The sequence below is a fragment of the Hypomesus transpacificus genome, chromosome 23, assembly GCF_021917145.1.
Source record: "Hypomesus transpacificus isolate Combined female chromosome 23, fHypTra1, whole genome shotgun sequence".
Taxonomy (NCBI): Eukaryota; Metazoa; Chordata; class Actinopteri; order Osmeriformes; family Osmeridae; genus Hypomesus; species Hypomesus transpacificus.
In genome coordinates this window covers 20,711,026-20,999,383 of record NC_061082.1, presented here as the reverse complement: position 1 = coordinate 20,999,383, position 288,358 = coordinate 20,711,026, and the positions used below count along the sequence as shown (strand labels likewise).

Below are 288,358 nucleotides of genomic sequence, written 5' to 3'. Positions count from 1 at the left end.
TTCCACATTCAGTTACATCAAATCAATGATATATGATTTATAAACCTCCAGTAGCCCTCTGTAGCACAAATGTACATGTTTACAAGAATCAAAGATCAATAGAATGTAATCAATTTGTCATCCACTAACATCCAAAGGTCAATGAAAAGGCCATTTGGTGTTGACCACTAACTGTAAACATCTTAAAATGACTACTGAGAGCTCAAAAATGATTTGCAGTTTCCTATGCTCCTTGAGCTTCACCGTTGAACAAATGTTGGCAATTAAAATTGATGAAGGAATCAGGCCTTCCGTTTAAAACTAAAATAGATTAAAAAAGGAATGTATTTATATTTACTCACCAGTAGTTTCCACTATTCCTTCCAATATCACCACAATCTCAAACTGTTCCGTTTGCATGGACCTTTGGGAGAGTTCGTAGAATGGGCTTTTGGTGTCAATCACATGGCAGATAGTGAGTGGGGAGACGAGAAAGAGCTGGTCTGCCCCTGTGCTGAAGCCCACGTCCAGTTCCAACTGATCCAGCGGAAGAAACTCGCCTTCGGGCGTCTGACGAGACTGTAGAAGCGTGCAGAAAGTTGGGGGGGAGAGAGAACGCTTTAACAGCAACTCAGCAAGACATTCTGACAGGCATTCACATTTTGTAAGCAATCAAAGAGATCAATCACCAACAAGTAGACAGAGTAAGGACATCGAATGGAGAGGCCAATTCATAAACTATAGCCTATATTAAAGCAGAATCCTGATCAAGTTCATTGACCTAAACATCATACCCAGGTTATCAATTAAACAGTTTGATAAAGCATAGATGCTTGAACTGCATTTTGGAACTTTGAAGCTGGGATTGTTATTTAGCTGAGGAGGGTTATAAAAAAGACTGGGTAACAGAACTGTCAAAATGCATTTCATTGTTTTACTTCATCATTTTAATTGTGACATCATCTAAATGTGAAAAACCTAACTCAGTGTGATTATAGGATATAATTGAACGGGCCTAAAATCAATTTCCTGTCCCCAACCCAGCTAAATTGTGAGCTAATGTTTAATTGTGGACAAACGTTTAATTGTCCCTTAAGCAAAAAGCAAACAGTAAATCGTGATTATACTGTCTGATCTATGCGTAATACGCAAATAATGCCTCTGCATGAGTGCAAAGGTGGTGACACTTACTTTCAGCAATTTGCAGCGGATCTGTGCCGAGACCATGTGGCTATTACGCAGGTTTCCGACCCTGAACATGAGGGTCAGCTTTCCATCTCTCATAGAAATGGCTGCATGCTCACTAAACATCAAAGTCTCTGCCCGTTTTTTGGGTTGGGACATTTTAATGAACATACAACCAATCAAAAAGGCGTCCACGATGGATCCCAGGATTGACTGGAAAAGAAATAGAATGATTCCCTCAGGACATTTGTCCGTGATATACCTATAACCATATCCTATTGTAGCTTCGGTTTCAATGAAGAATAAAAACGCCGAGGGAAAGTTGTAGACATTGGCCACACATGGTGTATATTTATCATCATGTCCAACGCGGTTCAGGTCTCCTCTGATGTATGCAATGACCCACCACATGAAAGCCATGAAGAGCCATGCCACTGTGTAGGTGAGGATGAAAATAAATAAATTCCATCGCCATTTCAAATCTACGAGCGTGGTGAATAAGTCTGAGAGATATCTACTGGTTTCTCCACCCAGGTTACCATGCTGGACGTTACATCGACCGTTCTTGTCCACAAAACGTTGTCTTTTCTTCTTCTTCTCTGGTGCTGGCTGGTTGAATCCAGACCCACTTGATGAGGTGGTCACTACCTGATAATCGTCCCCAAATTTCTTTCGAAGTGCAGACATACTACGATGACAGCAGCGAAAGAAGTAGTCGGAAGGATTCAATGCGAGTCTTTTTCGGCACCGGACCTTGTTGTAGGCTACTTGCTGCTTATGCTGTGCGCAATACCTCGGAATTGGAAATAAAGCAAGAAAAGTGCGTTGTCTGTTTCGAACTAATCACGCACCGTCCCGTCTCTCCACATGCTGCTGTTCAAACAATCCAAAGCCATGAAATATGACGAACAATATAACCTATGTCACGACACCTCCGACAAAGTAGTACCCTATGAGGACGCACGGGATGAGCTGTCCAAAGACCACAGTCGCATTCTAGGTTTTGAACGCGGTTTATTCTTTGGTGCGTCGCTGATTACTCATTACCCCTCCAGGTCCCAGCAATGCAATTACTTCAGCTGTGTTCTTCTCTTGGTTTAAACATTAGAATATAAGTTCAAACTATTTCAACACCCCATCAAGCCTCAAAATATGTTTGCGTATTTAAATTATTGTTAGTTATTACGGCGCTTACATACAAGAGAAACGGGTCCGCGCGCACATCCGCGTTGGATTTGGACACGATCCGGTTCCCAAAGCCCCGCGCTGTGTTCTTCTGTGCACACATAGGCTCTGCATTCAGTTTAATGGCAATACAATATGGATTCGGTTTAGAATGTACGATCCACTCATAGCTTTGAAGCACCGCGCTTCGATGCTGTCTCGTCTGGCACTGTTTTAGTTTTTTTACGGAAATATCGAGGACGTTCTCGTAATAAGGTATTAAGATCAGACGGACGCTCCCTCGCTCGTTCTTTCCCTCGATTTTCACCGTACGGCTCCTGCGCACTTGTATGCAATCATGCGCTCACTATTGCCTAGTGGCAGCTTAGGCAATACTACAAAGGCATACATTTTGGAGAAGGGGGGGGTAGGAGATTAGGGTACATTTGACAGAATTAACTAGAGTATGCCAAGAAAACACGGATACTTTACATTATGCGATAGTAAATATGAATAAATAAGAGTTTATTGAAGTAAACAATTAGGGTTAGCTTGACAAGGACTCTGCTTTTCAATACTCTGGGCCACCTGGAGAACGAGACCGCCACCGCCTCCAAACCCTCCACTACATCTGCTCCACCCCCTCCACTACATCTGCTTCACCCCCTCCACTACATCTGCTCCACCCCCTCCACTACATCTGCTCCACCCCCTCCACTGCATCTGCTCCACCACATCGGCTCCACCCCCTCCACTACATCTGCTCCACCCCCTCTAATACATCTGCTCCACCCCCTCTACTACATCTGCTCCACCCCCTCCACTGCATCTGCTCCACCCCCTCCACTACATCTGCTCCACCCCCTCCACCATATCTGCTCCACCCCCTCCACTACATCTGCTCCACCCCCTCCACTACATCTGCTCCACCCCCTCCACTACATCTGCTCCACCCCCTCCACCACATCTGCTCCACTGCATCTGCTCCACCCCCTCCACCACATCTGCTCCACCCCCTCTACTACATCTGCTCCACCCCCTCCACCACATCTGCTCCACCCCCTCTACTACATCGGCTCCACCCCCTCCACCACATCTGCTCCACCCCCTCTACCACATCTGCTCCACCACATCTACTCCACACCCTCCACCACATTTGCTCCATCCCCTCCACCACATCTGCTCCACCACATCTGCTCCACCCCTGCTCCATTTCCTTTCTTCTCCCTCTTCTTTGGCAGCAGTGGGGCCATGTATCTTTATCCTGGCAGAGGAAGGGCTTGTGTTGTTAGGTCACATGCTGCCGCTCCACTCTAAACACAGCATCAGATTCCAGAGGACAGGCTGCACAGAAGTGCTGTGCACAACACTGATTCACACATAATGCAGCTGAGAGGAATGCCCACCCACTCATTTTGAGTGCCCTAATGCACACGCACACACACTCCAATGTGTGTCCAACTGCAAATGTTTTTTGCTTCTCCTCTGCCAGACCTCCTCTGGCAGCAGTCTCAGAGGACCAGACCTCCTCTGGCAGCAGTCTCAGAGGACCAGACCTCCCCTGGCAGCAGTCTCAGAGGACCAGACCTCCTCTGGCAGCAGTCCCAGAGGACCAGACCTCTGGCAGCAGTCTCAGAGGACCAGACCTCCTCTGGCAGCAGTCTCAGAGGACCAGACCTACTCTGGCAGCAGTCTCAGAGGACCAGACCTCCTCTGGCAGCAGTCTCAGAGGACCAGACCTCCTCTGGCAGCAGTCTCAGAGGACCAGACCTCTGGCAGCAGTCCCAGAGGACCAGACCTCCTCTGGCAGCAGTCTCAGAGGACCAGACCTCCTCTGGCAGCAGTCTCAGAGGACCAGACCTCTGGCAGCAGTCCCAGAGGACCAGACCTCCTCTGGCAGCAGTCTCAGAGGACCAGACCTCCTCTGGCAGCAGTCTCAGAGGAGTAAAGGTCTCCTGGTTGAAACACGTTGTCAGTGTGAGGTGAAGTTCTCCACAATCAATAAACACTAAAAATACCATGTACTGTTAAATATTAAATGGTTTTGAATTGATTGATGACCATAATAGCACTTGTGTAAGTGGTGGACATGTTCCAGTGCTCGGCCCAGGATCCAGGATCCAGTGTTAACCTGAGTAGAGCTGAACCCCCGACAGCCACCTACACTAGCTTGCCCTCGTTGACTTGTTATGACAGTGGAACACAACACCTAGCTCTCTCTCTCTCTCTCTCTCTCTCTCTCTCTCTCCTCTCTCTCTCTCTCTCTCTCTCTCTCTCTCTCTCTCTCTCTCTCTCTCTCCCGACCTCCCTTATGTCAATCAATCTGTTAAACTGTTCTGAGTAACACCCTGCAGAGACGTTCTGTAAATGTCTCATTCAAGATCTTTTGATCTGACTGATGTGACAAATTTGGTGGTTAGCCTCTTCGCTTAGAATCGGACCCAACTGGTCGTTTCACATAAGGCATCTAGTCTCCAGCTTTCGCCTGCTGGATGATGTCTCACCTCCATTCAGCGAGCGAGCCTGACACCTTCTAAAAACAGCGCCAAGGTTGTTGGCTGAACGGAGACGTTTCTGTGGGAATGGCTGCGTAACGACTCGCACTGTGACAAGCCTTTATGTCAGAGCACTTTAGTGTGCTCCCCTGCAGGAGTCTGAAGCCATACAGTACCTCATTTCTCTCACAGGGGGGAGGGGGGAGGGAGGAGGTGGGGGGGAGGAGGTAGGGGGGGGCAGTATCAGCTACCAGGCTTTCATGAGCGCCAGGTAAAGGCAACATAAGCTCCTGCAGTTTTCTGTGGTTTTATAATGAGTTTGGGGTGACACAGGTCATCTTATATGTACTGGGCCTCATTAACAGGAGCGCCTCACAGAGATGGCTGAGCAGCCATGACGCTGTTGCCATGACGCTGTTGCCATGACGCTGTTGCCATGACGCTGTAGCCATGACGCTGTAGATTTCAGCTGGACAACGATCAGTCTGGACACTGAACTGGATACCTTTTTATTGCTATATTCTCAAGTAAGTATTCTTGTGTGCACTGAAGCCTATGTGACTGTCAGGATTTCATTTACATTTTGTCATTTAGCAGACGCTCTTACCCAGAGCGACTTACAGTAAGTACAGGGACATTCTGCCCAAGGACACAACGTCATTTTGCACAGGCATGAATCGAACCGGGCAACCTTCTGATTACTAGCCCGATTCCCTAACCGCTCAGCCATCTGACTCCCATGATGCAGAAATCTGTTTATAAAGCTTCATTAGGGACATTGTGTCAACTTCAAAGCTCTTTTAATAGATTTACTTTAACTGCCGAAAATCTGAAAATCTGAAAAAAAGCTTATCAATTAGACAAAAGTCATGGCATGTGGTGCAGACAGTTTCCTTATTCATGGCATGACCTGTCAGGTCTGTGACAAGGGCCCCCATGGAAAAGCCCATCGAACAATCCCTTTAATTGCCTCAGAACATTCCCTTTAATTGCCTCAGCCCACAGACCCTTTCACACGATTCATTGGTAATTTTCCTATTTATAGTTCCACGGATAAAGGAAAAAAGGCGAAAGGTTCAGCTGTCGTCACTTCACACATTGAGTGGCAGTGGAACATTGTGCACTAAATGAGAAGATATACAGATTATCTCCAGAGTCTCTAGAAGAGTCTCCAGATTCTTCTGGAAGAGACGGCTCAATTATGCCGGCTGCCATCAGGACACAGAGCCCTCTGGGCGGATCACTTTTTGGATGTTTTGTATTTTCTTCTTGAATAAAGTACTGCTCAAAAGCTTTTTGCATCCAATACCTTTTCCCTATAAATGTTGTTTAAGTAGTTTACTATAGTTATTTAAGGGGAGTCTTTTTATTTAATAATTTCTAAAAGCCTTTTGCTTTCCTTTAAGAAAATGATTGTGCTGAAGACTTTTCCTCATTGACCAATACAGAGCAAGGGCATGTCACACTGGAGATTTGGAGATGTTTTGATTTGAGCCAATGTACCATCTCCTGTCAGAGGCTGAAGAAAGATAATTTGATGTTGTTGTGTAACCCATTTCATAAACATAGCCCGACCAGGACGTGATAGGGAGACCAGTGATTGATTCATTAACTTAATCAGAGATACAGAGATACGTTTATCCTGCACTCTGTTTGAGTTTGGATGGCACTTGAGGTCATTCCCCAGGAGGAACAGCCAATCACTTCAGGAGATCTTCTCTAATTTCCCATCATGCCCTGTAATCTGTGTGATCAGCACTCCAGCACGGCCATGTAGCAGCTGTGATCAGGGTGGATGGGCTGATGAATCTCCCTGCTGTTTCTGCACACATGGAAAGGGGATACTCCTTTAGAAAACTGTTCACCACCACTTTAACATCTTCTATTGCAAATCAAATTACATTTTTCATTCACCATTTGGAAATTCTACAATATTGATTTCCGAGAGCAGAGAAGATTCATGCGGCAACCCTCTCCTCTGTCAACAGGGAGCTTTACCTCGATCTGGAAAATGGCCAAAGCACACTGAAGGGCGAACCAGCCTTCCTCCATCCTTCTGGCATGTGACTGAGTCAGTGTGGTGGAGAGGGCTGGTTCCACACTGCCTCACATCTGGGTCAGAGGCGAGGGCCCAGCCTGCACAGATGAGACCGTCTCAGTCCAGTGGTAATCAGAAGGCCAATAGGACTGTAGTAGAAGTCTGTCTTCTTTGTCGCTGACCTGGTAGACGCCCTACACTCAACAACAGGTCAGCCACCCGGAGCCTTCTAGAATCTCTGGTGACAATGGAAGACCTCTCCGGGAGTGCAGAGTTTCTGAAAGAACATGAGGCTCCAGAGAGCATGATTCAGCTGTGTAAGAGGATGTTTGGAACCCAGAGTGTTCCTCGGTTCTGTGTGTATGTTATATGAGTCCTTACAGACCTGAAATAGACTGTCAATCAGCTGCATCATGGCTGTTCATGAAAATACATGTTGACTGCCATTCTGCTAGTGTCACAATTACTGAAGAAAAACCAACTATGTATATATTAGTACAAACATGAATCTCTATATATACTGTATGTAGAACAGTATCATACAGAACGTAATGTGTTGTTGTCAGAAGTGTGGATGCTGCTGCCTTGAAAGCAGGACTTAACAAGCATTGCTGTTTGACTGCGTGGTGCTGCGGTAGTGGTCTAAAATAGGAGCGTCTTGAAACTGCAAGATGTTTGTCAGCCTGCCCTTAGTGATTGATGATTGATTACCACACAATTACCGCTGAAAGCAGCAGGTCCCCCTAATCACTGCTTTGGTCTCTAAAAGAGGATTAGCAGGTAGGAGATGCCTGCCTCTAAATAACTCAATAAGGAATTACACAAAGTCTGAAAGAAGCCCATGTGTGGCTCTACTGCATTAGCAGGCACTGCAAGAGAGACATTCTAGCGCTGTGTGTTTGATAGGAGATGTGTGGCGCCTGTCCCTTGACTGGAGCTGTGACGCCCATTGTTTCCTCCAACCCTGTCCAATTAAAGCTGCTTTTCATCCCGGGCGCTGGATCTCCAGGTCCCCACTACAATTAATGGGCAAGATTCCTCCTCGTGTCCAGGGACTGTCCTGGTCGCCTCCTTCTCCCCATCTCCACCTTTGCCTCTTCCTCCTTTTCTTTCTCTCTCTCCCTCTCTCCCTCCCTTTGTCTTTCTCTCCCTTCTTGTCATTCACCCTTTGCTCTGTCTCTCCATTCCTCCCTTTCTCCCTGTCTCTCTCTCTCTCCCTTCCACTCCCTCCCTCTATCTTCCACTCCCTCCCTCTGTCTCCCTACCCATCTTTCTTCCCCTCCGCTTTACCTTTCTCTTTCCCCCTGATGTCTGATTGGAGGAATCAAGAGAGGGGGAGTCAGACCCACACAATCACAACATTTACATTTAGTCATTTAGCAGCTCTTATCCAGATCAACATGCCAGAAGAAACCCTGAGAAGAAGCACAGGACATGTGACCATGATCTCATCCATAATCTCGTCCATGATCTCGTCCATGATCTCATCCATGATCTCATCCATGATCTCATCCATGATCTCTTCCATGATCTCGTCCATGATCTCATCCATGATCTCGTCCACGATCTCTTCCACGATCCTGTCCTGCTGTCACAGAGGATGGTGTCCATCCAGTAAACTCACCATGGGGGATGAGCACAGCATGGGCACCAGTCGTAAGATAAACGATGCATTAGAATGACAAATGGCCCACATGTCTCTGTTTAATATGGTTTAATACATCACAACAGCAAATAGCACATAAAAAAACAATTGTTCATTTAGGCCTGTAGCGAGGCCTGTAGCAAGGGATGTAGCGAGGGATGTAGAGAGGCCTGTAGCGAGGCCTGTAGCGAGGGATGTAGCGAGGGATGTAGCGAGGGATGTAGAGAGGGATGTAGCGAGGGATGTAGAGAGGGATGTAGTGAGGGATGTAGTGAGGGATGTAGTGGGGGATGTAGCGAGGGATGTAGAGAGGGATGTAGTGAGGGATGTAGTGAGGGATGTAGTGGGGGATGTAGCGAGGCCTGTAGCGAGGGATGTAGCGAGGGATGTAGCGAGGGATGTAGCGAGGGATGTAGTGTGGGATGTAGTGTGGGATGTAGTGAGGGATGTAGTGAGGGATGTAGTGAGGCATGTAGTGAGGGATGTAGTGAGGCATGTAGTGAGGGATGTAGAGAGGGATGTAGTGAGGGATGTAGTGAGGGATGTAGTGTGGGATGTAGTGAAGGATGTAGTGAGGGATGTAGTGAAGGATGTAGTGAGGCATGTAGTGAGGGATGTAGTAAGGGATGTAGTGAGGGATGTAGTAAGGGATGTAGCGAGGGATGTAGTGAGGGATGTAGTGAGGGATGTCGTGAAGGATGTAGTGAGGGATGTAGTGAGGGATGTATTGAGGGATGTAGTGAAGGATGTAGTGAGGGATGTAGTGAGGGATATAGCGAGGGATGTAGAGAGGGATGTATTGAGGGATGTAGTGAGGGATGTAGTGAGCGATGTAGTGAGGGATGTAGTGACTGATGTAGTGATGCCTGTAGTGAGGGATGTAGTGAGGGATGTATTGAGGGATGTAGCAGGAATGTAGAGCAGAGCAAAAAGGGTTAACTCCCTCCCGTCTCCATGGTGAGGAGGTGCATTCATGTCTGGGAGACACACAGAGACACCTCAGATAAGGCCTCCATTAAGCCCATTATTTCAGAACCATTTCACCACTAATGGACTTCCTATCTTATCCACATAGGTCCAGTTCGGACGTTCCGGCAGTTCCTCCCCTCGCTGTGAGCTGTGCAGATAGCTGATTCAGGTTGGCCACCACCTTCAACCCCCCCCCCCCCCCCCCCCCCCCCCACCAACACACACACACCGCGGCCATGTGGCACTCCTGAAGGCTGGTGTCGTCAAACTAAGCCCCATAGGGAGACGTTAATTGCCACAGAGTGGTTGCCCTGGAGAGGTTTACAAATATTTATTAAAACCCATCTCCCTCCCTCACCTTGTCTCCCCATTAAGTGTGAAAGAGACTGCAGGTAACGTTAAGGGAAATCATAATAATAATAATAATGATATCATAACAGCTTGGATGGAGGCTCTTCTTCCAATTGTACTCATGATGCGCTTACTGCCTGGTTTTCCACAAACTTACTGCCTGGTTTTCCACAAACTTACTGCCTGGTTTTCCACAAACTTACTGCCTGCTTTCCATGTGCTCGCAGCAGCAGTTTGCTTGTTTGGTGTGGAGGGACGCAGAGACCACAGGCAGCAGCGCTAAAAGTTTTCAGTTGTAGATGTGGGGAGGACACAGAATACATGAGATCAGGAGAAAGGTTTATCAAACACACAATTTATTATCCTTCACAGGTTCATCAGCACACGTCCCAGTCTGAAATCAGACGCATTCAGATTTCATCTTTACCATTGACATTACTTTTCTGCCTTTTGTTTTACAAAAATGTACAAACAGGTAACTTCACTTTACAACCAACACATACGGTAGAAGTACTAACTACATTCCTAGTACCATGCACTTAAAGTGAACCAGTTTTGGAAGAAAAAAACAGTACATTTTTTGTACATGATATGAGATGGTTGTATTTCAGTTGGTTGGTGCAAGTTTGACAATCATAAAGCAGCATTGACATTGTTTATGTGATCCATCATGTGATCCATGTTCTCACTGTAACAGGTCTCAGGTTAGCACACAGGAGGGTTGGTGTTTTAGATGAAGATTGAGACACTTTGTACTTTCATACAGTTTTTCCTTCAGTGCAATGTTACACTACAGTGCACCAACATTCATCACCCTCTAACATCCTCGCTTCAAAGACAGAGTTCAAGTTTTACAGCATCTTAGAAAAATAATTGTTTCTGTATTTACAGGAACAATAATGATTAAACACACACTGCCAGTCTGGTTCCAGTCTTTTTTACTGGACCTAACCCTAACCCTAGCTAACAGTGACTGACAGGAAGGGTAATTGTTGTGGATGGAGGAAGACTAGGAATTGCTATTCTTTTTCCTTTGGGGCTACAATATGGATCATTTTGACTGACAGGTGACATTATACTATGTGAAGTGGTTTAATGTTCACGTTTTGTTAGATTATGTTAGAATACCAAATATGAATTTGACCTTTTTAGTATGTTTTCATTTATCTACTGATGCCACAACATTTTTATTTTATTACAATAAAAATTATCTTTAGACCAATCAATGGAAATAAATCAACATTCAAACATAGTTGTACAAACAAATAATTAGGCCTATAAATCATTTAACTAGATTGTTACTGTGAAAAACACCTTCATATGGATGGTATAAGCATGAGCTTCATATCATTGTGATATGATGGGTTTGATACACTTAGTATCTCTCACAATGATGCCTTGAAGAAGTTTGAGATACTAAATCAAACGAGAGTTTTGGAGCAGAAAGCATGAACATTAGCATCTCTCTCCTTAACTTCTCCAAAGATCCCCAGTAGACGTGATACTTTCAAAGCAAACTGTACCAATCATGGTCTGAAAAATGCATCTCTCCACCCTCAGCAATGTCAAATATGTAACGCATTCCTGCAACGGAGAGATGAGGGGTGATAGCCTCTGATGTCACGGCATCTCCGTGTCATCATCACATCTGGGGTCCAGGCCATTGTCTTACACGGCCAGTAATATGAATGCTTTTGATTTTCACATCAGCCTCATCCAAAGTCCCGGACACGGTCCCAAACACGGTCCCAAACACGGCCCCAAACACAGCCCCAAACACGGCCCCGGACACCGTCCTGATACTGGAGGTCCTTATGATGTGCTCTCGTCTGATATGAAGCTGGGACGTGCAGCACAGTGTTTCAGGGAGAGTCATGGAGCATCTCCTGGCAGAGTGGGACAACACCTTATGTAAAAAGTACCAGGTAGGTTCATGAGGAGCTTTGGACAGCAGTGTGAGGAGCTTTCCTACCTCTCCCCGCAGAAACCCCCCCACCCAGCCCTGCAGCCGAGCACAAGTCTGGACTGGTGGGGGTGGAGGGGATGGGGTGGAGGGGGTGAAGGGGGGTTGAGGTGCAGGGGTGGAGCCTTCAGATGTTTAGGGTCATGTTGCGGAGCAGCCACTGCTGGGATCGAGAGCTCGAGCAGTCCCTCAGGGTGGGAATCTGCTTGTCCTCCTCCGAGGGCATGTCCAGACACTGGTTACTGTTCACGTGCAGCAAGGTCAACCGCTGTGAGACACACACACACAGAGACCACACGCACACACAGACACACAGAGACCACACACAAACACAAAGACCAAACACACACGGAGAGAGACCATACACACACATACATTTGTAAGCTTATAGCCATGAGGTAAGCTAGGTCATGGCTTCTGCTCTAGTTGTCAGAGATGGAAGTGTGGTTCAGAAGACATCTCCCACCACCAGCCCCCTCTGGTGATGACTGTCCTGTTACATCTCCCAGGATATGTTGCACAGTTCCAGCAGAATCAAACCACCCATCTGAGGGGAAGTGTGAAGCTAAAGCTAATTGTATTTAATCTAGGCTCATTAGTCAAATGGACTTCTAATTCTGACAGGTTTTAGAACTAAATTATTCTGTCTGTAACAAAGGTTGACGCATTGTAACTAAGGACAAATTAAAGTAAGGATTTTTGCTGATGACAGTCATGGCATTAATAACTGACATTTTTGAGAAGCAGTTAAGGCTAATGGTTGTGCAATAATAGCTGATGTGTTGATTTTCAAGTCCAAAGAGGAGACAGCACACAGGAGAGAACAGTGAGAAAGGGAGGAAGGAGAAAGAATGCAGAGCGAAGAAAAGAGAGAGAATGAGAGAGAACAAGAAAGGACTTAAAAGGTCTTACTTAACCATTTATGGCTTCTCTCCCTGTGGTAATGCATTTCTGCCATTTTGTTTCTCCTTAACTGTAGACACTCAGGGCAGAACAGCCAGAGATACATTCCAGCTACTGCCCAATGACAAAGTCCCATTGTCTCATCATGAAGATAAAAATAACCTCTTCAGTCACAAGAAATAAAACAATACACAAGAGCGCTAAATTCAGGTCCAGAGTGGGTGTAAGCTGTACCATGAGTAGAGTTAGCTGTAAAGCTGGTAGTCATGGAGACGCACAGCTGCTGTGTTGACAGGTGCACATACAGCCCACTGCTACAAGTTTAAGCCACACAGGACCTCCACACGCCTCTACCCTGGACCTCCACACGCCTCTACCCTGGACCTCCACAAGCCTCTACCCTGGACCTCCACACGCCTCTACCCTGGACCTCCACACGCCTCTACCCTGGACCTCCACACGCCTCTACCCTGGACCTCCACACGCCTCTACCCTGGACCTCCACACGCCTCTACCCTGGACCTCCACACGCCTCTACCCTGGACCTCCACACGCCTCTACCCTGGACCTCCACACGCCTCTACCCTGGACCTCCACACGCCTCTACCCTGGACCTCCACACGCCTCTACCCTGGACCTCCACACGCCTCTACCCTGGACCTCCACACGCCTCTACCCTGGACCTCCACACGCCTCTACCCTGGACCTCCACACGCCTCTACCCTGGACCTCCACACGCCTCTACCCTGGACCTCCACACGCCTCTACCCTGGACCTCCACACGCCTCTACCCTGGACCTCCACACTAGTAGTAGAGGCGTGTGGAGGTCCAGGGACACAACGCCCCAGCACAGCCGGGAATCAAAAAGAATGAGGCCTGGCGTAGGGTTGTCGACTTTGTCCGTGCTCCTGGTGGGTTTTTTGTACTTTTAAATTCAGTCTTGTCACATTACGTAACTTTGTTCTGTGGTAACTAGCCTAGCTACCCGGCTGGAACTCCCTAGTCGTATCGACAGATTAGCAGAGACTTTGAGAAATATCATAAAACATTTTTACCCATGTCAAGTCTTGTCATGTCTCATGTATTTAAACAGTTTTGAGTTGTAGAGTTGTATTTTGATTGATATTGCGAGTACGTAAACCCAAGTCTGCACCCTTTGCCATAATGTTATACAAACTACAACAGTGACTTTAGACTTTTTACAATTTTTTTTTAATGTACTGACATATATATATATGTATAAAAAAAAAGCTGCACAACCACAAGAAAACTGTAAAATCAGGGTACAAGCCGCGGCTTTATTTACGAAAAATCCGTTGTCTGGCTCCTTCATGATTTATGTGAGAGAAACACTACTCTACACTACTAATCAGGGGCCTCTGCAGGGCAGCCAACTGTCACGCATTGGCCGTGAGACACACGTATTTCAACAAGCTCACACGCCACACCTATTTCTCACACTGAGAAGGCAAAGCCAACCAAGTACCTAGTTCTGCTAACGTTGTAAACAGTAATGGACGAGGCGCAGGCACACAGAGTGAAGCAACATAGACGCACAAACACCCGTAAAAGCTGGTCCAATGCTGGGTTCCAATGCTTTGCCATTCCTCTGAGTAACTTCTTAGTCAATCTTGCGTGGTTTTCCTAATACACATCTCCACATTTCATAAAATAACTATGTGTAATAATACATAATAATATACATTATAATAATGTTATAGAAAATTGTTTTAGCAATACTCTATATCACACATTATCTGATGAACATTTCTTCACAATTATCTTCCTCAAGACCTCCACATGCCTCTTTCCTAAACTAACTTAATAACGCCAACAAGAATCACTGAAGCAATTAAAGTCCAGTGTATCCCTCAGAGCAGGTGTCTGTCTGGCTGGCAGTCAGACAGTCAGGCAGACAGACAGTCAGGCAGACAGGCAGACAGGCGTCTAGATGCACTGTGTACGCTATGAATGTTCTTTGTTTAGGGGTTCTGAGGTAATCCTTAATCAAAACATGATGTGTTTGTTTGTTGACGGAGGATTTTCGGTTTAATGAGCACACACTGAAACAGCGGCCATGTTTGATTTGGATGCTTGTCTCACTGTAATTAGAAGCAGAGCCACTTCAGTCTGCCTGGATACAAGCAGGGAACAGGTCACACACACACACGCACAAACAAGGGAACATTCAAATATATAATTCACATACACACACTTGAGGTAGGTCATCATTCACAAACACACACACACAAACACTTGAGGTAAGTCATCATTCACATACACACACTTGAGGCAAGTCATCATTCACATACACACACTTGAGGTAAGTCATCATTCACATACACACACTTGAGGTAGGCCAAACTTTAAACCCACAAAGCTGTGTCAGGGCAGTCCGGCAGGGTACACATGAAGAACATACCAATCCTAGCTGTCAATATAGAAAAAATACTTAAGCCTAGCCAGAATATTGTGTGTAGCACATAAGGAGATGGTAATCTAATGTAAATCTCTTCTGCAGCCCCTGGACATCTATTCATCATGAGAACACAGCTAGCAAAGTAATGAAGATAGTACTTCTGCTCACATTCAGGAGTCAGGTGGCTGAACGGTGAGGGAATCGGGCTGGTAATCTGAACACGCCAGTTCGATTCCCGGCCGAGCCAAAAATGACGTTGTGTCCTTGGGCAAGGCACTTCACCCTACTTGCCTCGGGGGGATTGTCCCTGTAGTAGTTACTGTAAGTCGCTCTGGATAAGAGCGTCTGCTAAATGACTAAATGTAAATGTAAATTCAAACATGCCACCCTACTTCACTGGTACAACATATACACATATCATACAGAGAGAAGAGAGGTATATAGAAGGGAGGAAGAGAGAAGAGTACATACAGAGAGAGGGGAGAGAAAGAAGAGATAGAAAAGAGGGACAAAGGAGAGGAAAGATAGAAGAGAGAATGTACAACAGAGGAGAAAGGGAGAAAAAGAAGTGAGAGAGAAAATGACAACTTAGAAGAATTTTACATTCACATTTGGTCATTTAGCAGACGCTCTTATCCAGAGCGACGTACAGTAAGTACAGGGACATTCCCCCAGAGGCGAGTAGGGTGAAGTGCCTTGCCCAAGGACACAACGTCATGTGCACCGCTCAGCCATCTGACACCCTATAAGTTTAACATATCCAACATATCTATATTTATATCAAATCCATATTTCATGAAAAATATAGTGATGTGGGGGCTATGTCCCTGGATGATCATTATTTCCTGGCTCATGGAGGCAGTGAAACCCTCCTGAGGCAGCACTCAGGGCTAAGGGGCTCTGTGTGTACACAGCTGAGACAGGCTAATTAAATGAGGCTGCTTTCTAAGAGCAGGGCCGGGGTGAGACGTGGCAGCAGGCAGAGAGCTCTGGACATGCTGACAGGAGCAGGTCCTCGCCACGCTGGGAGACAAGAGTCGTTGTCTCGGCGGCACAGGACATATAAACACGACAGCAGCGTCTTCGCTGCCAGAAGCCAGAAAGACAGGCACGGCAGATGGATTTAGAAGCAGTTCCTTCTGATGTTCAGTGGAAGTGTTGGGAGGTGTGAAGAATGACACTGGACGAGCTGAAAATCAGGCACCATCCACCCACAACCCTGCACCCTCCACCCTCCACCCACAACCCTCCACCCACAACCCTGCACCCTCCACCCACAACCCTCCACCCACAACCCTGCACTCTCCACCCTGCACCCTCCACCCACAACCCTGCACCCTCCACCCACAACCCTGCACCCTCTACCCACAACCCTCCACCCATAACCCTGCACTCTCCACCCTGCACTCTCCACCCTGCACCCTCCACCCTCCACCCACAAACCTGCACCCTCCACCCACAACCCTGCACCCTCCACCCTCCACCCACAACCCTGCACCCTCCACCCACAACCCTGCACCCTCCACCCACAACCCTGCACCCTCCACCCACAACCCTGCACCCACAACCCTGCACCCTCCACCCACTCCACCTGACAGCAGGCTTCACCTAACCCTAACCCAACACACCCTAACCCTAACCCACGCCACAGAACACTCCTTAACTTTCTCTAAGCAAACAGACTTCAACACAGCCCCAAACAGGAGAGACTTTTTTTGTTGTTGAGAGAAACTGTGTTTATCTGATATGGACAACATGCATGTGCACTCAGTATAAAACAAACTTTTAGGTCCTTTAAGTCCACGCACCAGGTGAAATGAATATGAGGCTGTGATTCAGTGTTTAGACAATAGATGTGGTGCATGCTGCACACAGCTGCTGCAAGGCCAGAGGAGAAGGGCTTCCAATGAAGTGCCCCTTCCCCTGAGAGGCCAAGGCCATGAAAGCTACTCTCACAATGAAGGATCACTTCAAAAGAACTTGTAAACAAAGGCAAGCCCATTTCAATCTGCCAGGCGCATAGATAATCAGCTAAAAATTAAACATCTCCTCCACATCTCTCATTCAAACAGCGCCCACGGTTGAAGGGGGGTGGGGGGGGACAGGCAGCAAAATTTCTCCATCAAAATAAAATATTTATGGAGGAAAATAAATGTCAAATGAGATCTAATTTGGTGAAGAGCCTGGCGAACAGTCTGTCAGACTGCAGCCTGTTTAAGCAGAATCTTTGGCTGTCACACCCAGACCTGCCTCCCTGTGTTTATGCCTTCATATCAAAAGGTCAGCAGTAATAGCTACTAAATGCCTAGTGAACCAGCTGTGAGTCACAGAGCAAGCTCGCTAGCAGCACAGGGAGATCTAACCCTAACCCTAACCCTAACCCTAGTGAACCAGCTGTGAGTCACAGAGCAAGCTCGCTAGCAGCACAGGGAGATCTAACCCTAACCCTAACCCTAACCCTAACCCTAACCCTAGTGAACCAGCTGTGAGTCACAGAGCAAGCTCACTAGCAGCACAGGGAGATCTAACCCTAACCCTAACCCTAACCCTAACCACTCAACAGCAGTACAAGCTTGTGTTCTTCCTGGGAACTTGGAGAAAGGAAATTCAAACAAAAAATAAATAAAGCTTATTTGTGGAACTGACGGACAAAGAAATTAACTACACAGTATTATTCATTAAACCACCAGACACTACTCCATCACTACACAGTACTATTCATTACACACTACACAATACTCCATCACTACACAGTATTATTCCATACATAATACTCTGTCACTACACGGTATTATTCACTACATAATTATCCATCACTACAAAGTACTCCCTCACTACACAGTATTATTCATTACACCACTAGACAAGTATCCATCACTACACAATACTCCATAACCACACAGTATTATTAATTACACCACCAGACAATACTCCATAACTACACAAGACTCCATCACTGCACTCCATCATACACCAGTACATTAGGCTACAAAGTCCTTGCTGTACTGACCTGCTCCATTCCAGGCCCAAGGAACCAGGACCAGGACCCAGGACCAGGCCCCTGGCCCAGGCCCAGGCCCCTATAGAAAGTAGTCTGTGGGGCTGTAGTAGAGGCGTCTAAAGACCTCCAGGCGTGTGTAGTTGCGCAGGCCCCAGGCTTGCAGTGGGCTGTCGTTACAGGACTCCACCGTGGGGCCGTAGCTGCCATCCTCCAGCCGGCTGATGGTCAGACACGACTGGGTGATGATGTGGAGGAAAGTATGCTTCTGCACGGCAGTGGAGGAGACAGAGAGAGAGAGACAGATGTTGGTGTGAGGGTGGGAGATGGAGGGACGGAGATGTTGGTGGGGGGAGGGAGATGGCCAGATAGAGACATGTTGTTGTGAGGGTGGGAGAGAGAAAGATGTTGATGTGAGGGTGAGAGAGATGGAGATGGATAGAGGTATAGATAGAGAGAGGGATATTGGGAGAGATGGTCCAGTAGCAGATGGGGTACTCTACCTGGAACACTACACATCGCTATGGCCTCTCACAATTCAAAAATCATTCACCACGTTGGTTTGATTCACCCATTCTAAAATGACTCTTTCTTCAACCAGAGAATGAATCCTCCTGCTGAGAGCGTGCTGCTGATGATGTTTGTTTTGCAGGAAGGATGACTCCGCAATCCTGCAGTGTTCTGATTGGATGAAGGTAGCGATGGGTTGGAGGAAGGCTGACAGACATGAGTAGCAGAGCAGGAGAAGTGGAGAAGCCTTGTGGACTTCCCATGACGGCATGACCAGATTGTCACATGAAATGACAATAGGACTGAAGCCATCCATACATTAGCAGGACGATCCGTTCGTCAGTCACTGTGCTTCTAAAAGCAGCCTCTTAGTGACAGCCCTGAGCCTCCTCATGCTGAGGCTGTCAGGAACACATCTCCACTCATGAATTATTCAATTCCTCATATTAAACATGAACCCAGAGTAGAAAGTGTGATACCTGGAAGTCTCCCAGAGGTTTGTGTGGAGCTACACCTGACAAAGCCTCAGGGTTTCTCTGAGCTGGTAACACACGAGAGATTGCCATCACTGAAAGACTGACACCACACACCCCACACACACCACACAGCAGGATGTCAAGACATGGACTGCCAACCCTGTTCGGTGTACGAGCGCTGATGTTGCTGTAACGGGTTGCTCTGAGTTACACAATACTGTATCTTGCCCTCTGTACAGGAAGGGTATGGTTTCCCCTGTCTGTGTTCTGAGCCTTTTGACAGAGTAAAGCTCCCAAGACAAGAGATGACTGACACACAGCCACTTCCCCCAGAACCACCTGCTAACTGAATCGAGGACCAGGGGTTATCATGATGGATTATAAATCACACACACATCTAATATTTCATCTACAAAGCCTACTGTGGCATGCTCACTTACTGAAACCAATTCAATTTCAAGACCTTATCTGGTCTGGTAGACCTAGGGGTTGGTCTGCTATGGACCTGAGAGGGTTAATGTTGCATAATACAGGACAATGACTCATTTCATCCAGGGTCCTAACTCAGAAGACTGTAGGCAGCGGGTCTACAGAGAGTCATGTTCGAAAGCACATGCAGAAACAAGTTTCACTGACGGCAGTAGACACACACAGGAAGAGAGGGAGGGTTGAGACTAGGCTCACAGTCACTAAGCCACACATAGTATGACGTAACACTACACACCAAACACAAGACTCATAGGTGGTCTACGACATGTTCAGGATCACCTGCTTCAAGAGTTCTTACCTCAAAATCATATTCCCATTTGCCAACATACTACATGAGAGGAGAGAATATTTATATATACTATGAGAAATGATCTGGGGTTTTCTGCTGCAGGGTACAGTACAGTCCTTCTTCTGAGCAGTGTGTAATACGTAATCAAGACCTATCTCTGACATACAGCGCCATCTGGTGGGCTAAACTAATCACATCATTTACGCAGACAGCTCCACCAGTGTGTGGCACCAGTGTGCCACCCTGCACCCCCCCCCCCCCCCCCCCCCCCCCCCATTATCACATCATCATAACGTTTAGTACTCTCACCTTGATGGGGCTGTGGATAAGCTATACAGGCTCAGTTTACACTCTGAAAGGTTCATTTATGTCCAGTAATACATTATTTAACTACATTTAGCAGGCAATTTTATCGAAAGCAATACACAAATAGTGAGTATAGTAAGATATGCCATATGTCAACTTTGCGTTTGTTTGTACGGTAAATGATTGTGATCCAGTATGTGAGCCCAGACACTGTGAGAACAGTGCTGGTTTCTCCTGGGCTGTGGACGTACCTCAGCATCATACTCAAACATCTGGTTGCCCTTCATGTGGTGACACTTCAGCATGACTACTGGTCCGTTTAGGCGGGAAACATCCAGACACAGGTCATCTGTACGGATCTCCTTATCGGCTGTGTAGGAGAACACCTGCAACCCAAACAGAGGCTGAACACTGGGCTGGCTGAGGTACCTCAACCACAAAAACAATCCTATTAGTTAGTGGGTGTGCTTGCCACTGACAAACCTACATTCTCTATCAGAGTATTATTCATTTTCCCACCCTAACATCCCTAAATTTGTGCACCACATAGACAATGTCTGTGTCAAAATGTTTGTCTTGGTCATGATTGCAATGCTTGTATTCAATTTTACGTTCCGTTGCACAGTTTAGGCTTAATTTAAGTTTTTGTGGCAAAAAGTGAAGCTAACGGTGGCTAACTAGCTAGCCACAGTCACAAATGTCACTAACGTCACAAACCCGTGCGCTCGTTAACTTCTGGGAAATAGGTAGCTACCAAAACCTGAAAGACAACGGCAAAAACGCCACAGGCAAAGGCCAGGGTGATAACTATTTGCTCATTTAAAGGCCGAAAGTAACTTCACGTCTTAGTTAGCAACCAATATATCTAAAGGAAATAATATGATAAAGTAATATGAAATCATTCTGTCATCTGTGGGCGTCTCAATACTGTAATAAACATGATCATTAAGGGGTACCCTGACTAGTGATTGGACGGGCTACCTGTCTACCAACCTGCATACACTGCGCCTTCACTCAATGTGCGTTACTGTAGTTTCGTGGTAGTGGCTTTGAAGGGAGGAGGTGGGATATTTTGGTTTGAATTGTGTCAAACAGAAGCTAAAATAGCTAGCGTCGCAAAACTTTCCTACCCTGCCTTTAACATTGTGATAATGTAATGTACGCTGATATTATTAGTATCTACTTCCAGAAACAGTAGTCTGCTATTTCAGTGAGGAGTTAGCATCATGACATTAGCCCCCGCTGCAAGAGGGGACAGATGGCTGACCGGTGAGGGAGTCGGGCTTGTAATCAGAAGGTTGCCGGATCGATTCCCTGCCGTGCCAAATGACGTTGTGTCCTTGGGCAAGGCACTTCACCCTACTTGCCTCGGGGGGGAATGTCCCTGTACTTACTGTAAGTACTTGCGTAAGTCGCTCTGGATAAGAGTGTCTGCTAAATGACTAAATGCAAATGTAATGTAATGTAAGACACATGCGACAGCGTGTAGCAGCACATGCCTCATAAATAATTTATAATGACATTACTGTAGATTACATGTCAACAATTTGTTTGTGAAATTATCGTTATACACCTGTACTTTTAAACCAGTGTAGCTCATATAGACACGCTGTACATTTTCAGCACTCCACTAATCAAAAGTCCCAGATTACATACTGCCAGTGACAACGTTGTTAGATATAGGTTAGGATCATTTTTACACAGGTTTGCCCAATTTCTTCATTTTGATGTAACTGTTTCAACTATGTGAGGCTTCAACATAGCCTATCACCATTCCTTCTTGCAGTAAGGGAAATGACAAGAGAACCCCGTTTCATTCTACACTTCAATCTTAGTATTTTGAAGTGTAAATGAGCAGCAACAAATGTATGCTTTTTAATCAATGCCATCTTCATAAATGATGGTTAGGGTTGGTATGCATACTTATTTAAAATATACAGAAACATCAGTTATAAAGTTTCAGTAACAAAACGGACCCATCAGCAACCGACGCAATCACACTTCACAATTTCCCCAGAAATTGTACCCTCTCTAGTTTATTTAACAACAAAAACAATTATAATACTTATTTATAACATATTACCCCATTTGTTAAAAACAAACAAACAAAAACATTGGATCCATTAAGTTTCAGTTGGAATAATTTCAGTTACTTTAAAATTTGACACTCAAATTATTTATTTTCTTCCGTTGCCTGCCTTTAGGTAGAGTTCTTACAGTACAGCACTGTGAAGTTTTAGGGATTTGGATTAAGGTTGTGACCTTAGTCGTGACCCTTACCTGGTTGCCCCCCATCCCATGGCAGTTGAAGAAACCGACTTTCTCGTTCTCCTTCCGCCCCATGTTGTCCACACACTGGTTGGTCTCCACGTTCCTAATCTGGAGGAGAGAGAACAGTTCCAGGTTCCTCTCTCTTTTCACCCATCAAGACACGTCACAAATTTGATTGTTCCTAAACTAAATCGAAGTGCAAACGTCAAACAATTTCCAGGTGAAGGAAATCACAGCCACCTGCTACTCGCCCTGTGTCTCCTGCACAGATGTCAGACGTAATGACATCTTTACAATCCAATGACACAAGTCATCTAAACTCATTAGGTTCCACTTCAACAGATCAGCCTGATGATATAACTCTTAATCAGAGGTCTGATTTAAGGATGCAAATTACTGCATAAATGGAAGCTCGTGTGAAGCATACCGGCAAGTAACCCACCCCAAATTGTTATTTAATGATTTTATAATCCAATGAGCGATTTAATATCTGCTTAGTGTAGTCCGAGACTGGGTCATCTCCTGTATGTTGTGAAACTGGCTTATTAAGGGAATTATTGGAAGGGAATGGTGCCATTCATAAATTAATTATATAAAGCCTAATGGCTTCAGCAGTTTAAAGTTTGAATCGTGGAGGGAGTCTATCAATTGGTAGGGGGAGAGGGAGGAGAGAGGAGGGAAGAAAAGAGTGGAAGGAGAAGGAAAAGGTGGAAGACAAGGAAAAGAGGAGAGAGAGGATTGAGAGGAGGGCGAAGGGGAGGGAAAGGAAGGGAGAAAGGAAGAGATGGAGGAGGGGAGAGAGGAAGAGGTGGAGGAGGGGAGAGAGGAAGAGGTGGAGGAGGGGAGAGAGGAAGAGGTGGAGGAGGGCAGAGAGGAAGAACAGGAAGGGGAGTGAAGACGAGAGAAAGAAGGAAAATGAGAGAAGAAAGAGAGTAGGGAGACGGGAATAAGAACAAGAGCAGACGAGGGCGTGGACTGCAGACTGTCCGTGCTGCAGTAAGAGTGTGCAGACTGTCCGTGCTGCAGTAAGAGTGTGCAGACTGTCAGTGCTGCAGTAAGAGTGTGCAGACTGTCCGTGCTGCAGTAAGAGTGTGCAGACTGTCCGTGCTGCAGTAAGTGTGCAGACTGTCTGTGCTGCAGTAAGAGTGTGCAGACTGTCCGTGCTGCAGTAAGAGTGTCCAGACTGTCCGTGCTGCAGTAAAAGTGTAACAGAAACAGCTTTTTGCTGCAGTACATTCAGGATGTACAAATCCTGGAGCCTCAGCAGAATTGGACTGGGGGATTCCACCCTCATCTCAGGGCCAGTTCCCAGGGCCTCTCACACTGCAATAGATGGCTTTTATTCCTCATCCAGAGGACATCATATTATTGTGAAGAGGGCAGGGGCTTCTGTCAGACAAGCGCTAACTTCACTTGATATCTATACATTGACACAATAGTGTTCAACTCAGATTTCAGGCAAAGATAGTCTCTGTGGGCTTTAAATCCTTGTAGAAAATCTCCCTCTCTTTTGCAGAAAGCCTTTGAAATTGTGATTTAGTTGTGAATGAAGTATGTGTGTGTATGTGTGTGTGTGTGTATGTGTGTATGTGTGTGTGTGTCTAGGAAGAGAGGGTGTCATACTTCACCCAGTGAGTAGTATCTGCGTGGGATCTGGGAGTCAGGGTAGATGTGCTCCAGGTACCAGGAGAAGGGCCGGCACTTCAGCGCCTCCCGGAGCGCCTTCCGAGAAGACACGTCACCGTAGTCCACCCTCACCACACCTGTAGGGGGCGACAAAGGTGTCTGTTACTGTGCACTGGATGAAGGGCTTCATACATGAGTGTATGATTTCACAGATGAGGACAGTAACCATGGCAGCACTGGTCATATTTATTTTCCTGGTCCGAGTCCAATTAGACGTTAGTTTGAGATGTTCTCTGGTTATTACTTCAGTCTTATTGGGGAGTCCTCTACCCCAGTGCCCCTTCACTCTTCTGGGGGTCTAGGACTACCCCAACACCCCCTCAATCAAACCCTGGGAGGAAGAGGAGCTCTGCACCACCCAGAATGACCACTAGAGGGACCCTCCACATCAGTGTGCAGCAATTCAGTCATACCATAAGCAATGCCCTTCTTCAATGCTAAGGGATTTAACAATAACTTTTAGATTGAAACTTTGCAGAGGTGCAAAGCTTGAAATATCATTCAAACTCAGCATATCACAATTATTGATTTTTCACGTCATCATATTTCACTTTTGTTGAATGATAAGACGCCAGATCCCAACTATGAGGCAGTAACTGTGCATGCTGTTGTCACAAACACTGAACAGATGTTTCAGTAATGTTTCCATTACATACACAACATCACTCATCTCCTTAGTGTCTCTGCAGACATGTGTCATAGATGCGCACAAATCAAATAATCAAGGGTGTGGTGATGATGAGTGGATGACCAGGTGTCCATGTTTCAAGGGTGTGGTGATGATGAGTGGATGACCAGGTGTCCATGTTTCAAGGGTGTGGTGATGATGACTGGATGACCAGGTGTCCATGTTTCAAGGGTGTGGTGATGATGAGTGGATGACCAGGTGTCCATGTTTCAAGGCTACAGTAGGAGATAAGGGCCGTCCATTCCTGTTAGTCTCCAGGCTGGTCAGCAGATCAAACACACTGGGGAAAAGGCCTCTGCTGGGACACAAAACCTTCAACTGGATTCATTATCACAAGCTGCCAACCATGAGGGACGCTCTGTCCCCCCTCCCCCCCCCCCCCTCTCTCTCTCTAAAGGTGAAAGCCGCTCCACTCATATGAACAGCTCTCTCTCTCTCTCCACTCATATGAACAGCCCCTTGGTGCCAGTGGAGGTTCAGCTCTGGTTCAGTCCAGGCTAAGTTTCTCCATCCTCCTCTTTCCCCCCTGCCCTGGTCTGGTCTGGGGGGCTGCAGGAGCATCCTCCTCTCTCCCCCCTGCCCTGGTCTGCCCTGGTCTGGGGGGCTGCAGGGGCATCCTCCTCTCTCCACCCTGCCCTGCCCTGGTCTGGGGGGCTGCAGGGGCATCCTCCTCTCTCCACCCTGCCCTGCCCTGGTCTGGGGGGCTGCAGGAGCATCTTTCTCTCTCCCCCCTGCCCTGCTCTGGTCTGGGGGGCTGCAGGAGCATCCTCCTCTCTCCCCCCTGCCCTGCTTGGTCTGGGGGCTGCAGGAGCACCCTCCTCTCTCCCCCCTGCTCTGCCCTGGTCTGGGGGGCTGCAGGAGCATCCTCCTCTCTCCCCCCTGCCCTGCCCTGGTCTGGGGGGCTGCAGGAGCATCGCTGGGGCTGGATGTGTCCTCCTGTTCTCCTGCTGGATCTTGGAGGAGCAGATTTGGACTGATCCAACGCTGGCAGCTCTGCTCTCTGTGCTGGGGCCGGAAGCTTCCAGGAGGTGTGCACCGGTCCAGGAAAGCTACCAGCCTTCCTCCACAGCCTATATTAGGCAGAATTTACTGGATCCCATAGAGGGTGTCAGGGTGACATGAACACTCACTCGATAGCACAGGGGTACGTTCATCTGAAAGGTTATTACTTAATTCCAGTGACATTGCTGGCAGATGGACAGTGGATTCTCTGTGTTGTGTGTTTGTTTGTTGGGTTGTAGAGAGCAGGTGGGGTGGAGCATGGGGAGGGAGGGAGGGTACAGTGATTGAGAGAATCCCAGCTTCTCAGATGGGTGTCACAGAATCCATCTCACATGAATATGTAGCTCAAGTTCAGTGAGAGTGAGAGCCAAACATCTTGAATCATGCGTAGAACAAGATGGCCCTTGAATGAAATATTCAGAGAAAGTGAGAGAGGGGGGGGGAGTGGTGGTAATGAATATAGACATTACCCTAACCTGCTCTGGCATGGTAAGAACTTTCTAAAAGCCTCCGGAGGGGAAATAATGTGCATTCAAGTTGTTTGTCTTGGCTTGGAGATGCTTTCTAGTGCCCAGTGAAACCAACACTGGAGAGCGGCGCAAGATACCTGGTGAGATGATGTAGAAGAAGTCTTTGAAGTCATCCATCCACACCTCGGCCAGGCGGCGGTTGTTCTTGTTGATCACCTGCCCCGTGCCTCCTGGGAAGCTGTAGGGCGTGGCCTTGCGGAACACATGACCCACGTGGGAACAGGTGATGATCTCCAGAGAGCCACCACACTGCCAGATCTGCACCCAAGACCAGCATGTCACCACACACACACACACTGACACGCATACACACACCCACACACACAGCAACCAACACACACATAGGAACATACACACAGGAACACACACACACAGGAACTCACACACACTCACATGGATCTCTTGGATGCACACATGAAAACACACACACAGGAACATGCAAATACACTCCATCACTTCCCCTCAGTACTTTCTCAGGTCTCTGTTCTTAGTCACTCACCCTGAAAGACATTTCCAAGTTCTCCCCCCCCCAGATGTCCATCCCTGGGTCGTATGTTCCGATCTCTTCAAAGTAGCTGCGGTCGATCGAGAACAGGCCCCCTGCCATGGTGGGGGTTCTGGGAGACAAGAACACATTTCCCTGAATTACTGATGACCTCCAAAATACAAGTAACTAATGTGCTACCATTTGATTTAGCTAAACTGCTCATTCATCAGCAGCTACTCAGGGTGATTCATAAAAACTTCTGTCTTCCAGCCTCTCCATCTAAAACACATTAGCCCCACTGAGCTGATGCAATCTCTACGCAAATTCTGGTCATTATTCCACTCTCTCTATATTGCTTTGATTCCACAACACAACTCATGGGAATGTCCCTGTACTTACTGTAAGTCGCTCTGGATAAAAGCGTTTGCGAAATGACTAAATGTAAATGTACTCCACTAACACAACAACAGCTAGAAAACAGAGATGGTTGTTCATGAGAACTGGGATTCATGAGGGCCGTGGTCTCTCTGGGTCTGTGGTCTCCTCTCTCTGTACCTGACAGGCAGCATATCTCTCTCTGTACCTGACGGGCAGCATATATCTCTGTACCTGACGGGCAGCATATCTCTCTGTACCTGACAGGCAGCATATCTCTCTGTACCTGACAGGCAGCATATCTCTCTGTACCTGACGGGCTGCATATCTCTCTGTACCTGACAGGCAGCATATCTCTCTCTGTACCTGACGGGCTGCATATCTCTCTGTACCTGACAGGCAGCATATCTCTCTCTGTACCTGACAGGCAGCATATCTCTCTGTACCTGACGGGCTGCATATCTCTCTGTACCTGACAGGCAGCATATCTCTCTGTACCTGACAGGCAGCATATCTCTCTGTACCTGACAGGCAGCATATCTCTCTGTACCTGACAGGCAGCATATCTCTCTGTACCTGACGGGCTGCATATCTCTCTGTACCTGACAGGCAGCATATCTCTCTCTGTACCTGACAGGCAGCATATCTCTCTGTACCTGACGGGCTGCATATCTCTCTGTACCTGACAGGCAGCATATCTCTCTGTACCTGACAGGCAGCATATCTCTCTGTACCTGACAGGCAGCATATCTCTCTGTACCTGACAGGCAGCATATCTCTCTGTACCTGACGGGCTGCATATCTCTCTGTACCTGACAGGCAGCATATCTCTCTGTACCTGACAGGCAGCATATCTCTCTCTGTACCTGACGGGCTGCATATCTCTCTCTGTACCTGACAGGCAGCATATCTCTCTCTGTACCTGACAGGCAGCGTTCTGTCTCCTTTGCGTCGGTCCATCTCTCTCTGAGGGACGGGGTACCAGCGGAAGTTCAGCTTCCAGTTGAACCCTCCGTAGGTCATGTCTGACCCTGCCATGTACTCAAACGTGTCGTCACTGATCACGTCGATGATGGGACACACCACCGCACTCCTGGACACACAGAGGGAAGTTACACAGAAACACGTTCCACTTCAGCTCATAGATTTTTTATTGATATTAGTTTATAGATCCTGTCCCATCCCGCCCCACTCCCTAGGTCCTGTCTTTGTCCTTTCTGTTGTGTTGTGTGTATTCATCTCTCCTCTCGTTTCCATTGTGTCGTGTTGTGTGTATTCATCTCTCCTCTCATTTCAGTGTCCCGTGCCCTACTTGTGTGATTGACCTCCTCTCCCTGACAAGTGTGGTAGTACTCTGTGGTGGTCTCTGTCTCGTCATCGACCACATTTTTACTCGGTCTTGTCTTGGTCTTGGACAAAGAGGACTCTAGATTTTATTTCAAGACTGGTCTAGACCACAACTGCAGGAATATTGCTGACGCTCACTGAGATGGCTGGGACTACATCAAACTTTTACAGGCATTTAGAAAGAAAAAAGAAAGAAATTAAAGGTAAGCTAGGTGTAAGTGACACTAGCAAAGCTAGCTACCTACCGTTTGCAATCTGCCTCTGTATCAAAACTCTTTAGAAATCTATTCCCCCTTTAAACAAAGTTGCTTGCCAGATTTTGTTTGTGATAACAAACCAGGCCACATAAAGCTATGTAGCGAATGAGCAATATAAAGTTATGTTACATCAACGTTAACTCGTGTCAGGTGCATACCTCCCCCGACTTAATAAAGTTAAATGCTGCGGGACGGCGCTCCTTCACTTGGGTGAGAGAGATGTAAAAACAGAGACAGAGTGGAGACCTAATGCGCCTCTATTCTATGAAGAAACAAATAACATTAAATAGGCTGCTTTGCCTGTCCCTACTTTTAAGAGTGCTCATTTTGAGTTCAAATATACAGTTACAGATCAAATCTAACATAGACTTAGTCTAACCGTACTGCTTGTGTATTTTGAGTGGTCTGGTCTTGACCTGGTCTCGCCCTGCCTTGGTCTTGGTCTTGACTCGGCCTCGATACAGTCTGGTCTTGGTCATGACTTGGTCTCGGATTAGATGGTCTTGACTACAACACTGCTCCCTGATCAACATCACCTGTTGCCAATCAAGCCCCTGTGTATATAGCCCTTGTGTTTCTGTCTCTGTTGTTAGTTCATCTTTGTACTTTAGAGTCAAACGTCCCAGCCTCCCATATTTTTGTGAACCACATTTAAGACTTTCTGTTTTTAAACACTACGAGTTGTGCTTTGGTGTCCACCACACATTGTCGTTACAGATATTGAGTAGCTGCCAGCTGTAAACATTATACAGATTGCAGTTGATACATTTTACGTCAATATTAGTTAAAATACATTACATCAATAATATATAACTGTAGATTTTAAAGATAGACATTACTCAGACAGCGATTTCCAGAGGAAAGCCATGGCACTACAGGGTCAGGGTCGGCCCAAGCCTTTATGGGGCCTTAAACAGAATTGATTTGGGGGGCCCTCTGGTAGCCACGGGGGCCCTAAGAAGCCGCTTAGTTTGCTTATACCTTGGGCCGGCCCTGGTGTAAGTGAGGAGGAACCTAGAGATGTAGCATTCATTCAGCCTTCATTCAGCTGAGGACTGTGGCCAACAGATCCATCCTAACTACAACTGACTGACTGATGTTCATTCAGATATGATGAAAGATGACAGACGTTTCCAGGGGATGGCACATAAAGAGATTTTAAAACCTTATTATCAATATGGTGCTGGATGGTAAAACATGACATCAAATGAACAGATATGTACGATTGGTTCCTTATTTAGTACATGGGTTCCTGTGTTCCCATTCAACAGAGAGGTAACCAGTGCTGGAACAGTTCATTTCCTGCTCGGAATCCAACAAGAAATGACAGTGAGCTCCTCATCTCCTGAACATAAGGTTAGGGTTGTACACATCAATACACGAGCAGGAGCATAAAGGGGTAATGGCTCTGTAATATCACATTCTCTGTAACACAATACTAATGTCTGCCTGGCACCTGAGGCAAAACGGATGAGTGTCTGACCTCCGATGAACGAGAGATGGAGAGAGAGAGATGGGGGAGGCATTTATCTACAATCTACAATAGCACCCTTTCACAAAAATAGCCTAGACACTCTGGACTAGTAAGTGCAATCATGGAACATAGTTACAAGCACAGGCATTAAACCCTGCCTAAAAAATCATCAATAAAAATCATCAATAATAGCACAGGCATTAAACCCTGTCACTTCTAATGGTAAATCCCATACATGGAGTCTTGAGGATGACACAGTGATGCAAGGAAAATCTATATAACCGGAAATTGACGTCATAGGGTGTGTTGAACTCGTCTCTTTGACCCATTGGTGGCGCTAGAGTGCTCGAATGGGAGACATGAAACTTGGTGAATATAAAGAGGGGACTGTGCTTAATGAGTGTGCCAAATTTCACAACTTTTTACCATACGGTTCTAGGGGTTGCCATAAACTCCAATGGGAGAGGAATATGATTTATAATAATAATAATAGTAAGAAAAGGTAGAAACACTTGAGTGGCTTCACCGCTTCGCGGCTTGGCCACCAATTAATTGAAGTGAACTCTCTATGAAAGGAATGAAATAGAACTGAATATAATTGAATGTAATTGAAAGGAACGAGAGCAGTGAGCCTACCTTTCCTCCTTGATCCTGGCCAGCAGGGGCTCCAGCCAGCCAGTGGTGCACTCACAGTGGGCGTCCAGGAAGGTGATGACCTGTCCACGTGTGGCCGCAGCCCCGCGGAGCCGCGCCCTGATCAGCCCCGAGCGCTGCCCCATCCTCAGGACCCGCGTGGGCACCTCCAGGGAGCCCACATAGTCCTCCAGCTTCTGCTTCAGGAAGTCTGGGAAGGGAAAAGGTGAGGACAACATCATTCGAGCTCAGTATGGATGCACAGGCAGGCAGGAAGTTCAGTAGTGTTTCAGGCTGGGTTCTGCTTTGCTGATTCCCCAGGGGAGCATCTGAGCACTCAGCTAGACCCAGCATATACACTTGTTCCCTCTGTTGGTACTGATTAAACAGTGCCTTCAGTCATCACAAATGCAATAGTGTGTATACTGCATGCATACTGCGTGTATTCAGCCCTTAGATTACAGTAAATCTAACCCCCCCAGTGCCCCAACCCCCCCTGCCCCCCCCTGCCCGCCCCGCCCCTCTCCCCCCCACCTCTCTCGCTGGCGTCGTCCACCAGCAGGATCTCCAGCAGCAGGCGGCGCGGCGAGCGGCTGATGGCGCTGTGCACGGTGCGCAGGAGGGTGCTCCACGCCTCGTTGTGGAACACGATGACGATGCTGGTGGTGGGGAGGTCATCAGGGTACACCTTCGCCTTGCAGCTGAGTGGAGTACAGCAGGGGAGAGTCAAGGTAGAGCACAGCACAGCAGGGGAGAGTCAAGGTAGAGCACAGCACAGCAGGGGAGAGTCAAGGTAGAGCACAGCACAGCAGGGCAGAGTCAAGGTAGAGCACAGCACAGCAGGGGAGAGTCAAGGTAGAGCACAGCACAGCAGGGGAGAGTCAAGGTAGAGCACAGCACAGCAGGGCAGAGTCAAGGTAGAGCACAGCACAGCAGGGGAGAGTCAAGGTAGAGCCCAGCACAGCAGGGGAGAGTCAAGGTAGAGCACAGCACAGCACAGTAGTCAATGTAGAGCACAGTAGAGCAGAGTAAAGTTAATGTAGAGAACAGTAGAGCAGAGTACAGTCAATGTAGAGCAGAGTAGAGTCAATGTAGAAAACATTAGTGTATTGTACAGTAGAGTACAGAATATTAGAGTAGAGGAGAGTTGTGTAGAATAGAGAATATGAGAGTAAAGTATACAGGAGTAGAGTAGATGAGAGTGGAGTTTGTATACATTAGAGTAGATTACAGCAGAGTATATTAGAGTAGGGTAGAGCAGAGACAAGTCAAAGTAGACTATAGTAGAATACAGAAGAGAACAGTAGTGTGAAATAGAGCAGTAGAAGCAGGATAGTAGAAGCAGTGATGGTGCACTACTGCTGTGTCGTGCTGGTGGAGTTATGACAGCATCACACCGACCTGCACACTCCTAGAAATCAACTTCAAGGCTGACAACCCTGTCAGCACTTCCTCTGCACAGTGGGACGTCTTTGCTAGCCCCCCCCCACCCCCTTCTCCAAGAGCCAGTAACTAAGGAACCAAGGCCTTTAGCCATCAAGTGTGGTGCTAAATAAAGGATGAGGTGAACGCCTGGTGTTGGAGCAGGAGAATTGAAGGGAGGAGGTGAGGCAGGCAGGGAAGGTTACTGCAAGGTGGAGTAGGGGCGGGGAGGGGAGGAGGCGAACTAGGCAGGACTGCAGTGTTAGCCGGCCCCCCACCCTGCCTAACGGCACAGGGGTCAGGGGTCGTCTCTAAGTCTTGTTCCTCTTAGATGACAAGCTGGCTGGCCACAGCACTGAGCTCCAGCTACAATCTACATTCTCTCTCTCCAACTTCTCTTCGTCTCTTTCTCTCTCAGTATCTCTCTACCTGCATCTCTCTCCAACTTTCTGTCTGTGTGTTTGTCTGTCCCTGGGTGTGTGAGGGAGTGTGTGTAAAGGTGTGTGGGGAAGTGTGAAGGTGTGTGAGGGTGTAGTCAGGGTTTGTGAGGGAGTGTGAAAGTGTGTGAGGGTGTGTAAAGGTGTATGAGAGTGTGTGAGGGTGCGTGAAAGTGTGCAAGGGTGTGTGAGGGTTATGTAACACACACAATGACTCCTCAATACAAACTACAGTTAACCAGTCTGGGTAGAGGTATTGGTATGAAAAGTGTGTATAACTGTATTTAAAGTGCTGTATTGCTGTATTCAGATATACTATGGGGGGGTTATTACACTGTTACACTAACAGAATGTTAACAGAGCCTCCGCAGGATACGAAGGCTCGTATGTCACACAAGCTGCCCTCAGGCTTTTCATATCCAGCTCAAGTGGATCTTGTGAGAGCGTTAACAAGCACCTCCACCCCACCATACAAGAGCTGTCCCAGAGTCTCAACATCCACAGCTCTTTGACGTTAGACGGTGCTGTTCATGGCAAGAGCCTGGTCTGAGTGTGAAGGAGTCTTTTCAGATGACTGGTTAGAGTGTGTCTGGTGGGGTGTCTATGTGTGGACCTGGGGAGCCGAAAATACCAACTCACCCATCCAGACGCACGTCCGGCAAGGTCCTGTTCAGGGCGATCATGTCACTGGCCATCAGGTTGAACTGGTTGACCTTGAAGAGCTCTTTCATTTTCTCCTGGTCGTCCTTGGAGATGACCACGGCTTTGCCCATCTCCCCGGGCCCTTCATGGCCTCGTGATATGACAGCTGGAACGACACGACACAGAGAAACTTCTCACACACAGCTACAGTACGGCGTGTATTCCTCCGTTGTATTTCCTGCTACCTGAGAGGTGAAGGTCACACACACTCACTCACACACACACAGACATTTCTAAACTCAGCAGGGTAAAAATAAAATGGTATTGTATCTATTCATCAAGGTCTCACGGAAAGCCAAGAAACTCAACAAAAACTCAAGATGGGTGAATCACGCTCTATTGTGAGTAGAGAACATTGAAGACAAAATGGGTTTGAAAGAGCAAGATGTTCCAGTACATTCCCTCTCACATCTCAAGGCGCTGGACACTGAGGCAGAGTGCAGGGCCACAACCTGACAGCAGGACACTGAGGGGGGGCTGGCCATCACAGGTTCCCACTGTCCATGGACCCTCATGTCTTCATCACCATATTGTGTTGTGTAATATGTTACCGTGAGAGAAACTAGCACATTAACTGAACCACAGCCACGGAGACACAGCCAGGACAGGAAACATCTTTTAGGAGGCTTACACTTCAGAATCAGGAGATCAGAATCAAAATTATTTTATATTTTTTTGCAATTTAAGTTTTCACAAACACGGAATTTACTGTGGCAGGAGGGTGCATTCAATTAACATATATGAATCTTAATTATTTGTTTTTACAGGGGAACAAAAGGACAGATGGCATAGAGTTGCTGGAATGTTCCCCTTGACGCCAGACCAGGAGTCATATACAGTCCCAGTCATGTGAATGATAGTACAAAGAGTTTTCTGTTTACTTTCTACCCCCCCACCCCTAGTGTTGCTGCAAAAAGGAAGAGTTGAAGATTCTGTTTCAACTATCCAGCCTTCCGCTTTGTTTTCTTGGGTAAAACACAGAAAGTGAGCGGTTGAAGATGCCACCCACCACCACAGCCTCTGAGCCTCTGTAGAAGCAGCCTGGGATGTGTCAGGCCTGGAACAGCTCAGCCTCTTACACTCTGACCCTCACATGAGCAGCATGTATTATACATGATGACCATCATCTCCCAAGACAACATTCACTCACTGCCAGGGCGTCCTGTCCAATTCCCTGGTCCCACTCAACGCTACTGCCTCCCCTGGAGATGACCCTCCAGCCACACTCCTCACCTACACACTCACCCTTACAATCACACCCACACTTACACACTCAAGCACTCACACTCAATCATACACTCACTTTTACAATCACACACACTCGCAGCTGCTTCAGTATGGCTGCTTCAGTATGGCTGCTTCAGTATGGCTGCTCCAGTATGGCTGCTTCAGTATGGCTGCTTCAGTATGGCTGCTTCAGTATGGCTGCTTCAGTATGGCTGCTTCAGTATGGCTGCTCCAGTATGGCTGCTTCAGTATGGCTGCTTCAGTATGGCTGCTTCAGTATGGCTACTTCAGTATGGCTGCTTCAGTATGGCTGCTTCAGTATGGCTGCTTCAGTATGGCTGCTTCAGTATGCTTCAGTATGGCGAGTGTCGAACAAAAACGTTTTCTGTTCTCTCCCTCCCACTTGGTAAGTGGAGTGATACTGTAGACTGTGTATATGCTAGACCTTGGGGCTTATATGATTCCTGATTATGGATTCATGGCAGAAGGGCCTGATAAATGAGAATACTGCGGTTTGATTGTGAGGGACTGAAAGGTAGATAAAACGTTATTCATCCATCCATCTTAGCTTCAGAAGGCTATGATGCATGAGACTGAAAGATAGCAAGTTTGATCCATCCATCCTAACTTCAGAATTACATTTACATTACATTACATTTATTCATTTAGCAGACGCTTTTGTCCAAAGCGACTTCCAAGAGAGAGCTTCACAAAGTGCATAGGTCACTGATAATAACAACAAGATAGCCCCACAGCATTGCGGGTAGTCAAAAACAAGAAGTACATATTGTGGACAACCAAAAAATAGTGCTAAAGGGAAGAAACCATAAGAGCATGTAGTTAAACAAGTTAAAATTACACAACATTGATCTCTAAGTGCAGGTGTACCTGTAGGAAAGCAATAAAAATAGGATTAACTAAAAAAAAAGAAGAATACAACAGTTTAAATCAGCTACCACTAACCAACAAGAGCAACAGTCTAAGCAAGAGTCATTGTGAACCTTGAGGAAACTAGCGTTGGATTCAGCAAACCATTCCTAAGTACCATTGTACTCCCGGAACAAGTGCGTCTTGAGCCTTCTCTTGAAGGTGGAGAGACAGTCCGTGTCTCTGATGGAGGTGGGGAGTTGATTCCACCACTGGGGTGCCAGGCAGGAGAAGAGCTTGTGCTGGGACCGGGCGGTCTTGAGAGGTGGGACCACCAGGCGGTTGTCTGAAGAAGACCGTAGGTGGCGGGTGGGGGTGTAAGGCTGCAGGAGAGACTTGATGTAGTCGGGCGCAGTTCCATTCACTGCTCGGAAGGTCAGTACCAGGGTCTTGAATCTGATGCGGGCCGTTATGGGTAGCCAGTGGAGGGAGATGAGGAGCGGGGTAACGTGGGAGCGTCTGGGTAGATTGTAGACCAGACGGGCCGCTGCGTTCTGAATTCTCTGAAGAGGGCGGGTTGCGCATGATGGGAGACCGGCGAGCAGCGAGTTGCAGAATTGTGTGACAGTGAATGTCTGGTTTCTCCGCAGGCAGATCTCCCCAGTACATTTCTGTCCTTCCAAAGCAGTATTATTTTTCGCCTCTAACCGGCAGCATCATCCTAGACTGGCAGCTCCCGAGGGCCCTCCTCGGCCTGGTCTGCACAGTGAGAGGGTCTTCAGCACCAGGCTGCTGCAGGGAGGAGGACCCACAGATGTGCATGCAGCTCACATTGAGTTAACAGATCATGTTTCCAATGCTTCATCCACCCTCCACTTTGATACTAAATGGAATTTTCCAGACGGTGTGGAGACGAGTGTGTGAGAGGAAGCAGTTCTCTCCTCACACCCTCCTTTACCTCCCCTCTCTCCACACACCCGCCGCGTATTGCCCTCCTCGCCGGTCTGATACGGATCCGTATTGCCCCCTGAAGTCATCTTCCAAATGAGCGATATTGATAGTCATACACAGCCATGAGGAAATTCAGAAGCAGCGGAAATGTGTTATTGATAATGATGATGAAGACTAGAAACAATAGTTTGAATCACTTGTGTTGTTACTTTACTATCAATTAAAGCAATTTTAGCTGAGCCGTGTTGTCTGTTTTCTATTGATCATTGTAAATTGAAGTTAGCAAATAATTGGCAACACCTGAAACACATTGTGTCGTGAGAAGACTTGAGAGCTGAACAAAACAACATGTTTTCTATTAACAATGACCATTTCTTTTCATTTACTAAATGAAAGAAGCAAAAAATGCCATATAATAAACAACTTACTGACCTCGACCGTTCGGTCATGCCGGGAAATATCAAACTATCGCTCAGTCAATACGTTAAAGCCTCAGTCTGATATTTCCCGGCATGACCTCACTCTCGGTCAGTAAGTAACCGCAAAGAGTATAGAAGCACGTCAATATAGGTTCTTTGGTAACCGTAAGTAGAGTCACAATAATCTGTTGTGACCTAATCATAAACGACATCACCTGTTGACATGGCTACAGCAACAAGTAGTCTGTCCTGCGGCCCCTTTCTAATCGACTGAGGTCGTCATGGAAATGTAAGAATGTTTACATGAAGACTACACGTCACAGGAGATATCATAAACACAGGGATTTTATGGGGCTAGATCATAAAGATGTGGCGTTCTGCTGGATAGCTATTTCAAACAGCATGCATGAATTAATCTGTAACCGCAGGCAAATGTTTTTTAAAAGGTCATTATTGACTTGAGGATGGACAACCTCGAATCGTTCAACCACTTGTCGAAATGAGATTGTGGAATGAGAGGAATACTAATTGGTCCCTCCCAGATGGTCTGTTGTTAGGAGACCTGAAGAAGCACTCAGATGTTGGAATGCAAAGGCCAACTGTAATCCACATGCTTTCTACTCTAAAGGCTGTCATACAGTACAGATAGGTAGCACACATCCTGCAATACTCAGAAACAAGTACAGAGCCATAACTGTGGAAAGTTTTGGAATATTGTCTCGTGTCTCTTATGCGGTCAAAACATGTTCAAAACAGAGACCAAATTGAGCATGAGGAAAGACTTTGTCAACATGGTAATATATTTTATTTTTTTATGCAACTATAGAATCCAGTCGTGGTTGATTGATTCCAGCTTTTTGAAAGCAGAACACTGAATGAGTAAACTGGTGACAGACCGTCAGAATCTAAGCCTTGCTTTTCTAAGCAGAATGGCTACTTAGTCCTCATTTGACAATTTAATTCCATGAAAAGCTCATACCGTCATACCAGGTCTCCTTGGGAGGAAAACTGTCAGGCCCTCGCCAGCTCTCCACTGGTGTCCCACAGGGCTCCGTCCTTGGACCCCTCCTCTTCTCTCTGTACACCACCTCACTTGGACCAATCATCGCCTCCCATGGCTTCTCCTACCACTGCTTCGCTGACGACACGCAGCTGTACCTGTCATTCCCCCCGACTGATCCGGGGATCTCAGCTAGGATTGAGGCCTGCCTCACAGACATCTCCGCCTGGATGACCGAGCACCACCTCCAGTTGAACCTCGCCAAAACAGAACTTCTCATCATCCCGGCCAAACCCTCCATCTCCCACAATCTCTCAATCACCCTGGGATCTGCGACGGTGACCCCTTCATCCTCTGCCAGGAACCTTGGGGTTACCATGGATGACGAGCTCTCCCTCACGGCCCACATTGCTGCAGTCTCCCGGTCGTGTAGATTCACCCTCTACAACATCCGGAAGATCAGGAGATACCTGTCTGAGCACTCCACCCAGCTGCTAGTCCAAGCACTGGTCCTCTCCAAGTTGGACTACTGCAACTCGCTGCTCGCTGGTCTCCCTGCATGTGCAACCCGCCCTCTTCAGAGGATTCAGAATGCAGCGTCCCGCCTGGTCTACAATATACCCAGACACTCCTATGTTACCCCGCTCCTCATCTCTCTCCACTGGCTACCCACTGACCTTCCGAGCAGTGAACGGGATTACACCCGACTACATCAAGTCTCTCCTGCAGCCTTACACCCCCACCCGCCACCTACGGTCTTCTTCAGACAACCGCCTAGTGGTCCCACCGCTCAAGACCGCCCGGTCTCAAGACAAGCTCTTCTCCTGCCTGGCCCCCCAATGGTGGAACCAGCTCCCTACCTCCATCAGGGACACTGACTGTCTCCCCACCTTCAAGAAAAGGCTCAAGACGCACTTGTTCAGGGAGTACAACGGCACTTAGGAATGCTTGGCTGGACCTAATGTTAGTTTCATCCAGGATCACAATGACTCTTATTGAGAGACTTGTTGCTCTTGTAGGTTATTTATAACAAAGTTAACTCTTGTACTCGCTGTGAAATATTTTACTGTTGATTGTTCTTCTGCAGGTACAGTCTTGCACTTTTTGGGGTTCATGTTGTTTTAATTTGTAACTTGTATAACTGCATGCTCTTTTGGGTCTTCCCTTTGGCACTTGTTTAGTTTTTCACAATGTTTGCTTCATGTTTTGGCCGCTTGCAATGTTTGGGACTACCTCATTGTTATGATCAGTGACCTATGCTCTTTTGAAAAGCTCTCTCTTTGAAGTCGCTTTGGAGGAAACCGTCTGCTAAATGAATACATGTAAATTGTGTGCAATTGTTTGGCATGATGGCAATTACATTGGAAAACAGGGTCCTCAGTAGTGTTCTGATTTCCCGATTTCTGCCTCATTTGAACCTTACAAGCAGCTTACAGAGCCTCTTGTAAACCTGATTACTAGAGAGGACGTCCTGGGGAATAGACAACCAGAGGAGGACAGTCATGTAACTGAGGCTCATTAAGCAAGGATCCAGCTAACCACGGTCACTCATTCACTACTGAACAGCTTGCAGGAGCAGAGGGGTCAACACATGGGTCTCAAGGATAAGCTCTCTCTCTCTCCCTCTCCCTCTCCCTCTCTCTCTCTTCTCTCTCGTTTTTATGAGTCCACTCAGCCAGAGATGCAACACGTTGGAACACTAGCTTGCTGATTCCTGCATTTACTTTGGCATATTGTTTGGTGTCCGTTTCTACAACTTTCTCAGTACTGTAAGGTGAGTGATGTGGGATAACAATGAGATTTAAATTATTATATTTATGGAAATACAAAATCACATGGTGGTGGTCACAGTAGAAGTTTGTGTATCTGTGTCCTAAGTCCTACTACTTATCAATATCCATCAATTCATTCACATTCAGTCATTCTCCCTGGCCCAGGGCCTAAGTGAGGGGGGTTTCTCACCTCTGAGAGCTGGCAGCAGTGAGCGGTCCTTCCTGTCGTCACATTTGTTACACTCGCTGAAGTAGAGGAGCAGGAACACGTCCACCAGCACCCAGACCAGAGAGGTGGTCAGAACCACCTTGCAGTACACAAACCTCCTCATCAGCCCCCGGACAGCCTCGCTCTCTCAGGGCCCAATCAGAACTCTGGACCCCGGACAGCCTCACTCTCTCAAAGCCCAATCAGCACTCTGGCCCCTGGACCGGCGGGCAGGAACTCAGGAGCTGGTGAGCAGTGGTAGGGGGACGATTAAGGGTGGGGCACACGGACAAGTCATCCCACTGTAGAGACGAGAGGGACGAGGGAGGGAAGGACAATGAGAGAGAAATACAACTGTAGCATTTCAATACCATGAAAATTCATTAATTGTATGTCCTTAATATAGGAGCATATTTATGGATGCATAATTGGAGCCAGAAAGATCCCAATGAGGCATGATGTGATTCAAATCAACATTTCTTTGTCTTAAATTCAAGTTACGGGTGTTGTGCAACGGGACATTTTACAAGCATTATTAGATGCATTCTTTAAATAGGAATGAGAGAATAGGAGAATAGGAAGAAGCTAATTCTCCCTTTGGACAGTCTAGATATCATCTCCTGCCTCAGCCAGACGGATAGATTTCCACCAGAGAGAATATTTGTGGGGAAAATAACTCTCAGTGGAATGAAATGGAATTCCTTGCTAAACTGCGCATAAAACACACCCTGATTTGCCTTCTCTTATTCTCTCTTATGACTTTCCCAGCACAAAATGAGAGTCTTACAGAGGCAATTGATACCACATTGATTTATTCTGCGTTGAACAGTGTAAAGATATGATCTCAATAGCAGGCAGACAGGCAGCTGTCGCTCAGCACAGAGACTGAACTGTGACCCACAGCGTGCTCACTGATGTTCTCCTCACATCTGAGAGGCTACTGGCTTTGTTATCCGATCCATATATCCGTTATGGGGTTTACAAACTCAAACGGATCCATTGTTCTGTTTGCAAACCTGCAATACTGAATCCTGCTGTGACTGGTCATGGGACCACCAAGGGCAGTATTGAGAACTCATCCCCTCGGGCAGCTCAGGAGCTTGTGTTTGAAAGTGTGTGTGTTTCCCCACATGCTTCTATACTCGTCAGGCCTGCCAGGTGTTCCTGTATCCCCCAGCTCTCCCTGGGGGGAAGATCTGACTCTCTCATTTCCTTGTTGTTCCCCTGCAGCGCAAAGCTGGCATTAAACTCTCACACACACACAGACATACACACACACGCTCCATGTCTGAATCTACCCCCCCCAGCTCAGAGTGAATGTGCAGCACAGGACCTGCCCACAGCTACTGAACTCACTGTATTCTCATTCAGAAGCACGTGAGGCTCAGTCCTGACGACGTGTGTCATTACAGCCCCATAGCAGACCACAAATGGATCCCTGTTTCCATCCTGCAGTCGGAAGCTCTGCAGGTTCAGTGTGCGTCCTCCCCAGCACCCCCACCTGCTGCCTGACCTGTCCCAGACCTCCAGCAGCCAGGGCCTAGCGACCTGTGGGCTCTCTATCCCCTCTCATCCAGCACGACCTGTAGGCTCTCTATCCCCTCTCATCCAGCACGACCTGTGGGCTCTCTATCCCCTCTCATCCAGCACGACCTGTGGGCTCTCTATCCCCTCTCATCCAGCACGACCTGTGGACTCTCTATCCCCTCTCATCCAGCACGACCTGTGGGCTCTCTATCCCCTCTCATCCAGCACGACCTGTGGACTCTCTATCCCCTCTCATCCAGCACGACCTGTGGGCTCTCTATCCCCTCTCATCCAGCACGACCTGTGGACTCTCTATCCCCTCTCATCCAGCACGACCTGTAGGCTCTCTATCCCCTCTCATCCAGCACGACCTGTAGGCTCTCTATCCCCTCATCCAGCACGACCTGTGGGCTCTCTATCCCCTCTCATCCAGCATGACCTGTAGGCTCTCTATCCCCTCTCATCCAGAAAACCTCATTCCAATACTACTGGTTGACTGGGGCTGGAGTGACAACATTCAGGAGGCTAGGGTTAGGGATCTCCAGGTGCAAGGCTGGACAGGCCTGAATTACACCATCTAGAGGAGATTCACAGCACTCTAAATAAACCCACTTAGACCCAGGCAGAACTCACAGGAGTATTCCTAACTCCAGCATGGAACCCTTCAATCCATTTAATCAACCCTCAATTCCAAGCTAATGTCTGCTGTGAATGTGTGCGAGAGGTCCAGTAAAGTGTGTGTGTGTGGGGGGGGGGGGGGGTGTTTGTGAGTGTGTGTGTGGGGGGGGGTGTTTGTGAGTGTGTGTGTGTGTGTGTGTGTGGGGGGGGGGGGGGAGTGTTTGTGAGTGTATATGAGTGTTTGATAGCATTTGTCTCTTGCCATCTGCTTGGGGTGCGCAGCCCATGTTTGGGTTAGATGCCACCAACCATGCTGGAGGCCTCCTAGCCTCCTGGTGCCTCACAGCAGACCAGGTCAGCAGCCATCCGCACGGAGGAATATTTCCTCCCTGCTAAACGCTGAGCTGGTACTGGACATGGTCTCTCCCCTTGTGACACCAGACATTAATATTGACCACTACAACATGTTTTCTGGCACCACCAAGACTGTAGCAGCTAATGACCGGAAAGGAGCAGCAGGATAGTAGGAAACATTCATTTATGGTTTTCTGTGTATTTCCCCCTATTTGATTATCAATCTGTTTTTATCATTTTGTTTTCCTATTCGAAGCAACTAGACCTCCCAATCCAGCCCTGTGACAAGCTACTGTGATAACATTATTAATGATGGGTTGGTTTTGAATAAGAAATGTGCTACATTGTTGTGGAAATGTATTAAGCTTTGCTCTCATCCCTGAGCAAATGTGAAAATATACCAGGTCCATCTCCTGAGGGGTAAAAGGTTGTTAGGATCTGGCCTGACAGTTGGAAATGCATTGAGGAAAACAATGTTTGTGTATCGTGACAATGTCAAGTCTACTGAAGGTTGCCCTGACCATGTTTGGGGAAATACTTCGACCTGCACGTTGTGTTCCGACCGTGTGTTTGTGCCAACACACATCCTCCAGTGAGAGATGGAGTCAATTGTACCTCAGAGACTTAGTGTAGTGGTTAGTTAGAGTCTTCCTGCTTGCAAGCATAATAAACACATATATTGTGAAAGTCTTTTGTCTCTTGGTTCCATCTTTTTCTGGATTCAACACGTGGATAACTTCCCATGACACTACTTTCTGATCTAGTGGCGCTTTAGTCTTTATCACCAGGCAGGTGGTGGTCTTAAGGGGCAATTGGTGTAAAGTGGTAGAGGATGCACAAGCAGATCCTACCTGTTTCAAAGGGCTCAGAGCACATCCACACCATCACAGCTCTCAGGGGCTACATCCACACCATCACAGCTCTCAGGGGCTAACATCCACACCATCACAGCTCCCAGGGGCTAACATCCACACCATCACAGCTCTCATGGGCCACATCCACACCATCACGGCTCTCAGGAGCCACATCCACACCATCACAGCTCTCAGGGGCTACATCCACACCATCACAGCTCTCAGTGGCTAACATCCACACCATCACAGCTCTCAGGGGCTAACATCCACACCATCACAGCTCTCATGGGCTACATCCACACCATCACAGCTCTGAGGGGCCACATCCACACCATCACAGGTCTCAGGGGCTACATCCACACCATCACAGCTCTCAGGAGCCACATCCACACCATCACAGCTCTCATGGGCCACATCCACACCATCACAGCTCTCAGGGGCTAACATCCACACCATCACAGCTCTCAGGAGCCACATCCACACCATCACAGCTCTCAGGGGCTAACATCCACACCATCACAGCTCTCAGGGGCTAACATCCACACCATCACAGCTCTCATGGGCTACATCCACACCATCACAGCTCTCAGGGGCTAACATCCATACCATCACAGCTCTCAGGGGCTACATCCACACCATCACAGCTCTCAGGGGCTACATCCACACCATCACAGCTCTCAGGGGCCTCAAAGGCTGGGCTTGACACCAATGTCATGACAGTCCGCAATTCTCCAAAGTTTTAAACAAACTAAGGAAATCAGCATAAAAGCTGCTGCGGAAAGAGGGCATTTGCTGTTGGGAGAGTGATTACCATCATGTACTCATGGACTGATCCTCTTATGCTAATCACTGCCCTGTGTTCCTCTACAGACAACACCACCACTACAGGGGTACTTCTATCGTGAAGGTGGTGTTAAGGTTATATCCTAGGGGTGAGATGATTAGCTTTCTTCCCATAGATGGAAAGGCATTTCATTAGTAAGGAGTGAAACGCAGACACACACACTTGAAAAAGACCAAACTTAATGAAACACTATAGATTATAGAATTCGCAATTAGCTTGATTTCAATGCATGCAACAGAATGGGGTTTTCCTCTGTAACACTAGTAGATGTAGAGGAGGGTGTGGGTCAGTGTAGTGAGATACCTTCATCGCATTATCTATGATAGATATTCACGACTTTCATCATTAGAATACGTGGTGTGTGATTAATTTGTAGAGACTAAGGCAGGTGCCACCACTGCTCCAAAATACTGGCTAAATGTAAAAACCTATGATAAAATGAACTGTCACATCCAGTAACACGTGCACGCGTCTAAGTCCGTGTCTTATTTTGTGGACTACTGTCAGGATGAAAACAACTGGTGAAATTGAGTCGAATAGGACTCTGTACTTACAGTAACAAGACGATGTGAATAAATGGCCCGCCGAAGTCTTGCTCGTCAGCAACGTGTTGAATAGGAATTTTAAAACAAATAGGAAACCTAATTCAAAATGAGAAATGGCAGGGGGAAAAAATCGCTGCACACGTATCCCATCGAAGCAAAGTCAAGCCAGGTACTGGTTCACTCAACGGGGGGGGGGGGGGGGGGGGAGCTGTAGCTAAATGAGACGCATAATTCCACGTCCCTGTGATGTTTCCAGTTTGCCTGACACCTATTTACTCTCATTGATAGGCAATCGGTCCCTCTTCAGAACGCAGTCTTCCCAACACCAACCACCGACGCGTATTGTCACCGAGTTGTGCTGTGTCTTCATTTTCTTTCACATTATGTTTGATATGCGGAGCGAAAAGATATGTAGCCTGTTCACCTGTTCTCTGCCAGAATAATGTAAGTATAACAGTGGGGACAGGCGAAATATTCCGCTACAACCTACCGTGAAACACTGGGATCCAAGCGTCGCTGGACATCTCCTCTGTGGTTGGTTGTAAGTGGTGTCGATCACAAAATCTGCTAAAAACACCGTGTCACGGGCGCATGGTAAATGTAGGTAATTTCTCAATAAATGTTGAGTACCACTAAAAGCCTTCGTTCTTGCAGTCGTCCTATGTTTGTATTTGAAATAATTTAAGTAAAGTAATTCGGTTATTTAAATGTGTCGTCACATGTGTTAGTTTTAACAATAGTTGTATTATGTGGACCAATACATGTTTGGGACACTCGTGAATAGGCTATACAGATTTGTTCTGAAATCTAGTCCTGTACAGTTCAAGTGAGTGTGTTGGTGGAGTAGGACTACATCATCTATCCAAGTCTACAGTGTCTATCATCACGTTCCACTTCATGAGCACGTATTGGAATGAAAGATTTGTAGTTCTGCCAGTGGTAGCTCACTTTAATAATTGTGCAACACTGCCATCTGCTGACACGTACAACGTTGTTTAGGTGTCCATTGATGGTCGTGGGGAAGGCTATTATGCGGCCTGTAAGCATAGGCTACATCTATTCAGGCGAGAGACGTAGGCCTACTTTCCTTTTTATTGTCTAGGCCTACTATTTATTTGAACTATACGAGATGGTCACACAAAAAAGATGAATATGTCATTGGAGTATGAGAAAACGTATGAGATTCCTGAACGTTGAACTCCACAAGATGCCAGTGAAATAATTCGGAGAGTGCTCACTTCATTACAATTGTGTTGGTTGTAATTCATGGTGTCCAACTTTTAGGCTAACAGAGATCAGGTCTATGTTTGTTGAAATATACTAAATACTGCGTGTGTTACCAGTCTCTCCTTTTGGCTGTTCAGAAATAAGCCTGGCGGTGGCGCTATTGCTTTGTACGCCTGTTGATGGGCAATGGGTGACGACCGGCGGGCCAACCATTCTCTCTATGGTGAAATGGTTTCACCCAAACAGGTACAACAACCAAGGGTTGCTATAACACCATAGATGCGCGCTGGAGCTGGAAGAGGGCACTTACAAACCTCCAGTAATGCAAAGTCAAAGCAAGTTCATACACCCGAAAACAGCCGCACCTGAGAAAAAGGTAATTCAATCTTCTGCATTTCCACACACATCTTTTACTTCACTTGTGAGGAATTTCTCTGGGATTTTGTCTAGTTTTTTCTTTATCAGCTCAAATTGGTGACATTTTAAAGTTGAGAAGTGGAGATGAATTCTACCGGATTCAACCAAACGGACAGTGGGCTGTTCAACAAGACAGAGGAGATATTTTGCTGTAACTTTTCTTCGGTGGTGACTGATAACGGCTTTGTGGCGACAGCGCCGGATGAAAGAAGTCTATTTATCATGAGAGTGGTCCAAATAGCGGTGATGTGCGTGTTATCTCTCACAGTGGTGTTTGGCATCTTCTTTCTGGGCTGCAACCTTCTCATCAAATCAGAAGGAATGATCAACTTCTTGGTGACGGACAGAAGACCATCTAAAGAAGTGGAGGCAGTTATTGTAGGGGCATATTGAGTGAGACTGCTTTTGCAAAGTTGCTATAAAAACTGTCCGCCTGAGCGAACACGCCCGACGAGGAGTTCAGCAAGAGAAGAGAGGGAAGAAAATGGTCAATCACATTCGAACGTTCATCTGTTTTCTGGTGTAAAGATTGTCACTTATTGAAAACAGGAAAAATGTGGAATTTGGATCAGTCAGGTGGCTGAATTACATGTTTTTCATGATAATATTTTTCAGAGGCTGAAGTTTTAGAAAAAGCCTCATTTTTAACGACATTCACATCTTCATGAATTGTGTTATTTAAGCTCTTATTCTTTGAAAACGTTACGCATTCACACACCCCTGTACGCTGTGTAGAGTTCATGTAGCAGATATTGTCACGCAGTAGCTTATTGCCACAATAGTGGCTGATGCCCTTTTTTACTGCACAATGCAGCCGTGTTGAATATTGTGGGGCAGATGATTGTTGAAATTGCACGTTGTATGTGTTTTTGCATACAATATGCAATAGAATTTAAACCTGTGAACCAACTGTTTCCTAATGAAAATTGTTCATTTCAATAGTGTGTAATTGCATGGGTGGTAGAGATAAAGTAGTACATCTTGTTAATTGGAATAAATTCATACTGTGATTAAAACTCTTTTAAATTCAGTGCTGGTTTATTTTACAGAGCATTATCATAAATAACAAAGCCCTGAAAATGTGCCTTTGACAATGCACAGCCTAGCACACTACGTCATTTAAACAGATGAAGCTTGTTGCGTATCGTAATAAAAAAAAAAACTTGAACTATGTTTATATTTATAGTTCTTCTGCATATTTCTTGTTGTAACATTTATATATGATACATGTGGCATTTGACTTGTGTGAAATATAAATTGTGTGACAGAGAGTAGTGCCTTGCACCATGCAGACTACCAGACCTGGGTAACGTACCTGAGGCAAGGCTCTCCTGTGGAGAAGGCCCTCTCACGGGGTCACAGGTCATATTGATCATCCTGTGACGTAAGTGACGTGTTTGTGGCACGTATGGGACTCAGCGGGACATGCAGTGTTGTCATGGGCACATGGGATTCACACCCTGAGTGTGTATCAATCTGCCGACTGCAGGCTGGGCCCTACATCCATGCCCCTGGGCAGCAATCAGGTCATACATGGGAGTGTTTTCACAATGGGATTGCATTTGACTGTTTCAGTCTTTGACACGATTCATAAATGAATATTCCAAAGCACAGCAGATGTGTAATTAAAAGCCAGTCACATTGGTGTTCAAGGTATGAGGTCATCTGCATAACATTTCAGTCATTAGGTACACTGTAGGACATAAGGGGTCATAATGTGTCAATATTCTGCCTTTGCTCATCTTTTTTCATATTTCATGTTTGCATCCAGTTATTTCGATTTTACATTTTATATTCTCCGGGGAAGTTTTGCCTGTGGGCATTCAACCATTTTGAGTCCTCTTTCCCTTCAGCAAAAGCATCTGTTGTGTTGGGGTCATGGTTCGCCTGGCTGCACCCCAGGGGAGATCCTTACTCCAGAAACGCTTCATCCTGTCAGCCAGGACAAGACCCTGAACAATCTGCTGGGGTCTGATTGGCCACCTGTGCTCCGCATGCGGTCAAATGTCTACCGTCGACTCAATTCCTTCAAAACGCTCCCGTTCACTCGTTTGCTCCAGAGGGCAGGCCAAGCTGGTAACCCATCACAGATTAGTGAATTGCATTTGACAAGACCCTCTGCGATGTGTTGTGACGAATGGTCAGTGTTCGTACCTGCTATGCCTGTGACTGCTTGACCGACCATCACACCTGCTGTACCTGTGACTGCTTGACTGACCATCACACCTGCTGTACCTGTGACTGCTTGACCGACCATCACACCTGCTGTACCTGTGACCCCAAAAAGAAAGCGTTTTTATTTGAATGTATATGTTACATAGGGTGGCACATCTGGTCATAAAGGTGTTGCATCAGCGAACCAACTGAAACCCTCGGAGTCAGACACACATTGAACAGACCACCACAGCTGTCACAGCTGCACTTGGGTGAAGAGATTCATCACTTGAAAGTAGTTGATGTGGATTAGATATGATAACACAGGTGTCCCTAATATAACTCACTCCTCATCCACATTGCAGTGGGTGGACCAAATGAAATGCACCCAAAGTATTTGGAAGTAGTAAAATGCCAGGAAAGTCTGCAATATAGTAGCACTGCCAAACACTGGACCTGTCATGTTCTGCTGTCCATGAGGATGCACCAGGAGGAACTCCCTTTTCCAGACGCATGATCAGCACCTGTGTAGATATGTATGGTTACATTACCCTGAGTAAGTTAGTGGCTGGAGTAAACAGCTGGTAGGAAACTGACCTTAGAGTGCCAAGCTTGGTGGGCTGAATCGGTTATTAAATAAATACATTCAATTATAAAAATAAAAGAGAGAGAAAGATTCCCAAAATAACTAGGACAAATGTTACCACATACAAACACGTTCAGTAATTATGCTCTACTTTTAAAGCTTTACATGTCTATACTAGAGCAGTGAATGATTTTGATTTATTTTAAGGCGAGTCTCTCCAAGGGCAGACAGCTGACTGCAGATCAGACCTATTTCTACCAATCTGTGACAGGGTGTGTACGCATGAACATCACACTGAATAGCTAATCAGTGAACAGGCTCATACTGAGATCCCATTTATAGCCCCTTAACAACCCAGACTGGGAAGAAAAGTTGGACGTTTTATTTTTACTGTCTCCAGTTTCCCTTTCAAACACAGATAATAACCACGTTTCCCTGAGGGCATTGCGCTGTTGCACTGGTTGTTTTCCTGTAATAGTTTTCCTTGTCATCTTTGAATGTTTTAGGTTGGTTTTGGTGCAGTTGTGTGGGCATCTATGAAGTCCTGTGTGACATTGCCTGTGAAAGGGTCATATAAATGAAACTTCACAGAATGTTATAGAATGAGCATTGAAAGCAGCTCTGTATTTTTATATTTCCTTCATGATGCTTTCAACAAAGTGGAGCCTCTGGTGGAAGTGATTTCCCCACCTCCTGGTTTGGGGGAAGACAAAACCACAGCAATTCCACTTTATTGATAGAGGACTTTATTGATAGAGGACTTTATTGATCGAGGACTTGCTCATTTGACAGCCACATGTATTATGCAGTGATGGAGCTGCTGAAAGTAGTTTTGGGTCAAAACAGCAGGCTGCATGATATTCAGAGTGTTTTCCCCAAGCACAGTGTGATTGTTTCATTAACGAGCGCTGGGAATAACTCCCAGGATCGTCTCACTGGCAGTTTAATATCCCGCTGTGAAGCCCTTTCCCCGTGCTGCAGCTCCCAGTCTGGGTCTGCATTGCAGGTGGCAGCTTTGAACACAGAAGGCCTTCTACTTCCTAGTTTCTTTATGCCAGATTCACACCTGATGAAGTTTTAGACTTTTGATGAATCAGATCTATATCATGACACTGTTTTTCAAACAAGATAAATATTCATACTCATCCTGGACAAGTTTAATTTCAATTCTTTGTATTTTAAAGAGGGAAAACAACTGCTGGGATAAACAGGACAGCAATATAAGTAAGACCAAATTTCTTTACTGCTCTGTAAACAGTTGATAGACAGACACACCAGATTCCAATCCACAGCAAAGCTCGCAGAGATTAGTGGGATAAGTGCCCCAGACCGTCATTTGTACCTCCGGCACTTCTACTGTCAACACACACACTCGCCAGCCAGGTCTATGACTGCCTGCTCCCTCAATCTACCGGGAATCGTCGGTTGGATTTCAGCTTCTAAACAAAGATGGGACAGAGTAATGGTGTTTACACAATGGCAAACGTCCACGTCTGTGAACTTTATATTTTTCTCTAAATGGAACACAGTGTTTGGAATGCACTAAAGATGGCTATAGGATTTTAAATTTAAAAAAAAATTATAAAAAGGTTTCTGGACAAATTCATAAACCAGGACAGCAGTCCTCACCCCAACCAATAAGGTGTTGTTTGTATTGTCTAATGTGGGATTACGCTCAAGACAAAGAATCACAAGCATCTTGCATAAAGAACAAAACATCTCAGCCCGGAGCCCAGCAGCGGGCCAGAGATCTCCAGGCTCAGCTGTGCGACGCAGGCTGCTCCACAGACATAGTGTCTGCAGGGTGTTGATTATGGGCTAAAAAAAGGCCCTGGGACTAGAGGAGCTCTCTCTGTGTTGATTGGCTGAGAGTGGTGCTGGTTGGTGGAAGTATGGTGGATGAGCTGGATTGCCACTGACAGCTCCAAATTACAGCATGACACAATCATCTCTCCTGGTGCTGGGTATAGGCTACACCTCCCAGGGACCAGTCATCTCTCCTGGTACTGGGGCATAGGCTACACCTCTCAGAGGCCGGATCATGTAGAGGGAGGTGTGTGCCTGTGTGTGCTAGCCTGTCTCCAGTCTGTTAGCCTGTCTCCAGTCTGTTAGCCTGTCTTCAGTCTGCTAGTCTGTCTCCAGTCTGTTAGCCTGTCTCCAGTCTGCTAGCCTGTCTCCAGTCTGCTAGTCTGTTTCCAGTCTGCTAGCCAGTCTGCTAGCCTGTCTCCAGTCTGTTAGCCTGTCTCCAGTCTGTTAGTCTGTCTCCAGTCCGTAGCCTGCCTCCAGTCTGTTAGCCTGTCTCCAGTCTGTTAGTCTGTCTCCAGTCTGTTAGCCTGTCTCCAGTCTGTTAGTCTGTTAGTCTGTCTCCAGTCTGTTAACCTGGCTTGTCTCCAGTCTGCTAGCCTGTCTAGCCTGGCCTGTCTCCAGTCTACTAGCCTGTCTCCAGTCAGTTAGTCTGTCTCCAGTCTGTTAGTCTGTTTCCAGTCTGCTAGCCAGTCTGCTAGCCTGTCTCCAGTCTGTTAGCCTGTCTCTAGTCTGTTAGTCTGTCTCCAGTCTGTTAGCCTGTCTCCAGTCTGTTAGCATGTCTCCAGTCTGTTAGTCTGTCTCCAGTCTGTTAGCCTGGCCTGTCTCCGTCACAGCGGCTAGCTTGTGTCGTGATTCAAACATGAACCCTGACAGCAGTAATTGTTGGACTGAGTTAATGATAAAGCCCTACAAACTGGTGGTGGAGGATAATTCCATAACCTGTCGTCAGCCTGCGCTGGGCTGTGGGCCTGGTCTGAGTCACAGCCAGAGCTGCTGTGTTGTTGATTGTCTCTTAAATATCACATCCAACCATCCACCGCTGAGCGCATGTCAACAGACCCATAATCCTTTTTGTTTGTGTTGTCATAACTTTACGGATGTTCCTTGTCAGTTGTGGTTTGAGACAATAAGTTACCAACTATTTCTGAAACAGATCCTTGGTTTCCAGCCTTGTTTAAGGGTTTTACATACTCTACATGCTAAGTCCTCTCTCTACTCATGTTTGTGAGGTCAGCTGTGAGCAGGATCCAAGTTCAGCCAGGCCTTTAGACCCATTAGAACTAAAGTTGCTCCAAAAAAGAAATAATCAGTTTTTGTGTGTCAATCCATTTCAATCCTGGTGTCTGAGTGTTCAGAGTTTTACTGACCATCTGGGTCTGCATTGATCCAGTTATCATCCTCACAATGACCTCATCACCTACTCTTTACTTTGAAAGGGATGTTTCTGCATATAAACAAAAAGGTCTAACTTCTCAGACTGGATGTAGACCCAGTGTGGGTCTGTAGTGGAACCTTTTGATTCTCCTCAAGGGGTCATTTTGAAATCCACTTTACGAGACCAGCTGATGATGATGAATGTTTAGTAGTGTTTATCTTGTCCCCGCAGAGGTCTGTTTATAGTTTTCAGGGAACATCAGCTAACTGTTTACTTTCTCTTCCTCAGGTGGTTCAAGACGTTTTTGAGCTTGACATGGAAATAATGAAAATACTCATGTTCCAAAATGTAGAAAACTACCTCATATTCTCAAATGAAATTATTTATACCAGCAGCTGTCTTCACTTCCCCAAAAGTACAGAATCCCTTTCATAAGAAACTCAAAACTGATCTCATAGCCTAATATACAAGTCCTAAACTGATGATTGAAAAAGTTACCAACTTTGTTGTTTTAGTCAAATTGGAATCCTGAACTTCTTGGCTCAGCAGCAGATACAGGTATCAATAATGCATGCTCGGTTTGAAGACCTGCTTATCAGACAGTGTCTTGTTTAATAGGAATCTGCATTATTTATCCTCAGCTTGTCTCAATGTGCAGGTCCTCTGTCTTTCTGCTCTTTCTACACCCATTTACGAATGATTAATCACTGGTGTTGTCCAGTTATCATTAAAATATTATAATTCTGTTGTTGTTCATGGTGTTGTTGTGCGTAGTTAACACTAAAGACACTGTCATCTTTCAGTACAGACATCCCATTTGACGTGTCAGACGATTAATTATCTTTTCACATTGAGACAAGCTGAGGAGACCTGGGTAATAAAAAATATAAAAACGTTGTGTTCCATCACACTAGCAATAGTTTGTTCCTTGTTTCTGTCTGACCCCAGGCTGAGATGGCTGGCAGGTATTTGGACAGATCTTAAAGCCCTGCTTGGTTCCCCCTCTCGCCACCCTGGGGTGTGCTCAGAGCTGTCAGCATGTCCACATGACTCAGCTGTGTTGGAACATGTTCTCCTTATGCAAGTGGTTATCCTCATGCAAGCGGTTATCCTCATGCAAGCGGTTATCCTCATGCAAGTGGTTATCCTCATGCAAGTGGTTATCCTCATGCAAGTGGTTATCCTCATGCAAGTGGTTATTCTCATGCAAGTGGTTCTCCTCATGCAAGCGGTTCTCCTCATGCAAGCGGTTATCCTCATGCAAGCGGTTATCCTCATGCAAGTGGTTATCCTCATGCAAGTGGTTATTCTCATGCAAGTGGTTCTCCTCATGCAAGTGGTTATCCTCATGCAAGCGGTTATCCTCATGCAAGCGGTTATCCTCATGCAAGTGGTTATCCTCATGCAAGTGGTTATTCTCATGCAAGTGGTTCTCCTCATGCAAGTGGTTCTCTGAAGCGTCTGCTTGTCGAGGCGGCGGTGCCGGCGGCGGGCTTCTGGTCGTGTGTGGTGACAGGGTGTGTCGGCGTGGTGACAGGGTGAGTGGTGACAGGGTGTGTTGGCGTGGTGGCAGGGTGTGTCGGCGTGGTGGCAGGGTGTGTCGGCGTGGTGACAGGGTGTGTCGGCGTGGTGACAGGGTGTGTAGTGACAGGGTGTGTGGTGACAGGGTGTGTCGGCGTGGTGACAGGGTGTGTCGGCGTGGTGACAGGGTGTGTCGGCGCGGTGTCAGGGTGTGTCGGCGTGGTGACAGGGTGTGTGGTGACAGGGTGTGTCGGCATGGTGACAGGGTGTGTCGGCGTGGTGACAGGGTGTGTGGTGACAGGGTGTGTTGGCGTGGTGACAGGGTGTGTCAGCGTGGTGACAGGGTGTGTCGGCGTGGTGCCAGGGTGTGTCGGCGTGGTGACAGGGTGTGTGGTGCCAGGGTGTGTCGGCGTGGTGACAGGGTGTGTGGTGACAGGGTGTGTTGGCGTGGTGACAGGGTGAGTGGTGACAGGGTGTGTCGGCGTGGTGACAGGGTGTGTCGGTGTGGTGCCAGGGTGTGTCGGTGTGGTGACCGGGTGTGTGGTGCCAGGGTGTGTGGTGACAGGGTGTGTGGTGACAGGGTGTGTCGGCGTGGTGCCAGGGTGTGTCGGCGTGGTGACAGGGTGTGTCGGCGTGGTGACAGGGTGTGTGGTGCCAGGGTGTGTGGTGACAGGGTGTGTGGTGACAGGGTGTGTCGGCATGGTGCCAGGGTGTGTCGGCGTGGTGACAGGGTGTGTGGTGCCAGGGTGTGCCGGCGTAGTGACAGGGTGTGTGGTGACAGGGTGTGTGGTGACAGGGTGTGTTGGCGTGGTGACAGGGTGTGTGGTGACAGGGTGTGTCGGCGTGGTGACAGGGTGTGTCGGCGTGGTGCCAGGGTGTGTCGGCGTGGTGACAGGGTGTGTGGTGACAGGGTGTGTAACCCTAACCCTGCATGTTGAGGCTAACCCTAACCCTGCATGTTGAGGCTAACCCTAACCCTGCATGTTGAGGCTAAACCTAACCCTGCATGTTGAGGCTAACCCTAACCCTGCATGTTGAGGCTAACCCTAACCCTGCATGTTGAGGCTAACCCTAACCCTGCATGTTGAGGCTAACCCTAACCCTGCATGTTGAGGCTAACCCTAACCCTGCATGTTGAGGCTAACCCTAACCCTGCATGTTGAGGCTAACCCTAACCCTGCATGTTGAGGCTAACCCTAACCCTGCATGTTGAGGCTTCCACCGTGGTTCACTCACTCTGTATCCTCTGATGTTTCATGTGTTGGATTGTTTTGTGGCCTCATTTTAGAATCAGACACCCATCAACCTAGCGTGATGTAACCATAGCAGACGACACACACGCAACAATAGGAAGGCTGTACAACAGCTGTTTTGCTCCCCCCTACTCCCTCTACTCCCCCCAGCTCCCCCCTGTTCCCCCTATGCCCCCCTGCGCCCCCACTCAGCAGGCCCCCACTCAGCAGGCCCCCACCCACTCACCCTTTCTTAAGAAGACAATTCTGTATGGTGATGTGGATTCCAGCTGAATTCCTATTCTCTAAAGACATCAAGAACATTGAATGTCTAAATTGTTCCATTGTTTGACCCTGGCCATTACGATCTCATAATGTGATGAGTAGAAACTTTAGCAATGCTAGATCATTTTGTGACATTTTGTGGTGCTACCTTCTTCTGGAAGGAAGTCTGAAAGGGTGAGGCGCGTTATTGCCCGCATGACACACAGTTTCACCAGGTGAGCAAAGTGTCTTGCGGTTAAAAGCTGGAGTGAACTATGCTACCTTGGGAATTCCTGCTTAATGGTGTGCTGCCTGTGTCTGTCACAGCACATACTGTTCATCTGAGTGCCTCATGATAAAACATCAGGGTCATGACTTATTGAGCTTCCCTAAATTGCTTGACTGCAGCGCCGGAAGCTGTCCTGTCCTCAGCTTCCATTACTGTCTGACTCTGCCCCTCATCACTCTCTGCATCTGAACCAGGGAGGGGCTTCCTGTTTAGGACCAGGCCCTCTCTGCCTCCATCTGAACCAGGGAGGGGCTTCCTGTTTAGGACCAGGCCCTCTCTGCCTCCATCTGAACCAGGGAGGGGCTTCCTGTTTAGGACCAGGCCCTCTCTGCCTCCATCTGAACCAGGAAGGGGCTTCCTGTTTAGGACCAGGCCCTCTCTGCCTCCATCTGAACCAGGGAGGGGCTTCCTGTTTAGGACCAGGCCCTCTCTGCCTCCATCTGAACCAGGAAGGGGCTTCCTGTTTAGGACCAGGCCCTCTCTGCCTCCATCTGAACCAGGGAGGGGCTTCCTGTTTAGGACCAGGCCCTCTCTGCCTCCATCTGAACCAGGGAGGGCCTTCCTGTTTAGGACCAGGCCCTCTCTGCCTCCATCTGAACCAGGAAGGGGCTTCCTGTTTAGGACCAGGCCCTCTCCACATGGTCCTGGTAACCAGAGGAGGAGGCGGAGGAGAAGGAATAGGATAAGGAGAAGGAGGATATTATTGGAGGAGGTGGTGGAGACGGATACGTGTGTGTCAAGTAGTGTTGTTTTTGGCGGCCTGTTTAAATTTTAGTTTTAGTCTAGTCTTTGAGTCAAGCTGTCATTTGAGTTTTTATTAGTTTTAGTCACGTTCATAGTCTTTTTAGTCTAGTCAAGTTTCAGTCGACTAAAAGTCTGAGCATTTTAGTCTTATTTTAGTCAGACTTGATGACAATTAGTCTAGTTTAAGTCAATAAATATTGTATTTTAGACTCTAATCTTTAATCTTTTAATCAAAACAGAAGTAGTCTAAGCAGTAATCTCGGGAGGCATGTTAATGCCAAACCATTTGTTTAAATAAATGTATTGGTCTAGAATAAGGTATTCAAAGTCATGTTGTTGATGCCAAATTCAGTTCAGTGTGATTCAGGGGCGGACTGGCCATCTGGGATACCGGGAGAACCCCCGGTGGGCCGACGGGGTTGGGATGATCCAAAACACCGGCCCACTTCCATTACCAACCGGCCCTCTGACATTGCCAGCATCTCAATTTATTTCACATGTCACAGCTTGAATACGTAAAAATAGTTCTTAGACCTTTTGTAGTCTGAATTCACTGACTGATATTTATACTGTTCCTTGCGATCTGTATTTACACTCATGGTGCAGATTTTTTGAACATTTTCTGACCTGTCTTCTGAAATGTGTTCTTACGGACTTTACGTTAAACGGAAGTTTCACATAAGAAATTCAACATATATGATGTAATTTCTTTGTAATCATCCAAAATAATGCTAAGTGTATATGGGTATTTTTCCAAGTAGGCCAATGACTGGTCGATACGTGCGATCGATGCATTGAGTGGACAACGTGTTTTGAGTGGGCCGCGCACCGTTTACTGAGTGGGCCGGTCTGACAGTAAAACTCCCGGGCCACTTTTTCCCCCCAGTCCGTCCCTGGTGTGATTGCTATGTGAATGACAAAACTAGCTACAGTATTTGTCCAACAAGGGATGCTTAGTACACATGCAGAAGAACCCACTTTACACTCTCTCATACAAACAAATACACACACACACAGCACACACACGTGTCACACACGTTAACCAACTTTACACTCTCTCACAAACAAACACACACGCTAGTCACACACATTTGTCTCAGTTGTTTCCAGCTCCAGTGGCTAACGTTTAAAGCCAACTTCTAAAGCTAACATTAAAATGAGACACATTAACCACAGCCTCATGAGTTGGCTAATAATAATAACGCGACTAAACGAGACAAAATAACGTTAACATTTTGTCTCGTTTTCATTTTGCAAACAACATTTTGTCTTGTATTTATTCGTCAACAATATTGCATTATAGATTTAATTACAATCATCGTTACATGACCAGCATTTACATTGCGTCTCGTCTCGTTTTCGTCACGTGATAAAGGTTTGTTGACGACGATATTTAGTCAGAATTTTCGTTGACGAAAGCAACACTAGTGTCAAGTACAACACACTGTTGTTGTATTCCCATGAGCACCTCCAGGTTGTTGAGCCGTTGGATGACAGGATGGAGTCTAGATCTATATGGACATTTCTGTGTGTGACAGTGATGGATGGCAAATTTGCTGGCGCAGAGGATTCAGGGTGTGTCAAGGATATTGTGTAAGTACATTAAGACAATGCAGACAGGACCACAGTAGATGCTCTTTTGTCTTTGAGGGAAGCAACATTTTGACTCGTTAGAAAGTGAGATTGTACCAGACAGAGTCCTTTGCAGGGAGACTGTGTGGGATGTGATAAGCAGTTATATTGACAGGGGGAATTTATCACAAAACTGTGTTAGAATGAGGAGCAAGCGGGAGAGAGAGAAAGACTGAGTAAAAAAACAAAAAAAAGACTAAATGTAAGATAGAGTGAGGCAGAGACAGAGACAATATAAGAGAGAGAGAGAGAGTGATAACTTGTCTGGCACCAAGCCCGTACAAATGGTATAATCTGAGCACACAGACAGAGGGTCAGTCACAATCAGTCTCTTCCAGTCCTCCTAGCCATTATTCACAGACGCCACCTGAAGAAAGTCAAACCATGTATTAGTCAATAAAACGTGGTAGAGAAAGTGCTTTCCAAAAATGCCATTTCATATCTGGGAATAGTCCGCGTAATAAATGCTCTAAACTACAGGTGGAGAGATGCAGAGACATGCCTTCATATACAGTGCCCTCCAAAAGTATTGGAACAGTGAGGCGAATTCCTTTATTTTTGCTGTAGACTGAAAACATTTGGGCTTGACATCAAATAATGAACGTGAGACCAGAGATCAACGTTTCAGCTTTTATTTCCAGGTATTTACATCAGGATCTGATGCACAACTAAGAAAATATCACATTTTGTTTGAATCCACCCATTTGTCATGTGATCAAAAGTATTGGAACAGATATACTTAAAACATATTTAAGTGAATAAGACTTAATATTTAGTTGCAAATCCTTTGCTTTCAATAACTGCAGCAAGTCTGTGACCCATTGACGTCACCAAACTTTTGCATTCTTCCTTTTTGATGCTTTCCCAGGCTTTCACTGCAGCCTCTTTCAGTTGTTGTTTGTTTTGTGGGGTTCCTCCCTTCAGTCTCCTCTTAAGCAGGTAAAATGCATGCTCTATAGGGTTTAAGTCTGGAGATTGACTTGGCCAGTCTAATACCTTCCATTTCTTGCCCCTGATGAACTCCTTTGTTGTTTTGGCAGTGTGTTTTGGGTCGTTATCTTGCTGCATGATGAAGGCTCTGCCAATCAGTTTGGTTGCATCTTTCCTTAAATTGGCAGACAAAATGTTTCTGTAGACTTCCGAGTTCATTTTGCTGCTGCCATCATGTGTTACATCCTCAATGAAGATTAATGAGCCCGTCCCAGAAGAAGCCATGCAAGCCCAAGCCATGACATTACCTCCACCGTGTTTCACAGATGAGCTTGTGTGTTTGGGATCATGAGCAGTTCCTTTCTTTCTCCAAACTTTAGCCTTTCCATCACTTTGGTAAAAGTTAATCTTTGTCTCATCAGTCCATAAAACTTTGTCCCAGAATTTTTGAGGTTCATCTCTGTACTTTTTGGCAAATTCCAGCCTGGCCTTCCTATTCTTCTTGCTAATGAGTGGTTTGCATCTTCTGGTGTAGCCCTTGTACTTTTGTTCATGAAGTCTTCTGCGAACAGTAGATAGTGATACCTTCACTCCTGCCATCTGGAGGTTGTTGCTGATCTCACTAACAGTTGTTTTAGGGTCTTTCTTTACAGCTCTCACAATGTTTCTGTCATCAACTGCTGATGTTTTCCTTGGTCTACCTGTTCGACGTCTGTTACTTAGTACACCAGTAGTTTTCTTCTTCTTCAGGACATTCCAAATGGTTGTACTGGCTATGGCCAATGTTTCTGCAATGGCTCTGATTGATTTTCCATCTTCTCTAAGACTCACAATTGCTTGTTTTTCACCCAAAGACAGCGCTCTGGTTTTCATGTTGTTTTCACCTCTGAATACAGTCTGCATAGACAAAACCTATCTTACCCAATCTGAACCTGAGTGTAGACATTCAGTGGTATTTATTGATTGAATAATGTATGTAATAGGACACACCTGGGCAACAAAACACACCTGTCAGTCACATGTTCCAATACTTTTGCTCACGTGACAAATGGGTGGGTTCGAACAAAAAGGTGATATTTTCAAATTTGTGCATCAGATCCTGATGTAAATACCTGGAAATAAAAGCTGAAACGTTGATCTCTGGTTTCACATTCATCGTTTGATGTCAAGCCCAAATGTTTTCAGTCTACAGCAAAAATAAAGGAATTGGCCTCACTGTTCCAATACTTTTGGAGGGCACTGTAGGTGTCACCACCACCACCATCCACGTCAGCTCTGTCTGAGAAGCCCAGCCTGTATCAGGGTGTGTGAGGCCCAGCCTGTATCAGGGTGTGTGAGGCCCAGCCTGTATCAGGGTGTGTGAGGCCCAGCCTGTATCAGGGTGTGTGAGGCCCAGCCTGTAGCAGGGTGTGTGAGGCCCAGCCTGTATCAGGGTGTGTGAGGCCCAGCCTGTATCAGGGTGTGTGAGGCCCAGCCTGTATCAGAGTGTGTGAGGCCCAGCCTGTATCAGAGTGTGTGAGGCCCAGCCTGTATCAGGGTGTGTGAGGCCCAGCCTGTATCAGGGTGTGTGAGGCCCAGCCTGTATCAGAGTGTGTGAGGCCCAGCCTGTAGCAGGGTGTGTGAGGCCCAGCCTGTATCAGGGTGTGTGAGGCCCAGCCTGTATCAGGGTGTGTGAGGCCCAGCCTGTATCAGGGTGTGTGAGGCCCAGCCTGTAGCAGGGTGTGTGAGGCCCAGCCTGTATCAGGGTGTGTGAGGCCGTCGTAGCAGGCTCTCACAGCCTGTCTGAGGCAGAGGGGCTGCTGTGACCAGGGCACTGACAGCCAGTGTCTGGAGTGTGTCTGTGAGAGACTGTGTGTTTATGTGGGAGAGAAAGAGAGAGATAATAGGTTATAAGAATGTGTGTAATCATCTGTATCCATCTGTGTGTACGTGTGTGTGTTGGTGCATGTCTGTAAGTGTGTGTGTGTTGGTGTATGTCTGTAAGTGTGTGTGTGTGTGTGTCTGTAAGTGTGTGTGTTCTAGCAGTGAGTAAGAAAGTGAGTAAGATGTCCGCGGTTGGGTTAGTGAACTCAGCGGTGCCACACCTCAGATGTGGAACAGCTGTCACAAGTCACAATTGATCAGCGTTGCAGCGTGCAGCGTGGCAGGGTGCAGCGTGGCAGGGTGCAGCGTGGCAGGGTGCAGCATGGCAGCGTTGCAGTGTGCAGCGTGGTAGCGTGCAGCGTGGCAGCATGCAGCGTGGCAGCGTGCAGCATGGTAGCGTGCAGCATGGCAGCATGCAGCACGGCAGCATGGCAGCGTGCAGCACGGTAGCGTCAGAGCCTGTTTAAGGAGAGTCTTGTCACTCCTTATTAAGCCCCATTGTACCTAAGTTGGCTGCATTTCCACCAGAGTTCCACTGGGGGTAATCGCGAGCCAGTGCATGTTGAATGGGAGTCTATGGAGCTAAACGGCTAAATTTGTAACTTTCGCCTGATTGTCGTTGAGAAATCTTCGATTTGATTATAGTTTTTGCATGTTCAACATGGATTATAGGTTGAAGTTGAATGAATGAGTACCTATGTCCTTTTGATTTCTTACAGGGCGAGTCGTTGTTGCCCATAACACGCTAGCATTCTGCTAATGAATGCTGATTGGTTAGTGAAGGACTGATACGACCAGAGCTCCCGCTTGATGGCATCCGAAGCTGAATCAGAATGTCAGAGCATTAGCAACATTAGCAACAACTTTAGCAAGCATGTGTATTGACAGGGAGAGCCTAACCTGTCAGCTGTGTTGTTGATGCCTTGACAGAAAAAAGTAAGTGACCAGAGCTTGCCGTAAAGCAGTAGCTCTGGTCGTACGATGTGTATGACGTCAAATACATTTTTCAAGGCTTTTTAGAACAGAAAGGGGACTTTAAAACAATCTAACGTGTGTATTTTTTTTGCCTCCCCTTAGAATTCAGAATTCTAATTACTAGACAAAAATGTATATCCTGAGAAAAGTGGATTTTGAGGGGTACCGCTCCATAGACCTCCATTCATTCTGCACTCGCTCGTTAGCAGCCTCACATGGAACTGCAACCAGTTCATAACCCGTAAGTTTCCCAAAAGTGGCAGTTCTCTCTATATTAGACATTCTCTGGTAGCGTGTTAGCGTGCAGCGTGGCAGCGTGCAGCGTGGCAGCGTGGTAGCGTGCAGCGTGGCAGCATGCAGAAGAGGCCACAGAAGAAGAGATCACCGTTATTCTGCTGTCTTGTGAGCTCATCCTCACAAATGAAAGGTCAGAAGCTTCATGCATCCAATCAGATGGCTGCCTGACAGTCATACTTTCACCACACGTGGAAACAGTCCTCAGAGACGAGTGACTAAATTAATTTGATCAGAACAGGATTGACAAAGGAACAACGCTAATAAAATAAAATCCACCAAAGGTGTCTTGTTCAATGTCAATCCCACCAGGCAGCCAGACAGCCAGACAGGCAGACAGACAGCCAGACAGGCAGCCAGACAGGCAGCCAGTCAGCCAGACAGCCAAACAGCCAGACAGCCAAACAGCCAGACAGGCAGCCAGACAGGCAGCCAGACAGGCAGCCAGTCAGCCAGACAGGCAGCCAGACAGGCAGTCAGCCAGGCAGACAGACAGCCAGGCAGCCAGACAGACAGACAGGCAGACAGGCAGGCAGCCAGGCAGACAGGGCTAATCAGCCTGGTCTAAATGCAACATGTGGTGTAGCATGGTATTGTCTGCAGGACAAGCAGTCGTTTGAACGATGTAGATGAAAGCTGCAGCCTCGCAGCTCTGCACCTGGCTGTGGGCTGGGCTCCTTTCATCTCTGTTTCGTTCGTTTCCCACCTCTTTGTAACCATTATCCAGCACACTCTCCCCAGGGAGGGGGCCAGGGTGGAACTGATCCATGCAGAATAGGGAAAGGAAGGAAGGAAGGAGTGGAGAAGAGAGTGTTGAGTGGTGCTATGTGGATGAGGGGAGGTGGAGGGGAGATGGTGTTGGGTAGAGGTGGAGGAGGAGAGGGGAGAGTGTGGGTAAGAAAAGGGGAGGGCAGACTGGCTGTGACAGTGGTTAGAGAAGTGTTTAGAGTGATGACAGGCAGGATGACACAGGCAGGATGACACAGGCAGGATGACACAGGCAGGATGACACCCTCCTCCTTCACCTCATCCACCTCCTCCTCAACCTCCACCTCCTCCACCTCCTCCTCCACCTCCTCCTCCACCTCCTCCACCTCCACCTCCACCTCCACCTCGTCCACCTGCACCTCCTCCTCCATCTCCTCCTCAACCTCCACCTCCTCCACCTGCACCTCCACTGTAAAAGAAAATTCTTGCTGGACTGTGTAGATTTGAATAGTCGGAGATGGCGGTTTCAATTCAATTTATTTAGACTATACAATTACATATGTTTAAACAAAGTACTTTGTGATCAGTCATTATGAAGGGTGTGCTAGCCACAAATCGTTCGCAAGAGTGATAGCGAACTATCACACATGCACCGCCTTATATAAACTTTAGATCAAATGGCATTCTATAAGGTTAATCAATCAACGTAACAAACTCTGTGATTGGCCCACTCGAATTGGTGACAGTTTGAAACAATACATCTCCCTAGCAATTGTTCCACTTTTCTTTGATGGAGCATATCTGCCCAAACCAATAGATAGTAAAGCAGCAGGAGTTGACCAGTCAAATGGAGTCAAAATAATTTAATTAACATCACCTAAGAAAAAGGAAGGGTCAGAGCAGCTTGATCCATTTATCTACCTTCCCCCAGGTCACAAGAACAATACAGCTGAACCCACATTGTCCTTAGACCAACTGTCTCTTCCCCCCAGGTGTAAAAACTCTTTCAGGTCACCCAGACTTTCCGTCCCAAACTTCATGTCTCCAAATGGTATCTCTACTAAATGGAGTTAAATAAACAGTCATTGTCTAAGGCTTCTTAAACCTAACTTCTCTTAAAGCACATTAATTGTACATATGACTAAAATGTCCTCTACACCTCCTCCACCTCCTCCTCCTCCACCTCCTCCTCCTCCTCCACCTCAACCTCCACCTCCACCTCCACCTCCTCCTCCTCCACCTGCACCTCTTCCTCCACCTCCTCCACCTCCACCTCCTCCTCCTCCACCTCCTCTTCCAAGTCCTCCCTCCTCCTCCTGCTCTTCGCTGTCCTCTTCCATCCCCTGCACCCCTCTCCTCCCAGTGATGATCCTCTCCCTCTCTCTCCTCCCTGAGGGAGCACCTGACCAATGAAAGGCTTGTGTCTCACCACACAATCACCAATCACAGCCCTGGCACTCAAGTAACTGAAACAGCCAGGACAGTTCATGTTAGCTGCTGTTACGTAAGACTCACATAGCCGTTCATCTCATCTGCTCCCCTGAGCAAGGATATATGAAGTCCTCTGGTCATGGCTTTCCTCATAAGTGACACTGCACTGGGTGTTTAGCTCAGCTAAACTGTATCATGACTTGTTCAGCCTGATGATCGCTCATTGTGATGACTGTCTGTTTCTCAGAATCATTTAAAAAGTCATCACATTTCAAAGCAACATGGACCAGTGAATCCAGATGCCACAGTTCAGCTGTTTCATTTCAGAAATGAGCCAGAAAAGAAATCCATGCCCATGAATCCAAACCATTTTCCCCCACAGTGAACAGTACAGCGCCAAATCAGTCAGACACGTGTTAGCGTGTCAGCTTTGTCCAGCATGCCAACCTGACATCTTCAGGACATCAACAGTTGTTTGAAGACAGGCTTTAGAAAGACAATATCACACACTTTAGTGGAAGATCTTATTGAGCCTGTAGGTAATTAAGCTTTCACAATAAAGTCACATGGAGGTCTCTTTGACAGGAGAGGTCTTTACGTGACACAGGACCAGCCAATGTAATGGGCACTCAGACATATGAACAAGCCAAGAGCACACACATTTACAGAGCTGTATTTGTTTTAGAATGAGGACTGTTGAGAAAGAAGAATTTTGCAGGTTAGACATATGGGAGGCAGACAGGAACAGTCTGAACAGAGGTAGCCCGGAGTCAATGAGGAGCCAGGTCCCTGTGCAAGGACTCCTACAGCGAGGAGAAGAGTTCTACTCAGTCCCTCCCTGCCTCCCTGCCTCCCTGCCTCCCTGCCTCCCTGCCTCCCTGCCTTTGTCACCAAACCCCACCAGACACATCTGAGCATCAGCAGCTCAACAGGGTCCATCTCCCCCTCCTCCTTTCTCTTTACCCCTCCCCTTCTCCTCCCCTACTCCCCTCTCTTTACCCCTCTCCCTACCTCCCCCTCTCTCTCCCTCCACCCCCCTTCCTCCACCCTGTTCTTCCCTCGACCCCCCTACCTCCCTCCACACATGTCACACTAGGACATTATGCTGTCTGAGCTTCCGAAAGATCATTGGAGAAATAAATTGGTTTCCATGGGTTTCCTATAAATAGCTCGCTCAATACCACAGCTTTCCATGTGGGCTATTTTTACAGCGCAGATGCAATGTAGCACAAGAGACGAGTGGTGTTGAAAACACAGTATAGATCAGGTCTGATATGAGACTAACAGACAATAAGGCTAACCCATTCTCTCAGAGCACATTAACCCTAGATAACAGAGACACAACATTATAATTGTTCTTTCAGGGCGGGATGTTGAACATGTCTCTGTAGTGTAATATCCTTAGACAGCGAGGTGACAGCTCTGATCCTTACAGCCTGGAGCAGAGGGCAGATCGGAGATGGTGATGTAGGGAGTGGAACAAACACACACATTCTTACCGCCACACAAATACAAACACACTTGAACGTCAAACGTTCAAAATCAACGTTCTTCACACACCCTTAAATATTCTTTCACACACAAATACAAAAACGGATGCATGCACATTTTCACTTACACACACACGGTGGGAGCAGCTCCTGTAGAGTTCAAAGCCATATCTGTGGGACTCATCCCTCCTCCTCCCTCTCATCCCTCCTCATCCCTCCGGAGAGGACTCATCCCTCTCATCCCTCAGGAGAGGACTCATCCCTCCTCATCCCTTCCTCATCCCTCCTCATCCCTCCTCATCCCTCCTCATCCCTCCTCATCCCTCAGGAGAGGACTCATTCCTCCTCATTCCTCCTCATCCCTCCTCATCCCTCCTCATCCCTCCTCATCCCTCCTCATCCCTCAGGAGAGGACTCATCCCTCCTCATCCCTCCTTATCCCTCAGGAGAAAATTAATCCCTCTCATCCCTCCTCCTCCCTCCTCATCCCTCAGGAGAGGACTCATCCCTCCTCCTCCCTCCTCATCCCTCCTCATCCCTCCTCATCCCTCAGGAGAGGACTCATTCCTCCTCATCCCTCCTCATCCCTCCTCATCCCTCCTCATCCCTCCTCATCCCTCCTCATCCCTCAGGAGAGGACTCATTCCTCCTCATCCCTCCTCATCCCTCCTCATCCCTCAGGAGAGGACTCATCCCTCCTCATCCCTCCTTATCCCTCAGGAGAAAATTAATCCCTCTCATCCCTCCTCCTCCCTCCTCATCCTTCAGGAGAGGACTCATCCCTCCTCATCCCTCCTCATCCCTCAGGAGAGGACTCATTCCTCCTCATCCCTCCTCCTCCCTCCTCATCCCTCTCATTCCTCAGGAGAGGACTCATCCCTCCTCATCCCTCCTCATCCCTCCTCATCCCTCTCATCCCTCAGGAGAGGACTCATCCCTCTTATCCCTCCTCATCTCTCCTCATCCCTCAGGAGAAAATGAATCCCTCTCATCCCTCCTCATCCCTCTCATCCCTCCTCATCCCTCTCATTCCTCAGGAGAGGACTCATCCCTCCTCATCCCTCCTCATCCCTCCTTATCCCTCTCATTCCTCAGGAGAGGACCCATCCCTCTCATCCCTTCTCATCCCTCCTCATCCCTCCTCGTCCCTCCTCGTCCATCCTCTTCCCTCAGGAGAGGACTCATCCCTCCTCATGACAGTGGTGGTCTTTTCCTTCCCCAGCCCCACATGGAGGATTCATTCCTGATTAGCCTCCTGCACGTGCTAGCTGATGTCAAGGAACATCACCATGGCTCACAGGAGCAACAGTGAGCACGCAATTACGGATGACATTTGGAAAAGGGCTCAAAGGGGAGCATCTTTACAGCAACTACCCCTGTGTCTTGCTTTCATTTTTTCAAATACTGAAAACTCCTCCATGTCCAAATTCCCTCCGACTTTCAAGACTTGAAAAGGTTTCTGCCTCTTCTGACAGCTGCAAACAAAAAACATGGACCACGGTTGTTAAGGTGCCAGGAAATGATACAGCACTTCTAACAAGACTGCTGCAGGACAGTGCTCTCCTATCTGATGAGCAGTGGTGATTTAGAAGGGATGTATTTCACTCAAAAAGTATGAATGTGTTTGTGTGTGTGTTTGCATATGTGTGTGTGTATCTGTGTGCGCACTATTTCATGGCTCGTTTAGTTTAGGTTTGTTTTTCATTGGTTCCTCAGTAACATCCAGTATTGATGTTGCTCGGAGGCTCATTCAACCACGTCTAGAAGTATGTGTCACCATGGTGACATGTATGTGTTTCACAGGATTCCATTTGGGAGAACGTAGATTGAACCCATTATCATCAAATAATTATCTATTCCATTAGATGCTAACTCTAACCACTCTGAAACATCTTTTCCTCTCTCTCCCCCACTCTCTCTCCTTCTCTCACCACCCCACTCTCTCTCCTTCACTCACCCCCACACTCTCTCTCTTTTCCTCTCTCTCCCCCACTCTCTCTCCTTCTCTCACCACCCCACTCTTTCTTTCACTCACCCCCACACTCTCTCTCTTTTCCTCTCTCTCCCCCACTCTCTCTCCTTCTCTCACCACCCCACTCTCTCTCCTTCACTCACCCCCACACTCTCTCTCTTTTCCTCTCTCTCCCCCACTCTCTCTCCTTCTCTCACCACCCCACTCTTTCTTTCACTCACCCCCACACTCTCTCTCTTTTCCTCTCTCTCCCCCACTCTCTCTCCTTCTCTCACCACCCCACTCTTTCTTTCACTCACCCCCACACTCTCTCTCTTTTCCTCTCTCTCCCCCACTCTCTCTCCTTCTCTCACCACCCCACTCTTTCTTTCACTCACCCCCACACTCTCTCTCTTTTCCTCTCTCTCCCCCACTCTCTCTCCTTCTCTCACCACCCCACTCTTTCTTTCACTCACCCCCACACTCTCTCTCTTTTCCTCTCTCTCCCCCACTCTCTCTCCTTCTCTCACCACCCCACTCTTTCTTTCACTCACCCCCACACTCTCTCTCTTTTCCTCTCTCTCCCCCACTCTCTCTCCTTCTCTCACCACCCCACTCTTTCTTTCACTCACCCCCACACTCTCTCTCTTTTCCTCTCTCTCCCCCACTCTCTCTCCTTCTCTCACCACCCCACTCTTTCTTTCACTCACCCCCACACTCTCTCTCTTTTCCTCTCTCTCCCCCACTCTCTCTCCTTCTCTCACCACCCCACTCTTTCTTTCACTCACCCCCACACTCTCTCTCTTTTTCTCTCGACCCCCCACTCTCTCTCCACACACCTCAACCCCCATCCATCCCACCCACCCACCCTCCCACCACCCCACCACCTCAACCCCCATCCCTCCCACCACTCCACCCTACACCCTCCTCTCCCCCACCACCTACCCACAACATCAAGGCCAGCTCCACTTCCAAGCATTGTATTCACTAATGCCTTCACCTCTGTGCTGTGCTGAAAAGAACATACATTTCACTTTAATAATCCCCATAAATGGGATAATGTGTTTACTCAAGAATGACAGGACTGGAGACATTCTGTGTTCTGAAATCACCAGAGACAAGTCCAGTCATCCACACAGCAATGTGCATAGCAACAGGATCCACTAGAGACTTGGCAAATGAAAGAGTTATTATAAATGCTTTATATATCTCTCTCTCTCTTTCACTCCCCCTCCCTCTCTCTTGTTCTCTTAATTGGCAGAGCACATAAAAAGCTAGTCTCACTGGGGAGATCACATAAATGATGTCAACACGTGATGCATTTGTTTTCCTAGCATTTTGCCCTATGTGTCATCTCATTCAGCTAGGGAGAAATTGAGAAATTACAGATCGTTCCAGACGTAGTGATATCTGGACAACTCTGATGCTAGGAGCTAGTCTGGTGTACATAATTAGCATCACAGCCAGACTATTGTGCCCTGGGTGATGCCAGTAAGTGAGACAACTATAGGACTGTGTGTCCCAAAGCAAGCTTCAGATTACTCTGCTGAGTTCTAAATGTCCATTCCTGGAAGCTCTTCTCTAATTGGTCCTCAGTTGTTCCTGGGGTGGTGATGCTCCATTGGTGGAGCTTCATCTCCAGGACGAGACAGAGAGAAGCAGCAGAGGAGACAAGAGTGTCTGTCAGCCTCACCCCAGACCCTCAACCCAGACCCTCACCCCAGTCCCTCACCCCAGTCCCTCACCCCAGACCCTCACCCCAGACCCTCACCCCAGTCCCTCACCCCAGTCCCTCACCCCAGACCCTCACCCCAGTCCCTCACCCCAGTCCTTCACCCCAGACCCTCACCCCAGTCCCTCACCCCAGACCCTCTCCCCAGACCCTCACCCCAGTCCCTCACCCCAGTCCCTCACCCCAGACCCTCACCCCAGTCCCTCACCCCAGACCCTCACCCCAGTCCCTTACCCCAGACCCTCTCCCCAGACCCTCACCCCAGTCCCTCACCCCAGACCCTCACCCCAGACCCTCACCCCAGTCCCTTACCCCAGACCCTCACCCCAGTCCCTCACCCCAGTCCCTCACCCCAGACCCTCACCCCAGTCCCTCACCCCAGACCCTCACCCCAGTCCCTCACCCCAGACCCTCACCCCAGTCCCTCACCCCAGTCCCTCACCCCAGACCCTCACCCCAGTCCCTCACCCCAGAGCCAACGACACGGCCATCTTACCAGACGTTAATGACATCATGTGGGAGTAAATATGCTGGCTAATGACTGGAGGTGTAGAAAAAGCACCAGGGTCTGACTGCAGGAATAGGACCTGAATCAGCCTCCTTCCCTGGTCCTCGCAGCAGCTGTGCTGTGGAAATCAAATCTAACTGAGGCTAATTACTAGACTTGCTGCAATTATCTGTTCTCGGATTATCTCTGTAAAAGAGTTTGAGATACCAGAAACACTTTGTACGATCTAGGAATAATTCCTGTATTTTCTTAGAAATAAAAGTCTCACACCACCTCTCAAAATTCTGGAAACAGTCCTTTGTCCATCCAGAAGGATGAGGGCTCTGACATCTGTCTTACTCTGTTAGCTTCTGACGACCGTCTCTGATTACTGGCAGTTTGGTCAGATTTGACAGAAGGCAAATTATACTGGTAAAATGTTGCCTGAATATAACTTTGAGCTTACTTTGTGGGAAATGATTTGGTCTGATCTAGGCTAGAAGCTGTCTCCAGCCCTCCACCTATTTGAATGGGCAAGTGGATGCCCCAGTCTGAACAGCAGCATTATGCATAAGGGTCCTCGTATGGAAATGAGAGTTTGAAGCTGACGCAGTGTTCCTGGAGTCTGGGAGCATTAATAACCGTTCTAATAAACAACAGCTGCTACTCAGCAGAGAGCAGCACACTGCAGCCATGTCTGATCAGAGAGCACCAACATAACAAACTATTATGCTAAAAATCGAATGACAATCTAGATACCGTACAGTACAACCAATCACAAAACCTCTACTCAATCTAGGAAACACTCTCACGTTAGATGATATTTGACATTTAGCAGGCAGCTGTCACATTTACAGCTACAGGTAGGGGGTACCGCCTCAAGCACAAATGTGTCTGAATTTGTGTTGTAATCATAATAAGAGCCAGTGGGTTGTGTTCACCAGGGAGACAAGGTATTATGTTTTTTATATTTTCCAGCATTCTCCATTGCCTTCTTCATTTACATGTAGTTAGGCCCTTCATTGATGGGATCTCACAGTAAAAGCCTTTTTTCCCTTTACGTAACAGCCTTGGTTCCTAGCGACCAGTGTAGAGGAAGTACAGACTCTGAATTTATAAGTTAGAATCAGAAATAGCACATAAAATATCACGTTCATATTAACCCTGATAATAGGTAAATGGTTAATAGGTAAAAGGGTCATCAGGCTTCTCAATGGACACTGATATGGACATTTTTACTGCACACTAGTCACTTATACACTGTCACTTTCAGCTACTGGTTGCTCTTTCAGTAACATTGCACTACTGTACCTCACTGTACCTCGCCACCAGGCTCCTGTTTGGTCATTGACATAGTCACTGATCTGCAAATTTGCACTACTGCACTGTACTCCACTTAGGTTAGATAGGTTATAGGGTTGAAACAGGTTTTTTTGTGCATTAGGGTTAGTATAGCGTACTATTTATTGTTATCTGTAATGTAGGAAGTTTTAGTGTTAGGGTTAGTATAGCGTTTATTTATTGCTATCTGTATATATATATATATCTGTATATTTAGGAAGTTCACTTATCTAAGCATAGATGTAAATTTGTTCTGTGTACTTATATGTTATGTTATGCCAGGTGCTTGCGTTGTCTTGTCTTAAGAATTTCAGTGCCCAGTCTAACTTTGTGTTGTTCTGTGCATCTGACAAATAAAAGACTTGAACTTGAACTAAAAGACTTCAACAATATGCAGTCAAAACAATTACAGGTGTCCAATATAAACTCTTTCGTATGTGTGTTAGCTATTAATTGTGTGTTTTACGTAGTGTAGAAGTTGCTGTTGGTTGAAAATGAATGAACACTGACAGACCAAAGATATGTTTTGAAATGTGAACGTGTCCTTAATAGTCTCTGGCAAAGCAACCAAGGTTTGTTTCTCTAAACATATTGTCCCAGGGGAACTCGCACTCATCAAGTTTCTTCTCTATAAATGGAACAGCCTTGTGGGGCACCATCATTCCTTTACTTTTTAAGATAATACTTAAACGTTATTTTGTTTTTGTTGTAAAAATTAAGCGAGTGAGTGAGTTTCCTTATGTGCTTCTAACAATGAACTTAATCTCAGTCTAATGAATCCCATCACTTGCACCTTGAGAGCTCTTTGTATTTTAAAGTGCTATAAAAATAAAATCCATTATTATTTATTATTATCACTGGCTCCAGCAACAGCATCCATGGTGCCTTATCTCCAAATGGTGATGATGGCAGAGGAGTTTGATAGTCATCCAGAGGGTTACTGAGCTCTGACATGGTAAACAACCAACACCACAGTATATAACTGTGGGACAGCATGGCAACACCACAGTATATAACTGTGGGACAGCATGGCAACACCACAGTATATAACTGTGGGACAGCATGGCAACACCACAGTATATAACTGTGAGACAGTATGGCAACACCACAGTATATAACTGTGAGACAGCATGGCAACACCACAGTATATAACTGTGAGACAGTATGGCAACACCACAGTATATAACTGTGAGACAGCATGGCAACACCACAGTATATAACTGTGAGACGAAGGCTGTGAGTGTAGATAATTCATTTCTGTCATCGCTGACAAATCTCTTCTCTCTCTAATGTCATTTTCTATATCTATATATAGCTTGGAATCAAATTACTTTTCAACATACATATTCCTCAATGTGCACTCAAGCGCTTGTGCATAAGATAACACGTGGCATTGTTCCCCTCTTTTTGTTTTATAATTTAAAACTGATACACTTGTTAAGCAGATAACAATAAACTCATCATAAGTGAGTGTACAAACTGTAACCTGTCTCTGAAACAGGAAACTATTAAATAAAAATGAAACAGCGTTACCTGAAGGACCCTTTTTTGTATTCAAATGAAATTATGTTTGACTAAAGGGGGGCAACAACAACAAAAATAACTTAATGACCAAAAGTCTTTTAATGATGGTCTGTCTCCAGTCAGACTGGGGAGCCCTGGAGTCTGAGGCACTGCAGGAAAGGTGGCTCCATATGTGAGAACCACAGGACATGTCCAGGCTGTATGAAGGCTGGCAGAGCACTGGCTGCAGCCCAACTGTTTCCTAGAGATAAGGGAGAACAGACCGTTTGGGACTAATTCAATCATTCAGGGAGGCTAACAGTGACATTTTAACATGCTATCTAATTAACTATCTGGAATCACATGACACAGGCAGCTTCAAAAGTCTCCAACTTGTTTGAAATGTGACACGAGGCAAAACTCAAACCCCCTGCATTGTCTCTAGTTATTTCACAGGCAGTTTACTGTAATAAGGAGCTCTGTTGCAGCTATGCAGAGGACTTCATGAAAGCAAAGCATTCACGTCTCACATTCACATCTGATTAAATATAAGAAGTGGTTAGGCAACCACAACCTCATGACCAGAGTACATGTAAAAACAGCTTGGGAATTATAAAATATTTTTTGGTGAAAACCTCTCCAATCACCCTCATGTCCCATGAGTATTGTGATACAATGTTATGCCGTAGGCCACTCCATTAGTCATATATTTTACTCAGTTTGTGAGGCGATGCATAATACAACTCTCATCTGTAGAAAATACCTCTTCACTTGAGGTTATCATCAACTGAGGTGTTGCTGTCACAAAATAATAATAACCCTTATATTTAATCTGGAGGAATTGCATCTCAGGTTGAAATTATTCCAGAGCATTACCAGACCAGAACAGACAGAGCATTCTGTGACTTAGGGGACATGGAACCGTACGTGACTACCGCTGGCATGCAAAGCATCTGCTGTAATGAATTATCAAAGCCTGTTGAAGTGCTCCCTCCCTCCCTCCTCCCTCCCTCCCTCCCTCCCTCCCTCCCTCCCTCCCTCCCTCCCTCCCTCCCTCCCTCCCTCCCTCCCTCCCTGAGCTGCCCACCAGAGCAGCCAGAGCTGAGGTTATTATTGTTCACTCTGATGGAAGGAGCCCATCAGGGCTTTTTTTTACCATTCAGTTGACGAGAGCCAGAGTTGGCCGGCTCATGGAAGTTTTGGGAGCAGGTGCTTTCAACTACTAAGTGAATCATAATGCATCCACCAAGCTGGGTGCATCTCCCAGAGCACAAAGGCGCTGTGACTGTCTCCCAGGGGGCTTCAAGGCACGCCATTGAAAGGATAGGATACAGCAGACAAAATCCCTAGATAACCTTTAGGAGGAATAGAGGATGAATAAAGCTGCAGAAGAGAGAAAAACTGGTCTCATGCCCTCATGGGAAGGAAAAGGGGAGATTGCTGCCAAATGGGATTAGTCATATTCCCAGTTCATAGTTACATATATTTATTTTCAATCAAGGTAGCTGAAACAACTGAATATTATGAGCCCTATTAAGATCAGATATTAAGATCCTAGTGCTGTGCTGTGTACAGTGATGCTCTGTCTTATGTAACAGACACACCTCCCATGTGCATTGTGGGTATTGTTTTCCTTTGCTACACGCGGGTCTCATTAAGGCAGGGTCCTACTCACTCTGGTCCCAATTTACAGTTAACCCTAACTTCCAAAAGCCTCTCAGAGGAAGCGTCACCCCTGCAACACCTGAGGCAGCACCTGGGCTCGGCTTTCATCCAAAACAAAAAATATGATTTTCAGGAAAGGTCAATTTTCTCCAACTTTGGATCTATCTCAAATTAAAAAATGAAGAATGTTTGAAGTCAAATATACCTGTTTTTCTATAGACACTTGTTATGGTAGAAAATGTCAACTTCTTGTCTGTTTGTTCGCCTGTCCCTGGCCCCAGTGCTGCAGAGGCTTGCTGTCTGATGGGCAACTACGGTGTTATACAGGGACAAGGTTGCCATATTATTGCTAATTGACTGCCCACTCATGTTCCGAGCACAATGTTCTGGGGCCACAGTGAAAGCACTGTGCCGCATTTGGCAAAGGAAGTCAATGTGTTGATTGATTCTGTCTATTTAGGCTTTTCTTTTCCATGAGAATAAAGATTTAATTGGTATTTTAGTCAGTTCCTTGAGAAAAATTATATGCTGCTTCAGATTCAATAAGACTCAACACTCACACTCTCAACACTCACACACATACAATATGTGACAACTGAAGCTGCGGGTGAAGAACGTAACCTTGGCCAATATCACAAAGAGAATGAACGACTTGTATAATCCTTACATGCATGGGATGAATAAACAACTAGCATTGCAGTGCTTGTTGTGAATATCTTCATGGAGAGATACATTTACCATATTACAATACATCATGATGGAATTCTTGATGTGCTTTTATGAGAACTCAAGCAATACATTTGTGAAATTTGCATTTGAATGATTTGTATTGCTTAAAAGCCCTGACAGTAAAGGGTACTTACAAGACATTAGGTTTAGGGAATAATTTCAACGCGATTAACAACATCTAGCATAACACAGCACACTGCTTAACAAAAAAAATTGAAGCAAGGTTTTAATGCAACATTTAAGTAAGGTTGTGTCAACTCAAAAGTGAAAAAAAGACATTTTTCAAAGGCTTGGTCCCTTTGTACACAAACTGTCTGAGAAAGCCCTGTGGTCTTATCTAAAAACGTCCAGGCACACACAAGACCATCTCCAAAACCAGCCAGCCTTTGAACACTTTACAAATGGAAAGTCCTCACAAAGTCAGGATGTTCTTTCACGCATAAAGGAAAAGTTCAAAAGCGTTAGTGTAGATTCAGCAACAACGCCTCTGTTCCCTGACAGGGCTTCTCTCTGGTGCTCTGCTCCAGCTGTGGAAGCACCAGTCACACCCACCAGCTGGACATCAGTCTGCAAATGGAAAACAGTCTCCTTCACTTCTTCCTTGAACGAGGAAAAGAAGGGACTTGATGGGTTCAATGTTCAAGGTTATCTTTACTGTCCCTATAGGGAGAAATTGTACTGCAGCCAGGGTTTACATAAGAACAGAACCCACAGGACAACATCAATGACAACATCAGACTTGATGGGACTTTAGGGTATGTATTTACTGTGTGTGCCTGCACTGGATCACAGTCCTGGTGTTCATCGCATATTATAGTATTTTACAATCGCTATGACAATTTTTTCCATACTTTTAACAAGTTTCCTAAACTCTTGACACAGTTAGAACAACATCCGTCTGTGTTGGCTATACCATTAAAACAATTCTTCTTGCTTTGACACAAAATGCATAGAGTAAACACAAATTTAAAATGCTTGAACTTCTTTTACACAAAAGCTTAACCAAAACCAAAACAATCAATTTTTACTGCCCAATTTACCAATGCTTTCACACTGTATGTCAGAACAGATAACATCATGTTCGAAACCTAACTTATTAGCTAAAGTCAGAGTGAACAGTTGTTCATATTGTGAATTGAAACACAAATATATCCCCTGTATTTTATTCCATTGCTACTGAGAAACAGCTGGTTGAAGTTATGCAAACAATTTACAGCTGAGTCCCATCTAGGAAACACACTCAGGTGTTGAGGTTCTTTCAATCGCATGACCACATGGTATATAAAAGAGAACCTCTTTGGACTGATCTTGTGTGGAAAAAGAACAATATAGAGCAACACAAAGAAAATAAGAATAATGCCTGCACGAGGGAGAGGAAGACAAGTACCAGGACAAGGGAGAGGAGCGGGACAAGGGCCAGGAAGAGAGAGAGGAGTTAGAATGCGTGGTGGAGCTCAAAGAAGGGCCAGAGCTAGGGTAACTGATGAAATGCTCTAAATGGCAGCTATATTGCATATTTCTGTTATCTTGCAGTGATGTCCTGTTGCAATTGAAGCCTTTACTGCAGCAATTCTCTGTCTTATTTTTTCATGAACCGTACCTTCTATAAAGCTACTCTAAGATGGGTCAATCATTTTTTGTACTGAATTTCTGAGGCAAAAGAAACAAAATGTGTGCATTTTCTAAACCCAACAAAACAAAAATGTAAAGGCTTCAAAAGAAACTGCAGTGCAAAACACAATATATGATCAAAATACTGTGAAACCTGACAGATATACAAGAATGCAGTTTCTGTAATTCCATCTGAAGTTAGTGTTTTTATGACACCGTGCTTTGATTGACTAAATGTTCCTGTTGAAAGAAAACATGTGTTAGTGTTTTGGTAGACATAAGATATTATAAGACAATCCATTATTTGTCCCGCAGTGGGGAAATTGCAGTTTGCAACAGCAGCAGGGTACAGAACAGCACTCAGAGTTTAATTAAATATGGAAAATACAAAATATAAAATATATGAGATACAAGATATGAAGATAAGGATCTAAGGGTATGAAAAAGCAAAATAATATAATTAATATATAAATTAAGTGAGAGTTAAGTGTGGTGGCTGCCGCTATAAATAAGCAATGAGTGTGTTGTTGTCCTGTAGCTGTGTTGTTGTCCTGAAGCTGTGTTGTTGTCCTGAAGCTGTGTTGTTGTCCTGAAGCTGTGTTGTTGTCCTGAAGCTGTGTTGTTGTCCTGTAGCTGTGTTGTTGTCCTGTAGCTGTGTTGTTGTCCTGAAGCTGTGTTGTTGTCCTGAAGCTGTGTTGTTGTCCTGAAGCTGTGTTGTTGTCCTGAAGCTGTGTTGTTGTCCTGTAGCTGTGTTGTTGTCCTGAAGCTGTGTTGTTGTCCTGTTGGTGTGTTGTTGTCCTGAAGCTGTGTTGTTGTCCTGAAGCTGTGTTGTTGTCCTGTTGGTGTGTTGTTGTCCTGAAGCTGTGTTGTTGTCCTGTTGGTGTGTTGTTGTCCTGTAGCTGTGTTGTTGTCCTGTTGGTGTGTTAAGAGTTTAGGAAAATTGTTAAAAGTATTGAAAAAAAATGTCACAGCGATTTTCAAAAGCTGTAAGTGAGAGGTATTTGTTCACCCTTTTGTCCTGTATCTTTGTTGTTGTCCTGTAAGTTCGGGGACATTCTCCCCGAGGCATGTTGGCTGAAGTGCCTTGCCCAAGGACACAACGTCATTGGGCACGGCCTGAAACGAACTGGCAACATTCTGATAAATAGCCCGACCGCTCCGCCATCTGACCTCTCCCTGTTGTTGTCCTGTAGCTGTGTTGTCCTGTATCTCTGTTGTTGTCCTGTATCTCTGTTGTTGTCCTGTATCTCTGTTGTTGTCCTGTATCCCTGTTGTTGTCCTGTAGCTGTGTTGTTGTCCTGTATCCCTGTTGTTGTCCTGTATCCCTGTTGTTGTCCTGTAGCTGTGTTGTTGTCCTGTAGCTGTGTTGTTGTCCTGTATCCCTGTTGTTGTCCTGTATCTCTGTTGTTGTCCTGTATCTCTGTTGTTGTCCTGTATCCCTGTTGTTGTCCTGTAGCTGTGTTGTTGTCCTGTAGCTGTGTTGTTGTCCTGTATCCCTGTTGTTGTCCTGTAGCTGTGTTGTTGTCCTGTATCCCTGTTGTTGTCCTGTATCCCTGTTGTTGTCCTGTATCCCTGTTGTTGTCCTGTATCTCTGTTGTTGTCCTGTATCCCTGTTGTTGTCCTGTAGCTGTGTTGTTGTCCTGTATCTTTGAACATGCAGCTATTTATGGGTGGTGGGTTAGAGGTCTGTCCTCGTAGTGAACCTAGATGAGGACTCATTTCACATTAGGGTTAGGATGCACCAATGCTTTAGGGTTAGGGTTAGGATGCACCAATGCTTTAGGGTTAGGGTTAGGATGCACCAATGTTTTCCTGTTAATAGTGCTTTCAGCCTTCTCTGAACATGTAATCTCCTTGGTACGTCATACAGGACAGTACCATCATGACTGTTCTGTTTTATCAAGAAGACTTGAGGAATTAAGAATACAACTAACATGAGGTGAAACATCCTAGCATACAGCTAACTCTGCTACATCTACATACTACAATGTGTGTTGGATTGTTTTAACTAACATGTTATTGCTCTAAAACAAAAAATGCATTATTGATTGACTGAACAGATTTTCCATCAAGTGTATTGATTTGTTTTTCACATGACAAATCATATATCATATAATGGATATATGATCATGTATAATGGAAGCCGTCTGGCAGACTTTTACACAGGCTCCATTTTGTTGCTGTCCCTGGAGGTCTGAATGTGGGTCTGACGTCCTGCTTTAACTATAAGTCACTCAGCCTCGACAGACGAGGGGGACAGTGACATCTCCTCTCTCCTCTGAGTGATAACCTGTCTTTAAAACCCTTTGACTCTGTCACACAAGTGAGTCATCATCATACATTCTTTGTAAGGGTCACAACACAGTGGTCTATTGGTCTACAACCCTTACAGCTTTCACCTTTTAACCACAAATGTTAAAATAGATTATAGAATTCTTAATGGGTCTAGCCTGTTGGGGGTGAGAGAACATCAGACAACAGTAGAGAAGGGTTTTATTCTCATGGGCTGAATCCAGACGTACAGTACCCTGGATAACCCTAACCCCTTGGAAGAGAGGAAAGGTTGGAGTGTAATTCCTTTTGACAGAGGCTGTCATCCTCATGTATCTGTCGCCGGGAATGAATGCACTAGTCTATAAACAGTCTTTTTTTCAGAGCCATGTAAAAAAATACAAAATTGGCCACAAACATTTTCTGCTCTCTGTTTAAGGGATTTTTATTTTGAGATTTGGTCTTGTGTGCTGTACAGTAACACCACATTTTGATCCACAGAGCCGACAGTGTCATGTCACCAGTGAAAGTGTTAAATCTCTATGGATCACTTGCGTATGTGTATAGGTATGTGAGAAGGAGGGATGCACTTTCTATGATTAATATTCATGAAATCAGTCCCACTTTCAGAACAAGAGACTAAAAGTAGCTGTTGCCCTCCAGTAATCAGCAGCTTTGTGTAAACTCTGCAATTGAGAACCTGAAAAAAGCAATGACACCAAAATGGTGTGTCTTGGTCGGAACATTCCACTTGAAGCCATGAGTTTTCAGTTTGATTTCATCACAGATATGTTTACATGTTTGGGTTTCTTTAGCTGTTCTAAAGCCTGTTCAGACAAGTAGTTAATAATTGATAGTTTAAATGTTCTTGATATAACTGGAAAAGGTTCTACTGAGATAAAATGATGAAGTTGAAGGTAAAAACACAAAGAGGTCATCAGATTGTTGAATTGCTGATGACCTGCTTTGGCGGATCAGTGGAACTGTAACTGGCATAGGTCAATATTATCCCACAGGACCAACAAGCTTTTAGACAAACACACCCCTAGTTTAATAGTTTAAAGCAACATCATCCATGGCACTGTAGCTGGGCGATGACTCAATTGTAATTTTACACGGCCGGAATCGAACCGGCAACCTTCTGATTAATAGCACGATTCCCTAACCGCTCATTCATCCGATCTTCCTTTGCCTAGCGCACCAGACATTGAAACATTGAAAAGGCAAGAATATTTCAAATGAGGGACGTGCAAATCAACAACAAACACTCTGCAGTTCACTGATAATTATGTTTGTGACCACAGAATTGTTACAAGACAACTTACCTTTCCATTGCAATACAGGACATATAATCTTGTGAGGAACCATGCAGGACTTGACATCATGAACATGGACAACAGCAGGCAAGCGCTCCAGCTGGTAGTCAGATGAGGGAGCAGTGCCTGAGAGGCAGGACAGACTGGGAATCGCAGGCCCAAATGTATCGACTGGATAAGACCTGGGGGGTCTCTGACAGGATGACTGTATTGTGAATCAATGAGGCACATGACAGACGTAGAGTTGAAAACGTGTGCTAGAATTCGCACATAGAATGGCAGTAATTATGAATGTGTGGTAAACAAACGTATACAATGGGCTGCCGCATGCTTCTGAATTGAAAAAACATTTCAAGACTCATTACAGTGAGGTGATTATCCTGAGGCAATGGCAGGGGATGATGGCCCAGACCCACAGCTAACATGAAACAAAATAAAAATAGACACCAAAATCATTCTTGAAAGCTTTTATCAGATAGAAAAGGCTGTCTGTTTGCAACAATGTGCTCACATGCTCTCGAAATCACTACGGGCTAGGAACATCAAAAGGTCACCCAGTGCTTGAAACCAAGCAATGAAATGTACTTTTATATACACATGAAGGCATAGGAGCCTATTTGTCATGTTTTTCCCTCTACTTCAAAGGGAAGACAGAAACAGGTGCCTCACATCTTTTCGACTGAGTCTTAAAACCATTTTCTTCCTTGCACTCAATTCATCCTAGAAACCCTTCAACCTTATACCGTCTCTACAACCTGTTAAGTAAATGGATAGGGCAGCCGAACCACTCATCAGTAAATAGATCTGAATATTTCAGCACGGAGGAGACAGTTCTGTTTCAGCTCCTCAAAACACAATGATTTACTTCATACATGGCCGGAGCAGTTTTCACTTCCAGATCTCTGTCATTATATAACAGTTGAACTGTCATGGAAGGACAACGTGTTCTTACAATGTCTGAGTCAAAACACTCATGATCCAACCCTTCCCACCCATGGAGTTAGGGTTAGGGTTAGTCATCACAACACTTAGGGTTAGGGTTAGTCATCACAACACTTAGGCTCAAACCCCTCCCACCCATACAAAAATGATTTTGATGTTCTGAAAGAAATCGATTTATTTATTGGGTCATTTAACAAAGTTTGTGTCAGAACAAATTGCACAATTGTGAGGTGCTTCTGGACCTTTTTGTTTTTTCGGATGTTGTGAAACAGAAATGATCAGGCCCCTGCTGATACGACCCCCAACATGGACGACAGACTGTGCGCTGACCAACAACCTGTTAAAACTAGCTGAAGAACCGGCCTTACCAGAGTAATTGAATCATCAAATCAAATGTATTTGTATAGCCGTTTTTACACGCAAGCATGTCACAGAGGGCTTCACATGCGCCCATAGAACTGCCCCTCAACCAACCTAAACCCTCAAGGAAGACAAGGAAAAAGTCCCTGAAAAACTCCCAACGGGAGAAAAAATTGAAGAAACCTTGGGAGGAGCAATTCAGAGAAGGATCCCCTCCTCCAGAGACGATTGGTAGGAGAGAGGAGCAGAACACAAGCTAAACATAGTCATACAGTGGCAATGGGCTTTGAAACACCAAAATCCATTGTTCGGCTTTATAGACGTTGGATGGGACCGGGAAACTCGTCATCATTGTGACCTAGTGTTGTTGTGCTACCAACATTATGGTACATATGCAGGCTTGAGGGCATTTAAGGATCCATAACAGGGTAGATACAGTACACTTTTATTACCTCATTTTGGGCTATGTTCCCACCACCTTTAAAGCTAAAGCTACTTCATCACAGGAAGGATAGCTGTTCAATCACAGTAGACAATTATGAGAAAATTGCTCTGCTCTTCAAATTATCCCTATAGGTGGGACACAAGCTATAGCTATTAGCTGCCTTATGACTGCCTAGACATATTCAAATAAAAACAGAAAATGCTTAACTATAGCCAATTGATAAGGTAGGCAAAAATAACATTGAAGCAGTTTACTCCGTTTTTTGTCTACTTTGTTAATGATATACCTTACTAATGTATGAGCATAATAATAAAAATCTAAACTCAAACTTTTGATTTTACTGGGGACAGCAGATTTATACTGGGGCACGTGCCCCATTAAAAAGGGTCTAACAACGCCCCTGCTCGCCGGCCAATAATAGGCTACTGTAAACGTACCAAAACTCGGAACACGGTTGTTGCTGACAATGGTTGGTTTAGGCCTAAAGCTTTTCAGTGTCTGTGGCATATGGTTAGAGTCTAATGTTATTTCAAGAGAACAATATGAAATTTGAGAGATACTTGTAATAATTGCCATGACTAGTATTACTATGAACAATACATCCAAGCAAGTAAGGTAGTGGTTTGCCACCTTACACTGAAATGAGTAGGTTTATGGTAGCCTATGGCTAATGAAACCTTGCGATTTCCTTTAGTGTTGGTCAGCTGTTGGCGCAGGCGCATAGAAAGTGTCCCTCATTTGGGGTTGAGGAAGTTGGCAACCCTAACTGGGGGGGGGGGGCGTTTCGCCCGAAGGACTCCAAGGTTTTTTGAAAAGTTGGCAGCCCTGCGTCTCTGGAGGAGGGGTTCCCTCACTGAATAGCTCCTCCCAGGGTTTCTTCCATTTTTTCTCCTTTTTCTGGGCATTTTTCCTTGTCTTCCTTGAGGGTTTAAGTTGGTTGAGGGGCAGTTATATGGGTGTATGTGAAGCCCTCTGTGACATTGCTTGTAAAAAGGGCTATACAAATAATAATAATTTGAATGAATGTACCAGAGCATTGGCTATTTGTTTAAAATAATGAAAAATTGCTTTTTGACGAGTGACTAGAACAGGTACTTCAGAGATGACAGAGAATTTCAATTGGAATCTCAGAAATATAGGTTCCACAGCCACTGAGAACAATCACCAGCTGCATCACGGGCACTGCACTGCTATCTATCTATAATTCCAGGAATTATAGATAGGTGTGTGGCACAATTTCTTCCATGGGCACTGTGCTCTATTTATCGTTCAAATAATCTGTATTTGTGTGTTTCACTGCTATTTTAATCATCGACTGCGTCACGGGCACTGTGCAATGCTGCAACCTGACACGCCAAACTCCGATTCAAATGCACTGTGCGCAATCTTGACGCAGCTTCTTTTTATCTTTCAATCCGAGGGAAGCCAAGACCAATCAGAACGCTCGTTATTGAAGAGTGCCCGTGCCTGGACGCTCACTACTCAGTCAACATGGTGAGTTCAGTCAATTCTAAGCATTTTGTTTCAATACATTCTGTTGCTGCTATCTTTTTAGTGTATATGTTAAGCTGTTTACGATCATTTACATTTCTTATGATCTCGGAGGACTAAATAATAAAACGGAAGAAATATCTCGTCAGCTACCGGCAAATTGGTCTAGCTAACCTAACTTGCTAGCATAGCTAGTGCTAACTAGCCTAGCTAGCAAGGTACCAACATGTCATGAGCTGGTAAAGTTTGCTAGCTGCCGCTAGCTTCCTTTACTCATCCAGCTAGCTAATGTTTGCTAGCCACAACATGTCCGTGCTATGAAGCTAACTTTGCTAGCTCTGTATACTTGCTTTTGTAGGCTGGTAGCGTAACTATGAACATGTTGAAATAACCTAGCTAGCTCTATATACTTACCTATGCCTTTGTAGGCTGGTAGCGTAACTACGATCATGTTAAAGTAACTTGGCTGGCTAGCTTCTAATTTTCTGGTTACGTGCTAGCTCATTGACTGGCGCGTTAAACGAATGCTAGTGGTTACTGTATTGCTTTTGTCAATACCGACCAGCGTTTTAGGGACTGCTATGGTATGACAAATTGCTAGCCTGTCCAGAGCTAATCGTGTAAATTTACGACATGTATGATATCCCTGCTTGCTCAGTAGCAATAGCGAGATATTCCAAAATCCAAACAATAATGTTATACCATATTAGACTAGCCTTGATCTGGGTAAAGGAAATCCTAGACTTGCAGTGGCAAATACCAGCCTCATTGCATATCCCTTCATAAGCTACTGGTCAAGAATTGAAATGAGTATGTCGTGACGCGAGATCCTAAAGATAATATCAAGGCCAGTCGTGTTGGGGCCTAGATGTTGTTAATAGCTAGTTATAGTCGACACCAGTAGTATATTAGGAGTAACTGTATGAGGTCTCTTGTTCATGACAGTCTTCAGCAGATGCTAATAATGGCTCGAGCCAAGCAGCACCTTTTCCTGGTGTCCCACCTTCGGGAATGCCCCCATCTTTTGTAAGTTGGTGTTGGAACAGTCCACCATCTTTTCTGTGTTGCACCCTATGGCTTCTCTCATGACATGGGTCACGTTGTGGATCATAGCTGGGGAATCTGATTGGTTGCAATTGTTCTTTTGCTGTTTTTATAATTGGCTGTGTGTAGATGGGACCACCAGGAATGCCACCTCACTTCCCCCCAATGGGAATGCCCCCCATGGGTCAGAGGCCGCCCAGCATGAGCCCCATGCCCCCAGGGATGATGCCCCCAGGGATGATGCCCATGGGTGGACCCCAGATGGGACAGGTAAGCACCGTGTGGACGAGGAGTGAGGGGGCCCACATTTGGCCAGTTGGCTTGGAGTCCTTTTTTGTGTTGATCCCAACAGGGCAGATCTTATCCAATGGAGCGATGCAGGCCCCTGGATGGAAGTGTTAGTGTTGTTAGTGTGGGCTGTGTCTTTGAGTAAAAGATTGTCACCAGTAAAAAAATAAAAATACCAACAAATATGATAACCCTGGTTGTGCTAATGACATATTTCTGTTCCCTCCCTCCCCCAGTCTCACACAGGGTATTAATACTGTGAGGGATAAAAGCCAGTGCCTCAGATAAATATGTAATGATCCTCTCTCTTATTAGATGCCAGGTATGATGCCCCCCATGATGGCTGGGATGATTATGCCCCCTCGTATGCCCGCGGTCGCCATGCAACCAACAGGACCGGTAACTGCCAGCCTCACACCACTCTCTCCCAGCCTCACACACCACTCTCTCCCAGCCTCAGACACCACTCTCTCCCAGCCTCACACACCACTCTCTCCCAGCCTCACACACCACTCTCTCCCAGCCTCAGACACCACTCTCTCCCAGCCTCACACACCACTCTCTCCCAGCCTCACACACCACTCTCTCCCAGCCTCAGACACCACTCTCTCCCAGCCTCACACACCACTCTCTCCCAGCCTCACACACCACTCTCTCCCAGCCTCACACACCACCCTCTCCCAGCCTCAGACACCACTCTCTCCCAGCCTCACACACCACTCTCTCCCAGCCTCACACACCACTCTCTCCCAGCCTCACACACCACCCTCTCCCAGCCTCAGACACCACCCTCTCCCAGCCTCACACACCACTCTCTCCCAGCCTCAGACACCACCCTCTCCCAGCCTCAGACACCACTCTCTCCCAGCCTAACACACCACCCTCTCCCAGCCTCAGACACCACCCTCTCCCAGCCTCAGACACCACCCTCTCCCAGCCTCACACACCACCCTCTCCCAGCCTCAGACACCACCCTCTCCCAGCCTCAGACACAACCCTCTCCCAGCCTCAGACACCACCCTCTCCCAGCCTCACACACCACCCTCTCCCAGCCTCAGACACCACCCTCTCCCAGCCTCACACACCACCCTCTCCCAGCCTCACACACCACCCTCTCCCAGCCTCACACACCACCCTCTCCCAGCCTCACACACCACCCTGTCCCAGCCTCACACACCACTCTGTCCCAGCCTCACACACCACCCTCTCACAGCCTCACACACCACTCTGTCCCAGCCTCACACACCACTCTCTCCCAGCCTCACACACTGCAGCCCAGAATAGATCTTGCTGCCTTCAACAGCCTTAGCTTCAGCACCCTTAACACCCTGAACGTAGCAGTAGCTGTTCCAGACCCAGCCACAGCTAGCTGAACACCCTGAACGTAGCAGTAGCTGTTCCAGACCCAGCCACAGCTAGCTGAACGTAGCAGTAGCTGTTCCAGACCCAGCCACAGCTAGCTGAACGTAGCAGTAGCTGTTCCAGACCCAGCCACAGCTAGCTGAACGTAGCAGTAGCTGTTCCAGACCCAGCCACAGCTAGCTGATACCTGTCTCACACGCATCACACATTCTCCTGGAGCGCTTTTTAAAATCTTAAAGTTAAGTTTTAGAAAAGTATTTTTTTTTATTGAGCAGATACTTTTATCCAAAGAGACATACAAGTTATAACCTGTTATCTCTTCATCTGCAGTACAAGACCTCTAAGCTATACTTATTCCCCAAGGGTTTGGCTAATAAACATATTTAAGAAAATAAATGTATCAAAGTTCCTTATTAGTCCTGTATCTATAACCTAATGAACTGACTAGAGTTACACATTTCAGAGGTCCTTCATGTGTGTGACTTCATGAGACAGCCCAGGATGTCTTCTCAGTTAGTCACATATGAAGAGCTGTATGGTTGAAAAGTTACTAGTCACTAAAAACCAACGTCCACTACAATGCACATCCACTGACTCGGTGCCTCGGGTATCTTACAACTAGGGTCATTTGTTAGTGTTTTTGTGACTTGTAAAATGTGCAATTTTAGATAAATTAGGGAAACATACTGTACAAAATCCTCATGTAGTGTCAGGGCTTCTCTAAGACAACACACAAGGGCAACAAGGAATGTTTTGGTATAACCATAACCCCACTTCAAAATCCACGGTGGGTGTTGTCAGCAGTGTGACCTGCTGCAGAGGAGGTAGTATTGGTTAGTGACAGCAGTCAGATGCTGTAGTGAGTGATGCAGAGGAGGTAGTATTGATTAGTGACAGCAGTCAGATGCTGTAGTGAGTGATGCAGAGGAGGTAGTATTGATTAGTGACAGCAGTCAGATGCTGTAGTGATGCAGAGGAGGTAGTATTGATTAGTGACAGGAGTCAGATGCTGTAGTGAGTGATGCAGAGGAGGTAGTATTGATTAGTGACAGGAGTCAGATGCTGTAGTGAGTGATGCAGAGGAGGTAGTATTGGTTAGTGACAGCAGTCAGATGCTGTAGTGATGCAGAGGAGGTAGGATTGGTTAGTGACAGGAGTCAGATGCTGTAGTGAGTGATGCAGAGGAGGTAGTATTGGTTAGTGACAGCAGTCAGATGCTGTAGTGATGCAGAGGAGGTAGGATTGGTTAGTGACAGGAGTCAGATGCTGTAGTGAGTGATGCAGAGGAGGTAGTATTGGTTAGTGACAGCAGTCAGATGCTGTAGTGATGCAGAGGAGGTAGTATTGGCTAGTTTGACAGCAGTCAGATGCTGTAGTGATGCAGAGGAGGTAGTATTGGCTAGTTTGACAGCAGTCAGATGCTGTAGTGATGCAGAGGAGGTAGTATTGGTTAGTGACAGCAGTCAGATGCTGTAGTGATGCAGAGGAGGTAGTATTGGTTAGTGACAGCAGTCAGATGCTGTAGTGATGCAGAGGAGGTAGTAGTGGTTAGTGACTGCAGTCAGATGCTGTAGTGATGCAGAGGAGGTAGTAGTGGTTAGTGACAGCAGTCAGATGCTGTAGTGATGCAGAGGAGGGAGTATTGGTTAGTGACAGCAGTCAGATGCTGTAGTGATGCAGAGGAGGTTGTCACCTGTCACATGAGGTGTCCCCAGGCCTGATGGTTGATGCAGCTGGAGGGAGGCAGTCTGCTCTTCTTAATGAGTCCTGTCAGCTTCACACACGTCACAGTAGTCAGCCATGTCTCTGTGTTTGCTTACCAATGAACTACCTCTGTTAATAATGTCTTTAGAAGCCTTATGTTAGGATGGCGCTGTAGAGCAAACTGTTCTCCTGTTTATGGAGCTGTTTTTGAAGCCTGGTTTGACTCATGGTTGTGTTTTCTCTGCAGCCTGGAGTGGACACAGGTAAGACCTTTTCACACACAATTACTAATTAGGTGAAATCGTTGATCCTGTCAATGTTTGAATGACTAACCTGTGTTTTTCCTCCTAGCCACCACTACAGCAGGAACAGTGGTGAGTACATGTTGTACAACTTGTATGTGTGTGTCATGGTCATCAGTGGCATTGAATTAACGTATTCAATCCTTAACACACAAAGTTGTTTTGTTTAACTTATGTTATATAAAACACATACTGCATACGTTGTAAGAGTGTGTGTGTCAGGGCTGACTGGAGTGTTAGATATGCATGTCACACAGCAGATTCAATTTTGTATTGCTTCCATTCCCTCCCTTTACAAAGATGTGTCAATAATCAGCCCAGTCTAATTGACCGTTGTTTTGTTCAGGGTACAGCTAATGGCTCTCCCCAGGATGACCAGCCCAAGAAGGTGAGAACAGCCACGCTCCTTCCACCTTTCTGTTCTCAGAAGCTTTGAATGCTGCCAGTGATTTCCCCTGGAAATCCTCCTTCATTTTGCTGCTTGCCATCCATGTGTCTGTTTTGGAGACTTGTCATTAAGGCCTGGTATTGTCTTCTGTAGAAGTCCCTGTGGACAGAGCACAAGTCTCTGGATGGGAAAACCTATTTCTACAACACTGAGACCAAGCAGTCCACCTGGGAGAAGCCAGACGACCTCAAGTCTCCTGCAGAAGTATGACGGTGCTCCCCTCACTTCTAAGTCAAACCTCAGACCCTCTTGTAGCTCTCTCTCTTCTATTTCTCTCTCCTTCAGTTTCTTTCTCGCTCCATTGCTTTCTTTTTCTCTCGACAGTTTTCTGAGATGTGTTTGTGTTTCTAGCAAATGTTGTCAAAATGTCCATGGAAGGAGTACAAGTCTGACACGGGGAAACCATACTTCTATAACTCCCAGACCAAGGAGTCCAGATGGACCAAGCCCAAGGATCTGGAGGATCTGGAGGGTGAGTCAGGGCAGCGCCCCCCCCCCCCCCCCCCCCCCCCCCCCCCCCCCCTGTGCCCCTCCTCTGGGCGAGTACCTGCTAGCCTGTTTTAACATCCATCTCTCTGCTTTCTTTCAGCCATGATCAAAGCCGAGGAGAATGGGTGAGTAGTTTCTCTCCCCCTCCAAGTGTTCTGCGGTCTGCAAGGCTGGACATTTACTCACTATTACTCTGAAAATTGAGCTTATTATCATCATGAAAAAACAAATGACCGTGTCATCCTGTCTAATATATCTCTTTTACATCTGTGTGTCCGAGGCCTGCCTGTCTTTGAAATGAGAAATCACTCTCTTTGTCCCCTCCTCCTCCTCGTGTCCCCTCCTCCTCGTGCTCCTGCTGCAGGACTGCAGACGTCCCCGCCCCTGGCACCCTCCCCACGCCTGTCCTGCAGGCTCACGCCGCCGCCGCCATGGCAACTATGATGGAGGCGGAGAGCGTGGCGGTGAGCGTGGCCCTGCCCGTGGTGGAGGAGCACCTGACCCTGGGGGCCGTTCAGGGGGGCGAGGGCAGCACTGAGGCCCCCCCAGCTTCCACAGAGAGCACTGCCCCAACAGAGCTTCCTGCCAGGTAAGAAGAGACCACCCGCACTGTGGCACACACACACATACACACACACTCTTGTCTCACTGACTGGCTCTCTCTCCCTCTGACTCTGTCTGCCTACTGTCTTTCTGCCTGCCTGTCTTGCCTATGGTGTTCAGCACTGAGGGCTCCAAGGAGGATCGTCCAGAGATCCAGAAGAAGACATACAAGTGGAACACCAAGGAGGAGGCCAAGCAGGCCTTCAAAGAGCTCCTGAAGGAGAAGGTGAAGACCCGCCTACTGCTGGATCTAGGGTTCTGACCCCGCCCACTGCTGGATCTAGGGTTCTGACCCCGCCCACTGCTGGGTCCAGGGTTCTGACCCTAAGACTGCTGTACAGCTGACATGAGCGGGTAGTGTCAGAGTCCTGTCTGTCAGCTGACATGAGCGGGTAGTGTCAGAGTCCTGTCTGTCAGCTGAACCCCCAGCTCCAGCTGCATTCAGACGTGTCCTGGCTGATTAATAACAGGTTGTTTTTGTTTATATTGTCCGGACGACATGTTGTTATTGGTTAGAGAAAATGTTGTTCTGAGGGATCGTACATCATTTCAGCTCACCTCCAACCCCACCTGTCTGGTGTGGCCTGTTCAGAAGGGTGTGTATGATGCTGTGAAGCACTCCTCCTCCATCCCAGACTTCCTGTGTGTTGTGCTGAGTGCTTCCCTAGGCAGCAACACTGATCACACCTCCACAACTGTGGAAAACGTCTGTTTAGGAGCTCTTACAGTGTGGCTTCCCCCCCCATACTATACTTATGGTTCCAAACGATTCCCAGTATTGTGTGTGTGTGTGCTCACGGGTGTATTTAATCAACTTCTCTCCAGAGCACTCGGAGGTCTTAGCATGATTGCTAAGTCTCAGCTCCCTGTGCACGTGGTGTGTGTCTGTCTGTGCAAGGTGGCTCAGTAGGTCTATATTTAGGTCTTTTTAATTTGGTGCACAAAGCCCTCCTTTGAGATTGCTCGCTATTTGCCTACGAGATCTTAATGGCTCTGTCTTTATGATTAGCGTTGCTGGATGAAGGCGAGGGGGGCTGGATGAAGGACCACGCAGTATGTCATGCCTCACTGACTTAGAATAACTGTTGACAACTGACAAGGAGGATACACAGCGAGAGTTCTGTTCATAATGTATAACCCCCTTCCCTCTCTCTCTCTGTCTCACTCCGTCTCCTCTGTTCATTTACATGTTTTCATTTAGCAGACGCTTTTATCCAAAGCGACTTCCAAGAGAGAGCTTTACAAAGTGCATAGGTCACTGATAATAACAACAAGATAGCCCCAAAACATTGCGGTTAGCCAAAACATGAAGCACATATTGTGAACAACCAAAATAAGTGCCAAAGGGAAGAACCATAAAAGCATGTAGTTAAACAAGTCACCTCATGAACCACTAAGTGCAAGTGTACCTGTGGAAAAACAAGCAACATTAAAAACAATATATCACAGCGAGTACAAAAATAAGCAACATTAAAAACAATATATCACAGCGAGTACAAAAATGTTACTCAGTTACCACTAACTACAAGACCAACCAGTCTCTAAGCAAGAGTCATTGTGATCCTGGAGGAAACTAACAATCGGGTCAAGCAAACCATTCCTAAATACCGTTGTACTCCCGGAACAAGTGTGTCTTTAGCCTTTTCTTGAAGGTGGAGAGACAGTCAGTGTCTCTGATGGAGGTGGGGAGTTGATTCCACCACTGGGGGGCCAGACAGGAGAAGGGCTTGTCTTGGGACCGGGCGGTCTTGAGCGGTGGGATCACCAGGCGGTTGTCTGAAGAAGACCGTAGGTGACGGGTGGGGGTGTAAGGCTGCAGGAGAGACTTGGTGTAGTCGGGTGCAGTCCCATTCACTACTCGGAAGGTCAGTACCAGGGTCTTGAATCTGATGCGGGCCGTGATGGGTAGCCAGTGAAGAGAGATGAGGAGCGGGGTAACATGGGAGCGTCTGGGTAGATTGTAGACCAGGCGGGCTGCTGCGTTCTGAATCCTCTGAAGAGGGCTGGTTGCACATGCTGGGAGACCGGCGAGCAGCGAGTTGCAGTAGTCCAACTTGGAGAGGACCAGTGCTTGGACTAGCAGCTGGGTGGAGTGCTCAGACGGGTATATTCTGATGTTCCGGATGTTGTAGAGGGTGAATCTACACGACCGGGAGACTGCAGCAATGTGGGCCGTGAGGGAGAGCTCGTCATCCATGGTGACCCCAAGGTTCCTGGCAGAGGATGAAGGGGTAACCATCGCAGATCCCAGGGTGAATGACAGATCGTGGGAGATGGAGGGTTTAGCCGGGATGATGAGAAGTTCTGTTTTGGCGAGGTTCAGCTGGAGGTGGTGCTCGGTCATCCAGACGGAGATGTCTGTGAGGCAGGCCTCAATCCTTGCTGAGATCCCCGGATCAGTCGGGGGGAACGACGGGTACAGCTGCGTGTCGTCAGCGTAGTAGTGGTAGTAGAAGCCATTGGAGGTGATGATTGGTCCAAGCGAGGTGGTGTACATGGTAGGGAGTTCTCTCCAGCTGTTAAACTCTCTTCTATTAGTGCCCACCTCCATGCCTGCCCACCTCCATGCCTGCCCACCTCCATGCCTGCCCACCTCCATCCCTGCCCCGCCCCTACATATCAGAACCAGATCACCTACAGGAGCACGGTCAGAAAGCTGCAGATGTTGGTGTTGACAGAGGTTGAGTGGGACGTCCAGTGATGTGGCTGCTTTACAGGTGGTCATCAGAGAGCTGAGGGCTGAGTGTCCTTCACCCCTCATCTTCATCCTTCTGTTTTTCACAGGGTGTCTCGTCTAATGCATCATGGGAGCAGGCCATGAAAACCATCATCAACGACCCCCGCTACAGGTATGCCCGACCCTCATCGGTCCAGTGATTGGCCGTGTGAACACAGCCGAGCTGGGCTGATTGGCCATGTGAACACAGCCGAGCTGGGCTGATTGGCCATGTGAACAGTGCTGTCTGTGAAGCAAATGTAACTTTAATGTCACTGATGTGTGGAACTGAGCCAAGTCGTGTTTAAAAACTCGGCACAATGAACTATAAATGTCAGCCAGCTTCTCTGTCTCCTGATCATCATACATACCAGATCAGACTGCCTTAACAACCTACTGTGGTGTGTGTGTCTGCAGTGCCCTGCCCAAGCTGAGTGAGAAGAAGCAGGCGTTCAACGCCTACAAGGTCCAGACAGAGAAGGAGGAGAAGGAAGAGGCCAGGATCAAGTACAAGGAATCCAAGGAAACCTACCAGAGGTTCTTGGAGAACCATGACAAGATGACCTCCACCACCAGATACAAGTATGTGGCTCCTGATACCATGACATGTTATTCCTGGAGTCACCTAGATGTGGGTTTGAATCCCCCTCAGCCCCTGGTGGGGCAGCTCCTCCCTCAGTGTGGACATCGTATTGTGGGTTTGCGTCCCAAACTCTGCAGGTTGCACTTCTTTGTTAAATGACCTGGTGGGTTAGGGTTAGGTTAACCCTAACCACTCCTGTGTTAAATGACCTGCTGGGTTGGGGTGAATGCTACTCTGGATGTTGTTAGTTCATGGGGTGCCCTAGGGGCTCTGGTTAAGAGCACAATGGATTCTGTCATTGATGTTGGTTCTGACATGATGATGCCTTTTCATAAAGGACTGGTCCCTTAATGCACCTCACACTGTGATGGGGCCTGTCTTCACACCTAGCATTTCCACTGGAAGTAGTCTAGATGCCATCAGTGTGCTTCCAGTGGTTCCTCACCAACCCAGCTAGTTAGAATAGCTTAGGGCCTTTGCTTTTCCTTCACAGTTAAGAAACTGGTTTGAAAGCAGAACAGAATGTCAGTTTACATAGACATTACACCTAGTCATTTAGCAGACGCTATTATCCAGAGCAACTTACAGTAAGTACAGGGACATTCCCCCCGAGGCAAGTAGGGTGAAGTGCCTTGCCCAAGGACACAACGTCATTTTGCACGGCGGGGAATCGGTCCAACCTTCTGATTACTAGCCCGACTCCCTCACCGCTCAGCCATCTGACTCCCAAACAAGTTCACTTCCTGCAAGTGGCATCCGGGTTGTGCGGGCCGTGTGTGAGTCACTGACACCTCCGCAGGGGACGCAAATCCACTGTCAACCTTGACCAGAGGCCAGTTTGGCCGGCGTGGTGGCGGTGACAGGGTGAGTGACGTCACAGGCTGGGCAGCTGGAGAGCGGCAGCAAGGTCGTCTGGCTCCTGCTGTCCACCTGCAGGTCCACAATGTGCTGCTCAAGCCCTGCTGCCACTGCCTTCTACTGGAACCACCAGCTTACACCCCCTGTTGGTGCTGAGAGAAAGAGGGACCGTTAGATACTTTCATTAGTGCCTGGTATCATACTGCTCTCTTGTGGAGGGAAATATAATTGATGCACGAAGGGTGTCACTCAGCTCCACTTTAATGTGTGTGTGTATGTGTAATGCTGGACCCAGGAAAGCGGAGCAGATGTTTGGGGATCAGGATGTGTGGAGTTGTGTTCCAGAGAGGGACAGACTGGAGATCTATGAAGACGTCCTGTTCTACCTGGCTAAGAAGGAGAAGGTTAGCCCCCTCCAGCCTACCTACCTACCTCCCCCCACCCTTCAGTCCTCCACCCTAACCCCCTCCACCCTAACCATAACCCTCCACCCTAACCCCCTCCATTCTTGCACTTACAAACATACACTCACACCTGTTCCCACTCTGATGGTCTCCAGGAACAAGCCAAGCAGCTGCGGAAGAGAAACTGGGAGGCCCTTAAGAACATCCTGGACAACATGGCCAATGTGACGTACCGTACCACCTGGTCTGAGGCACAGCAGTACCTGCTGGACAACCCCACGTTCGCTGAGGATGAGGAGCTACAGAGTACGCTCACACACACCTCGCACACACACACACACCTTACGCACACCACTGCTTGGTGTATTAAAGTGTGTATTATGTTTGTGTTACTGGATGAATGTCTTCCCATCCACTGTCTCTTCTAACGCCCTCCTCCACCCCCCTCCCTTTATCCTTCTGTCTTTCCTTCCTCTCTTTCCTCCTTCCTCTACTCCCTCTCCTTCTCCTCCCTCTCCTCTCCTTCCTTTCCTCCCTCCCCCTCTCCTCCCTCCATGTAGACATGGACAAGGAGGATGCCCTGATCTGTTTTGAGGAGCACATCCGTGCTCTCGAGAAGGAGGAGGAGGATGACAAGCAGAAGTCTCTGCTGAGAGAGAGGAGACGTCAGCGCAAGAACCGCCAGTCTTTCCAGGTTATTTTAGTTACTGCTTTATCACCCTCATTTTCCCTTTGGTAGTACTTATCTATGTTAATAATAATATTAATAATGCATTTTATTTAAGTGCATCCTTCATTGTCGAGACAAACTCTGGGTGCTACTGGTTTGATAAGGGAGAATAACACTACAAATAGAAGTGAAGGGAATAAAAAGTACATAAATATGGTTCATGTCTTATCTGACATCTGCCCCATACATTATCTGATTAGAAAGTCCAGTTTTGTATTGTGTGTGTTTGTGTATGTCTTAATAGAAGTAATGTGTATGTCTGAACAGAAGTTTCTAGATGAGCTCCATGACCACGGTCAGCTGCACTCCATGTCTGCCTGGATGGAGATGTACCCCACCATTAGCTCCGACATCCGCTTCTCTAACATGCTGGGACAGCCTGGTACGAGCAGCGCATGCATGCACCCCACACACACAGCACACCACACACACCACACACACACACACACCACACACACAGCACACCACACACACACACCACACACATGCCACACAGTACAAACTAATGGAACACAAACACACACACTGCCACAAATGTAGAAACACACTTGCATGCATGTGCACTCATATTGATAGTGACAGTTACTTAAAGTATATACACATCTACCTGCTGAAGCATGCACATATTCTCTGAGTGATGATCTTGCAGCTAGTATGTCCGGGCCTGGCCTGGTCTAGCTAGCTAGTGTGTGTGTGTGTGCAGATAATCTTGTGTTGCCAGAGCAGCTGTTGAATAACATGCGGATGTTAGTTTATGGTGTCTATTCTGCAGGCTCCACCCCTCTGGACTTGTTCAAGTTCTACGTGGAAGACCTGAAGGCTCGTTACCATGACGAGAAGAGGATCATCAAGGACATTCTCAAGGTGAGAGCACACAGCTGTGTGTGTCACGTCATGTGGGAAAGCTTGTATAACATTCTCCTGTGAGTGTTTGTGTGTGTGTAGCTCAGTGGTGGGCTTTAACAGGGAAGTTAACACAATCGTGTGTGTGTGTTTCTGGCAACCCTTTCCTCTTGCCCCTCTAGGTAAGGCCCACTGGTAACCTCTGTAGCAACTCTGTCACATGCAGGATAATAAGATGGCTTCCTGTATGGACCTGATGATTGTCCATAATAAGCTCTCTCTTTCTCTGTGCCACAGGACAAGGGCTTCCTGGTGGAGGTGAATACTGGATTTGAGGACTTTGGTTCTGTTATAAGCTCAGACAAGAGAGCCACGACGCTGGATGCTGGCAACATCAAGCTGGCCTTCAACAGTGTAAGAGCCCCGACCAGCTGCAGCCCTGCTCGGAGCAGGGTCACAGAAACACAGTAACCCTGGCCAGGAGAGTGGGGTCACAGTAACCCTGGCCAGGAGAGCAGGGTCACAGTAACCCTGGCCAGGAGAGCAGGGTCACAGTAACCTTGGCCAGGAGAGCAGGGTCACAGTAACCCTGGCCAGGAGAGTGGGGTCACAGTAACCCTGGCCAGGAGAGTGGGGTCACAGTAACCCTGGCCAGGAGAGCAGGGTCACAGTAACCCTGGCCAGGAGAGTGGGGTCACAGTAACCCTGGCCAGGAGAGCGGGGTCACAGTAACCCTGGCCAGGAGAGCAGGGTCACAGTAACCCTGGCCAGGAGAGCGGGGTCACAGTAACCCTGGCCAGGAGAGTGGGGTCACAGTAACCCTGGCCAGGAGAGTGGGGTCACAGTAACCCTGGCCAGGAGAGCAGGGTCACAGTAACCCTGGCCAGGAGAGTGGGGTCACAGTAACCCTGGCCAGGAGAGCGGGGTCACAGTAACCCTGGCCAGGAGAGTGGGGTCACAGTAACCCTGGCCAGGAGAGTGGGGTCACAGTAACCCTGGCCAGGAGAGCAGGGTCACAGTAACCCTGGCCAGGAGAGTGGGGTCACAGTAACCCTGGCCAGGAGAGCAGGGTCACAGTAACCCTGGCCAGGAGAGTGGGGTCACAGTAACCCTGGCCAGGAGAGCAGGGTCACAGTAACCATGGCCAGGAGAGTGGGGTCACAGTAACCCTGGCCAGGAGAGCGGGGTCACAGTAACCCTGGCCAGGAGAGCAGGGTCACAGTAACCCTGGCCAGGAGAGTGGGGTCACAGTAACCATGGCCAGGAGAGTGGGGTCACAGTAACCCTGGCCAGGAGAGCAGGGTCACAGTAACCCTGGCCAGGAGAGCAGGGTCACAGTAACCCTGGCCAGGAGAGTGGGGTCACAGTAACCCTGGCCAGGAAAGCAGGGTCACAGTAACTCTGGCCAGGAGAGTGGGGTCACAGTAACCCTGGCCAGGAGAGCAGGGTCACAGTAACCCTGGCCAGGAGAGTGGGGTCACAGTAACCCTGGCCAGGAGAGCAGGGTCACAGTAACCCTGGCCAGGAGAGCGGGGTCACAGTAACCCTGGCCAGGAGAGCGGGGTCACAGTAACACCAGAATCTTCTGGCTTCATATGGGAGGCCACACATTGTAAAGCCCTCCACTGTGGCTCGCTTAGCAATATATCTAACAGCATTTGTCCCCCTGGTAGCTGCTGGAGAAGGCAGAGGCTCGGGAGCGGGAGCGGGAGAAGGAGGAGGCCAGGAAGATGAAGAGGAAGGAGGCAGCGTTCAAGAGCATGCTGAAGCAGGCCACGCCCCCTCTTGAGCCAGAGGCCTCCTGGGAGACGGTACTTTTTGTCACTTCCGATATAGTTGTACACCTGGTGTTGTGATGTCACTTCCTGATTATTATCATAGAATAGTAAACTTGGCAAACCTTAAACTGGTTCGGAAGACTGTTCCATGAAACGAGTTTACTGAATAAGCCCGGCTTCTGTCAGTTAGTCGTACTGGAAAAAGGGGGTCCAGAGAGTGTGTGCCAACTACAGGGGTATCACACCTCTTAGCCTCCCTGGTAAAGTTTACTTTAAGGTGCGGGGTTTGGCCGATTTGTTGATCCTCGGATTGAAGAGGAACATCTGCGACCTCTGGATCCTCAGTCAAATGCTCTGAGCTACACCCATCCCCATGTTCTACCACTGAGCTATACCCATCCCCATGTTCTACCACTGAGCTATACCCATCCCCATGCTCTACCACTGAGCTGTACCCATTTGTGTTTTGATTCAGGTCCGAGAGAGATTCCTCAAAGAGTCGGCCTTTGAGGACGTGACTCTGGAGTCAGAGAGGAAGAGGATATTTAAAGACTTCATGCACGTCTTGGAGGTAACCTGCTTCTGCCTAGTCCAGACATATCACGCTATGACAACAGAAGGGAAGTTATGTCACATCTAACCAATGTCCTGTCCTGACAGCATGAGTGCCAGCACCATCACTCCAAGACCAAGAAGCACTCAAAGAAGTCCAAGAAGCACCACAGGAAGAGGTCCCGTTCTCGCTCGGTCAGTAGGCCAACTTGCTTGTCTCCCCCTACAGGACAGGAGGAGTAATGACAGTGTTGTAGTTGGAATAATAGTTCCATGAATCCAGCTTTTAACTGTCCTCAGATACTGAGTTGTGTATGTTGAGTGTGGGCAACTTTGAAGCCATTTGTGACATACATTGTCAAAGATATTAGACATTGGGCAGTCTGATGTAAACTTGGGTACAGGCAGGTCAATGTGTCACAAGGTATTTGCACAAATGTTCGGGAGGTCAGCAAACATCTCCTTTTTGGCACACAGCTGTGTGCATCGTTTATTCAAGTAGGCCTACAAAGACTAAACTTTTTGAACAGAGAACTTAGCTAGCTCCCCACAACGTAGCCCACACCTCACTGCACCCTTAAAGGTGCAGTATCCCACACCTCACTGCACCCTTAAAGGTACAGTATCCCACACCTCACTGCACCCTTAAAGGTACAGTGTCGCACAGATTAAATTACATTTGGAGACTTAAAAAATGTGAAGTCAAATATGAGTAAGTACTTTTTAATTGTTCAAATACATAGTCTTTCTTTATGGTAATTTTATATAAACTATTTATTCATTGACTTGAAGAAAATGTGCCATATCGTGATATGTATTGTTATCGGGATATGAGAGGATCTATATTAGGATATGAGATTTTGGTCATATTGCAAAGCCCTACTGTGAACTAAAATAAATGATCAGTAATGCATTTAAATTGGGAAAATGTGAAAAATTGCATTGCACTTCTATTTAAGCCCCTAAATGTTGTGTTTGTAGCTCTAAAATGTTTAGTTAAGGCTACAGTGCTCCTCGTAAAAAAAGGTAGTCTGGAGCCCTGGGTACAGGTATAGTTTTTTTCATAGTTGACCTGTAGAGAGCGCTAATCCCCCCCCCCTTCCCCCTGTCTCCACAGGGTTCCGAGTCTGAGGAGGAGGAGTACCACAACAACAACAAGAAGAAGAAACGCTCCCAGTCCAAGTCCATGTCTGAGCGCTCTTCCAGCGGGGAGTCTGGTGAGACAGGAAACAGGAAGCACTCGATAGCATAACACTTTGTCTCCAGAAGGCAGTTCTGGTGCAGCATAAACACCAAACCACCTGTACATACAAGCACAAAAACACTCTACACAAGTTTGTTTTATTATATATTACCAGGGAACAACAGGACATGCATACACATACACTGTAGTTGATGGTTGTGTGTGATGGAGAGAAGCTCTAGTACGGCACCTGACTTCCTCCTTCCTGTGTGCAGAGAGAAGTTATAAGAAGTCCAAGAAGCACAAGAAGAAGGGAAAGAAGAGGCGACACAAGTCGGTAGGTAGTCGCATGACCATCTGGACCGGAGGGGGTAGGAAGGTCAAGGGTCACCGGGTCAGTTACTCAGCCTCACCTGTGTGTGTGTGTGTTCACAACCCTGACCCCCTCACACAGGCTTCCCCTGAGTCTGAGGGAGAGAAGAAGGGGAGAGACAGGGACAGCAAGCGGGAGAAGGAGCAGGAGAAGGAGAAAGAGAATGACAAGTCCAGAGGGAAAGGCCGCTCCGACTCCAAACAGAAGTCTCCCAAAAGGAAAGCTACCAAGGAGGAGGTAGGGCCTTCTGAGGCAGGATGAGTCAAACTCCTGGCCTCGGCCGCTGGGAATGTAGAGTCAAAGGAAAACCCTAAAATTCAAACCATACTTCTAGAATGTTCCGTTTTAGTAAAGACAGCTAGAACCTAAACCATTCTGGGGCCTGGATGTTCTAGGAACACCTGGTGATGTAGTTGTTCCTGCTCCTCCAGAGGATTGTGGAGTGAGGTGAGTCGTGACGTCTTGTTCTCTGCAGGGTGGCTGGGACACGTCAGGCAGTGAGCTGAGCGAGGGAGAGCTAGAGAAGAGGAGGAGAACACTGCTGGAGCAGCTGGATGCACCGTGAAACACCTCCCCCCCCCCCCCCCCCCCCCGGCCTGCTCCCCTGCCCCTCCTGGCATCTTTCCTCTGTATCTTAATTTTTCTCATCTGTCCACCTCATCCTACATGCATTCCCCTCAGCGTTCGTCCTCTCAGCCTTGCACACATACATGCTACACTCTCTCACACCCACACTCTTCATAAGATGCAGGTGATGTAGCTGGCCTAGTGTTTATTAGGAGGGGAGGCTGAGGGGAGGCTGTTTGACATGTCACCACGCAGCCACCTGGTATAACTAGTAGATGAATACAAGCAGGCCTGTCGCCCTTCTGATCCCACCCTGTTCTTTTTGTTGTCTTTTTCTAGTTGTACATGTTTAGTTTTTCCTTCATTGCTAATAGTTTGATTTTGGAATAAAAACATATCTCAACAACTTGTTGTTGACTGACTATGCAGGATGTGTATACTTTTCATTAGTAGAATAGTGGCAGTTTAGTCTGACATTTATAGAATCCACACACTGGTGTCTGTTTTTTAATGATCCCTTACCACTGATGAGGGTTGGTTGGGTATTTCTTCTTTTGGGCGATTGTGAAAATCAGACTTGCATGTAATAATAAACACATTTCCATGACTATTGTCTTTGTGTAGCTTAGTGGTTGGTGGGGAGTCCACCGGCCAATAAACAAGTGTTAGACTGGAGACATAAGGCAAGTCAGCTGTAGGGGAGAGTGGGGTGAGTTGTGCCAGTTTTTACTTGGTGACTTTAAGCGAGGCCATGACAGTAATGCTTCCAACTAAAATATGTACACATATTTCAGGATGTGGTGCACCCCTGGGAACAATCACTTTGGATCTGAAATATAGTATTTAATAAATATAGCTTTCTGAAAAAAAGTGGTTTTGTGGCACAACTTGCCCCCGGTGCAGGGTAAGTTGTGCCTTTAGAGAGAATACACTGGGGTAAATTGTGCCATTGACTATTGAAGTAAAACTGTATATTTTCATCTCAGAAACTGTGATGCTATATAAAAGCTAGACAAATTCAATACAAATTTACTAGTGGTGGGATAATAGATTAATGTTTAAAATCTAGATTAATCTCACTGTCATTTGAATTCCGCCGAAGGCATTTAGAATGTGTGCTACCCAAATAATGACTAAAAGTAAGTATTTGAGAACGGGGTTTCTCAAGCCAGGTGGGGTATTAGTAGTCTGACGTTGTCATACTCATAATTCTAGTCAGAATATGAGTCTGAGAACTCTCCGTTGGGCTTTGACTACAGGGCGTGTTTCAAACGAGCCTGGAAAACAAATGCCTCTTCGCTCAATTGGATAGATCTACAACCAATCAGAGCAACAGAGTATGTTAAGCACCGCATAGTTGTTGTCAACAGAACTAAACTACAAGCAGACTTGAAGTATGCTTGAAGAATGAATACAAACGATTTTTGCTGTGTTGTAAAATTAATTTAAGGGTAGGGAGAGTACTTGTTCACAAGGTCAACCTTTTTGAGTGAAACAATAAAGGACAATGCATATACGAAGTTCTCCGTTTAGGATTACAACTCCATCGGGGCCAGCTGATAAATTAAACCTTTACCGAATCCTGTAGGAAGGACGGCAAAAACATATTTTCCATTGACAAATGCCTTGATTGCGTCTCTCTGTTCCTCTTTCAAAATTAATGCGCTGTCGATGTCTTCTAAAACAGACTCGATGGCAGTATCCTAACATCCCAGATCTCCAGCGGTAGCCATGTTTGTTCAAAACAAATTCAACTTACATTTATTCATTTCACTTCAACTTAAGCGCTCTTTTGTGACGTGGGTGATTACGTTACTGTTGATCATCTGTCCATCATCGTATAAAGCCCGCCCTGGCAATTTAATTGGTTCGCCCAGATTCTGGTTTTCTGTAGTTGGTCCCCAATACGAGTAGCCTGGCTGCCAGCCCAACTTCTCCCCGCCCCCAAAAAAATTTGGTCGGGAAGTTGGGTCTGGAGGGTCTCGTATTGGCGACACACGATGATGGACAGATGATCAACAGTAACGTAATCACCCACGTCACAAAAGAGCGCTTAAGTTGAAGTGAAATGAATAAATGTAAGTTGAATTCGTTTTGAACAAACATGGCTACCGCTGGAGATCTGGGATGTTATGATTCTGCCATCAAGTCTGTTTTAGAAGACATCGACAGCGCATTAATTTTGAAAGAGGAACAGAGAGACGCAATCAAAGCATTTGTCGATGGAAAATATGTTTTTGCTGTCTTTCCTACGGGATTCGGTAAAAGTTTAATTTATCAGCTGGCCCCAATGGTCGCGAAGAAGATGGGACACAATGAAAACCCAGTGGCCATTGTGGTTTCTCCTTTTCTTTTGTGGAGTTGTAATCCTAAACGGAGAACTTGTTTGTGTATGCATTGCCCTTTATTGTTTCGCTCAAAAAGGTTGACCGTGTGAACAAGTACTCCCCCTACCCTTAAATTAATTTTAGAACACTGGCAAAAATCGTTTGTATTCATTCTTCAAGCATACTTCAAGTCTGCTTGCAGTTTAGTCAGTGAAGATTTAGCTCCCTCTCAGTTTAGTTCTGTTGGCAACAACAATGCGGCGCTTAACATACGTCACATACTCTGTTGCTCTGATTGGTTGTAGATCTATCCAATTGAGCGAAGAGGCATTTGTTTTCCAGGCTCGTTTGAAACACGCCTCGTAGTCAAAGCCCAACGGAGAGTTCTCAGACTCATATTCTGATTAGAATTATGAGTATGACAACGTCAGGCTACAATACGAGACCCTCCAGACCCAACTTCCCGACCAAATTTTTTTGGGGGCGGGGAGAAGTTGGGCTGGCAGCCAGGCTACAATACGAGACCCTCCAGACCCAACTTCCCGACCAAATTTCTTTGGGGGCGGGGAGAAGTTGGGCTGGCAGCCAGGCTAGGGTATTAGACCAGGGGCTCATCTCCAGTTTCCAAAATGCATCACAAACTGCTTGAGAAAGCTGTTCTACTATGATAATTGGTGATGAAAATAAATTATGTTCAATAAGATGTACTTGTGTTTAATAACTGTTTATTAGATTAGTTAGCTTGGCTGACAGAGCTGTGCTGACGGGCTTGCCTCGGTTGCACTTAAACATCGTAGTTTGCAATAATAGGCTACTGTAAACGGGCCAAACTCGGAACACGGTTGTTGCTGACAATGGTTGGTTTAGGCCTAAAGCTTTTCAGTGTCTGTGGAATATGAGTCTAATGCAATTTCAAGAAAACAACATGAAATTAGAGAGAAACTTGTAATAATTGTATTGACCATTACTATGAACAATACATCCACGCAAGTACAGTAGTGGTTTGCCACCGTACACTGAAATGAGTAGGTTTATGGTAGCCTATGGCTAATGAAACCTTGCGATTTCCTTTATTGTTGGTTAGCTATTGGCGCAGGCGCATAGAAAGTGTCCCTCATTTGAGGGTGAGGAAGTTGGCAACCCTTTATTTGAGACTGGAAGAACTCCTAGTCTCCTACAGTAAACTAATTCCGCATAGCACAAGGTGCAAACAACCTTAGTCTTGTCGATGTTACCATTGGGAAGCTTCTTAAAAATACTTTTTTCCTGAAGCAAACCAGGCGGCTTCATAGCTGCATCCATGTTAGCACGTCACGTTTGATGTGATAATAGGTAAGTTCGACATGGACTGCCTTCATGCAGCGCTGCTATGGAAAGCCAACAGGGTAGTATGTACGCGTAATTTAAACGGGTATTTTTGATTGGACACCGCGTTCATATGGAACGCCGACAGGGTCATATGTTGGTCAATAGAGGGCGCTAGGGCGCCGCCCTCCCTGGTGAAAAGTGCTTTAGATTTTTTTTTTTCATATAATATATTTTTTCTAAACAATAACTACTCATTTTAAGCATGACTGTGTTAAAAATACACAATAAAGTGTTGTGTATATACAGTGCCCTCCAAAAGTATTGGAACAGTGAGGCGAATTCCTTTATTTTTGCTGTAGACTGAAAACATTTGGGCTTGACATCAAATAATGAACGTGAGACCAGAGATCAACGTTTCAGCTTTTATTTCCAGGTATTTACATCAGGATCTGATGCACAACTAAGAAAATATCACATTTTGTTTGAATCCACCCATTTGTCATGTGATCAAAAGTATTGGAACAGATATACTTAAAACATATTTAAGTGAATAAGACTTAATATTTAGTTGCAAATCCTTTGCTTTCAATAACTGCAGCAAGTCTGTGACCCATTGACGTCACCAAACTTTTGCATTCTTCCTTTTTGATGCTTTCCCAGGCTTTCACTGCAGCCTCTTTCAGTTGTTGTTTGTTTTGTGGGGTTCCTCCCTTCAGTCTCCTCTTAAGCAGGTAAAATGCATGCTCTATAGGGTTTAAGTCTGGAGATTGACTTGGCCAGTCTAATACCTTCCATTTCTTGCCCCTGATGAACTCCTTTGTTGTTTTGGCAGTGTGTTTTGGGTCGTTATCTTGCTGCATGATGAAGGCTCTGCCAATCAGTTTGGTTGCATCTTTCCTTAAATTGGCAGACAAAATGTTTCTGTAGACTTCCGAGTTCATTTTGCTGCTGCCATCATGTGTTACATCCTCAATGAAGATTAATGAGCCCGTCCCAGAAGAAGCCATGCAAGCCCAAGCCATGACATTACCTCCACCGTGTTTCACAGATGAGCTTGTGTGTTTGGGATCATGAGCAGTTCCTTTCTTTCTCCAAACTTTAGCCTTTCCATCACTTTGGTAAAAGTTAATCTTTGTCTCATCAGTCCATAAAACTTTGTCCCAGAATTTTTGAGGTTCATCTCTGTACTTTTTGGCAAATTCCAGCCTGGCCTTCCTATTCTTCTTGCTAATGAGTGGTTTGCATCTTCTGGTGTAGCCCTTGTACTTTTGTTCATGAAGTCTTCTGCGAACAGTAGATAGTGATACCTTCACTCCTGCCATCTGGAGGTTGTTGCTGATCTCACTAACAGTTGTTTTAGGGTCTTTCTTTACAGCTCTCACAATGTTTCTGTCATCAACTGCTGATGTTTTCCTTGGTCTACCTGTTCGACGTCTGTTACTTAGTACACCAGTAGTTTTCTTCTTCTTCAGGACATTCCAAATGGTTGTACTGGCTATGGCCAATGTTTCTGCAATGGCTCTGATTGATTTTCCATCTTCTCTAAGACTCACAATTGCTTGTTTTTCACCCAAAGACAGCGCTCTGGTTTTCATGTTGTTTTCACCTCTGAATACAGTCTGCATAGACAAAACCTATCTTACCCAATCTGAACCTGAGTGTAGACATTCAGTGGTATTTATTGATTGAATAATGTATGTAATAGGACACACCTGGGCAACAAAACACACCTGTCAGTCACATGTTCCAATACTTTTGCTCACGTGACAAATGGGTGGGTTCGAACAAAAAGGTGATATTTTCTAATTTGTGCATCAGATCCTGATGTAAATACCTGGAAATAAAAGCTGAAACGTTGATCTCTGGTTTCACATTCATCGTTTGATGTCAAGCCCAAATGTTTTCAGTCTACAGCAAAAATAAAGGAATTGGCCTCACTGTTCCAATACTTTTGGAGGGCACTGTATATACTAAAATTCAGTTTGGGGATAAATGTACTTCATGCTCGACATCTGGGGCGCTAGAAAAAAGCGCCCTCGAAACGCCTACCAACCTGCTGGCGATGGGTGAATTGCTGACCGTTGCTAACAAGAAACATATATTTAGCCAATCAGCGTCCTCAAAAATGATGCTTAAAGGGCGCTGGAATTAGCGCCCCAAGCAGAGTTAAGTATAGAAGTGATTTTGCAACTGTAGGGCCTACTTAACGTTATTGAAAATGAATGACTCCGGACTTCAGACGTTTTCATTTCTCAAATTCTGTCAGATATCCTCTCCAAAACTTTAGTGGAGAAAATAAAAATAAAAGAGTTTGGCCCAACCTGACATCAAAATTACACAACAGGCGAGCGAAAAGGGTAGAGGTAAATCATACACAGGGGTTTCTCCCAGGATTGGTAAACTACAACAGAAAGGCCTGGCTAGCTGGATACAGTCATGTCAATGCCTTATTTTGCTTCCTGTACTTGCTTTTTATAACATTCGGAACAGATGCAGCATGGACTGTTACAGGAGTTAAGGACATTAAACATTTATCTGAGAAAAACAAAACAAGTGCACAAAGGCACACATGGAGAATACAATCAAGATAGCCATGCTAGGCAGAGACAATCGCTATGCAACTGGACGAAGGTCATAGGATTGAGGTGAGGAGAAACAACGAAGAAGTGGATAAGAACAGGCACGTTCTATCAAAGATAATCGATTGTGTTATATTCATTTATAAATCCTTAATATTTAGTTTTACAGTAATAGTTGTGTTGTGTTTCCTAATAATACCAGGCAGAGTGGCTCAAGTGCCCAGATTCTCAATATTTCTGAACTGAGTGTAATGATATTTATAGTCCACAAATGTGGACATTTGCCTATAGCTGTGTGCATTAATTACATAATTACTATTTCTCAGAGAACTCGTATCATGCAGTTTGTGTTCAATTGTATTAGGATGGTTACCGAATTGACTGAATATTTCACAGCCCCACCTAGAATAATTTTCACCAGCGGCCACTGCATATGACCCTGTCGGCGTTCCATAGAATTCTGGTTAGACCTTTTGTCCGACTTGAGACAGCGCCGAAGCTAGGTCACTGTGACGTCGCCATCAAAGTACCGTGAGATCGATTCGAGAACTGCCGGCTGTGTAGCCGAGGGCATTTTCTCAAGAGCAACTGCACAGGTTCTAGTGACGACACAGGTATTTCATGATTGGCCAGACTCACACACGAAAACTTTGACGCGTGTTTTGTAATTATTCTGACACCTTCAGTTTCGCCAATGCTCAAATCCGGACCAAACAGTTTACTTGAATTATACATTTATGGAAGAAAGGGTTTTACTCCGCCTCTACACTAACGGAAAGACTACGTTTAATTATAAATAAAGTAAAGTAAGCAGACAGCGCTTAATCGGCCGTGACTGACGTCAACGCAGCAAACCACAAATAGCTGATAAATCCGACTTCACAGAGCCATTTTCAACTCCTCCCCGACTGCAAGCGGCTACTCTCGCCGAACGTTTCATGCAGCCGCAGTCTATGTCGAATGCACTTAATTTAATACACAAGGCAAACACACAGGTTCGAAGACTCGTTCTCGCCCCCTACATAGCAATAAAGTGAAAATGTCCGTACATCCCATGAAAATTGTCTTTCTCCAAATATTTGAACATAATGAACATTTAATATTAATTGAAACAATAGGTTTGGAGGTGATGTAGTTAAACTGCCCCAATGGCAAGCATACTTACACCATTTCCCCAGAAAATTATACCCAATCTAGTTTCATCATATTCATTCAGAAACGTGGATTATATAAAGTTGTTAAAGTATTTTGTAATAAGCACACAATGCCTAAAATAAATTTCTGATGAGAGACCCCAACCATGCTGGTATGATCTCGTCCAGAGAAATGACATCAGAAGCAAAGGAGAAAGATGGCAATGCTACCATCAGGATATCAATGAAGACAACAGTTCAATCATTACAACAGAGATGGGGCGCAAAGCTAACATAACTTTCACAAAGCTTTTACTTCAATTCAGGGGTCAATTCCTTATAATTCATGGGTTGATAGAGTAGCAATTCTTGGAGGACAATGTTTTAATTCACAGTTATATGAACATATATCATGATGTAAATACAAATATATCATGTTAGCTGGCTAACTCAGATAATTACATATTTGACATATCTGGGGAAAACCCCTCCAGCGTGTTGCCAGGGTCTTGGACATTAGAGCTAGTTAATGGTAGGCACCTAACCCTAACCAGCCATTCTCTGGTTTACTAGTTAATGGTAGGCAGTCATCTCTGGTTTTGGCTTAGTTAAATATACAAAATGAAAAATAAAAACTAAGTTAAAACAACGTTCAGATTGTATAGAACAGGGTGCTGCAAACATTGTTTAAACAATATGTACATTATTAAATGTGTTAAATGAGAAGTAAAAAATTGAACCTTGTTTTCTTTGATGGTAGCAAAATATCTGTACATTTAGAAAACTTTGTGCTGTTTGTTCACCATGGTTTTGATATGAAAAAAATCAAAAACAAAAACAGTCTCTCGGGATAAATGGGACACAAGTAACTGACAGGAAACAGTTCAGTGGTTAAATACTATACATTAAAACTTACAAGTGAGTAGACGCCACTGCCTAAACTTACAACAACAACAAAAATAGTAAAAAGGAATCCAGTTTTCAAAGCAAGTTCCCTAACTATCCCAAAGTGCCTTTCGCACAGTCCAGCAAAACTCCCAGAGAACCTTTAAGCTAACCTCTCACCCTAACCAGAGAACCTTTAAGCTAACCTCTCACCCTAACCAGAGAACCTTTCCTTTTCTGAGCTTGACCCCACTAGGCAGACCTGTGTGTGGCTCTTGGAAATCTGCATGAGCAAGCAGTGTTGTTGAATAGGTAGTATGGATGGTTAGCTAGCTATGCTTCACATTAGCCTGGTGTCTACGTCCCTGCTCCACACCAAAACAGTATCTCCAATGCTTCCTCTTAACTGGGGTAGTAACACCGTAGTTTCATTGATGAAAAAATACTTTTTGAATCACTTTATCCAAGACAAATCATGTCCTCTTTAAAAAGGTCAGTAGCCCTTGAGTAAAACATTGAAAAGGGGATGGGTTTGTATAGAGTGCTAGTGATGCACATTGTGTATTCTAATTAGAATGGTGATAGCACCGGAATGTTGTGAGATACTATAGAATTTCATATTCATATTCACTCAACAGCAATGGAACCTGATGTTCCGTACATTCAACACATTTCCCACAATGCATTTCTCTGAGGCTCTTTACTACAGACATTTGTGTTCAGTTAAACACAGAGGGAAATATTCTATATTAAAGCCATGTCAAGTTGTATTGCTCGAAGTAACAACAAAAAAAACACAAAGTACAACAAACGGAAGACATCTGACCACATCATTTCAGGCACTTGGCTTTCTGAGGTTCCCTCGAACTTACGTTTCTCTCTCTTCCCCTCCCTCTCTCTCTCTCTCTCTCTCTCTCTCTCTCTCTCTCTCTCTTTCTATTCCTCTCTCTCCTTACTCTAATCCTTACACAGTATCAGACCACAGACATGGAGAAAGATATGTACATAGAAGATATGTATTCTTATTTAGTTTATACATATGCTTAATCTATGGCTGCTTTCATCACTCACTTGTCTTTCATTTCAAACATCCCTAACCCCTTTCTTCACTTCCCCTCCTCCCCATCACCTCCCTCTCCCCCCAGCACATTCTCGATCTCATTGACACATGACCCAGCACATCCTCTGTCTCCTTGTCACATGACCACTTCAGCATTGTTGACGGGCCGCAGGTTCTGGTCATCACACCGTCTCCGGACACTCCTCCTCACCGCGTCAGCTCTGCGGTAAGGCTGGTTTCGAAGATCTGGGAGGAGGAGGAAGAAGAGGAGGAGAGGGGATAAAAGAGCGGTCAGTCATCTTGCAGGGGCTCCTTGGATGAGCCCACAGACTTGAGTGCTGACAGCCAATCAGACAAAGCAGCTAGAGTTCTACAGGGAAGGGCCGGTGCTCGTCTTCCTCTGGGTCGTGGAAAGACACCAGCAGGAACTTTAGACCTCGCTGATCTGCAGAAGATTTCATATGTTAACAACTAGCCCCTCTGGAAACCTTTTGGGAAACCCAAAGCTACTTTACAGTATGTCTGTCCCTTTAAAATACAGCTAGAAGGCTTTTTATTGTATCCACAGTTGCATTTTCACCTTTGTTCAACACTCCCAGAGGTGAGAAAAGAACAAGGTATCGGTGGACTAGGACAGGGCGGACAGGCCTCACCATCAGACAGGCTACATTTCTGGGACTGTAGGAAGTGGTAAGCGATAGAGAGGGATGGAAGGAGGGATGGAGAGAGGGATGGAAGGAGTGATAGAGAGAGGGATGGAAGGAGGGATGGAAGGAGGGATAGAGAAAGGGATGGAAGGAGGGATAAAGAGAGGGATGGAAGGAGGGATAGAGAGAGGGATGGAAGGAGGAATGGAAAGAGGGATAGAGAGAGGGATGGAAGGAGGGATAGAGAAAGGGTAGGAAAGAGGGATAGAGAGAGGGATAGAAGGAGGGAGGGATAAAGAGAGGGATGGAAGGAGGGATAGAGAAAGGGTAGGAAAGAGGGATAGAGAGAGGGATGGAAGGAGGGATAGAGAGAGGGATGGAAGGAGGGATAGAGAGAGGGATAGAAGGAGGGAGGGATAAAGAGAGGGATAGAAGGAGGGATAGAGAGAGGGATGGAAGGAGGGATAGAGAGAGGGATGGAAAGAGGGAGGGATAAAGAGAGGGATTGAAGGAGGGATAGAGAGAGAAATGGAAGGAGGGATAAAGAGAGGGATAGAAGGAGGGATAGACAGAGGGATGGAAGGAAGATGGGAGGAAGAGAGGGGGGAGAGAGAAGAAGGGAGAGAGGAGATGGAAGGCGAAAGGGAGGAGAAGGAGGGAGAGATGGAGGTAATAAAGAGGATGTTTGCCAGGTTTAGGGCACATCCACTACAGGGGTGCTATTGGAGAAGTCCCTTACCCTCAAGTGGACATTGGGAAATTTAGTAATGTTATTCTTCTTTAGGGCTAGATGAAAAGAAGACAGAAATGGAGGTTAAATGAAGTGCAGCATGACCAGACATCCCAGTCACTCTAGTGCTTCACAGTGGCCTGGCAGGGGCAGCGCTGAGTGGGCACAGCTGCTATGAGGAGCAGGGAGTGTGGGACAAGGCCAGGACCAGGGGCAAGGCCAGGACCAGGGGCAAGGCCAGGACCAGGGGCAAGGCAAGGAGCAGGGGCAAGGCAAGGACCAGGGGCAAGGCCAGGAGCAGGGGCAAGGCCAGGACCACGGTCAGAACAGGTAGGGCAGGGTAAAGCAGAACAGGGGAGGGTTGTTTGGAGGGGCAGAACTGAGGCTAGTAATTAACACAGCAAACACAGGAGATGAAGAGCAAACACATGCCTCTGTTTCCTGTGTCACAACTCAGGCTACTTTGTGTTGACCAGCTTTCAGCTTGCAAACATAGAGAAGAAATCTAACCTTGCATGAATACCTCAATAAACTTCATGAACTAAAATAAACATTAAAAAGAAATGTTTTGGAAACAGAAAATAAGTCAAATTGAACGAACGCAAACCCAAGCCCCCACCCCCATGCAGCCAGCAGGAATGTTGGTGTGGATGGACTCTGCTGTGTGAGGACACACAGCAACAGTCCACAGAACACCAAGACTGTGAGGCTGGCTGGTGATTAGTAACGGTGGGAGAATCATGCTTCATGCAACAAGTTAGTTAAAGGTGACCCTGATGTGATGAGAACATGTTGTCCACTGCCGGGCATCTAAGCAGAGCACAAGGTCAGAGGCAGCAGGGAATAAGGGTGCATTGTGGGTAGGCAGCAGGGAATAAGGGTGCATTGTTGGTAGGCAGCAGGGAATAAGGGTGCATTGTGGGTAGGCAGCAGGGAATAAGGGTGCATTGTGGGTAGGCAGCAGGGAATAAGGGTGCATTGTGGGTAGGCAGCAGGGAATAAGGGTGCATTGTGGGTAGGCAGCAGGGAATAAGGGTGCATTGTTGGTAGGGAGCAGGAGAAGCCTTGGGCATGCAGGAAAGCGAGCGGCATTAGATGTGGACAACGTTTCCATGGACACAGATGAACATAGAAGCGTGGTATCATGTTGATAACAGAATGGTTTACTAGGTCTAGATCACAATCAGGCCTGGAACATTCTGCTCAGCATTGAATAGTAATTTTGGAACCCTGTCTGGGATCTAGTGTAGATATCTGCTGAGTCTTCATAGCGCAATGATGTTTACCAGCATTTAGTGTTTCACTGTAGAACTGTACTTCTACTAGTACACCAGCAGGTGGAGCTCCCCATTCTACTGTACACACTGCTGCCTGTTCTGTGACCAGACACAGCCTGTGTGTGTGACTGGGCAGCCACTGGGCTGGTTGCTGCATATCCTGCTTTCACCTGCTGTGCTCCAAAAGGCTCAGGTGACGGCTGGGACATCATGGCTACTTCAGGATGTATTAGGATGCACACTCACATGCAGGTGAAAGGGAGCCAGTGACCCACCACCACCCCACACACCCCCATGTCTCCCTGCATCCGCATGCTTGGAATGCAGGGTGGGGGACCACACCAGCCCACAACCCATTCCAAGAGACAGAGAGACAGAGGGAGGGAAAGAGAGACAGAGAGACAGAGGGAGGGAGGGAAAGAGAGGGCTGAAAGAGAGAACAAAGGAGGGGGGAGCACCACCATAATCGGGATGGAGATGGAGAGAGTAAGAGAGGACGGCAACCTTTCAGACAGAGAGAGTCTACAAGCTTAGTAATGGTGGTCCTCATTGAGGGTGGGCTCGCAGAAGAACCAAGACCCTCGCTTGGCCGTGCGAGCGGTGAAGGGCACCGTCTTCAGCACTGCATCAAGACAACAACAACAACAGCCAAGACAAGACAACACAGAGGTCAGGAGCAGCACGTCTACAGGGTTACAGCACAGGTTAGCACACACCCTAGTAGTAAGGCCTTATTAGCAGATGCACAGCACACATTCTAGACTGGCACACTCTACACACTAACACAGGTCTCTCAGGCTGCACTACTGTTACTAACCCTGCAACTAACCCTGCAACTAATGATTAATGATCACAATGATTCTTATTGACAGACTTGTTGCTCTTGTTGGTTTGTTGTAACTGTTAAAAAATGATTGTACTCGCTGTGAAATATATTATTGTTGCTTGTTTTTTCCACAGGTACACTCTTGCACTTTTGAGGTTCTTGCTGTTTAATTGTAACTTGTCTAACTACATGCTCTTATTGTTTTCCCTTTGGGACTTATTTGGTTTCACAATGTATGCTTCATGGTTGGCTACCCGCAATGTTTGGGGTTTTCTCGCTGTTTTGATCAGTGACCTATGCACTTTTGTAAAACTCTCTCATACATTTACATTTATGCATTTAGCAGACGCATTACACGCGGAGCCAATGAAGAAGAGCCATGGGACATTTGCATGACTTTGTCTTAACCAATGACTATAAAGAGTGAGGATGCTTAAATAGCTAGCTAGTACAACATGCTAGCAAACAAACTTTGTAGCACAATGGCGTGTGATGTTTTTGTCTCCTTGTGGGCCGGCCGCAAGCAATAAAACTTTCTTAAACTTGTTCACTGACTGACTGTGCAATGCTTGATAGATTAATATTTCTGACAGTTACTAACCCTGTTACTAACCCTGCTACTAACCCCGCTACTAACCCAGTTACTAACCCTGCTACTAACCCTGCTACTAACCCTGTTACTAACCCTGTTACTAACCCTGCTACTAACCCTGCTACTAACCCTGCTACTAACCCTGTTACTAACCCTGCTACTAACCCTGCTACTAACCCAGTTACTAACCCAGTTACTAACCCTGTTACTAACCCTGCTACTAACCCTGCTACTAACCCAGTTACTAACTCTGCTACTAACCCTGCTACTAACCCTGCTACTAACCCAGTTACTAACCCAGTTCCTAACCCTGCTACTAACCCTGCTACTAACCCTGCTACTAACCCAGTTACTAACCCAGTTCCTAACCCAGTTACTAACCCTGCTACTAACCCTGCTACTAACCCAGTTACTAACTCTGCTACTAACCAAGTTACTAACCCTGCTACTAACCCAGTTACTAACCCTGCTACTAACCCAGTTACTAACCCTGCTACTAACCCAGTTACTAACCCTGCTACTAACCCTGCTACTAACCCAGTTACTAACCCTGCTACTAACCCTGCTACTAACCCAGTTACTAACCCTGCTCCTAACCCTGTTACTAACCCTGCTACTAACCCTGCTACTAACCCAGTTACTAACCCTGCTACTAACCCTGCTACTAACCCAGTTACTAACCCTGTTACTAACCCTGCTACTAACCCTGCAACAAACCCTGTTACTAACCTTCGTACTAACCCTGTTACTAACCCTGTTACTAACCCTGCAACTAACCCTGTTAATAACCACTGCTACTAACTCTGTTACTAATGTCACTACCTCCACTACTACCCATGCTATTAACTCTACAACTATGACCCAGTCTCCACCAGACAGACTAGTTCAACTATGACCCAGTCTCCACCAGACAGACTAGTTCAACTATGACCCAGTCTCCACCAGACAGACTAGTTCAACTATGACCCAGTCTCCACCAGACAGACTAGTTCAACTATGACCCAGTCTCCACCAGATTAGTTCATAACTAAATTAAGTGTGCAACTGGAGATTTTCCACGGAAGACTGGACTTGGTTTGAGGAGAAGCGTTTCCTGATGAAGCGATACGGAGTGATGCGCTCCAGGCACACTCTGGCTGGCTGAACTTTGTCAGCTAAAGACCTTAACGTTGGGATGAGGGGTTGTGTATTGATGTGACAGATAAAGCACACTGTTCATAGCCCAGACTGGTTTGGGTACAACACTGTTAAAAGCAGACATAAACAGGTAGTAGAAGACTGATCATAACACTCATCTTGAGTTGGTAGTTAGGTTGTAATTAAATGAGCTTGATCACACTGTCCAGGTTACTTCTGATCATGGTTAATGAAGCCTTGGTTCTGATCCACAGAGACCTGAGAAGTTAGGCGGCACATGGTTGTTAGTTCTGCAGGATCCCATGTTAATGACTGGATGTGGAGTATAGGAGAGGACCTGCATGCTGCGTACCATGTGTGTGTGTGCCCGAGTGTATGTGTATTACTGTTTTCACAGTACCAACATCTCAGTAGTTGGTACCAATACCAGTGAAATGTCACGGTACTCTATACCCTTTTCGATACCAAAGCAAAAAAACTCATATAGGTTACTGAACAACTCGAATGAAACCATAAAGGACATGAACGGTGATGTTTGCTAATTGGTTTCTGGTGATCATTTCTCAAGGTTAGGGTTAGCGTTAGGGTTCTCTGTCGCACAACTAAAGTATTTCCATACGTGGCTCTTCCACTTTTCTTGTAGACAACTTTTAGTGGAGCCCTTGCTTGCAGCACAGGCTGTGTGTCTAGTGTTGCACAATTTCACGACTTTGTAGCTAGATTTAGCCACTTTTCGCCTTCCCTCGTGAAAAAAACCCTGAATCTAGCGACAAATCTGTTGACTTTAAGCAACTTTTCAGAGAGCCACTAGTGACTTCTGGTGAGACTTTGGGGGCAACACTGTGCTTATCAGTGTCTTATCCGGCACTCCATTCTACCATAACTTCTGAACTGTTTACATTTACATTTAGTCATTTAGCAGACACTCCAGAGCGACTTACAGTAAGTACAGGGACATTCCCCCGAGGCAAGTAGGGTGAAGTGCCTTGCTCAAGGTCACAACGTCTTTTGGCACGGCCAAGAATCGAACTGGAACCGATTCCCTAACCGCTCAGCCATCTGACCCCTAAGTGTATATATATGTGTGTATATTCCTGTGTATGTGTGTAAGTGTGTGTACCCGTGATGATGTCCTCGATGGCACCGTCCTTCCCCTCGTACACGTGGCGGCTGTCCTTCACCTGCTTCTTCCTCAGCTCTGCTATGAGCTCCTGCTGCTGACGCCTGTTCTTCTGGGACGGAGACTAGGGAGGTCACACACGCACCACACACACACACGCAGACACACACCACACACACACACACCACACACAAACACACGCAGACACACAACACACACTGAGCTGCTGGGATGAGACCTGGTCGGAGATAATCCTAGATGAGGGGGGGGGGGGGGGGGTTACCTCCTGCTGCTCCTGATCTACAGCAGAGTGTTTCTCAGCTGGTGATCTAGAGCAGAGTGTTTCTCAGCTGGTGATCTAGAGCAGAGTGTTTCTCAGCTGGTGATCTACAGCAGAGTGTTTCTCAGCTGGTGATCTAGAGCAGAGTGCTTTGTCAGCTGGTGATCTACAGCAGAGTGTTTCTCAGCTGGTGATCTACAGCAGAGTGTTTCTCAACTGGTGATCTACAGCAGAGTGTTTCTCAGCTGGTGATCTACAGCAGAGTGTTTCTCAGCTGGTGATCTAGAGCAGAGTGTTTCTCAGCTGGTGATCTAGAGCAGAGTGTTTCTCAGCTGGTGATCTACAGCAGAGTGTTTCTCAGCTGGTGATCTACAGCAGAGTGTTTCTCAGCTGGTGATCTAGAGCAGTGTTTCTCAGCTGGTGACCTAGAGCAGAGTGTTTCTCAGCTGGTGATCTACAGCAGTGTTTCTCAGCTGGTGATCTAGAGCAGAGTGTTTCTCAGCTAGTGATCTACAGCAGAGTGTTTCTCAGCTGGTGATCTAGAGCAGAGTGTTTCTCAGCTGGTGATCTAGAGCAGAGTGTTTTTCAGCTGGTTATCTACAGCAGAGTGTTTTTCAGCTGGTGATCTACAGCAGAGTGTTTCTCAGCTGGTGATTTAGAGCAGAGTGTTTCTCAGCTGGTGATCTAGAGCAGAGTGTTTTTCAGCTGGTTATCTACAGCAGAGTGTTTCTCAGGTCAAGGACATGTGCTTCAGCTCCAGCAAAAAAAATAGACCTTTTATTTTTAGAAGTTACCGATCTTCCGATGGTGCGCTTTTATTTTGAAAGGCGTGCAAGCTAACCGCCCGCATTGTAGAACCAAACTAAAAAGTTTGCAGGGCACACAAGTCTCAAGCATTTCAACCAGTTCACATGCTCACATGACACACCTTGTATTTCTCACACATAGAAGGAAAATATCATATATATAATATATCCTGTTATATTAAATTAAAGGACGGGGCGCAGGCATACAGAGGCAAGTTTTCTGCCGACTCGATAGCCGATAGTTGAGAACCACAGGTCTAGACTGACTTACTGCTCTAGGAAGGAGGGAGTGGAGGGGGTAAGGAGATGGGTGAGGAAGAATAGTAAAGGAGGAAGCAAGAGTTTAGGGGAGGCAGATGGGTGAGACAGGGTAGGAGGTGAGACAGGGGAGGAGGGAGAGACATGGGAGGAGGTGAACCAGAGGAGGAGGGAGATACAGGGTAGGAGGTGAGACAGAGAAGGAGGTGAGACAGGGGGGGAGGTGAGACAGGGGAGGTGAGACAGGGGGGAGGGAGAGACAGGGTAGGAGGTGAGGCAGGGGGGAGGTTAGACAGGGGGGAGGTGAGACAGGGTAGGAGGTGAGACAGGGGAGGAGGGAGAGACAGGGTAGGAGGTGAGACAGGGGAGGGGGTGAGACAGGGTAGGAGGTGAGACAGAGGAGGACGTAAGGGAGGAGGGAGAGACAGGGGAAGAGGTGAGACAGGGGAGGAGGTGAGACAGGGGAGGAGGTGAGACAGGGGAGGAGGGAGAGACAGGGTGGGAGGTGAGACAGGGGAGGAGGTGAGACAGGTTACCTTGTGGTCCTCCAGCTCCATCATGGCCTCTTGCTCCAGCATCTCCTGCCTCCTCCTCTGGTCGTTATCCTGCTCTGCTTGCTGACGGAGCAAACACACACACCCACACAAGCACGCACACAGACACACGCAAGCACAGCAGACACACACACACATACACAAAAGTGGGCACACAAATGCAAGCATGCGCACACAGATACACTTTGAATAAGTACTTCAGTGAATTAAGCCAAATATTTTTGTGTATTTTTGTATATGCCTACACACACAGACTGCCCAGAATGTGCACAATTGTGTGTGTGCGTGTTTGTGGCCTGGTATTGACCTGGGTGTGTGTGTGCTAGTAACAGGATCACCTCACCCTGTAGGCTTTGATGAAGCGTACAAACACAGGGAAGAAGACCGAGGGAGGCGTGGTCTTGGAGTTCTCGCCAAAGAACTTCACCGCCTCATCAAACGCATCCTTCAGGAAGACCACACCATGTTACACATCACTTCACACAACACGTGTGTGTGTGTGTGTGTGTGTGTGTGCGTGCGTGCGTGCGTACCTGTGCGATTTTGGCTTCCTCCTGCAGCTTCTTGAGCTTGGCCTCGTTGTGAGTGATGAAATCTCTGAGGAGGGTGTTGTGTCCATGCATGCTGTACTCTCTCCTGCTCAGGTCCATCCCCCTCTGTAGTTCCCGCATGTCCAGGAGAACGTTATCCAGCGACACTGAGGTCACACACACAGGGAAGGAGGGAAGTTTATGTTCACATACTACAAACCCATCACACATATACAGTGTAGTGTGTACTCTGTAGTGTGTACTCTGTAGTATGTACTCTGTAGTATGTACTCTGTAGTATGTAGTATGTACTCTGTAGTGTGTACTCTGTAGTATGTACTCTGTAGTATGTAGTATGTACTCTGTAGTGTGTACTCTGTAGTGTGTACTCTGTGGTATGTACTCTGTAGTATGTACTCTGTAGTATGTATTCTGTAGTATGTAGTATGTGCTCTGTAGTACAGGGGTGGGGAACGTCCGGCCCAAATCAAAAATCATTTGGACCGGCCTACCATGGCACTGCAGGAACCACATTATTAGGTGCATTATTCGTTGGCACCAGCACTATTTTAATATGTGGAAGAGGACCGTGGAGGCGCGCAGCGTTGCGTACCAATGTACCCCCAAAAATTTGCACTCGCATTAAGTGTGTGATTCCTTTCTAGCAAATCAAACCCAGAATATGTTGTTGGTTTGGGCCAATCCCTGAATGTTTACAAAGTATAACAATGCGCCTGATTAACACTCAGATCGATAAGCAGTCTCAAAAAAGGTAGCAATATAAAAAATTATACGATCCCTTTCCGTAATCATGATACCCCCCAGAAATGTTTGATGCACCCCTAGTCAAAGCAGGCTGCATCCGTGCCAGCTAAATCACAAACTTCACCAAAGAGAAGCAGTTCCAGCTATCACATTAGGGGTGAGTTAATTAAATGTTTAAACAAATATAGCAGGCAAATTTTTAAGTTGATAATTCTGTACGGCCCCCGAATGATTTTCTAAATATCCAAATGGCCCTTGGCAGAAAAAAGGTTCCCCACCCCTGCTGTAGTATGTACTCTGTAGTATGTACTCTGTAGTATGCAGTATTTACTCTGTAGTATGTAGTATGTACTCTGTAATATGTACTCTGTAATATGTAGTATGTACTCTGTAGTATGTAGTGTGTACTCTGTAATAAGTAGTATGTACTCTGTAATATTTAGTATGTAGTATGCAGTATGTACTGTAGACCCACCAGCAGCAGCCTTCTCCACATAGTGCAGTTCGTTGTAGAACAGGGACACCTGCTGGTATTTGTCCTTCACAACATTGGCAATGTAGTGCAACAAGGTCATCTTGCGGTCTGTCGACTTTGTGTCTAACAGCTGAATCAGGACAGGAAGGAAGGAAGATTCAATAAAAACTATGTTTGGAAAAGTGACACCCACCCTCAAGCATAGAGAGTGACATAACACAGAGGAGTCTCACCAGGTCTAAACTCTGCAGCTTGAAGCCATACACTGCTCCTCTTCTACTGCTGTTCATGTAGTTTCCTAGAGCCAAGATGATCTGACAGGAAGAACATACACACACACACACACACACCCCCCCATACAGGCCAAGATTATCAGAGGGGGGAAACCTCCAATCAAAGCCAGTCTGGTGTCAACCTATAATCTCAATTTCTACTGGAGCAGCTGCAGGTGAAACTTACTTCCAGAATCTTCTTCAGTTTCTGAGACGATTTTATTGACACCGATGCTGCAATGACTGCGTGGAGTTGCTGTCCAGAACACAAGAGCAACAAACCGAGTCACACATAACAACAGAGTCAGACACACAACAACAACAATCAAACAATTTAGCTGGACAAGCGTAGCCTTCAACCAGCTCCCCTGCCAGAACTCCAACATAATAAAGTCCTGTGACCTGTGGGTGAGGTAGGGGTGCTCAGGGGTCATAACCTTTAACTGAGTCAGTGGTCATTGGTCAGTGGTCAGATGGCTGAGCGGTGAGGGAGTCGGGCTAGTAATCAGAAGGTTGGCGGATCGATTCCCTGCCGCGCCACATGATGTTGTGTCCTTGGGCAAGGCACTTCACCCTACTTGCCTCGGGGGGAATGTCCCTGTACTTACTGTAAGTCGCTCTGGATAAGAGCGTCTGCCAAATGACTAAATGTAAATGTAAAATGTAAATGTCATGACCTTGGGGGACGGCTCTCACCGGGGTCAGCATCTGCACGCTCTCACAGAAGTTTCCCACAAAGGCCATGATGGTCATCTTCTGCATGAGCCGTTCGATCCTGGAGAACTGCATCATGAAGCGATCCTCGTCAGTCAGCACGTCCACAGCCTTCCGTTCCTTCTCGTACTGACGCATGATCTTCACCTCGTTCTCCGTGGGCAGGAACCGCATCAGACACTCCACAAAGTCCACCGGCAGTGTGCGCAGGTCGAACCTGGGAGGGAGGGATAGTTATAGTATACACATACGACCACAAACCCAAGCATACACACTAAACACCAGGAGACACACCAGACACACAACGTCAGTGGCTTACAGCTGGATGGCCTTGCAGATCTCCTCAGGGGGCTTGCCCACCTTGCGCAGGGTGATGGCTAGGTTCTTGGCTCGGTTGGAGTCGAGCAGCGACACCTTGTGAGGGACCTTCTGAATCACCTTAGTCTTGCTTGCGGTCATGTCGATGGCTGGGCCCTGGGCTTTCGTCTTAAACATCTCCTCAAACTCATCTACGTTCAGATCCTGCATGGGAGCGTTCAGTCATGTTAGGTTCCCCTTATGGGTTCATTGTGTGTGTGTTAATAGTAAACAAACTTCTGCGTGTGTGTGTGTACAGTACCAGTCAAAAGTTTGTTTAAACTTAGGTGTGTGTGTAAGTGTGTGTGTGTGTGTATGTGCACGCGCACAGGCACACTCACTTCCAGGATCCTCTCATCGTCGATCTCGTTGAACACGGTACCGTTAATCTGGTTGGGTTTGAGGGCAACCCAGTTGAAGACGGGCATCCGGAACTTGGTCTTAATGGGCTTCTTGATCTTCACAGCTGGTCAGGAAATAAGTGAGTCAGTCCTGGAGCCCAATGTCATAGATGACTCATACACACACTCATACACACATTATATAACGTGTGTGTGAGAGATATGGCTTGGAGAGCCAACAGCATTCCAGGCTTTCACAACACAGTCCTTTCTCTCTATCTCTCTCTGTTATCTGGAATAGTGTGTCTCAGCATGCAATAACTATATGAAAATAAAATAATGTGATTCAGACATCACAAAGACTCACAAACACACACATTACAAACACACACATTACAAACACACACATTACAAACACACACACACACACAAGGTATTGCTAGGAATACAGGTGGATGATGCAGGAGTTAAAAACTTGGTATTTTCAGCGTGATCAGAGTGTGTTTATACAGCTCACACGTACAATACAGCACCAGCCTTCCAAGCGCCAATCCAGAACCTCACCATCAGGCTTCCAACTGAAGAACCATCAGGCCTCCAACTGATGAAGAACCATCAGGCCTCCAACTGATGAAGAACCATCAAGTATCCTACTGATGAAGAACCATCAGGTCTCCAACTGATGAAGAACCATCAGGCCTCCAACTGATGAAGAACCATCAGGTATCCTACTGATGAAGAATCATCAATCCTCCAACTGATGAAGAACCATCAGGCCTCCAACTGATGAAGAACCATCAGGCCTCCAACTGATGAAGAACCATCAGGTCTCCGACTGATGAAGAACCATCAGGCCTCCAACTGATGAAGAACCATCAGGTATCCTATTGATGAAGAACCATCAGGCCTCCAACTGATGAAGAACCATCAATCCTCCAACTGATGAAGAACCATCAGGCCTCCAACTGATGAAGAACCATCAGGCCTCCAACTGATGAAGAACCATCAAGTATCCTACTGATGAAGAACCATCAGGTATCCTACTGATGAAGAACCATCAAGTATCCTACTGCTAGTTCAGGCAGCACAGAATCTTTGGACAGTTTGCGTGTGATTTTTGGGTTCTTTGCATGTGAGCGGTATTTGCGTGTTCTCATGCTTTTTACACTACAACATATTCTGGGACTTTCAAAGTCTTGTGGGAGAATGGAGGCAAGTCAGTCTTTGATCTCAGGCATAGCTCAGTCCTGTCCCTGCCCCTCAGGAGCCCCGCCCCTCAGGAGCCCCGCCCCTCAGGAGCCCCGCCCCTCAGGGGCCCCGCCCCTCAGGAGCCCCGCCCCGCGGGCTGAACACCACTGTTTGACAGCTGAAAATACCAAAGACTTTCACTTCCAAACTGGGGAGGGGAGATACAGAGAACAGCACAATCACATGACAGAGAGAAACCTACAGAAGAGCTTGATGGGTCCCTCTGGGTGGCAGGGAACAAGAGAGAGAGAGAGAGAGAGAGAGAGATAGAGAGAGAGAGAGACAGAGAGAGAGAGAGAGAGAGAGAGAGAGACAGAACAAGAGACAGAACAAGAGAGAGAGAGAGCAGGAGAGAGAACAAGAGAGAGAGAGAGAGAACAAGAGAGAGCAGGAGAGAAAAATCATTAAGAACAAAAGAATGTGTTTGTTCATTTAAAGAAAAAAAGGACAAATAACAAAATGAAAAAACATCAGAAAAACCACTCATGCAGAAGCTGCTCTTTGAACATGTATAACAATCAGCAAATACGGACTATAATCTAGAGACCATCGGTTTTCGAACTGGGCTACACGTGGGGGGGGGGGGGGGGGGGGGGGGGGGGGGGGGGGTATGGCTGCTCTGCACTGTATGCCTGATGGGGGGGTATGGCTGCTATATGCCTGATTTGAAAGCTGAAGAGTTTTTAAATATTTTAGATGTTAGTTCATTTGTTTTGTTGTTTGTATTACATTATTGTACCATATATCTTTCTTTAAATGTATTTGTAATGTATTATTTTGAATGGGGTACGCAGATGATAACGTTTGAAAAGCCCGGTTCTAGACAGTACTAATGGACAGTACTAGGTCACATCTAACGACACTCTATATATATATATTATATAATCTGACATTAACCAGGGGGGGTCAGATTGCTGAGCGGTTAGGGAATTGTGCTACCAATCAGAAGGTTGCCGGTTTCCCGGTACACAATATTACGTTGTGTCGCACGTGTTACAGGAATACAACGGTACCTAGGAATGATTTGCTGGACATGATGTTGGTTTCCTCCAGGATCACAATGACTCTTACTTGGAGACTTGTTGCTCTTGTTGGTTAGCTGTAACTGATTACAAATTATTGTACTTACTGTGAAATATTTTTACCGTTGCTTGCTTTTCTACAGGTACACTCTTGCACTTTTTTGAAGTTCATGTTGTTTAATTGTAACTTGTTTAACTACATGCTCTTATAGTTCTTCCATTTGGCACTTTTTTCTTCTTACAATGTATGCTTCATGTTTGGCTACCCGCAATGTTTGGGGATATCTCGGTGTTATGATCAGTGACCTATGCACTTTTGTAAAGCTTCTCTTGGAAGTCGCTTTGGATAAAAGCGTCTGCTAAATGAATAAATGTAAATGTGTCCCTGGGCAAGGCACTTCACCCTACTTGCCTCGGGGAAATGTCCCTGTACTTACTGTGAGTCGCTCTGGATAAGAGCGTCTGCTAAATGACCAAATGTAAATGTAAACAACGTCAAAGAGGCCAGGGAGATCTGAGTGTTAACTTTGTATAAGGATTAACACAGACATCTCACAGTCGGGGCCTCTTCTAATCAGATGAGTTACTCAGATGGTCCCATGGACTACATGTCCCATCATCCCTTGCAACACCAGCATTATCTTTAGATGTGAGTCAGTCAGGGCCAGGCCAGAGTGAGGCTGACAGGAAATCTGAGTCTGTTTCTGTTAGCCCTGTTACTGAACACCTTGAATATTAGCTGATGATTAGATGTTTATAGCTAGGTGTACATTGGAAACATGGAACTGTTCTATGTTATTGAATGTTTCCTGTATCGTGAACTAGATATTGATGTCTAGGTTTGTTTCAGTGATGGACTATATAAGGGGTTTGGAGATAGTATCTGACCCAGGGGAATAATCACGATTCCCTGACCTGCTTCAGACTTATGAACACCCCTGTTTTACATCAAACAAAACCTAGTCTTAATCTGAGACCCATCTTTCATTTTCAACGACAATTTGATTAGTCATTCTTACCCACACACACACACACATTCACAGTGGCACAGACACACACATTCACAGTGGCACAGACACACATACACAATACCTTGGCACAGACACACACAGAAGCACAGACACCCTTCCTGCACGCACACATCCATGCGGGAGGCTGGGCCCCGGGGGCGTGGACCTTACCTGCTAACCCTGCGTTAAAGATGACGGTGGGAGAGCCGCAGCCTGGCAGGGGGGGGGCCGCAGGGGGGGGCGGGGGGCCAGACATGATGGGAGGGCCCGGGGGAGGGGGGGGAGGGGGAGGAGGGGGAGGGGCTGTCAGACCATTTGGTACTGGAAGAGAAGAGGGGATCACATCACCAGATGACCAAGCAGGAGAGTTGACATAGGATGTGTGTGTGCACGTGTGTGTAGCAGAGAGAGAGAGAGAGAGAGAGAGAGAGAGAGAGAGAGAGAGAGAGAGAGAGAGAGAGAGATGGATGGATGGATGGAGAGACAGGGAGAGGGAGAGAGGTTGAGCCACACACTGCAGCATGCTCCAAATTCCACTGCAGTTACAGTTACAGTACACCGATCACAGGGCAAGGCCTGAACTAAGGAAGCCCTGACTATTCAGTAACACACGCTGTGGTTGAGAGCTCTGCTTACCTGACCCAGCAGCGAGGGGAGGAGGGGGCGGCGAGGGCACCCCTGGGGCCCCCCCAACGTTGTCATGCCCCGCAGGGCCGCTGCCAGTGCCATTGGCCATGCCTGTGCCCCCCTCCCCTCCCGGGAGCAGGGGGGGGGCCGAGGACAGGACGCCTCCAGGGTTCTTCCGCATCTCCAGGGCCTGGATCTTCTTCTCCAGGTCGCCTTGCTTCTGGATGGCCTCGTCCTTCTCCTTCACCATGCGGCGCAACGTATGCACCTGCGAGCTGGCGTCTTTGTACACTTCCTGTCCGGGCAGGACGTGTGTGTGGGTGGGGGGGGGGAGGAGGTGGATGTTGAGAAGGCTACCAATACACAATTTAGTCAATCAGTCTATATATCTATCCATCCATCCATCCACCAATCCATCCATCCACCAATCCGTCCAACCATCCACCAATCCATCCATCCATCCATCCATCCATCCATCCATGGGTTCCAGCTCTGATGAGAAGATGGTCTAACCCTAATGCTCTCCAGGTCATTGTTCCTCTGCATCAGCTGTTTCTCCAATTCCACGATCTTAGCCATGGCCTCGTTCTCTGTGTCCAGCAGCTTCTCTGTCATCTGGGACATCAGGTCAGAGGTTAGTAGGACAGGGATCAGGTCAGGGGTCATGTCAGAGGTCAGGTCAGTCGTGGTCTACACAGAACCCATATCATCACTACTGTGAGGGGGGAGGGGGAGAGAGAGAGGGGGAGAGGGAGCGAGAATGAGAGAGAGATAGAGAAAGCGAGGGAGGGAGGGAGATGTGTGTGTGTGTATCTCACGAGTGACACATTCTCCTCTAGCTGTGAGGGAGAGAAAGAGAGAGAGAGAGCGCGCGCGCGAGAGAGAAAGAGAGAGAGAGAGAAAGAAAGAGAGAGAGAAAGAAAGAGAGAGAGAGAGAGAGAGAGAGAGAGAGAGGGAGAGAAAGAGAGGGAGGGAAATGTGTGTGTGTGTCTCACGTGTGACACATTCTCCTCCAGCTCCTCCACGCGCTCCAGCGCTGCGTTCTTGGTCTCTGCGTCCTCCAGCAGAGCGCCAACATCAAACACGTTGTCAAGGTAGGCCTGGATCTGCACCTGCAGCTTGTCACTCTCTGTGTGTTTCAGCTTCTACACGCACACACACAAATACACATAACATACACAAACCAATACAAACACAAACAAACACACACACACATATGCACACACATACACACCAGAAAAGGAGAAAATATGTTTCCAGTTCAGTTCATCTAAGAGGAGAGCAGACAAACTTAAGATAAGATAATCCTTTATTTGTCCCGCAGTGGGGAAATACAGTTTGCAACAGCAGCAGGGTACAGAACAGAAAAGAGTAACAATTTAAAATATAGAAAATACAAAATATAAAGATAGAGGGAGTCGTATGAAATATGAAGATAAGGATCTAAGGGTATAAAATAGTAAAATAATATAAAGTGAGAATTAAGTGTTGTGGCTGCTGCTATGAATAAGTAATGACTAGAGCTGTTAAACGATAACAATATTTAATCACATTAATGTCATAGTTAACTCGCGATTAATCTCAATGAATCGCACATTTTTATCTATTCTAAATGTCCCTTGATTTCTTTTTCATCCATTCTTTTTTCAAATTTTAATGCTCTTATCGACATGGAAAAGTGGTTCGGATTGCTTCGTGCAAATGTTTTTTTTAAATTGAAAACAACATTGCAATCGCCTGGCTTTGACGAGCAGGCGGAGAATTCGCATCAGCTGTGTGCTTGGCCATCAAAATCGTATTTTAGACTCCACGACGTGCTGCGATGATAGCTTAGTTCACAACGACAGAGCACACAGATCACTTTGGTCTTGTCAATGGAACCATTTGGCAAACTTTTAAAAGTAAACTTTCCATTCAGAATCTTATTGGCACCCATTTCGGCGTCTGGCGCTGGCAATCAACTCAAAACGTAACGTTAGCCTTCTACCAGAGAATGTCTAATATCCGTAAACGGGCTCTGTCACGACTCTTTAGCCGGCTCGCAAGCCCAAACAAGTGTGTGTGGCATGCCTGTTGTTTTGTTTCCGGTCTAGCTAGATCCGGTGTGGTATTGTAGTTTTTCTAACGTCAGTGGTTGTTGCAATAGAATGTGAAAAAAACTACAAAGTTTGCTAGGTCAAAAAGAGCGTTAATCGCGCGATAAAAAAATGTATGCCGTTAATTTGGGTTTGCGTTAACGCCGTTAATAACGCGTTTAACTGACAGCACTAGTAATGACTCATTACTAATGAGTGACATACAGCTGACATACAGCTGACATACAGCTGACACACAGCTGACACACAGCTGACATACAGCCAAGTTATTGCACGTAAGAAATAAAATATTGCATGTAATATTATTGCACGTAATTGCATAAGTATTGCACATAGAAGTGGTCTCTCCAGGCAGGAGAACAATATGTGGTGTGTGTGTGTGTGTATGTAAGTGTACGCTCCCATGTTACCCCGCTCTTCATCTACCTCCACTGGCTACCCATCACGTCCCGCATCAGATTCAAGACCCTGGTACTGACCTTCCGAGCGGTGAACGGGACTGCACCCGACTGCATCAAGTCTCTCCTGCAGCCTTACACCCCCACCCGCCACCTACGGTCTTCTTCTGACAACCGTCTGGTGATCCCACCTCTCAAGACCGGCCGGTCCCAACCCAAACTATTCTCCTGCCTGGCCCCCCAGTGGTGGAACCAGCTCCCCACCTCCATCAGAGACACTGACTGTCTCCCCATCTTCAAGAAAAGGCTAGACACACTTGTTCCGGGAGTACAACGGTACTTAAGAAAGACTTGTTGGATCAGATGTTTATTTCCTCCAGGAACACAATTACACTTATTGAGTGATTGTTGCACTTGTTGGTTAGTTGTAACTGATTTAACTTTTTTTTTGTGCTTTTCACAATGTTTTGGCTACCCGCAATGTTTGGGGCTATCTCGTTGTTTATGATCATTGACCTATGCACTTTCTGTAAAGCTCTCTCTTGGAAGTCACCTTGGATAAAAGCGTCTGCTAAATGAATAAATGTAATGTAAATTTAAATGTGTGTATATATGTATGTATGTATGTATGTATGTATGTATGTATGTATGTATGTATGTATGTATGTATGTATGTATGTATGTATGTATGTATGTATGTATGTGTGTGTGTGTATGTGTGTGTGTGTATGTGTATGTGTGTGTGTATGTATGAGTGTGTGTATGTACATTTACATTACATTTACATTTATTCATTTAGCAGACGCTTTTATCCAAAGCGACTTCCAAGAGAGAGCTTTACAAAGTGCATAGGTCACTGATAATAACAACAAGATAGCCCCACAGCATTGCGGGTAGTCAAAAACAAGAAGTACATATTGTGAACAACCAAAAAATAGTGCTAAAGGGAAGAAACCATAAGAGCATGTAGTTAAACAAGTTAAATTACACAACATTAATCTCTAAGTGCAGGTGTACCTGTAGGAGAGCAATAAAAATAGGATTAACTAAAATAGAATACAACAGTTTAAACCAGCTACCACTAACCAACAAGAGCAACAGTCTAAGCAAGAGTCATTGTGATCCTTGAGGAAACTAGCGTTGGGTTCAGCAAACCATTCCTAAGTACCATTGTACTCCCGGAACAAGTGCGTCTTGAGCCTTCTCTTGAAGGTGGAGAGACAGTCCGTGTCTCTGATGGAGGTGGGGAGTTGATTCCACCACTGGGGTGCCAGGCAGGAGAAGAGCTTGTGCTGGGACCGGGCGGTCTTGAGAGGTGGGACCACCAGGCGGTTGTCTGAAGAAGACCGTAGGTGGCGGGTGGGGGTGTAAGGCTGCAGGAGAGACTTGATGTAGTCGGGCGCAGTCCCGTTCACTGCTCGGAAGGTCAGTACCAGGGTCTTGAATCTGATGCGGGCCGTTATGGGTAGCCAGTGGAGGGAGATGAGGAGCGGGGTAACGTGGGAGCGTCTGGGTAGATTGTAGACCAGGCGGGCCGCTGCATGTGTGTGTGTGTGTGTATGTGTGTGTGTATGTATGAGTGTGTGTATCTACTCACGTCCAGATACTCATCAAGACGCAGCTTGGTGAAGTTGTACTGCAGGTGGACTCTGAAGTTCATGTCCTCCACTGAGTGGACCACGATGTTGATGAACTGCATGCAGGCCACCTAGGGAACAGTCCCCCACATGAGCCTGGGGACCCACTGGTCTAAAGTACTGGGACTGACTGCTTCCTGGCTGGATTTTAATCTGATGTACGTCTCTCTGAGAGCGGTGCATCTGGGTGGGGCCGCGCACACAGACCTCTCCGCTGTCTAATGTGAACATCTCCATCAGCTGTGTAATACTGGCCTAATGGACTTCCTTAAGAAGCTCAACGTAAGCCCAGCGAGACGCCAGCTCTGACCGCTGTGTGCTCTCATGCTCGTGTCAAATGCCTGGCTGCGACCCAACAGCCTGGGGGAGAACTTGTGACCTGTGGCACACAAGGCCTATTCAAACACACACAGCATCTGCTGGGTGCCCCAAGCAATCAAAAAGAATATGTGGAGGGAGAGCGAGCGAGTGAGATGGAGAGGGGGAAGAGGAGAGAGAGGGAGAGAGAGAGGGAGAGAGAGAGAGAGAGGGGGAAGGAGAGAGAGGGAAAGAGAAAGAGAGGGAGAGGGGGAAGGAGAGGGAATAAGAGAGAGGGAGGGAGAGAGGGAAGGAGAGAGAGGGAGGGAGCGAGACAGATAATTTGTTGGCCTAATAACTGGCACGGTTCCCTCATAGTGGACAACTCATTCATCATGTTCAAGTCTTTTTTTCCTCCTTTAATTTACACCTATTTCTGTTGAAACTTTTGCAACTCTCAGAATTGTAACTTGTTGAGAGTTAGGAGCGGCGGAATGTGCTAGTCTGAATGTTACCATGAAGTCGATGTTGTTGTCCTCGTTCTTGAAGTGTTCCATCAGCTTCTCAAACCTCTGGTCCTCAGAGCACACCTGCAACACAACCCCACCCATCATCTCACCTGCAACACAACCCCACCCATCATCTCACCTGCAACACAACCCCACCTGCAGCACAATGCATTTACACACACGTAAACCCCCCTCCCCACACACACACACGCGTAACCTCCCCCCCCACACACACACGCTGTCGTACCTCCTTAAAGTTGTCGAAGGCGGAGAGGATGATTTCGTGTCCTCCCCTCACCAGACACACAGCTGCCAGCAGCTCCAGTACCAGGGCTTTGGTTCTGAGGGTGGAGGGAGGTCAGGAGAGCAAACAGCATCAGCTACAGTACACACTCACATCTAATGTCCCGTATAAAGCCTCCCTCTCATATGTTCTACCTGACAGGAATCAACAAAACCACCATGGAGCCAGTAGGACTTCTACCTGAGGTAGGGTGTCTCACTGTAATGACAGGGGATCCAGCAGGTTTATAATGACACAGCATTAAAGGGCTGATAGTGCAAATAGTCATAGCTTATTTCTAATCTAAGGATTTAATGACAGGTCAATAAATGGATCCTTCAGATATATCAGTGTGTGTGTGTGTGAGTGTGTGTGTGTGTGTGTGTGTGTAAGGCTGGGTCCTTAATTTCTCCGACAGTGTCACCCTGCCCCCACCTCTCATATGCCAACATCTGGAGTTCAGACAGAGTCTCTGCTTGATGGGTCTCACACCTCATTGTGTAACTTACTGTCGCATTGCTAGTCATATGTTGATATGAAAGGGTCAAGATATGGTGTGATTGGTTGTTCTTGGGTATAAAGGGAATTGTGGAGCCTTGTTCTGTAGATTCTTGATCTCCTGAGGGCTTCTCCTCAGCTCTGGTTGTCATACTCCTTCCTCACGTCTTGCTTTCTATTTTTTTTTTTTACAATGATCATGCTAGAGTAGTATGATTTAAAACTTTCATTTTGCAACACGTTTGCCTTGAAAGGCAAACAGCTAGACCTCGTCCTGACACGTAACTGTATCACTGACTTAACCTCTGTAACCCCACTGCACACTTCTGATCACTACTTGATCCAATTCTCTGTCTCTCTCCCTCCAACCCCTCCTACCTCCCCTCCCCTTGTAACTTTCCGCCGCAACCTCCGCTCCCTATCCCCCTCCCATTTCTCCTCTATTGTAACATCCTCCCTCCCTCCCATTGACGAGTTCTCGTCCCACCCCACTAACACTGCCACCGACTCCAGGTTAACCACTTTAACTGCATCACTTGACTCTCTCTGTTCCCTGTCAACCAGGCCTGCGAGATCTTCTCCCTCCTGCCCGTGGCTAACGGATGTTATTCGTGAAGAACGGTCCACCCTTCGGGCAGCTGAGAGGAGATGGCGCAAGTCCAAAGATGGTCTGGACCTTGATAAGTATCACTCCCTCCTTAAATCTTTCTCTTCTCACATAACTGGTGCTACAACCCTCTACTTTCTGAACAAAATTAACTCAGCTTCAAACCCCTACAAGCTTTTTTCTACCTTCTCCACCCTTCTTAACCCACCTCCCCCACCCTCTCCCTCCACCCTGACAGCAGACGACTTCTCCTCCTTCTTTGAGAAAAAAGTTGCCGACATTAGCAGTCGGTTCCCTAAACCCACCTTTCCTCCCTTCTCACCCTCCACGACTGACCCAACTAAATGTCTAAACTCTTTCTCTCCCCTGTCCGAGGCAGAGATCTCTGACCTCATTCTCTCTCATTGCCCCACCTCCTGTCCCCTTGATCCTATCCCCTCCTCTCTCTTTCAAACCATCTCCCCCTCCATCATAACATTTCTTCTCCATGTCCAAAATCCTCTCTTACCTCCGGCACCTTTCCCTCTGCCTTCAAACAGGCCAGAATTACCCCTCTACTCAAAAAACACTCCCTTAACCCTGCCATCCTCTAGAACTACAGACCGGTATCACTGCTACCCTTCTTTTCAAAAACAATTGAACGTGCTGTATCTAACCAACTGTCTTACTTTCTCTCTTAGAACAACCTGCTTGACCCCAACCAATCGGGCTTCAAGACTGGCCACTCCACAGAGACTGCCCTTCTTTCAGTCACCACTGCCCTACAGTCTGCCAGAGTGGCTTCCAGGTCATCCGTCATCATTCTGCTGGACCTTTCTGCAGCGTTTGACACGGTTAACCACCAGATCCTGCTCTCCAGACTTTCTGAGATGGGCATCACTGGCACTGCACTCCAGTGGATCTCATCCTACCTGTCGGGAGGATCCTACCAGGTCTCCTGGGGAGGCAAACTGTCAGGCCCTCGCCAGCTCTCCACTGGTGTCCCACAGGGCTCCGTCCTTGGACCCCTCCTCTTCTCTCTGTACACCACCTCACTTGGACCAGTCATCACCTCCCATGGCTTCTCCTACCACTGCTACGCTGATGACACGCAGCTGTACCTGTCGTTCCCCCCGACTGATCCGGGGATCTCAGCAAGGATTGAGGCCTGCCTCACAGACATCTCCGCCTGGATGACCGAGCACCACCTCCACCTGAACCTCGCCAAAACAGAACTTCTCATCATCCCGGCTAAACCCTCCATCTCCCACAATCTGTCAATCACCCTGGGATCTGCGACGGTGACCCCTTCATCCTCTGCCAGGAACCTTGGGGTTACCATGGATGACGAGCTCCCCCTCACGGCCCACATTGCCGCAGTCTCCCGGTCTTGTAGATTCACCCTCTACAACATCCGGAACATCAGGAGATACCTGTCTGTGCACTCCACCCAGCTGCTAGTTCAAGCACTGGTCCTCTCCAAGTTGGATTACTGCAACTCGCTGCTCGCTGCTCTCCCAGCATGTGCAACCCACCCTCTTCAGAAGATTCAGAACTCAGCGGCCCACCTGGTCTACAATCTACCCAGACGCTTCCATGTTACCCCGCTCCTCATCTCTCTTCACTGGCTACCCATCACAGCCCGCATCAGATTCAAGACCCTGGTACTGACCTTCCGAGTACTGAACGGGACTGCACCTGACTACATCAAGTCTCTCCTGCAACCTTACACCCCCACCCGTCACCTACGGTCTTCTTCAGACAACCGCCTGGTGATCCCACCGCTCAAGACCGCCCGGTCCCAACACAAGCTCTTCTCCTGCCTGGCCCCCCAATGGTGGAACCAGCTCCCCACCTCCATCAGGGACACTGACTGTCTCTCCACCTTCAAGAAAAGGCTCAAGACGCACTTGTTCCGGGAGTACAACGGCACTTAGGAATGCTTGGCTGGACCTGATGTTAGTTTCCTCCAGGATCACAATGACTCTTATTGAGAGACTTGTTGCTCTTGTAGGTTAGTTATAACAAAGTTAACTCTTGAACCCTTGTACTCGCTTTGAAATATTTTACTGTTGATTATTCTTCTACAGGTACATTCTTGCACTTTTTGGGGTTCATGTTGTTTTAATTTGTGACTTGTATAACTACATGCTCTTATGGGTCTTCCCTTTGGCACTTGTTTAGTTTTTCACAATGTATACTTCATGTTTTGGCTACTTGCAATGTTTTGGGACTACCTCGTTGTTATGATCAGTGACCTATGCTCTTTTGTAAAGCTCTCTCTTGGAAGTCACTTTGGATGAAAGCGTCTGCTAAATGCATAAATGTAAATGTACAGCACCAGCCTCTACCCAGCCTCTAACCCAGCCTCCACACCAGCTGATAATAACTACAGCACCAACCTCCACACCTGCTGATAATAACTACAGCACCAGCCTCTCCCCAGCCTCTACCCCAGCCTCCACACCTGCTGATAATAACTACAGCACCAACCTCTACCCAGCCTCTACCCCAGCCTCCACACCTGCTGATAATAACTACAGCACCAACCTCTACCCAGCCTCTACCCAGCCTCCACACCAGCTGATAATAGCTACAGCACCAGCCTCTACCCAGCCTCCACACCAGCTGATAATAACTACAGTGCCAGCCTCTACCCAGCCTTTACCCCAGCCTCCACACTAGCTGATAATAACTACAGCGCCAGCCTCTACCCAGCCTTTACCCCAGCTTCCACACCAGCTGATAATAACTACAGCGCCAGCCTCTACCCAGCCTTTACCCCAGCCTCCACACCAGCTGATAATAACTACAGTGCCAGCCTCTACCCCAGCCTCCACACCAGCTGATAATAACTACAGTGTCAGCCTCTACCCAGCCTCTACCCCAGCCTCCACACCAGCTGATAATAACTACAGCGCCAGCCTCTACCCAGCCTCTACCCCAGCCTCCACACCAGCTGATAATAACTACAGCACCAGCCTCTACCCAGCCTCTACCCCAGCCTCCACACCAGCTGATAATAACTACAGCACCAGCCTCTACCCCAGCCTCCACACCAGATGATAATAATTACAGCACCAGTCTCTACCCCAGCCTCCACACCAGCTGATAATAACTACAGCACCAGCCTCTACCCCAGCCTCCACACCTGCTGATAATAACTAAAGCACCAGCCTCTACCCCAGCCTCTACCCCAGCCTCCACACCTGCTGATAAAAACTACAGCACAGCCTATACCCAGCCTCTAACCCAGCCTCCACATCTGCTGATAATAACTACAGCACCAGCCTCTACCCCAGCCTCCACACCTGCTGATAATAACTACAGCGCCAGCCTCTACCCAGCCTCTACCCCAGCCTCCACTCCTGCTGATAATAACTACAGCACCAGCCTCTACCCAGCCTCTACCCCAGCCTCCAAACCTGCTGATAATAACTACAGCACCAACCTCTACCCAGCCTCTACCCCAGCCTCCACACCAGCTGATAATAACTACAGCACCAGCCTCTACCCAGCCTCTACCCTAGCCTCCACACCTGCTGATAATAACTACAGCGCCAGCCTCTACCCCAGCCTCCACACCTGCTGATAACTACAGGGCCTGTTTCTACCCCAGCCTCTACCCCAGCATCCACGCCTGCTGATAAAAACTACAGCACCAGCCTCTACCCCAGCCTCCACACCTGCCTCTACCCCAGCCTCTCACCTGCTGAAAATAACTGCAGGGCCAGCCTCAACCCCAACCTGTACCCCAGCCTCTAGCCCAGCCTGTACCCCACCCTCCACTCCAGCCTCTATGAGGCCCAGCCTCCACAAGACCCAGCCTCCATCCCAGTACCACTAGAACTTACCTAGGGTTCTTATTGTTGAGACTAAGTGCAATTTCATTCACAGCATGAGGGTGCGACATGACCATGTTGAAGCCATACTGGAACATGACAGGAGGGATGGAGAGAGAGAACAGGCCAGTTAATATACAGGGGGGGGGGGGGGTGCCTCCTTTTACATCATACAACACACTTGACAAATGAAAGGGCTAGGGTTAGAGTCAGACTAAACATGGCAGGACTACAAATGACAACCGGCTGAAGATGAATGGATGTGTGTTTCTGTGTGTTTCTGTGTGTGAGTGTGTGTTTCTGTGTGTGAGTGTGTGTTTCTGTGTGTGAGTGTGTGTTTCTGTGTGTGAGTGTGTGTTTCTGTGTGTGAGTGTGAGTTTCTGTGTGTGGGTGTGTGTTTCTGTGTGTGGGTGGCATGCATGTCTGGTGTGTGTGCATGTTTATTTGCGTGTGTGTACAGTGTGGGTGCAGAGAGAGAGAGAGAGAGAGAGAGGTTAGGGTCAGGGTGCAGAGGGAGAGGTTAGGGTCAGGGTGCAGAGAGAGAGAGGGAGAGAGAGAGGTTAGGGTCAGGGTGCAGAGGGAGAGAGGGAGAGAGAGAGGTTAGGGTCAGGGTGCAGAGAGAGAGAAGGAGAGAGAGAGGTTAGGGTCAGGGTGCAGAGAGAGAGAGAGAGAGAGAGAGAGAGAGAGAGGTTAGGGTCAGGGTGCAGAGAGAGGGAGAGAGGTTAGGGTCAGGGTGCAGAGGGAGAGAGGGAGAGAGAGAGGTTAGGGTCAGGGTGTAGAGAGAGAGAGAGGTTAGGGTCAGGGTGTATAGGGAGAGAGAGAGAGGTTAGGGTCAGGGTGCAGAGAAAGGGAGAGAGAGAGGTTAGGGTCAGGGTGCAAAGAGAGAGAGAGAGAGGTTAGGGTCAGGGTGCAGAGAGAGAGGTACAGAGAGAGGTTAGGGTCAGGGTGCAGAGAGGGAGAGAGGGAGGGGTTAGGGTCAGGGTGCAGAGAGACGGAGAGAGAGTTTAGGGTCAGGGTGCAGAGAGAGAGAGAGAGGGATAAAAAAGTTAGGGTCACAGGGTGCAGAGAGAGAGAGGGGGTCACCTGGTAGTTCATGATGGCTCGGAGGCACATGATGCAGACGTGGACGTCGTCCTTCTTACACACCATCCTGGAGTTCTTCAGCGTCCGCCTGCTGGGGAGCGTGTTACAACTGCAACACACAAACACACCCACGCACACACGGACAGACATCAGTTAGAACCACTGGGTTCCTACATACACAGAACACATGGACTTGGGGCAAACAACAAGAAAACAGATGCCGTTTGCAGACTGCAGCCCCCTATATCTGCCACTCCAGCCCCGCCCTTTAAGAAACCTTTAAGAACAATCCTTTAGCTCCATGACACCTTACACCAACAGCCAGAAAGGCTGTATTATCTACAGCCCTGCTAGAGGGTGCAAGGCGGTCCGCACCATTGTTTTCATTTAACTATGCAACATTTGCATGCAGGGCAGAGATGACCTCGGCTGTGTGGAGACTAAACCAGAGGGGGCCTCCTGGTGCACCTCTCACAATCAGAGCAGAAAACACACACACACAGGCACTCAAACACACACAGAAACACAGGCACACAAACAAAGGATCACAGGGTATATTTTGGGCCGTCTGAAGGCTCTACCAACCAGGAATTCTGGTAAAAACAGTCAAACATCCTTTTGACCACAGAGAAACACTGATGCCACCGGGCAATGACCTAAGTCAAGACATGGGAAGAGAGAGAGTGTGTGTGTGTGTGTGTGTTCGGTGTGTGAGCAACAGAGCGAGAGAGCGAGACTTCTCACCAGGATGATCTATAGTTCCTCATGTCCCTGTGGGTAGAAACTGAACAATTGGAAAGATTTTTGTGAAACAGCCGCAACCTCTGGTCCTGTGTGGAGCTCAACAACATGCAGTAACACTGGCCTGTGTGGAGCTCAACAACATGCAGTAACACTGGCCTGTGTGGAGCTCAACAACATGCAGTAACACTGGCTAGTGTGGAGCTCAACAACATGCAGTAACACTGGCTTGTGCAAGCAGGCTGAGAATGTGTGTGTGCTCTTTTATGAGTGTCTTTGTGTGTGCGTTTTACAGTGTGTTGTGTGTGTGTGTAGCTTGTGTGTGTGGGGGTTAGTGTATTTGGATGTGTGGTACAGTGTGTGTTAGTGTGTGTAAGAGTGTGTGTGTTTAGGTGTGTTTATGAGAGTATGTTATTTGTTCTATTGAGGCAGATGTGAAGTCTATGTGATACTAGCCATGTCTCTTCACAAACCAAATCAATCAACTCAATTCACATTACGGATCCAGAAGGAAATGTAGGAGTCCAGGTGACACCGTGCACAGTTCTAGAATAGGTACAGATGTAACAAGTAGAAAACACACAATAGCACTGAAATATCAGAAAGAATGAAGGAACTGTATCTGCCTAAGACTAGACTGTATGTGTATGAATATATTTCTACAGCATGCTCCAGGCAACATCTGCTGGAACACTGCCTCATAAACACTATTGAACACAAAGGCTATTATTTAGTCAAACGTCATTACACCTAAACATCCTGTCTGTTAGCAGGTGATAGAAGAACAAGCATGGAAACCACATCTCCATATTAAGATACGAATCACGGTGAGCAACACTCAATGACAAAACAGTTCATTGTTATTATGCAACAGACAGGCCTGCTTTGACAAGTCCAGCGTTGCTCACAAACCATAAACATTCTTCTCAGGCTTCCAGCTATGTTTTCTGTGAGGTATAATGAAAGGATGGGCTTTTCCAAATAGCATCTGACTACAACACAACACAACTAGAAGGTCTACAACCCAACTTATCTATGTGGACGACCCACACACTTCTAGAAGCACAAACACTAAACGTGAGCTCTACTGTACCATCTCCGTGGACACTTCACCAAGCAGGGAGTCCTTTAGGCAGACGGAAAAGGGTTCGGAAAACACAAAGGAGCATCCTGTTAATGAGGAGCCACAGACCCAACACAGTTACTGTGTTTATATACATTGGAAACATAAAGTGAATATCTAAAAGGCTAGTAAATAAAAATCTATCTTAATCCTAACATCAGTGTTAAATTACCTTGACATCTCTTTCTGAGCATGGAGGAAACTAAAGAATAGTACAGAGTTTTAGTAGATGTATGAGAAGTCTTACACAATTGTACACACCTATATAACTACAGGCTATCAAGCATCTGCACATAGCATTTTCTATAAACCGCACCCCACCAGAATGGGAGCTTTGTGATTGTAAATCTGAGTATAAATCGCACTGGAATATATGCCGCACTTGGTACGAGAACAATGATAGCAAGCAATGCACGAGTATAGGCATTCTTACAGCATGCCGTTGTGTAACACATTTCTTAATTTTTTTGCAGACGCTTTTATCCAAAGCAACACACTTCGAAAACGAAAGTAAGGGCGTAATGTTTCTTTTCTACTGCCTGGGAATTAACTCATATTTACCTTTACACTAGTGAGTTCTAAACATTTCCGACTGTCCCCAAAGCGCAAGTTATTTTTCCGAAACGGTAGCTAGCTGGTTTTAGTTAGCTTCCGGGCTAAGTTAGCTGGCATAATACTCATAGCAATGCTACTACCATACTAGTGTTACTTGTTAGCCTTCTCATTAGTACATTTTGAAGCCTGTTTTCTTATAAAAACTTTCTATAAGCCGCTTCGAAATATAAGCTTCACCACCACAAGAAAAATGTAATGTCGGGGTATAAACCGCGGCTTTATTTCCCAAAAATACGGTATTGGCTCTAAATGCAGAACTGCCACTTCAAGCACTAGTGGGGCAGAAGTACAGGAAGGCAAATAGTTTACATCCCTGACACACATACACACACACATACACACACACATACACACACACATACACACACACATACACACACACATACGCACACACTTTTGGATGGGCATTGCACTGATATCTCTACTGTTGATACAGCTGTAACACTCTGATATCTCTACTGTAGATACAGCTGTAACACTGATATCTCTACTGTAGATACAGCTGTAACACTCTGATATCTCTGTAGATACAGCTGTAACACTGATATCTCTACTGTAGATACAGCTAGGCTAGGAGATATAGGAGAGCTAACACCAGGGTTAGGAGATATAGGATCAGAATCAGAATTTGGTTTATTCGCCATGTATGTTATACAAACACAGAATTTACTGTGGCAGGGAGGTGCAAACACTAAACACATACAAATCTTAAATTCAGTTAAGGTTAAGTAAAGGTACAAAAGTTTAACTATTCATAAGAACTAAACAATCTAAGAATAAAACAATTTAATATAAAATAAAATATATATAAGAATAAGAATAAAAATGAGCAGCATGAGTGGTCAACATAGTGCAATCAGATACTGAGATAAGGTGGCTTATGGATAGTGTAATTGCCATTAGATCGATTTATAATAGTTAAATAAATGAATGAATGTCAGTGGGAGTCCTTGGCCTTGTTGCAGAGTTAACACCAGGGTTAGGGTTAGGAGATATAGGAGAGCTAACACCGGGTTTAGGGTTAGGAGATATAGGAGAGCTAACACCGGGTTTAGGGTTAGGAGATATAGGAGAGCTAACAGCAGGAACACCGTGGGATCAGCTCTTCTAGTCTGAGGTGTAAGGAAGCCAGACGTTATGAGAATATCAGGGTTAAACCAGAGTCAAAAATAGTCGTAATTGGATGAGATTATGTTTTACACAGCATTAACTGTGTTTGGCAGCCTAATCCCAATGAAACCCTGTTTCATTAAAATGTTTTATTACTAAATATAATAGTCCCTTTCTTTTAAAGAGGCATATTAGAGAGGGACGCAACGAGACACCAGATCACACTTCATGAAAAGGTCATGTAAAGTCAGCAATCCTTAGACAGGCGGAGAATGACCCTGCCAGCCAACAAACACTTAAGCCATTTATAGATTTTCAGGCCTTATGACTTTATAAAGGGGCTTTTCAGACATCACATGAAATGAGTGACCGTCATAACACACACACATGTAGCCATGATAGCAGGGCTTGTGTTTAGACTGGTTCACCACCACAGTCAGCATACATCAAGCCATTGGTAGGTGTGACACGCGTGTGTATGTCTGCATACGTGTGTGTGTGTGGGCGCATATGTTTATGTGTGTGATTGACGTGGGTGCACACCTGTGTGTGTATATATGTGCATGTATGGTGTATGTGCATTATGTATACACGTGTAAATATCACATGTGTGTGATTGATGTGTGTGTATGTGAGCATGTGTGTGAGGTGTTTGTGCATATGTATTCATGTGGATTGGATTACTAACTCACCATCTTTGCCACTGCATGGTGCAAACAGACAGTTCTGTCCTGACATCTCGACCTGATCTGACCACCTTTCTTTGTTTTGAACAATGACTACTGAAACCTAGAGTCGAATGGTTAAATAATCAAACTTGAACAAGAGCAGCAATAACAGACTGAATATCGACTGTGTTTAATCCTTTTCTTATCAAACTAGTCTGAAGAAGAATCTGAACTTTGATGATGGCAACTAATTTTACAACAGCAGATTCACCCAATAAATTAAGCACAAGTTAAGTTATGTTGTACAAAAAATTCTCGTTCTTTAGCTTAGTTGAGCTTAGCTTCCTTATAAGCTTCTTCGATACGGCTATGAGTTCAATAATGCCAGATTTCCGCTTTAAGGGAGGTTTGTGAAACTACTGACTTTATGATTTATTTTCCATAAATGTTTTAATGTTTCAAGTACTTTTAAACTAGACTATGCTCCCTTGCTTTACAACATGCTTATTACAACAGCTAGCTGCAACAGCTTATTTGCATAAAAACATGACCGTAACTCAAAAAGTAAACACATTTAGGTTATCGACATTCACATCAAAGATTAGGAACAACACCTCAGTAAGGAACGTAGCTATTGGCTGTTCTAAAAGCTGCTAAAAGTTGCTAAATGACGTTGTCGCATAATTTGCATATCTGTAACAGCTGCTGTGTGGGAGAGCGAAATGGCATTGTTGGAGACAAAATATGGCTAAAAACACCCTAAACATATCCAGGAAAGCAATTAGATAAACAAACAGAAATATAATATAATAATGATATAATAAGAAACACAACATCATAAAACAGAGACACATAAACAAAACAAAGACGGATCATAATTATCAGTCACATCTCAGGGTTGGTCAAATATTTTTGTATCTTTCAAAGATAATATTTCGGAACATTGAGTTAAATTTACACATAACTACATTATTTTAGTTCATTGTTACAATTATACCATAATTGGACCCCTTGCTTCTCCGCCGTCCCAAAGCACTCACAGGTGGCCAGTCTCAAGTAGTTAGGGTTAGGGTTAGTAAACTGAGTATAACAAGTAGAGGGTTGGAAGTAGAGCTAGCAATTCCACCGCACATAGCAGTCTTTTGTTTTAAAAGGATTACATTGATTTACATTTAGTCATTTAGCAGACGCTCTTATCCAGAGCGACTTACAGTAAGTACAGGGACATTCTCCCCGAGGCAAGTAGGGTGAAGTGCCTTGCCCAAGGACACAAGTCATGTGCACCGGCCGGGAATCGATCAGCCAACCTTCAGAATACTAGCCCATAGCTCTAACCGCTCAGCCACCTGACTCCCCTAGCCATAATTTAGGCTATTATGCTTAAGTTATTTCTAGATTTGATGGCCTTTATCAATGCCAAAACAGTCAAAAAACCTCAACAATCAACAGAAGAAAATGTATTTGTAGTTCTAAATAGAGTTAGGGTAAGGTTGTTAAGTGTGAAGGATACAATAAGTACAACAAGAGGGGGTACAATTTCTGGGGAAATTGTAGGGTGTGCTTGCTTACTTGCAGGGGTCCGTATTTAAATTACATTTTACAACTGATATTTCTGTATATTTTATATTAAAATGCATAGCCTACTTATTATTTATTAAGATTACATAGATTTAAAAGCATATTCTTTTCTGCTCATTTACAACTCAAAATACTAAGAGTGAAGAGTAGAATGAAATAGTCTTGTCATTTCCCCTGCAAGAGGGAATGGTGATCAGACCGGTATAAAAATTGACCTAATCTCTATGATTTAAACGTCATTGTAAGTTTTTCCCTTCTCGTGATATTTTCAGGCATTTAGCCTACTCATATTGCATTCATTCATTAATAAAGAACCCCCTTTGAAATTTATTTTAACAACGACCTTACCAGCAGTAGCTATCTCAGATGGAATCGCGATTCAAATAGTATCATCTGCTAACTGAAAAAATTCTCCCAAAAACGTAAATAAGCTTGACATTTATTTAGGGGAAAATCACTCATTCATAAAAGTGTCAGTGGTAGCGATCATTGTCAGTAACAAGGCAAAATGCGATATAGCCCTGCTGCGTGGAGAAGCTGCCCCGGTAAATTGTAGGCTACAACTACTACGAGACTGTCTTGGTAGCGATTGCGTTGGTTGAATTTGATTTAACGTTACTTCCGTTGTAAGGTCTAGGCTGAAATGAATTATTTTCATGAACAGATTGAAGTTTAGGCTGTGGCAATGGAGTTCGGGTTAGTAGTCACTAGTCAGATAGTTTCACGTATTGAAAGACTTTTGATTTAAGTAAGGGTAATGCCGAACATCATTGACTTCCTACGTAGGCTTCTGTAAACAGCTGTGGAGATGTTTTTTTTTAGCTACTAACAGTACAGCGTTACAGTAAGCTACACTGGTTTGAAACCACAGGTAATGATAATTTCATTTCGTTTACTTGTAATCTAATGTCATAATAAATCCTACAACGAAAATGTAATTGTGAGGAATGTTTATTTTAACAATTGAAAACAGATGCATCATAGACCGCTGTAGTATGTGTTGCCCGGACAACAGAGGCTAATGTCATGATGCTAATGCTTCAGTGAAATAGTAGACTAATGTTTTCGAAAGTAGATGTAACTACTTCCTTATATCAGCTTATAATGTTTTTCATATCACAAAGTAAAATGAGTAAATAGTTATCACCCTGGCCTATTTGCTTGTGGCGTTTCTGCAGCTCCCTTGCAGTAAAGCAGTTAGCCTAGCTATCTCCCAGAAGTTAACGAGCTGCTAAACTAATGTTCTACTAGAGGTAGTCACGCGATATTTCGTGACATTAGTAACGTGAGTAGCGTCAGTGACTGTGGCTAGCAAGTTAGCCACCGTTAGCTTCACTTTTGCCACAAAAACTTAATTAAAACCTAAACCGTGCCACGGAACATAAATCCCAATAGAACCAACGCAATCGCGACCAAAACGAACCTTTTGACATCGACGTTGTCTATGTTGTCCAAATATTGACTGAGCCTTAGGGGCGCGAAAATAAACAATAATAATAAATAATAAATATATATGTGAGATAATAATGGTTTGTGCTCGCCGAAGGCAAGTACACCACAATAAGCTTCAGCCTATGATGTAATGATTTAGAATGATTAACCACTTTAGTGGCTGTGTTCAATCCGTTGATGTGTGTGATTGACGTGTGTGTGTGCGAGCATGTGTGTGCGTGTGCGAGCAGGTGTGCGTGTGTGATGCTGGTACCGTAGCGTTGAGTGGCGTCCTATACGGGACAGGTTGTTGCCACTGGTGGGGGGGGTGAGGAGGGGTCCTCCTCCATGGAGGTCCTCTATGGAGCGGCTCCAGGGTTTGGTCTTGTCCACAAAGCTGTCTGTACTACTCTCAACACCATCTCCGTCAAATCTGTAACAGGGACACACTATGTTTGTGTGAGCTTGTGAGTGTGTGTGTGTGTGCTTATGAGCGTGTGCGTGTGATTGTGAGCGTGTGATTGTGAGTGTGTGTTTGTGTGAGCTTGTGAATGTGTGTGATTGTGAGAGTGTGTTTGTGTGTGCTTGTGCATGTGTGCATGTAGAAGGTGCATATTCTATATATACCCACTCCGTCACATGCCAAAAGGAAACTCCCACAGACAGACTGTGTACTTGTTCACAATGACAGGATGACACCTGAGAGGTGTGGGTGTCCAACAAGGGTTAGGGTTAGGGCTATCAGCACGGCAGGGTTAGGGTTAGGGCTATCAGCACGGCAGGGTTAGGGCTATCAGCACGGCAGGGTTAGGGTTAGGGCTATCAGCACGGCAGGGTTAGGGCTATCAGCACGGCAGGGTTAGGGTTAGGGCTATCAGCACGGCAGGGTTAGGGCTATCAGCACGGCAGGGTTAGGGTTAGGGCTATCAGCACGGCAGGGTTAGGGCTATCAGCACGGCAGGGTTAGGGCAATCAGCACGGCAGGGTTAGGGTTAGGGCTATCAGCACGGCAGGGTTAGGGCTATCAGCACGGCAGGGTTAGGGCTATCAGCACGGCAGGGTTAGGGTTAGGGCTATCAGCACGGCAGGGTTAAGGCTATCAGCACGGCAGGGTTAGGGCTATCAGCACGGCAGGGTTAGGGCTATCAGCATGGCAGGGTTAGGGCTATCAGTACGGCAGGGTTAGGGTTAAGGTGCCAGTATGGTACTCAAACTCCGTTACGGATGGGCGGGCCGCCGGATAGGACGGATTAATTAGCATTTCTGTTGCCTTTATGGTTCTCCGAAGGCTAGGGGTCCTGAAAACAATTCACCGCCAGAACAGTAGGTTCTGAAGCGTTTTTTTGTCGAAAACACGTTGCTTTGTTGCGTCTTTGTAAGTTAGAAATCGTCGTTGTTTATCTCCCACCTCTCATCACACGTGACCCTCCTACCAGCTGTCACTAGTCAGACAATGAGTGTAGCAGGTGCAGTCACATAATATTATATTAAACTGTGTCTAATGCAATATAACCACCTGAAAGAGCAAACTTATCTCTATCATGGTAGGTATTATTTGTGGGGAAAATAGTAGCACTCTATAACAAAATGATATGCTTATCTTATATACACTATAGAAACTATTAAAAAACGATTCCAAGAAATGAATACGTTCTTATTTTCTTCGGTATTTTTGTGATCAGCAATGATGATTGCTGGGTAATATGTATATTGTTGTGCAATTGCAAGTCTCTATTTGATCATGTGACGAGACGATACGATATAGACAAGGCTCTGGTTTTGTGAATTCATTTCTCCACCACCAAGTGTATAATCCAATGTGAAAAATGATAAACAAAAAGACTGATATAATTGGAAACAAAAAGATCCATACAAACTGTATGTACAGTCAAAACTACAATGTACTACTCTAGGTCACTAAACTGTGGCAGTCAGTGCACAGACAACAAACTCAGGTTTCTGAATTCGCTAGAGTAGAGCATAAACTAGCTCATAATAAACTTTCTCTCCAAGAAGTTCTCATCACAGACGTCTTTCAAGAAGAAGACCTTAGAGAAAACGCCTTTCTGTCGAAGTCGGAAATGATGTTGTTTGGAAATGATGTCGTCGCGGACCAATCACGGCAAAGGGGTATCCGTCGCTTTTCAAAACCTGATGGAATGCTTTCAGTCCACATAGTCATTGTTTGAAACACAAGATTATTGTAATATGTAATGGTAACATTTGGTTTAATCACCGAAACACAACAGTATGATCTTCTTTCAGTTTAGTACTTTTAACAATCAGTTCATCCAACAGTAAACAATGCAAGATACATGTTTCAAATCGGCCTTAGTAGTGCTGAAATAATATGCTACAGTACTATGTAAAAAACAGATTACAGTTTCACATTAGGCAATACACTTACATTACTCACATTTACATAATCTATCAATTCCAAAATCCATCCGATGTGTAATCAAGTGAAGGATCAATGAAGACATTGTCTACAATCATTTGGCCAAATTCGTTTTTATACTACAGTATTTTTCAGATATAATTGTAACATAGGTATACTTTCAATTACGTATGTAACAAAACATAACATTTAGAGGCCCCATGCCACCTCTCTGACCTCTCTGTTGGTGCCCATGCCCACCTCTCTGACATCTCTGTTGGTGCCCATGCCCACCTCTCTGACCTCTCTGTTGGTGCCCATGCCCACCTCTCTGACCTCTCTGTTGGTGCCCATGCCCACCTCTCTGACCTCTCTGTTGGTGCCCATGCCCACCTCTGACAGATCTTTTGTCCACGAGCTCTTCCTATTCCTTGCTGTCTATCCTGCTCCATGTTGAAAGAAATTGCCAGTGTTTACGCCCCCACTTTTACGTATATCTAATGACTAATTGTGGTTACCCCAGTTTGAAAACAAGTAGCAATAACGAGTATTCATCATGGGTGCTTACAGCAATTTATATGTTTGTACAAAAAGAACATTCTATTTCTTTAGTTCTCAAAATCGATATACTGTTTATTGCTGAACCGAAAATATGTAGGTTTAACAAACGGTTCAGTGATTAACCATTAAAATCTGTTAGATTAAGTGTTGGTCAAATGTATTTACACAAACTAGATGGGAAGCATATCAAAAGTATTGTGAGCATTGTATTGTGAAAGACAATTACTTCATATGAAAGGTATTTCTCTGATGACACACTGATTAGGTGCGGTGAAAGTGATTGTGTATTTTGTGCATTGTACTTTGTCAATTGAACATGTGATTACATGTTTGAAAAAACAGACTTTTTGATTATCTGCTTTGAGTTTTGTACTAACAGTTGTGAGGTTTTACCACATACTTGTGAAAATAGTTCCAAAGCGAATAAAAAAAACTGTAAAGAGACGTGGAAAGGTCCTTATAACAGCGCCAGAGAAGAGAATTACGACTAACTGCACTTTAAAAATGAGACCATTGCTTCTAAATGGAAACCCTGTGACTGGTATCAAGTCTTCTATGAATAGAACGTATTTATACCACGCAGCAAGAAAGAGAGAGAGAGAGAGAGAGGAGGGGAGGGAGGGAGGGAAGGGAGGGAGGGAAAAACAGAAGATAGACAGAGAAAGACAGAATTTTGGATAGAGAAATTAAATTAGCTGAACATCTTAAATGTAAAAACTTAAAGAAAATAAATATCTTTACTATGTACAGAGTCAGTGCCCATACCCTGGCAATAGAGAAAGGTTGCCATGGAAATAGATGGTTTGCTAAAGAACGAAGGAAATGGAAACACTGTAGTTCAAATGAAATTGAACAACATTTTCTCCAACAATGCCGAAATATACTATTAAAATAATAGAAAATGTTACTTCCCGCAATTTGTTTTTAAAATTACAGGGTTTACTCAATTAAGTTGAGATGAGAAGACATGCATAGTTTAGGGGGAAAAGTAGAAACAGTGGAGCTGGCATTGTATTTATGTTTAACCCTTAGTATGCCTTGCATAGCTTGAGAGAGGCAGAGGGTCACGCTGGACCTGGTTGTTGAGGCCCCTTGTAGTCATGGTAACTTATGTGTTGCATTTCACAATGATTACATTTTCTTTCTTGTTGTAATTCATTTAGGTTAATATTAAAATTGTTCTTCTTCATGTTTAACAAACATATCATCATTCTGATAGGTTCAATCTTATATGGTTTTGGCAACAATGCTCACAAATTCATGCCAATAAAGCATAATTTAATTTAATTGAAAATTGAGAGAGAAAGAGAGAGAGACGGAGAAGGAGACACAAACAGACAGACAGACTTGGCGTAAAGGGGCCTGCCCCAGTGCTGGGTGACTCAGTGTTTTTGACAACTAAGCAGTGTCGTGTGGATGCATCAGTGAATCTGCAGAAAAGGGCCATTGTGAGCATTGTGTCCAGGCTGCGTGTGTGAGGGCATCAGCCAGCGAGTGACTTACGTGACAGCATACTGTGCAAAAGAAAGATATTCCACCAGAACATCCAGACCTTTGTTGTCCTCGTTCAGGAACTCTCTCACCCACCTGGTGGAAACACAGAAGCTGTGCTTTACTCTAGAGGACAATGTGCATTTAACAAGCTTACATCCTTTGGTAGGCTACATCTCTGTATGCAAACATCACCCTGACAGACACATATTTATGGTATTCAATCATTTACCTATGAGATAGACAAGGGGTTAGAGAACTGGAGAAATATATTTGCAGTCATAAGAAAACACACACACACGTGCATGCAAGCACACACACACACACAAGACTATACACACACATGCACAAAAGCATACACACCAGCTCCTCTACACACAGAGGTTACACTGTGTCCGCACACACAAACATATTGAGCTCTCTTATCTTCCAAGATAGAGGGAGGGGGGCTGAGGATGATCAAGGCTCCCTCACCTTCAACAGAGCCACAGTGCCCCCCCCATCCCTAACCCTTCAGCAGAGCCACAGTGCCCCCCCCATCCCTAACCCTTCAGCAGAGCCACAGTGCCCCCCCCATCCCTAACCCTTCAGCAGAGCCACAGTGCCCCCCCATCCCTAACCCTTCAGCAGAGCCACAGTGCCCCCCCCATCCCTAACCCTTCAGCAGAGCCACAGTGCCCCCCCCATCCCTAACCCTTCAGCAGAGCCACAGTGCCCCCCCATCCCTAACCCTTCAGCAGAGCCACAGTGAGCCCCCATCCCTAACCCTTCAGCAGAGCCACAGTGAGCCCCCTATCCCTAACCCTTCAGCAGAGCCACAGTGCCCCCCCATTCCTAACCCTTCAGCAGAGCCACAGTGCCCCCCCATCCCTAACCCTTCAGCAGAGCCACAGTGCCCCCCCCATCCCTAACCCTTCAGCAGAGCCACAGTGAGCCCCCATCCCTAACCCTTCAGCAGAGCCACAGTGAGCCCCCTATCCCTAACCCTTCAGCAGAGCCACAGTGCCCCCCCATTCCTAACCCTTCAGCAGAGCCACAGTGAGCCCCCCATCCCTAACCCTTCAGCAGAGCCACAGTGCCCCCCCATCCCTAACCCTTCAGCAGAGCCCCAGTGCCCCCCCATCCCTAACCCCTTCAGCAGAGCCACAGTGAGCCCCCCATCCCTAACCCTTCAGCAGAGCCAGTGCCCCCCCATCCCTAACCCTTCAGCAGAGCCCCAGTGCCCCCCCATCCCTAACCCTTCAGCAGAGCCACAGTGCCCCCACATCCCTAACCCTTCAGCAGAGCCACAGTGCCCCCCCCCATCCCTAACCCTTCAGCAGAGCCACAGTGCCCCCCCATCCCTAACCTAACCCTTCAGCAGAGCCCCAGTGAGCCCCCAATCCAGCTCCCATCGGAGCACTGCCGCTTCCACAGAAACTTGCAGGATTCTGACATGAGCTGGAGACTCTCAGGCCGCGTCATCCTCGCCTCCACAGCTTTAGTGGTGACATCACAACTATTTATTGGGCCTATTCTTTGAACTGGTACTGACTGGTAATTATGGTGACGTGAATTTAGAAATACAGGGTTTCCCGTAGCACTTTGCTGTTAGGGCGGCCGCCTCAGCAACACACGCCTGCCGCCTCAATGACAAAAACTTTTTATTAGCGATATTCGCCGTTTTTCCGCCAGTTTCCTCCGCCAGTTTTCTCCCTTTCATTCCAACAGCAGTCTCCCTTCTATAGAGAACTTATTTTTTGGAGGAAAACCCCCCCCCCCCCCCCCCCCCCCCTGCTGTGAGACTGTGAACTATAAAGCTACACTTGTTAGCTGCTAATTTGGGATGGACTGGCTGCAGATGTGTCAAGCAGCCACATGGGAACCATGACCTGCCCAGTACAATCCTCCTGTGGACACCAACAGCTGTTGGTAATGAGGGGACAGCCAGTGGAGCAGGCTGTGCTGGACTCAGCAGTGACACTAAAGAAACAAGCTGCCCATTATATGTTGATCATCAATAGATTTGTCTTTGTCACTTCAGAAAATAAAGGCATATTATTTACTGTTGGCACTGCCCCCCCCCTCCTCCTCTTCTGTTTATCTTTCTCCATCCCTCCTCCTCCCCCCTTCTGTCTGTCTTTTCAGGGAATCGTGCTTCATTCCATGTCTCCCCCCTTTTTCTCTCTCCTTCTATCTCCATCCCTCCTCCTCGGTCTCCCTCTCGGGGGAATAGCTAATACTTCGTTATCTAATCTAGATTAGGTAGATTATGTATGTAATCTAGTTTAGTAACATAAGGTCGCTAAAACCGTCCAGAAAATAATCCACATAAACAATAGCTGTCCTTCAGAAAGCACATACTCTATGGGTGCCACTAGACATCTTTCTCTTCCTGAGACATGACTAGGGTGACCAGATTTTAGTTTGTGAAAAAAGGACACTTCGTCGCGTCGAAGTGGGGAGGGGGGTGGCAGTGCTGGTCGTGTATTGCATGCAGCAATACACGGACATGAGGACATGTCGGGTAAAAGAGGACGTCTGGTCATCCTAGACATGACTCCATGCTCATCACATGCAGGGGTGTTCAAGTGTTGCCGGGTTGTTGTGAGCTGCCTCCACACACTCCACCTCCACACACTCCACCTCCACTCACTCCACCTCCACACAGTCCACCTCCACACACTCCACCACCACACACTCCACCTCCACACACTCCACCTCCACACACTCCACCTCCACTCACTCCACCTCCACACACTCCACCTCCACACACTCCACCTCCACACACTCCACCTCCACACACCCCACCTCCACACAGTCCACCTCCACACACTCCACCTCCACACACACACCACCACACACTCCACCTCCACACACTCCACCTCCACTCACTCCACCTCCACACACTCCACCTCCACACACTCCACTCCACTCACTCCACCACCACACACTCCACCTCCACACACTCCACCTCCACCACTCCACCTCCACACACTCCACCTCCACACACTCCACCTCCACACACTCCACCTCCACTCACTCCACCTCCACTCACTCCACCTCCACACACTCCACCTCCACCACCACATACTCCACCACCACAAACCCCACCTCCACTCACTCCACCTCCACACACTCCACCTCCACACACTCCACCTCCACACACTCCACCTCCACTCACTCCACCTCCACTCACTCCACCTCCACACACTCCACCTCCACACACTCCACCTCCACTCACTCCACCTCCACTCACTCCACCTCCACTCACTCCACCTCCACACACCCCACCTCCACACACTCCACCTCCACACACTCCACCTCCACACACCCCACCTCCACACACCCCACCTCCACACACCCCACCTCCACACACTCCACCTCCACACACCCCACCTCCACACACTCCACCTCCACACACTCCACCTCCACTCACTCCACCTCCACCTCCACCTCCACACTCCACCTCCACACACTCCACCTCCACTCACTCCACCTCCACACACTCCACCTCCACACACTCCACCTCCACACACTCCACCTCCACACACTCCACCTCCACACACTCCACCTCCACACACTCCCACCTCCACCTCCACTCACTCCACCTCCACACACTCCACCTCCACTCACTCCACCTCCACTCACTCCACCTCCACTCACTCCACCTCCACACACTCCACCTCCACTCACTCCACCTCCACATACTCCACCTCCACATACTCCACCTCCACACACTCCACCTCCACTCACTCCACCTCTACACACTCCACCTCCACTCACTCCACCTCCACACACTCCACCTCCACACACTCCACCTCCACTCACTCCACCTCCACTCACTCCACCTCCACACACTCCACCACCACACACTCCACCTCCACTCACTCCACCTCCACTCACTCCACCTCCACTCACTCCACCTCCACACACTCCACCTCCACACACCCCACCTCCACACACCCCACCTCCACACACTCCACCTCCACACACTCCACCTCCACACACTCCACCTCCACTCACTACACCTCCACTCACTACACCTCCACACACTCCACCTCCACACACTCCACCTCCACTCACTCCACCTCCACACACTCCACCACCACACACTCCACCTCCACACACTCCACCTCCACTCACTCCACCTCCACACACTCCACCTCCACACACTCCACCTCCACACACCCCACCTCCACCTCCACTCACTCCACCTCCACACACTCCACCTCCACACACTCCACCTCCACTCACTCCACCTCCACACACTCCACCTCCACACACCCCACCTCCACACACCCCACCTCCACACACCCCACCTCCACACACTCCACCTCCACTCACTCCACCTCCACACACTCCACCTCCACACACTCCACCTCCACTCACTCCACCTCCACACACTCCACCTCCACACACTCCACCTCCACTCACTCCACCTCCACACACTCCACCACCACACACTCCACCTCCACACACTCCACCTCCACTCACTCCACCTCCACTCACTCCACCTCCACACACTCCACCTCCACACACCCCACCTCCACCTCCACTCACTCCACCTCCACACACTCCACCTCCACACACTCCACCTCCACACACTCCACCTCCACACACTCCACCTCCACTCACTCCACCTCCACACACTCCACCTCCACACACTCCACCTCCACACACTCCACCTCCACTCACTACACCTCCACTTACTCCACCTCCACTCACTCCACCTCCACACACTCCACCTCCACACACCCCACCTCCACACACTCCACCTCCACTCACTCCACCTCCACACACTCCACTTCCACACACTCCACCTCCACACACTCCACCTCCACACACTCCACCTCCACACACTCCACCTCCACCTCCACTCACTCCACCTCCACACACTCCACCTCCACACACTCCACCTCCACTCACTCCACCTCCACACACTCCACCTCCACATACTCCACCTCCACATACTCCACCTCCACACACTCCACCTCCACTCACTCCACCTCTACACACTCCACCTCCACTCACTCCACCTCCACACACTCCACCTCCACACACTCCACCTCCACTCACTCCACCTCCACACACTCCACCTCCACACACTCCACCTCCACAAACTCCACCTCCACACACACACCTCTGAGCGCAGGTCTTCCTGTTCTTGACAAGGTCACATGCTCTCCTGTCAGGGCTGTCGCCCAATCACTGCTGACCTTGCTCTGTCCCATCAGCCCCTGCACCTTCCTGCTGTCCCTCATCCTGCCTCCAGATCTCAGCATGCATCTGACCTCACTGCCACCCCTCGCCCTGAGGGTTGATAAGCAATCAATCACACTTCCCCCCAAAAATGACTTCCTGGAATCTGTGAATCCCAGCAGCAGGAACGGCCACAGGAGGAGATCAGACAGCAGGGCAGCACTGACACCTTCACTTTGAGATGCTGCACATCAAGTTCAATCCTGTCAGCTGTAAATCCTCTGACTTGTGGAATGTTCTCACGTTATCTGAAAAGCGATCACTAACATTGTACTTCTACCTCCTTCACCAATGGGGACACAAACAGAGAGGATTGTGTCTAGGGCTTTAGCAGCTCCTCCACTGCTAGCAATGAAGCAGTGGACCCTAACCCAAACATGCTCTTTTCTTACCATTGACATTGTACATTCATGCTCTTTTCTTACCATTGACACTATACATTCATGCGTTAGATCGAGACCATATGGCTTTCTGGAGCAGGGGGTTGTGGAGAAAACCATATCTCTGGAGAGGAGGAGGAGGTGGTTATCTTCAACATTAGTCTCTACATGCTTTTGTGTTTCCGGGCTTCTGGAATGCCAAGATCTTCCCTCCGACCTTTATACTGCTTCAGACATTCAGAGTTCACACAACGCTGCACAACTCACCCGATGTGATTGGTCCGTAATGAAATTTCCAGTTCCCTCAGGACTTGTGTGGACTCCTGTACTCTTCGTCTGAATTTCTGAGGAAAAACAAGGAATGTCATCACGCTTACAGCTCCTATGTACGACAACCAGACATCATTTGAAGGTGCTTTGAGGCAGTGAAAGGTAAAGGCAGACAGACATGCAGCACATGTACAGTATTGAGGTATGTGATTCCCAAACACAACAGTCGGACGAGGTTGAATGATTTATGGAGCATTTCCATAGCTGTTGTGACATCATAAATGGTATTCATCCAAGCATGTCATGGCAGGGGGAGATTCTCTATAAACCCGGTTGGGATATGAAAGATTTCATGTTCTCTTATTTGCTCATGTTGTGCTTTTAATAGACCAGGATTTCTACTGGCAGCTTGAGAGAATAAACTCCATAGAACTTAGCACACACACACACGTACACACACACATACACACATGTGTGTGTGTACATGTGTGTGAGTGTGTGTGAGTGAGTGGGCGTATACGTTGATACAGGGGGCTTCTTTTATTACTTTCATTTTCAGACCAAAAGACGTGTGAATCCAGAAGTCCCCTCTGGCAAAACCACCCTGGCCTGGTGACTGACAGCAGCGTAGCGCTGGCAACCACCCACCCTAACCAATAAGAGGATGGACCGCCCTGATGACACACCATGAAATCATTGCATCACAGCTGACAACAGGGGTTGCCCCCCACCCTCCTCGTATGGCCGGCTTAGACTGTTTCCACGGTGCGTCTCTATCAGGCAGGAAACAGCCCTAGGCCCGGTGTACGTGCTGGAGAAACATGGAGAAGACAGGGCTGTTCCCATGGCCCGGATGGTGGGTGTGTGTGTTTGGCATATGAGGAGATGAGAAAAAGTGTTTTCATTAGGGAGGAGCCTTTTGTGTGTTTGTGTAAAGCGAAGTGAAGGCTCCACCAGTGCCCCTCCTCTCCTCCTACCTCCCCTCCTCTGCCTCCCTTCTACCTCTCCTCCTCTCCTCCGCCTCCCCCACATCCCCTTTGCACTAAGTAGTACCAGCTGCAGCATTGAACAGGGGAGAAAAAGAGAGAGAGATGAAAGGAGGGGGAGAGAGCAATACATTTAAGTGAAGAGAGAGAGAATACAAAGACAGAAAGAGAAAAAGAGGGAGAGTGAGAGCAAACTAGAGAGATGGAGAAATCAGCCAGAGAAAAAAAGCAAAAAAGAGGGGTATAATAAAGTAGTTTGAAGGGGGAAGAGTAGGGGGAGGGGGAAGAGGAGGGGGGAGAGGAAAAGGAGGGGATAGAAAGTTTGGGGGTGTATACTGGAGGGATCATCCAGGAAACAAACTCATGCCTGATACATTCTTGGGGACTTGGAATGGAACTTTTCCACCCTGGTAGGGGGCGGATTGGCTCGGAGCAACTCAGAAGAATGTACCAAAGCAGTGGATTGGCTGGGATTTGCCGGAAGGAATGTATCAAAGCAGCGGATTGGCTGGGGGCAAAGCAGAGGAATGCAGCCAGTGACCACTACTCACACTCAGGCACAAAGTAGCAATTGTTTCAGTTTGAAGAAAAGGGGAACAGGAATGTGTCAACCATAACTCTCCCACTCTCTTTCTCTCCCTTTCTCCCTGTTTTACAGACTACCTCTATCCATCTTTCCTTTTTCTCTTTCTGCCACTATTTCTCTCTTCATCTCTTCAATCTTTCTCTTTCTCCATCTCTTCAATCCTTCTCTCTCTCCATCTTTTCAATCCTTCTCTCTCTCCATCTCTTCTTCAGGTTTTCCCGCATTTCATGGCACTGCCTTTCATGGCTGTGTCCCTCCCCTAAGAGCACTTTCATCTTTTCATCATCGGACAGTGTGGTGAACGATGGTATAAGGGTTTCAAATGTATTAAAGAAATGCTGTCTGGTATGTCTGTAATGTTGGCAGTGTAGTAGAACGTGCATCTCTGTCTCTACCCTCATCTGAGGTACAGTGACCACATACTCTGGATTACTTTGGTAATCAGGTTTTTTTGTGTCTGCCTTTTTCAATGGCTAGACTGTGGTCACTGGTCTCTGTTTTATATCTTTGACAGAATAAAAAATATTTTGCCAATTCATAATCTCTGTTTAGGGACCGATAGCAACATAGTTTGTGTTTTGGTTTGGTTGTTCCGATGTTCCAGATAGGCCTTTTTGGTTTGTTGAACACTTTGGTTTACTCTGATTTGTGATTGTAAAGCAGTGCTGATCTGAGATGGAACAATGTCAGGTGTTAGTTGGTTAGTAAGTCTCATGACCAGCTGACTGAAAGGACTCTTTTTGGAGTTCAGTTCTTGGTTTTGCAGTGCTTCAAATTGTAGTGTATCTTGGGGACTTGATTTGAGATGCATCCAGAATTTTAGTGTTCTTTTCTTAATGTTTATAATTAATGGATGTTGGCCTAATTCTGCTCTGCATGCATTGGTGGGTGTTTTCCTTTGTATGTTCAATATCATTCTACAGAATTCAGCATGCAGGGCCTCTATTAGATGATTTTCCAGAGGCACTGATTTTGATCCCCAGGTAATCACAGGACAGGGTGTACTCTAGTGCGGCATGTCCTAGACCTAGAGTGAACATAAGTCTACTTTCCTGAGATCTGGGGTCTCATTTATAAACCTTCCGTACACACAAAACTAGCTCCCGGTTCACTTTGGTAGAAAGGGTGTATCTGTATCTATCTAGTGGTTCCCTCTCTATATATCTATCTAGTGGTTCTCTCTCTCTCTGTATCTATCTAGTGGTTCTCTCTCTGTATCTATCTAGTGGTTCTATCTCTGTTTCTATCTAGTGGTTCTCTCTGTATCTATCTAGTGGTTCTCTCTCTCTGTATCTATCTAGTGGTTCTATCTCTGTATCTATCTAGTGGTTCTCTCTCTTTCTGTATCTATCTAGTGGTTCTATCTCTGTTTCTGTCCATCTCTCTCTGGAACCACAGTATTTCATTCTTGTGTGTCTGTTTTTATCTCACCTTGCTGGTGACGGCGGGGTCCAGATAACCCCTCAGCTTCTGAATGTACGTATGCGGGGGGTTCTTCACCTGGAACCTTTCCTGTTAGGGGGGAGAAATAGAAGAGAACAACACATTAGACTACATCGATTACTGGAACCTTTCCTGTTGGAGGGGGGGGCGCACAGGGGAAAGATAGAAGAGAACAATACATTATACTACATTCATTACACGTGTAAAAAGTACACTTTAACACAAATATGTACACACACACACATCACAAACTTTTTTTTTGGGGGGGGGAGGGGGGGGGGGAGAAAAAAAGACTGAGTATGCATTTGAGAAAGACAGACAGTGTGCGTGTGTGTGTATATGTGTTGGAAAAATTGAAGATGTAACACATCTATCCTGTATAAGAATTCTGTGTTCAGCATTCCTTGGGTGCAAAGAAAGGCCCCCAAATCTGAACTCTGGGTAAACATACAAGACGCTTATCTTGGGGCTGAGGACTAAGAAGAGGGGGTTTGGTTGTTTTAAGGAGATGCTGTGTGACAAAGACTATAGGTGGACACGCGAGGGCTAGTGACCATTTGTTGATACCTAATGTGACGGAGCTTTTCCCACCCCAGGACCGGCGATCCTGTTGTTGTGTTTCAATCAGGGTTGATGTCGTAAACACGCACACACTAACACGCACGCACGCCAGGTCTATGCAAGGAGCCAATGAAGAAGAGCCATGGGACATTTGCATGCCTTTGTCTTAACCAATGATTGTAAAGAGCAGGGCTGCTTAAATAGTTAGCAAGCACAACATGCTAGCGACAAACTTTGTAGCACAATGGCGTGTGATGTTTTTGTCTCCTTGTGGGCCGGCCGCAAGCCATAAAGCAGGAGGTCATAATAATAATGACAGGAGGTCTATATGACAGGAGGTGTATATGACAGGGTATCTAAAGGACATGGACAGTCCAGACATGTGGCTATGCAGAACAGGTATGAAGGTCCCACCTGGTCACAGATGAGCTCCCACTTCTTCTCGTTGTCGTACTGACGCAGTAGTCTGGCTTTGTCTGGAGGGAGGTTCATACAACTCTGAGAGAGAGACAGAGAGAGAGACAGAGAGAGAGACAGAGAGAGAGACAGAGAGCGAAAGAAGGAAAGAAAGGTCATATTCATTCATGTTGATTGATGACGTCTAGTTTGATGGTTTGACTCGGCAGTCAAGTTACACACTCACAAAAAGGTCAATAACTCCAAACATTGTTTTTATAGTCTTCATTAAAGCATCATATACGCTATGTCTGCTCATGTGACACAGGTGTCTCCCTCTACACCTGCAGGGAGTGTCCTGGGTGAGGGAGGGTGTCTGGGAGGAGAGGAGTGTAGAGAGGGGGTACATGGAAGGGGGGAGATGATCTAAGTAGATCTCCTGTTCAATCAAGAGACCCCAAGTTTGTTCCATAGCTGGATTTTCCAAGGCTGCGTCCGGTGGGGAGGGCGTGAGGAACATGGATGAGGAAGATTTTCAGACTGGCTGGTTTTCCATGACTGAGTAATAACAGGATGCAGTCTGAGTGGTGATCACCATACTTCATGCCTGTGTGTAAACACTGTGTGTGTGTGTCTGCCACGCCCTCTCTGCCACGCCCTCCCTGCCACGCCCTCTCTGCCACGCCCTCCCTGCCACGCCCTCTCTGCCTGTGAGGAGAAGCAGCTCCAGCACTCATCAGCTGACTTGAGAACCAGAGGAACCAGGCTGCAGCTGACTGGAGAACCAGAGGAACCAGGCTGCAGCTGACTGGAGAACCAGAGGAACCAGGCTGCAGCTGACTGGAGAACCAGAGGAACCAGGCTGCAGCTGACTGGAGAACCAGAGGAACCAGGCTGCAGCTGACTGGAGAACCAGAGGAACCAGGCTGCAGCTGACTGGAGAGAACTGTCTCCAGGGCTCCATTCTTGTCTGTCCAGACACATACCACCACTCCTCCACCACCTTCCTCAACACATTAAAACAGAACCTGACACCTGAGCACACAGTCCAGGGGTATTCCACTAACTGGAGGGTAAAATGTAAACCCAGTCAGATGCTCTTGATGACATGGCTGGGTTAAGCTGGAGAACCCTTTCACCTAGCTTCTCTTCTGCTCTGGCATGTTATGCCTGGAGCCCATTAGCCCTGCTGGCCTTGGGACAGATCTGTGGGGACCTCAAGACAGGCAATGTTGGGGAGGAACGGAACACATGTACTAGCGTTATGTATTCACAATACAAAAAGATGAGTAACTTTATTCCGTTACAATTACAATTTAAATAGTTGGTATTTAGAATACAGTTACATTGTTGAAATCAATTGATCCGATTACGATACTTATGTTTCACGAGTTTATTCACTCTTTAAATAAATGAAGGCAACTCCATGCATTTCCCAGAACTTTTATCTGGTGGTGTTTACACTGTACGAACACAACTACATCTATCGCTCCCATGTCATTGCTTCTCGTTCTTTCCTTCTGCAATGCTATTGGCTAAGCTAATGCATGGCCATCACATGCACGGGGGATGCAAACTCACGTACCATGGTTGGCCAAAGCATGCCTCTCATCCACTCTCAAGTAGTTCTTAACAGACTCATACGAGGGTTCTCCTTACGAGCATGTTCGGGAAATGCACGTAATAAATAACGATGATTGTTATTTTGCTCGTAGAGAACCCTCGTAACAACTAAGATCCATCGTTATCGGGAAACGCGGTTTATTAAGCAGGATTTGATGGCCGCATTCCTACACTTATAAAATGCCATTCTAGGTGGAAGTAATCCAAGTATTCAGAATACATTACTCAGATTGAGTAACGGAACGGAACATGTTACAAAATACATTTTTGGGCATGCATTCTGTATACTGTAACAAAATACGTTTTGAAAGTATCCTTCCCAACACTGCAGACAGGCTCTGTGTTGGTTACTGGCTGGCTGGGTGGATAGCTGGGTGTATGATGTTTTCTGTTGGGTGATGAATGCACCACCTGTGTGTTGTTTCTCCTGTGCATGAAGTCGTGAAAAGTATACGGTTTAAGGGCATGTTTTGGTGGTTACTATATCTGTATGGTCCAGCACATGTATATAATGGCCTTCTGAGAGACACGTTTCTCACTCATGCTATCACTCTGTCATGGACTGATGGCATGATCCGACGTCGTTGCTAATAAAACCGAGTCAAGCCTTTTCTAATTGTTGTGCCTGCTTCCGGCTTGCCTGGAGACAGAGATCTCATCCTTACGCTCTCCTAGTCAAGCAGCATTTCTCTCCCACCTCTCCTCCTGTCTCCTGCTCCTCCTGTCTCCTGCTCCTCCTGTCTCTCTCCTCCTCCTGTCTCTCTCCTCCTCCTGTCTCCTGCTCCTCCTGTCTCTCTCCTCCTCCTGTCTCCTGCTCCTCCTGTCTCTCTCCTCCTCCTGTCTCTCTCCTCCTCCTATCTCCTGCTCCTCCTGTCTCCTGCTCCTCCTGTCTCCTGCTCCTCCTGTGACACCCACTCAGTTGTCAGGGCTCTGGTTTCACCATTCAATGACATGGAGAATGTGGGTATGTGTGCATGTATGAGGTTTGTGTGTTCATGTGTGTGTACATTCAGAGTGTGTGTATTAATGGGGTGCTGGTGACTAAGAGAGGAGCAGAGCACCTGGCTCTACCTGACCAGAGAAGACCTGCCTGGGCTCAGTTCCACCCCTCACCAGGGACCCCTCCTGGTAAGTGGTGGATGTTGAGGGATTGGTTAGTTTTGGATGTGGATATTGATCTAAACTCTCAATGCCACACAGAGCAGGCCCTGCAGGGAGAGCTGTGGAGAGGCTCCTCCCGCCCTGGAGGTCCCTGGTCCGTAGCTCAGCTAGAAAAGGAAGTAAATCCTTGAATATCATGATTTTCCTTCCTCGGCTGAGAGTCAATAAACCTCTAGAATCGAAGATGGACATCAATATTCCTCAGGATGCACATCATCACACCGCAGGATGCACATCATCACACCTCAGTGTGACATCATCACATCATCACACCTCAGGATGCACATCATCACACCTCAGTGTGACATCATCACACCTCAGGATGCACATCATCACACCTCAGTGTGACATCACACCTCAGGATGCACATCATCACACCTCAGGATGCAATTCATCACACCTCAGGATGCAATTCATCACACCTCAGTGTGACATCATCACACCTCAGTGTGACATCACCACACCTCAGGAGTCTCACTTTAATGAGTCCACCCTCTCTATCCTGTCTGCTCTCTGCCCCCCCCCCCCCCCCCCCCCCCCCTGGGTCTGGGCCTGGGTCTAACCCTGGGTCTGGGCCTGGGTCTTGGTCTAACCCTGGGCCTGGGCCTGGGTCTGGGTCTTGGTCTTGGTCTTGGTCTAACCCTGGGTCTGGGTCTTGGTCTAACCCTGGGTCTGGGCCTTGGTCTAACCCTGGGTCTGGGTCTGGGTCTAACCCTGGGTCTGGGTCTGGGCCTGGGTCTGGGTCTTGGTCTAACCCTGGGTCTGGGTCTAACCCTGGGTCTGGGCCTGGGTCTTGGTCTAACCTTGGGTCTAGGCCTGGGTCTGGGCCTGGGTCTAACCCTGGGTCTGGGCCTGGGCCTTGGTCTATCCCTGGGTCTGGGCCTGGGTCTTGGTCTAACCCTGGGCCTGGGTCTTGGTCTAACCCTGGGTCTGGGTCTTGGTCTAACCCTGGGTCTGGGTCTGGGCCTGGGTCTGGGCCTTGGTCTAACCCTGGGTCTGGGTCTGGGTCTAACCCTGGGTCTGGGCCTGGGCCTGGGTCTGGGTCTTGGTCTAACCCTGGGTCTGGGTCTAACCCTGGGTCTGGGCCTGGGTCTGGGTCTTGGTCTAACCCTGGGTCTGGGTCTAACCCTGGGTCTGGGCCTGGGTCTTGGTCTAACCCTGGGCCTGGGTCTTGGTCTAACCCTGGGCCTGGGCCTGGGTCTTGGTCTAACCCTGGGCCTGGGTCTGGGTCTTGGTCTAACCCTGGGTCTGGGTCTTGGTCTAACCCTGGGTCTGGGCCTGGGTCTTGGTCTAACCCTGGGTCTGGGTCTGGGTCTTGGTCTAACCCTGGGTCTGGGTCTTGGTCTAACCCTGGGCCTGGGTCTTGGTCTAACCCTGGGCCTGGGTCTTGGACTAACCCTGGGCCTGGGTCTGGGTCTTGGTCTAACCCTGGGTCTGGGTCTGGGTCTTGGTCTAACCCTGGGTCTGGGCCTGGGTCTTGGTCTAACCCTGGGTCTGGGTCTACAATTTCTCTCACAGAACCGCATTTCTTCATAATCTTACTCATCCAGTCTGTGTCTCAGCTGATCTGACCGCATGACAGAAACTTTCCCAGCAGCACAGAGGCAGTGATAGGACTGCCTAACATGTAACAGACCCAACAGCAGAGGCAGTGATAGGACTGCCTAACATGTAACAGACCCAACAGCAGAGGCAGTGATAGGACTGCCTAACATGTAACAGACCCAACAGCAGAGGCAGTGATAGGACTGCCTAACATGTAACAGACCCAACAGCAGAGGCAGTGATAGGACTGCCTAACATGTAACAGACCCAGCACAGAGGTAGTAATAGGACTGCCTAACATGTAACAGACCCAGCAGCAGAGGCAGTGATAGGACTGCCGAACAGGTAACAGACCCAGCAGCAAAGGCAGTGATAGGATAGGGTTAACCCTAACCCTAACTGCCTAACATGTAACAACCGCTCTGTGTAACACGTCTAGTAGTTAAATCAACTCTTCTTCTTGTTTGTTGTCCTTCTCTTTTTAGTACTCTTTAACTGCAGTCTTTAACAAGAAGCAGAAGGCAGGCCACAACATGTGCCTACAGCTGTTTGGGTATTAACAAGCAGTAATAGCAGTCATAAGAGTTTCTCAACCTTGAGGATATGACTGCCTGGTGATCTGTACTCTCTATCAGTCCCAGCTTCCTGCCTGTGGCAAACGGTTCTTGCTGACTGACATGATGATGAGAGTGTTCCTCTGGGCTGAGTCGTATTAATACGACATGGGGAAGAGGGATGTTGTTCAGAGGATGTCCTTGTGCAAACTCAGCCCACGCCATCAAACAGTCCCCAGCCCCCACACTGTACCAGTCTCCAGTTTAACACCCTTAAATAATTGCCAAATAATTTGCAGAAAGAAAAGGAACATTTGCACACATCACTTCATGATCATCATAACAAGTTCTCTATTAGAGCCAGGGGGGGGGGGGCACATATGCTGCCCACCTAAACACACATCCCCTCCTCATTAGCGCAGCGTGGATCCTTAATCCCTGTGCTGGGTTCTGAGGGGGCACAGGTGTCCGTTGTCTGTCCTCAGATTAGCCGGGTAATCCCCAGGACCCCCCCCACTGAGCGCCACAGCAACCTCCTCTTCCTCCTCGCTCGCTCGCTCACTCACTCACTCACTCATCACCACAACAACGGCAGTGTTTATGTTTGCAAAGCTGTTCAGTTGAACTTGTGCTTGACAAATGTTCAAGCCTGACCGAGTCGGTTTCATGTAACCTACATTGTCCATAAACCACATAACCCTAACCCTAATCACATTTCTAGTGTGTATCCAACAACTTTATACAGAAGATAAAGAGCGCCACGCCCTGATACCACACCTCTAGACCTGGTGACAGACCCTGATACCACACCTCTAGACCTGGTGACAGACCCTGATACCACACCTCTAGACCTGGTGACTGACCCTGATACCACACCTCTAGACCTGGTCACTGACCCTGATACCACACTTTCACGCTGTTTCCTGCTTTGAAAAGGCAAAGGAGGCCTTTGGCTTTCCTCACATCGCCTAAACCTTCTACTCTAACCTACACACTCGCAGGCGGCTAAGCACACCCCTTGCCACGTCTGGGACCACGTCTGGGACCACGTCTGGGACCACGTCTGGGGGAATCTCTCTCTAAACTGGGACTGTGAGCCAGGTCTGTGCACAGCATCACTTCCAGAATCTGGCAGGCCAAGCATTCCTTTCAGAACCCTGTCCATGATGTCATCGCTATCTTGTGTGCCCTGCAGCAAAGCCTTGAGAGGCAACACTGCTGGGTGAAACAGAGGACCCTCCACCACACAACTCTTTACTGCTGGGTGGGACCATTACAGACCTGAGACAGAGGACCCTCCATCACACAACTATTTACTGCTTGGTAAACAGGACCGGCTCCAAGAGGCTTTGAGCTCTAACACAGGCCAGTCTGGCAGCCATGTTGGCATGTTGGGAGTCTGAGTTCTCACTGACACGGCAACATCACTGGGTTAACTGGAGGGTCAGTAAAAATCTGGGGGAAATATTTGACTGCAACACACCCTTCAGGGAACTGTAGGAACACACAGTGAGTTGACTTAGAAATGACTCAGCTAATCGACTGATCCCTGGTGTCATTCTACACTCTAGATTGCATGATGTTCCTGTTGTCCAATTACTCAGTCTTCAGGCCGTATTTTTCTATTGTGTGTGTGTCTAGGGCTCCAGCGTGTTATGTACATACATGCGCGTGTCTAGGGTTCCAATAAATCTGTTGACAATAGATTGCAGCATTCTTTGGATCCCAAGAAGCTAGCAGTCACTGCGGCGTACAGACCTCCTGTTTGGCACAACACATGTTGCTTCTGGCAACAGACCTGCACCCCTAACCCTCCTGGTCACTCAGACAGCCTCGCGAGTCGAGACACAGCCCACCAGGACCCGGGCTGACGGACGTGCGACAGTTAGAACTCCAGTCAGAGGAAGGGAGAGAGGTGGTGTGTCTGTAAAAACCTCAGCCGCCATTATCAGTGGAATCAGAGGTTAAAAGCTGTAGCAGCACATTGACCCTGAGGTCTGACTGCAGGCTGCAATCCCAGCCTTGTTACTGGGGGGACGGAGCTCCCTCCATAACAGGTGCGTCTCTGACATTGGAGGGAGTATTCATATTCAGATGTGTCAGAGGCAGTACTGAAGAAACTGTCACTAAGTAAACATGCCTGATAACACACCGGTTCTTGGAATCACCACAGCAACAAAAGAACAACTAAAAGATAGTGCGGCCTCTGATGCCATAGGATTCACACTCTGATTGGTCGAGAAGTCTGTGTGACATTCTAACAGGTGCACGCCTATGCTGTGTCCTATATCGTTTTCCTGTTTGTCAAGGGAGCCCGGTCAAGGCGATCCATTTGATTATGAGGCCAACACAGAGGACATTAAACAAAACCCCCTCTCTTCCACAGAACTTACAGGCCAACCAATCACATTTTATACCACAGCTGTCACCTTGGACTCTGCACAGAACCTGCCCACAATGCACTTCACCATGGGGCAGCATGCCAGTAGTCAAACCCTAAACCTGGGCTACACTACAGGCTGGTTCTGGACAGCAGACTACACTGGTGCACAGGGCGCTGGTCCACTGTGTTGTTAAAGTTCAGTCACATGATGACGACACTAGGAGACATCTGTTTGTTTGGGTTTTTTACTCAAGGCCAGACAACGATTTGACCCGTGCTTCAACAGAGGAAGGCCAAGCCAGTCAACACTGGTTGCAATAATATCGTTTATTGCAATAATTTTGGTGCAATATATTGCACAAGAAAAAGTAGTTATCGTGACAGCCCTAGCTGCTACTGGTTATCAGAAGAATAAGGATATTCTGTAAATAGTTATATAAATATTTTACATGTTGGTCAACTAGGAAAATACTATTGAAGTAAGAGCAAAAACTAAAATAATCATTACATCAGTGTTTCATTCAATTTGTAAATAATTAATCTTCACAAACACTAAAAAGTTGTTTTGCAGAATGTTAAAGATAAACAATTGATCAACTTTATACAAAAAGCAATACGTTTTTTCAGTTCATTTTGTTCTGTGAGAGGAATCCAGTGGGCTTGAACAAGTGCATCGAAATCTGGCTGAATGTCTGAGGTGGATATGCGAAGGACAGCTGACAGGTGATGATCCGGGTCTGCAAATTAACTAGCAAACCAACAGCCCGCGCCCACTGAATAAGTCAAGTTCTTATTATGTCCGCGTTAGTTTTTTACTTTAGTCCCTTAGTGCTGATTCAAATTATAATCCTTCAACACAGCGACCTTAGCGAACTAAGAACACAGCTTTGACTTTGACATCTGTAAACAGATACTTAGAAGTCCATGTCTTGTTAAAAACTCTACATTCTGTATCAACCTTTAGTTTTTCATTTTCGAGGGGGCTAACCAAAAGCTAACTCTCCTGTCGGTGAGGTTGCGCAAGCGCACATGTGTAAATCGCCTGATCATTAGGGTTAGGGTAACCCTAACCCTAACCTCTTTCAGGACTACATATTTACTAGCGCTCAACACTTATCTTTAATTTTTGATTTACCTCACGCGGGCCGGATTGGGACAGCCTGTGGGCCGGTTGTGGCCCGTGGGTCGTACAATAATCAGGTCTGCCATAACTGATTCTCTGGTGCTCAGGTCGTAATTTCAATCACACAGCACGGAGCAGTGTAGGCCTACAGGAATATCTGGACCACAGCCAATCAGAGGCAAAGACCCGCCCCATTTCTGTCTCTGATTAGTTTAGACCATGATATGATCCAACCATGAGTGTCAGTTCCGTCACAGAAGAAACAAACGCTTCGTTCCTGGAGAGGCAGCGGATGCGAGGTTAGGTGCACCGGGGCGACCTAGGAGGCTCTCTGTAGTCTCTTCCCTTCCCCCTCCCACAGACACCTGTTGATTGTGTCTCTGTCTTTGGTCATGACCAAGGATGTCTCCATGGCAATACTATCTGCAAACTGAGAATCTGACTGATTGTGGCCTAGGCGAAGGCGCCAACCCAGGCACACTCATACACTAACTTTCATCTACCACAGATGTGCTATCACACCATCCAACGCCTTTGCCTGCTATTCCCTCAGGGTGGCTTGCGGTTCTGCGACCAGCGCCTACCATGGCTGCAGGTCCAGATGCTACTTGACTACCCCACCCCCCCTCCCCATTGGAAGTCATGTGTTTCTGTAATATTGTACAACGTATGTGCTTATGTGCTGAGATGTTTTTTGCCTGTTCCCACACTGTACTCCTCTGGGAGCATAGTCTGGGGGTTGCCTTTTTTGTCCCCTCCCCTCTCCTCATGTTCTGCTGTAATTTCTACCCACCCCCTTGTTAGTTGTAAAAGGTTAGTGGCGCTTGTGTAGCGGCCGCAGAGATCTCGTGCAGGAGTGCATGGAGAATACCAAATCAAATTTCTAGTATCTGTATACATGGCAAAATAAAGTTGAATCTGAATCTGAAATGTTTAGTCGCACCAGTTCAAATTTTGGTCGCATATGCGACTCTAGAGCCCTGGAAATGGTTTGAGCAAATGTGTGAATTGAGTGTTGAACTGCACAGGGATCTTCTCATAGACAAACATCAGTCATGCCCGTCGAGTGTTTGGTTCCTTGGGAAGACTCTGAAAAGTGTAAGCATTCCCTGTACAGCCTCGACTACTGCATTTACGATGGTACATTTTCAATATCCTTTAAAAACTTCCAAACTTTCTCCTTTGCAATTCCCGTGGAAGTAGACAGAGCAGCGCGGAGCTAAAATAGTGTCTGAGATCCTGGGCCAAAACACCAGAGGGCTGGTCTGTATATAAATGTTGGGGCGTGACAAAGGTTGCTACATTTGTGACGTCACAAATTCAGCTTTTTCGAAACCGATCATTTATAGCTGCAGTTTCAAGTTGTGAGATTTAGATGGGAAAGAGGAGTCAATGGACTTTGAGGTTCACTGTATGTCCATTTTACCCACCGAACTGTCGTTGTGCAACTATGACAAGGTAAAATCGGTTTTGCAATCAATTACCCCTTCTAAATATAACTTAGCTACAAGTGAAGCAGGAGTCTACCCAACCAGCATTAAGATAGCTTAGCTACACGTGAAGCAGGAGTCTATGCCACCAGCATTAAGATAGCTTAGCTACACATGAAGCAGGAGTCTAACACCACCAGCATTAAGATAGCTTAGCTACACGAGAAGCAGGAGTCTACGCCACCAGCATTAATATAGCTTAGCTACACGAGAAGCAGGAGTCTATGCCACCAGCATTAAGATAGCTTAGCTACACGTGAAGCAGGAGTCTACACCACCAGCATTAATATATCTTAGCTACACGTGAAGCAGAAGTCTACACCACCAGCATTAATAAAGCTTAGCTACACGTGAAGCAGGAGTCTACACCACCAGCATTAATATATCTTAGCTACGCGTCAAGCAGAAGTCTAACACCACCAGCATTAAGATAGCTTAGCTACACGTGAAGCAGGAGTCTATGCCACCAGCATTAATATAGCTTAGCTACACGTGAAGCAGGAGTCTATGCCACCAGCATTAATATAGCTTAGCTACACGTGAAGCAGGAGTCTATGCCACCAGCATTTATATAGCTTAGCTACACGTGAAGCAGGAGTCTATGCCACCAGCATTAATATAGCTTAGCTACACGTGAAGCAGGAGTCTATGCCACCAGCATTAAGATAGCTTAGCTACACGTGAAGCAGAAGTCTAACACCACCAGCATTAAGATAGCTTAGCTACACGTGAAGCAGGAGTCTATGCCACCAGCATTAAGATAGCTTAGCTACACGTGAAGCAGGAGTCTAACCCACCAGCATTAATATAGCTTAGCTACACGTGAAGCAGGAGTCTATGCCACCAGCATTAATATAGCTTAGCTACACGTGAAGCAGGAGTCTACGCCACCAGCATTAATATAGCTTAGCTACACGTGAAGCAGGAGTCTACGCCACTAGGCCTTCCAACCACACAACAACACCATGAAAAATCAAGACAAAACCCAAAACACCCCCAAAGGTGCAGGACAGGAGGGGGGCTCCAGGGCCTGATGCAGGCTGTCTGGAGCACGTTACACACAGACACACCTCAGCAGGCTTGGGAAGACCCTGGCTGGTGAGGCTTGATCACTTGGCTACTAGCACTGTGATTGAGTCCTTGTCTGCTGTGGCTTATTAGGACAGGCAACATACTGGCCCAGGAGTACCATGTCTGACTGCTGGATGCCTCTTGATCATGTTTGTGGCCACTTTGGACACTGTGAAACACACACACTCACACACACAGACTAGGTTCTGGTACTGGGTCTGGTTTGGGTTTGGTTCTGGGTCTGTCTGCAGTGCCAGGCACCTTGGTGGCTTTTCTCAGAACAGCTGTGTTCCTGTGGCCTGCTGCACAATGCTCTGATACTGCTCACCCTGTGTTCCACAGAGAAGCACCACTGCTCTCATACTGCTCACCCTGTGTTCCACTGAAAAGCACCACTGCTCTCATACTGCTCACCTTGTGTTCCACAGAGAAGCACCACTGCTCTCATACTGCTCACCTTGTGTTCCACAGAGAAGCACCACTGCTCTCATACTGCTCACCTTGTGTTCCACAGAGAAGCACCACTGCTCTGATACTGCTCACCCTGTGTTCCACAGAGAAGCACCACTGCTCTGATACTGCTCACCCTGTGCTCCACAGAGAAGCACCACTGCTCTCATACTGCTCACCCTGTGTTCCACAGAGAAGCACCACTGCTCTGATACTGCTCATCCTGTGTTCCACAGAGAAGCACCATTGTCCTTTTGCTTTGTGAACAGTCAGCATGATAATACAGAGAACTGTGGCTTAATCACGTTCCTGTGTGAACTTGGCTGAAGTCTAATGTGTCGTAACAAGAACCTGAAACGGTGTAAAAAATAAATCTGCCAACTTCACTGATTGGGGAATGTTGAAGGTGGATTATATCTAAGCTCACACTGAGTTGACGGGATACTGACATTGGAATCCCAATAAATAACTGAAGAAAAAAAATGCTAAATTTGAAGCATTTCCACTTCACAACAGTATCTGAGAGGAATAACAAAAAGTAGAATAGATCCTTTGGCCGCCTTTAAATAAAGCAGCTTAGATGTAATCTGAAAAGACTATTGAGAAGACCAGCTATAACAACAGATAAGCCCCTCAACCCCATATGGCATTTAAACATGTCCCAGTATCTGCCACAACAGTCTCCACTTCACTGGCTGCTCTGACAGTCAGCAAAGCCTAAATGAAGATGCATGACTGTGTTCAAAATAGTGAGCACTCAGCACACTATTTCCATTTGAGATTCAGTCCTAGAGGGTGCCTGTTGTAGCACTGACACATCTTCCTGTGTTGCACACACATCACAAGCTACTCACTTCACCTGAGAATTTCCAATAGTTCCCACTTAAGCAGTGTGGCAAGCCAGCGTGGAACACACCTCAGACACACTGTGCTCCAGGTGGCCGGGTGTGTCAGTGGATTGTGTTGTAGTTGTTGAGCTATATCAGATGGCGTCAGATGGCAGAACGGTTAGGGAATCGGGCTAGTAATCAGAAGGTCGCTGGTTCAATTCCCGGCTGTGCCAAATGACGTTGTGTCCTTGGGCAAGGCACTTCACCGTACTTACTGTAAGTCGCTCTGGATAAGAACGTCTGCTAAATGACTAAATGTAATATCACACAGCGTAGATGAATCAGAGTAAACTAAATATTGAGGACCATGGCTACAGGCCTATGCTAGGTAACCTAGGGAAACACTACAATTCACCATTCAAACCTCCAGGTCAACCCACCTCTCTTTGATCCTGTTTTCCCTGTACAACATCCGACTGTGGTGTCACGGGTGCTATGGCAACTACGCTAGAGCTTACAGACATGCTTTGTAGTGAAAGAGACAAATGTCAAACATTTACTCAGAAACTTCCTTTTTCCTTTTGGTCTAACATGAAAATGACATAGGCCTGTCAACATGTATTTGATGCATCTTGTATCATGTATTTTTCAAATGACAGAGGCTTTGCCATTGCTGTCTGGAGTCAAGACTAATTACAAACACCCATGTTCATTATTCCATGCAACAAAGGTAGGTAAAGGATTGATACATAGCTTAGTCTGGAACTAGAGAACAGACTTATTAAAACTATCACCAGATAACACTCCCAGGCATTTGAACAAGAATAAATTGTTTTCTGTTTTCATTTGAACAGATATTAAATTCCTGCTCATGGGGAACATCACTAGGCAGTCCCATAGTCGTAGCTTAAACAGAGAACGTTTACATTATGCCTGCTCTTCATGGTCAAGGTCACATGAACGAGAATCGTTGTCTCAACTTGGCAGAGAACCTTGTATGACATCTACACCGGGTCTAGGGGTCCTTAGAACAGGGGTCTGGTTTATTTCTGTAACAAAAACAGATGTTTCAGGCAGCAGGAAACCTTGACTCTCCAGCTGTTAACTACTGATCTTTGTTGTTGATCGACTTTATTACTCTTGTTCTCCTTTTTGCCAGACAATCAATTTATAATGGGTCTTATTAGTGTTAAATCAACATGTAGCCTCAGTGTTTCCCACAGATTAGAAAGCTAGTTGAGGGGGGTGGGGGTTGTCAGACCGGGGGAGGGGGGGGGGGGGGGGGTGAGTCGTAATAATTCCTTCGTCAATAATTCGTTACACAGTTAATTTGTTAATAATTTTTTACATTAAATATTAATCCTAAATGATTCACACCTTCACAAAATTAACAACAACTAATATATCATGTCTGCATTATGCATGTAGCCACGCTAGTGCTAAACAACTATTTAACTGGTCGGCTCCAGGACGCCGGGTAAGTAGCTAGCTCCTGAGACTTCTCACCAAAAGAACGAAGGGGAACCTTTGAGTAAGGTAACTAGCGAAAAGTAGCCTCAACTTTCCTCGACTTTTAGCTACGGCACTAATGATGAAAGCTCGCTGATATAGCTGTCGGTCTTACTAGAACGGCGTATGTATGCATTGTTGCTAACGTGTGCTGACGTTGTGACTGTGAATATGTGAGAAAGACGCATGAGTGACAGAGAGACGGAGGGAGAGCAGGGTAAAGGAAATGCAGCTGAACGAATACGCTGCGTGTTATAACCTAAATAGCGATAAAAAAAAAATTCACGAAACGCAATATGCGGCGGCCGGTGTTGATTCTGTGGCGCACCGCCACAAATTAGTCTATGTGTGGGAAACACTGAGCCTGATGAAAAGGTATTAACAGTCTATAGCCTACGTCTTAAGCAGGGATGATGACCGTTCAACTCAAATATACTGGTCACCATGAATACTCCTTTAGCCTTTACTAGCCTACAGGAGGAGGTTAACTAATCATGGAGGACATCTCTGTGGTCCTATCTCTCTCTGGAGATCACTGCCTGCCTGGGCTGCCAGCAGGCACATAAGCCTGATGAGATGAGACACACGTGACCACAGAAGATGCCTTATGAAACAAACTGGTAGGGTTGGGTATCGTTTCAATTTGATCGACTAAAATTTGATCGGTTCCAATTTTTCAAAAAGATTTACGAATAAGATGTTCTGTTAACTCTGATTCTGATGTGCAAATAGACACAAGAGAATATCCATTGATATTTCTGTGAAAAAACTAAACGTAGGCTATTTATTTAACAGCATAGGTCTGTACTTACATTTAGTCATTTAGCAGACGCTCTTATCCAGAGCGACTTACAGTAAGTACAGGGACATTCACCCCAAGGCAAGTAGGGTGAAGTGCCTTGCCCAAGAACACAACGTTATTTGACACGGCGGGGAATCGATCCGGCAACCTTCTGATTTCTAGCCCGACTCCCTCACCGCTCAGCCATCTGACTCCCTTATTTACACAAGAGCTCCGGACGTCACCTGACTTTACCGTTTACAAAGCCATTTGGCAGGATTGTCTGATAGTAGTGGCTAAAATGAACGGCTCCAGCACGGATTTCAACCTGTCCGAGTTTACATTGCACACTTTAATTCAAAAGACATAGGCAGCTATAAAGCAAAACTTAATCGATTAAACATCAGTGGTCCATTTAGTAGTCCCGGAGTTATTTTTACGACCTTTACGAGTGAAAAGGAAAGCTTCCCTTCGGTATCCAGATATTTACAACTCTCGAATCAACTTTCCTTCATCCTATTCTGGAGAGTCTTTGAAAGCCTACAAAAGCCTGGGGGGATATAAATGAAGGCAATCATTTGGATTAGTGATGAATATTCAGCTTTGAACTCTACCGGCTACAAATTGCTATGTGTAGCTAACGTTAATGCAGTCAGTTTTATAACTTATATAGCTAGCTAGCGTTGGCTAGCGTTAGCTAGCGCTTAGGCCTAGTTGGGGTTGTCTTGAGGTAATAGCCACATTTCCCACAATACCACAGCCCCTTATGAAACTACATCTTACAAATTAGCGTACTTAAATCTTCACTGTGAACCCAGACTGGGTTCACAGTGAAGCACGTACCACGTACACGTACGTACACTGGCACGTACCACTAGCTACAGTACAGTCCAGTTTCGGTTCTAACCGCCTCTCTTTGATCTTGAGTGGAGCTGCGTTGGTCTGAAGATAACCACGCCCCACTTGTTTGCATGTGAGATTAGAATTAAATACAGCACAGAAATAAATGTGGTGTTGAAATATATGTGGAAATAAATGTGGTGTGTAAAAGTCTCAAAAAATAAATAAATATGGCATTAGGAAATAAAATTCCCATGAAATAAATAAATGTTGTTTTTACAAAAACGTCATTTTGAAATAAATAAATGTATTTATTTATTGATATTGGTAAATGGATTCAGCTATATAATTATATAATGCTATATTTATTGCAAGTTTTTTCATAGCCATATTTATTTATGTATGTATTTATCCATTTATTTACCTATGTATTTATTTATTTAATTTTGACTAACTCGGCCTCTTGCAAATTAGGCATTATATTTACAGAAAAATACCACCAAGGGATCGTAATACACTTCGTAAAAAAGTTAGGAACCGAAATGAGGAATTATAGTGCGCGTGTCTTATCGAATCTACGGTTCTTTGAAATTTGAAAACAATTCTAAAATTGAACCGTTTCTCGATACCCAACCCTCACGATACCCAACCCTACACTGGTAACCACAGAAGAAGCCTGATGAGACACACTGGTAACTACCGAAGAAGCCTCACGAGATACACTGGTAACAAGGGCTGGACTGGGACAAAAAATTGTCCCTGGCATTTTTGGCCCAGGCGGCCTACACCCATCATGATTGGTCAGACACTTCCCCTGAAGACAGTCCTCTTAAAATATGCGTGCATTCAATGATATGAGTTGCCTAGTGTTCTGCGTTCATGTGATAGTTTTGAATCCTTCAAGAGGGATCTCAAGACTTATCTGTTGATCTTACACTTACATGATTAATTAATTCTTATATGATTAGTATATTTATGGTATTTGTTTTGTAATTTTATTATTGATACTTGATATTGTATTGCCATTATTACTATTTTGCTTAATATTGGCTTACCAAAAAATTTATAAAAAATCCAATAACCATAGCCCTTCACAAAACCTACAATAAAGCTGAAAGTAGTAGGCCCTGGAAAAGAGGATTAATACAAGAGAAGCCTCCCTCCCTTCCTGAGAGTACCACGTCGTCAATTACTCTCTCTTCCATCTTTTGCTCAGTCCTTCCCATGGCCCTGTCATGGTCACTCTCGTCCTCCTCGGCTTCTTCCCTGACCCTGTCAGTATATTACCGCTTCTCCGAGCCAGCCACCTCTCCTCCTTCCTCTACAGGTAATGCTGATGTTGAAGCAGCTACAGCTCCAAACATGTCCGAAATGTTGGCACATTTTGAGGCATTCGTCTGTAGATTTTTTATTTGGTCGCTTTGGTGGTCGTTTGTCCATTTTAACGATGCTAAACTTCTAGTATAAGCATTAGCCTATTACAGCTTGTGTCTCAGGGCCGGCGGGAGGCAATATTATGAATCCCACTATGGCCACGCCAAGACCCGCCCTTCAATAGCAGTTATTGGCCAGGCAACCATGCTTACGCAAGGTAACATAACCCCATTGGCTTCGTAAATTTGTGGCCGGGAGTGGGGAAGGGGGTTCCAGGATTTAATTGGGTCAGACCAGTGCCAATAAAGAAAATTAACCAATGGGCCGCTGTCAGCTCGTTATGGGCCAAAAAAAGGCCTATAAATTATATAGGCGATTGGGCCCAAAAGTGCGTCTGTCCATCGGGAAAATGCCCGGTATGCCAGATGGCCAGTCCAGCCCTGCTGGTAACTACAAAAGAACCCTGATGAGACACACTGGTAACTACAGAAGGTACACTCAGTCGGGACAGTCATATAGCCCTTGATGTTCATGAGAGCACACTGGACTTGACTGTAGTTGGAAACAGAACCCAGCATCTTCCCAGGAAAACCCAGGCTGTAACCCAGTATCTTCCCAGGGAGAACCCAGGCTGTAACCCAGCATCTTCCCAGGGAGAACCCAGCATCTTCACAGGGAGAACCCAGCCTGTAACCCTGCATCTTCCCAGGGAGAACCCAGCCTGTAACCCAGCATCTTCCCAGGGAGAACCCAGCCTGTAACCCAGCATCTTCCCAGGGAGAACCCAGCATCTTCCCAGGAAGAACCCAGGCTGTAACCCAGCATCTTCCCAGGGAGAACCCAGACTGGCTTCCCAGGGTATTGGTCAGATTAACAGATAGGCAGTCATTGGTGTTCTAATTTCATCAACTGTGGCTAAAAAAAATATGTAAAGGGTTAAGCTAATGTCTATGCTACCTCTCATGAGGTGACAACAATCTATTGGGCCTTGAGCATCCGAATTACACTCTCACTCAGGTAATTAACACCTCCAGCTGCAGTGGGCATGACTGGCATGCATGCATGTAGTGGGGTTTAAATAGCAGTACATACAATTAACTGCTGCGATTTAAACGAGTAGCATGTACCTGCAGCTTTAGGACTGCGGTTTCAGGACCGCAGTTCTAAGACTCTCGTTTTATCTGACAGCGTCACTTCAAGAATTGGATAACCATGGACCGGAACAAGATAATCAATAGTTTTCTGCAGTAGTGAATGTATGTTACGGCACAACATTAAATTATAACAAGAAGAAGAAGAGGAAGTGATGTAGGCTAGCTTGTTTCATAACAATATGGACGAGAAACAGAGTGTAAATAGCTCATTTGAATCACGTGTGGTTATGTATAAAACAATTCTGGTGTCTTGAATTGGACAATAAAGTTAACGTCAGCTAGCTAACTCCAATTTTGCTGTCGAAATCATTTCACGACTCCGGAGTGGTTTTATAACCAAGTGATTCACATTAGCTATTTTTACCTATGAGCTACACTGATTGCCAAACATACAACTGTAAACAACAAAGTTGAATACAGAAAGTTGTTTGTGGGAAATACTGCTTTGGTCGCAATCTTTTTGGTGGTTGCGAAAATCTAGAAATCCTTCAAAATGTTGCTCTCAATAGTGGTTGATGGGGTGGAGGGAATTATGAAGATTTGGATGGAGCGATGCAGGTTTATTTGGTGGAGGGGTGGATGGATGTGATACTGTGATTGTTATTGTTTATAATTGTATATTTTAAATATATCCATATCTGAATAATCAAATTCCCAGTTTTCCTTGTTTCTTGACTTTCAAACCATTCAAATAGCCCGTCTTGTTGCGATCTAGTGACACGTACTCAATATTATATTTCGTCATCCAATTCGCTAGGTGGCGCTGTCAGGTAAGAGGGTCCTAGAACTGCGGTCCTGAAACTGCGGTCCTGAAATTGCAGCTCTCCGGCTCTGCAGATTCATACTGAACTCTCCTAATGCTGCACGGACAGCATTCTGGCAGAAAGCAGCTTCCGGACAGGCTAAGCTAGTCAGCCAGTCGGCCTGTAGGCTTCTCCCTCAACCATTGAAGCTGCAATTGGTAACATTTGAAATACATTAAAATATGAATGTGAAAAATATGAAAAACAGCACCCCCCAATTCTTGTCTAAACTTCTGCGCTGGACTGAACTGTTTCAAATATGATAGCATACACAGTCTGAAGGGGACTAAACCCCTTACAAAAAAGAAGTATATTAAAGTATACTATAAGTATACTCAAATATGGATAGTACACTTTTAGTTTACTTTTGATTTACTTTTAAGAAGTATGCTTAGAAAATTGTTCACTTTTAATATACTTTTAAGAAGTATACTTAGAAAATAGTTTACTTTTAATATACTTTAGAGTATGCTTTGAAAATAGTTCACTTTTGATATACTTTTAAGGAGTATACTTAGAAAATAGTTCACTTTTGATATACTTTTAAGAAGTATGCTTAGAAACAGAAAATTGTATACATTTCTTCTAGAGTAGGATGTACGTTTTCTATTATTATACAGCAATAACAGTCGAAATAATTTGTAAGTACATTACAGGTTACATTTTTTTTGATCCGTCTCATTCTAATTGTGTCATTCTAATGTCCATGAAAATCTAACATGCATTGCACATTGGATCTTTTTTTGTTACTGAAGCTGTAACCTTAATTATTGCCAAAACATAATTATCAATTGGAGTATTAATGGCAAAAAAACTAAAAAGCTACTTGAGAATTTGAAGGTTATACTGTCAAACTGACTGAAGAACGAAATAACGACGTGAAATAATAAAGATAGTGTTGCTCATTGGCTAGTCAATTCCCATGATGCAAGGCGGTAAATAGTGTTGACATTTGCTGACAAGTTTGCCGTTTGTTCGAAATACAAATGTAACTTCATGAATTTTGTTTTTTAAATGTGTCTGCTTAGAATGTAGTGTTTTGTTGCGTGGTGATTGTCATTGTTGTGCTGGTTTACCATTGTAACCATGAGTTAAATGACTTACGATTCATTACAAGAGCTGGATTCGTTGAATGTTGATGCGTGTGCAGTAAGTGACTTCTTTCAGAATCTGCAGTGTGACTTTGTGAAGGCCCCCGTTCTCGCCATGTGACGCAGGGGCCCCCCAAAAATTTTATTTATTAGTAAGTCATAGCAAAATTAAATGTATTATGTTTACTTCTTGAGGTACTTACATTGATTGAAAGTGCACTTGAAAGTATTGCAAAGTATACTTTGAGGCTCTTTGGAAGTATACTTCATGAACTGAAAGTGCACTACACAGGTTACTTTAGAGTATTCCAAGGTATACATTTAGTCATTTAGCAGACGCTCTTATCCAGAGCGACTTACAGTAAGTACTGTACTACAGTATACTTTGAAGTACTTTAGGAAGTAGGGCTGGGCGGTATGACGGTATATACCGTGCGACGGTAGAAATGTGTCTACCGGGAGAGATTTGGCTATACCGTTTCAACCGCGGTATACTTTATACTATATTTTTGTATTACACGTGTCAATTAAATGTCTGGTTGTTGTATTGTATATAAGCCATCATATAAATCGCATTCTTGCGATATTTAGAATTGTAGTTTAACTTCTATTTGATTTGCTATTTTCGTTTGACCTGAAGCACATTTGCGTTGGTCTGACAAAATTTTCGATGTGGAGTGTATTTTGTCTTAGCGGACCACATTCATGCCGATGCTAATTACTTATATATTTGATGTCCCATTCTGCAGGTAACCAATTCGATTTGTTGTTCAAGTTTTATGTCTCGCGCTGTAAAATTATTGTTGTAAAATTACACTGGTGGCGTTGCTAGCATTCTTGATCTAGGATGACTAGTGAAGGCTAACTACTTACTGATAGTGAGGTCATGCCGGGAAATATCAAACTGAAACGTATCGACCGAGCTTTAACGAGGTACGCCGAAACCGAAGTTATATGGATAGTAAAAGTCAGACTGATTGCTTTCGCTCATTTTGAAATTTTCGTCGGAGGGCATTACGGATCCGTATTGAGCTGTGAGTAGGTCACCACGCGGATGGCATGACTGCGCATCAGCCAATCGGAAAGCTCATACTTGTAACTTTTTTTTGAGTCTTTTGTTTTTAACTCAAGTGTTGTCTCATGTGAGGCAGTTGTTTTTGTTTGTAATAAATAAATAATAGAGTGTGAGGATGTACGGTATGGTTATATAGTACCATTTCTTAATTGAATTTACAGAACAATTACTATACCGTGATATATACCGTAACCGTGATATAAAATTACTCACACCGTGATAGAAGATTTCGGCCATATCGCCCACCCCTATTAGGAAGTATACTTTATGAACTGATAGTGCACTACACAGGTTACTTTAGAGTATTTTCAAAGTATACTTTGAAGTACTTTAGGAAGTATACTTGATGAACTGAAAGTGCACTACACAGGCTACTTTACAGTATTCAAAAGTAAACCTTGAAATACACTATAAGTGTACTTTAAATTGTACTAAATGACCTAAAAAGTGGGCCAATTTAGTTTACTTAGTACAAAAATAGTATATAAATAAGTACACTGCTAGTATACTTTAAGTACCATGATAATAGTATACTTTTTATACTAAGTATAGTTACAAAATAAACTTGAAGAATACTTCTTTTTGTAAGGGACTTTTTTTACTGAAAAAATCTTTAACTACCCTTAACTGCTAGGGCCAGCGTTGAGGAGAGGACAGTGACTGCAGGCTCGTGCTGACTGTCTAGCCCAGTGGTTGTAAGGATTATGTTGTCAGGAGGGTTTTCTGAATTGATTCTGCTTTCTCTCTAATAATCACTCATCACTTTGAAACTTTCACAGTGTGAATTGAGGAATTAAAAGTAGAGGAGCACTGCTCTAGAATATAAAGTACCTTGTTAGTTTTACATTTGGGCCAGTTAAGACTGATCCTTTTCTTTGTTCAGCCGTTTGTTGACGGGTGCCAGGTTGGAAGCAGGCAACCTCCTTGGCGTTCACAAATCATGAGAAGCAGGTGATCCCAAAAGCAGACAGGATTAGGATAGGAGGGAAAAGACTCCAATCCCCTTGGCAGCGTGACGTGAGCGCTGCCCCTCCCCTGAGTCCTGCTCCTTACACACAGCATGAGATTCAACTGCCTGATACGCATCAATTACGCCCCAACTGGAACACTGTGATACGCATTAGCGACTCTCACAAAAAAACTTCCTTCGCTGTGTAATAAGAGGTAAAAAGGTTTGGGGCTTGCAGTAAAGACTACAAGCTCGAGGACAAAAACAAAAACAAATGGAAACGTATTATTATGGCTTTGGATTAGGCTATTTTTTGTTTGTGCAAACAAAGTTATAAGTGCATATCACGTGACTATACATAACCTTCTTACTGTTGTGTGTTAATTGTGACCGACCTGGTCGGCTTGCGCCGCGAGATCCGCGTTTGCTGGAGCTTTAAGTCTGACTAGAGTCATGTCTGACCCACATTTGCACGACCTCACAAAACCGGACTCTCTAGCAGTACTCGGAATGTATGTAGTCTACACTGTCTAGAGTGCGGCCATAGAAGTGTCCCCGAAGGCGGAGCGGAGGTTCCGCTGTACTTCACTGATCTTCGATTGCCTATTTATGTTATACCTGCAGGTTAGGGTTAGTCCAAGACCATCTGCGTACGCCTTTTTTGATCTATTCAATGATTTTGCACTGGGGGACAGATTTGAACATTTTTTCAGTGACCCCGGATGTGAGTAAATCTACATCTACGAGATGAATGGGAGATAATTAATTCAACCAATAATTAGCTCGACACCTGAGCAGGTGCGGCTTGGATCTACAGATTCTATTCCAAGGAACAAAAATCCACTGCTGTTCTAAAAGGATATGAGCGACGTTTCACTCCAACAGCACCAGGGTGCACACAAAAAAAACTACCCGCATACTCCCTGATTGTGATTTGATTAAAAAAATCCAGAGCCAACTTGTTGAGTCAGGCTATGAGATTGGTTACAGTTCGTGTTGCTCATTTGCAGAAAGTCCAGCGACAGCTGTATTCTGCTGTGACGGAACACTTAAAAAACACAGTGGCATTTTCACAATATTGGAAACAATACGATAATTCTGCCCCGTCTACATAAAAGGGAATTGTTAAAATAGATTTTTGTCTGCCACGCACAAAAGAACGGGCGTGAGTTTGGGTAGCCAGCTAGTGGTCAGTCGAGTAGTCGCAGCAGCAGTCGTAGCCAAGACATGGATGGACAAAACAACAGTAAACTATCAAACTCGCTATCATCCCAAAAATAAGCGTCGAGTCATGTCAACATACCAAAACAATTGCGAATCTTTCCTCCAGTTCACCTGGCTCTGGCATGGGGAGTTTCAAAGGCATGTTATGACCCCTGAAATCAGCCTGTTGGTCCATACTCCCTGCGTTCCCCATGTTTCAGCCTGGTTCAAGAAATAGTTAGCAACGAGTATGTGTCGTCCTCTCCTTCTCTTCAAATTCAGAAACCCCAGTCAAACGGAAAAAAATATCCGCAAATTGAGCTTTTTTCTCGCTCAGCGTCTCCTGTTTTACCCCCGCCTGGCCACTTCAGTGAAGAACACATGTGGATGAACAAGCGTACGGATCCTAAAACAGTACTCGGAATGCATCTATCCGAACGGAATGGTCTCTTGGAACTCTGACTCGAAGCATTAACCGCTCAATTTTTAGAAACATGCCCTATCCGTCTCTTGCACAATTTCTGCTCCACTCCCAGTTGATAGTAATGACTATGTCCATGATTCAGACTTCAGAAATCCCCGTCTGCTAGGAGCAAGCTAAGCCCCTCCAGTGCTGACCAACTAATACAGTTAGCTAGCTAGCTCCATACCAGTATCATAGTGCTCATGCAATCACATCCCAGCCTCTACAATGAGCTCTTTCAGGGACAAGCCTCCTACTTGGGCGTGCCAAGAGACGTTGTTAGGGAGACGATATGCTGGATGAGTCCCGGGTGTTCAGAGGTAAAACTTTAAAGTTTTTCTTCTAATAAACTAGTCATTCTTCTTGTGCAGCTTTATGCGCGTAGGACTCGTTCGTTTATTTTATTATTTAGTTATTTTAATATTCAGTCAGACGATGACTATTTAGGTGAATGGGTGAAAAACACACAAACATGCAATTTGTTAAACACTGTAGGGAAATAATGACTGATGAATGAAAAAAAACTGTCTAACAAGGGTGGAGTCCACACTAACCTTGCAAGAGAATGACATCAACTCTGTACTCAAGTACTGAGATATTCCAAAGTCCTCCTCCATCTACACAGTGGCTTAAACCAGATCGACTCCACAGACACATCTGTGGCGTAGCGCACAGGCATGACCTTTACCCAGCGTGAAATACTTCTAAAACGTTGTTTGTGTTTTTGATAACTCTTTCTCTCTCTCTTTGCGTCCATTGATAAATAGGAAGCCATACAGTTACATTTCAACAAACAATGTAATGCTGGATGGACTTTGTATCAAACGGTTCACTTTGCTTTTGCCCCATTTATTTATAACACGATGATAAATAATGACCTTTGTCTATTTTGTTCTGCAGCACAGTTGGCTATTCTTTTTCTACTCATGCAATAATCCATTGGCTTAGGGGCTCAACAAATGACCTATTATTCGTCACTGAAGAGGCCTGTAGCACAGGAGGGTTTAGTTAACACGAGGCCTGTGGCACGGGAGGTTTAGTTAACACAAGGCCCGGATTTTCCAGATTTGTTAAGAAGCTCGTAACAATAAGAGCTTCTTAGGAGCGTTTTAAGAACGCCGTAGAACGCTCCTAAGAAGCTCTTAGCGTTAAGAGCTTCTTAACGAATCTGGGAAACCCGGCCAAGGCCTGTAGCATAGGAGGGTTTACTTGAGGATGGCCAGTCAATATTCATAGTAATGAGCTTTCAACAATAACAACAATAGCAGCGTCTTCCAGACAGCCATGGTGGAGAACAGCTGGGACAGGAGGGGGACGCACACACACTGTAATATGACTGAGCATCACGCAGAAAGATGGTTGATTGTATGAAGGTGCAAGGCGTCGTTGTGTGTATGAGGGCATGGGGGCTGCAGATGGGGGCTCATCTGGCAGGGCCAGGCAGTGACACAAAGGGAGGGGCCCAGGTGGCCCCCCAGGAACAATGACTGAATAAGAAGTAGCCAGTCCTCCTTCAGGATTCACAACTGAAATTCCAAGTTACTGTTGAACCAATGATAGCAGGTTACCATAAAATTCGTTTTTTGCATAACAACCCCTTGATGATTGATGTCACACATGTAGGCAAAACACAAGGGGCACAGTCCCAGATGAATGTCAAAATGAAATGGTGTAATATGTTGTCCAGTTCCAGCTAAAGGCCCACTCATTAGGGAAGTATGGGAGGACGGAAGGATAACACACAGCTGCAAAGCTCTGACGCTACAGAGCTGGACAGAGCTGAGGGGGTAGTGCTCCACGAGGAAATGTAAAATGCCAAACAGATGCCAAAAATAAAAACAGCACAATCAAATCTCTGTTAGGAGCCTCACAGGGACACCATTTCACAGATGTTGCTAAAATTACCCAAATGGCTAAAGGAAGCAGTGTTCTTACACTGCAGGAGGCAGAGATGGGACACACACAGAGAGCATTGTGGTGTGGTCACCAGTCTGACCACCAGTCTGACCACTGTGTCCACCTCTAGCTCTCTGCCATGGCTTCATCTCTCAGATTCAGTCCAATCAGCAGTGACGTTGTGTCCTTGGGCAAGGCACTACACCCTACTTGCCTCGGGGGAAATGTCCCTATACTTTCTGTAAGTCGCTCTGGATAAGAGCGTCTGCTAAATGACAATGTAAAATGCTGTAGTGTATGACTGGTCTGTCAAATGTGGTCAATGCTGTTAAAGTGAAAACACAAACACTAGCACCCTCTAGAGTACAAACCTTCATTAACCCTAACCCAAGTCACTTCACCTTCACTTATCCTCACCTAACCCAAGTCACTTTTGGACTTCATGAAAGTATTTCAGTTTGCTTTAGGAAAATGAATTGAAAATGAAGGCTCAGTACCAAACTATATTTATTGTATACAGTAGTATTGGACAACAAGTAATGTACAAGGGAGGGAAGTAATGTATAAATCAGCAGAGAAACAAAATAATTGGATGATCTTTCTGCTAACACCTCCTTCCACACATCCCTAAACCTGAAACCTTCCTGCTAACACCTCCTTCCACACATCCCTAAACCTGAAACCTTCCTGCTAACACCTCCTTCCACACATAACTAAACCCAAGACCAAAACCCTCAGATTCAGATGTGTATGGAGACAGTTCTGATTTCAACTAAACAAGTCACTGGTCTGTCTCAGACAAACCTCCACATTTTCCTCCATTTACTAGATATGCAGGGGTTGGGGTTAGGGGCCTGGAATTAAATCAGACTGTAATTTGCAAATCTTGCCCTTTTGAAGACGGGACTAATACCAATAAAATCCTTTCAGACCTTGTTAACTAGTGTCTGCAGAATACAGCCAATGAGTTACATCTGGAAGAGACCACTGATTCAAACCGTCAGGTTTCCCTTGTATTGGGTGATAAAATATCTTTAATGCAGTTAGAATGGGTACAAGGAGGGGTCTCAAGACACATTGGGTCTTTTCTTTTGGAAACATTAAAATAGACCAAAACTTTTTTTCTTCTTCTTAATACTACCAAAGAGATTTGCATTTCAAAACACTTAACATTTGGTCCAGACACGTTACCATTTGTTTTAATATCTAATTCGATCAAATCGGCATACTGGCTGACATCAGTGAGGTGAAGCACCCCTATGTACATGTCTCAGCACTAGTACTTTGTGAATACGTTGTAGAGGTAAAAAATCAGAGCACTGAAATTAGACCATTTATTCTGCGACTGCATCCATCTAACACGGGTGACTAATGACAGCACGTTGCATATGAAACCTGTATGCCAATAAAAGTCTCTCAATCTGTGATGGACAATAACTCCCCCCTCCCCCCCCTCGCCCACACATCTGTCCACAGTATGAAACATAAATACATCTTCCCTAAACATGAATCAAAAGCTGAACGCTTTCAATCTCTATAAATGTAAACCAGAAATTATTAAATGCGTGGCAGGTAATCTTACGATCAGGACACAGATAAACTTTAAAGTAGGTCACCACTACCTCCTTATCATTGTCTGGCTGCCGTTTTCATTGTGGGTCAAATCCCAGCTTGAGTTCTGCCTGTACACCTGGGATGATCGTGCATTGATGTTAATGGGACATTTAAGGGAGAATTCAAGTTAAGCATGCAGATCTCAAGTTAGATTTGAACCCTACATGACATAATTCTGCCTCTCCATGCTAACATGTAGGGCTAGGTGCTGACGGATCACAAAAATGATAAACTGGTGGAAAAGAAAGTGGAACAAGGACTTAAATGGATTAAAAACAACAAATAATAATTGAGTGGATGCTTTTCAAGTGTGGAGTCCTCTGAACACAGGTAGGATCCAGCTTTAGGAGGCTCCACCTGTCTGTTGTTGAAATACATCAATAGTGTCTTCATCCTCCATCTCCAGCTGCAAACACAAACAGAATGTTTACGCCCCTGTTGGGCTCGGATCCCACCACAGGTCCTACAGTATTCTGTGTAGAACTGGAGCATTCAGAGGTTAAGTGACCACATGAGGAAAAAAGGAACAAAAGCCACATTTGGAATGAAAGGTTGCTTAGCACAGTAATACCAACCTGTGCAGGTGTGTCTGTTTCATTAATAGGCTGTCCGTCAAATCGAAACCTGATCTGTCTGATTGACAATCCCTGTCAAAGCAGAGCAAAAGCATTTTAGAGACTAAAAATAAGAGACGATATACAAATGGTATGTTTCCCAGCAAAAAAACTAAAAACAAACTAAGAGTCTTGCCTGTCTTTCGCAGTACGCCTTCATCAGTTTGCTGAGTGGAGTGTGCCTCTTGATTTTAAACTGGACAACAGAGCCGTCTTGACCAGCTACCTTCAGGTTAATGTGGTCATTCTCCGTCTTCACACCTTCCTGTAAGACGGAAAACAGGATGACAAGAAATCAATCAGTTGCCATAAACAAATTATACTGATAAGATGTCAGTTTTATTTTGACTGTCAACATGTCATGTTGAAATGAGTCTATTTTCCCGTTGTTTTGGGATAGATGGGTTTTGGAAGATATCTCAATGATTAGGTAGGTTTCTCCTGGGTTGGCCAACTAGCTGTGCATGAATTCAAATCCGTACACAGGCACAAGAGTGGCTAGTTAACTAGACACTGGAAGACTTTGTACACACCTGCTTTTAACCCACTTTTAATATCCGGCTCTCAAACGGAATTACACATTAGCTTGCTACCTAACTAACGTTATCAAATTGATATCCATTTCTGCACTGAAAGCTCAGTGCACGACCTGTGGTATACATAACAGCTAGCACTAACAGATACAGAATGTTCTAAGTATAATTCGTTTGTTCTAGCAGCAACTATATCCCTAAAGCAAGTCACTTAGCTTGTTTGAATTTCTAAAAGCAGCTATGTTAACCGAACTAGCCATCTTGAGGTAGCCAGTCGGCTAGATAGCTCCTGTTGAATAAGATGCTCATCTTTTACCGTTAGCTAGCTAACGACAGCACTAGTAGTGCAACCTAGAATCGCTAGCTACTAGAGCTAACATATAAAGTGCGCAAAAAACAGCTAGGTAGCTAGTCTAACGTTTGCCAACTACGTTGGAATCCATTCCATTTAGCGCAAAACTGTAAAATTGGCGCAACTTCGGTGAATAAATGTCGAAGCTACCTCTATTTTAAGAAGTTGTCAGATAACCACATTCAATCATTAAATGTGGTATAACAGGCAGACAGCGTGTAATTTCTTTATTGTGTGTAACAAGCACCACATGTAGCTAGCTAAGCAGGCTAGCCTAGCAATGCTAGCCAAGAATCCGCAATTCGACCAACCTTTGTTTTGTCTTTCTACCGCTCAAAAATGCGAAATAAGCCAATCATGAACATATTTTCACAGGCAGCTGAATACCAAATGTGGAAAATAAACACTGTTCAGACACAACATTTTCTCACCTTCGGCTTTTCCTCAGACATTGTTATTTGTTTGCTGGGGTTTCTAGTTTAAAGACAGCGGGTTAGCCGGTTTGCTACTTGGCTAAAAATTGCGGGTTTTCACCTCTCCCGTCTTTTCCGATTGCCCAAGGCGCGCGCATAGGTGTAATTGGCTCACAGATGGTCACGTGTTAAACCTTTCCTCGGGGTCGTGGATATGTGCACGCGCACCCGTTTCGTGCGCGTAACAGTGACTTAAATTTCATATATTGATTGGATAGCTATAATGACACTTCATGTATGTACATGACACATTTAATGTAAGTACATGTGCTCCCAAACCCAATACAAATGTAGACACTAAAAAACAAACAAGATAATACAACTTGAAATGTTTCAGAAAAATTAATGTTAGACTTTGGGTATAACAATGCACTGTGGATAATATTGGGGCATACTCTTACATAATCACCTGGAAATCATAACATTATCATCCAAAACTGAAAGTAAAGTTGAACACAATCAACAGCTTGAAGAAAGAGTGTTCTTGATCTGTTTGGCAACACACATGACTATTCTTGAAGGTTCATCTAAGTGCAAAGGTTCCAGTGTAAATAAAATAAGCAAGCATACTTTCTGGCAACATTTGTGTACTGTATCATATCAAATACCACAAAGGAAATAAATTGTAAGACAGAAAATAGAGTCACACAAAATAAACGGAACACGAATAAACACATGTTCCAATTTTGAACGCTAACAGTTATAACAAACAATAACACAAGAGAGATGCAGAACAAAATGAACAACACTATTGCATTCCCTGGGTTAGGGTTCTATAATAAACTATAGAACATGTTAGGGTTAGGGTTCTATAATAAACGATAGAACATGTTTTGAAATTGAACTCCTCAGATTACAACCAATCTTCACACTCACATTTTCTTTGGCTTGCATCCACTCACAATAAGAGGTCAACTGTGTGGAATGGTAAAAGAACATCACCAATACATTATAAATAACTTCCATAATCTCCCAAATTAAAATGAAATGAACATATTTTTCAGAACTGGCATTCATGGAATGATTAAAAGCAGATATTTCCATCCATCATCCTTAGTTATCTTCAAATCGGGAGTAAGGGTTTTCCTTGGCCAGACCTTAAAATAAAAACTGTCATCAGTAGGTAGCTGTCATCAGTTGGTAACAGTCAGGATCATGTTGTTGCCAGTAGGTGGCACTAAATGTTCTAAGTTAGACCATTCTGCAATATTGCAAACACAAAGTGTAAAAAATATGTATTAAAAGGTCCTCACCATATTTCTGTCTGATTTCGTCATGTCTCATCTGCATCTCTGTTTTCCTGTTTATGGAATAACAAAGACATCTGAATAACAAAGCTACAAATCTAAACAAGAGCATGGCTACCTGCATGCTTGAGAGCCTAGCCCTAACCCTGCATGCCTGAGAGCCCTAACCCTGCATGCCTGAGAGCCTAGCCCTTGCATGCCTGAGAGCCTAGCCCTGCATGCCTGAGAGCATAGCCCTAACCCTAATCCTGAGAGCCCTGCATGCCTGAGAGCCCTAACCCTTGCATGCCTGAGAGCCTAACCCTGTATGCCTGAGAGCATAGCCCTAACCCTAATCCTGAGAGCATAGCCCTAACCCTGCATGCCTAAGAGCATAGCCCTAACCCTAATCCTGAGAGCATAGCCCTAACCCTGCATGCCTGAGAGCCTAGCCCTAACCCTAATCCTGAGAGCATAGCCCTAACCCTGCATGCCTGAGTGCTATAACCCTTACAGTGCGTGTCCACTACAGCGACGCAAATCACTTTGTGTCGCTTGCCTTCCCACATTGCACCACGCTCGGGGGCGTCAGACCAGTGAATGCAGAGTTGTAGTTCTATAAGGTCACTGTTGTAGTTTGTATAACGTCATGACCATGTGTTGACTTTGGTTTACTTACTCACAATATCAATCAAAATACAACTTTTACACACATGAAGCAAAGATCCAATACACTGGCTAGATGTAGCATGATGTTATCTACTAAACACACTAGTTCTGCCTCTTTTTTGCTGTATTTTATTCACAGTGCAAGATTAAATGTTACAGTGTGCCACCGGGCACTCAGGGTAACCAGTCATGTACCGCGGGCGGGGATAGCTAGCTAGCACAGTTAGGCTAGCTAACTAGCAGTGCAAAGTTATGTTATCAGACTGAATTTAAAAGTACAAAAACCCCACCAGGAGCACCAACAACATTGGCGACCCTGTGCCATGCTTTTTTTGGTAGCTATCATCGCGTTGTTGTAGTGGACACGCACTGTTACTCTGCATGCCTGAGAGCCTAACCCCGGCTAAGCCTAACCCTGCATACCTCCAGGCTTTTAACAGCCCCGCGACTCACCTCTCCTCCTGGCGAGCCTTTCTAGCACTAGCTTCCCGCTCTGCCTCCTCCTCTTCCCTTGCATCCTCCTTCTTCCTCCTCCTGAAAAGATACAATCACATGAGAGAAGTTTCTCCTGTTCATAGACTGCCCAAGGGGTTGGCTTGAACAACTTTCCTGAATACAAAGGATCAAATGTGTGGTAAGGCCTGGCAACACCTCATGACACGCGCCAGTCTATCCTTATACAGAGCACCAATTACGGTTTTAAATTAGCTGTCAGATCTTCATTTTTAAGTTGACTGGTTAAATCCCAGTGCCATAAAGATGTCTGTGGGACTACTGTTTACCGCTGTGTAATACTGTGTACGTGCTGGTCTACATAGGGACATGTTATGCTGCTTACCCAAACCGCTCACACTTGTAGCAGAAGCAGCCAACCAGAATGCTAACAATGATCAGCCCCACAATCACTGATATGGTGATGATCAGGGCCTGAAAGTTCACTGAAATAGATGGACAGAAGAAAAATGAAATGTAAAACAGTGAAGTTAGAGGCAACAAAGCTCAAGGCAACTTGAGCATTACAAACATGAAGTGGTTATGAATGTGCAACATAAATGTGATATAAACTGTATATAAACCATCTGTATGGACTTCAGCTTATGTAACAGACGTGAGTTTAACCCATCTACACCGAATATACTTACTCCAGCAGAGCCCCCAACGTGCATCAGACAGCGGACAGACACTCCGAGGGGGCAGGACGGTCCTCACTGGGTACTCGACGCATTTTTTTGTTGTCATGCACCACAGGCACTGACCACATGTCAAAGTAAACTTATGAACAATAGTGATAGGGAAAAACTTATGAACAATAGTGATAGGGAAAAACTTATGACGTTGACTTTCACAATCGCTGTAATACTCACCGTCACATTCTTCAGGCATTCGGCACAATTTGAGTTGGACTTCAGACTACATGGAGCTGGAGGTTGACGAAAACAAATTAAATTAAAGACAACTAAGATCAGTCATATGGCTACATATTTTTCCAAAAGGTGACTATACAAAAGCAATGATAACACACTTAGAAAGAAAGTCGCTTAGGTACAGTAGTGTGGGTCGTGTAGTCCTATGCAAGCAACAATACTGTGCGTTTCACTTTTTCACGATTTTCTAAAGCTACAGTCTAGGCCTACTTCACTTAGTTTTTTTAAGAGACAATTTAGCATTACACACAAAAATACAACATCACTTGCACACCACTTGCACACAACTGAATGTACGGAGTCATTGCCATATGACAGATGTACGTGCTGTCAAAACTTAACAGTTAGAACTAGGGAGTAGTCAAGCTGTTAGTTAGCTAGATACTCTCTAAGATAGCGGCTGGCAAGCTAGAGCTAATTACCGCCTACTGAGTCCTAGCTCTAGCTAGTTGACTTACTAGAAACTGGAGGCGAAGTCTGTGCTTCAATCGTTTCTGAAAAGCAAAGGACGTAGAAAACAATCAAATGCGCGGCTTTAAAAGATCCCAACATTTTCTTTATTCGAAGTGAGGTTAGTTGATTGCAGTGACTTAAACCACTTGTAGCTATTAAGGAGCTGTGATGGAGGATGGAAATAGTTTTTGGGCGGTTCATACATGTGACGTCAGATCCATCAACTTCAAAATACTGTGTGAAGCTGAAACCTAACCAAGTATTTCATCGGCCTAGCCAGGGCCGACGGACTAGGTAGACAAGTGCTACAGTTGTGGGGGGGCCCAAGGCAGAGAGGGGCCCATGGGAAGTTTAGATTTTGGTTTTAAGTAGCCTATTTTTTGTTTTTTGTTCAAATGGTTTAATTACATAACTACATGTCACGATGAATATCGATCTAAATGCAAGCTTTGCGTATTAATTTAGTACATTATTGTATTCCAAAATTCTAAACACCCCTTGCAAAAATCGCATAATGGTTCAGTCCACACAACTGATTTCACAGCTCGATTGGGTATTCCGCCCCCAACGTAGCCTTCCCAACTGAATGCCTTACGGTAAGGCATTCAGTTGGGAAGGCTACGTGCGCCGCAAAAGACTTTTATCTGGATGGAGATGCGGCAACATGTCACAACTACAGAAGTTAAAGTCTGGCTCTCAGAAGCGAAAGGAAAAGAAAGAGAGGGAGAAAAAACAAAAAGAAGGAAGTCAGGTTCTGACTAACTTCTTTACAAAGAAAGGTGAGCACAAAACGTTTAACCACACAAGGTGAAACCCCATTCTTAAAGTATCGTTTTTAAAATGAACAGAGACAAGTTAGCAAGCAGACAATAGGCTACACTTTCAATTAAATGAGGCCTCCCTTGGTTAGTATGTTAATGGATAAATAAAGTGTACGGTAGGCTAATATTGCAATAGCAGGCTACTGATTTGAAGCAAGCTAATATCAAATTAATACTAAGCCGTTATTAGGCTACTACATGATAAATAATAACCTATGGCATATAGGCTATAGTTAGCCCCATAAGTCATGACATGACACAATGGCTATATCATCCTAGCTGCCTGCTAGTAAAACTTAATTTGTGAAACAAATTACAGAAACTGTCACAGAAAGTGGACCAGCAGCAACAACCCCCTCATCCTCCTCTGATGCAGACTTGAGACAAGGTGAGCTTAGTTCAACATGAAAGCAGAAATAAACTAGTTTGACTTGAATGACTGTAGCAACCTTGTAGCAACTTTTGGACCGATTCTGAAGTTTGCTGATATGTCAGAAGAACAAACAAAAGTGTCATGCCAGACTCTTACAAGAGCATATCCAAAGGATCTCACAGCTGGATTCGAGGAGGAAGTTTTGCACCTGAAAAAAATACATCAGGCAACATTTCCTCAAGACCTGTCACCTCTTCAGCTCCTTAATGCCATTTATAATCTCCAACTACAGAGCATTTTTGGAAAAATCTGTATAGCATTGAGGATTTTCTGCACCCTACCCGTAAGTGTTGCTGGCGGAGAACGGGCTTTCAGCAAAATGAAGCTAGTCAAAAACTACCTGAGGTCCACCATGTCCCAGGACAGACTGAACAGTCTTGCTCTTCTCTCGATTGAAAGCCAATTGGCAAGAGCATTGGACTTTAAGGACCTTATCAGGGATTTTGCCAACAAGAAGACCCGTCAGTGGGCATTTTCTGCGACTCAGTGATATGTTTGGGTATGGCCCTGGGGGGGGGGGCCCTTCCGGACTTCTTGTATAGGGGCCCAGAATTTGGTGCTACGGCCCTGGGCCTACCTACATACATTTTGAAGAAATTCATTTCTCCAAGACTTGTAAATGATGCATAAAAAGTATATTTAATATTATATATAAAGTATTGTATATGGCTGGGTTATAAGTAAGTCTAGATAACACAGACAACAAACTCCTTATGAAATACAATAATTTATTAAAGCATTTTTAAATCCAGTTATAAAACATCATTTTGTGATTCGTTTTACTCCAAACAAGCAGAAATGATATTTGTTCAGTCATTATAAATGGGAAGCTATGAGCTCTGGTATAGCTGCCGGCAGCAGACCAGATTAGTCAATGACAGAGGAGAGCCAGGTGGGTCAGTGATGCTGAGTGTGAGGTAAAGATTCATGCCATAGATCGGATCCGCAGTTAAATGAAGAATGAAAACCTGATAACCAGGTTTCAGTTAATTTGGGGGTATTGTTATGTTTATACGTGCAGTTTTTGATAGATTTGTTATAGCCTACTATACTCTCTGTATTGACTTTTGATGTGTTTTCTTTCTCTCTCCCATCATCAGCATGACATTTAATAAATACCCTGCCCTCCCCCAAACTAAGACACACTCCATCATTTGACACAAATAATAATATCTTCCTTCAGTAACGGATGTACAAAGCAATATGTGCTTGTTTTCTTTATACAGTTTGTCACAAAATGTAAATGTAATAAAACATTTCACTTGAGATAACAGATTTCAAATCAAAGTTAGATACAGAGGACTAGTTCTATACTTTTTTTATGCAAAGAAAATCATAATTTGAAGCCAGTGCCTTTAGTGAACGTTGCTACGTTGTGGAAACAGTCATATGAGGTTCTGGGAATCTATTGGTTTGTTCAACTAAACTGTAAAAACTAAAACTTCAATAAAGACAGATTTTTTTAGGCACATTTTACTTGTATCCCTTTGCACCGAGGATGTCATAATCAAACACCTTTCAGTCCTCCAGAAGTGAAATGCAATGCCAGGACTAAGACTATTGCTGACTGTCCTAAATAGCCGTGGGAAGCTATAATACTAATTAAGGCAATAGCGTTGAGGAAGGTTACCATCCCCAAGTGTGATGACGACAGTTGTGCTGCCCGTTGAAACCTGAGGGACTCTCCAAGCAGGATATCCTGTACTTATGATCAGTGGCTGAATCTACACAAAGAACATGTAAGGTTTACCTGTGTGGTTCAGCAACACTTTGGTCAACAGAGCCTTATTATGCCACTCTGAAACCATAAACAGCCTTATTATGCCACTGTGAAATCATAAACAGAGCCTTATTATGCCACTGTGAAATCATAAACAGAGTCTTATTATGCCACTGTGAAATCATAAACAGAGTCTTATGAGGGGAGGATCTTCCAGTCAGTTCAACTTGTATCATAATCTAATACAGATGTGAAAATGTAGAACTGAAATGTAGGAGTGATATTTGCTAACGTAATATCGCAGCCTTTATCAAGGTGGTGTACATAACAGAAGATGTTCAGCTAAAGTGAAGCATCATACTGACGAGGTGAAGACAGTAGCCAATACTACAATATCAGGTTTGCATATGCACTGAGGAGTACCAACACTTCCTCTCTATCAGAACAAGTCTGTGGTGGAGATATTCTCTCTAGTGGGAATTTGCCGTCCCTCCTGGGCAGTGGTTGTCTTGTCTCAAGGCCTGTCTCTGGAGGAGCGCATCCTGGTGGGCCTGTCTCTGGAGGAACGCATCCTGGTGGGCCTGTCTCTGGAGGAGCGCATCCTGGTGGGCCTGTCTCTGGAGGAGCGCATCCTGGTGGCGTCTCTCATCTGATCCAGTTGGTTCCGTAGCTGGACATAGATCTGAAACTGCTGCGTTTTTTCACTATCATGTTGATGTAGGCCTTCATGATTTTGGTGATCTCTCCCACCTGTCATGATGCAAAATGTTCACAGTCACCAGTTAGGAAAACAAGCTGATATGAGTTATATAACAGTTTGAACTCTGACAGGCAATAAAAGCCTCATTTGACAAAACTCTGAAATGCTACAAAACATTTATGAGTTGCTTATGATGTCATTGTAAGCCTGACCTCTGACAGTAAGTGTGGGGCTTATGATGTCATTGTAAGCCTGACCTCTGACAGTGAGTGTGGGGCTTATGATGTCATTGTAAGCCTGACCTCTGACAGTAAGTGTGGGGTTTCAAGTAAAGGAGTTCTTACTCCTTGTCTTCATAGCGGTCTAACCTAAATCCTTTTTGTTTTTTAATCTTAATTTCAACATAAATAATCCTAATCCTTTGATTAAAAAGAAAACGTACCTGTCTGGTTTCAAAGAACATCTCTCTCTCGTCCACGGTGATCTTATAGGTGTTGGGTTGTGGAGCGCCGAAGAAGATGATGTGTTCATAGGGGAAGGTTTCCAGTGGACGAGACTCTCCTCTCTTATAGACAGACACATTCTCAGCACTCACACTCAGCCACAGGTCATGCGGAAAACCTCCCTCTTTACACTGCACACACACACACACATGCAAGGACACACACACACATTCACACGTGCACACCTGGTCAGACACCTGACTGACACCAAACAGTATCGGTAACCTATCGTTAGCCTACCTGGGAATAACTTGATTCAGCAAACAAAAGGTAATAATATAATCAAAATTTAATACATAAATATGAAAATGAAAGTATCCTATCATCTGAATGGTCAGGATGTATAAGGCCCCCTTTACCTCCACGTCGAAGAGCGTGGATCCGTATCCATGCCACTCCTTGATGATGGTCATGTATTTGAGCATAGCCTGGTGTTGGTCCAGCCCAGTCAGCCTGGACCACTTCTCCAGGATGCTGGTCCTGGTGGCTGACGTCTCCTCCTTCACCCACATCTCCAGCATCAGATCTTCCTCCATCCTCTGCTTCTTCATGGAGCCTGTCTTCAGGCCCCGCCTCAGCGTCCCGTCCAGGAAGCTGGTTCTCCGTCGCTCCAGAGTGTGTCCCGTCTGCCCCGCCCCACCGGCCCCGCCCACCTTGGTGAAGTGAAGGATGCGGGTGCGCAGGCGGCCCACAGGGTAGATGGCGTCCAGCGGCCAGCTGAGCCGGGTCTTGTCCCCATGGAGGAACTGCAAGCGCAGCGCGGCCAGGTGCTGGAGGGTGTCCTCGGGCGCTGGGAAGTGTCCGCTGGTCAGGCTCTCATGTGCCTGCAGGGACCGAGGGAGGCTCAGTGGAGGGCACTAACTCTAACTGATGCTAAACATGTCTGTCAGTGTGGGTGTCATCTGTTTTGAGACTGTGTGTGTTTGTGTTGTGGGACTAAAAATCTCCCATGATGCACATCTATAACCACATCACTACCAGAGTGGCTCTTTATACTAAATCATCTCCATCTGAACGTACCTACCTGTTCAAACATAAAAGCAAACTCCACTCCTTCCTTGGGCATGCTCTCCACATCCAGGAAGCAATAGAGTTTAAAGTAGAGTCTCCACTGGCCCTCCTCCTCCACCTCCTCACTGCCTGAAAGCCTGGAGACAGATCACAGATTATAGTTCATCTCACTTCCCAGAAGTCTTCTTTCTCTCTTATCTCGTTCTCTCTCTCCGTCTCTCTCCCTGTCTCTCTCTCCCTGTCACTCTCTCCCTGTCACTCTCTCTCTCTCCCTGTCTCTCTTTCTCCCTGTCTCTCTCTCCCTGTCTTTCTCTCTCTCTCTCCCTGTCTCTCTCTCTCTCTACCTGTCTCTCTCTTTCCCTGTCTCTCTCTCTCTCTCTCTCCCTGTCTCTCTCTCTCTCTACCTGTCTCTCTCTTTCCCTGTCTCTCTCTCCCTGTCACTCTTTCCCTGTCATTCTCTCCTTCTCTCTCTCTCTCAGTTTCTCTCGCTCCGTCTCTCTCCTTGTAACTCTCTCTCCCTGTCACTCTCTCTGTCTCTCACTCTCCCTGTATCTCTCTCTGCCTGTCTTTCCCTGTCTCTCTCTCTCTATCTCTCTCTCTCTCTCCCTGTCTCTCTCTCTCCCTGTCTTTCTCTCTCTACCTTTCTCTCTACCTGTCTCTCTCTCCCTGTCTCTCTCTTTCCCTGTCCCTCTCTCTCTACCTGTCCCCCTCTCTCCCTGTCTCTCTCTCTCCCTGTCTCTCTCAATGCAGACCTCTGGGGGAGGACCACTGACCACAATACCCATGTGAGACTACATGACAATAGCTCCAGGTTAACTTCATAGGCATTCAGTTTCAAAGCGATACATTTTGCAATATCATTGAAACAGCAGTGGTAGTCAGCTCAGAACAGCAGTGGTGGTCAGCTCAGAAGGGAAGTGTTGCATCAGCTCTGACCTCTCAAACTTAGCGAGAACATCAGCCACAATGACACGGCTCTCCACAGCGCGGTCAAGCGTGTTGTTGTGTTCAAACAGAGCAAACATATTCCTGCTGTCCTCCATGGCCAGACCTCGGATCAGCTTCTCCACCACCTGAAGAAACACACACACAGACATTAATTTACATGTGTTCATTTAGTAGAAACTTCTATCCAAAGCGACTTCCAAGAGAGAGCTTTACAAAGGTGCATAGGTCACTTATCATAACAACAAGATAGCCCCAAACATTGCAAGCAGCCAAAACATGAAGCATACATTGTGAAAACCAAATAAGTGCCAAAGGCCAGAATCACAAGAGCATGTAGTTAAACAAGTTACAATTAAACAACATGAACCTCAAAAGTGTTCACAAGAGTGTACCTGTTGAAAAAGCAAGCAACTATAATATATTTCGCAGCAAGTACAATAATTTTTAATCAGTTACAACTAACCAACAAGAGCAAGTCTCTCAATAAGAGTCATTTGTGATCCTGGAGGAAACTAACATCAGGTCCAGCAAATCATTCCTAAGTACCGTTGTACTCCCGGAACAATTGCGTCTAGAGCCTACACACACACACACACATACACATACACAGACAGACATACACACACGCACACACACACAGACACACACACACATAGATAGACATACACACAGACACAAGCACGCACACACACACAAACCCCTGATTTTCTTCTGTACTTTCAATATGCACTATTTTATGTCGCTTTGGATGGTAGTGTGGGAGTTGACCCAGCCTACCTCCCCAGCAGTAGTGTGGGAGTTGATGGAGATCTTGCAGGAGCCTCCTCCGTGGCAGTACACAGTGGTGGTCATCTCCTGTCTGATCAGTAGGGCGGCAATCTCCTCCTGGGAGGGAACGTACTCCCTGGCCTTAGTCCTCTTCAGGGACTCTCCGATGAACAAGGCAAACTGCTCGATCTCAGTGGAGGGGTAAAGCTCCTTGATCCTGTGGAAACAGAGCTCAGAAGATTAACAGAGGAAAGAGAGAGTGTGTGAGGAGAGAGAGAGAGTGTATGAAGAGAGAGAGAGAGTGGGGAGAGAGAGTGTATGAAGAGAGAGAGAGTGGGAAGAGAGAGTGTATGAAGAGAGAGAGAGTGTGTATGAAGAGAGAGAGAGTGTGGAGAGAGTGTTAGAAGAGAGAGAGAGTAAGAAGAGAGACAGCATGAGGAAAGAGAGTGTGGGGTACCTTTTGAGGTGGAACTTGAGATAGCGCAGGATGCCTCGGCTGGGCAGGAAGGTGCAGCTCATACAGGTGAGGAGGTGCCAGTGGGCGCGATTGGCAGAATTGTTGGGCTGGGGGACATGATTGGTCTGTTTGATCAGCTGACAGTAAACCTCGTCCCTGAGTGGCCGCAGATCCTGGCAGGTCTGCAGGATGCCCTGGATGATTGGCACAGGGTCCGACACCGCCTCCATCTCCTGCAGAGAGTTGAAGATCTTCACCGCCTCATCCTGGAGGCTGGAATATCCCTTCTCCTTTTGCACTGTTACACAGAGAGAAAGAGAGAGATAGGAGGGGGAAAGACAGAGAAAGGAGAGAGAGAGACCAACCAACAGACACAGCCATAGACACACACAAACACACACACATAGACAGAGTGAGTGAGTGAGAGGATATTCACTACTAAAGACCTAAACCAAAGTCAGCATGATTTCATGATGATTTGACTGAATGTGTGACTCCGCAGTCAGGGTGGTGACAGTGAACTCACAGTGGATGCTGACGTCCCCATAAGGCAGAGGTAGCAGAGGGGAGTGCAAAGGATGTTGGGTATATCTTAGGATGGGGTTCCTCCAGTAGGTCTGCTCCACAGCCTCTACATTAAGACTGCTCTCCTACAGAGACACATGAACATATCAGAGATAGACTTGTAATGTCTAGCTGTGCATTTTCATATTTTTGCATGTACAGTAAGCATGTCCCACACAGTACTCCAAGAGAGACAACACAGTCTTTGAAAGGGGCTGGAAGGCATCATTTGAATTGTAACACGCTTTGCGACACACGGCACAGCACACAAACTAATTTAATTGTAAAATCACTCGACATACAGTGAGCTTTACTCTGGCTTCACTCACTTAACTACAGTGTGTGAGCGTGGCCACGGCATGCCTCAGTACAGGCCAGCTGCACACAGGAGAGGGCCGGGGTTAGCATGGTGCTACTGGCACTTAACGTGACATGAGACAAACACGGATGTTACTTAACATGATATTATGGATGTAGTAGATGTACAAACCAGGTTTATTCCAGTACACACCTGTTACAGCAGTGTAGTTATGTTGATCTACTGTATTTCAAACATGTTGGGTTGAGTTAGCGTTGTGGTGGTCATTTGAAGGTACTTTCTTTTGAGGCTTTTCACAAAGCACAACTCACCATATCAAATGAAGTTTAGCCTACCTTGATGTCCCTGATGAGCTGCTGGGTTGGTGTCTCGATGGGCACCTTGCTGTCGATGGCTCCCTGGGTGGCAGACCCCCACCTCATGGCCTCGTTCAGCAGCTTGGTGTACAGGCGGTATGAGTGCTTGCGTCCGTGTACGATGATGTTCCAGTATCCTGGACGGTCAACACAGACATTCAGAGATAACTAACAAGGTATGGCAACTCAGGAATCTTAACACACAGAAATAGTGGTGCCTAGAGTAAGGTGGTGCTACGCTAGCCAACTGATGCCATCCTACTTGTACTGTCCAGTTATCTTCTACCTATTCTTGCTGGGGTGAGGGATGCAGGGTTTTTTAAAGGGCAGCAGGCGGAATAATTAACAAAACTTGCGCTGCCTCTGTGTGGCCTGTGGTCATCCTCACCGGTGTCCTTGAAGACCTTCTCGTCAGGCTGCACTACGGAACACAGGCTATTGAGGACCAGCGTCCCCAGCTTAGAGGAACTCCGCTCTGAGGACTTGTAGTAGTCCAGTGAGTTGCTGGTCAGAACGAACCAGCGCTTCTTCAGCTTGACAGAGCTGCTCTTCGCTCCAGACCTCAGCTCCTTGTGCAGCCAGCCTGATTGAAGGATTGAGGAGACATTGAGAGCAGCACGAAACCAACCACAACAGTAAGATATTTTATGGTTTATATGCTCATATATAGGCTCATATGGAAGGCTCATATGGAAGGCTTATACACACCAAACCCTACAAACCTTGATGTGTGTACATGCAGTAGTCCTACATCAACCATCACACACTCATCCCATCCCAGGCCCCTTCATCTGCTGACTGTTCACACTTTTGAGGGCCAATTTGAGTAAAATCTCTCCCTCCTACATAAATGAAAACATGAATGGTACTGACCTCTGACCAGGAACTCCTGGCCGTCAATCCTGGAGTCTCCCTTGGGCTTCTGCAGCAGGCCGATCCAGTGGTGCATCTCCTCCGGGGTGTCAGAGTTGCAGTGGATCACCCGGTTGGCTGTGATGATCACAAAAGAGTTGGGCCTGGAGGAACATCCGTATCATGGGGTCAATGTCATGTATTCGAAAAGGAGATGCCGCAGCTTTGAAACAAAAATGTTATACTGGATGAGTATTCCTGAAGCATGTTCTTCCAGGAAAAACAGTCAATGAGATGGATGTCCACCCACGTGGATATGATGAATCACTTCATACCTGTCAGGGTTGTCTGACGCACAGACAGAGTCAATCAAACCAACATCCAGAGTTCCCTGCAAAGAAACACAGGACTGGTTAGTCCTGGTCCTCAACACCGTTGATCTGCTGTGTGGTTCAGAAGCTGGAGCTCCAGGGTGGGACTGAGGTGGAGGTGGAGGGACTGAGGTGGAGTACTGAAGTGGAGTGACTGAGGCGGAGGTGGAGGGACTGAGGTGGAGTACTGAGGTGGAGGTGGAGGGACTGAGGTGGAGGGACTGAGGTGGAGTACTGAGGTGGAGTGACTGAGGCGGAGGTGGAGGAACTGAGGTGGAGGTGGTGGGACTGAGGTGGAGGTGGTGGGACTGAGGTGGAGATGGTGGGACTGAGGTGGAGATGGAGGGACTGAGGTGGAGGGACTGAGGTGGAGGGACTGAGGTGGAGGTGGAGGGACTGAGGTGGAGGGACTGAGTGGAGGTGGAGGGACTGAGGTGGACGGACTGAGGTGGAGGTGGTGGGACTGAGGTGGAGGTGGAGGGACTGAGGTGGAGTACTGAAGTGGAGTGACTGAGGCGGAGGTGGTGGGATTGAGGTGGAGTACTGAGGTGGAGGTGGAGGGACTGAGGTGGAGGGACTGAGGTGGAGGGACTGAGGTGGAGGTGGAGGGACTGAGGTGGAGTACTGAAGTGGAGTGACTGAGGCGGAGGTGGTGGGATTGAGGTGGAGTACTGAGGTGGAGGTGGAGGGACTGAGGTGGAGGGACTGAGGTGGAGTACTGAGGTGGAGGGACTGAGGTGGAGGTGGAGGAACTGAGGTGGAGGTGGTGGGACTGAGGTGGAGGTGGTGGGACTGAGGTGGAGATGGTGGGACTGAGGTGGAGATGGAGGGACTGAGGTGGAGGGACTGAGGTGGAGGTGGAGGGACTGAGGTGGACGGACTGAGGTGGAGGTGGTGGGACTGAGGTGGAGGGACTAAGGTGGAGGTGGAGGGACTGAGGTGGAGGGACTGAGTGGAGGTGGAGGGACTGAGGTGGACGGACTGAGATGGAGGTGGTGGGACTGAGGTGGAGGTGGGGGAACTGAGGTGGAGGTGGGGGAACTGAGGTGGAGATGGAGGGACTGAGGTGGAGGTGGTGGGACTGAGGTGGAGTACTGAGGTGGAAGGACTGAGGTGGAGGTGGAGGAACTGAGGTGGAGATGGTGGGACTGAGGTGGAGGTGGTGGGACTGAGGTGGAGATGGTGGGACTGAGGTGGAGGGACTGAGGTGGAGGGACTGAGGTGGACGGACTGAGGTGGAGGTGGTGGGACTGAGGTGGAGGGACTGAGGTGGAGGTGGAGGGACTGAGGTGGACGGACTGAGGTGGACGGACTGAGGTGGAGGTGGTGGGACTGAGGTGGAGGTGGGGGAACTGAGGTGGAGGTGGGGGAACTGAGGTGGAGATGGAGGGACTGAGGTGGAGGTGGTGGGACTGAGGTGGAGTACTGACGTGGAGGGACTGAGGTGGAGGGACTGAGGTGGAGGTGGTGGGACTGAGGTGGAGGAACTGCGGTGGAGGTGGTGGGACTGAGGTGGAGGTGGTGGGACTGAGGTGGAGGTGGTGGGACTGACCACAGCGTTCTTTGGGTTTGCCTGCTCATGATGCATGTCCACCAGCTGCTCTGGACTGGCACTGTGGACCTTGCTCAGCACGTTGAACCATCCACTGCAGAGAGAGAGAGACGGGTAGACAGGCAGACAAACAGATAGACAAACAAAGATGAATGTAGTTACACACTGCAATCCCATACTACATCACCACTAGGGGGAGTCATATTTTCAGTAAACCATCCACTGGAAAACAACAACTATCTGAAACTACCTGTCCAACCTCATATTACACACAAGGTGTGATGTGGGTGAGTAGGACAAGGATGGGTGCCTCACCTGGCATCTTCAGGAGTCTCTGCGTAGATGTGATAGGTCCTCTCCTCTGTCACAATGTTCAGAGCATTCTCCTTCTCGTGGTTGTCCACGATGTCTCTGTCAAAAGACCCACAGACTCATAGCATCAGCTGAGACACTCACAGCAGACAACATCTTCTGGTGTCCAGGTGTCCCCAGAATACCTCAGTTTGTGGTGAACATGTACATAGGTAAAGCTTCACCTTTGGGATACAGCATAAAACCTTACCAGACATGGGAAGGCTAGGAAGTAGTAAACATGTAGCTGCCAGCTTCCAAATTGTAACTGAGCAGTTCTCACCTTGCAGCCCGGATGTCGATGGTTCCTTTCAGTTTCTCCTCGCCGTCATTCTCAAAGTATAGGAGCTTAGACTCCCGCAGGACAAACCAGCGCTGTTTCCAGTTGCGTCGGGACAGCGTGGACATCCCCCCACCCTTCTTGTACAGCCAGCCAGACTTGAGGGCGTCCTGCTTGGCCCGGAACCACATGAATGTCTCGTCTTTCAGAACACACCAGCGTCTCCGCCAAGGGAGCATCAGACCTCCTGGAAGGAGGGGGTAGTAGCAGAAGGGGGCAGAAGGGGGCAGTAGCAGAAGGGGGCAGAAGGGGGCAGGGCAGTAGCAGAAGGGGGCAGAAGGGGGCAGGGCAGTAGCAGAAGGGGGCAGGGCAGTAGCAGAAGGGGGCAGTAGCAGAAGGGGGCAGAAGGGGTAGTAGCAGAAGGGGGCAGAAGGGGTAGTAGCAGAAGGGGGCAGAAGGGGGCAGGGCAGTAGCAGAAGGGGGCAGAAGGGGTAGTAGCAGAAGGGGCAGAAGGGGGCAGGGCAGTAGCAGAAGGGGGCAGAAGGGGTAGTAGCAGAAGGGGCAGAAGGGGTAGTAGCAGAAGGGGGCAGAAGGGGGCAGGGCAGTAGCAGAAGGGGGCAGAAGGGGTAGTAGCAGAAGGGGGCAGGGCAGTAGCAGAAGGGGGCAGTAGCAGAAGGGGGCAGAAGGGGTAGTAGCAGAAGGGGCAGAAGGGGGCAGTAGCAGAAGGGGGCAGAAGGGGGCAGGGCAGTAGCAGAAGGGGGCAGGGCAGTAGCAGAAGGGGGCAGTAGCAGAAGGGGGCAGAAGGGGTAGTAGCAGAAGGGGGCAGAAGGGGTAGTAGCAGAAGGGGCAGAAGGGGGCAGTAGCAGAAGGGGGCAGAAGGGGGCAGGGCAGTAGCAGAAGGGGGCAGAAGGGGTAGTAGCAGAAGGGGCAGAAGGGGGCAGTAGCAGAAGGGGGCAGAAGGGGGCAGGGCAGTAGCAGAAGGGGGCAGAAGGGGGCAGGGCAGTAGCAGAAGGGGGCAGAAGGGGGCAGGGCAGTAGCAGAAGGGGGCAGAAGGGGGCAGTAGCAGAAGGGGGCAGAAGGGGGCAGGGCAGTAGCAGAAGGGGGCAGGGCAGTAGCAGAAGGGGGCAGAAGGGGGCAGGGCAGTAGCAGAAGGGGGCAGAAGGGGGCAGGGCAGTAGCAGAAGGGGGCAGAAGGGGGCAGGGCAGTAGCAGAAGGGGGCAGAAGGGGGCAGGGCAGTAGCAGAAGGGGGCAGAAGGGGGCAGGGTAGTAGCAGAAGGGGGCAGAAGGGGGCAGGGCAGTAGCAGAAGGGGGCAGAAGGGGGCAGGGCAGTAGCAGAAGGGGCAGAAGGGGGCAGAAGGGGGCAGGGCAGTAGCAGAAGGGGCAGAAGGGGGCAGTAGCAGAAGGGGCTTCTGTTAGTTTTCTGACATCATGTTTCACTTAGATTAAAGAAAATCATGATGTCCAGAGCCATACTGGAACACTGTAGTACATTGTGCTACAAACTGCATAATACATCACATTGTTATTTTCAGAGCCTTTGTCTCCCCCACACACTTTCAGCGATTAGCATTGCTGAGCACGCTACACCACTCAAACACTGTCCAGGTCTGTGTCTGCTGTTCAGGGTCACGATCAGAGTTAGGGATGAGGTTAAGGATCAGGCTTGGGTTCAGGGGTCATAGTCTGAGTTGGGGTCAGGGGTCAGTGGGAAAGTGGCGTACCTTTCATGTAGAGGTAGCTGTGGAAGTATGGTGGGGAGCTTCCATTTAGCAGACTGACCCTCCCATTGGACACCTCCTCATCTGTGTCCACATAGCCGTCAATGTCCTCCTCACTGTCAATGAACTGAAACACACAGACTTGTTAGAGAGGCAAGGCTCCGAAATCTGCGGTCTCTGCCAATATAGGATAGGGTGAGGGAGTTTGGTGTGTGCAAGTAAGTGTGTGAGTGTGTGTGTATGTGAATGTGATTGGGAGTGGGGGGGGGCAGTCAGCAAGAAGGGACAAGTTCTGAAAAGATCTGACTCGAGAGGAGCGATGATTTGATTCAAGACTAGAAGACAACTCCTCCCCAACAGAACTCTCTTGACAGATGTCATCCTCTCTCTCTCTTTCTCTACATATCTCTCTCTCTTCCTCTCTTTCTCTCTAGACCTCCCATCCCCCCCTCCCTTCCTAACTCCCTTCCTCTCTCCACTCTTTCAATATAACTCTCTCCCTCCCTCTCCTTTCTTCCCTCGGACTCTCCCTGGTTCCCTCCCTCCATCTTTCCTTCTCCCTTTTAACCCTAACCGTAACCTGTACTTCAGGTCCTCCCTTGCCCATCCACTGCCTCCTCTTTTCTTCTCCTGATTACTGGCACTGACTGGCAGTATCTAGGAACATATTCACACACACAGACACACACACACACAAGCAAAGCAAAGCAAGAAAATCACAGCTAAAGTATTTAACTGAACCTAACAGCAGGTTCATGCTTTAAAGTGTGCCATGTAGGGAGCCAAGAGGAAGGTATGAGTCTGTTCCAGCATGTGTGTGTGATGAATGGAGTACTGTGTGCCATAAAACACATCTTGAGTAAGTTGTGGGATGAACACGTATGTGCGTGTGTGCAAGAAAATACATGTAAGTGTGTGTCAGTGTGTCTGAACATTAGTAGGAAGATGTGTGAGTCTGTGAATATTTGCAAAAAGGTACTTCTGTGTGAGCGTGAATCTAGTTAGAAGTGTGTGTGTGAATATATGCACAACAATGTGTGTGTGTTTGTAAACATTTGCAGAAGTGTGTGTGTGTGTGTGAGCATCCCTCACCGAGTCTGAGCTTCCCCTGAAGGAGTCCAGGCTGTTCTGTGTGCAGGAGGATTTCCTCAGCGCATCCTGGCCCGTGGCCTGGCCGTCGTTGTTGCTGGCTGCGTCTGTGGAGCTCCTCTGGTCCTCCTCATCCTGGTCGTAGTCTGACTCCGTGTCCGGCAGGATGCTGAACGAAGGCTCCTCATTGGCCGACTTGTAGTCTGATGCCCTGCCGGCCTTGAAGTAGGCATATCTGTCCCCGTTGGTGAGGCCTGGGGGGGGGCAGGCAGGTGGAGGGGGAGGCGGGGGAGGCGCGGGGGCATACGTTGATGGGGTGGGGGGTGCCAGGATGGATGGAGAGGAAGACGTGAGGAGCACTCCCTCAGCAAAGTGGGCGGGGGGAGGGGGGAGGCTGCGGAGGACGTCCTTGTCCAGGGGGCTGATGGTGCGGGGAGGGAGCTCCGGAAGGGGGATGCACTCCTCAGCATGGAAGCCCTCGTCCTCCTCCTCCTCCTCCTCAGCGCGGGCCAGAGGGGCGCCAGAGTCGGATGGATCGTCATGGAGATTCTCCTCGCTTGACAGCGATGGCTCCAGGCCTCCAAAGTCCAGGAGCTCCAGGAACTCAGTGGCCACACGTGACGCCTCCTTTTCCAGACGGAAGATCTCCGCATCTCTCTGCTGCCGGCGCTCCTCCCTGGAGATGTCCCCTTGCAACGAGACGCCGTCCTCGTGCTGGCGCTGCAGGCGCTCTATCTCTCGCTCCAGACGCAGGATCTCCTCCATCTGACGGCTCTCCTCCAGGGAGGTGTGGGCGGGGCCAGGAGGCGCAGGCATAGCCTTCTGATTGGACAATGGGTTCACAGAAAGCAGAGAAGGTGAAAGGAGACAGGAAAAGAGACGTTGAAATCAGTGTAGACCTTAGTCATGCGCACCATCTCATTCATGGGATTTTGAGAACTTTGTACATTTAGTTAATTTAGCTTTTAGTTGCATTTCTTCAAAGAGACTCAGATACAAATAGTGCATGTAGAAAGTACAGCGAAAAATCTAGGATCAGAAGTAACAGTGTTTCCATGATCAGAGTCAAGGACAGTATTTTACCAGGCAACAATAATAACTATAAAATTGTACGAGATGAAATTACCTTTTGACAAGCAGAATTCTTCAACAGAGAGTTTCTAAGTAGAGGAACAAAGCAGGAGCATTGTTATAAGGTTTCACAATGACCTGAGTCGTGAAGAATAAAGTAACACAGGGGTTCTAAGCTTGGAGGGCACACCTGACAGTTTATTTACCTGTGCTCCACCTCTCTCCTTTGTAAGTCCTCCTCTTCCTGTTGAAGTTGCAGGGACTCTATCTGCTTCCTCTTTCCTTCCTCCTCACCCATCTGCCTCAGTCTCTCCACCTCCTCTCTCCTCCTCTCCTCCATCTGCCTCAGTCTCTCCACCTCCTCTCTCCTCCTCTCCTCTTCCCCCTGTTGTCTCCTCTCCTCCTCCAGCTTCCTCTCCTCCTCCTCCACTCTCCTCCTCTCCTCCTCCTCCTCTCTTTTCCTCTCCTCTTCCTCTCTCCTCCTCTTGTCCTCCAGGAGCTGGCGGTATCGTCGACGGGCCAGCTGTCCTCGGTGTTGCGTCTGCAGAATCAGGGCGGTGGAACGCAGGCGCAGGAACCCTCGTCTCCAGAAAAAGGCACGGTAGTTCTTCTGGATGGTGATAGTGCTGGATAGGACCCTCTGATAGTGTTTCCTGTATAGGAGAACACAGGAGGAAAACTAGATTACAGTGTTTCCTATGGGAGCAAATCAGAATACGTTTTCTTCGCCAAGTAAGTTTAACTACATGCTCTTATGGTTCTTCCCTTTGGGAGTTATTGAATTTTCTCAATGTATGCTTCATGTTTTGGTTACCCGCAATGTTTGGGGCTATACCGTTGTTATGATCAGTGACTATGCACTTTTGTAAAGCTATCTTTTTGGAAGTCGCTTTGGATAAAAGTGTCTGCTAAATGCATACATGTAAATGTAATGTAAGTTTACACAAACAAGGAATTTACTGTGGCAGGAAGGTGCATACGATAAACACATAAGAATCTTAAATATGAAAAGTAGAAAATGTACACCACTCAAAATAATTCAAAACAATACTATAAAATATTCAATATTAAATAAGATAAGAAATGCAATATGACTGTTGATTTTGTGCAATGTGCAATAAGTGACAAATGGACATCTATAAATATGTTAGTGACAGTTGGGAGTCTTTAGCCTTGTTGATGAGGCCAGCTGCGGATGGAAAGAAACTGTTCTTGTGGCGTGAGGTTTTGGTCATGATGGACCGCAGACTTCTGCCGGAGGGGAGTGACTGGAACAGTGTGTGTCCAGGGTGGGAGGAGTCGGCCACAATCTTCTTTGCTCGCCTCAGGGTCCTAGAGGTGTACAGGTCCTCGAGGGAAGGCATATTGCAGCCAATCACCTTCTCAGCAGTGCGGATGATATGCTGCAGTCTGCTTTTGTCCTTGGCAGTGGCAGCAGCGTACCAGACGGTGATGGAGGAGGTGAGGATGTGTACAAGTGCACCATCACTGTCTTTGGCAGGTTGAATTTCATCAGCTGCCGCAGGGAGAACATCCTCTGCTGAGCTTGCTTGGTGAGGGAGCTGTTGTTCAGTTCCCACTTGAGGTCCTGGGAAAGGATAGTGCACCAGAGATTAGCCTAATGAGGATGATGTCATCCGCAAACTTCAGGAGTCATAGATGTGTTTTCCCAGCTTCACGCACTGCTTCCTGTCAGACAGGAAGTCTGTGATCCACCTGCAGGTGGATTTAGGCACGTTCAGCTGGGAGAACTTGTCCTGAAGCAGAGCGGGGATGGTGGTGTTGAAAGCAGAGCTGAAGTCCACAAACAGGATCCTGGTGTAGGATGCCGGGGGTCTCTGGGGTGGGGAGGTGTGGGGTCAGGACGGTCCAATTATCTTTCAAATCAACAGTAAAACTTGTTCAGGTCGTTGGCCAGGCGAGAGTCGTGGATGGAGTGGGGGGCTCTGGGCTTGGAGTTGGTGATCTGCCTGAGCCCTCTCCAGACAGAAGCCGAGTCGTTAGCTGAGAACTGGTGTTGTAGTCTCTCAGAGTACAGTCGTTTAGCCTCTCCACCACCTGGCTAAACCTGTTCTTCGACTCCTTGAATGTCTCTATCCCCACTCCTGAATGCTTCCTCCTTCCTTTGAAGTTTAGCTGTAAACCAGGGTTTGTAGTTGTTGTAGCTCACCCTGGTGCGTGTTGGTATACAGCAGTCCTCACAGAAGCTGATGTATGATGTCACAGCCTCTGTGAGCTCATCCAGACTATTGGAGGCAGTCATGAACATATCCCAGTCAGTAGAGTCCAAGCACGCCCACAGATCCTCCATAACCTCACTGGTCCACTGTTTCGATGTCCTCACAGCAGGTTTACAGAGCTTTAGTTTCTGCCTGTATGCGAAATCAGGTGGACCATGACGTGGTCAGAGTGACCCAGTGCTGCTCTAGCTGAACTGAGACAGCCATGTCTCAAAACAGCTTCAGAACACCTTATTACTATTACTGTTTCAGGTACAATCAATATGATATTGTTCCCTGTAGGATATGCTATTGCTACAGTAATAGACCATAGTCCCAGTTTAGGGTTATGTATATAGTCGCAGGCTGCTAGAACAAGACTGTAACAGACACTACTGGAACTCCCCGTGCAGAGGGCCAGTGTGTGACAGATCTTGTGGTGGAACTGCCTGGTTAGCTAGCTGTGCCTTGGGTCAGTGTGTGACAGATCTTGTGGTGGAACTGCCTGGTTAGCTAGCTGTGCCTTGGGTCAGTGTGTGACAGATCTTGTGGTGGAACTGCCTGGTTAACTAGCTGTGCCTTGGGTCAGTGTGTGGTGAGCTAAGTTAGCAGCTGTGTTTAGCTCTGAGACTGGGAGTCATCACCCACACAAATCCCCTAGGCCACACACAATGTTGCTGTACTTCTCTTCTCCTCTTTCTCTGTCTCAATCTCTTTCTCCCAATCTCTCTCTCCCTCTCTTTCTCTCTATTAACCTCTCTCTCTCCCTCCCTCTCTCTCTCCATGTTTCCCTCCCTTTCCTTTTTTCTCAGTTTTTCTTTCTTTCTCTTTCTCCTTCCCTCTCCCCCCCCCCCCCCCCCCCACACACACAAACACAGAGACATTGTGACCTTGGACTCCACAGGAGGGGCGGGGAGGCTCGTTGACGTGCCTGAGGTCTCTCTCGGCTGTGGTTCTCTGCAGATTCCTGGAGCTCCACAGTGATTAGTGCTCTCGCTCTGACAGACTAGAATGGCCCTGTCTGGCCTAGCCACAGTCGGCACACTGCAGACCCACTGGAAAATGGAAATCTGTTCACTCCAACCAAATGTTTATATTTTGTCAAAACATTTGTTTGGGAAGGGCTATGAATGTCCTCCCGAGGCCCATGTCTGGTGAGACTGAACGTTCTATATAGTTGAATGACACAGTTAGTCCTCAGGTGGAGGGTTTGTAAAAGGAACAATATTCACACTCAGGCATGTACCGTACACAGTAGTGAATGGGCACATGAACATATGGGCACACACACATACACACACAACCTTCATGTATACACACAAACAAAACCTGTATGTATATACACAAAACAGATACATGCAAGTATGCACACTGACACACACACTACCAAAGAAAAAAATCATAAATCAACATTAACATTACCACAGACACACAAAACACGACTGTAGCATACATACTCATACACAAACAGATACTCTCCCACTGACACAAATGCCACCCATGCATACACTCGGACACATAAACATAACACATACTGTAACTTACGCACACTCACATGCAAACACATCCTCTCCCACAGACACACACAGACAGGTTGCTGTCACTCACCTTGCCACATAGCGGAGTATGTGGGCTTGGATGATCATGCCAGCCCTCCTCCTCTCCTTCTCCCGCTCCTTCTCCAGCCTCTGCTCCAGGGCTTCCTTCAAGAACACCTGGGAGCACACACCACCACACAGGGGGGTGGGGAGTGGGGGGAGGTGGGGTTAGCAGTAGTTACTCTTGATAAGGGCTCCGATAAGAGTTTCAGCTCAGGGTCCCAGAGCAGAGCTGGACCACTGCTCTAACAGGCTGGATCACTGCTCTAACAGGCTGGACCACTGCTCTAACAGGCTTGACCACTGCTCTAACAGGCTGGGCCACTGCTCTAACAGGCTGGACCACTGCTCTAACAGGCTGGATCACTGCTTTAACAGGCTGGACCACTGCTCTAACAGGCTGGACCACTGCTCTAACAGGCTGGATCACTGCTCTAACAGGCTGGATCACTGCTCTAACAGGCTGGACCACTGCTCTAACAGGCTGGACCACTGCTCTCTCTGACTGTATGGCTGCTCTTCCGGTTTGCAGAACTGGATATGTCCCAGAGTCTCCCTGGCTGGCTAGCTCGTCTTCTGGTTCCAGAGCAGAGGACTTGGCCTGAGACGAGGAGTGTTGCTGCTGCAGTTCAGAGTCATGTCCTGACTGAGCCGCTCCTCTGTGGCTGCTGTTGCTGCTGCTGTGGTCTCAGCTCCACTGACGTGCAGAGGCAGAGACACACAGGGAGGCTGGGGAGCGAGGGAGGGAGGGGGGGGGAGAGAAGGGGGGAAGTGGATGGCATCCAGACTGCAAGCCACACCCCTCCTTGCTTGCCGAGTTTTGTTCGGCAAGTTAACCCCTCCCTGACTGCCTGCCTTCCTCTCTCACTGCCTCTTTCCCTTACTGTTTCCATTTCTCTCTCCCTGCCTCCCCCTCCTGCCTCCACCTCCTGCCTGCCTCACTACCAGCCTACCTCCCTGACTGCCTGCCTTCCTCCCTCCATTGCTACACTTTCAAAGTATTAACTATATTAACTTTAATGTGTTTGTTAGTTTCAAACAGGGTTCAACTTCTTAGTGTTCCTTCTTAGTGTGTGTGTGGCTGTGTGTGTACATATGTATGTGTGTGTGTGTGTGTGGCTGGTCGTGTCTGTATGTGTATGTGAGTGCGTGTGGCTGTGAGTGTGTGTATGTGTGTGAGTGTGTGGCTGTGTGTGTGTGTGTCCATTTGTGTTTCACCAGATGTTCCAGTAATCACAGCCCAACAGCTGCAGTCCTGTCTGTCTCTCTGTCTACCTGTCTCTCTCTCTCTCTCCCTCTGTCTGTCTGTCTGTCTGTCTGTCTGTCTACCTGTCTGTCTGTCTGTCTGTCTGTCTGTCTGTCTGTCTGCTTGTCTGTTTTCTGCCTGTCAGCCTGTTTCCTCCAGCTTCCTGCCTGTTTCCCCCTCCAGTCTGTGAACCCCCCGACCCCTAACCCTAACCCTAACCCAGTCTGTAACCCCCCTAACCCTCCAGTCTGTAAACCCCCCCGACCCCTAACCGTAACGCTAACCGTCCAGTCTGTAAACCCCTAACCCTAACCCTCCAGTCTGTAACCCCCCCAACCCAAACCCTCCAGTCTGTAACCCCCCCGACCCGCCATCCTGGGACGCACTTCCTGGGAAGGCACTTCCTGGTCACACAATCAACAGGGTTAGGGATGATATAATTACACACAGGCTGTTTCTACTAAGGAAATGCCCCCCTCAACACATACACACTCACTCTATCTCACACACACACACACACACACACACACACAAAGACACAGACTTTAACCTAAAAGGCTGGGTTTGCTATCAAAAGACTATTGACTGAAGTGCTGGTGACATGGCAGGGCTGGTGATATGGCAGGTTAAGGATAACCATGGCCACATGAGTGTCTGGGATTAGTGTGAAACCATCACAGTTTAGAGGATGAAGGATGTGAAAGCTACTCAATAGAGCTGTGTGGTCAATAGAGCTGTGTTGTTAGGGTTAGTATGTATTTACTGAACATTCACCTGCTGTTCCTAGCACACACGCCCCCTTCTCCCCTCTCTCCTCTCCCCTCTCCCCTCTCTCCTCTCCCCTCTCTCCTCTCTCCTCTCCCCTCTCTCCTCTCCCCTCTCTCCTCTCTCCTCTCTCCTCTCTCCTCTCTCCTCTCCCCTCTCTCCTCTCTCCTCTCTCCTCTCTCCTCTCCCCTCTCTCCTCTCCCCTCTCTCCTCTCTCCTCTCTCCTCTCTCCTCTCTCCTCTCCCCTCTCCCCTCTCTCCTCTCTCCTCTCTCCTCTCTCCTCTCTCAGTGGTGAGTTAAGAGGTATGCTGGGGTTTACTAGAAGGGGTGAGATGAAGGGGCGAGGTGAAGGGGTGATATCTACTGTCCTTAGGTTCATACAGAGTTGTGACTTTATGCAAACAAGTGGAGGCTGTTCAACACGGAGCCATTCTGCTAAACAATGCAGCCTCTCTACACCTACAGAACCATACAGCTATTTACATTGTGGCTTTATATATGTGTGTTTGTGTGTGTAAGTAAGAGGCCATGGTTAAATTGTCCTGTGTCAAAAAGGTTGGTCGTATGGTGCTGTTTAAGACTTGTGTCTGCTGTGTCCTAGCTTGTCATTTATAACTGCCAATAGAATACCAACAGACAGTGTGTCATTTAACCAAACTATACACAAAACACGACAACCTATCACAGAAGAGTTCAACCCTACACAGAACAGGGTATGATAGACTGCAGTTCATTAGTTTCCAAGAAACCACACAAAAAAACCTCAGGATGGGTCCAAGTATTTATAGTCTCTTCCTGCTCCTCAAATGCTACCCATCTCTCTCTGTCACTCTCCTTCTCCCTCCCTCCCTCTCCCTCCCTGTCTTTCTCTCTGTCTTTTTATCTTTGCTCTCTTTGTCCTTGTGTCTCCATAAATGGCACACTGGTGCTCAGATTTAAGAAGATATTAAAAGTTAAACATTCACTGAAAGACAGGGGAGAGACTGTCTCTTCCCCAGTTTCTGGAACAATGACAGTGGGTTTGTTACCTAGCAAGCTTCTCCCACAGCGACAATTAGGAGGCCTAGTACAGACTGGTAGACTAGGAGGAGTAGTACAGACTGGTAGACTAGGAGGAGTAGTACAGACTGGTAGACTAGGAGGAGTAGTACAGACTGGTAGACTAGGAGGAGTAGTACAGACTGGTAGACTAGGAGGAGTAGTACAAACAGGGCACATTTGTGTGCGTGTGTGTGTGTATGTCTCTGTGTGTGTGTGTGTGTGTGTACGTGCGTGTGTACCTTTGTCTTTCCAAGCTGCCAGTCTCTCCTGCTCGGGTCGTGCTGAAAGAGCATCTCTGTGCAGCTCCTCCTCACATCATCTGCTGTGCTACTGCCCTGCACGATCATCCTGTACCTGGGGAAGGAACACACTGTCATCTCAGTGAATGTAAACATACTCAACACTGACATCATTTACAGGTAGATGTGATTCCTCCTTGTCTCTGATGCTGCTTGCTGGGGTTAGGGTTGGGGTTGCTGCGGAGGCTTTGCCTCACCTGCTGTAGAAGTCGGAGAAAGTTCTGCGGACCGGAAAGCCTGCCCTGCGGATCTTCACTGTCTCCAACATTCCAGAATACCTCAGCTGGTTGAGCACCACCGCCGGGTCAAACACGTTGGCGTTCTGAGGGACAAAACACCACCACAGTCAGGATTGTCCAGGAATGGGCAGACTTAAACTTACATAGCAGTATTAAACCCCCGTGCTTCTGGCCAAGACAATCAACAATCTCCCCCCAGAAGTTTGCATAGAACTGGAAAAAAACCTGTAAGGAACGCAATTCTAGCATTGCCTGTGGCTGACTGCAAATGGCTGGCAGGACTTGCATTTAAATCGAGGGGGTTAGGGAACCCGTCAGAAGAGAGAATGTTTTGAATGATGGTACTTAGTGTGCTATCAGTGTTCTAGTACCACCCCACATTGCATCACCCAGACCTCTGGCACACTTATAACTCTGAGCAGGACCAGGTAACAAGGTTCAAACACCAGCACCCATTCAGCCCACAGACTCCCACACTTGTTGTGCTGTCCAAAACCAGGCCTGAATCTCCATAGCAACGGGACAGAGCAGAGGCAGATGGAACTGTGGTATCACTAGCCACTCTCCCCTCCCACTCTCCCCTCCCACTCTCCCCTCCCACTCTCCCCTCCCACTCTTCCCTCCCACTCTCCCCTCCCACTCTCCCCTCCCACTCTCCCCTCCCACTCTTCCCTCCCACTCTCCCCTCCCACTCTCCCCTCCCACTCTCCTCTCCCACTCTCCCCTCCCACTCTCCCCTCCCACTCTCCCCTCCCACTCTCCCCTCCCACTCTCCCCTCCCACTCTTCCCTTCCACTCTCCCCTCCCACTCTCCCCTCCCACTCTCCTCTCCCACTCTCCCCTCCCACTCTCCCCTCCCACACTCCCCTCCCACTCTTCCCTCCTCTGGCTCGTTTGTTTTACTGGTCAGAAGCTATGCCATGAGGGGTGTCCAGAGGAGAGAGAACAGTACTTGTGTTCAGAGAGGCTGTGTTGACCAGGGAGATGTTTGACTGTGGGATAATCAGCAGCATTATTCTCTGCTCTGCGTCACACAGCTCTGCTGTTTGGGTTATCAGGTTGCACATTGGTGAACCTCGCCTCACATCCTACAGGCTGGGGTGGAACTAACAGACAACTCCCTGATGAGGATAATGTGAAGGCCCAGCCTCTACCCCACGGACCTCACCCCCTCTTCCAACCTCAACCCACAGACCTCACCCCCTTCCCCAGCCTCACCCCCTCCTCCAACTTTACCCTGTCCCCAGCCTCTTCCCCACCAGCCTTACCCCCTTACCCAATCCCCCCTCTCTCACCCCCCCATCACAAGGCTGATCCCTACCAAGGCCATTGTCACTCAGAGGACATGTAGTGTGGTTAAGCTCTGCTAGATACAACAGCATTCCCGGCATGTGTCAGTCTAATGACTGAGTAATTCTACCTCAAACACACACTCCCGCACACATTCACACACACACACACACACACACACACACACACACACACACACACACAGACACACACACACACACACACACACACACACACACACACACACACACACACACACACTCTAGCAGGCTCACTAAAGATGACTTCAACTCTGCTCTTTAGCACTGGTTTAGAAGGTGCATATTGCATGTTGACTTTGCATGCAGTAGATAGTTTGACTACAAACATGCACACATTCACACACAAACAACGGCTTTGTGTTTGTCCAAATACGGAGATCAGACTCTATGACAACATCAAACATCAAAACAAGAGCTCAAGAGTGCAGTTAGTGTCTGCATGTGTATGTTGGTGTCAGACCTGGTGCCTCCGAACATGTGTGTGTGTGTGTGTGGCAGTTTGAGTGCAGAACAAGCACGTCTGTCATTCTCTGGATTAACACAGAGTCATCTGAGTCACTGCATCTCGGCTGACCGGGGCCAGGTGCAGCCGCATGGCCCCCTGGGTAGGGGAGGGGGGGAGGAGGGGAGGAGGGGAGGGAGCTGGGTTGATGAGAACACGGGGAGGGGGGGGAGAAATGACAGGGTAGTATTGGGCACACAGGGAGGAGGGGAGGGGGGGAGTCATAACAGGATGGTGTTGGGGACACGGAGAGGAGGGGAGGAGGGGAGTCATAACTGGATGGTGTTGGGGACACAGGGAGGAGGGGAGTCATAACTGGATGGTGTTGGGGACACAGGGAGGAGGGGAGTCATAACAGGATGGTGTTGGGGACACAGGGAGGAGGGGAGTCATAACTGGAGGTCCACAGCTACATGAGGACCACCCTGGAACCTGCCCCCCCTCCACCCTGGGCCCTGCCCTTCCACCCTGGGCCCAACCCCTCCACCCTGGGACCTGCTCTTCCACCCTAACCCAACCCTTCCACCCTGGGCCCAACCCTTCCACCCTGGGCTCTGCCCTTCCACCCTGGGCCCTGCTCTTCCACCCTGGGCCCAACCCTTCCACCCTGGGCTCTGCCCTTCCACCCTGGAACCTGCCCTTCCACCCTGGGCTCTGCCCTTCCACCCTGGGCCCTGCCCTTCCACCCTGGGCCCTGCTCTTCCACCCTGGGCCCAACCCTTCCACCCTGGGCCCTGCCCCTCCACCCTGGGTTGCTTCCACTGGGGGGAAGGTGACTGGTTGCCAACCCCTGGTGCCACAAGGTCAGGAGGTCAGTGGCCAGGCGGCTGCAATTAGCAGACAGCCGTGACCTCTGACCCCTGGAGTTGGGCTCTGGGCTGCAGGAATGTGCTGGCCCACAGCCCTGCTGAAGAGAGGCACAAAGACAGCCTTCTCCCTGACCCAGCCCGGCTTTTCCTTCCCTAGATGAGGTATGTTATGGAGCACACACAGCCAGAACAGACTACTGATATCACTGATTTAACTTGAACAGAAAAAAGTAGTAAATGACATTTAAAGTACGACCACAGAGAACAACTTTGAATCTGGGAGGAGAGGAGGGGAACAGAGAGTGGAGGGAGGAGCGATAAAGTACATGTAGCCTTCTAATTTCCCAGGATCACAATGACTCTTATTGAGTGACTTGTTGCTCTTGTAGGTTAGTTATAACGAAGTTAAGTCTTGTACTCGCTGTGAAATATTTTACTATTGATTGTTCTTCTACAGGTACAGTCCTGCACTTTTTTGTGGTTCATGTTGTTTTAATTTGTAACTTGTATAATTGCATGCTCTTATGGGTCTTCCCTTTTGGCACTTGTTTAGTTTTTTCACAATGTATGCTTCATGTTTTGGCTGCTTGCAATGTTTGGGACTACCTCGTTGTTATGATCAGTGACCTATGCTCTTTTGTAAAGCTCTCTCTTGGAAGTCGCTTTGGATAAAAGCGTCTGCTAAATGCATAAATGTAAATGTAAATGTTATTTCCCAGTGTATCAGTTTACTGAACCTAGCATGGGCTGAGAGGTGCGGAGTAGCTTTCGCTGCTATAAAACCTTCATGAACTCACCTTCTCCATGTTGGGTTTGATGCAACGGACGAAGAAGGGGTTGGAGGCACTTAGAGTGGCCATCAGGGAATGGAGGGAGTCCTGGAAGGACATAACATCAACTCAACATCAGTCACATCAACAGTTTAGAACATAAATAATAATTCTACAAACAGCTAAATTTGTCCACAAGGTTAATTTGTTTGCCGTTGTCTTCTAAGTTGGGTAGTGAGCAGTAAACACCAAAGATTCGTGTTCTCAGGGTTGCTATGAGTGTTTCACCCTGTTCTCACCAGGGACCCTTCACCCTGACAGCTTGTTCTCTTCTCCTTCCTCCCTCCATGGCCCCCTCCCTTCCTCTCCCTTGCCCTCCCCACTCAGACTGTCTGTCTCCAGCCTGGTCTAGCCTGGCAGAGGGGAACATGCCTCACCCCTGGTCCGGCTCCCAGGCCTTGCCATCAGGGGTAATCCTCAGCTTTAGAAGCTGCGCTCCAGGGAATCCTGCCAGATCTCCCCACTCACTCCCTTCACATACCTAGCCAGATATCGCCCCCTCCCCATACGTAGTTAGGACATGTTACCCTCCAAACCCCTCCAAACCCCTCCAAACGGCCTCTTCACCTCCACATGCCCCTGCCCCCTAGTACACAGCCAGCATACTCTCACCCTGTCAGATGCTGTATATCTCACTCTTATCATTCCATAACCCTAACCTTGTCTCTTCTTATAACTTCTACTAACTTCTCAAGACGCACTTGTTCCGGGATTACAACGGTACTTAGGAATGGTCTGCTGAACCCAATGCTAGTTTCCTTAAGGATCACAATAACTCTTGCTTAGAGACTTGTTGCTCTTGTTGGTTAGTGGTAACTGATTTAAACTGTTGTATTCGCTGCTAAATATTCTATTTTAGTTAATTTTTAATAAAAAAATAAAAAAGTTTTATTTTTACTGATGCTTGTTTTTTCTAAAGGTACACTTGCACTTCATGTTGTTTAATTGTAACTTGCTTAACTACATGCTCTTATGGTTCTTCCCTTTGGCACTTAACGAGCTTCTTGAGCCGTATGTTGCCAATGAGACACATCGAAGCCGTGCGCTCACAGTCCCACAGACTGTATGCATAGCGTTGCCATTAGCGTTATTTTGCTACGGGTACTTTTAAGTTGTGTCATGTTGATATGTTATCCCTATTCACTGGGGTGTCTCCCCTTAACACCTTCTGTTGTCCTTGGGTTGTTTTGACACATTCTGTAATTATTTCCATATCAGAAATGTGGGTTTCCTTCAACCAAAACATTTCAAACCAAAAAGAACAACGTGTATGGTAACGTACAATGCTCTTCACAAGTTAAATAAATGATAATTTCACTACTGTCATTGAATTTGGATGTTTCATTCACTGTAATAGCATTTTTCAAAAACTATAAATAGGACATTGAAAGAAAGAAATGGTGAACCCCACAAAAGACTCAAAGGCACAACAAGCCACAAAAAGGTATAAAAATACCAAAATGTTGAAAAAGGTTTAACAAATACATCCTCATGTGTTCTCCCTTTCCTAGGAACACAGAAAAAGAATATCAGTGTAACTAAGTTTAGTACTACTTCTCATATAGTTTGTTGAGCCTGTTTTTTAATTAAAAGCCTCTTATACTCTATATTGAGCTCCAGGGTTCTTTTATACAGAGCCCTCACATTGTCTGCTCCAACCTGAAACAAATAAAAGCTCTGGATAAGAGCGTTTGCTAAAATGACTAAATGTAAAAGACATTGTCCCTTTGCAAGGCACACTTGGAGAAAGTTGAAGGTGTCCATTTGACTACTGTTTAAGCCAGATTCATTGCTTATACCTCGTGTCTTTGTCTTGGCCTTGAAGTGGAGGCCCTAGGCTCAGGGGGAGGAATAAGTTCCTCTTCCTGCTGAGTTTAACACCACAGCAATGTAATCAATTGAGTCATTTTTTAAATGAGCACTTTGAGGGCTTGTGTCTCATGTTCAGACCACCACCATTAGCAAGTCATTACTAACTAACACACGCATTTATACAGCGCATCGCCACCTCTGAAAATAACCTCATCATCCAGTTATTCCATTCAGATGACTTCAATCACATTACATTCTGGAGACATTACATCAACTTCATCTTCAAACACCCTGGCTAATTCTACTCAACATTTTGATTGTATATGTATTTGTATTCTTGTCCTGTAATTATTTTTTTATTGATGTTCTTTGATATGGGCCAAGTGCGTGAAATAAAGCTGAAATTACAGGCAATTCAATCACAGCCACACGTTCACACACTTTCACCATCTGTGTTGCAGGTAGTAAAAAAACTCAAAAGTGTATCCCCAAAACGCTCTCTGAGCAGGCAGACACAGTTTCCTGATCATCTAGGACCTCCACTTGAGAAAGTAAATGGTATATTTGATCAATATTCAGCAACCACATATGGCATACATACTGGCGTATGACTATTAGTTTCACTGTTACCTCTGTATGGCACAGTGGGACGACAGTGGTTGGTGGCAGCAACACCACTGTATTTCCTGTCACTGCAGAGAACAGTAATACATTTCACTCCCACAATATTCATAAATAATTGTTGAATGAACATGGTCACATAGACTACTTCAAGTAGTTTCTGAGCTGCTGTCACCAGCGTCTGAAGAAATGCCCCTTCCACTCCTTCCATCATGGGGCGACCCTGATTTCTGGAGAGGGCCAGCTCCTTAGCAGGAGTGAAGTCCTGTGGAGGAGAGCCCCCTCTGGTTTTCTTTGCCTAATTTTTCTTCTTGTTGGCTGCAAGCAATTTCATTGTTCTATAGGCCCTAATACCAATATCCTACAAAAGGGACTGACTCAGGCAATTCAGCCCTGTACTTGTTGGCCTTAAAATATGTGCAAGTTTTGCCTACTGCCACTTACCGGTTTGAATTATGTTTTTATATTGATTTTATTTTTTACTTGCTCCCATGATCGTTTGCCACTGCCAGAGTTGCAACTAAGATAATGCAGCAACAAAAGTTTAACGTTATGGAATGCCCAAGTGTAATCATGGTCAGATCTTGTGCCTAGGGCAGTGATATCAGTAAGTCGTGTAGCTTATGCATTTACAGAGTCTGCTATTTTCGGCCAGCTTGGCAGCAGCGACTGTGTTGCTTTTTGCCTGTATTATATGTCTGTATTCCTGATATGTTTGTATTAAAAATTTTCACGCAGGAGGAGTAGACAAAGTTTGGTAGATTATTGTCTGCTCCTCCTGCGTGAAATATGCGGCTCTTGTTTTGTCCATGTTTGCGATTGGACATACGGTGCAAACACCACCCCTTTATGTGAACGCGCACGTCTAGAATGGAAAGATCTGGGTTGAGTTAGAGAGTTGATAATCACCATTGTGATACTGCTTATCGTGATGCAGTTGTTAGGGTTCGTGAAGCCGGGTAACTGAAAGTAATCCAGAGCATGTTGATCTTGATTCGTAGTACAGACCTATGTCCTTTCATGTTGTGTTGTCATGTTGTGTTGTCATGTTGTTGTGTTGTCATGTTGTGTTGTCGTGTTCTGTTGACATGTCGTGTTGTCATGTTGTCATGTTGTGTTGACATGTTGTCCCAAAAAGTCCTTAAAGTCCCAAACCTGACTTGAATTAATTTAATTAGTCAAGCCATGCTACAGCGGTTCCATAAAGGCCAATTTCAGCTCACGCACTCCTACTAATTCAAGTCAGATTTAAGTAGTCAAGCTAATTGCGCGTGCACCCTATTCTTAAGCAGCCCGAGAGGTAAAACATGGATCATACAATCCACCACGGCAAAAAGCAATGCACAAGGCCACTTGACTTCTTCCAGAAAGAACGTCCCCTTTAAGCGGCATACGATGACAGCTCTCATACACCGCTTCATCAAAATAAAATGACACGCCATGATTGACGTGAACGATAGGCTACGTAGGTCGAGGTCCTTTTTTAGACCTTTACTTCGTCGATTAAAAAACAGACACCCTCTAAACACATCTAAATTTACTTTTTTGACATTGTTTTAAATTAATAGCCTACTATTAATCAATAAATTATCCAGAAGCCTAACGTTTTAACGTTGGTTTTCATGTCGGGAAAATGGAGGATAGATGTATGGATTTAGGTTTCTTTTGCAATTGTAGGCTACTGTTAACAATTATATAGCTATGATAATTATACTCTGATAATTTAGATTGAGATATAGGCCTATGACTGATGCCTGAACATTTGAAATCACCAACTACCATAGCCATACATTTGACAGCTATGGTGTGTATCAAATCATTGTTCATCATTGTTTAATGCATTAGGCTAAATGTTGTAGCCTGTGTAGGCTATTTAAGTAGATTTTCTATAAATGTAGCCTTCATTTTGAACTGATGAGAATAAGAAAATGAGTATGTCCGTGGTAAATCATCGTTTTCCCGTTGGGTCAGTGTTACAGGAACGTCTGGTTAAGCAACAACAAGGGCTAAGCCTGACAGTTAGCCTTACCCGGACCAGGCTAGTTTAGAAGCATAAGTTACCATAGTAACCGAGTTCAAACTACGTTGACCTAGCTTTATGGAACCGAATGAACTAAAAATGAGTCAGACTAACTGACATAAATCTGGCTTATTCGGTAAACTCGCTTTATGGAAGAGGCCTCTGGGAGCTGACTGTGGGCTTGTTGTGATGTCATGGTGTGATGTCATGTTATGTTGTCATGTTGTGATGTCATGTTGTGATGTCATGTTGCAATGTCATGTTGTGTTGTGATGTTGTGATGTCATGTTGTGATGTCATGTTGTGGAGTTGTTCTTCTCTCACCCTGAACTGGGAGCTGACTGTGGGCTTGTTGTGTTGTCATGTTGTGATGTGATGTTGTGATGTCATGTTGTGATGTCATGTTGTGATGTCATGTCGTGATGTCATGTTGTGATGTCATGTTGTGATGTCATCTCACCCTGAACTGGGAGCTGACTGTGGGCTTGCGTCGGGCCGTACCCATCTTCAGAGTCTCCTCTCCGTTCCTGCCTGCTGGTCCCACCAGCTCAAACAGGTCGTAGATGAAGTCCAGCCTGTCATGCAAACACAAACAAACATGTGAACATTCACGCACTAATACACATGTAAACATTCACACAAACACACACACACGTCAACATTCACACACAAACACACACACGTAAACATTCACACATGAACAGACACATCAACATTCACACAAATACACACACGTCAACATTCACACACAAACACAGGGCCAGGCTGAAGGTTAGAGATGGCCAGGTGTGAATGGAGCTGACCTGCTCTCCTTCAGCATGTTCAGGATATCATCTCTGAATGTGTCTCTGTTCTTCTCCAGGATCCCACGTGCGTCGTACAGCACCTGAAACAGGTACACACACGGTTAGGGACATCTGTTTACTGCATGTGTGCATGCCCAGCCTAAACACAGGAGTGGGCCTGTGGATGTCATTAGGGATGAGACCAACACAGTACACATTAATTACAGCCCTATTCCTATTCTATTGAAATAGAGGCAGACGAGCGGGGCTCGAGTGGATGACTGTTGGGTTGGTTTGTTCTAAGTGAAGGATGATTCACGTGTGTGAATCTCACCCTTCTATGCATTAAGACTCAAGGGTGCATGTGAGTACAAGGGCGATGATGTATCAATATATATATATGTGTGTTTCTTATATAAAATTATTATAATTAGACCAATATGGTGTCCGCTCCAGATTCATCATGTTTGATTTGGGATTTTCCCACGTATTGTTGTAGTATATAAGAAACCAACTCACTGCTCGCTGGTCTCCCAGCATGTGCAAACCCGCCCTCTTCAGAGGATTCAAAACGCAGCGGCCCACCTGGTCTACAATCTACCCAGACGCTCCCATGTTACCCCGCTCCTCATCACTCTCCACTGGCTACCCATCACAGCCTGTATCAGATTCAAGACCCTGGTACTGACCTTCCGAGTACTGAACGGGACTGCACCTGACTACATCAAGTCTCTCCTGCAACCTTACACCCCCACCCGTCACCTACGGTCTTCTTCAGACAACCGCCTGGTGATCCCACCGCTCAAGACCGCCCGACCGCCCCAGCTCCCCACCTCCATCAGGGACACTGACTGTCTCCCCACCTTCAAGAAAAGGCTCAAGACGCACTTGTTCCAGGAGTACAACGGCACTTAGGAATGCTTGGCTGGACCTGATGTTAGTTTCCTCCAGGATCACAATGACTCTTATTGAGAGACTTGTTGCTCTTGTAGGTTAGTTATAACGAAGTTAACTCTTGTACTCGCTGTGAAATATTTTACTGTTGATTGTTCTTCTACAGGTACAGTCTTGCACTTTTTGAGGTTCATGTTGTTTTAATTTGTAACTTGTATAACTGCATGCTCTTATGGGTCTTCCCTTTGGCACTTGTTTCGTTTTTCACAATGTATGCTTTATGTTTTGGTTGCTTACAATGTTTGGGACTACCTCGTTGTTGTGATCAGTGACCTATGCTCTTTTGTAAAGCTCTCTCTTGGAAGTCACTTTGGATAAAAGCGTCTGCTAAATGCATAAATGTAAATGTAATGTAATTTGCAGTATGTATGTTTGTGTGTGTGTGTGTTGTGCACCATACACATTTATTCATTTAGCAGACGCTTTTATCCAAAGTGACTTCCAAGAAACAAACAGTAGATCATTTAAGTCTTTCTTTTGTTCTGTTTGCCATGAAAGAGCTGACCTGAGAGGAGGACTGGAGGAGCTGAACAGCCAATCACTCCCAGTTTTCCATGACGAGTCCAGGTTCTCCATTTGGCGGGATTATAGTATGGAACACACTGAGCCCACATCTGAGTGGTGCCATCTAATCAGATAAAGGATGTGTCTCTCTCTTGTTCTGTGCCAACCAAGTCAGCACGGCTTAGATAACAGACACCACCACAGTATCTGGGTGGAGGGTGTGTGTGTGTATGTTGGTACGTGTATGCATGTGTGCGTATGTGTGTATGGGGTTATGTTTGTGTGTGTATGTATGTTTGTGTACGTGTGTGCGTGTGTCTCCTAGCTAACTCCTCCCAGCAGTGGGGGTCATTATCAGGGGTCCTGTGCCAAGCCTCGGCCCGCCACGCTCGCACTGAGGATACATTGTCCAGGCCGGTCGTCACGGGGACAGTCTCCCTCAAAGCCAACCTTTGACTCCCCCGGTGTGAGCCAGATTGTCCACCCTCCTCCCCCTCCACATCCCACTCCCCCCTTTCTGAAGTTGTTCCTATGTGAATGCTTGTTGCCTTATTTCTTGCTCTCTCTCTCTCTCTCTCTCTCTCTCTCTCTCTACTTCTCTTTCCCTCTTTCTCTTTTTCATCAGAACTCATTACTTTCCTTCATTCAGAACAGATGAAAGGGGTGAGGAGGGGACGAGGGAAGGAGGGAGAGAGAGAAAGAAAGGAAGAAAACAGAGGGAGGAACCTGGTTCTTGGCCTCCCTATCTGTGGTGCAGAGTTAAGGTTAGGTTTGGGGGAAAGACAGAGCATGGTAGGGAGAGACAGAGCATGGTAGGGGGGGAGAGACAGAGCATGGTAGGGAGAGAGACAGAGCATGGTAGGGAGAGAGACAGAGCATGGTAGGGGGGAGACAGAGCATGGTAGGGGGGGAGACAGAGCATGGTAGGGGGAGAGACAGAGCATGGTAGGGAGAGAGACAGAGCATGGTAGGGAGAGAGACAGAGCATGGTAGGGGGGAGACAGAGCATGGTAGGGGGGGAGACAGAGCATGGTAGGGGGGGAGACAGAGCATGGTAGGCGGGGAGACAGAGCATGGTAGGGGGGAGACAGAGCATGGTAGGGGGGGAGACAGAGCATGGTAGGGGGGGAGACAGAGCATGGTAGGCGGGGAGACAGAGCATGGTAGGCGGGGAGACAGAGCATGGTAGGGAGAGAGACAGAGCATGGTAGGGAGAGTCAGAGTATGGTAGGGGGGGAGACAGAGCATGGTAGGGGGAGAGACAGAGCATGGTAGGGAGAGACAGAGTATGGTAGGGAGAGAGACAGAGGCCCATGGCCAGAGTGTGGGACGAGGTGCCCGCACGTGTGATGTGTATGAGTGTGTGTGTGCATACTTGTACAACATAATGTGTGTGTGTGTGTGTACCTCTCCAGCGTAGTGCTTGATCCCAAACTGGTGGTCCGTGACCCTGGGCTTCACGTAGTAGGAGTTTGCCTGCAGGCACAGGAAATAACATCAGAACATGGCATCACAGATTCACCATCATGGATTCATGATAAAAACGTTCTTGCTGAACCAGAGAGATTACTAAAACACCTCGTTCAGTCTCTGAGGAGCTATACCTTCTGTAGGAGGGGGGGAGAAGGTGAAGATATGGGGGGGTTGAGGAGATGCAAGAGGGGAGGTCAGGGAGTTTGTGTGTTTGCCCATGGCTCTACTGTTTCGTAGTGCCTTATGCCTGCAGCGTTAGCGCTAAAGCTAACCTCATGCCTGCAGCGTTAGCGCTAACGCTAACCTAATGCAGCTTTGTGAAGACGCTCTTTTCTCCTGCTCACAATGCTGCTGAGGCCTGGCAAGCCTGGTGATCATGTTAATATATTGTTGTGTTAGCGTGCGAGCAAGGACAGGGGCGTGAGATGTTGCAAACACCAGCTCTATTCACTAGCTATGGGACAAATTAACTCCTAGTGGGCTCAACTTTACTCTTATATAATTGTGTGTGTGTGTGTGCCAGGGGGGTGGTTACGGTACAGGTGTGTGCAGGCATATACAGTATTTGTGGGTGGGAGGGGGCATGGAGTATATGGTGTGTGTGTGTGTTGTTGGTACTGACTGCGTGCCGGCTGTGGAGTTTTTCCAGAAGGGTGTAGTCTGTGCCTTTAGGGAAGCGGCTCTCCTCGTTGATAAGAGCCAACATGCCCAGTTTCTGAAAGACAGGACCAACTGTCAGAGAGAGGGCAGCAAGACAGACAGAAAGGAAGGCCAGCAGGCAGACAGACAGACAGACAGACAGCCAGGAGGGCCAGCAGGCAGACAGACAGACAGGAAGGAAGGCCAGCAGGCAGACAAACAGACTGGAAGGCCAGCAGGTAGACAGACAGACAGGAAGGCCAGCAGGCAGAGAGACAGACAGACAGACTGGAAGGCCAGCAGGCAGAAAGACAGACAGACAGGAAGACCAGCAGGCAGACAGACAGACTGGAAGGCCAGTAGGCAGACAGACAGACAGACAGACAGACAGACAGGAAGACCAGCAGGCAGACAGACAGAAAGGAAGGCCAGCAGGCAGACAGACAGACAGACAGACAGACAGACAGACAGACAGACAGAAAGGAAGGAAGGCCAGCAGAAAGACAGACAGACAGACAGACAGGCAGACAGGAAAGCCAGCAGGCAGACAGACAAACAGAAAGGAAGGCCAGCAGACAGACAGACAGACTGGAAGGCCAGCAGGCAGACAGACAGAAAGGAAGGCCAGCAGGCAGACAGACAGACAGAAAGGAAGGCCAGCAGGCAGACAGACAGACAGACAGACAGAAAGGAAGGCCAGCAGAAAGACAGACAGACAGACAGACAGGAAAGCCAGCAGGCAGACAGACAAACAGAAAGGAAGGCCAGCAGACAGACAGACAGACTGGAAGGCCAGCAGGCAGACAGACAGACTGGTTTGAGGGGGTTGTATGTTATCATAACTGTCTAGTCATGACCAGACAGGTTCTGTTGGTTGATACTGATTACATAAGCGCTAGATTCCATACGCTCAATAAGTTAATCCCAGGATGTGTCAGTATTGATATTCCGCTTTATGTCAGATGTTCTGCTACCTTCTCTATGAGGTCCAGGCACTCAGCGTTATCCATCCAGTCAATGGCTTCCCACTGAATCCCTTCCCTGTGGAGAGACAAAACACACACACACATTCAATCCGACACACACACACACATTCGACCCCACCCCCCAAGCAAACGCACAAAACACAGACACACACACATTAGATATAAACAGTGTGAAAGACACAATAGCCATATTGTCCGGCAGCTCATGTGATGAAATGAGGCATGTCCAAGGAGCCAGTACATCTACAGAAAAACAACCGAGCAAGAACAAACTGGCTCAGGGCCTGGCACCACGCCAGGCTCAGCCAGACCCAGGAGGAGAACTGGCATAGGGGGAACTGCTGAGGTGTGTGTGGGGGGAACAGGGCCCCCTCCACACCCTCAGTCTAGACCCCCCCTCTGTCTTTGTGACTTCCCTATCACTTCACACAGACTCAGTCCCCACCTGAAGCACTGTCCTTGCAACTCCTCAAAGACACAAACTTCACGACCGTGATCCTACAGCCTTCATATCCTGTGTTCCCCATTACCAAACAGGAATGAAGGAATGACCTTTGAACTTTACCTGATTGAACCTGAGCAGAGAGATCACCTGTTGTACTCCAGTTGCTCCAGGGAGAAGATATGCTTGTTGAAGTACTCCTGCAGTTTCTCGTTGGCGTAGTTGATGTTGAACTGCTCAAACCGGTTCACCTGGAAGGTGGAGGGGAAGGAGTTCTGTTAAGCAACAGCTGCATAGCACATGTAGAATGGAGAAAGGGCTTGAAATTGTTGCCATTTTGATCGCATATGCATAAGCGCCCGAAACTGTCTATGCGACCTCAAAATATATTTGAGAGAATTTGTGTGAGTGCAAATAATTATGTTTTTTTTTACAAAATGCTCGCTAATTAGCCTCCTTAATTAGGTACGTGCCGGCTGTGAGGTGATAGTGACCGGTCCATCGTTCTATCCAACGTTCCATAACCAATTAAACTTCATCTTTACATTCTGAACTTTAAAACATATTTTAGATTTCAGTCAATCTTTGTAACTGCGCTCTTTTGTCACATGATAGGGAGCTAACTAGCGTGCCAAAGAAATCCAGGGCTCTCACATCTCACACATTCGTTAGACTCTAAGGCCTTTCTCACCCATCACCTTGTATTACTCACAATGAGAAGTAAGGGCTAACTTATGTTATACAGAATTAAATGGCACCTAACAGCCAGTTAGAAACATCACCAGCACCCCCCCCCATCCCGTCTCCAGGAATTTTTGTACCCAAACATTGACAAGTTTGGCAATCTCATGCCAAACTTTTGATAAAACTTGAGAGCCCTGTACATCTATAACTTAATTTTTTTGTTGTGGTGCTCCTTAATATTCGGTGGGTACTCCTAAATTTTTCTGGTGCTCCTAACTTTTTAAAGTTGGAAACACCAGTGCCACCAAGTAAATTGTAAAGTGAATTTCAAGAGCTGCACATAACGGGGCATCAGGTCTTTCGTTTGAATGACTTGGGGATGACCAAGATACGTGGTTTTGCACCGGCCTAGACAAATCATGCACACCGTGGCCCACCTCAAAGTTCTCAAAGCCAAAGATGTCCAGGATGCCGATGGACTTGAAGTTGTCCTTCCCCCGGATCTTCTGGTTGATCCTCATGATTATCCAGGAAAAACACTGGGAGTACAGCGCCATGGCAACAGAGTCCCGTGAGTCCACCGCCTGTCAATCACACAACAGAATGGAGGATTACCGTAGAAACCAGGTCATTTCATTTAGTAATTTTAGTCATTTAGCAGACGCTCTTATCCAGAGCGACTTACAGTAATTACAGGGACATTCCCCCCGAGGCAAGTAGGGTGAAGTGCCTTGCCCAAGGACACAACGTAATTTGGCACGGCCAGGAATCGAACCAACAACCTTCTGATTAATAGTCTGACTCCCTAACCGCTCAGCCATCTGATCCCTAAGTATCTCCATCTAGGCTGCAAGCATCGAGTATTACACGCCGGCCTTGGCCTGTTGCTGTGGCAAACTGATCGGTGTTCATCATGGTCGTCAGGAGGATGCAAAGACCAAAGGGATTGAAGTACATCTGAGAAGGGGGGGCAAAGCTTAAGTCATCAGTCAGACTAAGAATGACCAAAATGTAAGTTCTGTGTTTTAGACCGAATGTCCATTATCTGTCCTTCAGAAAAGGTTCAGGCGCTAGTAGGGCTGTCCCCACTCAGTAGACTAGTAGATTTTCTGGTCGATATGCTCTTGGTCGACTAAGATGTTTTTAGTCAAGCTGCCGTATGGCAGTGTGAGATCTGATTCCCGCTTGTGTCACCATTGCTAAATTAAAGAAATGTTCTACAGAAATTGTAGATTATATTATTTAAGACAAATGAAGCAACTCAAAAAATATACATTTAAAAGAAAAGGTGTTATTGCTTTCCCTGTCGTTAATCTGTGTTTGTTTTGTTTGTTTTTTGCACACGGCACGAGCACAATTGGCTGCCGAACTACAACTCTGCCATAGCCTACTTTGTCGGTGTTATTAGGCAAAATGGCAAAGAAATCTGTGGTATGGCAGCATTTCATTTACAGTACATTTACATTTACAAAGTACCGTGTGAATTAAAAAACGTTGAATGAAAAACTAAACCAACAACGATTTATTTTTCATAGTTCTATGTTGAATATGATGTAGCCTACCACCTGAAAACCAAAAGTTGGCCTACTTCGCTCATACTAACACGCGCTGGGTTGAAAAATGAATATGCCTGTTATCTTCTCAGGCCAAGACAACACAATCTTTCTCTGTTGCACCGTTCCCCACTCGGCTTCTATAATCGCATGCTACACTTTTTCAGGCATGAATAGCGCGCTGATTTGCATGTTACACAAATAATATTTTTCATTTGTTGTACATTGTAATAAATAATAAATAATAACCAATCAGGCATTTTGTATTATATCGGCATTCGGTAACAAAAGAACTGGTGACATGAGGCTTATTATTAGTAATAGCTTATTTTATAGCGGCTGAATCTGGAATGTCCAGCAGCTACATTGAGTCAGATCCGGTTTGTCTAGTTGTCAATCTCCATTCTTACGAATATATTTATTTCATATTATCTCTTAAAACAGTGAGGTAAAACATCACACAAAATGTTTTGATGAAAAACATTGTGACATTTATAGAAAAAAAACATTTCAAATTTCGATTAGTCGATTTTCAGAAGTGCTAGTCGAGTCTTGGTCGACCAAAGAAAATCTTAGTCGGGGACAGCCCTCAAGCTAGCACAGTGAATCAAGTCTTGTTGCCCCTATGGGCCCCTGTTTACCTGGGAGGCCAGCGGGGGATGAGGCCAAGACACAAAACCCCTTTACAAGACACCAGGAAACTCACAGATAAGCCAGGAGAACTAACCTGCTCACCTCCTATTTCCACCATTGCAGAGGGGAATGGTCACTGACTGCACTGAAGCTGAAACCACACAAGCTAAATATGTAAGCAGAACACAGTGAGCCAGAGGTTCCTCCAGACATTGTGTTGTTATTGAAATGAATAATAGCAGGTTTGTGCGGGTGTGTAAACAGGTAACAATGCTGCTAGGGCTTTACAGTCATTCATCAGCCCGTATCATGACGGCTGAATGTTGGGTAAATGGGACAAGGGGCTAGAGGAACCAACAGCCAGAAGGAGCTAGAAGAATGGCTGTTAGTCCAGGATGTGAGGGGCACACAGATCTGCAGAGGCTGCTGGCTGTGAGACAGTCTGTTCTAAGAGAGACCGGAGAAAAAAAGACCAAAGATAGAGACCCGAGAGAAAGAACAGAGACAGAGACCAGAGAAGGAGAAAAAGAGAGACCAGCAGGGATAATAGAGTGTATTAAGACACAGGAGGCTGTGTATTTCCCGAGCAGAGAGCTCTTGCTCTGAGGTCTTTGTCTTAAACAGTGAAAAGGTTCCTTGTTCTCCTCCAGTAATGACCACAAAGGCCCAGGACCTCTCTGCATAATCACCAAGAGCTATGAGACAGGGTGGGTGGAGGACTAGCGTCTACCAACCTCTGTCTGAAAGGAACATTCAATTATTCTGTTTGTCCACGATGAATAGGATCGCATATATACACAAAGCTTAGAATCAGACTTTTATCGCACAAATGAGAAACAGAGCGTGGCTAGAGATAAGAAAAGAGTTCTGCCCCTGTCCTCCGTCAAGAGGAGCGTTTATGCAACACTGCCCCTAGTGGACAGTGTGTGGGTACCGCACCCATGTGTACTGAGATGACTATCACCATCCTTTATTATGCTGGGAATGTGGAGGACAAAAAGCAGGAAATGGCTGAGAGTCACGCTAGGATCTGAGAGGGGATGTGGGGGTGGAGGGAACTAGGGCAGGGGGACGATAGAGGGAGGGGAAAGAGAAGAATGGAGAAAGAGAAAGAGAGAAAGAGGGAAAGAGAGAGGGAAGGTGAACTAAGAGAATGAATGAGAATTAGTCAAATTTGCCATGTATACTTGGGTTTACGTGTGTTTTTAATCCACCCTATGGTTTATGTATATTCTTTATCCAGATTGGCGTTAGTTTGACATTCTGTAGAAGATATTAGGTGAAGAACTGAGGTGGTCGTGGTAGAAGGGCCTACCTGCTCGATGGAGAGAGGGGAGCAGATCTCCTCTCCTCTCAGGATCATGGAGCGCTGGGTCAGAACCTCAGATAGCTGGAAGGAGTCCAGACCTAGTAGCTCACTCACGTTACTGACCACTACAGACACACAGCAGAGAACAGGGTTACTGACCACTACACACCATCTCGACTGTACCTCAAGCCATCGTGCTGGTGCCACAGACCTTAGCAAGTTAGCTAAAGAAAGACCTTTTTACGTTTAGCCATGAGGACGTAAGGATGTTTACGTTTACTCATGAGGAGGTATGGATGACACCTGACCTCCTTTAGAGGTGATCTGAGCTCCTCCGGCCATCATGAACTCAATGTTGCCCATCTGCAGCACAGCTGACAACAGCTGGAACACATCTCTAATGTCCTCCTCACTGAACCCCATCACCTTCAGGGCTTCCTGTGAGCGGACAGAGACAGTAAGAGAGAGGTCGAGGGGGGAGAGAGAGGAAGAGGAGGGAGAGCGGAGGGAGGGGAGCGGGAGGGGGCAGAGAGGAGGGAGAGGGGGTGAGAGAGAGAGGGAGAGAGGGTGAGAGAGGGAGAGAGGGTGAGAGAGAGGGAGAGGAGAGAGAGGGAGATGGGGGAGAAGGGGCAGAGAGAGGGAGAGCGAGAGAGAGAGGGGGTGAGATAGAAGGAGAGCGAGAGAGAGGGGGCAGAGAGAGGGAGAGCGAGAGAGAGAGGGGGTGAGAGAGAGGGAGAGCGAGAGAGAGAGGGGGAAGAGAGAGGGAGAGCGAGAGAGAGAGGGGGAAGAGGTGAGACATAGGCCTCCGACACACAGATATACACATACACACTCTCAGACACACACCCACGCATAAGGAGTAAGACACAGACTTTTACACATGATCACACACACACACAAAGAGGAGAGCAAGACACTGGAGGAACTGCGCCTTGAAAACAATCCCAAAGACAGGACCTTCCTTCCTGCCTTTCTGTGAGAGATATGTGATATGACTGCTCTGGTATCTAGCTGGTACCAGCTGTGTAGACAGAGTTTCCCATCCTTGCTCAGGAAGGGTGGGCAGAAGGGGGAATATCTGAGAGTTTTAATAGAGCCTGAACACAGAACTGGAGACAGTGAGAAACAGGCTTGAGGTAGTTGTAGTTGGGAGTACAACGGTACTGGGAGTACAACGGTACTTAGGAATGGTCTGCAGAACCCAATGCTAGTTTCCTCAAGGATCACAATGACTCTTGCTTAGAGACTTGTTGCTCTTGTTGGTTAGTGGAAACTGATTTAAACTGTTGTATTCGCTGCGAAATATTCTATTTGAGTTCATCTTATTTTTATTTTTACTGCTGTTTGATTTTTCTACAGGTACACTTGCACTTAGAGATTCATGTTGTTTAATTGTAACTTGCTTAACTACGTGCTCTTATGTTCTTCCCTTTGGCACTTATTTTTGGGTTGTTCACAATGTGTGATTCTTGTTTTGGCTACCCGCAATGCTTGTTGTTATTATCAGTGACCTATGCACTTTGTAAAGCTCTCTCTTAGAAGTCGCTTTGGATAAAAGCGTCTGCTAAATGAATAAATGAAATTAAATGAAAGTTGTGCAGATTTTACTGTATAATGGACTCTATCGCCCTCTACTGTAATAACATGGAACATCTTGAGGATTCCGATGGTGATTCTATTAGTTTGGAAACGTGTGGCTGCCCCTTACCATGACGCTGTTGAAGAGCTGATTGTCACCCAGACTTCTGTCCGTCACACAGCCAGATTGGCTCAGGTAGTGGTAGGACTCTGGACCTTCGGAGAGGAAGTAGACATCTGAAAGACACGCATACGCACACACAACATGTCAAGCACACACAGACACAAACACACACACACACATACATAGAAACTTTGCATGAGCATGTGATCATTTAAAAACAAATAGTTTTTGCAGAACCAGTAGGATGTCTGGGTGCTGTGGTGCTCCACCTCTGTGTTCTCTGGGGACCCCAGCCAGAAGAGCGTAGAAGATGTGATAGTTCCTCTCCCCAGGGTTCTGTCTCACCACCCGGTTCTAGAACACAGAAAAGTTCCACCATCAGTCTATATTCCCCTCTAATGTGTGTGAAAGATGTTTGGTTCTAAAAACAGGAAGATGGAGGGGGTCCTGGTGGAGGATCAGCATGAGGAGACACACAGGAACCGCAATGTGTAGATTTATTTTACCTTTTCTAGTAAATCTGAAGGTTTAAAGTCAAGGAGAACTTGTAACTGTAAATCTGGGCCATTCTATGATACTTCTATTATGAATAAGCAAGCAAGCACGTAAGTGAGTGAGTAATGAAAGGAGTTAGGAGGTGAGGAGGAAGGAAGTGAGGAGTTAGGAGTTGAGAAGTTAAGAGGTAGTAGATTAGGAGGTAGGAGATTAAATGTATGGAAGTAGGAGGTGAGGGGGTAAGAGGAAGGAGATGAGGAGGTAAGAGGTGAGGAGGAATGAGGTGAGGAGGTGAGGTGGTGAGGAGATGAGGAGGTAAGAGGTGAGGAGGAATGAGGTGAGGAGGTGAGGCGGTGAGGAGGTGAGGAGGTAAGAGTTGAGGAGGAAGCAAGTGAGGAGGTGAAGAGGTAAGAGGTGAGAAGGTAGGTGATGAGGTAAGAGGTGAGGAGGTAAGAAGTGAGGAGGTGAAGAGGTAAGAGATGACGAGGTAGGAGGTGAGGACAGTGAGGAGGTGAGGAGGTAAGAGTTGAGGAGGAAGGAAGTGAGGAGGTGAAGAGGTAAGAGGTGAGGAGGTAAGAAGTGAGGAGGTGAAGAGGTAAGAGGTGAGAGGTGAGGAGGTAGGTGATGAGGTAAGAGGTGAGGAGGTAAAGTGAGGAGGTGAAGAGGTAAGAGATGACGAGGTAGGAGGTGAGGACGTGGGAATGTGAGGAGGTAGGAGGTGAGGAGGTAGGAGGTGAGGAGGTAAGAGGTGAGGAGGTAGGAGGTAAGGAGGTGAGGATACAGTCGATGATGCATCCTCCCTGGATGTTTCCGTTCTCAGAGACGTGCAGATGGATGAACTTCCCGAAGCGGCTGGAGTTGTTGTTGTAAACAGTCTTGGCATTCCCAAACGCTTCCATGATAGGACTGGGGACGGGGACACAGTGAGATTATCGGAGAAAGAGGCATTGACAGGGTATTTTGAGTACATTCTGTTGTAATGTTCTAGTTGTTGTTATGCTGTTTTGGTTTAGTTGCATCATGATTGTGTCGCGATTGTTTTATGGTTATGAAGTTTTCATGTTATGAGGTTTTGTTGTGGTTGCAGTTATGTGGTTGTGTTGTGGTTGCAGTTGTGTGGTTGTGTTGTGGTTGCAGTTATGAGGTTTTGTTGTGGTTGCAGTTATGTGGTTGTGTTGTGGTTGCAGTTATGTGGTTGTGTTGTGGTTGCAGCACCTGCTCTGGACGATGGCCTGCTCCACATCGGTGCTCCTCTCAGACAGGGGGGCACCAGCAGAGTTCTGACTCATCACTGACAGAAACTTCAACAGCAGCTTGGTGCTCTCTGTCTTCCCTGCCCCGCTCTCTCCACTACAGAGATGGAGGGACAGAGATGGAGAAGAGGAGTTGAGGGGGAGGAGAAGAGGAGGGTGGGGGAGAGTTGAGAACAGAAGACAAGAGGAGAGAATATAAAAACAGGTCAAACAAAAATTCAGACACAAAAACAAATTGTATTATTTTCAACAGATCCAGATCCACAATGAGTAACACTGTTCCTCCACAGAGTCCAAGGTTCACCTGATGAGCACACATTGGCTGTCGTGTCTTTTCCACAGACAGCGGTAACACTCGTTAGCCACAGCGAAGATGTGGGGGGGGAGCTCGCCCAGGTGGTGCTGACTGTAGCGCTCCACGGCGGCGCAGTCATACAGACCTGGGACCTGCTTGTAGGGGTTCACCGCTGCTAGAATGGAGCCAATGTTAGTCTGGAGGCGAGGAGGAGGGAAGAGGAGGGTGGAGGAGAGGAGAGGAAGGGAGGAGGGAGGAATGTAGAAGGGGATGGAATGGAGAGGGGTGTGGGTAAGACAGGGGAGGAGGGGAATGGGAGGCAGGGAGAAGAGAAGATGAGGATGAAGGAGGAGAGGAGGGAGGAGAGGATGGAGGAGAGGAGGGAGGAGGAGAGGAGTGGATGGAGAGAAGAGGAGGGAAGGGACAACAGATAGATTAGTCTGTTTATTCTGCTTATCTCTATAGGAAGTTAGGTCAGGTATAGAAACGTGCCCAACATGTCTTCATAGAGACATTGTCTCTGTGCCCCAGTAGCTCCTATCAGGGCCCTAGAAACCGTTCAGCGAAGGTTAGAAACTTTTCAAGAAAACCTCAACAGTGCAAGATGGCCTACTTTGAAACAGATGATGCTACTATTTTAGGCTCCACTCGCACAGGACCTGGTTAAATGTGTTTGTGGGTCATAACATTGATAACGACAACAGGTTGGGCAACCCTTTAAAGTTAAGGTCACATCAACTACCATATAATTAAATAGTGCTTCTTTTAGTAAAACATTGTAGGTACAAAGGAATTGTAAGGTAATGGTAAATGGTATTAAGTGTTAGCGGTATAGGTTATTACATATAAAAAAGCACAGTATGGGTTAGTTCACATACTCCTGGGAATCCCAATTTCTCCCACACCAAGTTTAAATTTTGGAATAACTTGTTTCCTAAACCTTAAGGAAGTGTAACTACAGTTCCTATATGCTCCTACAATGTTGCTACTGTAGGTATGTAGTGATATGGTGGTCAATGTAACCTATGTGTTAAGTGTTGATGTAGGTTGTAATGTCATTCTGATGGATCATTACTTACAGTGCAACAAGATAGATTGCTAACTAGTAAATAAATTCAGTTTATCTTCAATCTCTTCATCTGCAGTGCAATGCTCTACCCACTAAGCTATACCCACCCACCTGTTAAACTAAACTATGATTCTAGTATTTTTTGTAAATGGCCTAATAGCCCCTGGGGACTTCTCGAATGTGAGGCAGCAGAGTGAAGTCCAGGCGAAGCAGAGCTGCCTTACATAAATGAGGTCCTGGGTGTAGCGTAGGTGGAGGTTGTGCATGATGGCGGCCTCGTGCAGCTCGTCCAGACAGGACATGTCCTCCACACCCTGGATGCTGCTGGGCTGCATGAGAAGCACCCTCTCTCTGACCTGCTGCTTCTCCTGGAGAAACACCACCTGGGCACACATAACTACATTTCAGTGTGGTGTAGGAGGGGGGGTCAGGGGGTGTAGGTGGGTGGGTCATGGGGATGTAGGAGGGTGGGTCAGGGGGATGTAGGTGGGTGGGTCAGGGGAGGGTGAGAGGGGACCCCAAGGGAATGAAAGGCAGTGCAGTGATGCAGAGTTAGGTAATCTAAGCAGAGACTAGAAGATTTACCCCCTGACCCCTCCCCATGACAAAAGCACCCACCCCCCAGCACCACCTCTCCACTGGTCAACTACACCTCCAGATACAGACCATTTCTGATCATGAGTTAGTGTGTGTGTGTGCGTGTGTGCGCCCATGACCAAACGGAGACATGAATACCGCAGGGGCTTTACACGTAGTGTAGCATTCATAACCTCAGCTGTTCAGTAAAGCAGGTTCATGTGGTAGCCGATCATGCACCTAATCTTCAAAGTTCAAGTTCAAGTCTTTTATTGTCAGATGGACAGAACAACACAGGGTCAGACTGGGCACTGAAATTCTTAGGACAACACAACGCAAAGCAAGTTGGCATAACATAACATATAAGTACACAGAACATACTGAAGATTAAATCTATGATAAGCTAAAATATAGTAAACCTCCTAATTTACAAATAATATACAATATTTAAAACAGTATACTAAACCTCTAAATACACATAATACACATAATAACCTATACTAACCTTATAAACCTATACTAACCTAAGACAAGTGAAGTACAATAGTGCAATATTGCTGTTCAGTGTCCATATCAATGTCCATTCAGAAGCCTGATGGCCATTGGAAAGAAACTGTTGTCCAGTCTGAGTGTGCAAGACCGAATGCTTCTGGATTACCTGCCAGAAGGCAACGGGGTAAAAAGACTGAAGGATGGGTGGTAACAGTCTATTAGAATCCTGCCAGCTTTCTTGAGGCATCGTGTGTGGTAGGTGTCCTGTAGGGCTGGGAGCTTCCTGCCGATGATGAACTCAGCAGACCGGACCACACTACGTAGGGCCTTGCTGTCCCTCTCTGTGCAGCTCCCATACCACACTGTGATGCAACCAGTCATTATGCTCTCTATAGTGCATCTGTAAAAGTTAGTGAGGATGACTGAGTCCATGCCCAACTTCTTCAGTATCCTCAAAAAAAGAGGCGTTTCGGGCTGTTTTGACCACCTTTGCCATGTGAGCAGACCAGGTGAGATCATTGCTGATGTTCACCCCGAGGAATCTGAAGCAGCTGACCTTCTCCACTTTGGATACGTTGGTGTAGGGGTGCATGCTCCTCTTCTTGCCGCCTCATATAGTCCACAATCATTTCCTTAGTCTTGCTGATGTTGAGAGAGAGGTTATTGTCCTGACGCCATGATGTGAGGGTATCAACCTCCTCTCTGTAGGCTGACTTGTCACTGCCAGAGATGAGGCTCAAAATGGTTGTGTTGTCAGCAAACTTAACAAGGAGGTTGTACCTGTGCGTTGCCGCACAGTCATGAGTGAACAAGGAGAACAGGAGAGGGCTGAGCACACAGCCTGTGTTGGTGATCAGTATGGATGAGGTGCGGTCACCGATTCTCACCACCTGTAGCCTCCCCGTCAGGAAGTGAAAGATCCACTTGCAGAGGGAGGTGCTTAGTCCCAGGTCCACAAGCTTGGAGACCAGTCTGGAGGGGATGATGGTGTTGAATGCAGAGCTGTAGTCAATGAACAGCATCCTCACATACGTATTCCCTTTGTCCAGGTGGGAGAGAGCAGTGTGCATAGTCAGGGCGATGGCATTGTCTGTAGACATATTGGACTGGTATGCATACTGCATAGGCTCCAGGGTGGGGGGCAGCGAGGAGCAGATGAATGATTTGACTAGCCGCTCGAAGCACTTCATGATGACAGAGGTCAGTGCCATCGGGCGATAGTCATTCATGCTGGTCAGCGCAGCCCCTGAGGGCCCTACCTGATATGCCGTCTGGGCCAGGTGCCTTGCGAGGGTTGTTCTTTTTGAAGCAATGCCTCACTTCAGCTACAGTTAGTGTAGGCACACCACTGGCTAGGCCTTCAGGTAGCTCCACTGCAGGGGGGGTCACTGTCCCTCTCAAAGCGAGAGCGTTCAACTTGTCTGGCAATAGGACAGAGGACTAGGTCTCACTGTAGCCTCTCCCTTTGCAGTCTGTAATGGCATAAGTGGTTGGTACGTGGTTCGCAAATAGCACCACTTCGGAGCTGGGCTAGATTGGGAACCAAGTAAGAACTGCTTGGGGCGGGGTTACCGTGACCAACAAGACGAACAGAATCCTTTGACTGCCATTGCTCTAAGTTTTTACAAGTCATATTTCAGCTAAACGGTACTCGTAAATCAGAATTTGAATTAAAATGTAAGAAGAAGTCGGCAGTGTAGTTGCTAAAAATGTGCTTATTTTATTGATGAAACTGCAAATTTGTAAATTTGCTCAGACCTTTTGATAACCTAGCTAGCCTCCCAGTGCAGTGCAGACACTAGTTGCTGCGTTTTATCATAATCCTATCAAATGAGTGAAATGACAAACACAAATATGAGCTATTGAGCCTATATTTAACACAAATGTAAAACACAAGCATCATACAGCAAAAGTTTATAAAATGTTGCCCTGATAATGCCAGTGTTGTCATACTGCTGCAAATCCAGAGTATTGCGCAATAGCCAAGAAAACACTCATCTCAACCTCGCGTTCTTAACGTTCTTCGGATTGATAAACTGCCTGGTGCTCTAGCACCAGCTCCGAACTAGCTCCCGGTTCACTTTGGTGGAAAGGGGGTATGTGTGTCTATGACAATTGGTCAGTAACAGTCTCGCTCGATGCTCACAAGCAGGAGTCCAGTCACTGTGTGTGTTGTCGGGGGGGTGGGTGGGGGAGGGGTGGGGTGGGGAGGAGAGAGGGGTGTTTGTGTGGGGGGTGAGAGGTGTGGGGGTGGTTGTGTGAGAGGTGTGTTTGTGTGGGAGGGTGGTGGGGGGGGGGTTCCATGCTTTGTGTCTGAAACAACACCCTGACAGAGCTTTGTTGAGCTTGGCTGTATTGAATATTCATGTATTGAATATTTATGCAAGTAGGAGGGGCAAGGCCACCTGACCTGACCAGCTGTGCAGAGATCAATGGAGTCTTACATGAGATGTGCCAGAGCACACTCACACGCGCAAACATATGCATGCAAGTGCACACACACACTCACGCACGCACACATATACACAAAGAGACACACACACACATAGACAGGCACACACAGACGCACACACACACACAGACGCAAACTGCCTGTCCATTTGCAACACTACGGTCACACCCTGCAACACTGGGGTCCCACCCTGCAACAAGGGATACTGGGAGGAAAGGAAGGGCGGATGTGGTCCTATTAATGTAATTGCGTATGTGTGAGGCGTGTGTGTGTTGTGTGTATGTGAAGTGTGTGTGTGTTGTGTGTATGTAGTGTGTTTCTCAGATCACAGATTTAATTATCTGTCATCTCTTAAGTACTTGTTCAACCTCCACATATATTCTAGTTAAATTGCCAATGCTGTAGTAGCCTACTCTAGCATGGTGTCAAACCTTCATGACAGCCATTTCTGATCACCTCAGTAAGACACAGTACTGCCGACCACATGAACACAAGAACCCCCGACTTTGCATTATATGACGCTTCATACAATGCCACTATCTTTCTGGATGAGCCTCAATCGGTTGATACCAGAACTGGCGTCGTCTTCCCAGGGAAGGGAGAAGGGCTGGCCAAATGGCCCACCTTCCTCAACCTCTCCCTACTCCAGAAAACTCTGGATTAAACAAAGGATTTATCGAAAACAGACATTTAATGGATTTACAAACATTTCTCACAGACAATACTGTTTGTGGACACTAGAAGGATTATTGTAATTTGTGTGTGACAATTTATGCTTTCCCTTTAATGCTGTGTTGATGTAATTTGATAATTTAATGTAACTTCCTTTCCTGTTAAAATAAGTCAGTCAACCTTGATATCAAAAGGAATTTAAACTAACAAACCAAACCATTTATAAATGTTGTGTAGATTATGAAGTATATGCAAGGTATGAACATTTTAAGGACACCATCCAAAAGTAACGGCCTCTTAACACCTATCTGTGAACCCTTTTGAACAACACCCAGGCCAAGGAACTGACCAATGAACTGTTTCACCTGCCATATGGCGCTTCCCCTTATTCTGATTATAAATACCAACAACAAGTAATCACTAGCTGAGTCCATTGATGCAGCAAGTCCAGACAAACGGAAAGGCATTCAAAAAGGATCTCGCCAAGCTCCTGAGATTCAACATTATAGTGATTGCAACACTAGTTTCTGGACGATTCTGCAGAAGTAACCAAACGCATTTCTAATTGCGACAGAGATAACCAAACTCATTCTCACCGCAGATTAAAAAGAAATACTTTCACGAAAGAACCTTTCGATCGAATTACACAGATTCGTTTACTACAGCCAAGATTTCCCTCAGGGGAAATGTCCCTGTACTTACCGTAAGTTGCACTGGATAAGAGCGTCTGCTAAATGACTAAATGTAAATGTAGAACGAATTCATTCCTTAAGATTCGACTGATTATTACATATTAAACATAGGATTCCGTAATGTCCTAACCCAATATGAAGGTGGTGCCCCTAGAGACTTTATTATAAACTACAGGTACAGTCCTGCACTTTTGTGGTTCATGTTGTTTAATTTGTAACTTGTATAACTGCATGCTCTTATGGGTCTTCCCTTTGGCACTTGTTTAGCTTTTCACAAAGTATGCTTTATGTTTTGGCTACTTGCAATGTTTGGGACTACCTCGTTGTTATGATCAGTGACCTATGCTCTTTTGTAAGCTCTCTCTTGGAAGTCGCTTTGGATAAAAGCGTCTGCTAAATGAATAAATGTAATGTAAATGTAATAAATTAAGTATTTCTATCTTAAACAAGCAAACCCCGCTATACTACATTCATGCAAATGATAAAGTAGCCTTAATTTGTCTGCTGTTACATTATCAATTGCTTATGTTATGTTGACCAAAATGTATTGTGTTGTTTCTCTGTTAATTTGTCTTACCACCACAAACTGTTCATAACAGAAGTAATTACATGCACAATGGTTTAGCCAGTTGTCATGATTGCAGGCCTAATTCACCATATAGCGCTTGCACAGTTCTGCCGACCAAGGAGGCTAAAGTGGTAGGAATAGTGCCCATGTCTGTGATGCAGGTGGTGATTATATTGTGTAGTTGATTTGTTAAAAGTTTGTGCACATTTGAAATGTGCAGTCAATTTTGACATCAGTAAGCACATTAATTTATGTAACAAAATTCACTGATCTATACTGAGTTGTTCTGTTAGCTATCCAGCATTCCATCCATAAAAAACCCTTTGACAGAAGAGATTCAATGTTACGCCAGCAGTCACCACTAACCTACCCATATCAGTTGTAAAAGCGATTTTGCTTCTAAATAACAAAACAGAATTTCTCTATTTTCCTTACTACAAACTCCGGTGCATTAAGCGCTTAGCTTCGTTTTATTGCGAATGCCTCTGTTAATCTCAATAGTTCATTAACAAAACAAAATTCACAGAAGTTATGATACAGCCTCCAATACAGCCTCCTAATGCCGCTAGTGAAGCACACGGTGCAGGGGATGTCCAAACGACCAATCAGAGTGAAGGGGCTGGGACCAATCAGAGTCAAATGGCTGTGATGAGTTCCCATGATGCCCGTGGAGGCACGTGAAAGACGGGGATTGTTTTAAAACATTTTGAAATGCTGATCTGAACAACGTCAATCACGGCACTGCACTCCATTGGATTATAAAAAGAACTTTGCAGAATGCTTGGCATTATTATCACACACTCGCTCTAAAATTAGTCTTTATCAGAGAGACTACTATTATGGATCATGCACCAGTGGAGCTGGTACTAAATATGAATGGCGAACCGGAGAAAAAGGAGAGATGGAGAATGAATACATCATTATTACTAAACGGCCTCTTTAGGGGAAAGTTAAGAGAAGATTTGAAAATGTTCTTTGATGCAAACATAGGCAGCACTGAACAAATCTCCATGGGAAGCCTCAAAGGCTTTCATAGGGGGTATTGATGTCTGAGGCAGCCAAAAAGAAGAGGCAAAATCTACATAAGACTGTAACTGTAACCCTAACCCGACCCATCAGATAACCCGCCATCACATGTTTGTGTGAGCATGGAGAGCTCCGTAAACACACTGATAAAAGCCCTGTACAGACACAAACAATGGCTCGATTGACTGTTAAATGGAAGTGAATCTGGACATAAACGAGCCATTCCAGCTTTGAAGCTAGATTAATTATGGAGACTAAAGCTGGAACATCTTCAGGGGAAACAACCACAAAAATGAATCTTTCTCTTAATGAAAATACTGTTGAATACACAGACACACACAAACAACCACTTCGGCACACAAACACACAGAAACAGATGGAAACATACACACAGACATGAACACACACACCTAAAAAGACACACATTTGTACACAAACAAATCTCCAGAGCAAGCCTCTCCCCGCAGCGTGCCCCATGACCTCAACACACTCCTCTGAGCTCAGAAGAGGACAAACACACATGAGCAAACCCTGCCAGCAACCCATAACTCACAAGACTCAGACAGTAACACGCTTGGGGTCATGAGGTCCTTGGGTCCTGACCAAGATAACTTCACAAAGAGGCAGGGGCGGTTCTACACAGGGGCCAGAGTCCCTGTAAAAATGTCCCTGGCCCCCCCTGTGGCCCCCCCCTGAGGTGACTGAATAATTTTTTTAATTATTATTTATTTATTTTTACGCGTTTTTCTTTTTCTAGTAGTCATCACGAAACGAGGAAGGGACATTACAGCCTTTTTTGCCCCAGTAAATAAAAAAGTGAGAGAAACATATCAAGGTATTGAGAGAGCTGAGGAGTTGGAAGAGGGAGAGCCAGAGCCGTTTGTATGATTATAATGTAAAGCAAAATGTAAGTATTTAATGTTTAAATATCATTAGTTTTTTTTATGTACCCCTCTGATTAAACACTGCCCCCCCCCCCCCTTGGCCCCCCCAGTAAAATATGTCTAGAACCGCCACTGCACAGAGCTGCTTCTCTAGATAATCAAGCCACAGACACACAGAGATTCTTGCCTTTCTAGACTACAAGGTGATGGGTCAGTCATAGTGTGAGGGGTCCTTGTGGAACGGCCAGCAGCACAGCCAGGTCCCCTTGTCATCTGTGATCCTTCCTAATAGAGATACATATGTTTCCTGTCCCGTACAGAGACACTAGTCTCACCCACACACTTTTACACACACATATGAACACACACACAAACGAGCTTTCACACCAACACATTCTCACATACATGTTCTCACATGCACACTCACACACCACCACATGTTTGATGACAGACTGTAGTGACTCGCCCAAACACACTCACATCCTGACCCCTGTTCACCCCAGGGGGTTCCCCTTCGTTCATTTGGTGTGCAATTGCTGTGGTCAACCCATTAAATGTGCCTTCTGGACATAAGAGTGACCAAGGTGAATTGTCTAAGAAATAAAAGACTTTTCTTAATGTAACGCAAAAGTAACTTAACGCCTTACTCTCTACAGCAAGAAACCAAGTAACGTAACAAGAAATGTAACTAGTAACTGTAATTAGTTACTTTAAAAAGTAACGTTACCCAACTCTGTCCCTAACCCTAGGGGAGAGAGACAAGGGCTGGGGAGAATGATAGGTCCCTAACCCTAAACCTAGGGTAGAGAGACAGGGGCTGGGGAGAATGATAGGTCCCTTACCCTAGGGTAGAGAAACAGGGGCCGTGGAGAATGATAGGTCCTGCCCCCTTGTAGCGAACCCTGAGTTCAGCTTTGTCTGTTCCTTTATCTATTTCTGAAATGGCCATGGGAGCCTTTCATCTGGTTGCAGTTTTCTGCTTCCCTGTTTGGCTGCTGACAGTAAAAGGGGGGAAGCTCCGACCGTTTTATCTGAAGTCAGATCTACCACTGAGCTGCATCATCTCCATCCAATCATCAGTCAGACAGTCAGAGGAGGAAGATCTCTGGATGCACCCCCTCCCCATCCACCCAGCACCCTGGGACCAGCAGGGTTGGACAAGGCTTCTCCTGGGGGGCCTGGAGAGGAGGAACCAGGCCTCTGACCCAGACCAAGACTGGAGGAGATAGCTGGATGGGCCTCCCCAGGGGCCTCATGTATAAACCAGCGTAGACACGAAAAGCTTGCGTACTGACGAAAAGCTTATGATGAATACAAATTAACTTGAAGTGAGAATGTGCGGGCCGTCCAGAAAGTCTTGTCTGGCTCTGTAAAATGGCGAATTCTAACTGAAAAGTGCCGAAACTCACCAAACATTACAAAATAAAGTTTCCACTAAAGTTACTGTCAAATGTCTATGATGTTGACTATTCAAAAAATATAATTACCTCGGTTAATAAAAGTTTGATCATGGATGTGGATGATTCACATCAAAATGCCAAAACCTAAACGAGAAATACTATTAACTGTTTAATCCGCCACCACTTAATAAATCAAACTTGAGTGCAGACCCAGCGCCATAAATTCACGGACTGACATGCCATTGTTTTTGGAGGGGCACAAATTAAATAAATATCATCATGTAACATTATCTTAATTATCTTCCAAATGGGCATTGAATGAATTCATACAGGTTTACACATAACAGACTTGATTTGGTATTGAAACAGGTAAGTCATGGACAACGAGCCTACCATTGTGCAGAACCGGCTTATGCAGAAAATAAAAAGAGGAGCGTTAGGCCTCTTCAACCGCAAAGCATCAACTTGGAACCAGCTTAAATTGCGTGGAATAACATTAAGCTGAATTACCTCCCAAGTGAACTTTGAATTTGTCCAACGGTATTAACATAACACATTTCGTATTGAAACAGATAAAGCATGGACAACTATTGTGCACAACCACCATAGGCCTAGGCCTATATAGCGTATATAAAGAGGGCTAATTGCGTTAGCCTAAATCATGGACAACATTGTGATACAAAATAGAAACGGGGAGAATAATGTAGGCCTTGGCAATCATTAAGCATCTTAATCATGAGTTTTAACGTTACATTTGTATAACATTTTGGCTGTTTTTGAGGGTGTTTGTTTTACTGGCTCTCAGTCTCGGTTCTTCAGTAAAAAGAAAAAGAAAAAGGCTTGTTCGTCCAAGGCGGGCACAGCTGACTCTGGGGGCGGACCCGGCCCCTAAAGCCCGCCCATAACGCCGGGACTGCTTGAGGGTGTCAAACGAACGACAAAATCACTCAGGAAATGCATGTCACCCTCTGAATATGGTTAATATTGCACGCAGCATGGATTATTTACCACAGATGAAATATATACTCGCTGTGCAACTAAGATTGGCATGGGAAAATGCAATTGTCTCTGTGAGCCTGACTCTGGCTCATCCATGACAGACAGGAGGCACGTTTCTTAATTTTGAGTTTTACATCGGACCATTTCTTAATAATTTCTGCCATGGTTCGGTTCTCCGAACCCACATTATTTACGGCCCTAGTGACAGTTTTACACTCCGCCAACTTTCTTTTGTTCCTAATAGGCCTACCTAATGACAGCTAGCCACCTCTTTTGTTAGAACCTTGATCTCAGTCTGTGAAATATTTCTTTTTTGCATATTTAGCCATTTTAGTTCAGACAAAGAAATTACCCCAGGAGCACATTTATTGGCCATCTACATATTCATTTATGGGAAGAGGCAAGGCGGGGTCAGTGGCTCGCTCATGTGCGGTCAATTACACGTTGATTGTGATTTACAAAGGAAAGGTGCGCAGGACCTGGTGTACGACCAATTTTATATATGTGAATATTTTTGTGCGTAGGTACTTTTCAAGTTTTGGCCGTACGCCATCTTCTGGTATGTAAACTGTGCAATCTTTTTTACATGCGGCCCCAGATCTGGAGGCTAACAGATCACAGTCAACCAGCCAGATCACTGACACAACTGGATGGGAAAACCCATCTCCCAGCCCTTCCATCTGACCCACAGACATCTACAGTGGATACTGTATGGAGCTATTTTCAACCACTGTTCTCTCTCTCTCTGTCTCACCCTCCCTCCCTCCCACTCTCTCTATCTGTTTCTCCCCCCCATTCTCTCCATCCATCCCTCCCTCCCTCTTCCCCCCCCCCCCCTTCTCTCTACCCCCTCTCTCTCCCACCCCCGGCTGCTCTTTCCAAACAGGATTTCCTCCAGACACAAAGGCCTCCACACGCAGCCAAACAGAGATGTGAGTGGTGTGCAGGTTCTGAGCTGATATAGGGGCCAGTCCTGGTATACATACTCTCCACACATCACCCTCAATATAATATAAATCTTTACGCTTGTAAGTATTTTTGAGTTGAAAGAATGAGGAGAGGAGAGGGGTGGGTGGGAGGGGAGAACAGAGAGGAGGAACACAAGCCAGAACCTAATGCCTAACCCTAATGGATATTCTGTGGCTTTATAGTGTTGTAGGGTTATAGGGAGGGTCCTTGGCTTTCAGTCAAAAATGTCTCATGAAAATACAGTGAACTGCTCTGATCCTCACAAGCCAGAGGGAGACTAAACCCGTTTTTTAAAACTACTTCCTTGGCTTGAAGTGGACTTGATGTGGGAACACATTGAACTGAAATAATAAAAATGTTTAATTAAACTAGTATTTTAGTCATTAACAAAAACATATTACGGATGGGTTTGGACCGTAGAATCCCTTGACCTGGTTTTCTTTCTGCGGTCAGTTTGTGGGAGCAGAGTTTGTCCCTCCTACCTCTCCGTAGTGGGTGGTGAGGACCAGATTTCCCTCCTGGCAGGAGCTCACTGTGGAGGGCAGGAGCTGCTCCTTGTCCCTCAGCCAGACATGGGCCCCCTGCAACACAACAACCACATCAGATATGGCCCCCCTGCAACACAACAAACCACATCAGACACAACCCTACTACACACAGAGCTGTCACGGTATCATAAAGGCCTGTTGAGTTTATGGGGTGAATAAAATAAATGATATGTAGGATATTTTTGACAGGCTGCCTGAGAAACACAGCATGAGAAGGAAAAACCAGAGATGTTCTTGGAGCTCATTGGTTACTGCTACCAGCTTCTTGGAGCTCATTGGTTACTGCTACCAGCCTCTTGGAACTCATTGGTTACTGCTACCAGCTTCTTGGAGCACATCGGTTACTGCTACCAGCCACACTATCCTCTCTTTCTCCACCACTATTTGTATTTACTGCTGTATTAACAGACAAGGGAAAACTCTCTCTCTCTCTTTCTCTCTGAGGGCTGCGCACCCTGGTAACACCAGTAAGAGGCCATGTCTATGACCAGGCTCTCCCCTCCTCCCCTGCCTGCTGCCACCCTTCTTTTCCTGGACTCTATCTCCCACACTGCACGGCACATTCCCTGATCACTTCCTGTTTCATCCTGATATTCAAATCAGCCACACAGCCAGACTGCTGCTAACCCTAACCCTGTGTGTGAACCTGTAAATACAGGTGTCTGTGAGTGTGTGTGAATGCAACTGTGTGTGTGTGTGTGTGTGTGGCCATATAGTAAGTGACCCAGGCATCCCCATGTTTATGAACAGACAATGTGGCGATATGGAGAAGCAATAACAGGAATCTGGGCCTTGCTGCTCACACACAATCGCATCCTCCCAGCTGTGCTAGCCTCTGTCTGTTTACATCAAGATGAAGGCTCCCTTGGTTACCAATATCCCTGACCCAAGACCTACTCAGGTCCCGGTCACATTGCAAGGCTTCAGATGCTCCAGCACAGTAACCTTGAGAACATCCCAGACAGACAGATGCTATCTGACACGTCTGTCCATTCTGAGCTTCAACAAAACGTACACACCAAGTATCTGTCCTGGCACGGACCTGCATGTCCCTGTCTGATACCGCACAAAGGGTATCAGACATCATCAGAGAGATTAGATAGAGAGAGACACAGAGAGAGAGAGAGAGAGAGAGAGAGAGAGAGAGAGAGAGAGAGAGAGAGAGAGAGAGAGAGAGAGAGAGAGAGAGAGAGAGAGAGAGAGAGAGAAGACAATGTTAAACAGAAAGAGAGAGGGAGAGAAAAGGAGAGAGGTGAGAGGGAGGGAGTGAGAGAGAGAAGGGGAGAGAGAGGGTAATGTGCCCAACAGAAAGCTAGTAGATCAATAGCAAAGGGTTTCACACTAGGAAACATGATACAAGGCCATTGCTCCCAGTCAGCCATCCTCATTAACTATTAACAACAGGCCTCCATGTGCTGTTAGCTCACCACGGCTCTCCAGAGCTCCCCGCTGCTTGCCCTCTGAGTCACAACTAAGATCACCACACTGCTCTCCACCACTGATTACATGACAAGCCATCTGGCCGTGTCTTTATCATTGAATAACACAGGGCGGAGATTTACTACAAATCCAGGATGAAATCAATTCAATATACGAAGCCTCACAAATCCTCGCCAAAAGTGTGTGTGTGTGTGTGTATGGGGGGGGGGGGGGGGGGGGGGGGTCGATGGGGTTGCTGATGTTGTGGCCACCAGGTGTGAGATCTCTTTCTCTTTGTTGTGGCCTAGACCTGGTCTAAGACAAAGGACTTAGTCAGGCAGTCTAAAAACCTACTTCCACAGCAGTAGGCTTTTTCCAGACCGATAATGGAGCACAGCTAAATGTGGCTCGCCCCCTCACACACACACACACACACCCTCCAGAGAAAGTGCTGAGTAGACCGGAGAGGGGGGATGGGTAAACTGAGGCTGTGGAAAAGGGATCGAGGGAGAGGTGAAAGAGAAAGAGGTAAAGAGAGAGGAAGAGAGAGAGGGTGAGAGAGAGTGAGTGAGATAGAGAGAGGGAGAGAGATTGGGTGGGGGTACCTGATAATGCAGGTCACCCTCCCTTGTCTGTTAATGCAGCAGTGAAGCTGAAGATGACAGAATCATTATTAATTTAAGATCCAGCCCTGACTGAGACTTCACTACTTTGAAGGGCAGGACAGTCAATTGCATTTAACCCTTCCACTTAACACTTTTCTCATTTTTTTAAGTATGTTATAGTTGAGAGCATCCATCAACATGCGCCAACATGGCTGTAGATGTTGATGGGCAGAGAGAGAGAGTTGGGACCGGCTGTTATGGTGGACGGTAGAGGGAGAGAGAGTTGGTATGGCCACACAGAGGAAAGTATTTTCTCGTGACCTCCACAAGGTTCCAGAGAGGAGCATTAACGTTGCTTAGTCTGTAGATTTAAGAAGATCAGTTGGTGTTACATAACAGTAAATAACTGCAAATTACAGAGCAAGGGTCGTCGTGCTGCTAATACCCCTCATGTTGATGTCTAATCCTAAACTTGGTCACTCATTATTGGTGGGAGCCAGATGAGATGTGAGAAGCACACTTCTTAGTGCACTTGAATGACAAACAGATACTTCTTGCACTTCAGGAGCAAGAATACTTTTTGGTGCATTCAACAGCAAGTAGGGGAGTCAGATGGCTGAGCGGTGAGGGAGGCGGGCTAGTAATCAGAAGGTCGCCGGATCGATTCCCCGCTGTGCCAAAAATGACTATGTGTCCTTGGGCAAGGCACTTCACCCTACTTGCCTCGGGGAATGTCCCTGTACTTACTGTAAGTCGCTCTGGATAAGAGTCTGCTAAATGACTAAATGTAAATACCTTTCTTAGTGCACTTCCACAACAAAGAGTACCTCTTAGTGCACTTCAACAGCAAGCACACTACATAATGCAGTTGAGCAGAGAAGAGGAGGATCATTGTCTTGTGGTTTCCAAGCAACTTCCACCATGCCCCTATATGAGCCATCTGACACACACTAGACTAGAGGTTAAAGAACAGACTTGGTACAGATTCTCTGGAGTGTATCCCAGAGAATCTGTACTAAGACTCATCTCTGCTCTGAGAGATCAACTAGCTGTTTTACTCACTTCACATCAGGACCAGTCCAGTCAGAATGCCTCACATATGAACATGTAATGTTGTGTGAAATCCACTGTTGCATCAGCTTTGGAATTATCTCTGTGTGTGTGTCCAAGAGTGTGTGCTCGCGTCAGCATGCGAGACAAGCTAGTGCCAGATGTGTGTCTTAAGACACAAACATAATGACGCTTAAGGCATAAGAAACACTAAGGCAGTTTTGGACGAAAGGATCTATTGTTCCATCAACAGATGGTCTTCTAAACTCTCAACCCCTCCCCCTGTCCCCTCCCCCCTCCTCCCCCCGTGTTCTCTCCCCCTCCTCCTCCTCTGTATCATCCCACATCCCCTCTGTCTCCCTGGGCAGCTCTGTCAGGGGAGGAGACAAAGGAAGACCCCCCCCCCCCCTTGTCAAGCACTCCGCCTGCCCGGCCAGGCCCTGGGTCCAGGAGCGCACCAGGAGGAGATCCCCCCAACAAAAACAAGCTGGGCCCCTGGGGGTGATTGGCTTAGGGTCAGCCCCAGCTCTGAGCTGGGATCAGCTGGACACACTGGGCCCTGCTGACCTGGCTAGCTACAGCTTTCATTATTCCTATATGTTTAATGTATGCACCTCCCTGCCAAAGTAAATTCCTTGTTTGTGCAAACATTCATGGCGATTAAAAATACTTCTGATTCTGATTCTACAGGCAGGTGTTACACCACTCTTAGGCTAGGCCTACACCACTGTACGTGACCTGGCTAGCTACAGATAGGTGTTAAACAACTGTAACTAACCTGGCTAGCTACAGGCAGGTGTTACACCAATCTGTAACCTGCAACCTCCAGAAGGTCACAATATGTGATTACATTCTATTAAAACAGTGTGTGTAGGTGATCCAGATCAACTTGTATTCCCAACGCCTGTTTCGCACACAGCCAGAGAAGGGATCTCAACAGAAGAACCTCAACTTGAGATAATCTCCTCACTTCGTCCTGGTGAAACTGGAGGGTGCTCTTGCTTGGAGACTGCCTGTACACCGTGTGGAAAGACGTGGTCGGCGTGCCAGCTGGGAAAGCCGCACCAGGCTGGCGACCTGCACCCTCTGACGGAGCCGTGAACTGATCCTGGAGCCCGGAGCTCCGGTTTCCCCAGGCCTGGATACTGACCTCCAGTTCTGAGATTTGTTAATTCATGAGCATTGAATATTAAACGTCTGACAAGCCACAAGGTGCCTCGTGCCACAAGGTGCCTTTCTCCCCGGACCAGCCGAGCATGAACATCACGTACGCACGTCACAACAAAGGAAAGCTGATCAACCCAATCCAGCCGGCATCACTGGACAATTAGTCACAAAAACCTTTTGCATTGCTGAGTGCTGCGTGACATGGAGAGAGAGAGAGCGCAAGGTAGGAAAGAAAGCAGGCAGATTAGAAGGGGGGAGGGAAGGAGGTTGGGAGGGAAGGAAGGAAGAAAAAAGGTCTGGTTGGCATCTAGGGAGGGAAGGAGAGAGAGACGTATAAGCATGCAGGCAGGTGGAGAGGAAGGGAAGGAGAGCGGAAGGCAGGTAGATAGGCAGGTAGATAGGCAGGTAGATAGGCAGGCAGGCGGCGTTCGGTCGGTAGGGAGAGAGGGGGGCAGGAAGAGGGGGAGTGGAATCATACATGTGAGCAGCTAGGTACGCTGGCTGTCTGTCTGGTTGTCATGTGGGTAGTTGTCATGTGGGTGGTTGTCATGTTGCTGGTTGTCATGTGGGTGGGTAAGAGAGAGCAAACATGCCCAATCCAGACCTCCAGGCCTCCAGTTATCTGGTCCTCCAGCCCCCCAGTAGCCCATGTCAACAGCTTCTCATCCTCCATCACTGTGGTGTTTACATTTACATGTATTATTTAGCAGACGCTTTTATCCACAGCGACTTACAAGAAAGAGCTTTACAAGTGCATAGGTCAATGATCATAAACAACGAGATAGCGCGTAGTTACACAAACTACAATTAAACAACATGATCCTCAAAAGTGCTAGTGTACCTGGAGGAAAGCAAGCAGCAATAATATAATTCACAGCGAGTAGTGTTGCATTGCACCCCTCTATAAACCCTGAAACACACACCAACATTACCATGACAGAAGAGTGATGTGTGGTCAAAGCAATAACCCTTTACCCTGCTCTTTAAGGGTCATCCAACTGGGCAGTGTGTGTGTATGTGTGTGTAAGTCTATCACTGGACTGAAATGGTACCTGTCATGTCATTGACTAAAACCAAGTATTTTTCACAATGATAATACAGCAGTTTCACATGTCTGGAATCTAATACAGAATGTAGAAGAAAGAAAGAAAGAAAAAGAAGAAAACAAATCTCAGTAGAAGAGCCCTCATAAACTCATAAACGACACAGAAGCTTCTGGGCCAAAACAGGGACCCAAGCCAAACTCAGGGATTGGTTCTAAATCTCCTGGATGCTGAGTGAGCAGAATGAAGAGGATTCTGCCAAGGAGTGGGTCAGATTAAGCCAGGGTAGAGCGGGGCAGGGCTAGGGGGTGGGGCTATTGTAAGGGGGTGGGGCTATGATATGGGGTGGGGCTATTGTAAGCATAGATATATATAAACACTAGATGTCTCGTCCGAGTTGCCGGCCAACGGAGTCGAACGTCCGCGCATGGCGGCCTTCTTGCTACAGTGAATTCGCTCACCCATAACATTGGGTTGGTGCTACATGTACTTTTTAAATAACCATAACTTGCTAAATTTTCAACCGAAACGGTTTGGTTTGTTATCAACGTCAGAGATGTAGTTATGCCACTGCTTACTTCTATTCTTTTTTTAATTTATTACATAATTATTCATAAGTATGTAGTGGACGTTCTAGACTCCGCCGTAAGACATCTAGTGTTTATATATAGATATCTATGATTGTAAGGGGGTGGGGCTATGATACGGGGTGGGGCTATTGTAAGGGGGTGGGGCTATGATTTGGGCTGGGGCTAAGAGGTGGGGTGGGTTGTCCATAGCCAAGAATTATGGCCAGCCTCCTAACACCCAGATGTTTCTTGTGCATGGTCTTGTGTATGTGCACACATGTACATGCAAACCATTTCATGCTCTTTGTTTCAAAATACTTGATCAACCACACTTAGCAGTAGCAGTCCCATTTCCACATTATGAACGTTTATTTATTGTTTTGCTACTGCTGCCTGTGTATGTGTATGTGCATCTGACCAAGAGATAAAGAGTTTGAGACAGAGAGAAAAAAAGAGAGAAAGGCATAGAGAGAGGCAGAGCGAGATTAAAATCGAGAGAGAAATAAAGAGGGTAAAAAAGAAAGAGAGAGAGGTGCTGGATGAAGGGAACAAGTGGAATCTGCCACCTTCAGCATTCATGCTGCTGGGAGACATGAATTCATCATTGAAGGTTTGAGAGAGATTGAGGGAAGGAGCAGCTGATCAGAAATTAGCGCATGGAGGAAGACAGTCCTGGGGGGGGGGGTTCCCCAATCCATGAGGGACGAGGGGAGGGTGAGGGAGGAAGGAGGAGGGAGGGGGTGCAAGGGGAGGAGGGAGGAAGAAGGGGAGGAAGGGATTTGCTTACTAATTGCTCTTGACTAGTGTGAGGTGTCAGCCACCCTGTATATAAACAGACCAGGGTGGCCTGAAGGCAGCACACTGTCTGAGCTGTTATGTTCTCTGACCAGTCACAGGCCAGGCCTGCTTCCTGTAACTACCACACAATGACCCTGGTGAAGAAGGGGGTGACACCAATCATCCCATTCCAATTCTCGAATGTTATCTTTGTTTAGCAGGGGAAGGGCACTACTATTTCATCAATCTGCCCACAAATTTGTTGGACTATTTTAGCTGCTAGGTTAATTTATTGTTGAGTAAGCAGACCTTGCCAGTATTTGTCTCTCAGCACTGGATCACCTCAGGGCTGCGTCCTTTCTACTCTGCTCTTCTCCCTGTACACCAACAGCTGCATTTCCAGTCATCCGTCTGTCAAACTCCTGAAGTTTGCGGACGACACCACCCTCATTGGGCTCATCTCTGGTGGATCTGAGTCGGACTACAGGTGGGAAGCTGACAACCTTATGGTGTAGCCATAACAACCTAGAGCTCAATGCTCTTAAGACAGTGGAGATAGTTGTGGACTTTAGAAAGAATACAGCCCCACTCACCCCCATCACCCTTTGCAACTCCCCAGTCAACAGTGTGGAGTCCTTCTGCTTCCTGGGTATTATCCTCTCAGGACCTCAAGTGGGAACTGAACATAAGCTCCCTCACCAAGCAAGCACAACAGAGGATGTACTTCCTGCGGCAGCTGAAGAAATTCAACCTGCCAAGGACAATGATGGACCAAAACCTCAGGCCGCTAGCCTTATCAACAAGGCCCCAAACTGACACTGACACTGTCACTCTACCTCATACACTCTGACACTCTATATAACATATTCAGTAAAATGTTTGATTCCATATTATTTTATTTATCGTATTTTATTTCATTTGATGTTAGTTTCCTCCAGGTTCACAATGACTCTTATTGAGAGACTTGTTGCTCTTGTTGGCTAGTTATAACGGATTTAAACTTTTTGTACTCGCTGTAAAATATTTTACTATTGATTGCTCTTCTACAGGTACACTCTTGCACTTTTTGGGTTTCATGCTGTTTAATTGTAACTTGCACTTTTGAGTTTCATGTTGTTTAATTGTAACTTGTTTAACTGCATGCTCTTATGGTTTTTCCCTTTGGCACTTATTTGGTTTTTCACAATGTATGCTTCATGTTTGGGCTGCTTGCAATGTTTGGGGCCACCTCGTTGTTATGATCAGTGACCTATGCTCTTTTGTAAAACTCTCTCTTGGAAGTCGCTTTGGATAAAAGCGTCTGCTAAATGCATAAATGTAAAAGTAAATCTAATGTAAACACAATTCTGATTCTGATAAAGGGAGGAGGGATGGAGGGGTGGAGGGAGGGATAAAGGGAGGAGGGATGGAGGGGGGTAGAGGGATAGAGGTATAAACTGGATAGATAGGGATTCATCAGTTACAGAGACGAGCATATGGTCGACACAACAGGAACCAAGAGCATGTGTGTGTGTAGCAGCTGCAGGCCACAGTAGCAATTCCAGGCGTGTGCTGGGGGAGGGAGACAAGAGTGCAGTGGAGGAGGAGAACATTGGGTGGAGGTGGAAGAGGAGGGGAGTAGAGTAGGTGAAGTAAAAGAAGGAGGAGGAGGGGAAGAGGGAGACTCAGACTCCAGACAGAGCTAATCAGTCATGTTTTTAATGAACACTCATCTTAATTCATGAGCTGAGGTGATTAACATAACAAAACATTGAGCTTAAAGAGGCTGTTGCACACTGATGCTTCCTGAAAGCTATGTTTCACCATGACTAAGACTGGTTATGATGAGGAGTCAGATGTAGACAGAGAGACTGTGTTAGAAGGCAGGGCTCCTCCCCCTCTCCCCCCCCCCCCCTCTCCCCCCCCCCCCCCTCCCTGCCTCCCTCCCTCTCTCCCCCCTCTCCCTGCCTCCCTCCCTCTCTCCCCCCCCCTCCCTGCCTCCCTCCCTCTCCCTTGTCTCATCAGTGTTGTGATAGGATAACACCGCAGGAACGCCAGAGACATTCCAGGAACACAGACCCCAGGGGCAGTGTGTCTGTGTGTTTACATGTTTATGTGTGCATGTCTGTCTGTGTGTTTACATGTGTGTTTGTGTGTGTGGTTCTATTTTCATGTGTGTCTGTGTGTTTTTGTATGCGTATGTGTGTTCATGTGTGTGTATATGTGTTTGTGTCCACAGAACATCTGGAGCTGTTCCAGCAGGCCTTTGCTCCCTAAGTGGAGGGGGGGGGGGGGTCACCAATCTGTTTCTTCCCCCTGGGTCTGTCTGCTGTCATTTCCACATGCAGGACGACACACTGGATTGGCTGCTGGAAAATAAACCTTAAAATTGTATAAAACTAACTTGTGAAGTTATGGGAAGCAGTTCTGAGAACAGAAGAGTGATCATCATGTTATATACCGTACAGATTTATATACTGTACACACACTGTACAGTACATAACAAGCCCCAGGCCTCTCCAAACACAGACACACCCAGACCCTCCCATGCAACCAGGCCGAAGATGAAATGCTGCTACAAGCTCCAAGGTGCCAGTTAGTCTCCAAAGGTTACGATCTTTACACACACCTATTTTAACACATCTATTACCATCACGGGGGTCTATACACCCCCAATCAGACAAGAGTAACTGATGGTATTGTGGTTGTAATCGTACTCAGCTGTGTCTGCATGTTCTTGTGAACCTCAGGCTGAAACCAATGAGACACTGCACCGATCACAGTCCCCAGCCCTGTGGCTATCTCTGCTTAAACTGACATTTACCAACTCTGACACAAGTTCAACACTGGATTTTGGTGTTTCAACACCCATTGACACTTCCATGTTGTATGTCTATGTTTAGCCTGTGTTATGCACCTGTCTTTCACAAACTGTCTCTAGAGGAGGCGATCCCTCACTGAATTGCTCCTCCCAAGGTTTCTTTCATTTTTTCTCCTCCCGTGAGTTTTTCTGGGAGTTTTTGCTTGTCTTCCTTGCAGGTTTAGGTTGGTTGAGGGGCAGTTCTGTGGGCATATGTGAAGCCCTCTGTGACATTGCTTGTAAAAAGGGCTATACAAATACATTTGGATTTGATTTTGAAGAGCCTGGATATCTACTGATGAGAGAAGTGCCTGGATATCTACTGATACCAAACACATTCGCTTAGTGTCTGTATGTCTCATACAGAGGCACACACACATCTCAGCACAGGAAGGATGGGTGTAGGAGTTGAGACTGAGACAGAAAGTCAAAGGTGAATGGTTGAGTACCCTATGAGCCTACATGCCAGAGCTGTACAATCATTGGGTTAGGGCTACAGACCAGTCAGAGTACTGTAGTAGTGTGATGCTGGTGGAGCTTCCAGCCTCATATGAGTGCCTCAGCCACTCCTTTAAAAAACATGAACGTGCTGCCTGACTACTGCTGGGAGGCAGCTAGACAGGTAGCCCAATCATTGCATTAGGTCCGAATGCTTTCCAATTAGTCGGTCGACCTTAATGATTGGCCGTGTTTATTGCAGTCCTGCGACACCCATAGACTTCGGATTGATTTCATTTTACTGTCAAACCTTTAGATTTATTTTGCAAGTTGCTATCAGGATGTGAAGTTTATTTCAGCAAATATTACAAAAAGTAATTCTGAACAACAATGCCTCTCCTGCCTTAAATCATAATGTAATTTTACAATATTAGAGCATATTTGTCTATTAATATTGCTACGCCACAAGTACAGAGTAATTAATGAAGCTATCTTGGGAGTACTAGGACCCAGGAGAAGAAGCTACCCGTCTGGGTAGAGCTACAAGCTCACATTCTGGTAACTAGTGCACAGTGCCCGTGATGCAGTTGGTGCACAAAAATCCAGATTACTTGAAATATAGATTAAGAAATTACCATGATAAAATTGGTGGCGCACACACAATTCCTGGAATTATATAAAGTTCTTCTCAGCGGCTTTGGTACCTATATTTCTCAGATCATAATAGAAATGATCTGTCATCTCTGAAATGCTTGTTCAACCTCATCTACTCTAGTCACTTATGCAAATCATAAAAGCAATTTGTCAATGTTCTAGTACATTCACACAAATGATAAAGTAGTCTTCATTTGTCTATTGTTACATTATCAATTGCTTATGTTATGTTGATAAAAAATGTATTATATCGTTTCTCTGTTAATTTGTCTTACCACCACAAACATTTAAACATTTAGTTCATAACAGAAGTCATTACATGGTAACAGTTTAGCCAGTCGTCATGATTGACACACACAGCCTGGCGTCTTTCCACACACACGCACAGTGGCACACAACACGTACAAAGACCTGGAAAAAAGGATTTGTGCACTTTAAGACCTTACTGTATAAGTACAGTAACAAAGTGTGATGCTGGTGGAGCTTCCAGCCTTATATGAGTGCTAACAGCAGTCTGCTGCATGAACTTCTGGGGCTAGTTTATTGTTCTGTCTTTCCTTCCTGCGTCCTCACTTCCTTCCCTCCTTTCCTATCTTCCTCAACCCTCCTTTCCTCTCTTCCTTCCTCCCCTCCTAACCAGTGTTACTGTGGAGGGAAGGCCGTGGTCTCAGATGTCTTCTCCAGCAAAGCAGCTGAAAGGGACAGACAAACTGGAAGATCCCAAAAAACAGTTCTTCCTGCTAGGGTGGCATAGGCCGTCTCGAGTTACCAGAGTTCCACCATGCTTACCCAGCATGCAACGCTGGACTCCGCTAGTAACTTCAGAGACAGGGCCACTCCAGTGGGTTGGGAGCTATGCCTGCTTGAGGATCAGGAGGAGTCAGGAGGACGTGAAACCCCAGTCAACACCTCTGTCCTGGGGAGACAGGGCCAGTGAGGAGTCTTACGGGGAAGCTAAAGGTCAAGGCCGGGAATCTGGGAATCTCCGAGCAGGAATGTCTGTGAAGTGGAGGAATTTATAGTGCTGTCGTGGAGGCCGGGGCCCGTAGGGGAGGGCTGGTGGGTGTGAAGGTAGTAGTGAGGATGTGTGAGGGTGGGTGTGAAGGCGTGATTCGGGGTAGTTTATGACCTGTGACAGCTGTTCCTTTAGGAGAAAGATGGATGTGATACTATGTTTAGAGATGCGTTGTTGCGATCCTTTATTGAAGCCTAGTGCTTGCAGAGGGTGTGTGTATGTGTATGTACGAGTGTGTATGTGTACGAGTGTGTGTGTGTATGTACAAGTGTGTGTGTGAGCTCTGCCTGATGAGCTGTGATGATACATACCTGCTGGGAGGAAGGAGGGTACAGCAATCTCTCTTTAACATTTGTATTGCTTTCCTACAGGTACGCTTGCACTTAGAGATTCATGTTGTGTAATTGTAACTTGCTTAACTACATGCTCTTATGGTTTCTTCTCTTTAGCACTTATTATTTGGTTGTTCACAATGTGTACTTCTTGTTTTTGGCTACCCGCAATGCTTTGGGGCTATCTTGTTGTTATTATCAGTGACCTATGCACTTTGTAAAGCTCCCTCTTGGAAGTCGCTTTGGATAAAAGTGTCTGCTAAATGAATAAATGTAAATGTAAACACATGCACACACACTCCATGAGCACTATTGAAGGTGCAGGGGTTAGGGTTAACCAAGCCTGTCTCAGCAGGCAAGCAGACAAGAGACATCCCACCTACACCACCATCTCAGACTGAATGTGTGTGTGTGACTCACAGTCAGCAGACAGATGATGGCAGGAGTGAGATACTAGCCGTACATAAGATGCAGCGTCAGGCAAATACAGGTACACACAACAACTTGAATTACATTCTGACTCCCATGGGCATGTTTAAACCCATCCCCTAATCCCTGTTAGAGGTAAAACTCTCACTTATGTTACATCAACACTTTGGACCGCCGAGCACTCAGGCTCAGATTTGACCTGCTAGAATCCTTGTCTCCCTCTAATCTCTCTCACTTCTTCACTCAACAATCAACAGATTAATTAAATCTACCAGGGGGGCTCTGCAGTTTAATCATGGCATCCTATAAATAGCTGTGGAATGTGTATGTTGTGACTAGAGCAGCAAGCGTACATGGCTGAGGGAGCCTGTGACGGACAAGTGTGCTGTATCTTCCTCTCACTCTGCATGCCCCAGAGACACTCATCTTTCCTCACCCATTCACCAGGTGGAGACACCATTCAGAAGAAAACCTGCCATCCCCCAGCTAGCCTCCAACCTCTAATCACTAGTGATTACTAACATCTGATCACAACAAAAGCATTTTCAGGTGATGGTTATATAAGTGAGTTGAAGAGAATGCAAGCTGTCAACAGTTAAGGTGACAGTAACCCTTTGTCTTGATGTCTTGACAGCTTGCCCTAAACGTTGAGCTAAAACTGTTTAAAGAAACAGAAATAAAGTAGTCAGCTGGAAGGTGTTGGCTGGATTACGGTGACACCACGTTCAAGAGACGACACATCCTACGTCACAGCAATCTCCACAAACTGAAGACACAAAGCACACACAGTCTTCTCAGGCCCCTAATCTTACACTCGCTGGAACAACAGTGTTCTCTGCTAGGGTTAAGGTGAGGACCTTAAATAACCCTGAGTGCAGAGTCCTACCACAGCCCCCTTCCAGACAACTCTACAAACAGATGAGGATTAAAACAGGTCACACACCTGGCACTTCTGTCTCTGTGCTTTACTAACTACATTTTGTATTTGCTTTTATCCAAAGCTATATAGAAATAGTGCTTTTACACAATAGAAGTAGGGGCTACCTTCCTCTGTCACCCTCTATCACCATATAATACTTCGTAATACTACTACATTACGGGTAGGCAGGGTAATGAGGGAGTCAGATGGCTGAGCGGTGAGGGAGTCGGGCTAATAATCAGAAGGTTGCCGGATCAATTCCCTGCTGTGCCAAAATGACGTTGTGTCCTTGGGCAAGGCACTTCAACCTACTTGCCTCGGGGGGAATGTCCCTGTACTTACTGTAAGTCGCTCTGGATAAGAGCGTCTGCTAAATATGTAAATGTACTACGTACATTTTTTGCTAGAGTTTGAAAGTATTCAAACCCAAATATCCCACAACTCTCTTAAAAGCCACTCCTTCAAAGCCACTACTGCCGGGAGGCAGATAGACAGGTAGCCCAATCATTGCATTAGGTCCGAATGCCGTCCAATTAGTCGGTCTAACCTTAATGATTGGCCGTGTTTATTGCGGTCCTGCGACACACACAGACTTCAAATTGATTTCATTTTACTGTCAAACCTTTGGATTTATTTTGCTAGTTGCTATCAGAATGTAGTTTTTTTTAGAAACTATTACAAAAAGTGCTTCTGGACAACATTGCCTACCCTATCTTAAATCAACACAATTTAACAATATTAATATCCAATTAATATTGTTAAGGCACAGGTACAGAGTAATTAATAAGTTATCTTGGGAGCACTAGGACCCAGGAGAAGGGGCTACCCGTCTAGGTAGAGCTACAAGCTCACATTCTGGTAACTAGTGCACAGTGCCCGTGATGCAGTTGGTGCACAAAAATACAGATTACTTGAAATATAGATGATGAAATTACCATGATAAAATTGGTGGCACTCATACAATTCCTGGAATTATAGATAGTTCTTCTCAGTGACTTTTGTACCTATATTTCTCAGATCACAATAGAAATATCTGTCATCTCTGAAATACTTGTTCAACCTCAACTATTGTAGTCACTTATGCACATCATAAAAGCAATCTGTCAATACTCTATTTAGTACATTCATGCAAATGATAAAGTAGTCTTAATTTGTCTGCTTACATTATCAATTACTTATGTCATGTTGATACAAATGTATTATATTGTTTCTCTGTTAATTTGTCTTACCACCACAAACATCTGAACATTTAGTTCAAAACAGAAGTCATTAGATGCACAACGGTTTAGCCAGTTGTTATGATTGTGGGCCTAATTCATCAGACAGTGCTTGTATGTACAGTTCTAACTAGTACCATTAACTACTTGCACTCGCTGTAGATTATATTATTGTTGCTTGCTTTCCTACAGGTGCACTCTTGCACTTTTGAGGTTCATGTTGTTTAATTTGTAACTTGTTTAACTACTTGCTCTTATGTCTCTTCCCATTGGCACTTGGTTGCTTATCACGGTGTATGCTCATGTTTTGGCTTCCTGCAATGTTTTTGTGGCTATCTCGTTGTGATCATTGACCTATGCACTTTTTGTAAACCTCTGTCTTGGAAGTCGCTTTGGATAAAAGCGTCTGCTAAATGAATAAATGTAAATATAGTTCTGCCTAAGAGGGTTAGGGTTTGCTATTTTTAGAATACGTTTGTATTTTTTCCTTTGTGCAATGCTGTAAAATTGTCTTGTATTTTCTGTATCGCATTCGCATAAACAAGACACGACAACTAACCAAGGAGACTAAATTCGTACAAACATTTTTCCTGTCATATACCCTTTTGTGGATTGCTAAATCCATGCCTCAAGAAAACAATCTAGGATCCAGCTAAATTAATGGCACATTTGCAATGCGCAGGCGGTTTTGACATCAGTAAAAACACGCATTTATGTAACAAAATTCACTGATCTACTGTAAGTATCAGTGTTGGGGGTAACGAGTTACAAAGCAACGGATTACAGTAACAATATTACTATTATAGGTAACGAAGTAAAGTAACGCATTATACTCAAAATGGCCGGGTTTCCCAGATTCATTAAGAAGCTCTTAACGCTAAGAGCGTCTTAAGAACGTTCTAAGAGCGCTCTAAGAATGTTCTTAAGAAGATCTTAGCGTTAAGAGCTTCTTAATGAATCTGGGAAACCCGGCCAATATTGGTAACTACACTACTTTACTAGATCTCAGGAATGCGCTTTCCTGCGTTACCCAAGCCATTTTTGTCGGTCCGAAAAGTTCTCTTTTAGTGGCGCTTGTATGTTTGCCTGTGTGCTTGCTTGTCTGGGCACCGTTGCCACAGAGACCGATTTGAGTGATTTGAGTGACGTAACTGCTGGTGCGTTTAGGCGCATTGGACATGGGCTGACTTCATGCAGCGCCGCAGCCGGCTGCAGGCGGCTGCCTTGAATCTGAGAATGCCATTGGCTGGTCCAAGTCAGCCGGGCTGCAGGCGGCTGCAGGCGGCTGCAGACGACGCCGGCGCTGCATGAAGTCGAACGCACCTATTGACGAACAAGTGTCACATGATGCTAGGTTGGTGTAGAAAGAGACGGAGACAGGAGGGTTCAGCCAGTGGCGATATTCTCATTAATTTAACTTTGTTGCTTGAAAGGACGAAAATATTACAGTAAACTGCACTCTATGTCCAGGCGAGAGGTATCTTTCAACTGCCGTCAACTCAATGAGATTTTAAAGTGAGGCATATTTCTTTGGTCAGATAGTGTGGACAGGCTTAATATTCGTTTAAGTGAATATCTGAGTTTTATATGCCATTTTGTTTTACCTGTTTACAATTACAATACACTATGTTGAAAGGCTAAGAGATGCCCTTTATTGAAAATTGAAAAATAAAGTAATGAAAGGGCCATGATGTTTGTCCATGTATCTTTGCAGTAAAGTTGGACATTTGCTTAAAAAGTTTAGTAAAGTAACTAGTATTGAAGTTACTTTTCAAATTCAGTATAGTAATCTAGTTACAATTTTCAGAAGTAACTAGTAACTTGTAACTAGTTACTTTTTCTGAGTAACTAACCCAACACTGGTAAGTATCCATTTTATACTGTCGTTGTTAGCTAGCCAGCATTTCATCCATAAAGAAAACCCTGTGAGCAACTGATATATTTGCCAGCAGTTGGCACCGCTAACCTGGCCATATTGGTTATAAAAGCGAATTTGCTTCTAAATAACAGTAGGCTATAGGGTACCCAAAAACGTAATTATGAAGAGCCAATTGAGAGGTTTTCTAGCAAGCTTGCAAGTTGACTATAGCTCAGTCAAGTCAAGATGGCCAGTCCAGAGCGAAAAGTGCAAGGCAAACTGGCGAATAATATTTTCATTATTTTAAGTTGAAATGCTAATCCAAACAACGTCAATTGTGGAACTGCACTCAGTTAGATTATAAAGAGGACACCTGCAAGATACGAACTTTGCAGAGTGCCCGGTTCTGTGATCGTGCGAAACTAAACCCATTCTAATTTGAACACACACACAGAGAGATGCCTGTCATTATAAGAGAGACGATGCAGGTCAAAAAGTGTTGAGTGTGCAGGCGCTAGAGCTTTCAACATGGGTAGGCTGGGAGGGACTGGCAGGGAACATGGGGCTAGGGAATGAGGGGGCGTGGATATAGGGAGATACTGGGGACGGAGCGAATGTCATCCTTAAGCGTGTGTGCCTGTGTTAATAAAAAAAAAGGATGACGTTGCTGATGATGACACAAATCAATAGGTAACCAACGCCTGTGTGTTCTCGGTGAGTAAACACCTCTCATTAAAACAAAAACCAAGCCACGGGGGAGCGAGTGATGTCACCGTATGTGAGTCAAGGAGATCGGAGCACGAGACAAACTATGACAGAGCGGGTTTCTGTGTGAGATTTGGATCAGACACCTTGTGTAAAACGACAAATAACTCAAATGTAGAAGTTGTGTAAAGGGGTATAACTTCTTATTTGATTAACTTCCCGGTAGTCCCAGCTGTATCCTCATCCTGTATAGATGAGCCCACTGCGCAGCGGGCTCTCAGTAGCCTATATTGTGCCACCGATGTAGCGGTCTAACCTCATCATAGAAATTGATTCTGAAATAAGAATAGCTGTGCCGGTCGGACTCCAGATGGTGTACACAAGAACTCGTTTGAACTCAAGGGCTTGAACAGGAGGCAGCGAAAGCGTAATGAAAGAAGTCGTTAGGATGTAACAAAGACAGTCGGACACCGGGCTCACGAATACTTTTAGGAATATACCATTGTTTTACAACATCCACAGTGCCGAGTATGATGTGCAAAAAGTAAATGTCTTACCTCGACAAAGAAGGAATCCATTTCACACAATTCGTAACCGCTAAACCCTCAGAAATCTCTCACTCAGGCTACCACACTTGCGTCGAAGACGGAGTATTCCCAGAGGCTTTCCATTCGTGAGCTCAAGAAAGATGATCAATTCTCCCTGTTCTCCTTCTTTTCAAAACTTGTATCCAGTCCGGTGAAATTACTCAAGTCTAAAAACGTTGATTTCATTCAATGATAAGGCTTCTGCAGGATCAAAACATTTTACAACAAGCCCACTCACAGCTTTGACGCTGGTGCGCAGGCGAGCCCGTGCGCTACTGTACTATGATCTGACCGACATCATTGGGACCGGCTTATTATTCAGAGAGGCGGGGCATGATACAATAACCCCTCCCACGGAACACACCCTAAATATAACAGTCAATACACTGATTTACTATTGACAACGACGTGAGGGGTGGGGTGGTGATCATGATCTTGAATTTGGTGACGATGAGGATGAGCAAGAAGAAAAGGAAGAAAAAGAAAATACAAGCAAGTGGATTTCTACTCTTGTTCACGTTTCATCTGATTAATCAGAACTATAAAAGACTAATAGTCAAACTAGGCTACCTGTTTAACCCTGTAAGACCCGATTTAAAATTTCAACATCACCTTTAGCTCTCCAAAAAGCCATTGGATAAATGTGGTCTGTCAAAAAAAAAGAAGAAATGAGCAATTAAAGAGCTAAAGGTGATGTTGTAATTTTACAACAAGGGGTCTTACAGGGTTAATTATAAATCAAGATGTTTTGGTAAAAAAGCGGTATGACAAGTAGGTTCTTCTTGTGTTCTTCCAGAGGGAGTTGTAACACAGTAGAGGATGTCGACTTTTATTATGCTACCTAATTTACACCTCACTGGAGGAACAAGGAACATTGTTAGTTTAATTGTGATGAAGACTAGCCAATACTAACTAATAATTACATCACTCGAATAAACACATGCATCATCTTTCAATGATTAGTCAGTAGGAATAATAAAAGAAAACAATAGTCAACAAAAGTTACAAAACAAAACTCACAGCCATTAGCTTTAATGCAATGCATGTTCATAACACAGTACCTCTCTCCTCACTAACACAGTACCTCTCTCCTCACTAACACAGTACCTCTCTCCTCACTAACACAGTACCTCTCTCCTCACTAACACAGTACCTCTCTCCTCACTTACACAGTACCTCTCTCCTCACTTACACAGTACCTCTCTCCTCACTAACACAGTACCTCTCTCCTCACTAACACAGTACCTCTCTCCTCACTTAGATCCGTCTCTGCCGGCCACAGACACATTGTCAGAGCCGGTTTACATGGAAGGGTTAAAGCTAACCCCTAACCCTGACCTCCATCCATACAGGATCAATGTTTTGGCTGCTTGCAATGTATGGGACTACCTCGTTGTAATGAACAGTGACCTATGCTCTTTTGTAAAGCTCTCTCTTGGAAGTCGCTTTGGATAAAAGCGTCTGCTAAATGCATAAATGTAAATGTAGGAGAGGCCTGTGGAAGTGCATTTGTTTAATTCAATCAAAAAAATAATTTGTTGGAGAGAAGTGTTTGGCCATAAAATCTGCTGTTAGTGTTGTTTTGATGGCACTGATATGGCATTATGAAACAAGAGTTATGGAATTCAGTACAGGAAACTTCTAAGTGCTGCTTTAACCAAGAGCACACATCTACGTGCTCAATGAAGTACAGGGTAACCCTAACCCCCTGTGGTTGATCTGTTACAGGGTAACACAAGGCCTCTGTGTTTGATCTGTTGATGATTTAACTACCAAGGGACTATAAACAGAATATGAGCTGCTGTTGGTTAGAAGGAGGGTGAGTGGATGATAAATTAACATTTATTAACAGTTGCATAGATCAGCATCTACAAACATTAAACCATTCAAAATTGTCACCCAATAGGCTACAGTTAATTGCTTTAAACGCCACCGTCAAAACAACACACACAATGCTCCTGAATAATCAGAAGGGATTTGCTGCAGTCAGATTTACTGTATCATTACATTGATCATATTTAATCTTCCTGGTTCTCCTAATCCTGCAACCTTCCTGATCATCTCTCACAGCACGCCAGCAGGAAGACAGAAACAAGTGTTTTTAATCTGAGTCATCGTGGCTCCGAGCTGGGCTGCCACTCTCTGACCTTTGACCCTGTGAATAGACCGACAAGTAAACCCTCTGCATGTTCCTCTGCTGTAGACTCAACATATACATGTTACCACTAAATTTGAACATCAGTGGTAACCAATAAGTGTAAACCCTAAAAAAAAAAAATATTTGGCAATACTTTAGCAGAATTAAATAGGATAAATCAAAAACACAAGTGTTACAAGAGTCCTGTGAATTTGACACCTTTACTTGCATATCAGATTGTGGTTATGAGCTGACGTTTAATGTAGGTATGAATAGCTTCTCTCATTATCCTGTCTGCTCAGGCCGTAACTTAGGGAACTAGGTCAGACCAGTGATTTCATTCTACATGAATATCTTCATTGTTTCTGTTTGTTTGTGTCCAAATATGTCTAAGCTGCTATTGCGACATGGAAGGAATTTCACTGCACAATAAGAAGGGCCCATGCCACTAGTGCCAGTGAGGGAGGAGAGACTTAAGCTGCACCAGGGTACTGCCAGTCTTCCTTCTTGCCCTAACACTCACTAACCCCACCATGTGACCCTGCACAGACACGTCAGTCTAATTCTCTCTAAAGAGCCTAGATCATTCAATGTGTGTCAGCTGACTTAAATAAGCAAGTGTTGGAACATCCAAGCATGCTTCATTCATGACCTAGAGACTGTTTACTGTAAATGGTATTGTACCACTTGATTTCTAAAGTCTTTACCCAGGACTGACTCCTCTTCCAAGCATGGCTGAGCTCCACCTCTGCAGGAACTGAAAGGGCTGGTATGACCAAGACCCCAGGTTTGGTTATTATACGTCATTTACATTTACATGTATTCATTTAGCAGACGCTTTTATTCAAAGCGACTTCCAAGAGAGAGCTTTACAAAGTGCATAGGTCACTGATAATAACAACAAGATAGCCCCAAAGCATTGCGGGTAGCCAAAACAAGAAGCACATATTGTGAACAACCAAAAGATAAGTGCCAAAGGGAAGAACCCTGAGAGCATGTAGTTAAGCAAGTTACAATTAAACAACATGAATCTCTAAGTGCAAGTGTACCTGTGGCAAAAGCAAGCAACAGTGAAAATAAAAATAAGATTAACTAAAATAGAATATTTTGCAGTAAATACAACAGTTCAAATCAGTTACCACTAACCAACAAGAGCAACAAGTCTCTAAGCAGGAGTCATTGTGATCCTTGATGAAACTAGCATTGGGTTCAGCAAACCATTCCTAAGTACCATTGTACTCCCGGAACAAGTGCGTCTTGAGCCTTCTCTTGAAGGTGGAGAGACAGTCTGTGTCTCTGATGGAGGTGGGGAGTTGATTCCACCACTGGGTGGCCAGGCAGGAGAAGAGCTTGTGTTGAGTTTATTACTTATTCTTATTATTCTATAGGAGTATTTTCCTATTTGACCTACACCACAATTTTATATATTTATATAGGGTTAGGGTTAACCAGTCGCACCTAATCAAAATATATAATTTACTGCTTTTTACAATGGGAGTAAAAGAATAGTGAGCAGAATTAAGTTCAAATTTTTGTTGGTGCGGACCTCAAACACATTTCAGGTTTCTCATGTGGCCCTAATGAATAAGTCTTTCAAAACCCCCCAACTCACAAAGCTAAAACAAACATTAGCAGGAGGGGACAGCACACAGTGTGTGTGTGTGTATCTTTAGCTAGGCCTATTCTTTACCTGAAGGAAAAAGAAAACAATAGATCCATTTGGCCAACGAGGGTAATCCCTCAGGGATCAGGGAGTTGGGGGATGAGTACTGTATGACCTTCCTCTCTGACATTGTACATTCTCTGTTTTGTAATCATGAAATTAATGTCTTCACTGATGAAAGTACATCAAATTGCATATCTTTATTAATTCGTATTTCTGAGGATCACGCAATAAATATGTAATCTTTGGTTTCTTCCGTGTGTCAGAGCTGCTTCAAAACCAGGGGTAGTACTATTCTTAGTTTTGGCGTTATCACGTTAAATGTTGAACTCTGATGCGGCCGTGATGGGTATCTCCAGGGGAGATTCTGTCATTGCAGATGGCATGGTTTATTTTGGTGTGTGTCTTGAAGTTCTGCAGGGGAAAATAATTATCTAACCCTACACACCACCAGTACCTTCACAATGTATAGTTCAGCTTGCCAGCTGCACATACAGTATCATGAACTAAATGAACAACTCCTGGGCCTGCACGCGCACACACACACCACAGTTATGTTTTGTTCCAGTGTTTACTGTAATATCTGTTGTGTTGAAGTTGTTGCAAAGACCAGAACGTGTGCAAGCCCTTCATGTTTTCTGTGTACCAACACTGGTTAGTCAACAGATACAGGGCTCCTCTTCAAACAGACAAGGTGGCTCCTTACTCCTCTCAAACGGCCTCATTCACCAAATGATCTTATGAACAAATGTGTTCTTTAACCCCAATTACGCAGTTTTCACAAATATTCTGGCATTCACTAATGTTTACTTATTTGGGATTTGTTCTTAGGTAAGAACAGAATTTACGAACACCCAAGAGCACTCTTACTACACACCATTGAAAGCTGACATGTTTGCACAAAATAAGTAGTCATACTGTTTTCCTTTATAATTTTGTAACTAATAATTGTCATTATTATTTGTATGTTTGTTTGTTTTAATAAACACACACTACACTTACACTTCTGCTCATTTATAAAGCACTAGTGTATGTATAGTGCTAGGACTTATAATAAACTAGCCTTGCTTTGCCTTCAATTCACATCAATTTGTTAACGGGAATCCTTGCCATACAATAATAAGTGACTTATCACAGTATTCATAGGCCTAAAGTACACTGTAAAAAAGGTTAAATTACAGTCCTTTTTTGTAAATTATACGTGTTTCTTTTCTGTATTTCAGAATGTAATTTTATGTTGATATTAAAATTACAGCAAAATATTGTTACTTAAAAATACACTAAAATGTCAGTTTTTTTTTACAAATATTAATTACATTTTCACCAAAATGTTCTATTAAAACACATAATTAAACTTGATCAAAACTAGCTATTTTAACAGTCATTTTGCTGATATTTACTTTAATCCCACGGACAAATTACTTCATAATAACTTCTTGGGTTTAGACATAGGGCCTCATGTATAAACGTTGCACAAAAAGCTTGCGTACGCTGTTTTCACGCACAAGGTTTGATGTCTAAAGAGTTACTTGATGTGAGAAAGTGCGGGCCGTCACTGAAACTTTTGAGCAGACGTGAGAAGGTGCGGACCGTCCGCAAAGTCTTGTCTGGCTCTGTAACATGGCGAATTCTAACTGAAAAGTGCATAAACTCACCAAACATTATAAAATAAAGTTTTCACTACTACGTTTATGACGTTACCTATTCAAAAAACATAAACATAGAAATGTGATCATTAAAAGCGTCTGCTGAATGAATAAATGTAAAGGCTCCAGAGTAGGACGAAGGAAAGTTGATTAGATAGTTGTGTAGCGGCAACGCTCCTGTTACCCAGAATGCCCCTCGACAAGCTGAAAAGCTACAGTTAAAGGTTTAAGCTTAGTAGATAAGCATTGTTTGGAGTTTTGTTGTTGTGTTCGTTCTGTTTTGATATGTGTAATGTGATGGTCTGTAGTTTGGATAAATTAAGTGTTCACCCTGAGTGTGAATGTTGTCCAGTTAGATCGGGATCTAACCTGTCTTTTTAACCAAATGTACTCTGAGAATTATTTCCCTCCAATATGTACAGGTGATCGACACTATAGGAGTAAATATCTAGATAGATCTGGATGCTGAGTGTTGTGCAAACGACTTGTTTTGAATACACATGTCAAATCGTAATATCTTGTTTTGGCTTTAATAAGATATTTTTTTTACTGAAAATTTAATTAATAAAAGTAGTGTTTACTGGTAAAGAACAGCATATAATATAATATGACTGATATATCTTGTAAATTCATATCTTTTTATAATGTGAACATACACAACGTACGTATGTTTATACAATAATACTTATTTTTTTCCCCTTGAAATCTAGTTTATTCAGGATAATGGTACACATTTAAAATTAGAAATGCTGGGTTAGGGTTGGGTTAAGCTTTTCCACATAAAAAACATATGTCAGAGACATAGGGCAATGAAAGACCATGGACATTAGAGGAATTTGCAACCATGCAACCATAAGCACAGCCATCAGGGTAATTGGTGGCCATTTTGTTGTGAGTCACTGGACCTAATTTTACTCATTACAAATGGATGACCTCCTGTTATCTTCCATCTCACGTGAGGCTGGCTCTGTCATTCCTCTGGACAATACCCTGGGGAGGGACGGGGAGAGGAAAATGAACGAAGGGAGCGAGGGACCGAGAGAAATGGATCAAGGAATGGAGAGAGAAAAATGTGGGTGAGCATAGCAAAGAAGAGAGAGGAGAGAGAGAGAGAGGGAGAAATAGTGGAAGAGATACAGAAAAAAGAGAGATGGGGAAATAGATTAAGACAGAGACATTTAAAGGCCCATAAGAAAGTGAAACAGATAGGGTGGGAGTGATTCAATCATCTTTGTCTGGGACAGATAGATGACCGGAAGAAGAGAAACAGGAAAAATAGATTAATTGAACATCTAACAATATCTGCCAGCCCAAGCGATGCTATCTCTTAAAAATAGGTGTAACTGGAAGTAACACAAATGTGCAAATATGGCTTACTGCACATGCTGGTGCCATAACCATTTGTTTGTGTCTGGTTGTAAAAACAAACTATAGTGCAAATATGGAGAAAAAATCTCTGTTTGTTTAAGGAAAATATTTAGACTGCCAGGAGCCAAAATGTGTTTGTCATCTGACAGTTAATGGGATAAGCAGCTGATTCAGTAAAACAAACACAAATTATGATGGCTGCTCTGATTCTATTACAGTGGTTGATGTCTTATTAATAACAATTGATTCATAATTTCTGCATGTTGTATTATAGGATGACAAGCTAGGTAAACTCTTCTATCTGTGGCCATGGCAACGTGTGTGTGTGTGTACTTTGAGGGGAAGCAGAATGTACCTCTGAAGAGCTGGCTGTGTCTGCTGGCTGCTCCCATCCAGTACAACTATCAAGATTCAATGTATTGATTCATTCATAGATTCATAAATGTATGATCCGCTGTCCTTGTCTGAATCTATCAGACACATTCCTGGAAAACAGCCTATAAACAGTCATCCGTCAGAACACAAGGACAGCCAGAGCAGTCTGTCTGTAGGAGTCAACTGCATCACCAAGAAAACACTTTCCAGTTACAATATAATCACTGCAAATATTCTCCCTCAGAATCACAACCGCATCTCATGTGCATACCGTACATTCTCTCCTCTTGACCAATTACACTCCTCTTCCCATGCTCCCTCACCACATTGACTTCCTGTTTGTTTAGCTCCTCATGATCCTTTGCTCCCACACTGAGTACACAGCATCACCCTGTCTGACTGCAGAGAGAATAGCTGCTTTCATTCTGGCATATGCTTTGGTATCTTTAGGGGCCAAAATTCACAGAAACCAACTTCTATCTTAAGTAATTAAACGTAAGAATTCTCTTTCAACCAAATGTTTTCCTTTGTTGTTGGTAATTGTGTTGAATAGTAGAGCCCTATGTTGTGTGTTGTGAGGTGTGTGTTGTGTGGTATGTGTTGTGTGTCTTACTCACTGACAATACTCAGTATCTGAGAGAGACAGACACAAACTTAGAAAGAGAGACACAAACACACAAAGACAGAGATACAGAGAAAGAAGGGTCAATGTACCAGTGCTCAGTCCTGCTACCTTACACAACACAGGGAACTTGAGCTACATTCTCTGGCTCCAACTCGAGCCACATGAATCAGCTGTGTGAATCCCCTCAGCATCATAGCATGGCTGCCCTTTGACACTGGGCTTGGGTTGTCAAGATTACACTTTTAGAGACCAAGTCCTGTTAATGAAGTTTAAGAAGAGGGTTTAGCTGGTCATTTACATGAAAACCCTTTTAACCACAGAGAGTCTGGTTCCTCTATGACCCAATCCTTTCAGACTGTACCCATAAACAGGGTAAACAGTTTCTGATGTGAAGTCCTATTTTGGTCGGTTCTCAGCAGGGGGTGTGGTCAATATGTGTGTTGTTTCCCAGAACACCTCCAGTTAGGAAAGACTGAGGAATGGAGACTAATGAAAATGGGAGTAGTGTACCAATGAAGAGTTGGTTTAAAAGTGTCAGCTGGGAAACACATTATAAACACATGCTAAACACATTCACATTATAAACACATAAGTGTAAGACAGGTTGTCTGATAGGGAACACTCTGTTAAACCATCTGATGTACGCAGACGATTTGGCTATTATGTCCCCCAGCACTGTTGGTTTCCAGCATCTGTTGGATATATGCTCCGAGTATGGGGTCGAGTTTGACGTACAGTACAATGCAAAAAAGAGTGTTGTGTTGATATGTAGGACCAAGGAAGATCAGAAGCTACACTTTCCAATGTTTTACCTGTCAGGGCAATCCCTCTGTGTATCCAACTGTACGAAATATCTTGGGCACATCATCACTGACAAGATGGAAGATGATGCTGACATGTACAGGCAGAGACGAATGTTGTATGGCCGAATCCCAATACTCCCCCTTACCCCTTCCCCTTCCCCCTTCCCCTTAGTTTTGCGCGTTCCCGTGAGAGCTAGTGGTGTCCCAATACTCTTTTGGAGCTAGGGCAAGGGCTAAGCCCAAGGGACCCCTCCTTGAGTCACCACCTTACCGCGGTGGAGGGGTTTGCGTGTCCTAGTGATCCTGGAAGCTATGTTGTCGGGGGCTTCATGCCCCTGGTAGGGTCACCCAAGGCAAACAGGTTCCAGGTGAAAGACCAGACAAAGAGTGGCTCAAAAAACCAACCATGAAGAAATACAACAATGGTTCTCAGTTGCCCCTGCCCGGAAGCGGGTCACCGGGGCCCCCCCCTGGAGCCAGGCCCGGGGGTGGGGCTCGATGGCGAGCGCCTGGTGGCCGGGCCTTTTCCCATGGGGCCCGGTCGGGCACAGCCCGAAGAGACAACGTGGGACCCTCTTCCAGTGGGCTCACCATCCGCAGGAGGGGTCATGGGGGTCGGGTGCAGTGTGAGACGGGCGGCGGCCGAAGGCGGGGGCCTTGGCGGTCCGATCCTCGGCTGCAAAAGTTAGCTTTAGGGACGTGGAACGTCACCTCGCTGGCGGGAAAGGAGCCTGAGCTGGTGCGCGAGGTAGAGAGTTTCCGGCTAGATATAGTCGGCCTCGCCTCGACGCACAGCGTGGGCTCCGGAACCAGTCTCCTTGAGAGGGGCTGGACTCTCTTCCACTCTGGAGTTGCCCTTGGTGAGAGGCGTCGAGCTGGGGTGGGAATACTGGTTTCCCCTCGGTTCGGCGCCTGTACATTGGGGTTCACCCCGGTGGACGAGAGGGTAGCCTCCCTCCGCCTTCGGGTGGGGGGACGGGTCCTCACTGTCGTTTGTGCTTATGCACCAAACGGCAGCTCAGAGTACCCACCCTTTTTGGAGTCTCTGGGGGGGGTGCTGGAAAGCGCTCCTCCTGGGGATTCCCTCGTCCTCCTGGGGGACTTCAATGCTCATGTGGGCAATGACAGTGAGACCTGGAGGGGCGTGATTGGGAGGAACGGCCCCCCCGATCTGAACCCGAGTGGTGTTTTGTTGTTGGACTTCTGTGCTAGACACGGTTTGTCCATAACGAACACCATGTTCAAGCATAAGGGTGTCCATATGTGCACCTGGCACCAGGACACCCGAGGTCTCAGTTCGATGATCGACTTTGTAGTCGTGTCATCGGACTTGGGGCCGCATGTCTTGGACACTCGGGTGAGGAGAGGGGCGGAGCTGTCAACTGATCACCACCTGGTGGTGAGTTGGCTTCGATGGTGGGGGAGGACGCCGGTCAGGCCTGGCAGGCCCAAACGTAATGTGAGGGTCTGCTGGGAACGTCTGGCGGAACCCTCTGTCAGAAGGAGCTTCAACTCCCACCTCCGGGAGAGCTTCGATCATGTCTCGGGGGGGGCCGGGGACATTGAGTCCGAATGGGCCATGTTCCGGGCCTCCATTGTTGAAGCGGCTGACCGGAGCTGCGGCCGCAGGGCGGTCGGTGCATGTCGCGGCGGTAACCCTCGGACCCGGTGGTGGACTCCGGAGGTGAGGGATGCCGTCAAGCTGAAGAAGGAGGCCTATCGGACTTTATTGGCTGGTAGGACTCCAGAGGCAGCTGATGTGTACCGGCAGGCCAGGCGGAACGCGGCTTTGGCGGTCGCGGAGGCAAAAACCCGGGCATGGGAGGAGTTCGGCGAGGCCATGGAGAATGACTTCCGAACGGCTTCAAAAAGGTTCTGGACCACCATCCGGCGGCTCAGGAGGGGGAAGCAGTGCTCTGTCAACACTGTATACGGTGGGGATGGTGCGCTGCTGACCTCGACGGGGGACGTCCTGGATCGGTGGAAGGAATACTTCGAAGACCTCCTTAATTCCACCAACACGCTTTCCGACGTGGAGGCAGAGTCTGGGGACATCGGGGGGGGCCCTTCTATCTCTGGGGCTGAGGTCGCCGAGGTGGTTGAAAAGCTCCGCGGTGGCAGGGCCCCTGGGGTGGATGAGGTCCGCCCGGAGTTCCTTAAGGCTCTGGATGTTGTAGGGCTGTCTTGGTTGACACGACTCTGCAACATCGCGTGGACATCGGGGACAGTGCCTCTGGACTGGCAGACCGGGGTGGTGGTTCCCCTCTTTAAAAAGGGGGACCGGAGGGTGTGCTCCAACTTTAGGGGGATCACACTCCTCAGCCTCCCTGGGAAAGTCTATTCAGGGGTCCTGGAGAGGAGGGTCCGTCGGATTGTCGAACCTCGGATTCAGGAGGAGCAATGTGGTTTTCGTCCTGGCCGTGGAACAGTGGACCAGCTTTATACCCTCCGCGGAGTCCTGGAGGGTACATGGGAGTTCGCCCAACCAGTCTACACATGTTTTGTGGATTTGGAAAAGGCGTTCGACCGTGTCCCTCGGGGGCTCATGTGGGGGGTGCTCCGAGAGTACGGGGTACCGGATTTCCTGATCGGGGCTGTCCGGTCCCTGTACGACCGGTGCCAGAGTTTGGTCCGCATTGCCGGTAGTAAGTCGAACTTGTTTCCGGTGAGGGTTGGACTCCGCCAGGGCTGCCCTATGTCACCGATTCTGTTCATTACCTATATGGACAGAATTTCTAGGCGCAGCCAGGGTGTTGAGGGGGTCCGGTTTGGTGACCTCAGGATCGGGTCGCTGCTTTTTGCGGATGATGTGGTCCTGTTGGCTTCATCGGGCCGTGACCTTCAGCTCTCACTGGAGCGGTTCGCAACCGAATGTGAAGCGGCTGGGATGCGAATCAGCACCTCCAAATCTGAGGCCATGGTAATCGACCGGAAAAGGGTGGAGTGCCATCTCCGGGTCGGGGAGGAGATCCTGAACCAAGCGGAGGAGTTCAAGTATCTCGGGGTCTTGTTCACGAGTGAGGGAAGAATGGAGCGCGAGGTCGACAGGCGGATCGGTGCGGCGTCCGCAGTGATGCGGGCTCTGCATCGGTCCGTCGTGGTGAAGAAGGAGCTGAGTCGAAAGGCGAAGCTCTCTATTTACCAGTCGATCTACGTTCCTACCCTCACCTATGGTCACGAACTATGGGTAGTGACCGAAAGAACGAGATCGCGAATACAAGCGGCCGAAATGAGCTTTCTCCGTAGGGTGTCCGGGCTCTCCCTTAGAGATAGGGTGAGAAGCTCGGTCATCCGGGAGGGGCTCAGAGTAGAACCGCTGCTCCTCCGCGTCGAGAGGAGCCAGCTGAGGTGGCTCGGGCATCTGATTAGGATGCCTCCTGGACGCCTCCCTGGTGAGGTGTTCCGGGCACGTCCCACTGGGAAGAGGCCCCGGGGAAGACCCAGGACACGCTGGAGGGACTATGTCTCTCGGCTGGCCTGGGAACGCCTTGGGGTCCCCCAGGAAGAGCTGGCGGAAGTGGCCGGGGGGAGGGAAGTCTGGGCCTCCCTGCTTAGGTCGCTGCCCCCGCGACCCGATCCCCGGACAAGCGGCAGATGACGACGACGACGGCAAGGGCTAAGACTAAGGGGTATATACACCCCTTAAAACCAAGTAAGATCGGGAGCTTACTTGAAACCTAGGGCTATGTGAAAACTGCGCGACCGGCAACAATGGCGACCAAATCATCCAGAGAGTCCGGTAAATGTTAAATTATCGGCTTAATAAATTGATAAAAAAATTATGACAGTCTTGTTTTGTGTTATATACAGTCATGAACATATATATTTGCAACCATTTTCCTAATTGAAATGTTTCTAAAAATCGCTAGTTTGGTACGCTAATGTTACAGTTCTGAATTGCACAACAGTCCCGCATTTCTTTGACTAGCATGTCTACAGTTCTAAGTAAACTCCATTAGCAGCGAATTTCGTTTAATATCAGTGCATAACACTACTTGCTTTGGAGATATCGATACGTTCTAGATGACGTACCTGTAACCAAGTGGCGTCCCATTTCCTAGGGCTATGTAGCCCTTACCCTTTACTTTCGAGGGCCAAGGGCTAGGGGTAAATTAAAGGGAAGGGGTAAGGGGAAGGGGTAAGGGGGAGTATTGGGATTCGGCCTATGTCCAGGCAAACATGTTGGTCAGGAAGTTCCACTGCTGTTCTGATGATGTGAAAGTGAGCTTGTTTCGTGCTTACTGCACCCCCATGTATGCAGCCCCTTTATGGGGCAGCTACAAAAAGGAAACCCTGCGCAAACTTCAGGTAGCATGTAAGGATGAGGATACTGCTGAAAAAGCCCAGGTGTAGCAGTGCTAGTAAGCTCTTTGTTGACTCAGGGCTAAGCACTTTACAGGCTCTATTGAGGAACCTGATGGTTAAGTTTATGTCTCGACTTGATGAGTCACAAAATTGTATTATAATGATGATCACGAGTCCCAGGTGTAGCTCGGTCAGATATCAATCATATCTGTGGAAACATTGGTATGGGTGCCTTTTAAAACTGTCATGAATAAGAGTATGTTTGTAAGTGTTTATGTATTTGTTCTGTTTTTTTTTGGTGTATGTCTTGCTATTGGGCCTAGAGCCTGTAATAAAGTTTAATAAGCAGACATTCTAGTATTAGAACTGTAGTCGGTGAATCGAAAGGCCAGAGACGCTTGGTGTTCGTCCCTGGCTTGGGAACCACAATTCACCTTAGGTTAGATTCTCAGGGAGATAATTGACTCGTTAATATCTGACTCCAATTTCAAAGGGGCAATTGACTGCAAAACCGATTTTACCTTGTCATTGTTGAAAAACGACAGTTCGGAGGGTAAACTGAACATACCGTGAATATCAAAGTCCATTGACACCTCTTTCCTATTCAAATCTCAAAAAGAAAAAATTTGGCTGTAAAACGCTAGCTTTTCAACAAAGCCACCGGTCCTACGTAGGACCGGTGATCGCCCTCTTATTGGCTCTGGTCTGTATCTTTGTCACGCCCCAGAATTTACATCCAGACCAGCCCGAGGTAGCGTCTATCTCCGATACTAGTTTAGCTGCGCGCTGCTCTGTGTAGGCTACTTATAAGGAATTACAAAGAAGAACGTTTTGAATTATAACAAGGATATTGAAAATGGACCACGGTCGTAAATGCTGTGTTCCAGGCTGTACAGGGAAGGCTAACACTCACATTCTTCCCAAGGAGCCAAACATTCAACAGGCATGGCTGCTGTTGTCTATGAGAAGATCCCCGCGAAGTTCGACACTCAATCATTCATTTGCTCTGAACATTTCACCCAAGACAGTTTTGACAACCTTGGACAATTTCAAGCAGGATATGCTAGGAAGCTGAACCTGGAAAGAGGTGCTGTTCCAACCGTATGCTCATTGCAACCGCAAGCTATAAGGACAGTATGATGTTGTGCTAACAGTTATTAGCAATGCTAACGTTTCCTGTATATAGCATACCAGGTAGAATGCTAAATACGTTTCTACACACATCAAATGACTCTAGCTAGACTAGCTGTAGTCGGCATTAGAAGGGAAGCTTCCGAAAAATAGCCAGAAAACGAACTGCAGTCTGGCTTATTGCTAACGCCTGTCTAGATAATCTATTTGAAATAACTGGAGAAAGGCAGGTTCTAGATACAGGATACGTTAGCATTGCTAGTAACTGTTACTAGTAACACCTAGACTGTAGGCATGATGTAAACAAGTTTAGCTTGCTAGTTAACGCAAGAGCATAGGTAGAATGTGTGATAATTTAGCCTTGTTTATTGGCAATGGGGCTAACGTTGATTCATGTTCCTGACTGTGTTTCATTCAAATAAATAACCTGTGTAATGAAAATCTACAATTCACGATGCATGTTTGTCCAGATCTTTGTCATGTTATTTTACAGCAAGATATCTAGAGCTAGCCTAGCTAGCTAACTGAAGCTGAGTAGAATCACGATATGGTTTGGTTGCTAAGCTGTAGCCTAACGTTCTACCCACCTAAGTCAATCCAGTTTGCTTCAACAACAGAAGTGGAAACAAGTAATGTTATCATTTCAAATGATATATAGTCAATCTGTTGAAAACAGTGTTGTGTAGACACAATAGATTTATTTGCGCGTTTTTATTTCAAGTCTCCAACTTCGGTGTTTCAGCGAGTGCTGCTGTTGGCCGTGTTGCGTTTTTGCTCCCAGCTTCACTTGTTGATAACCAACCAATCAGCACGCAGCTCATCTAAATATTAATGAGCATACCATAAAACGAGAAAAGCTAGTGTTTTTTCCCGGGAACATTTCAGAGGATCTGTCAGAGGGCATAGAACAGCACCCGGGCCATTTTCAACCCAACCAATGTTACGTACCCTATTCGGAGACCTTAAGGAACAGTTTGAAATACCCAAAAAACCCAGTCAATTGCCCCTTTAAGACACGTGCACAAGTGCGTTACCCGTAACCTCGAGCGCTAAACAGTTAATGACATGAAACTCTGACGTAGGTAAAAATCGTCTGCTTGATCAGAGCACCGACCCTAAAGTATGCGTGTTCACTAAACAGTCGTTTATCTCTACTATAATATAGATTTAACCATAGTCGACCTAGTAGGATATGTAATCGATCACTCAGAGGCCCCGGTAAATTCCTTTGGAGCGTGGAGATCCACTGTAAGTGACTCAGAGGCCTTAAGTTAAAACCTACTCAAAAGTCTATGTTTATAATCAGTTAGCCGCATCAACCAGACTAGATCTAAGTTTTCACCGCCGTAGCCTGATAGATACGTTTCAAAGAGAACAAGTAACGTCAAAATGCACAATAATAGTTTATTATCTAAATAGTAAGATAATCAATACAATGATAATGAAATATCATCAAATACAAAACATACCTTCAGAGCAATGGTTAACAAAGGTATGTCACAATGAAGACTAGGCGCCTAACGCACCGGAGCTGTATCGTAAACAAAACTCCAAGTGATTGGTAACACTTCTTCCTATATACACCCAAACCTGACTAAAGTGGGGACACCGGTCACATGACTGAAAAGTAGTCTAAACGCATACAAATTCTAATTGGATCATTAATCAAGGCTACAGTAGACCAAGTGGTTCCCTTGCAAGACAGGGGAATATGTTAAACACATGTTGGTCTGCTGTAGGCACAAACTCTGTAAACCCTGTACATGTACATGTTACAGTGTTACAATTATTACTAGCATGTAATACATAAAGTAAGAAACACAAGCATATCAAACATGACATTAAAAGCTGTTTAGAACCTTATTTTCAAGAACACAACTTTTAATGATAATTTCCGTCCATCTTCCTCTTCAACTGTTGAGACCACCTCTCCAGAGGTGTGTCATTAAGGTGTGATTGTCATTTTAGCATTCATGTAAATCAACGACTGTCCCAGACGAGTGTCTGGGTGACCAGTGACAAAGGGGCTGCCAAAACAGCCCTACAGAACCCTACCAGCCAGTGTAGTCGTCAGTACTGTATTTGATGTGCAGGCCTACCGTGTATGCCCATCTCCTTAAATGAGGAATTATGTATTTGTAGGGGACAGTACATTGAGAGGGGGAGACGGTTTACTACAAAACTACACCACTGCCAGTTAGCATTCACTATAGGAGAGCTGTTATGTCCCATGTCTTCGTGCTGTATTTGTCTTAACCCTAACTTTTTTGTGTTTGTAGATTTTCCCAGCAGCTTCCCAGGAGCTTCCCAGCAGCTTCCCAGCAGCTAACAGGAGCTTCCCGGCAGCTTCCCAGCAGCTTCCCAGCAGCTTCCAAGGAGCTTCCCAGCAGGTTCCCAGGAGGTTCCCAGCAGCTTCCCAAGAGCTTCCCAGCAGTTAACAGGAGCTTCCCAGCAGCTTCCCAGGAGCTTCCCAGCAGCTTCCCAGGAGCTTCCCAGCAGCTTCCCAGCAGCTAACAGGAGCTTCCCAGCAACTTCCCAGCAGCTTCCCAGCAGCTTCCCAGGAGCTTCCCAGCAGCTTCCCAGCAGCTTCCCAGCAGCTAGCAGGAGCTTCCCAGCAGCTAACAGGAGCTTCCCAGCAGCTTCCCAGCAGCTTCCCAGGAGCTTCCCAATAGGTTTCCAAGAGCTTCCCAGCAGCTTCCCAGCAGCTAACAGGAGCTTCCCAGCAGCTTCCCAGGAGCTTCCCAAGAGCTTCCCAGATGCTTCCCAGCAGCTTCCCAGCAGCTAACAGGAGCTTCCCAGCAGCTTCCCAAGAGCTTCCCAGCAGCTTCCCAGCAGCTTCCCAACAGCTAACAGGAGCTTCCCAGCAGCTTCCCAGCAGCTTGCAACAGCTTTCCAGCAGCTTCCCAGCAGCTAACAGGAGCTTCCCAGGAGCTTCCCAGCAGCTTCCCAGGAGCTTCACAGCAACTTCCCAGCAGCTTCCCACCAGCTTCCCAGCAGCTAACAGGAGCTTCCCAGCAGCTTCCCAGGAGCTTCCCAGCAGCTTCCCAGCAGCTTCACAGCAGCTTCCCAGCAGCTAACAGTAGCTTCCCAGCAGCTTCCCAGCAGCTAAAATGAGCTTCCCAGTAGCTTCCCAGCAGCTAACAGGAGCTATCAGGAGCTTCCCAGCAGCTTCCCAGCAGCTTCCCAGCAGCTTCCGAGGAGCTTCCCAGCAGATTCCCAGCAGCCAACAGGAGTTCCCAGCAGCTTCCTGCAAAACACGACCGTAGAGGGGACTCTGAGTTATGGGCCCTGCAAAAGGGCAAGGCGAATATGGGTCAAAAAATGTCAAAATCCTATGGAAAATATGACCGTAGAGGGGACTCTGATGAACAGGCCAGGCCAACTTTGGGGCCTCTAGGGCCTTCCTAGGCAGAGTTATGGGCCTTGCAAAAGGGCAAGGCGAATATGGGTCAAAAAAAATCCAAATCCATTGGAAAATATGACCGTAGAGGGGACTCTGATGAACAGGCCAGGCCAACTTTGGGGCCTCTAGGGCCTTCCTAGGCAGAGTTATGGGCCTTGCAAAAGGGCAAGGCGAATATGGGTCAAAAAAAATCCAAATCCATTGGAAAATATGACCGTAGAGGGGACTCTGATGAACAGGCCAGGCCAACTTTGGGGCCTCTAGGGCCTTCCTAGGCAGAGTTATGGGCCTTGCAAAAGGGCAAGGCGAATATGGGTCAAAAAAAGTCCAAATCCTATGGAAAATATGACCGTAGAGGGGACTCTGATGAACAGGCCAGGCCAACTTTGGGGCCTCTAGGGCCTTCCTAGGCAGAGTTATGGGCCTTGCAAAAGGGCAAGGCGAATATGGGTCAAAAAAAGTCCAAATCCTATGGAAAATATGACCGTAGAGGGGACTCTGATGAACAGGCCAGGCCAACTTTGGGGCCTCTAGGGCCTTCCTAGGCAGAGTTATGGGCCTTGCAAAAGGGCAAGGCGAATATGGGTCAAAAAAAGTCCAAATCCTATGGAAAATATGACCGTAGAGGGGACTCTGATGAACAGGCCAGGCCAACTTTGGGGCCTCTAGGGCCTTCCTAGGCAGAGTTATGGGCCTTGCAAAAGGGCAAGGCGAATATGGGTCAAAAAAAGTCCAAATCCTATGGAAAATATGACCGTAGAGGGGACTCTGATGAACAGGCCAGGCCAACTTTGGGGCCTCTAGGGCCTTCCTAGGCAGAGTTATGGGCCTTGCAAAAGGGCAAGGCGAATATGGGTCAAAAAATGTCCAAATCCTATGGAAAATATGACCGTAGAGGGGACTCTGATGAACAGGCCAGGCCAACTTTGGGGCCTCTAGGGCCTTCCTAGGCAGAGTTATGGGCCTTGCAAAAGGGCAAGGCGAATATGGGTCAAAAAAAGTCCAAATCCATTGGAAAATATGACCGTAGAGGGGACTCTGATGAACAGGCCAGGCCAACTTTGGGGCCTCTAGGGCCTTCCTAGGCAGAGTTATGGGCCTTGCAAAAGGGCAAGGCGAATATGGGTCAAAAAATGTCCAAATCCTATGGAAAATATGACCGTAGAGGGGACTCTGATGAACAGGCCAGGCCAACTTTGGGGCCTCTAGGGCCTTCCTAGGCAGAGTTATGGGCCTTGCAAAAGGGCAAGGCGAATATGGGTCAAAAAAAGTCCAAATCCTATGGAAAATATGACCGTAGAGGGGACTCTGATGAACAGGCCAGGCCAACTTTGGGGCCTCTAGGGCCTTCCTAGGCAGAGTTATGGGCCTTGCAAAAGGGCAAGGCGAATATGGGTCAAAAAAAGTCCAAATCCATTGGAAAATATGACCGTAGAGGGGACTCTGATGAACAGGCCAGGCCAACTTTGGGGCCTCTAGGGCCTTCCTAGGCAGAGTTATGGGCCTTGCAAAAGGGCAAGGCGAATATGGGTCAAAAAAAGTCCAAATCCTATGGAAAATATGACCGTAGAGGGGACTCTGATGAACAGGCCAGGCCAACTTTGGGGCCTCTAGGGCCTTCCTAGGCAGAGTTATGGGCCTTGCAAAAGGGCAAGGCGAATATGGGTCAAAAAAAGTCCAAATCCTATGGAAAATATGACCGTAGAGGGGACTCTGATGAACAGGCCAGGCCAACTTTGGGGCCTCTAGGGCCTTCCTAGGCAGAGTTATGGGCCTTGCAAAAGGGCAAGGCGAATATGGGTCAAAAAAAGTCCAAATCCTATGGAAAATATGACCGTAGAGGGGACTCTGATGAACAGGCCAGGCCAACTTTGGGGCCTCTAGGGCCTTCCTAGGCAGAGTTATGGGCCTTGCAAAAGGGCAAGGCGAATATGGGTCAAAAAAAGTCCAAATCCTATGGAAAATATGACCGTAGAGGGGACTCTGATGAACAGGCCAGGCCAACTTTGGGGCCTCTAGGGCCTTCCTAGGCAGAGTTATGGGCCTTGCAAAAGGGCAAGGCGAATATGGGTCAAAAAAAGTCCAAATCCATGGAAAATATGACCGTAGAGGGGACTCTGATGAACAGGCCAGGCCAACTTTGGGGCCTCTAGGGCCTTCCTAGGCAGAGTTATGGGCCTTGCAAAAGGGCAAGGCGAATATGGGTCAAAAAAAGTCCAAATCCATTGGAAAATATGACCGTAGAGGGGACTCTGATGAACAGGCCAGGCCAACTTTGGGGCCTCTAGGGCCTTCCTAGGCAGAGTTATGGGCCTTGCAAAAGGGCAAGGCGAATATGGGTCAAAAAATGTCCAAATCCTATGGAAAATATGACCGTAGAGGGGACTCTGATGAACAGGCCAGGCCAACTTTGGGGCCTCTAGGGCCTTCCTAGGCAGAGTTATGGGCCTTGCAAAAGGGCAAGGCGAATATGGGTCAAAAAAAGTCCAAATCCTATGGAAAATATGACCGTAGAGGGGACTCTGATGAACAGGCCAGGCCAACTTTGGGGCCTCTAGGGCCTTCCTAGGCAGAGTTATGGGCCTTGCAAAAGGGCAAGGCGAATATGGGTCAAAAAAAGTCCAAATCCATGGAAAATATGACCGTAGAGGGGACTCTGATGAACAGGCCAGGCCAACTTTGGGGCCTCTAGGGCCTTCCTAGGCAGAGTTATGGGCCTTGCAAAAGGGCAAGGCGAATATGGGTCAAAAAAAGTCCAAATCCTATGGAAAATATGACCGTAGAGGGGACTCTGATGAACAGGCCAGGCCAACTTTGGGGCCTCTAGGGCCTTCCTAGGCAGAGTTATGGGCCTTGCAAAAGGGCAAGGCGAATATGGGTCAAAAAAAGTCCAAATCCTATGGAAAATATGACCGTAGAGGGGACTCTGATGAACAGGCCAGGCCAACTTTGGGGCCTCTAGGGCCTTCCTAGGCAGAGTTATGGGCCTTGCAAAAGGGCAAGGCGAATATGGGTCAAAAAAAGTCCAAATCCATTGGAAAATATGACCGTAGAGGGGACTCTGATGAACAGGCCAGGCCAACTTTGGGGCCTCTAGGGCCTTCCTAGGCAGAGTTATGGGCCTTGCAAAAGGGCAAGGCGAATATGGGTCAAAAAAAGTCCAAATCCTATGGAAAATATGACCGTAGAGGGGACTCTGATGAACAGGCCAGGCCAACTTTGGGGCCTCTAGGGCCTTCCTAGGCAGAGTTATGGGCCTTGCAAAAGGGCAAGGCGAATATGGGTCAAAAAAAGTCCAAATCCATGGAAAATATGACCGTAGAGGGGACTCTGATGAACAGGCCAGGCCAACTTTGGGGCCTCTAGGGCCTTCCTAGGCAGAGTTATGGGCCTTGCAAAAGGGCAAGGCGAATATGGGTCAAAAAAAGTCCAAATCCATTGGAAAATATGACCGTAGAGGGGACTCTGATGAACAGGCCAGGCCAACTTTGGGGCCTCTAGGGCCTTCCTAGGCAGAGTTATGGGCCTTGCAAAAGGGCAAGGCGAATATGGGTCAAAAAATCCAAATCCTATGGAAAATATGACCGTAGAGGGGACTCTGATGAACAGGCCAGGCCAACTTTGGGGCCTCTAGGGCCTTCCTAGGCAGAGTTATGGGCCTTGCAAAAGGGCAAGGCGAATATGGGTCAAAAAATTTCCAAATCCTATGGAAAATATGACCGTAGAGGGGACTCTGATGAACAGGCCAGGCCAACTTTGGGGCCTCTAGGGCCTTCCTAGGCAGAGTTATGGGCCTTGCAAAAGGGCAAGGCGAATATGGGTCAAAAAAAGTCCAAATCCTATGGAAAATATGACCGTAGAGGGGACTCTGATGAACAGGCCAGGCCAACTTTGGGGCCTCTAGGGCCTTCCTAGGCAGAGTTATGGGCCTTGCAAAAGGGCAAGGCGAATATGGGTCAAAAAAAGTCCAAATCCATGGAAAATATGACCGTAGAGGGGACTCTGATGAACAGGCCAGGCCAACTTTGGGGCCTCTAGGGCCTTCCTAGGCAGAGTTATGGGCCTTGCAAAAGGGCAAGGCGAATATGGGTCAAAAAAAGTCCAAATCCATTGGAAAATATGACCGTAGAGGGGACTCTGATGAACAGGCCAGGCCAACTTTGGGGCCTCTAGGGCCTTCCTAGGCAGAGTTATGGGCCTTGCAAAAGGGCAAGGCGAATATGGGTCAAAAAAAGTCCAAATCCTATGGAAAATATGACCGTAGAGGGGACTCTGATGAACAGGCCAGGCCAACTTTGGGGCCTCTAGGGCCTTCCTAGGCAGAGTTATGGGCCTTGCAAAAGGGCAAGGCGAATATGGGTCAAAAAAAGTCCAAATCCTATGGAAAATATGACCGTAGAGGGGACTCTGATGAACAGGCCAGGCCAACTTTGGGGCCTCTAGGGCCTTCCTAGGCAGAGTTATGGGCCTTGCAAAAGGGCAAGGCGAATATGGGTCAAAAAAAGTCCAAATCCATTGGAAAATATGACCGTAGAGGGGACTCTGATGAACAGGCCAGGCCAACTTTGGGGCCTCTAGGGCCTTCCTAGGCAGAGTTATGGGCCTTGCAAAAGGGCAAGGCGAATATGGGTCAAAAAAAGTCCAAATCCTATGGAAAATATGACCGTAGAGGGGACTCTGATGAACAGGCCAGGCCAACTTTGGGGCCTCTAGGGCCTTCCTAGGCAGAGTTATGGGCCTTGCAAAAGGGCAAGGCGAATATGGGTCAAAAAAAGTCCAAATCCTATGGAAAATATGACCGTAGAGGGGACTCTGATGAACAGGCCAGGCCAACTTTGGGGCCTCTAGGGCCTTCCTAGGCAGAGTTATGGGCCTTGCAAAAGGGCAAGGCGAATATGGGTCAAAAAAAGTCCAAATCCATTGGAAAATATGACCGTAGAGGGGACTCTGATGAACAGGCCAGGCCAACTTTGGGGCCTCTAGGGCCTTCCTAGGCAGAGTTATGGGCCTTGCAAAAGGGCAAGGCGAATATGGGTCAAAAAATCCAAATCCATGGAAAATATGACCGTAGAGGGGACTCTGATGAACAGGCCAGGCCAACTTTGGGGCCTCTAGGGCCTTCCTAGGCAGAGTTATGGGCCTTGCAAAAGGGCAAGGCGAATATGGGTCAAAAAAAGTCCAAATCCTATGGAAAATATGACCGTAGAGGGGACTCTGATGAACAGGCCAGGCCAACTTTGGGGCCTCTAGGGCCTTCCTAGGCAGAGTTATGGGCCTTGCAAAAGGGCAAGGCGAATATGGGTCAAAAAAAGTCCAAATCCTATGGAAAA

The 288,358-nt window shown here is 46.4% G+C and overlaps 8 protein-coding genes and 1 long non-coding RNA gene across 17 annotated transcripts in view; 3 read left to right on the top strand and 6 right to left on the bottom strand.

Annotated features, from left to right (window-relative positions):
• The window catches only part of kcnj3a (potassium inwardly rectifying channel subfamily J member 3a), a 21,864-nt gene extending 19,181 nt beyond the window's left edge, over positions 1-2,683 (bottom strand). For 2 of the 3 annotated variants that reach the window (XM_047047327.1, XM_047047329.1), the window contains exons 1-2: positions 1,171-2,683; positions 342-558 (exon numbers count right to left, since the gene is read on the bottom strand). In XM_047047327.1, the coding sequence (XP_046903283.1) occupies positions 342-558; positions 1,171-1,851 (898 nt within the window). In that variant the 5' untranslated portion in view covers positions 1,852-2,683. The remainder of the gene's footprint in view (positions 1-341; positions 559-1,170) is intronic. The other variant, XM_047047330.1, reaches the window with a different exon arrangement.
• A 7,477-nt stretch (positions 2,684-10,160) lies between these two features.
• On the bottom strand, positions 10,161-45,173 carry galnt13 (UDP-N-acetyl-alpha-D-galactosamine:polypeptide N-acetylgalactosaminyltransferase 13). The gene is made up of 12 exons (XM_047047477.1): positions 44,687-45,173; positions 39,918-40,237; positions 33,429-33,597; positions 31,465-31,631; positions 30,934-31,141; positions 28,142-28,312; positions 26,857-26,974; positions 26,435-26,615; positions 24,075-24,214; positions 22,461-22,559; positions 20,432-20,566; positions 10,161-12,057 (listed from the first exon to the last, which is right to left on the bottom strand). Exons 2-12 carry the CDS (start codon positions 40,057-40,059, stop codon positions 11,917-11,919), a joined length of 1,671 nt encoding a protein of 556 aa, XP_046903433.1. The 5' UTR covers positions 40,060-40,237; positions 44,687-45,173; the 3' UTR covers positions 10,161-11,916.
• A 1,002-nt stretch (positions 45,174-46,175) lies between these two features.
• rprma (reprimo, TP53 dependent G2 arrest mediator candidate a) lies at positions 46,176-47,293 on the top strand. The gene has a single exon (XM_047047351.1). The coding sequence runs from the start codon at positions 46,406-46,408 to the stop codon at positions 46,712-46,714; it is 309 nt and encodes a 102-aa protein (XP_046903307.1). The 5' UTR covers positions 46,176-46,405; the 3' UTR covers positions 46,715-47,293.
• A 36,100-nt stretch (positions 47,294-83,393) lies between these two features.
• prpf40a (PRP40 pre-mRNA processing factor 40 homolog A) lies at positions 83,394-100,712 on the top strand. 3 transcript variants are annotated; one of them, XM_047046841.1, is made up of 27 exons: positions 83,425-83,462; positions 84,405-84,485; positions 84,633-84,773; positions 85,107-85,190; positions 88,105-88,120; positions 88,209-88,231; positions 88,506-88,547; positions 88,701-88,811; positions 88,959-89,079; positions 89,197-89,221; positions 89,461-89,685; positions 89,820-89,925; positions 92,484-92,548; positions 92,833-92,997; positions 94,152-94,260; positions 94,416-94,566; positions 94,821-94,954; positions 95,258-95,372; positions 95,763-95,854; positions 96,131-96,247; positions 97,507-97,644; positions 98,087-98,182; positions 98,272-98,358; positions 99,281-99,380; positions 99,622-99,683; positions 99,801-99,956; positions 100,195-100,712. In XM_047046841.1, the coding sequence occupies exons 1-27, from the start codon at positions 83,460-83,462 to the stop codon at positions 100,282-100,284; spliced, it is 2,655 nt and encodes an 884-aa protein (XP_046902797.1). In that variant the 5' UTR covers positions 83,425-83,459; the 3' UTR covers positions 100,285-100,712. The 3 variants fall into 3 exon arrangements, with proteins under 3 accessions (XP_046902798.1, XP_046902797.1, XP_046902796.1); XM_047046840.1 differs by having other exon boundaries at positions 95,742-95,854; XM_047046842.1 differs by lacking the exon at positions 84,405-84,485 and having other exon boundaries at positions 83,394-83,462; positions 95,742-95,854.
• A 6,868-nt stretch (positions 100,713-107,580) lies between these two features.
• On the bottom strand, positions 107,581-181,668 carry fmnl2a (formin-like 2a). Of its 3 annotated transcripts, XM_047046069.1 has the most exons (27): positions 181,063-181,668; positions 157,972-158,055; positions 156,985-157,065; positions 153,979-154,055; positions 148,103-148,186; positions 143,936-144,094; positions 136,396-136,504; positions 135,325-135,401; positions 130,351-130,444; positions 130,110-130,184; positions 129,258-129,368; positions 126,162-126,311; positions 125,680-125,781; positions 125,176-125,461; positions 124,711-124,860; positions 121,260-121,384; positions 120,881-121,083; positions 120,544-120,778; positions 120,035-120,103; positions 119,809-119,889; positions 119,576-119,705; positions 118,339-118,502; positions 118,149-118,250; positions 117,788-117,868; positions 115,908-116,031; positions 112,737-112,854; positions 109,738-109,824 (listed from the first exon to the last, which is right to left on the bottom strand). In XM_047046069.1, exons 1-26 carry the CDS (start codon positions 181,174-181,176, stop codon positions 112,763-112,765), a joined length of 3,159 nt encoding a protein of 1,052 aa, XP_046902025.1. In that variant the 5' UTR covers positions 181,177-181,668; the 3' UTR covers positions 109,738-109,824; positions 112,737-112,762. The 3 variants fall into 3 exon arrangements, with proteins under 3 accessions (XP_046902024.1, XP_046902025.1, XP_046902027.1); XM_047046068.1 differs by lacking the exon at positions 112,737-112,854 and having other exon boundaries at positions 107,581-109,824; XM_047046071.1 differs by lacking the exons at positions 109,738-109,824; positions 112,737-112,854 and adding an exon at positions 113,577-115,045.
• A 2,142-nt stretch (positions 181,669-183,810) lies between these two features.
• LOC124485804 (small ubiquitin-related modifier 3-like) lies at positions 183,811-186,997 on the bottom strand. Its single transcript, XM_047047631.1, has 4 exons — positions 186,866-186,997; positions 185,686-185,814; positions 185,511-185,582; positions 183,811-185,341 (listed from the first exon to the last, which is right to left on the bottom strand). Exons 1-4 carry the CDS (start codon positions 186,884-186,886, stop codon positions 185,279-185,281), a joined length of 285 nt encoding a protein of 94 aa, XP_046903587.1. The 5' UTR covers positions 186,887-186,997; the 3' UTR covers positions 183,811-185,278.
• Positions 186,998-187,141: 144 nt separating this feature from the next.
• LOC124485803 (pituitary tumor-transforming gene 1 protein-interacting protein-like) lies at positions 187,142-190,918 on the bottom strand. Of its 2 annotated transcripts, none has more exons than XM_047047630.1 (7): positions 190,685-190,918; positions 190,167-190,222; positions 189,945-190,053; positions 189,641-189,740; positions 189,256-189,336; positions 188,161-188,207; positions 187,142-188,004 (listed from the first exon to the last, which is right to left on the bottom strand). In XM_047047630.1, exons 1-7 carry the CDS (start codon positions 190,878-190,880, stop codon positions 187,961-187,963), a joined length of 633 nt encoding a protein of 210 aa, XP_046903586.1. In that variant the 5' UTR covers positions 190,881-190,918; the 3' UTR covers positions 187,142-187,960. The 2 variants fall into 2 exon arrangements, with proteins under 2 accessions (XP_046903586.1, XP_046903585.1); XM_047047629.1 differs by having other exon boundaries at positions 189,945-190,074; positions 190,685-190,912.
• A 43-nt stretch (positions 190,919-190,961) lies between these two features.
• On the top strand, positions 190,962-193,368 carry LOC124485805. The gene is made up of 2 exons (XR_006958095.1): positions 190,962-191,458; positions 191,820-193,368. It is a non-coding gene; the product is annotated as an uncharacterized LOC124485805 (long non-coding RNA).
• LOC124485801 (unconventional myosin-X-like) lies at positions 192,642-265,855 on the bottom strand. 2 transcript variants are annotated; one of them, XM_047047627.1, is made up of 42 exons: positions 265,543-265,855; positions 247,884-247,982; positions 236,896-237,054; positions 235,612-235,799; positions 235,270-235,404; positions 234,836-234,960; positions 234,066-234,079; positions 233,829-233,913; positions 233,566-233,672; positions 232,166-232,295; positions 231,864-231,982; positions 228,800-228,946; positions 227,829-227,929; positions 227,225-227,291; positions 226,234-226,326; positions 225,546-225,614; positions 222,699-222,781; positions 222,356-222,470; positions 217,410-217,490; positions 213,929-214,053; positions 213,672-213,786; positions 210,391-210,497; positions 206,770-207,216; positions 206,619-206,652; positions 205,496-206,314; positions 204,407-204,530; positions 202,689-202,932; positions 202,370-202,465; positions 202,055-202,148; positions 200,467-200,522; positions 200,153-200,295; positions 199,668-199,862; positions 199,259-199,416; positions 198,567-198,690; positions 198,041-198,338; positions 197,593-197,800; positions 196,804-196,940; positions 195,881-196,004; positions 195,216-195,680; positions 194,796-194,987; positions 194,265-194,403; positions 192,642-194,234 (listed from the first exon to the last, which is right to left on the bottom strand). In XM_047047627.1, the coding sequence occupies exons 1-41, from the start codon at positions 265,561-265,563 to the stop codon at positions 194,299-194,301; spliced, it is 6,348 nt and encodes a 2,115-aa protein (XP_046903583.1). In that variant the 5' UTR covers positions 265,564-265,855; the 3' UTR covers positions 192,642-194,234; positions 194,265-194,298. The 2 variants fall into 2 exon arrangements, with proteins under 2 accessions (XP_046903583.1, XP_046903582.1); XM_047047626.1 differs by having other exon boundaries at positions 192,642-194,403.
• Between the last annotated feature and the right edge of the window lie 22,503 nt (positions 265,856-288,358).

Bases quoted from the DNA above. Each gene is read 5' to 3' on its own strand.
- galnt13 (XM_047047477.1), bottom strand. From the start codon at position 40,059: ATGAGGAGGTTTGTGTACTGCAAGGTGGTTCTGACCACCTCTCTGGTC. The intron at 31,142-31,464 runs GTGGGGGGGAGA...TTCCCTTCCCAG, and splicing joins GGACGACGCCAGCGAGAGAG to ACTTCCTGAAGCAGAAGCTG. The intron at 12,058-20,431 runs GTACGTCCACAG...TGTGTCTCACAG, and splicing joins TGTTTGAGTATGATGCTGAG to CGGTTGACCTTGCTGCACGT.
- rprma (XM_047047351.1), top strand. From the start codon at position 46,406: ATGAATTCTACCGGATTCAACCAAACGGACAGTGGGCTGTTCAACAAG.
- prpf40a (XM_047046840.1), top strand. The intron at 88,548-88,700 runs GTGAGAACAGCC...TGTCTTCTGTAG, and splicing joins AGGATGACCAGCCCAAGAAG to AAGTCCCTGTGGACAGAGCA. The intron at 98,183-98,271 runs GTAACCTGCTTC...CTGTCCTGACAG, and splicing joins ACTTCATGCACGTCTTGGAG to CATGAGTGCCAGCACCATCA.
- fmnl2a (XM_047046068.1), bottom strand. From the start codon at position 181,176: ATGGGGAACGCAGGGAGTATGGACCAACAGGCTGATTTCAGGGGTCAT. The intron at 125,462-125,679 runs GTTAGACCATCT...CTGCCCGGACAG, and splicing joins ATGACCTGGAGAGCATTAGG to GAAGTGTACAAAGACGCCAG. The intron at 118,503-119,575 runs GTGGGTCTACAG...GTGTGACCTCAG, and splicing joins TGTGGAGAAGGCTGCTGCTG to TGTCGCTGGATAACGTTCTC.
- LOC124485804 (XM_047047631.1), bottom strand. From the start codon at position 186,886: ATGTCTGAGGAAAAGCCGAAG. The intron at 185,815-186,865 runs GTGAGAAAATGT...TCCGTCTTACAG, and splicing joins TGTCTGAGGAAAAGCCGAAG to GAAGGTGTGAAGACGGAGAA. The intron at 185,583-185,685 runs GCAAGACTCTTA...CTGCTTTGACAG, and splicing joins AGGCGTACTGCGAAAGACAG to GGATTGTCAATCAGACAGAT.
- LOC124485803 (XM_047047629.1), bottom strand. From the start codon at position 190,880: ATGAACCGCCCAAAAACTATTTCCATCCTCCATCACAGCTCCTTAATA. The intron at 190,223-190,684 runs GTAAGTCAACTA...GTCAACCTCCAG, and splicing joins GACTTCGCCTCCAGTTTCTA to CTCCATGTAGTCTGAAGTCC. The intron at 188,208-189,255 runs GTGAGTCGCGGG...TTCCATAAACAG, and splicing joins AAGGCTCGCCAGGAGGAGAG to GAAAACAGAGATGCAGATGA.
- LOC124485801 (XM_047047626.1), bottom strand. From the start codon at position 265,563: ATGGATTCCTTCTTTGTCGAG. The intron at 237,055-247,883 runs GTAGGAGGGACA...ATGTGTGCCCAG, and splicing joins TCACCACCCACTACGGAGAG to GTGGTGTTTCTCCAGGAGAA. The intron at 227,292-227,828 runs GTGATCTCTCTG...GTCTCTCCACAG, and splicing joins GAGCAACTGGAGTACAACAG to GGAAGGGATTCAGTGGGAAG.